Source organism: Mustela erminea, chromosome 11 (genome assembly GCF_009829155.1).
Source record: "Mustela erminea isolate mMusErm1 chromosome 11, mMusErm1.Pri, whole genome shotgun sequence".
In the NCBI taxonomy this organism is placed as follows: Eukaryota; Metazoa; Chordata; class Mammalia; order Carnivora; family Mustelidae; genus Mustela; species Mustela erminea.
Window position 1 is genome coordinate 92,265,596 of NC_045624.1, and position 288,358 is coordinate 92,553,953.

Below are 288,358 nucleotides of genomic sequence, written 5' to 3' on the forward strand. Positions count from 1 at the left end.
ATGTCTAGAGTGTAAGAGGAGGAAGGCTACTGTAAACTGAAGGTGGCTAGCACCCTGTTGAGGTCACCTAACTCCCTTGGTGACACCCTGTTTAGAGTCAAAGTCCCATGGCACTTTTTTCCTAACCTAGACTGCTTCTTATACCTTTATAAAATGTCTTGCAGGGAATATTCAGAAGTGTCCTGGCACTACCTCCAACAGCAGAATATTCACCTGTGGCCTAGGGAGGGATGCCAGGCAGTGGAAAATGACACTCAGCTCCTGTACATCCTAGTTCCTAACCTTGCAAATGTCATGGCTGCGTGTTCCTTGCTTCCTCGCTGTTGATGATAACGAGTCCAGAACTCAGCTGCAAGGACGTCGTTGCTCTGGGAGATGTTTGTTTTCCTTGGTGTCCACTGGGTTGTTTAATTACTTAGGCACCAAGTTCACAAAACACAATTCTTCAGTATAATAAGGAGATGCTCAGGAAGCAAGGGGACCCAAGAAGGAGATATTTTTTAAATTCCATTGTTTTTGCTGAAGGGTTTTATCTCTATTCTTAATTGCAAAGGAACAGATAGGACAACTAGGATCCAGGGGACTGGGAGGAGTTACTTAGAGCTGTTCCTGTGCCAGACCTTTTGGTTGCAAAGACTAAGGTAAGGTGTCCATCCTATCCTATGTTTGACATTAAGGCTGTTTACATCAAATCTTTTCAGAATGACACATATACCATAAAACAGAACTCATGTGCTTATAATCAAAAGCCAAGGCTCCAAGCTCCTAAGCTCCTGCTCTTAGCCTGTCCAGTCAGATGTACCCTTTGTTGAAATACATGTGCTTCTGTGGAAAATGGCACCGTGTTTGCGGGAAGCACACCCTTCAGGTCATCTGACGCAGACCCTGTGTTTGCGCTGAGCCTCTTACTGCCCCTGAGCTATTTAATAACTGAGAAAATCTCTGACAACTGAGGCTATGCTGAGGGATTCTAGTCCACAGACACTCAGACTCTTTCCGGTGGGAGTCCATGGACTCCCTCATTCTGGGGAGCAGAGCAAAATATACCATCCCCAAACACGCTTCTTTGACATAAATTTTATCTTGAACTGATTATTTTTAAGAAATGGCAGACACAGAAGAAGCTCCGAAAACTGAACACAAGGAGCCCGGGGACCCCTCGACTATAACTGGTATGTGGAGTGCAGGGCTTGGAAAAATTCAACATTGTCACCTGTTAACTCGATCTCCTATTTTCCGGGTTTGGCCTTTTATTGTTTTTGTTGACCATGAGAGAACCTGAACAAGTCATTCGACTCATCTTGAAGCTTAACTATTGAATTCATATTTAAAAATATTTCCAAGGGTAATTTCAATTTCCTAATTTTTTTTCATTTTCTTATTATTTTTTCTTGGAAAGGGATTTTACATCTGCATCATTTTCTTGAATCCCTTTGAGGATGCTAATTAGAATTTTTAATAAAACCATTACTTCTGTTGCCTGAATTATTGATCCTTCCCCAGGGTTCCAGTCTCCACTTTCCCTACCTTACAATTTCTCTTACATCTTTTCTGCTTAGATCTGGTGATCTCTGGCTGCACATTTATTTTTAAAAGTCAAGGATTAGTGATCAAAATGAAAGAGAGGGCTTGAGGTTACTTTGCCCGCATATTGTGAGATTGAAGTGGGATGGGGAAAAGAGCTGGCACAGGTCGGGGGGACACATGGCCCCTGAGATCCCCATCTCAGTGTTGCCTCTGAGTGATTTTAAGGGAGGCAGCTTGGGTGTCTGTGCTGAAGGAAGGTGTTTTCCCAAGAATTCCCTCCCCAGGTTAGAAGTCTGCCTGGAAACCCCATGGACGGGACCAGGCTTTGTTTTAAATTCTGTGGCTGAGCCACTGCTTCTTCAGAAACCCTGGCCCTGGAAGCCAAAGTCTGCCACCCAGCCCGGCGGATGGTTCACAACATGACTTTGCTCTTCCCATCTTCACCGACATTGTCCCAAGAAGCTCAACCATAGCGACTGCAAAGCTGCAGCGACCCCGAGGCTCATTCCAAGCTCCCTGAACAGCCTCTGACCTCTCAGGAGCAAGCATCCATGACTGCTTTGCCACCAGTTCTGGGGTGGCTGCCCCGCCAAGCCCCATCATTCCCACGATCCCAGGAACTCCAGTTCCTGGATCCAGTTCCAGTTCCTGCACAGTGGTCTCTGTGCAGAGTTACCCTCCTCTGGAACAGCTTGTCTGCCGTGGGACTCAGTGGGTGCTGAAGGGGAGGACCCATCCGTGTCTGCTACCATTTTCCACCAACTTAGTCCGTGATGGCCCCAGAGTTTGCAAACTTTCCACAAGTCAGATTGTACTTGGACTCTAAAGAGACAAACTTGTGTTCATGTTTGAAGATACCAGTTAGTGATTTTCTAACCCTGAATTCCCAAGCTCACACTTTCCAAAGCCTGTGTGTTGAAAAGCATCTGCAGCTCCACACAGGCCTGTCTCTGTGATTAATGCTGGAGGGCTGTAGCCTCTGTGCCACCTGCCTCATTTCTTGTGCCCCACTATCTGCCCGAGGCCACCCTCTGTGGATGCCAGCTGGGAGTCCCATGCCCTCTGGCCAGCAGGGACTCTGGCAGGAGAACAGAGAGAGGGAGAGAGTGGTTCAAGCTGTTTGTTTCCCTAATTCCCTCTCGGTATGGTCGTCCCCGGCTCTGTCCCCAACAAAGGTCACTGCTGCTGCCAAAGTGGCCTGTTCTACAGAATGAATCCTCCTCCTTCCAAACTCTAGTGATCTCTGCCTGTGTACCTTTGAACCTGGGGTGCTGCAGCCAGCCCTGGGACCCTGCACTGTCCTTCTCTGAGACCTGCCCCTACTTTATAATTAGGCTCTTTGGTAAATAAAAGCTTCTTAAGGAACCTCCCTGGTGTGTACCATCTGTTTCCTGTTGTGCATCTGACTGATACAGCAGACCAGTGAGAATTAAAAAATACCATTTTCTGCACAAGGAGAACACCACGCCTTTGGGACTGTCTGGGTGATAGGTGCACCCCATTCATTGAATAATGACAGGCCCTTCGCTCAGCAGAGCTGTGGACAGTATCCTGTGTGTCCTCAGCTTTGTTCAGCTTTGGTGTGCACGTCAGCACTGGTCTAACGCACTTACATTTCATGACAAAATGATGATTCCTCAAGTATCTTAGTATTTAAGCAAACGGCCACCATTTGCACTCATTAAAGCATGAGTTTTTGCCATTTTGTTCTTTTATTTACCCCATTGTCCATTTACCTCACTGCCATGCTCAAGATCCAAGATTCTGAACCGTCGAACAAAGGCAAGGACAGTCCTGATTCCTAAGGTCCTTCCTACCATTGTACAATGCTCTCCAGGGATTGGGTCTCGGCTGCCCCCAAGATGGGATAGCAAGCCTCATTTCCTCCTTCCTCTGGCCCCCACCTTAACCTGCTTAATTTTCCTCCCAAACATTTATAACCCCCTGGCATTTAACTTGTTTGTTTGTGTGTTTGAATTTCTGTGATTCCCCACAGTGGAATGTGAGCTCTGTGAGGAGGAGGTTTGGTCTGGATTCAGCTCTATCTTGGATGCTCAAGACAGTTTTCAGTGTAATCATTTCAAAATCCCCTATTGAATGAAAGAGTAGTGGATGTGTCTCTGGAGCTCTGAAAAGAGAAGTGAGTCTTTGGAGATAGAGAGAGAGAGAGAGAATTTCATTATCATTAATGAAGAAATGGTGGTTGACTATCACTGCATAACTGGCCACTCAGAATGCCTCTGAAGGCTGAAGACAGAGGAGAAAGAAGGCTGGAGGTGTCCTAAAATGGAGCGGCCGGAGGAGAAGAGGGAATCTGGGGGTGCTAAGTGCTGTCATGGAAAGCCATGTCATAAGGAAAAGGCGTGGAGAAAGGACGAGCCACCTAATGTTCAAATGCAGCAGAGAGCCCTGGTAAGGTCAAGGGACATGTCCACAGGCTGGGGGCTGCCTCACTGAGTGTCCACTGGGCACAGTGTGCATGATTCTTGCACACTGACCCAGGGCCCCTTCCTGGGAAACATGCATCAGCACCATCTTCCCTGTTGTCCTGGGAATGGAGAGGGGCTGGTCTAAATCTACCTCGTGTTCATGTGTGGCCAACACCGACTATCTTCCAGGTCTGTGCACAGCTATACAGAAGGGAGGCGGGGCCCTGGGAGTCTTCCTGTGCCATGGCTGGTGGATGTGAGCACCCCTGGGTCCTGACGTGGAAGTCAGAGGGAACACAAAGGAAGGAGAGCTGCCACTGCCAGGCAGCATGAGTGAGAAATAAAAATCAGACGCCTGATGCTTACGGCCAGCTCCTCACAGCAGCAAAGCTGGCTGGTACTCCTTAACATGCACAGACTCTTACTCTGGTACCCACTTGTAAGCAGAAGACCGTCACCAGGTCAAGAGCAAGCCAGGCTAATCGGGTTCAGACCTAAAGTCCTAGTGAACAGCATGAGCCTGATACGACCCCTAATCAGTGATTATCAAATATTCTGTGGCCATATATGATGGGCTGGTTACATCTCTCTATCATGGGCATTTCTGGAAGATGTCCCACTCTAGAAGGTGAAGTAAAGACGTGTGAGGCATGATCACAAATTAGTAAAAATATAGACTCAAAAACACAGTGACTGACTGGTCATATATTAATATAATTGATTCATATAATCAATTCATTTATTCCAAGACAACAATGGGCAAGTTTGCTCCTCATCCCTCATTCCTCCTTCAAATGTATTCTGCAAGTTTCTACCAAAAGGAGCTCTTCTTCCTATCTCATGCTGGCCCCAAGCAGCTGAATCTCACTGGGGGAGGTCACCAGGGCTAAGCGATGCTGCTGTAGTTAGTTCACAATGGTCCCAAATGGGCACTGAGGAGCTGCCGGCAGTCCTACTGTGCTTCTGCAGTTAACTCTGTCTCCTGTCTGTAAAGAAGACGCTGTGACATATTGTCAATTTTTTTTTCAATGATCTCAGCCCAGAGTCATGCTTCCCGTGGGAAAAAACACTCTCAGAAACATTGTCATCTTTCCAGTGGTACAATAATACCTCTCCATGTGTCCTTATCTTCCATCTTTTTCTGACTTTTATCATAAAAAGGAACAGATCAAAGAGGGAACAGGACTCTCAACTCTCCTTCCTTCTCTGGGGACTTGGTCCCACCCGCTGCTTTAGGAGCAGGAGAATCTCCCACAGACCATGTACCCTGTAGGACCTGAGGTCAGCAGCGAGCCAGATGCTGGGAGCAAGGGAAGGGTGATGGCAGCCTTGGACTGCGATAACTCTGCAGATGGCAGTGCTCTGGACCAACATAGAACTTACCAGAGGAAGAGGGAATTAAGAATTCCATTTTTGTACATCTAGGTTTCAAGTTGTCTCTGACCTAAAATGAACACGCTTGTCTGAGGAGATTCCAGTGGAATTTATTGAGAGGCAGAGCCCGAGATGAGTTACCCATGGACACAATGGAACTACAGGAGAAGACCCCGGAGTGCTGCTGAGAGCCTCTGACAACCTGCAGTCAGGTGACGGGGAGTCAGCAAAGTAGCCTTAGCAGGAGCTGGCAATCTAGAATAGAAACCAGAATCTGGTGGGCAAGTTCTTCTGGACATGCTGGGTTCAGATGACGTGAGTTATCATCACTAAGAATTGGCATCTCTGCTGCCCTAACCCAGATTTCAGAGGACCAACAAGAATACTATTCAAGAGCCTCAAGAGTGTCCCTAAAACCCCATTCATCCACATTGCGTCTAACAGGCACATTATAAATAATGTATTAGAGCAGTTAAGATGTGGGAGTTTAATTAGAAATTATAGGCCTTTACTACTCACACCCATAGAGAAAGCATCAGAGATGTTGGAATAGAAACCATCCATAAAAAAAGTCAAGTAGGCCCAGCTGCAGTCAGCATGGGCAGGGAATGCCGCCTGTACTGCGTGACCCAGTCCAGGAGCCAAGCAGGCTGGTCATGCTCTGTGGGGGGCTTACTGGACCTTGTTCAGACGCTGCTTCCTCTGACCCCAATAACGTGAATCTTACAGAGCCATGTGGGCAGGGAAGTAGCTCTGAATAGAAACTATAAATGATCTGCTTGTTAATTCACAAATTCCAAGATTTTTCGAAGCCTGACTAATATGGAAATATGTAAAGATTTGTTATATCTATACAAAGAGGGAGTATACAACAAAAAGTATATTTTATCTATTGCATCAGAAAAAAAAACATGGAGGGACACCTGGGGGGCTCAGTCTGTGAAGCATCTGCCTTTGGCTCAGGTCATGATCCTGGGTCCTAGGATTGAGCCCCACATTGGACTCCCTGCTCAGTGGGGAACCTGCTTCTCCCTCACCCTCTGCTGCTCCCCCTGCTTGGGCTCTTTTGCTTTCTCTAGAATAAATAAACAAAATATTGAAAAAAAAGACTGCCTCAAAAAAGATATAATTATAACTTTTGTGCTATATGAAAATGAATCTCTGATTCCAGGTTTGGGTCTAGAATGGAAATGATAAAACGACCCAGGAAATCATGATTCGTCTCCATGCATTTGGAGATCAGCTTCTCTATAGCACAAAGTGACTCAGAGGTTTGGTAGTTACCCACTGAATTTAGGTCATATAACCTATCAAAATAGATAATTTAAGATACATTTGTTGCAATAAATAAATTATATTTTATTATTACTACTTTAAGTAAGTAGGTAAATCTGTACATAGAGAAATATTCAGGGGAATAACCACATCTACATCAGATTTAACAGTATCTCCTGATGGTTATTTTTTTCCTGTTTTATCGACAATTGACATACATCACTATATCTGTTTAAGGTATACAGTGTGAGGGTTAGATTTACGTACATAATAAAGTGACCATCACAGTAGGTTTGGTTAACATCCATCATCTCATACGAATACAGTAAAAAGAAAAGACAAAAATTCTCTCTGTGATCAGTTTTTAGGATCTATTATATTGACTTTTGAATGTTATCACACAGCAGTGTGAGCCCTGGTCCTCACATTGTACACTGCATCCCTCGTACTGATGCATCTCGCTGCTTTTTGTTTGTACGTTTTAGCCACCTCCCCCCAGGTCCCTTCCCCAGCCCCTGTCCTCAGTAACCATGCATTTGACATTTTTCTGTATGTGTTTAGCAGGATTTTTCTGTTTTATTGTGTACTTTTTTTTTTTAGATTTCACACACAAGTAAGATCATGTGGTATTTGTCCGACTTATTTTCCTGACGCTTAGGCTGTTCTCGTGTCTTGGCTATTACAAATACTGTCACAGGGAACTTAAGTATGCAGATAACTTCTCAAACTAGTGTCCTCATTCTTTTGGCTATATTCCCAGAATGGAGTTGCTGGATCATAGGACAACCATTTTGCCGGACACTGTCACCGGCATGGGATAATATCCCATGTGGTTTAATTTGCATTTCCCTAGTGACTACTAGTGGTGGTGACCATCTTTCTATGTAACTTAGCCACCTGTATGTCTTCTTTGGAAAAATGTCTATTCTGGTCTTTTGCCCAGTTTTTAATTGGATTTTTTTTTTCTGTTGAGTTGTATGAGTTCTTGAAGTATTTTGTCAACACTGGGTACTCTATTCAGTAGTAAATGGGGGTATAAATAAGCTTCCTTCCTCATCACAGTCAGATTCTCAGTGGTTGAGCCCCACAGATTCTCCTGCAAACCCTGTGGTGGTGATGTCAGAGAAAGTGACCCACAAAGTGACGCACAATGCTGGGAAGGCATCTTCCTTCTCTTCCCCCCTCAGGGTGGTCCTTGCCAAGGGGTTCTGCAGTGACCTGGAGGAGGGGCAATGAGGTCAACGTGTAGCTGACCCTCTGCCATCTGCCTTTGTCTAATTCAATCTGCCTTTGTCTCTGTAGTACAGGGGAAGTTTCACCCTCACGCCTGGCTCTAGGATTTTCTCAGCAGTGTCTTGAACATAAAGAGTTGTTAGGTGTTCTTCTTGTGAGTGGGAGCAAAATCAGGCATAACATATGACCCTATCTTGGTGGCATTACTTTCCTGGCAGTTATTAGAAATAAATTCCCAAAAAGGAGAAAATCATGACTCTCATAAACAAATAAAATAAACCTGTGTTAAAGATTTTATTTAACTCATTGGTTAAATGGAATAACCAAGCATAATGTACACATGAAGGCAACACAGTTTTGTTTTGTTTGTTTCTGCATTGGAGGTGGGGGTTCTCCCTCAGGACCAAATTCACCTGCACGTCTCTAGACAAGAATTATTCTGTGCTACGGCTTATTAACTACAGCTTGCAGAACTCTAAAATAGCCCCTATGAAGTCAGCATCTGATTATCCAGAAAGCGCGCTCCACAGTGAACGCAGACTTTCTCATTGAGGCACAGGTCTTCTCTACACGGCCCGCATCGCAGGAATGCTCATGAGGAAACTAACCAGGAGGCCGTGTGGCATGTGCTCTGCTCTGTCTGCTTCATGCCCAGCCAGCCTTGGCTGAGGGATGAGAAGGTGGCCAATGCAGCAGTGAGCAGTGTAATTCTGAGAAGGTCTCATCTGCCTGCCCACCGTGCATTAACCATGACAGCCTGGTGCCTGCAGACTACGAAGATTTCCATGGAGACCCTCCAAAACCTGCCAGAAGCTCCTGGGATCCCTTAGATGGCAGATGTTTGAAGAGTTCCAGAAGGCACATCAGAAGAGGGTCTGCTTGTAGGACCAGTCACTGTTACAGAAGACAATTCTTTTTTTTTTTAATTTCTTTTCAGCATAACAGAATTTATTTTTTTTGCACCACACCCAGTGTTCCATGCAATCTGTGCCCTCCTTAATACCCACCACCTGGCTGCCCCAACCTCCCACCCCCCACCCCTGCAAAACCCTCAAATTGCTTTTCAGAGTCCATAGTCTCTCATGGTTCATCTCTCCCTCTGATTTTCCCCAACTCCCTTCTCCTTTCCATCTCCCCATGTCCTCCATATTATTCCTTATGTTCCACAAGTAAGTGAAACCATATGATAACTGACTCTCTCTGCTTGACTTATTTCACTCAGCATAATCTCTTCCAGTCCCATCCATGTTGCTACAAAAGTTGGGTATTCCTCCTTTCTGATGGAGGCATAATACTCCATTGTGTAGATGGACCACATCTTCCTTACCCATTCGTCCGTTGAAGGGCATCTTGGTTCTTTCCACAGTTTGACGACCGTGGCCATTGCTGCTATAAACATTGGGGTAGAGATGACCCTTCTTTTCACTACATCTGTATCTTTGGGGTAAATGCCCAGTAGTGCAATTGCAGGGTCATAGGGAAGCTCTATTTTTAATTTCTTAAGGAATCTCCACACTGTTTTCCAAAGTGGCTGCACCAACTTGCATTCCCACCAGCAGTGTAAGAGGGTTCCCCTTTCTCCACATCCTCTCCAACACACGGTGTTTACTGTCTTGTTAATTTTGGCCATTCTAACTGGTTTAAGGTGGTCTCTCAATGTAGTTTTGATTTGAATCTCCCTGATGGCTAGTGACGATGAACATTTTTTCATGTGTCTGATAACCATTTGTATGTCTTCATTGGAGAAGTGTCTGTTCATGTCTTCTGCCCATTTTTTGACATGATTATCTGTTCTGTGTGTGTTGAGTTTGAGAAGTTCTTTATAGATCCTGGATATCAACCTTTTGTTTGTACTGTCATTTGTAAATATCTTCTCCCATTCCATGGGTTGCCCCTTTATTTTGTTGACTGTTTCCCTTGCTGTGCAGAAGCTTTTGATTTTGATGAAGTCCCAAAAGTTCGTCTTTGCTTTTATTTCCTTTGCCTTTGGAGACATATCTTGAAAGAAGTTGCTGTGGCTGATGTCAAAGAGGTTACTGCCTATGCTCTCCTCTAGGATTCTGATGGATTCCTGTGTCACTGAAATCTTTTATCCATTTGGAGTTTATCTTTGTGTACGATGTAAGAGAATGGTCGAGTTTCATTCTTCTACATATACAGAAGACAATTCTAATTCCCTTAGATAGCAATGTCTTGAAGGAAAGCACCACACAGTTCCTTCCAGTATGACAGCCTCCTGCTGAACAAAAGATGAACTGGATTTGAGGGCACAGACAATGTTAGCAGCCACGTACCATCGGGCATGCATGGCACAGCTGTGGACTCTGCAGACGATGGAGTGGGAAGCAGTCACCGCAGACAGACTGCATGTTAGCCTCACAGTGAACCCCCTCAATCCCCAATGGATTATTGGTGACTCCTAAGTCACATATTCAGAAGGCAGATTGTAAGATTTCTTTTAAAAATGAGAATTATTAACACATAAGTTCCAGGAGTTGAGGGCTAGGGGTACTAGCATTAAAGTTACACTTGACTTTTTCTGGTTCTGAGGTTCTAATCATTCTGCACCTGTTAAAACCAAGAAATAGACGAGATGCATTAGAGCATGGCTTTTCCTGGACACCTACTGTGTTTTTAAAAGAAAACAAAATTATATATTCAACCAGCAACTGGAAAATTTTCAGAAACCCTTCCAACAGAAAAGCTTTGTTCTCAATAAACAGTGCATGTGACCAGGAAACTTATTACACAAGCCTATGTTTAAGTGCTGTGAAACCCATTATGTAAATAAGGCAAAGTCAGTAATAATAATATTGAGGTCTAGAACTATAGTGGCCATTCCTTTGATTGTGGCTGGGGTCACGGCCACATAGATATAATTTGATTTGTGAGAGAAAATGGCTATTATAAGACATATTTTACAGACAAATGTAAAATGCCAATTCCTTAACAATGTTTGGGAGACACGGGGTCAGAAAGAGGGGAAATATAGCAGGTTTCCCCTGAAAGCTCCATGAATTGATATACTTTGCAAAGCAAAGGGCAGGACACATTTTTGTACCATGGATGGACAGCATCTTAGTACCATGTTCCTGCCCCGCTTTGCCTGTTGCTAGGATCTAGTGGCTTCTTGGTCCTAGAAGGGGTCCCCTTCTCTCCTTCAGTAGGGTCTGGACTCTAAGAACCAGGTGCAGAGTAATGATTCTGGAGGCCAGTGCACAATGGCTTCTTGTAAAAGAAAGATGGCAGGTATTCGGAAATGAATGGATGAACAAAGATGGAAATGTTTGTTGGAAGTTCTCAGGCTTGTTCTTGCTCTCCTTTCTGGTTCCCATGTCTGTTCATCCTGCTGTACTATATTTGCCATGATGGGAGTGGGGGAGGTCCCAGGTCTCTTTAGTCAATTCTCAGTCACCTGGTGAGTCCAGATCATCCTCCACCACACCCACACCGCACATCTCAGGAATGTTTCTCCTGCTGGAAGTCTTCACAGTGGGGCTGTTAAACTCATCTGACCCCCAAACACACTGAGATGCACTGTTTCTTCATGGCAGAGTGAGGACCTCAGCAAATCGCTCTTCCGGGGGAGGGGGAGGGAAAGAAAAGAAAACCAACAAAACAACAAAATGCCAAGCAAACAATTCAAAGGCCAATATATTTATGGATGCACAGAATTGCTATTTTTTAAAGTTATGCCTGCCTTGATGCCTTTAATGCCAAGCATGGCCACTGTCTACACACTTGGCTTAGCCCCTGAGAATCTGCCTTGTCTGCCAATGACCATGAGTTATAATTTCTTATTTCTGTTTCTATGTATAGCTCCTCATGAATTCAACTTCCACTAAATACAAATTATTAAGATACATGCTTGAGGGTGTAAAATAATGAATGGTATTGCACAGGGTCAGCTCACCCACCTCCAGAGACCCATTGAAGAGCACCTGAATCGTCGACAGAGATGACCTCCAGCAGCTCTTTCCAGGTGAGTCATGCTGAATCGTCGACGGGGTCGACCTCCAGTAGCTCTTCCAGGTGAATCGTGCTGAATTGTCGATGGGGACGACCTCTTCCTGGGCAGTTTATGCTGAATCAGATGTCAGCTGATGTGAAACAGCAGAGGCAAAAGCGTGAAGAAATTTAACCTAAGAGAGGAAATATGGTTTTTTCCTATTAATTAGGAAAATGCCAGTCTCCTCAAAGTTAGTTAGCAGAGCACTTCTGTGGACATCACAAAAAGTTAGAAACTGAGAGAACCAGGGCAATTTCTGGAATATCCGAGGAGGGTTGTTAATCTTCTCTAACCCCAAAATACACTGAGGTACAATTTCTTCAATGGCAGAGTGAGGACCTCAGCACGCTGGTCTTCCAGGAAAACAAAACAAAACAATGCCAAGCAGACAATTCAAAGTAACTAGTTTTGAATTCTGGAAATGAACGCAGTCACAGAACAAGCCAACAGCCGTCTGTCCAACAGAAGCCACTGACCTTTGTGAGACAGCGGCATCTGGAATGTTCTAACCCCCACCTCCTCGCACACTCCCTCATCCCATGTTCTGCTCAGCGGAACAATGCAAAGTTGGCTGGACGTGTTAACATTTAATAAGACTGGCCTCGTACTGAACGTTGATTAATGTCATACACCAGACTGATAGAAGGAAAAACAAACAAAAAAACAGAAGAAGCATGATAATCTCAATAAATACATAAAAAGAATTTGACAAAATGCATTACCCACAAATGAACATGCAATTAAAGAAACAATTACATTTCAAAAAGCATAACTGGGAATAAAATACCTAGGAATAATTTTAGCAAAAGAGGTGCAATACTTGTACACCAGAAACTATGAAGCTGTGTTGGAAGAAGTTAAAGCAGGTGTCAGGAAACAGAAAGACATCCCCTCTCGTGGACTGGAAGGCAGCATCATCAAGGCGGCTGTCTCTCAGATGGGGATGCGGCTTCACTGCACACCCTACCAAAATCCCAGCTGTCTTTCATGCATAAATAGACAAGGATGATCCCAAAATTCACATGAAATGTAAAAGGCCCAGAAAGGAAGAATTAATCTTGAAAACAAAAACAAAAACAAAAAAAAGGAAAATTTAAGGTCTTGTATTTCCCAATCTCAAAACCAGCTACAAAAGTACAATGACCAAGAGAATGCAGAACATAGGTAGGGACAGACACAAAGACCAAGGGCACAGAACTGAGAATTCAGAATGAAACCCTCATTTTTATCAATCGATTTTTGACAAGAGTGCCAGGACCACTTGATAAGGAAAGAATAGTTTCCTTAACAAGTGGTGCGGGGAGAACTGAATATCCTCGTGCAGAAGAGTGCGCCCCATCCCCCCCTCACACCATGCACAGAGACCCATTGAGATTGGGCCACAGAGTGACACACAGGAACTGAGACTGTAGCTTTCCAGAAAAAACACAGGAGTAAATCTTTGTGGATGTGGCTTAGGCAATGATGGGCACTTTCTTAGAAAGTTGAGCGTAGACTTAGCATGGGACCCCGCAAATGCACTCCTAGATGTACACCCAAGCTTACTGAAAACCTACGTCCACACACTGTGGTGTGGGGTCTGTGCACCAGTGTTCCCAGCAGCTTTATTCCCAACACCCAAAGAGTGGAAACTCCTCAATGTTCATAGGCGGTCCATGGATACTCAAATCCTGCATCCATCCAATGGGCTCTCATTCAGCTTACCCAGGGGCCACAAAACTGGAGGCCACAGGCACAACCCTCTAGACTGCCCCGCCTGCCCAAAACAGCAGGCACCAGCCCGAGTCTGGAAATTCCTGAGGCCCTGTTCACTTCAGAGCGGCTACAAGCTTGCATGTCCCTACAGACGCATTCAGGTCTGGTCACTCTGCTGAAATGACCCACAGAACTCAGGAAAGTGCTCTACTTCCAGTTTTATTATAGCAAAAGGGTAAATCAGAACAAGCAAAGGAAGAAACATACACAGTGGGTCTGGGACAGGAAGGGTTCCAAGCATCAAGTCCTCCGAGAGGCGCTACCCTCCTGGCATCATGTGGGCAGAGCGCACTTGGAGGACCGTCTGCCAGGAGGCACTCAAGCGTTGCTGTTCCGAGGGCTTCCTGGGGCTTTATCACAGGGACATGATCGACTGAGCCACTGCCGATGTGACTGACCTCATTCTTCAGCCCCAGTTCGTTTCCAGAGGTCAGGCTGACATCATCTGGCGCATCCTGTGAGCCCGTCCTGAGACTGTCAGTGCAGCCAGCCCTACAACGAGCTGTCTGGGAGCAAACTCTAGCAGCTGTGGTGTGAGGGGACCCACAAGGACCTTCTAATGCTTGGGAAAGTCTAAAGATTGGGAGGTTGTCCCCCAGGAGCTGGGGACAAAAGGCAGTGAAATTCCTTATTACAGAAGCCGTAGGATGGAATGAACTACCAACTCATGCCACAACACAGATTCAGCCCAAAATGCATGATGGTAAGCGAACGAAGCCCGATGTCAGAAGCCACATGTTGTGAACCTCAGCTTCTATGAGATGTCCAGGAAAGGAAACCCATAGAGAAAGGCAGTAAATCATCATTGCCAGGGGCTGGGGGAAAGAGGCATATGGGGAGGGACTGCTAATGTGTCCATGGTTTCTTTGCTGGGGTGGGGGTGATGGAATGTTCCAGATTTAGAGAGTGGTGATGGGTGCACAACTCTGCGTGTACACTCAACACAGGTGATGTTCATGCACTTGAATTATCTCTATAGGAAAAAGCACATAATTCAACGATTCTGTATTTAAAATTTACCTATTCACTAAAACTTACTTGTCCCCCAAAGTCAATACTTATGCTGCTTTCAAGCCATTCATTCACAGACATGCGCAGGGCGTTGAAAAATTTGTCACCTAGCGCACGTGTTTCCAGCTGAGTGACAATGGGGCATGGACAGCTTTCTTGTCTTTGCTTTCAGACAGAGATGAACAGAAGACACAGACAGCAGGGAAAGCACAGTGTAAAGGAGGCACCATCCACTCTGACACCTGCTTGGGGGCGGGGGGTGGCCTCAGGCAACTCCTTAACACTTCTGAACCCCCCTTTCTCTTTCGTTAAATAAAGAAAATCAATGCATTGCTCTTAGGATCTAAGGTTTTAATCTATGGGAGGGGGGGTGTTTGTGTGCATGTGCACACATCCACAATTTTTCCTAGGGGAGATGTTTCAGTATTCACTAATGCAGTGTTCACTATGACTGTGTAGAACATGAGGGCTAGGAATAAACCAAATCTAATGTGCGTATTGGGTTCTCTCTATATATGTATATATATAAAACCACATGTGTATCTTTACGCACATGTGTCAGTCATGTGTCTGTGCCCGGAAGTCTATTTTAGCTGATAGTGGACTGCTTCCTGCTGACGAACATGTGTGCGATGCGACATTCTTCATCCTTTTCCTTCCAACCTGCCTCTATTATTATATTGAAGATGAATTTCTTATAGACAGCATGTTTCCAAGTCTAGATTTTCATTCCATTCTGCCCGTCTTTTTGGCATTTGGTATTTTCATTGGCTTATTGTGACCAGTTATATAAAAATAATTCCTTTTGTTAGGGCTTAAGTCCATCATTTAATTTTTGAGTCCTGTTTCTTCTCTTTAATTTTAGTTTAGTTTTTTTTTTAACCCTTGCTCCTGCCTTCCTATGGGTTTCTTGAGCATTCTTCTAGAATTCATGTTGATTCATGTTTTGGAGAGTGTCTCCTGGCCGCTCCAGGTGCTACATTTTTTTTTTTTTATGATAAAGAGAGAATTTTATTTTATTTTATTTTATTTATTTTTTAAAATTTTTTCAATTTATTTATTTTCAGAAAAACAGTATTCATTATTTTTTCACCACACCCAGTGCTCCATGCAATCTGTGCCCGGATGTGGAGAAAGGGGAACCCTCTTACACTGTTAAGGGTAAGAACCTCAACACCAACCACCTGTAAGAGGGTAACCCTCTTACACTTACCAACAGTAGGTGCTACATTTTACACACATCAATGACTGGGGTCTGCTGTTGAAATGAGGTCCCTTTACTCTTCCCTTTTATAATTATCTCAGACACTTCCTAGTCACTTTTTTGGAAATTCATCACACTGTGTTGCGATTTTTCCTTTCACCGTCCAATGTAATTTAAATAATTCAAAGGGAGAACAAAAATCCCTTGATCTGCCCGTATTTCTGTCTACTGTGTCCTTTTTTTTCCATCCTGGTGTTTCAAGGCTTCTTCTTTTGTCATCCACTGTGTAGAGCACTTTCTTCTGCCATCCCTTCTGCTGTCCCTAGTTCTGCTCTGACAGACAGTCCTGCTTTCTCTGTCTGAAAATGTCCTGATTTCCCCTTCACTCCTGAAGGACGTTTTGGGTGGACAGAGAATTCTGAGTGAACAAGTCTTTTCTTCCAGTACCCAGGCAATATTACACAACGTCCTTCTGGACCCCACGGTTGCTATAGGAAACCCCCCTGCGTTTGAAGTGGTGTTGCCCCGAGGGGAGGCGATGGTTCCCTCTTGAGGTTTTCTAGACATCGTGTCTTCTGTTTGGGGGAGATGGACGACATGTGGTGGGTTAGAATTCTTTGGGTTTCACTGGCAATCTTGTCTCTACAAGTTTATATCTTTTGCCAAATTTCAGAAGTTTTCTGCAAGCCACTGTTTCTTTTTCCATGCTGAAGTGCCGTTGGCACATAGAATTGTGTTGGTCTCGGGGGTACCACAGAGTGATCTGACAGTTGCGAGGATGCCCTCACCATCTGTCACCGTACAGTCATTACGAAATTACCGACTATACTCCCTGCACTGCACTTCCCACCCACAAATTCTTCCCTTTCTAACTGGAGGTTTGTACCTCTTGATCCCCTTTTTGCCCATCCCCCACCCCTCCACGCTGGCCACCGTGAGTTTGTTCTCTGTATTTATAGGACTGATTCTGCTTTTTATTTGTTGGTTCATTTGTTTTGTTTTCTAGATTTCGTGTATAAATAAAACTGCACGGCCTTTGTCTTTCTCTGTTACTTCGCATGATACTGTCCAGGTCCGTCTATGCTGCTGCGAGGCTGGTACTTCTTTGAATACTTTTTCAGCCCGACGTCCTTCTGTCATCCTGAGGCTCCGAGGACACATACACTGGAGTTTCTGTTACAGTCCTAAGGGGTCCTGAGTCTGCATGCATTTTTTCAGACTGCTCTCAGTCTCTTGTCCAAACTGGCTAATTTCTATTTTTCTATCTTCCTATTTGTTCATCCTCCCCTCTGTTATTATGCCCTGAGCTTTTTATTTTGATTGTTATATTCTGCACTTCCAAGTGTCTCATTCGGTTCCTCTATAAGTGGTCTGTTTCTCTTCCAAGACTGAACTACAAGGCCTAACTGTCTTCTATTTTGTTTCAAGGGGGCTCATAATTGCTTGTTGAATTTCTCGTATGCTAGCTTATTTAACATCTCTGTTGGATAATTCTAATGGCTCTGCCACCTCGGCCTTGACATTGATTGACTGCCTTTCCTCATTCAGAGATCTCTTCTGGTTCTCAGCATGACAAATGGTTTTCTTCTGAAGCCTGGACAGCTTGGGAATTACATTGTAAGACTCTGGATCTTATTTAAAGCTACTGTGTGAGCTGGCTTACTTTGACACTCATCAGTAGAGGAAGAGGGGAATACTAGCTTATGTCTGCCAGGTGGGGGCAGAAGGGCAGGTTCCCTATTTGTCTCCCTTTAGCCCCCCATCCCATGAGGGGGTCCTCATTACTTTTAGGCAGGGGTGGGAGATGTGGCCGCACACTGAGGCCTGTGTGATACTTCCCTGGCTGGGATAGGTGGTGGCGTCTTGTGACTGGTCCCCCATGGCCTCCAACAACATGCCTGGGAGGAGGTTTGGCCTTGTTGGATTTCCCTAGGCACCTAGGGGAAATTCCAGCCATCCACCAGGCCTCCTCCCCCAGCATCCCTGTGGGGGGAACCTTGCTGCTGCTGGGTGGAGGAGGGAATCCAGGCTCCCATGTGCTTTCTGCACTAGGATTTTGGGGGATGGAAGTCCTGACAGCTCAGCAGACCTTCGTCGACACTACCCTGGTCATGAGCGTGTGTTGGGACAGTGTGTGATAGCCTCACGAGGGAAGTCTATGATCCGCACCTGACCCTGCTGGCATGTTGAGAGTGGGACTATGGGTTTCCCTGTGCTGTGATTGACAGTGGAACGGTTACCCGAAAAGTTTTCTTCCCCAATGGGCTGCCCCTTCCCCGTTCCTTTGGTTTGAGAGAAAGCAGGATTTCATAAGGGCTATGTGTGTGTGTGTGTTAATTGTAATAAAAACAACACACCACATAAAATTTTCTACTGTAACCACTTTTAAGAGTCCTGTTCAGATCATTCGTGTTAAGTATATTCACCTTGTCATGAAACAGGTCTCCAGAACATTTCCGTGCTGCAAACTGAAACTCTATACTCACTAAACAATTCCCCTTCCCCCCCATCTCATGGTAACCATAATCCCTAGCATTTGTTTCTACAAATGTGGCTACTCTAGGCTCCTCATACAAATGGAATCACACAGTATTTTTATTTTTTTGTGACTGGCTTATCCCACTTAGTATCATGTCCTCAAGGCGCATCCATGCTGCACCCAATGACAGCATTCTTCAATAAAACTGAGGGTTGTTTTTGAAAAGATCGACAAATTTGACAAATCCTTAGCTAGGTTAAGTAAGAAAAAAAACCAGAACACTCAAATAAATAACATCGGAAAAGAAAAAGAAAGAGGGGACATTATAACCAGTGCCACAGAAGTAAAAATGGTTATAAGAGCATGATGTGAAAAATGGCTTGCGCAGTTTGCCATTTCAACTGGGTAATGAAAAGAAATGGAAAAATTCCTGCAAACTCATGACCTACCAGGGTTGAATCATGAACTGGAAGATCTGGACAGACCAATAAGTATTAAGGAGCTTGAATCTGTGATCAAAAACCTTCCCACAAGGAAAAGCCCAGGACCAGATGGCTTCACTGAAGAATTCTACCAAACAATTAAAGAAGAATTAACACCAATTCTCTTGAAAGCCTTCCAAAAAATTGAAAAGGCGGGACCACTTTGAAGCTCATCCTCGGAGGTCAGTATCACCTTTAGACCAAAGCAAGACAAAAAAACTGCAAGAAAAGAAAATTACAGCCCAGCTTCTCTGATCAATATTGGTACAAAATCCCCCAGCAAATACAAGTGAACTGAATCCAACAGCATATTAAAGGGATTATACACCACAACCAAGTGGGGTTTTTCCCGGAATAGAAGCATGAGCTGGCACATGAAAATCAATTGTGGTAACTCACCACACTCTCAGAGAGAAGGTCAAAACCACACAGCCACCCTGGCTGGTACAGAAAAGGCATTTGACAAGATTCCACAGCTGTTCTTGGTGTACAGTCTTGGACCAGCAACCTTCAAATCCCGCCTTTTTATTACCTTTGTCTGGCTTTATTATCAAGAATATGCCTTTTTTTTCCCTTAAATATGTGGCAGTACATTGGAAGTACTTACTCTTTGAGTAAGGGTAGAACTTGAGTCCACCAGGACTTGGACTTCGTGAGAGGAGTTTTGACTACTGATGTATGGGGTCCTGACTGGGATGCTTCCCCCAGAGAGGAAAGGGCCACCCAGTCCAATACACTCCACACCACCCACTGCTGAGGTTGTGAGGAAGAAACAGACACAGAGGATAGCCTTCCAATGCCTCTCTGTTCCCTGGGCCCTTGAACCTTGTAGAGGGAAGGATTGCTGGGTCATCGGAGGTGTCACTCGCTAGCTGTCCGAGCTCAGCCCAGAACACCCGAGATAATCTCCCCTGCCACGTGTGCTCTTTTGGTTCACTACTGGTCTTCTTAGAATGGAATCTCTCTTTTTCAGTTACACCCCTATCCGGACTCTTGCTGCCAGCGTGAGAACCTAGAACAAATGAAGTAGAGCCATATGCAGTTACCATGTCATTAATATCACAGTTTCTAGATTCACCAGCTTATCCACATGTTATTAATTCTTTTTCAAAATTCTACGAAGGGAGGGAGGAGTCAAGATGGCGGAGAAGTAGCAGGCTGAGACTGCTTCAGCTAGCCGGAGATCAGCTAGATAGCTTATCTAAAGATTGCAAACACCTGAAAATCCATCGGCAGATCGAAGAGAAGAAGAACAGCAATTCTGGAAACAGAAAAACAACCACTTTCTGAAAGGTAGGACCGGCGGAGAAGTGAATCCAAAGCCACGGGAAGATAGACCCCGGGGGGAGGGGCCGGCTCCCGGCAAGCGGCGGAGCAACGGTGCACAAATTCAGGACTTTTTAAAAGTCTGTTCCGCTGAGGGACATCGCTCCAGAGGCTAAACCGGGGTGAAGCCCACGCGGGTTCAGCGTGGCCTCAGGTCCCGCAGGGTCACAGAAGGAGCAGGGGTGTCTGAGTGTCGCAGACCTTGCGGGTATTGGAATGGGAAAGCTGGCTACAGAGACAGAGCCGACAGTAAGCTCACAGCTCGGTGTTACCTTGAACTGGTCGCAGGCTCGGAGAGCTCGGAGCGCGGCCGGAGGTCAGGCGGACGGGAGTAACTGGGCGCTGTTCTCTGAGGGCGCACTGAGGAGTGCGGCCCTGGGCTTTCGGCTCCTCCGGGCCGGAGACCAGGAGGCCGCCATTTGTATTCCCGTCCTCCGGAACTCTACGGAAAGCGCTCAGGGAACAAAAGCTCCTGAAAGCAAACCCGAGCGGATTACTCACCCCGGCCCCGGGTAAGGGCGGTGTAATTCCGCCTGGGGCAAAGACACTTGAGAATCACTACAACAGGCCCCTCCCTCAGAAGATCAACAAGAAATCCAGCCGAGACCAAGTTCACCTACCAAGGAGTGCGGTTTCAATACCAAGGAGAGCAGCAGAATTCCAGAGGAGGAGAAAGCCAAGCACGGAACTCATGGCTTTTTCCCTGTGATTTATTTTTAGTCTTGCAGTTAATTTAATTTTTTTCTTTTTCATTTTTTGTTTTTTTTTTTTTTTTCTCCCTTCGGGTAAAATATTTATTTTAACTGTTACCTTTTTTTTTTTAACGATTTTTTACTAGTTTATCTAATATATATATTTTTTCTTTTTTACATTTTTCTTAGGTGTTTTCCCTTTTTTTTTAATTCTTTTCTTTTTTTTTTTCTTTTTTTTTCTTTCTTCCTTTTTGAACCTCTTTTTATCCCCTTTCTCCCCCCTCACGATTTTGGATCTCTTCTAATTTGGTTAAAGCATTTTTTCCTGGGGTTGTTGCCACCCTTTTAGTATTTTACTTGCCCCTTCATATACTCTTATCTGGACAAAATGACAAGACGGAAAAATTCAACACAAAAAAAAGAACAAGAGGCAGTACCGAAGTCTAGGGACCTAATCAATACAGACATTGGTAATATGTCAGATCTAGAGTTCAGAATGACAATTCTCAAGGTTCTAGCCGGGCTCAAAAAAGGCATGGAAGATATTAGAGAAACCCTCTCGAGAGATATAAAAGCCCTTTCTGGAGAAATAAAAGAACTAAAATCTAACCAAGTTGAAATCAAAAAAGCTATTAATGAGGTGCAATCAAAAATGGAGGCTCTCACTGCTAGGATAAATGAGGCAGAAGAAAGAATTAGTGATATAGAAGACCAAATGACAGAGAATAAAGAAGCTGAGCAAAAGAGGGACAAACAGCTACTGGACCACGAGGGGAGAATTCGAGAGATAAGTGACACCATAAGACGAAACAACATTAGAATAATTGGGATTCCAGAAGAAGAAGAAAGAGAGAGGGGAGCAGAAGGTATACTGGAGAGAATTATTGGGGAGAATTTCCCCAATATGGCAAAGGGAACGAGCATCAAAATCCAGGAGGTTCAGAGAACGCCCCTCAAAATCAATAGGAATAGGCCCACACCCCGTCACCTAATAGTAAAATTTACAAGTCTCAGTGACAAAGAGAAAATCCTGAAAGCAGCCCGGGAAAAGAAGTCTGTAACATACAATGGTAAAAATATTAGATTGGCAGCTGACTTATCCACAGAGACCTGGCAGGCCAGAAAGAGCTGGCATGATATTTTCAGAGCACTAAACGAGAAAAACATGCAGCCAAGAATACTATATCCAGCTAGGCTATCATTGAAAATAGAAGGAGAGATTAAAAGCTTCCAGGACAAACAAAAACTGAAAGAATTTGCAAATACCAAACCAGCTCTACAGGAAATATTGAAAGGGGTCCTCTAAGCAAAGAGAGAGCCTACAAGTGGTAGATCAGAAAGGAACAGAGACCATATACAGTAACAGTCACGTTACAGGCAATACAATGGCACTAAATTCATATCTCTCAATAGTTACCCTGAATGTTAATGGGCTAAATGCCCCTGTCAAAAGACACAGGGTATCAGAATGGATAAAAAAACAAAACCCATCTATATGTTGCCTCCAAGAAACTCATTTTAAGCCCGAAGACACCTCCAGATTTAAAGTGAGGGGGTGGAAAAGAATTTACCATGCTAATGGACATCAGAAGAAAGCAGGAGTGGCAATCCTTCTATCAGATCAATTAGATTTTAAGCCAAAGACTATAATAAGAGATGAGGAAGGACACTATATCATACTCAAAGGGTCTGTCCAACAAGAAGATTTAACAATTTTAAATATCTATGCCCCCAACGTGGGAGCAGCCAAATATATAAACCAATTAATAACAAAATCAAAGAAACACATCAACAATAATACAATAATAGTAGGGGACTTTAACTCTCCCCTCACTGAAATGGATAGATCATCCAAGCAAAAGATCAGCAAGGAAATAAAGGCCTTAAACGACACACTGGACCAGATGGACATCACAGATATATTCAGAATATTTCATCCCAAAGCAACAGAATACACATTCTTCTCTAGTGCACATGGAACATTCTCCAGAATAGATCACATCCTCGGTCCTAAATCAGGACTCAACCGGTATCAAAAGATTGGGATCATTCCCTGCATATTTTCAGACCACAATGCTCTAAAGCTAGAACTCAACCACAAAAGGAAGTTTGGAAAGAACCCAAATACATGGAGACTAAACAGCATCCTTCTAAAGAATGAATGGGTCAACCGGGAAATTAAAGAAGAATTGAAAAAAATCATGGAAACAAATGATAATGAAAATACAACGGTTCAAAATCTGTGGGACACAACAAAGGCAGTCCTGAGAGGAAAATATACAGCGGTACAAGCCTTTCTCAAGAAACAAGAAAGGTCTCAGGTACACAACCTAACCCTACACCTAAAGGAGCTGGAGAAAGAACAAGAAAGAAACCCTAAGCCCAGCAGGAGAAGAGAAGTCATAAAGATCAGAGCAGAAATCAATGAAATAGAAACCAAAAAAACAATAGAACAAATCAACGAAACTAGGAGCTGGTTCTTTGAAAGAATTAATAAAATTGATAAACCCCTGGCCCGACTTATCAAAAAGAAAAGAGAAAGGACCCAAATAAATAAAATCATGAATGAAAGAGGAGAGATCACAACTAACACCAAAGAAATACAAACTATTATAAGAACATACTATGAGCAACTCTACGCCAATAAATTTGACAATCTGGAAGAAATGGATGCATTCCTAGAAACATATAAACTACCACAACTGAACCAGGAAGAAATAGAAAGCCTGAACAGACCCATAACCAGTAAGGAGATTGAAACAGTCATTAAAAATCTCCAAACAAACAAAAGCCCAGGGCCAGACGGCTTCCCGGGGGAATTCTACCAAACATTTAAAGAAGAACTAATTCCTATTCTCCTGAAACTGTTCCAAAAAATAGAAATGGAAGGAAAACTTCCAAACTCATTTTATGAGGCCAGCATCACCTTGATCCTAAAACCAGACAAGGATCCCACCAAAAAAGAGAGCTATAGACCGATATCCTTGATGAACACAGATGCGAAAATACTCAACAAAATACTAGCCAATAGGATTCAACAGTACATTAAAAAGATTATTCACCACGACCAAGTGGGATTTATTCCAGGGCTGCAAGGTTGGTTCAACATCCGCAAATCAGTCAATGTCATACAACACATCAATAAAAGAAAGAACAAGAACCATATGATACTCTCAATAGATGCTGAAAAAGCATTTGACAAAGTACAGCATCCCTTCCTGATCAAAACTCTTCAAAGTGTAGGGATAGAGGGCACATACCTCAATATCATCAAAGCCATCTATGAAAAACCCACCGCAAATATCATTCTCAATGGAGAAAAACTGAAAGCTTTTCCGCTAAGGTCAGGAACACGGCAGGGATGTCCATTATCACCACTGCTATTCAACATAGTACTAGAGGTCCTAGCCTCAGCAATCAGACAACAAAAGGAAATTAAAGGCATCCAAATCGGCAAAGAAGAAGTCAAATTATCACTCTTCGCAGATGATATGATACTATATGTGGAAAACCCAAAAGACTCCACTCCAAAACTGCTAGAACTTATACAGGAATTCAGTAAAGTGTCAGGATATAAAATCAATGCACAGAAATCAGTTGCATTTCTCTACACCAACAGCAAGACAGAAGAAAGAGAAATTAAGGAGTCAATCCCATTTACAATTGCACCCAAAACCATAAGATACCTAGGAATAAACCTAACCAAAGAGACACAGAATCTATACTCAGAAAACTATAAAGTACTCATGAAAGAAATTGAGGAAGACACAAAGAAATGGAAAAATGTTCCATGCTCCTGGATTGGAAGAATAAATATTGTGAAAATGTCTATGCTACCTAAAGCAATCTACACATTTAATGCAATTCCTATCAAAGTACCATCCATCTTTTTCAAAGAAATGGAACAAATAATGCTAAAATTTATATGGAACCAGAAAAGACCTCGAATAGCCAAAGGGATATTGAAAAAGAAAGCCAACGTTGGTGGCATCACAATTCCGGACTTCAAGCTCTATTACAAAGCTGTCGTCATCAAGACAGCATGGTACTGGCACAAAAACAGACACATAGATCAATGGAACAGAATAGAGAGCCCAGAAATAGACCCTCAACTCTATGGTTAACTAATCTTCGACAAAGCAGGAAAGAATGTCCAATGGAAAAAAGACAGCCTCTTCAATAAATGGTGCTGGGAAAATTGGACAGCCACATGCAGAAAAATGAAATTGGACCATTTCCTTACACCACACACAAAAATAGACTCAAAATGGATGAAGGACCTCAATGTGCGAAAGGAATCCATCAAAATCCTTGAGGAGAACACAGGCAGCAACCTCTTTGACCTCAACCGCAGCAACATCTTCCTAGGAACAACGCAAAAGGCAAGGGAAGCAAGGGCAAAAATGAACTATTGGGATTTCATCAAGATCAAAAGCTTTTGCACAGCAAAGGAAACAGTTAACAAAATCAAAAGACAACTGACAGAATGGGAGAAGATATTTGCAAATGACATATCAGATAAAGGACTAGTGTCCAGAATCTATAAAGAACTTAGCAAACTCAACACCCAAAGAACAAATAATCCAATCAAGAAATGGGCAGAGGACATGAACAGACATTTCTGCAAAGAAGACATCCAGATGGCCAACAGACACATGAAAAAGTGCTCCATATCACTCGGCATCAGGGAAATACAAATCAAAACCACAATGAGATATCACCTCACACCAGTCAGAATGGCTAAAATAAAAAAGTCAGGAAATGACAGATGCTGGCGAGGATGCGGAGAAAGGGGAACCCTCCTACACTGTTGGTGGGAATGCAAGCTGGTGCAGCCACTCTGGAAAACAGCATGGAGGTTCCTCAAAATGTTGAAAATAGAACTGCCCTATGACCCAGCAATTGCACTATTGTGTATTTACCCTAAGGATACAAATGTAGTGATCCAAAGGGGCACATGCACCCGAATGTTTATAGCAGCAATGTCCACAATAGCCATACTATGGAAAGAACCTAGATGTCCATCAACAGATGAATGGATCAAGAAGATGTGGTATATATACACAATGGAATACTATGCAGCCATCAAAAGAAATGAAATCTTGCCATTTGCGACAACATGGATGGAACTAGAGCGTATCATGCTTAGCGAAATAAGTCAAGCAGAGAAAGACAACTATCATATGATCTCCTTGATATGAGGAAGTGGTGATGCAACATGGGGGCTTAAGTGGGTAGGAGAAGAATCATTGAAACAAGATGGAATTGGGAGGGAGACAAACCATAAGTGACTTTTAATCTCACAAAACAAACTGAGGGTTGCTGGGGGGAGGGGGGTTGGGAGAAGGGGGTGGGATTATGGACATTGGGGAGGGTATGTGCTTTGGTGAGTGCTGTGAAGTGTGTAAACCTGGTGATTCACAGACCTGTACCCCTGGGGATAGAGTATTATGCCTCCATCAGAAAGGATGAATACCCAACTTTTGTAGCAACATGGACGGGACTGGAAGAGATTATGCTGAGTGAAATAAGTCAAGCAGAGAGAGTCAATTATCATATGGTTTCACTTATTTGTGGAGCATAACAAATAGCATGGAGGACATGGGGACTTAGAGTGGAGAAGGGAGTTGGGGGAAATTGGAAGGGGAGGTGAACCATGAGAGACTATGGACTCTGAAAAAACAATCTGAGGGTTTTGAAGGGACGGGGGGTGGGAGGTTGGGGTACCAGGTGGTGGGTATTATAGAGGGCACAGATTGCATGGAGCACGGGGTGTGGTGCAAAAATAATGAATACTGTTATGCTGGAAATAAATAAAAAAAAATTCTACGAAGGTATCAGTATTACTATTTTGAACAATTTTCTTGTGGTTTATCCACATATTTAACTCTGTGCCTTTCCTTCCATCCTGCATCTCAGACTCTGCAGTTCCAACAATTGCTGTTTTTGTGCTCAGGACACAAATTTTGACCCGTGTTGACCCACATAGTAGCCGTTAGTCACATGTGGTTATTTAAATTTAAGGTGATTTTTTAAAAAAAGATTTTATTTATTTATTTGACAGACAGAGATCACAAGTAGGCAGAGAGGCAGGCAGAGAGAGAGGAGGAAGCAGGCTCCCTGCTGAGCAGAGAGCCTGATGCGGGGCTCGATCCCAGGACCCTGAGATCATGACCTGAGCCAAAGGCAGAGGCTTTAACCCACTGAGCCACCCAGGCGCCCCAAATTTAAGGTGATTAACATTAACATTAACATTAACAAGGGGTTCCCCAGTCAGATTAGCCACATCTTACATGCTTATTGATAACCACATGTGGCAATCGTCATAGAAATTTCTACTGAGCCAGGTTGCTTTAAAATGTCATTAATGAGGAGCGCCAGGGTGGCGCCTGCGTGGCTCTGTTTATATTGAAAAAAATACCCAAATAATCACTTCCATTCCCATTTCAGTTTACTTTGTATGTATGAGATCTCCAAAGCCTCAGCTGACTCAACAGAAGCAGTAAACTAACAGACTCGCTGTAGGTTAGGGGCCACACTAAGCCCTCCCAAGGGTTAGGTCAGAGCTTATGACTATGTTCGTCCTCCCAAAACATTGTAATACCCGTATGTGGGTTTAAGTAGCCCAAAGATCTAGCACTAATAACATTTTTGTTCAGCTGTAGTATTTTCAACATGTACAGAATCTTCCAATGCCCTAGAGCTTGAAAACGAGCCCATGGTCTCCGGGGAACCGTGGACACACATACGCACCAAGTCCATTTCCTCATTTGGAACGCAGACCACTTCATGTTTGTCACTCTCTTCCTAATCCTTCCTTCCACGTTGCCATGCCTGACGAGCCAGCCTGGCGTAGAAGGAGACCGCCAGGACCATGGAGAGCACCGAGAGACTCCTTACCATGTTAGTTACATGCACGCGAACAACAGATTAAGCAACCCTATAAACGTGTTCATTCACTATGGGTCCACGGCCCCCCGCATGGGAAGATGGTTCATGCCTCCCCGCCATGTGGGAAGATGGTCAAGCCCCCCGCCCCCGCCCCCGTGTGGCAAGACTATTTCAACATCCCAGTCGCTTCGTCACCGTCAGTTTATACCCTATACAGGAAAGCACATTCATCGCCTTTGTCCTCCTTCAGGGCAAGAATCATGAACTTTATATTTTATCCTTAAAAAATCCATGGAAAACAATTATCCACCAGATGTTCTGTAAGGAAAGAAAACAAACAAACAAAAATTCCAGAAGTGCTGATTATTCTACACGCAGAGAATGGCCCAACATGTTTTTCTCTATGGCTACATAATGCTGGGTGGTAGTGAAGGGGGCTTTACTTCATCATGAAGTAAGCAGGGGTTCTGAAGTTCTAGTCCCAAAAGTAAGTGTTAATTATGTACTATTTTCCTTTACCATTTTGAAATAAATCTTGGGGAATTATTATCTTTGAACATTTATTTCATAGAAAGATGTTATTTGCAAACTGGGATTTGTACATTTATAGTGCTCTAGAAACCCAGCTCCAGGAGGAAATCTTGTGTAACCTGTTTTGAGTACATAGTAAACATTCAACAACTAACTTACTGGATGTTAAATTATTGTTCTCTGGCAAAGGTATAAATACCTACTTTCATAGGTACTTTAAGTTGTAGTAATCAGTAAATACTAGTCACTTTATGTTTTACTTTGTGTTTGACAATTTAAACACCTTCACAAATCATATTAACAGAGCACAGTACTCTCTATATAGAGCAGAGATAAAATAATACACACACCACAACAGAATATAAGCATTTGCACAATTTTTAATATTTTAGGAGAAAAACAATATAGTTTCATAGTTCAAATTGCATTTGATTTCTCTTAAAAATATTTTCCTAATTTAATTCAAAAAGGTTATTTCATTAACAAATAAGCAGGTAAAATTTACAAATCAGTAAAGTGGGTGATTTGTCACTGCAGTTTTGTACAAATATTTTGTTTTCTCTTTTAAAAAGAGAGCAGAATACAGTGAATTTCATGATCTATAAATCTGCAAAATGCCAGCTACCAAAGTGAGGAACATTTCCAGAACTTACCATGATCATTTGTTAAAGTCGTAGTGATTTCAGGGTGTTAACAGTCAGCTGTGCATTAACTAGAATCTATCATTTTTGTGCTGAATCCTTCACTCTGCATAAGACTTTTGGGGGGTGGGGTAAAGTATGTATCCTTCACCAAAGTAGGTTCTTCATATATTACCCTATTGAGACCCTGGAAATCCTTCATTCTTCACTTAAAGAAAGTTCAATATAGTACTATGGTAGATTAACCTTCACGTGACTCCCATGATCTCAGCCTGCTGGTTCGAGTCCTTCTGTGATCCCCTCCTCTTCAGTGTGGGCAGGACCTGGGACTTGCTTCTAACCAACTGAATTTGGCAGTGGGGATGGGCTGTCACTCCCATCATCACATTACAGTGTATAAAACTCCCTCTTGTTAGCAGACTTGCTCTAGAGTCTCTTTTTCTCTCTCTCTCTCTCTCTTGCTAGTCTCGAGCAGAAGCAGGCTTCCAGGAATCTCCCAGCAGTAAGGAATGAAATGCTGCCCATAACTGAAAGACCGAGGACTTCCCCAGCTGAGGACACAGTCCTGGGTGATGCCTCAAAGCAGCCTTGCAGAAAACACGGTAAACCTGTGCCCAGCTCCTGATCCACAGAAACTATGAGATAATATATTGTGGTGACTCGTTAAACCTCATAGAAAACTAATATGAAACCATAAGAAAAAAGGGTTGGTGTTTGGTTTTTTGTTTTGTTTTGTTTTGAGAAAACACTTAGTACAGAGAATATCTTTTTCTATTGTTTAAAAAAAATCAGAAAAATAGGCATACACTCAAAGGTCATAGCAAGGTTCAGTGTATGGAGTTCTGGGTGGTCCTGTTGTGGTCAAAGGAAGCAACGTGATTCCTGACAGGCACGTGGCAAGTGGCTTATCAAGACCGTAGCACATTTCACTTAGAAATGGCTAGTGAGTGCAAATGGTCGACTCTGTGCAATTATCCTCTGACCCCTACCACAAAAGTCGTTACTGGAACAATTCCTGTGGTTAATACAAATTCTTTGTGCCCCGAATATGAAATGAACTGGTGAATTCTGGGCGCTCTGGTGGAAGACTGTGACTCCCGAGATCCTGGATCCTGACCAGCGTGATAGATTGGGTCCAGATCCCACAACCTGCACTTCCCCTGGCATCAGCACCCTTCCCCCGACATTCCAAACAGTGACTAGACTGAGACAGTATTTCAGGGGATGGCTTGCCTAAATTGCTCGGAATTTAGATAAAAGAAATGGAGAGCAAATAGCATGGAGGACATGGGGAATTAGGAGGAAGGAGTTGGGGGAAATTGGAAGGGGAGGTGAACCATGAGAGCCTACGGACTCTGAAAAACAATCTGACGGGTTTCAAGTGGCAGGGGCAGGATGGGAGGTTGGGGTACCAGGTGGTGGGAATTATAGAGGGCACAGATTGCATGGAGCACTGGGTGTGGTGAAAAGATAATGAATACTGTTATGCCGAAAATAAATAAAAAATAAATTAAAGAAAAAAGAAATGGAGAGCTTTTGTTCAAAACGGGGCTTTCCCCAAGTAAATGAAAAGATAGTCACAAGACATCCAGTTGTTATGACAACCTTCAGAACAAGAGAACCACAAGGCTGCAAAGAATCCTGACCCTAGCACCTCACATTTAAAAAAACAAATTTAGGATTAAGTTCATTCTGATGAAAGGAAAGAAGGATACATATGCAGTGTTAAGGACAGAGTTTATACCTGGGCACTACTTCAGTTAGAAAATACACATGTTGGGGAGATCGTCAGCTGATCTTTATCATAATTTACAAAGATTAAAATGGTGAATTACAAAGAAAAAAAAGCAAAGTAGCACAAACTAGAATGCTTTACACGCTTTGCTACCTATGAATTTTTCTGTTCCTTAAATGAACTGAATACTACAATTTCATAGCTGACATTCATTATTCATTTCATCACTAAAAATGTATGCAAACTGACTAAAAAGAGACAGATAATAAAAACAATTGGTTGCTAGTGCACTTTTGGCCTGTGGGTTCTGGTTCACACAGAGATAGAAACACACTCCAAGACCATCAGAGAAGCACTTCCCGGCTTAGAAGCATCTGCAGGTGATCGATAAAGGAGGCAAAACACAGATTTCCACACATCACACAACACTAGAGTCCAACTTTGACTTTTATAAACTTCCAGGTCTCATTTTTAAGAGAGTAGGACCACAGCTCACATCCTTGTTCTCACTTCAAACCCAAAGTCATTATGCAAACCACGTGTGAATTTTCCGAAAATGTGGCCAGACCGTCAAACATCGCCGCACAGGGGTTAATGGGCACAGCCGAGTCCTTCTACACACACAGGTCATGAAGCAGCACAGAGCAGAGCCTCCCAGGACCGCAAGCTGATGGCACTGCAGGATGGCCACCTGTCTGGCGGGTGCGGGGGGGAGGGGGGCTTCATCCGCTGGGAGCCCCTTGCTTAGCGAGAAAGTCCCATCACCAGAGCCCGAAGTGAACCGCCGCTGCCCTTCAGAAGAAGTACTCTCTCTGGCTCTCACTGACTGAGCTTTGCACATTGAGCTCACTCTTCAGAGCCGTCTCAGCGCTGTCTCCAGCCGGGGGAACAGTTGACTCACTTTTTTGGTACAACCACCTCTGCTGATAAATGCGTGCAGCTATGGTGGTGAGACAGAGCAAGACAAATACCACCACCGCTATCACACCTGGTGAGAGAAGGAGGAGGCGCAGTCAGAACACAGACTTGTAACAAGCAGGACTCACGTAGCTGATAATAAGCTCAAATACATCACACGCGCATAGTCAGGAAAGTGGGCACTGGCCTACTGGAACACTGCGTTTACTTCTAAGTCCACACGCCCTTTGGATATAGCAGTTTTACATCTTTAGGTTAAAGATCTATTGGCCTGGCTTTCACTTGGTGCCTGCCTGTTAAAATTCAGAACCACAGCATGGCCTCTAGGTCATGGCCCCACTTCATGCTAACAAGTGAGCACGTTTTCATTATTTTAAAAGCGTATAGACTTGTCATGGAATAATTAAATGCTTATGTACAAGTACATTAAGAAGATTTGCTGCTGACGTTCTGCTGGTTTACAGTTCTGTGGTGAGTACACCAGTTCCTTCTATGAGGCTAGAAGAGTCTTACATGATCTCTGCTGCTGGGGGCCATGTCTTATGCGTGATCCCCTTCAAGTGCTTGTGTGTAGGGTCTGTGCTGTACCTTGGTTATGTGATTATGGTATGTGAGAAGGTAGCACTTGTCTTACAGGACCGTCCCTCTTCCTGCCGGCAGTAAGGGGGCAGACAGTCATGATGGGAGTCCTTATGGGAATCCCTACATGGCAACGAACTACAGGCAACCTCCAGGTGCTAAGGGCAGCCAGCAACAATCGAGACACTCTCAGTCCTACAGCTACAAGACTCTGGATGCTGTCAACGCCCATGCAGAGGAGGAAGTGGATACTTCCCCAGAGGAATCTCCAGATGAGACCTCAATGCTGGCTGACACCTTCATTGCAGGCTTCTGTGACACTGAGCAGAGGACCCAGCTAAGCTCTGCCCAGACTCCTGACCCATAGAAATCAGGAGTGTTAATCAATACTAACACAGGAAGGTACCAAAACAGTGTTCATCAGTCAAATACTTTTAAGATGACTGACACAGGCATTGATATTGCAATTAGCAAATGTTAGAAAATGTATTACTGTTTAGTTAACTGAATCCAAATTCGTGTTGTTAAATAAAGATTCTTCATTATGCTCTGGGACAGAGATAAAGAGCATAATGGAGCCCAACAGACTCGCAGCTCGGTGGGTTCCTCTGGTCACAGGGATCCCTGAGCAGATGCTCAGAACCTCTGGAAAGGTTCTTAAATGGTAACAAGTAGAACAGTCACCACGTTCACTACAACCTGCACCTCACCTGACAACAAACAGTTGCAGCTTTAATTACTCTTAAGTTTTGTTATAGGACTTTGCTTTGAAGAGCTACATTGTATCCAATTTTAGTGTCAGGGACAGGAACTCAGTAACAGTGATCAGGCCACTTGATTATCCAGTCACTATCACCGTTGCCCTCAAACACCCAGGATGTTATTGTGTATGTAACTGAGTACTAGCTTGTTTGTTCTGTGAGACTTGGTAGGGTCCTAGAGCAACCTCTGTCTTCATCCGCTCTCTGAAGAGACTGAGATGTTGTGACTAATGCATCCGATGCCTTCCATAACCTTCCTTTCAGCAATCCCAGTGTGAATGTGTTTGTGACAAGCACTTAGGTCTGTCTGCCTCTCCATCCATCTACACATCTGTGTCCTTCTGTGCCTGTCCATCAACACGATGGATCTCATGGCAAGAAACACTCCCTGATCTCTGGTGTATGAGGTTTGAGCATGATTTAGGTTAATTCCCCTTCCTGTATTGTTCCCGGTGTTTGCAAGAGGAGGGGTGATGGAGGGCAGCACGTGGAGAAATCCACCTGCTGGGGTGGTTCTTTAACCCGACTAAGTACTTTACATGTGGTGCGGTCTGTGGTCATTCAGACACAGGGCTGAGGATTCCACCCAGGATTCTACACTGCAGCTCAATACACTTGGCAGCGGACACACCGCTCAGCACACAGCCCCCGCACAGGTCGAAGGCAGAGCCACATGAGTTGCAGGGGCCGTAACCTGAGCTGTTACGTCCCTCACACCCATGTGCTCTGATTCTCCCTCAGTCTATCAGGAGCCAAGCAGGATTTCTCAGGGGAAAAATATAGGTGCAACTTACATACTTTGAACAGCTTGCCAGTGATATTTAACCAAAGGCGATAAAGCCCCAGAGACCACGCCTTCTGTTCTAGCACCAACCTGACTACCATCGTTGCTCTCGCTAATCATGGCACCAACTGTGACATTTTGCATTTTTGGACTTTGATTCCTATTTCAAAAATATGAATCACATTTAATTCCATTTATTTTAAATCAGCTTTTTGCTTTATACTGAAGTTTTCTCATTCAAAATAAATGAGAACAGTTCAGGATTAAGACTTGATTTGTATTTTAACACAAAAGTATTCCTTTTAGGTGTACATTATAAATAACACATATGTTTCTTTGTTCCTGGAGTTGTGAAATCAGAAGATCATGTGCCTCATTCATTAGAAAAACAGAAGTGGTTAAGATAGGAATGGGCAAGTTCACATACTTACACAGATTTGGTCAGCATGTGAAAATGTCTGAGTACCTTCCTAATAGTCTGGAGAAAACTGGCATCTTGATGAACAGAAACCCAATGGGCAGATGCAGTCTGGTCTGCTTGAGAAGCAGACACCCACTTGCATCCCACAGCTTGGGGACGACCTCCCTTATCTGGAATAGCCTTGGAATGGAGAGCAGCTCGCTCCCTCCTAGCCTGCAGAGTCTGCAACGGGCGCATTCCAGTCGTCTAAGTAAATAAATGTAAGAGTTCCCTGAATCATACGAAGGAGAATTGAATATTCATTTTTTAAAGCAGGCTTAAATAAATTCTGTTTCAGAGAATACAGTGGGAGATATTTAAGATGGAACTACCTGTACCTCTTCAAATATATGTAAGTACATAGAAAATATCGATATATGTGAATATTTACGTAAATACATGTATGGTTTATCTATAGGACTTTGCTTTAAAGAGCTGTGTTATATCCAATTTTATCATCACATGTATAGAACACATGTGACACTGAGCATGTATATCTAATACAAATATATGTGAATAGTTACATTTAGAAATACAAATAAATATATATAAATCTAAGATAAGACTGACACCAGGAAACAGTTCTGTATATTTATGTTTAGAAAACTCTTTAGGTTTTCTATCTTTATGTTTATGAAAATGACAATTTGCCTAGTTTAGGTCGTTCTAAACTCACTTAATGTTTTACTTTTAGTTTTGGGCGAATAGACTGAGAGGTTGTGGCTATTTTGGATCAAAGAAGTAAAGGTGAATATGTCATATACGTACATGTGTATATATGATCTCCTGAGATATATGAATGGGTATTTTCAAATGAGAAACCTTATTACTCTGTAGTTCAGCAACTATCCTTTAAAGAGTGTCTCGGTCCTACCATCGGTTCCCTCCACTCAGCCCCCCTGAGCCCCTGCAGAGGCCTACATGGGGTCAAGCCCGTGAAGAACGCCCGCAAAGGGGTGTCCTGCCATTGACCTCGCCCCTCAGCTCGGACTCCCGGACACGGGCTTATGCCCGCGGTGACAGCAGCGCAAGGACCAGGTTGTTCACAGCCCTGTTACCTCCGATGACAGCAGGGCCACTTCTGTCAGTGCTAACTAAGGGTTCTCCCCCGTCTGTCGGTCCAGAACCACCTACAGCAGAGAAAGGGAGAATGACAGAGGCAGAGCGAAGAGGACTTTGGTGACATTCGCAAACGCCCGACAGGAGAGCAGAGCCCTGCGCGGGCGGGAAGGAGCAGGAAATCCAGACCAGAGCTGGGCCAGGCGACCCCACCTAGGGCCTGGGAAGCCCTGGGGTGCAGACGGGATGGAGGACCGCGGGCGGCAAGCGCGACCGCGGTCGGAGGGGCACGCACCTGCGCCACCTGCGAGCGGGCGGGTGGCCTCCCGCGCCGGGGCTCCCGACCCCGCGGACTCCCCGCAGCTGGACGCGGCGGCCACGTGTCCGCGGACTGTGACCGCGACGGCGCCGCCGGGGCGCAGCGCAGCCTTGAGCGGAGCAGCGGGGCCGAAGCGCACAGCCGACAGGCAGCCGGTGAAGCCGCGCAAGCCGGCCCGCAGCGTGTCCGGGTCCGCGCCGGGGGGCTCTGCGGGCAGACAAGCGGGTCACGCGTTAGGGCGCGGAGGGCGCAGGCCTGGCCTGCGTCTGCAGGGCTGCCACCAACCGACCCTCCCTCCAAACCCTCGGCCCTTCCTTCCGTAGGGCAAGACAGGCAGGGCTGTCCCTGCGGCCCCCGCTAGTGACCCGCAGGCGCCAGCTCTGCCTGGGGGCAGGCCGAAGCGACCCAGGGTGCAGTCCCACCCAACAAAGGATTCCACTCTCTGCCGTTGCAGAGATCACGTTACAGAGATCACGGCAGTATTTTGTAACAGGGTCTGTGGCTGGTAATGGAGGTGGCACAGTGAAATGTCACCCACGCGGGGACAACGTGCTCTGGGGCGTTCTAACCTCCCCATTTACACTTGACTCTGGCCCCCTTCTCAGCCCCACAGAGGCCCCGCCCTAGCTGCAGCTGCCACTGGGGAACCCCACCTCCCGCGGCCTTTCCCCCCGTCACAGCGGTGGGCTCTGTCCCCTTCCCGTAAATCTGGGCTGGCTCCCCGTCCTAGCCCCCGACCTGGCTCGGATCTGACCAAGGGTGGTTAGCAGGAGAAGGGCCTCAACGAACCCACGAGAGCAGAGCACCAATTCCTTCACCTCGAGGACGATTAGCCCCTACAATGCACTTGCTCAGTGAGCCCCAAATCTGACCGGGCGCAGTTACGTGCAGGCTTCGGACGTTTCATGGATGCGAAGGGAAGCCGCCTCAGTGTGGAGACCTGCGGCATCTGCGTCTGACTCCCTCCCTGATTCAGTGTGTCCACTGGCCAGCTGACACCTTCTCTTACCAACCATACACAACAACCAAGAATTCACCCGGTGCTTTCCACAGGCCGGCCACCGTACGGGGTCATTTTATGCCCGCTGGAAGCCAGTTCACATTAGACTTCAGAAATGTCTGAACGTCTCTCACGTGCGGCGACCTGGATCCAGGCTGGTCACGGGAACCCCCTTTTCAACAGGATATTCTCTCTTTATCCTGCCAGTGGCTTTTGGACATATTGGTAATTGCTCACATTAAGGGAGGAGCAAATGCGGATCCTTACACTATTTTTAGAATGAATGCTATACCTTCCGCAGAAGAGATGCACGACTCTACAAGTCTTTTTGGTTAGCACGACAGCAGGTCTTAAAATTCACCCTGAGGATCTCAGCTGTGATCCGTCCCTCTTGATGTTGTGTATAAACTCTTAGGGGTAGTGTTTGCTTCCTTGGAGATTTGAGGGGCGCTCTAAATGCTATGTAAAAGACCTCTAAAAGCAACTAAAATGAGGGGCATGTTTACATTGCTACAGTCCTCATAAAGAACTCTCTGAAACACACAGCTCTTTTGGCTGGGCTGGTCATATGAGGCATCAAGGCGGCTTACGTATGATGAATTCCAGGTAGATTCTCACAGTGAAGTAAGCCAGCTAGAGACAACTCAGTTGAATGATCATTTTAGATTCAAGAGCTCGTCTGGGGAACCTGGGTGGCTCCGTTGGTTAAGGGTCAGCCTTTGACTCAGGTCATGACCTAGGGGTCCTGGGATTGAGCTCCTTCGTGCTCCCTGCTCTGCGGGGAGTCTGCTCTTCCCTCTCCAACTGACCTCCCCCCACCCACAACCCTTCTGCGCTCCTCTCTCCCTCAAATAAAAAAAAAAAAAATTAAAAAGGGAGTTCTTAAAAGATCACATTTTTTTTTTGCATTCAGACAATATATATTCCATAAAGAAAGGCATCCTTCCTTGAATATACTTAAGAGAATGTCAAGAAGAACTAAAACAGAAAATGCTGTGATAGTAACATAGGACTGCCACAACGCTAAAATACTAAAAACAAAAACAAAACACCACAGACCAATTGAAAGTCCCAGCCACTGATCAAAAAGAGGAACGGGACAACACTGGCTTTCCTGGTCAAAGTCTGACACAAGCGCTACCAGGCTAGGGTCACAGAATCAATCCTGGGCAGACATGTATCTTACTAATTAACTGGACTAACTTTGTGAAATTCATTTTAAAGATAAATTTAAAAATGTCTATAGGCAGTGCTATAATTCAAGAACGGAACGCTGGTAGAACACAGTATTTCAGTCAAGAACTTGTACTTGACATTTATACATACGGTGGATTGTGGGTATGGGCATGTGTGGGTGGGCTCATGTGCGCCCATACCCTGTTATTAACCCCACAGCTGTAGCCATGACTTTGTATGCGTACGGAGTACCAAGAGGCATGCAAGTTTACTGCTCACTGCTGCCTGCTGCCTTCATATTTTCCATCGTGAGGTCATGCTTGTGATTCGTTCTTTGACTGGAATAATTCTCTAGTATTTTCCTCAGATGGGAGGCACAGTCCATATTTAATCTCCATCCTTCCTTGTTACCCAAAATATCTTTTTTTTTAACCTTGTCAAATACATTATATATTAGATGCTTGCATTGTGGCTTATTTCTCAGCCATACTAACGATAATCCACATCTTCTTTTTATCCTGCTGTAACAAATGAGACATTAGATGCTGATGCCACAATCATTATTTTTTCATTGTAGTAACTTCTGTCTGGAAAGTCTGGAGGATTTTTCTCTGTGGGTTTTGCAATTCAGAAATGTTCCCAGTTGCATGTCTTTTCTTGTCAGAATTGATGCGTTCTTTCAATCTGCAACTCCAGTTTTCCTTTAGCTCAGAGAATTTTTTTTCATGCATAATTAATGTCTTTACTTCCAGTTCAGTTTCTGGACCTCTAATTATTCCCATTAGGTTTTTTCTTATTTTCCCTTCTAATTTCTCTCTTTTAATCTTTTTTTTCTCTGCGGTTTGAGATAGCCCATCTCTGTAATGTTCCAGATCACTGTCTAATGAGAACCAATGATGATTCTCTCCTTCAGATAACCCTGTGAAATCGTGAAAACCTGTATTTGCTTTAACCCCCAGAGTTGGTGTGTGACTTTTTCAAGTGTCTTTGAGTGCCAAGTCTCATTGCAGTTGTGTTCTGTCTTCTTTAATGGCTCCATTTTGATGTGGGAATTGTAGTTGTTGTCTTCAGTCCTCCTCCCCATCTTCTTAGGGGAGACATCATCTTTTTAGCCATTGATTTATGGGTCCGCTAGTGAGAAATCTGTGGCTGAGAATCTTAGACAGTATGGGGGTCCTGGCAAGCTAGAGGTTGCATTTTTTCTGCCCCATACCCGGCAGCAGAACTGCAGGCTCATGATCTGGTCCCAAACAGAATGTAGGAAGAAGTCTCTCTCCCTTACCACAGGAGAAGGAACGTGGCCCAACCATCCAGCCTACCCCCTGCTCCACAAGGGGCACTGAGGATAGGTATAACCATGCTTAGCAATGCTGACCTTCCCTCTGGAAGTCAAACCTTTTTTTTTTTTTAAATTCTAGATAAATGACATAATTAGAAAATGAGTAGAAGACAGACTTTTCCAGTCCATCTTTCCAACAATTCAGAGCCAAGGGGCCCTGATTTTCAGAGTGAGAAAGAAGTGATGAATTATTCCTTCCTCCCCAAAACACATGCCCACCAAGCACCAGGCTCTCCCAGCGCTTGCAGCTAACACCAGAGAAGAAATTAGGGGTAATCTGGTGCCTGATGTGCCCAGAGCAAGCAATGCCAGTAGGCACTTCCTGGAGCACTAGTCCTTAGTACATAATACAGACTCTTCGTGTAATGACATTTCATACAAAATAAGTCATACATAAGTCATAAATAAGTCAATATTTATCCTCATTTATCCTCATAAGTCATAAATAAGTCAGTATTTATCCTCATTTATTTAGTATCATGTTTTCACCCATTTGTAGCCTGTGTTGCTACTTCATTACATTTTATGGCCAATATTTCACTTTTGTTTGTGGCATACAGTGAAACACTGGCACAAAACGTAACACTGTATCACTTAGTTGATAGCCACTGGGGTTATTCCCATGCTGGGTTATTAGTGGAGAACACAGCTATGGGGATTTGCGCACACCTTTCATGTCTGGACATATGTTTTCAGTTGTCTTGGGTATATACCTAGGAGTGGTCATATGGTAACTCCGTGTTCAACTTCCAGATAAACTGCCAAATTGTTTTTTCCACAGTGGCCACACATTTTACATTTCTATCACCAATGCACAAGCACTCAAATTTCTCCACCGCCTCCACTTGCTACGGTTTTTTAGTAATATCTTGTGGTTTAGATTTGCATTCCCTTGCCGGCTAATGATCTTGAGTGTCTTTTCATATTGGTCTTTGGTAAATCTTCTTCATGTCTTTGATTTCGGCCTTTAACCAGATCTTTTGCCCATTTTTAAATTGGGTCATTTGTCTTTTTGTTTGGTTGTGAAAGCTTTGTATATACTCTGAACAAAATTTCTTGTGAAGGTGGAGCAAACAATCCTAAAATTTATATGGAATCAGAAGGGACTCTGAACTGTTAAGGAAATGTTGAAAAAGAAAAACAAAACTGGGGGCATAATGTTGCCTGATTTCAAGGTTTACTACAAAGCTGTGATCACCAAGACAGCATGGCACTGGCATAAAAACAGGCACAAAGATTAGTAGAGCAGAGTAGAGAGCCCAGAGATGGACTCTAACCTTTATGGTCAAAAAGTCTTCGACAAAGCAGGAAAAAAATATACAGTGGAAAAAAGACAGTCTCTTCAATAAATGGTGCTGGGACAACTGGACAGCTATATGTAGAAAAATGAAACTCGACTGTTCTCTTACACCATACACAAAGATAAACTTGAAATGGATAAAAGATCTGTGACACAGGAATCCATCAGAATCCTAGAGGAAGAACATAGGCAGTAACCTCTTCGATATCAGCCACAGCAACTTCTTTCAAAATATGTCTCCAAAGGCAAAGGAAACAAAACCGAAAATGAATTTATGGGACTTCATCAAGATCAAAAGCTTCTGCACAGCAAAGGAAATAGTCAACAAAACAAAGAGGCAACACATGGAATGGGAGAAGATATATGCAAATGACAGTACAGACAAAAGGTTGATATCCAAGATCTATGAAGAACTCCTCAAACTCAACACACACAGAACAGATAATCATGTCAAAAAATAGGCAGAAGATAAGAACAGACACTTCTCCAAAGAAAACATCCAAAAGGCTAACAGACATATGAAAAAATGTTCATCATCATTAGCTATCAGGGAGATTCAAATCAAAACCACATTGAGAGACCACCTTACACCAGTTAGAATGGCCAAAATTAACAAGACAGTAAACACCGTGTGTTGGAGAGGATGTGGAGAAAGGGGAACCCTCTTACACTGTTGGTGGGAATGCAAGTTGGTGCAGTCACTTTGGAAAACAGTGTGGAGATTCCTTAAGAAATTAAAAATAGAGCTTCCCTATGACCCTGCAATTGCACTACTGGGTATTTACCCCAAAGATATAGATGGAGTGAAAAGAAGGGCTATCTGTATCCCAATGTTTATAGCAGCAATGGCCACGGTCGCCAAACTGTGGAAAGAACCAAGATGCCCTTCAACGGACGAATGGGTAAGGAAGATGTGGTCCATCTACACAATGGAGTATTATGCCTCCATCAGAAAGGAGGAATACCCAACTTTTGTAGCAACATGGATGGGACTGGAAGAGATTATGCTGAGTGAAATAAGTCAAGCAGAGAGAGTCAATTATCATATGGTTTCACTTATTTGTGGAGCATAAGGAATAACACAGAGGACTTGGGGAGATGGAGAGAAGGGAGTTGGGTGAAATCAGAGGGGGAGATGAACCAGGAGAGACTGTGGACTCTGAAAAACAAACTGAGGGTTTTGGAGGGGTGGGGGTGGGAGGTTGTGTCAGCTGGTGGTGGGTATTAGGGAGGGCACATATTGCATGGAGCACTGGGTGTAGTGCATAAACAATGAATTCTGGTACACTGAAAAGAAATAAAAAATAAATAAATAAAATGTTATTTGTCAAAAAAAATTTCTTATGAGATGCCCGACTTGTGAATGTTTATCCTCATTTTGTGGATTGCCTTTTTACTTCTTTAGTAGTATCTTTTGAATTACTAAGGTTCTAATTTTGAGGAAGTCTGACTTATCTATTTTCTTCTTTCTGCTTGTGCTTTCAATAAACGATGATCTAACCCAAGGCTTTTGAGAAGCCTTCTCTAAGAAACCAGTGCCTAAGCCAAGGTCACAAAAATGCACAACCATAGTTTGGTCTAAGAGTGTTATAAATGCAGCTCCTACATGGAGGACTTTCATTCATTTCGAGTTAATTTTTCTAGATGGTGTGAGGTAGGGTCAATGTCACTTTTTTAACCTGTTGGTTCTGTCTCATCTGTTTAAGACACTAGTCTTCCTCCACTGGATGGACATGGCAACCATGTCTAATGTCAACTGACGATAAATAGTTTGACTTCTCAACTCTCAATCTACTCTCTTGGTCAATATGTTTGTCCTCATGCCAACAGCACACAGTTCTGACACCATGGCTTTGTACCAAGTCTTAAAATCTGGGCAAGAACTCTAGCTTCACTCTTCTTTTCAAGATCATTTCAGCTAATTGCAGTCCCTCGCATGTCCATATGCATTTGGGATCAACTTGCCACTTGCACTTGGATCAGAATCGGATTGAACCTGTAGATCAATTTGGGGAGCACCACCATCTTAGCAACGTTAACACTTCTGGTCCATGAACATGGATGTCTTTCCATTTGTGTGAATCTTCCAAATTCCTTCCAGCAGTTCTTCATAGTTTCCAGCGTATGTGTCTCACACCTCTTCTGTTCAAGTTATTCCAAGGTATTTTATTCTTTCTGATGCTACTTTAAGTGGGATTTACATTTTGGTCTTCATTTCATTTTTGTATTATTCATTGCTAATATAAAAATACAATAAATTTCTGTATGTTGATCTTATATCCTTGCTCCAACTGTGTACTATCTCCATTGGCTTTTTTTCATGGATTCCTTACAAGATCACATTCTCTACAAATAGAGATAGTTTTACTTCTTCCTTTTTATTCTGGATACTTTTTACTCTGTTTCTTACCTTGTAGCCCTCACTCAAACCTGTACTACAATCCTGAAGGAAGGTGGGGAGAGTAGACATCCTTATCTTATTCCTGATCTTAGGGAAAGATTTCCATTATTTTCCATTAAGTGTGATGTCAGGCATGGAATTTTTGTAGCTGTCTTTTTTCATGAGAGGAGGTTTCTTTCTATTCCTACTTTGTTTTTTGGTTTTATTTTTTTATGAAAGCACAGTGGATTCTTTTCAAATGCTTTTTCTGTGTCTACTGAGGCAACCATGTGGTTTTTGTCCTTTATTCTATTAATATGCTGTTTTACATTGATTGTTTTTATCTGCTGACCCAACCTTAAATTCCTAGGATAAATCTTATCTGGTAGTGTATAACAATTTGTTTATGTTACTGGATTAGATTTGGTAGTATTTTGTTTAGGATCTTTGCATTTGTATTCATATTGCTGAAATTATATAAACTTTTGGTGTCTTCCACCCTATGACTTTCCTCCCAAATGAGATAAATTCTTAGGCAGAGCACAGCAAAGACAAAACATACATCACAGAAGTCAATGGAGCTTTTAATATCTGAACTGTAGTCTGTCCATGAGGGCATCAGTAAGTGACTCCCACATTATTTATAACCCAATTCTCATATATGGAGTTCAATTTCAACACAAGATCCTTCAGTGGGTTTCTTTTCCCCACTAAGGTTTATCCACATGACAGTACTGACTTGAACTACCTTCAACATATTGTACTCTTTCCCAGGAGGAAAGAGAAAGGCACATCTTTACTCTGCACACTTCAAAACAGATTTTTGTTTTGGTATTTTGGGGATATTTGCTGTTGCTGCTTTTTAATGCACAAAAGACAAAATCCACAGAATACCATTTACACAAAAGTCTTAAGAGAGATAAAACCTAGTGAAAATGCCAGGACACCTTACTGGGTTGTTGTATTTTAAAGCTCTCATACTTCAGGGTTACAGGCCACATCCGAGTCAAGACTGGACAGAAAATTAGAAGCCTAACAATCTTCACTTAAACTAGGATTTTACTAAAATTATTTTATAGTAACCGGGAGCACTTGACCTGAGTAGTCGTCGTTAATAAGACTACTGAAGAGTGGGAAGAGCAAGAGCAGCCTGTTAATCTAGAAGATGACCCTGAACTGCTCCTCCCAGCGCGTATTAGGGTAAATAATAATGATGATAAAGGAAATCCGTCATGAACACTCCTTTATTCTTCATGTTCCCTATTGTCCTGACAGCGCTTTGAGGGCAGGTACAATATGTCTTGTTTCTAGGATTCAAAATGCCCAGGGAAGTACATCAGGAACCCTCAGAGCTTTTTTACTGAATGGACAGGTTGTTGAGTCGAGGGAGCTCACCAAAAATAAGTGGAGGACAGCCTGCCATAGCTCTGGACAACTGTCTTTGGAAAATGAACGGTCTTCACTAGCCAGTCTGTTGGTCTATTTTACTGCAAGTTTACAAAAGGAAGCTCAGCTTCTATTTCCCAAATCTGAACACAAACTAGTCATCTTCTCATAGTTACTAACTGCTAAGTAGAAGTTATCCTGAAATAAAGTTACGCAAAACAGGAAAAGTTTTATTAGCCTTTGATCAAGATGTGTACCTCTAGGTACAGATGAGATGAATATTTATAATTTTATTAGACTCAGTTGCTTCAGGCAATAAACTTCATTGCTGAATTTCAACTTTAATTTCTACAGCCTGAGAGAGATGCTTTTTGACTAGACCATTCTTGAATAGAAACATTAACATCTTTGATTCCGTGCTTCTGCTCTCTGCATATGAACTTGCAGGAATATAAAAATGTATATGATAAAATGTATTATTCTCCTTTTTATTAAAGTAATTCCCTTTAAATAAGGCAGTTTAGTTATTAAATCAGTTTCCATAATCCATGACCTATCATTTTACAGATAATACATCCAAAGCTAAATTGTCTTTAAAAATGTTTGTCAATTTCACACTTCCTGTTGGCAACTTCCTACCTGGTGCCACAGTCACCTCTGAACCTGCCTCATCTCTCCTGTCAGAGCCAGAGTCACTGAGGGCAGGCACTTGTGTGCGGTGTGTTCCTTTTGTTCCTTGATCCGATCTGTCCTCCTGGCTGGGAAGAGTGGCCACAGACACCTGCTCCAGCAACAAAAGAGGGATGATTCTGCTGGGGGCAGGCCGGGACATCCCTGCACTCACAGACCACACCTGCATGTAAGCAAGCTGAGCTCTGAGGCTTGCACACCCCTAAGATGATCTACTCCTCACTCTGTTCAAGCCATGAATGATAACTGTCAGGCCAGAGAGTGGAGCTCAACAGCACATAAAAAGGGAGTAAATTCTTTTCCACTTGGATATTAAAAATTCTTTTCCATTTGGATTGTATGAAAATTTACACTATTCAGCTGACAGCCAAGGATGGGGCTCCATCCCACTGTCCTGTGAAACTCAAAAAGGCTCTGACTTTTTAGGAACTTCAAAACCTCTTCCCGCTAATTGTATACTGTTATTTTCATGGGTCAAAGCCAGAGAAGAACCTTATCTCTTTCCATTGTTTTCCCAGTTCTTGTGGTTTTTCTATACTATGTCACTGTTTTTGTTTGATTTGGTTTGGTTTGGTTTTGGTTTTGGTTTTTAAATTTATTTGACAGAGAAACAGTGGGAGACAGAACACAAACAGGGGGAGTAGGAAAGGGAGAAACCAGCTTCCCACTGAGCCGAGAGTCCAATGCGGGGCTCGATCCCAGGACCTTGGGATCATGACCTGAGCCGAAGGCTGATGGTTAACGACTGAGCCACTCAGACAAACCTCCTCAACTTTTTTTTTTTTTTTTTGGCCACTGTTCTAAGTAGAATTAAAAAAAAAAAAAAAAACAAAAACTTACTGGGTGTTGTATCTAACTGATGAATCACTAAATTCTATACCTGAAATTAATATTACACTGTATGTCAGCCAACTAGAATTTAAATAAAAACTTTTTAAAAAAGAATTTTAAAAATCTACTCATATCACAAAAACATGGATGTCCAGAAATGCCTAGAAAACACACCTGAAGTCATACATTAGAGACTGAGCTGTTCCACTCCCTCTCCCATTGGCTGGATGAGCTACAGACTTCTCCCAGCGCTCTAGGGGAACAACTGTGCTCATCTGCATTTCTGCAGCAGCTGCTGGAGGCCCACTCTGCATGTGCGGAGGGGGCAGAAACAGCGAGCCACAGCAAAGCCTTTCTGCCAACACACCATGGGGCCCGACTCTTTATCCACCTAAAGCACAGTTAGAAAGCAGGACCACTTTGGCCCAAAGTTGGTGTCCATTACATGATGCCAAGACTATGTTTTCACAGCAAAGAGCCCCGAGACCCTGCTTCACTGGCTTAACCTGCACCTGTAACTCCCAGGACCAACACAAAGCTTCCCGTCCCCTCTACCATCTAAACGATATGCATCTGCATTTACCATTTACAAGGGCATGCTGCAATTTGCCCCATTTCCTCTGAAAAACAAGAACTCATAATTTTATTGCCCATCATCTTTTAGAAAAATGTCACTGTTTAAATAGTTACTGTGCTTCTCACCCTATTTTGAACATGTGCTTGTGGGCTGTCTCTAAATCTCCAGCATCTGTAGGATGTTTTCTGTGTCAGGGATGGAAGAAATGATCAAAGAATCAAGGTACAAATGGTTGAAAAGGTAGTAAAGAGTCCATGAATTATCTCGGACTAAACACAGCCAGAGGAGTATCACGTACCAGAGCAGGAATTCTACCCAAGACCACAAGAGGATTTCTCCCAAATAGCTTTAAATATCAAGAGCACATACAGTTTACAATATAAACAATCAAAAGAAAAAAATACCTTCCAAACTTTATTTTTATTTCAATTTCATTCTTGGTGACAAGAGGGAAAACAGAGGCATAAATAATTTGATGCTTAAGCAGTCTGGTATGCTTTTACTCTGCTACTTTTATGGAGAATAACTCACAGCCCTAAAAAGGGGGTCTTCAGAACCTGACCTTCCAAGGGTAGCTGGGAGCACTGAACACATTTCAGAGCAGGGCCCAGCCTACCACCCAACACGTACTCACTTGCTCAAAGAAAATGAAAGTCCCTTCTTCTCGTAAATATAAATCTCTATTTACTGTTGGGTGATTTCTGCATTTGACCGCCGATTAATATACAATTTGTGAACATGACACCTGCTTTGATTTTGCCTTTCCTCAATTGTTATAAAAATACCAAGTTTCATTCTGTTTGATTGCCAAGTGAGTAAGCACCTGTGGAGACACTTCTCAGGGGTCACTGTGGCTCACCTAGCAGACAGCCCTCACTGGTGATTACAGGCACACTCGGACAAAAGGGCGGCTTCTACCTTGATTGTTACTTGCTGGGAAACCATGAATACGACAAGGAGCTTCTTTCAGCCTCATGAACCGTTCCTGTGTTTGCAACCTGACACTTCTGATCCATGTCAGGGGTTGGGGGTGGGGGGACAATGCTCTTTCTGAGACTTACCTAAAATTGTCCCCAACATAAGGGATTTGACAGCATTGAATTCTGTCCCTGATGACAGGACGACTTGGCTCCTTGCACTCTGGTCAACCTATTAAATATTCCACAAGAAGCAAACATCAAAATGGCGAGTAATTTTGGTGATAAGAGAATGGGGGTCTGAGGGAGACCAAGGAAAACGGTAAAAACGAGCCATAGGTTTGGCTGTCACAAAGATGAAACGGTTTCATAGCAATTTTTTTAATACCTCGGATTTCACACCACCCCATTGCCTATTCTTTTCCCTTTATTTGTCTTCATGGTTTAGGGATCCGTAATTGGTATGATCCACAAAGAAATGCAATAAGCTATTTCAAACCTTAAAGCTTTTGCTTATTTCAAACAGAAATCAGTAACACAAGCCACAAAACGTATTACTGGCACAGAGTCATTATATAAAGGTTATTCTTCAAAACCCAGTGACAATGAATAATTGAAACATGGAGGCTTTTAAAAAATGTATTCCCACTTTCAGCAAAATCTTGCTTTTCCCCTTGTGTTTACATTTCTGCCACCTTTGCTCTTTTGTAGTCAGATGGAAGTAGGCTCTTATTCTCGTTAGAACGTCTCCAGTAATCGCTGGGAGAAACTGGGCAACATTCCCCTATGGAGGAGGACAGCTTGGCATTTTTGTGGTCAGATATTAACAGGAACCCTTTCAGCCTCTTGCTAAACAAACGACACTGCTAAAGAAAACACTTTGACTACGTTTTCTGTCCCCAGGACTTTCTGGGAAGACTGCTGAACGTGTATCTCTTTTACTAGGATTTATTCTCAAAGCCTTGCTGAAGGTCATACACTGAATGCCACAAGCTTGGTTACTCTTGCTGCTGTGAATCTACCCCTTACCTCCACAAAAACCACCGCCGCTTCTCTGTGAATCATCACCTGGTGAAGCTGCCCATCAGCGAAATTTTTAAAACCAAAGTTAAAAACATCAGGTTCTTGGTGCCTGTCCAGCTTATACCGGATCTGCAAACTTCCTAAACAAGATCAAATAAATGAAATTTTTAACTAAAATGGAATTTTATAAAAACCACCAATACAGGTTCTAAAGCACACTTTGTTTTTGTTTATTTCCTATAATTTGACTTTATTGAGCATTTGCTTAAGGACACTGAGTGTCTCTATTCCTGGAAGAGGGATCATTTATGTGCTATTCCAGGGCTGAATTCGGAATCTGATTACACTATTTTAAAAGTCAAGCCCAAATGGTCTTTTCCCAAGTTCTTCCATTTTCCTTAACAAAAGGAAAAAAATTCTAAGTTAAGCATATGGGAACTCGGAGCTAGGCTCAAAGTTAATTATTCATGTGGGATTCATAGCATTTAATGGTAAAACCTCAAGTAATATTGCATTAACATTCAGTTTCTATAAGCATCACTTCTTTTAATGTGACTTATTTTAATGCATTTTAATGTATTGCTGGCATTTGCATAATGAATTTTTTTTTTTTTTGCACAACTAGAATTTTTTTTCTAATGTTTTTGCCATAATCAAGAAACAGAAGAAAGACCAATGATTTGCTATGACATCTAAATCTCCTGATGTCCTTCACAGGGATGCCCACTGCCCCATAACCCCGTACTGCCTGGAGCAGATCTTCCAGAAAGTAGGTCTCTGTCCTTCCGCTCTGTGAAGCGAGGTTACAGCTTGGGCTAATGCTCCATTTGCAACAGTCTTAGAAAGACTTGGTGGCCATGAGTTGGGTACCTCTCATCCCACTTTTCTTCATATGTAGATATTGCCATGAATGGCTTCCCAGCCACCGATGAGTAAAGATCAATCCTGTTCATGTGATGTGTAGGAATAGTGGATTTTAGATAGTTTAATATACTTCTTTACTTTGCTAAGAAGGAGGAGGAAATATTTTCCATGTACAAAGTGAGCTATCTTGTTTCAAAGTGAATTGCAGAACTAATTTATTCACATACAGAAGGAAAGACTTCCCAGAATAGCAAGAAACCTAGTGGCACATCAAATACCTAAAATTATCAAATTTCCATGGGAGAAATGTATCTTAAATGTAATCATGGAAATGTGAACTTTAGTGATAAACTTGAGGGTTATCATGAACTAGTGTAACAAGCATGGCAAACCATGAAATTGTGTTTCCTTCTCGTAAATACCTAATGGGTCCCCCTCATTGTGGTCCTTATTTTCTAATTCAGCCTCCTTGTTCTTATAGTCTTGACACTCACCGTTGGGGGTGAGGATCACGGACAGGTACTCCTCGTAGAAGGAGCTCACATAGAGGAGTAAGCTGGGCATCCCTGTGGTCCGGAAGCTCAGCGTGGCCACTTCTCCAGCCAGCGTCAAACCCTCATGAAGTAAAGCTGCAAAGGAGCTTGAGTTCTTGCTGGCGGTGTAGTTAGAATGTTCCTGAAAGTTGTAGATAACCGACGAGCCAGTTCCAAAATACGCAGAAATCTCTGGAATGACACTCATTTTTGTTATGTTAGCACGAAGTCAAGGCAAGGCTCTTTTCTATGTGTATTTACACACCATCTCTAACCCTTAGTCTCTCAAGACAGAAAACAAAAATGTCACACTTTGCTGTTTTTTTTTTAATTTAGAAATATTTCAGATTAAAAAGATAATCAAGTATGGATAAAAAGATAACTTATCCCCGTGTATATTCGCATGATGTTGAACTTACTAACAATATTTTATTATGGCCCACAAAATGCTTCATCTCAGAGTTACACAGCATTAAATGCCAAGAGTGAACATATACTTAGAGTTATTGTCCATCTCATTGTCACATGAATGATGCTGAATCCAACAGAAGTCATCATGAGCTTCTCAAGAACAGAATCATAAATGGACAAATTTGGGAGAGAAACAACTCTCCTTTAGCTGATCAGAGAGAACTGCCTTATCCTTTCATAGAGAAAGGGTCAAATGCCAGAAACATGAGGCAAACAGCCAAATGAGGTGCCTCCTTCTCCCCGTCCTGCCCAGGGTACACTCACCACTCTTGCAGAATGGCCCGTCATACGCAGAGACGGCACAGTCGCAGGTGATGCCCCTGGGTCTCTCCCTACATCTCCCTCCGTTGTGACACAGGTGTCCGTAGCTGCTGCAGTGTCCCGGGCAGCCTGGGTCCACGCCTGGCGTCATCGTGGCCCTTTCTTCCAGGTCCAGGGCCAGGCCGTTCAACCGCAGTGACCGAATGCACCCCAGGAAGCCTCTCTGTCTGGTGGCCGTCCCACCTACAAGGGAAACAACTACAGCCGTGCCCTGGGGTTCTTGGTGGCATTTCCACCGCACGTCCAATCGTGCTGGCTGACCAATCACATCAGAAAAGGGACCCGCCGGAAGCTTTACAAACACATATGATTTTGAAAACCTAGGCTGTGACCACATACTAAGAATCATCAAACGATATCGAATAAACCATAGATGGAAATATTTTTGGAGTTGAGCTTGGTAAATATTTACTCTAAAAAGTACGTCTTCAAGTTCTATTTAGAAAGAGTTGTACATTTTTATGTTGATTTGTACATTTTTAATCCTTCATTAAAAAAATCTCTCTTTTTAAAATGTATAAAGTTTTTTTCTCCTTTTTAAGTGTATAAACTGTGCTGGGCACCATAAAGTTAGATACTTGAAAATCTTTGCAATACAATATATATTACAAATTTGTAACATGCAATGTATATACATTGTAGAGAGTTAATATGTAATATATATTATAATTTGTATATGCATTTGTCATACATATTTTGTTACATATTTGTTATATATAATATAATACATATATTACATATAATAACAAATTATATATGTAATACCATCCTTTCTTAGAAATGCTCCCATTAACAACGCCATGAAAAAGGAATTGAGGAGTGGGCAAAGAAACAAAGTAGTGTTGACATTAAAACCCAGGCTCGGGGCACCTGGGTGGCTCAGTGCGTTAAGCCTCTGCCTTCAGCTCAGGTCATGATCCCAGGGCCATGAGATCGACGCCCACGTCAAGCTCTCTGCTCACAGGGGGCCTGCTTCCCCCCACCCACCTGCCTCTCTGCCTACTTGTGATCTCTCTCTCTCTCTCTCTGTCAAATAAATAAATAAAATCTTTAAAAAAAATTTTTTTTTAAATAATGATACCCAGGCTCAGGCCTGCCTCGCTCCAGCCTGCCACCTCTGAGGTCAGGAGGGTAACAGTCACTAAACACTGAGTAGCTCTCTCTCTTTCTATCATGCCTCACACAAGCCTAATCTCAAATCTGGGGGCGCGGGGGTCACCTGGAGCACTTGCTAAAACAGAGTTCGGAATCATTCCCAGGGATTCTGACTCGGTGGGCCTGGGGCACATAGATCAGCATTTTCCACAAACTCCCCACACTCTGGAAACCTTGTTTCTGTGAGGATATCAATTCCGGGTAGGTGTTCATGCCAACTTTGTTCCTAGAAATTCCATTCCTTGATCCTCAGGATTACGAATCAGAAAACAGAATTGTTTAATTTGTGTCACAGTTTGATGACTTGACGTGAAGCCTTGGAGTTTTCTGCATCATGGGTTGTGTGTGTGTGTGCGCGTGCACACACACACACACACACACACACACACACCTCCCTGCACTGCACAGCCCCCAGAAGCTGTAAGTGTCCTCTGTAAAGCAGACTGCGGGCTAATCTGTGATTTAGATTAGTTCCTAATTGGACCAGCTCCTTATTTCCTTGAAAACACATAAGAAATGACCAAGGAAGAGCTACCTCATTGGTTTGCTTGCTTTCCAAATTAGAATAGAGTTGTCTGAAAAGTAATGTAGCAAAACTTATCTCTCCCTTTGAGAAAAAGAAAATAGTCTTAAAAAAAATATAAGTGAGTAAATGAAACAGAAGACTTCCACTACCCAGAGCTTTCATCCCTGAAGCACCGGCAGCGAGAATGGAGCCAGCCCAGTTCTGAACCCGGTGTCTGCAAGGACCGGACAGCAGAGGAGGGAGACACAGCCATGTGAGTCCTCCTTCGGTCTGTGTTAGAGGGGACACAGGAGAACTCAGGGACAGTCACACGACAGCTTCTCCGACTGCACTGGGAAGGGAAGCCGGGAGTTCTGGATGAAATTTGTTAACTGTTTTATAAATAGCATTGATAAGAAGTCACTAAAGCAAACAGAGGTCATCAATACTGTTGAGGTCCAGCCTGGGAATCCACCCACTGAGGACTGGGTTTCTCTTCTATTTCAGTTTCTAGATTACATCACTCGCTCTCTCTGGACCTCCATTATCTCATCTGTGACCTGGGAAATCTATAGAAACCATGATCCTGAACAACACACTACGGAAACTGTATTAACAAACATCTGTGGAAAGAGAGCCCGACTCTTGCTGGAGCTCTTGGTCCCCGGTACCGACAGGAGCCGCGTGCACCTGCTGCCATCATGGCTGGATGGCTCGTGACTTCTGTGTCCACCAGCATGGCCCAGCCAGAGGGCAGCCACACTCACCCACGAAGAGCTGGCTGTTGAGCTGCAGGCGGGCATGGCCGTCTGCGGGTGCGGCTTGCGTCTTGCTGGGGAGCTGGTCCACTTGAAGGGTCGCCTCCTTCACGTTCCTCTCGGCCCTCACGTGGTGCCACCGGTTGTCATTAAAGGGAGTAGGAGATCGCACTGTGACCTCACATCGCCCATTCCCCACATCGAAGGAAAAGGTCACTTCTGCAGGAGCTGCAAACACAGAAAGGAGAGTAGCTCAGCTCATTCTGCAGGGAGGAAATTTGGTCTCGAGAGACAGGAGGGCAGCACCACAACACGCTCCTTATGAAAGCGGACGGTGACACTGCTGCCGACCAATGTCATTCTGAGCTGGCTAGGAGGGCAACAGAAATGTGTGTCCTGAGGGAAGAAAAACAAAGCCATTTTACCCTATTCTTCCTCAGAGAATGCTCATCTTGCTAATCCTTAAGGAGTAGAGATCTTTCCCCACCAGAGGGAAACTGGCCTGTGACCTGCCTTCTTATATATCAGTGAGTTTATTTCAAAGTGGGTGGAATCCTCATGTGCTTTATTTAAAAAGTCCTCCATGAAATTTTGAAGTAAGGAACTGAGCCTTGCATACATGCGTGAACAATGTAGTGAGTCAATTACATGAAATGATTCTGCAATTTAGGGAGTAGTTATCGGACCAGTTTCGTTTAAAAGATCCTTATTGCACACACAGTTAGGGCAGCACAGAATTGGACAGACTGCTGTGTGTTTTGTGAATCACTGTTTTCCTCTCTATTAAAAATAAGGATTTAAAATAATGGAGCTTTAGGCGCTCCTGGGTGGTAAGGTTGGTTAAGCGTCCGACTCTTGGTGTGAGCTCAGGTTGTGATCTCAGGATCATGGGATCAAGCCCTGCACTGGGCTCCATGCTCGGTGTGGAGTCTGCTTAAGACTCTGTCTCCCTCTTCCCCCCTCCCAACCCTGCTCTCTCTCTCTCTCAAATAAATAAATCTTTTTTAAAAAAGGTATTAGAACTCTAGTATGTACTAAAGGAATACAAGTGATGAAGAAAGCATAGCAGTACTTTGAGAATTAGGTTCCCAAAAGGGTTATTGCTATATACTGAGGCCTGGTGGCTTTGCCCAGAGGGCTACTCACTGTGCAGCTCTAGCCTGATGAAGTCTGTGATCCCCAGGTTCTCTACAAACACCCCAGAAGGCGCTGTCGTCTTAAAAAAGAAAGACACGTCAGCACTGAGCTCTCCACGGAACGTAGGGAAGTGAAGGTATGAGGTCTCGGTGTTGAAGGAAGCGGAATTCCAAAATGAATCTGTTTCCAAAAAAAAAAAAAAAAAAAGACAGTGACGATAGCAAGGAAACAGAATAACAACCATATTTTGCATTTCTAGCAATTTTTTTTACCATTATTGCCATTTTTACCATTATTAAATGCATTCATTATCTATGTGAGCCTTCATCTGGGGGTTCTTCCAAACATACAGCCACGATGTGAATATCCAGATAGTGACTCTTTCAAGGATTAAGATGGACAAGACTGCAACTGAGTGGACAGATAATCACTGGAAATACCCTGCGTTTTTTAGAAGACGATATTATTTATAGATTACCAGTAAGTCAACTTGACTTTGGGGGGGACATACAGTTAGATGAACTTTAACACACGCATAGGGTTGTATAAACACCACCAAAATCAGGATAAAGGACAGCTCCATCTCCCCCCCACCCCCAGGCTGTTCTCTTACAGTCACATCCTCCTCCTGCCCCTAAGCCCTGTGATCTACAGTTGTGCCTTTTCCAAGTGTCATATAAACGGAATCACACTATAGGTAACCTTCTGAGGCTGGCTTCTCTCACTCAGTGGAATTCGAGGTTTATTCATTTTGCCATGACTTATTGTGGATCAGGCCACCATTTCTTTGTCACCGGAGAAAGTCAGTGTGGTTTCTAGCTTCGGTCGTTCACAAACAGAGCTGCTCTAAACATGTCTGCCGATCACACGTGTATCTGCTTTCCAACCTAGATGCCCTTCCTTCCTTCCTCGGTTACTGCACTAGCTAGGATGTCCAGTGCGACTGATGTCACAGAAAAGAAGCGGTGAGATAGAATATCCTTATCTTGTGCCCACTCCTGCAGGGAAAGGGTTCAGTTTTTCACAAGTAACCATGCTGCCAGCTGTCCGTATATAGATAATCTTTATTAGGATCAAGAAGTTCCCTGTTATTCATAGTTTGCTAAGAATTTTATTGTTAGTGGTATCTGATATGAATGTATCATGTTAGTTCATGATATAATCATAGTAATTCAAACAATCGTGTTCGTATCAATTGATGCAAAAAAAGCATCTGGTGTGATTTTTCTTCCTTAAACTGTTAATATGGAAGATGACATTGATTGATTTCCAAATATGGTCAACCCTTGAACAACAAGGGGCTTGGGGCACTGACCTTTGCACAGCTGGACATTCACATGTAACTCTGGACCCTCCAAAAACTTAACTACTAATAGCCTACTGGACAGGTTGACTGGACACCTTACCAAGAAGCATCAACATTTGATTAACACACACTTCACATGTTATAGTATTATATACTATATTCTTACAATACAGTGAGCTGGAGAAAACAAAATATTATTAAGAAAAATCACAAGGAAAACACATCTACAGCATGGTACTGTATCTATTGAAAAATATCTGCACATAAATGGACCTGCCCAGTTCAGACCCATGTTGTTCCAGGGTCAGCTGCACTGAGTCAGCCTTGTGTCCTGAGTAAACCAGTTGGCGATGGTGTATTATTCTTTAAATGTTCCTGGATTTTTTGCTAATGTAGTTGAGGATTTTTGCATATGTATCTGTGATGATGCATAGTTCTCTCTTAATTTTTTTTTTTTTTTTTGCATTTTCTTTGTCTAGTTTGGGTATCGGGGCAATGTTGGGCCCTCGTAAAATGTTGGAAAGAATTTCCTCTGCTATTTGCTGAAAAAGATTGTGTAAACATGGTGTTATTTCTTCTTTGGTGGAACTCACCAGTGAAGTCATCTCTGACTGAATTCAATTCCATCAATACTTCTAGGTCTCTACTAGTTGTTCAGTTTATCTTGAGTGAGTTTTAGTAGTTAGTGTTTCTCAAGGAATTAGTCTGTTTTAACTACGTTGGAGAACTGACATGTGCTGAGTTGTTTGTGGTATGCCATTATCCTTTTGATGTCTGTAGGGTCTGTAGTGATACTCCAACTTTTACTACTCATATTGGTAATATTTCTCAACAATTTTGCTAGAGATTTATCTATTTTATTGTTCTTTTATAAATATTTTGTTTTTATGGATCTCTGCTTTTAATTCATTTCTCTTATCTTTATTATTTCCTTCCTTCTGCTATTTTGAATTATTTTTTCTTCTTTTTCTAATTTCTTATGGTAAAGGCTTAAATCATTCAGTTGAGATCTTTTTCTTTCATAACGCAAGCATTTAATGCTATTACTATCTTTCCAAGCACTGACATAACTGCCTCCCACTATTTTTGATATGCTGTATTTTCCTTTTCATTCAGATCAATATATTTTATAATGTCTGTTGAGACCTCCTTGACTCATTTAATATTTAGCAGTTTGGTGGTTAATTTCTAAGTGTTTGGAGACTTTCTCACTCTCTTGTTCTTTGTTTCTAGTTTAATTCATTTATGTCAGGAATGTGTTTTTGTGTGATTTATTTGATATGAACTCATTTGTTTGTGACACAGAATATGGTATATCCATGTGCAATTTAAAAGAATGTGTATTTTACTATTGGTGGGGTGTTCCATAAATGTCAATTAAATTCGGTTGCTTTGTGTTGACATTAGATTTTACGTACACTTTGCTTGTTTCCCCCATTAGTTCCAAAGATTAATGAGAGAGGAGTACTGAATTCTCTAATTATAATTATGAACTTGTCTACTTCCCCTTTCCATCCTGTCAGTGTTGCTTAATGTACTTTGAAGCTCAGTTATCAGTGTACACATTTAAGATTCTCATGTCTTCTTAATCGCTTTTTGTATCTATTAATTTTCTATGCTTTCAAGCAAAAAGTTTAATACAGAAACTCCAGCTTTTTTCAATTAGTGTTTGTATAGTATATCTTTCCCTGTCTCTCTTTTTAAACTTGTGATATCATTATATTTAAAGTGAGTTTCTTGTACAAGGTACATAATTGAGTCATAACCATCTGTCCTTTGACTGGTTTGTTTAGACCATTCATATTAAATATAAATGTTGACAAGTTTAATTTAGTTTTATCATTTTATTATTTTTTCCTGTTTCTTAATCTTTTTTGTTCTTTTCTGTCTCCTTTGGGGTTAAATATTTTTTAGTATTCTATTTTTGTTTGTCTATAGCAGTTCCTCGGTTGGTTATTATAGGAGTGACAATATATACACTTACCTTTTCAGAGTCTGCTCAAAATCTACATTTTAACCACTTGGACTCATATGTCAAAACCTCGCCAACAATTCTTTCAGTTTACTGAGTGCCTTTTATTGATTCCTGCCAAATGTATGCCATCTGTAAAAATTAAGAGCTCTATAAAATAATGTATTTTTTTGCTTTCAACCACAAGTATATTTAAAATAACTCAACAGGAGAATAGTCTGTTATATGTACCCTGATATTTACCATTTCTCATGCTGATTTTATACCCCTGAGGTCCCAAATTTCCTTCTGATATCTTTTCCCTTCTGTCTGAATCTTCCTTTAGAAAGTCTTTTAAAGTATCTTCTGGTAAGGAATGCTTTTAGCTTTCCTTCATCTGAGAATTTCCTTATCTTCGTCCCTGAAGGAGGTTTTTGCTGAATATGGAATTCCAGATTGACAATTTTTTACTTTTAGCCCTTGAGAAATGTTTTGCCACTTCTTTCCTGGCTTCCATATTTCCCATGAGAAAGTCACGGCCATATGAGTAGGAGTTCACCTACAGATGATTCATCACTCTTCTTTCTGGTTGATTTCAAAACATTCTTCATTGCCTTTGTTTTCAGCAGTTTTGATAATGATGTGTCTGGAGGTGAATTTGAGTTTATCCTGTTTCAAGTTCATTCAACTTCTCAAGTCTGTTTTTTTCCAAACTTGGACAATTTTCAGCCTTTTTTTTTTTCCAATTTTTTTTTTCAGCACACTCTTCTGTCTGCTCAATTAATTACACGAATGTTAGATCTTTTGTTGTTGATTCAGAGTTCCCTGAGGCCCTGTTCATTTTTAGATTTTGTTCTTTCTTTTGATCAGATGAGTCATTCCCATCATTAAGGCCACCGACTGTCTCATCTCAGATCTACTATTTGGTCCACCCAGGACATCTTTTATTTCAGTTTTATATTTTTCAGTTCTAAAGTTTTCATTTAGCTCTTTGGATATCCTATTTCTTTGGTGAAATGTTCTTTTTCTATTTGCTACAAAAGAGTTTATGATCACTTGTTAGAGTTCTTATGTAATAGCTGTTTTAAACTCTTTATCAATTCATTCTAACCACTGTGTCACAATTGCATTAGTATCTGTTGACTATATTTTCCTAAGCCAGCTTAGACTTTTCTGGTTCTTTGTGCTAAGTAATTTTGGATGACTTCCTATAAATTTTAAATATTATATTAATAAATTCTGGGCTTTGTTTAAATGTTGTGAAGCATGTTGATTTCATACACACACACACACACACACACACATACACACACACATATACATATATACAAATTTTATTTTTTGTTTTTAATTTATTTAGGTTTTTTTGCAGGTTCTTGGCCTAGTTAGTATCTGGCCACACATTGCAACCTGCCTTCTGTGGGCTGTCTCTAATGCCAGTCCAGTTTCCAAAGCCTTTGCAGCACGACCCAACTCTGCCTCACTAGTGCACAACCCAGTGGCCAGCCTGGGTCTTGGGTTATTGACTCTCCGTTCAGTTCTCAACTTCTTTGGTCTACAATTAGGACTGGATCCATGCATGTGTTACTCTGGGATGATCCCAGGACTTCATAAACAACATATAGTATGCTTTCCTGAATGGCTGCCTCCCTCTGCTTTTCCAGTACTTTCTGGTTCCCTGGTCTCCCCTGTCAGTCACGGAACTGGAAAACAGGTTCTACTGAGACTGCTCTATAACGTTCTCCTATGCAACTGTACCTGGTCCATTGCCAAGCGATGCGTGAGTGGAGGAAGAAAACAAAAATAAGAGGAGTCTTCCCACCATCTCTGAACCACAGCCGCCCTATGCAGAGCAAAAGTCCCCTTCTAAAGTCCTGGCTCTTGTGCGTTCCCTGGGCAGCTTCTGCTGCTATAGTCATGGGTCTGCCTGGATAGAAAAAGAGGGAAATGGGATTCCTGCATTCCCTGAGAGTTAGGAACTTTCTGTTCTGGCCTCTAGCCAGGGCTCAAGGGCTTCTCCTGGAACCTTTCTGTCTGTGACCCAGTGCCCACATCTGGGTTGACTGACAGATGCTGGAGGGAAAAGTAAATGATGCCTTCTGGTTTCTCCTCCTTGCCTCTCCTGGCTTCCCAGAGCCCTGAGATAACTATTCCAGGCATTCTGCCCAGGTTTCATAAGGGCAATAATGTGAGAGATGAGGTGGGCGTGCTTAGTTTGTCCTATCTGGACACAGAGTGTGGTCTGCTGTCTAAGGTCATGAGTGGGAAGAACGATTCTTCGTCCTATCATCCGTCAAGGCATGTTCATATGTTCTTTACACTGTGACTATCCACCTCTCAATATTTTTGTCATCTGAAGTAGGAAACTTCCTTTTTCTGAATGGCAAGGCTCAGAAATGCCAGGATTTCTCCACATGGCAACATCTCCTATGCGATCTCAGGAAGGGTTGGCCACCGCAGCCTTGGTAGACGTTGTATTTTGGTCTCTGCTCTGATACTAGTGCCACTGGAGAGTCTGGGCCAGAGGACTGACGTGCCCTGAATTTTCCCTTTGGCCGTTCTGCGGCGTCTCCGCTAAGTGGGCAGAAGCAGCTGCAAGCAGGCCAGTCAAGCCACTGGGAGGGGGGCGCTGGATCTGGTTTTGAAATTCAAAGCAATACAGTTTGTATTTGTGGATGAGTCTGATATGTGTTAAGAGAGGAAAGAAGTTGTGAGTGGCTGTTACGTTTTCCATCTAAGCGAAAGGAAGCATGGAGTTGCCATGCCCTGAGTTGGGGAAGGTTGTCATGGAAACACTTTTTTTCCTTCTTTTGGACAAACTGTTCTGAAATGCCTTTTGAGGCAGAGAGGTACAGCCTAAGCAGCTGGGTGGCAGGGGTGGGAGTGCAGGGAGATGGCCTGGGGTATAGAGATGGCAGAATCATTGACCTCAATGTGGGATTTAAAGCCACAAGCCTGTTGGGAACAGCTCATCTCTGGAGAGCAGAGAGATGGAGGGCTGAGGACACAGGCTGGAGGCACCACAACAGGATAATGCCACTGACACAGGGAAGGAAGGAGGGAAAACCCAGACTTTTGTAGGTAAGCTGGCAGCTGAACAAAGACGTGAATCAGGGTGAATGAGGACAGGAGACCAAGGTCAGGTCTGATGCCACCTGAGAGCAGAGTGCAGGTTTAGCCGGGTCGGAGTTTTACTGACGCCTGGAAAAGGCAGTTTTTAGGGAGTGATGGAGAAGGCCTGAAGAGAATATATTCAAAAGGGATTAGAAAGAAGTAAGTTAAAGGTAGAGTGGATCCGCTCGATTTCAGTTAGTTTGGGAGCGGGAAGGCTTCGGAGAAATCCACATGCAGTGGGAGGGGTGAGGACAGTTAGGACCACTGAGGTTAGCCAACTGTCAGAGGGTGACAAGAAACAGGCACGTGATAGCTTCCGTCACCCCGTTTCTCAGTATCTTACCAGTTTTAGGCATCTCAGCACTCAGCCAATACTTACTCCAATTAATTTATTATCAAATCACTAGATTTTGCTGACTGGGTGATCAGTGTTTCAAATCACCCCACCAACATTCACAGCAATAGTCCAACTCAAACACTACACAGAGGACACACACTCCGAAGGTAATACAATATTCCTCATTTTTTTCTCAAGCAGAACGCCGATATACACTTCTTTTGTAAGTTAACACATTCCCAATGAGATGCAGAGTATTAGCATAGACAGTGTTTTTACAGACTCAGGCAGCTACATGTCTCCTAAAACACTGACATGCATTTCCAGGGGTCAAGACAGTTCCTCTTGCCACTACTTACTGTCCCCTGAGCAGAGCAGAGGCCCCAGTGCATAAGCCGCTTCTGAATGTGGTCGCCCTGTGTCTCTCATCACAACCTGAGTGACTGGCAGGTGCTCCTTATGGGAAAGGACTACTGTGTCGCTGGTCCTACAAAACAAATACGACCACCTTAGCGTTATTTTGAACGACATCCAAAGAAGGAGCAAATAGTCTCTTACTGCAGCGCAAGACATGATAAGCTAAATTTGCAAATACATAACAATAAGGAAATCAAAGGGTTCCTCTGAACTCTGACATAGTAACGTACTTAATAAAGTCTGAGGATTGGAGATCCTTGTCTGTCTGTGTGACCATAGAGATAACAGCGGGCAGGGCTGAAATCATCACCGTGGGTGCGAGCATGAGGTTATATTTCCCTGCAATGAAGCAGCTCGTGGCCCTTCCCCATCTGGCCACCTTGTGAGGTTAAATGCCAAACTTACACGCACAACATCTGCCTGACTTCATTAAAAAAACAAAACCAAACCACCCAACTGAAAAGATTTAGGTTTTCAGTTCCCAGATTTTTCTTTTTTAACTCAATTTTCTAAAATTCCTATCGTGGTTACTAAGCATTTCCTTACATATTGATGCCATCCATTAAAAAAGAAAGAAAGAAGAAGGAGGTTGATTAAACCAAACTGAAGGTATGATACAATGTGCTCTTAAAATTAATGCGTGGGGTAATGCAGAGGAAGAGCTCGTTGTGACTGTCACTATCCGTTCATTCAGCCAACATTTGGTGCACAGCGACTCCTTGCCAGGTCCTGCATGTTGGGGGCATGGGCATAAGACCCACCATCAGTGTCCCCAAGGAATCTAGTGGATATTTTAAACAATGACAAAAATATAATTGTAATATAATAAAATCACGTAAGTGAATATTTGGGACAGAATATCTATGGTTCCAATGTAACAAACACCAGACTAGAGCCAGAGGTCCTGGTAGGAAGCTAGCTGTGCCACCAACCACCGCTCTGGGCAAAGAAAGAAGATTCTTCTGCACCTTGTGAGCTGCTCACATTTTTACATCCTGCTTCAATTACATATGTGCTTTGGATTTAGAACAAATAGCAGTGTGTCTACTCTATCCTTCAGGTGCCCTGCATCTGTGTAGAACCTAGGAAGTTTTGGTTTCTAACAATTATAAAGCCCCTACTCGCTCTGATGTATACAAATGGAAGCATCTGAAACTGTTATTTTTGCAAGTCAAAACAACCAGCAATTTCAAATGGTTCAGTCTAATAGCTTTGCTCCAAAAAGACCCTGCATCACTTAATAGTTAATCATTCCAATTCTGTTGAGGTATCAAAAATATTCTTTAGAGGTGGGAAGTTTAAAATTATTAGCATTTTTATTTTGCTTTAATAATGTAACAAAGTGACTGCCAGTGCATATTAGCAAGATATCAAAACTTTGAATTAAATATCCTGAAGTTCAGAAACAATTTTTTTGGAATCAGATGGTTTCCAAAAATCAGACGGAACAAAATCCCAGAGCTTTATCAGGGTGAGGACCTGCGATTTCTGTGCTTGGAAGCACACAGTCAGGTCATCCCAAACATGGAACACCTGGTTTGTTGGGACCGGGACAGGTGGTCAGTCACAAGCCAGAAGGTGGCGTGGATCATGGGGGAAGTCAGTCTGAAAAAATGCTTGTTATAAATGTGGGGCTAACACATCAAAATTAATTCCTGGTGTTAAGTGTCAGGAAATGTTACAAATAAGCATTTTCATTCCTGTCATTGCTATTTTGGTAGAACATCTAGAGGGAAAATGTAAGTTCATTAGTTATTCATTGAGTAACCTTGAATTTTAAAGAACCATTTAAAAGCTACATTTATAATGTAGTGAAAAGCTACACTTTAATTGTTTTTAGCAGTGACAAAGCACAGAGAGCTCTGCAAAAAAAACCTAAAGAAAATCATAATGGGTAATTGTGTGTGTTAAGGCAAATATCATAATACGTTCTTTTTTCATTCTGTTGTTTGCAAAGTAACTTCCTGAGCCTGAGGAAATTTTAAACAGCTCAGAACTGAGAATTCTTTCTCAGCACAGGTCATTCCCAAATGCCCACACTTCATGAAGGACAAGATTCATTGCCAGGGTCACCAGACTCATTGGAAATCACCGAATTTAGTTACATCTCAGGTTTTTTCTTGCCTCTCCATCTTTCTCTCTTCTCCCCGAAGGCTGGGAGTGTTGCTCTCTCGGCGTGACGACTCTCACCGTAGGTTCCGAGCACTCAATGACGAGCACTCAATGACGGGACTTCCAAGGCCACTTCCTCTTGGTCTTCAGTTCCCAGCGCTCTAGAGACGCTTCTAGCGCTGGCTGTTTCGCAGAACACCTTTTCGCAGGTGCAACACAGCCCACCGCGACTCCTGAGTTCTGGGAAAGGCTGCAGGGAACAAACACTGGGTTGGCTATCACGTTTCCTAATTCTTCCAGAGAAAGGGAGCCTGGGGACCATGGAACCATTGCTGCCCAGAGTTCCCTGTTTTGAAAGCTCCTGGGCTCACTCTCGGGCTGTGCTGTTTCCTTCGCTGATCCTGTCAGCAAACGCCCTCCATTCAGAGCCTGTGGTCTCCTGATGCTCCAAGTCCTAGGGGACCAGTCTCCCATCCTTGCTTCCACCTTCAGGACCGCCATGGACCACTGCTTTCCCACGTGCATCTTCCCAGTGCGTCACCATCCCAAACACTCAGCAAATGACTGGCGCTGGAATGAAATGGAATCAAGAAAATACTGATCTTTTCCTACTCATGGCAGTCATGTGATATCTCCATTTCAATACATCTTCTTATCATCTCATAATAAAACATAAAAGTTCTGCATATTTTTATCTTTATTCCAGGATCTATCGTCTTCATGCTGATTTTTCAAGTGGTTTTCATGATATTTTCTAATGGAAATAAGCTCTTTGTAGGAATTCAGTTATTCTAAGATTCAGCAGATAGCCCTACTAAATTCTCATTAATGTCAATAATATTTCTGTCTATCCTTGGGATTTTCTGGTAGGCAACCATATTTTCTATGAATAATATCATCTTCATTTCCTTGTTTCTAATCATTTGTGGCTTTGAAATGCCTCCTATACTTTCGTCCCTCTGCTATTCATTTCTAACCTAAATGTCCTGTAATCAGAGAAACTGTCCATAGCAAAACAACTACTATAAACTTTTTGGGGTTTTGCTTTATGAAACATTAGGAAAATCAGTTTGTAAAAATGTGCCATGTGTTCTTGAGAAAATTATATATTCTGTAATTTTCAGGGCCTACCAAATCAAGCCGTTGATTTCATATAAAAATATTCTCTATCCTTAATAATTGCCATCCGCATGATTTACCAGTTGCTAACAGATGTATGTCTAAACCTCTCCTTACGATGGTTGCTTTTTATTTTCCTTCTTTCAATTCAGACAATTATTTTCTATTTACATTTTGAGTCATTTTTGTTAGAAACATACAAGTTTGGGATTATTAGGGGTTTTTTGGTAAAATTAAAAAGCATCATGATATGGTGATACTAATCGTTCTATATTAAGACTTCAAAATTTGGGGGTGCCTGGGTGGCTCAGATGGTTAAACATCTGACTTTGGCTCAGGTCATGAATGATCTCAGGGTCCTCTGATGAACCCCAAGTCGCTGGGCTCCCCACTCAGCAGGGAGTCTGCCTCTCCCTCTGCCCTTCCCCCCCACTTATGGGCATAGGCACCCTTTCCCCCTGTCAAATAAATAAAATCTTTAAAAAAAAAAAAAAAGACTTTTAAACTTTAATTACTTCTGTGCACATTTGCTTGCTAAGTTTTTTTAGGATTTTGCTTTTAACATTTCTAGGTGTACAAACAAGATATACTTATTTTTAATTCAAAATGACCTAGCTGCATTTAAATGGCTATTTTTGTCACATTTATTGTGCCTCATTACTCATAATATTCTTATGTTATTTTGTTGTTCGTTGTTTTCCTCTTCCTTTTTAACTTTTTTCCTACCTTCTTCTGAATTAACTTTTCTTAAAATCCCGTTTTTCCTTCCTTCCCTCTTTGGATCTGAATATTACACTGTTTCTAATCTTCAGTGCTTAAACTTGAAATCTTAATGCGTGCACTATGAGCTGTTTAATGCTGACAAACTTCTACAAAACAAGTTTCTAAGTTCAATCATATTCTTATTTCTAACCCTGGCTGTAGTCCTCTGTGATCACAATCATTTTGTTTCCTGGTCAGGATCGCTCCCTCCTGTTTCTGTATGGTACACGCCTGACACATGACTGGTGTCTCATATTTGCCTCTTGTGTTTCTGTTAACCTCTGAGTTTACACATCTCTTTCCTCGATGTTTCTTCTAGCGTCTGGGACTCTCCTTACCAGATCACCCACGTTCATTTTGAAAACATTCTTGAAACTTTGTCTTCTGGAGTCGGCTGGTGGTGTGTTTCTTCTGTGTCTGTCTGTCCATCTGGGTGTCCCTGTATCTTGGCTGGGGACACACTTGGAACCGTACAGTTATGGTACTTACTGCTACACAGTGAGGGGAGTGCTGGCACTTGCAAGCTTTGCTGGGTCCACAGAGGAGGGTCTTGCCTGGCTCCAACAGTCCTTGCTTTGACACCTTCTGGTCACCTCTGCTCCCTTTCACATTCTCTTTAATCTTCCTTGATTTCAGCATGTTGCTTCTACAGATGAATTTACTCTTATTTATCCTGCCTGGTATCCTAGTATTTTCTCAAGTCTGGCCACTTCTTAGCTATGTTGGCCCTTAATTATCGCCAGTCTCCTCTGTTGAAACTTGACTCCGACCCCAGTTCTCCCCTCCCTGTCCCCCCTTTTTTTCCTCCCATGCCCGTCTCCCTGGCCTAGAGTCCCTGCCACTTATCCATACTCATTTTCTGTTTCACCAGTGTTCTGATCCCATGTGTCTAGTATCTGACCTGACAAGTCTTAAATTTCAATGAGAATATTTTCATTTCTAAATGTTCACTCGGTTCTTTTGTAAGTCCCGATCACCTTTGCTGATAGTATCTGGTTGCTTTCTCAATCAATCCCAGGCCTTATTTTTCCAACAGCTCACACATTTATTTTATCTGATGTTCTTAAGGTATCCGTGATCTGGGATTTTTGGGCATCTGTTTACTCTGTGGTTTCTTCTGCCTCCCACTTCTGTCCCCTGGGGCTGTGTAGCCCTGATTGTGAGCTCCTGTTTGATGGGACTTTTATCTGTGGGAATTCTCGAGGAGGGCGGGCCTCTAGCAAGAATGTCACATACTTCCATGAAGAGCCATGGTACTGCTGACCTGTGGCCACACTAACTTAATCCAAGGACCATGTAAATTTGAACTCCGGATCTGTGTGAGGGCAGGTCTTTGGAAGTGTGTTTTCAGGGAGTTATTTCTTGCTACCTGGGGGGTTACCTGGAAGATCGGTCCCTTTCCACCTTCTCTCTGGGTTTGGAAGCCTTCTGAGACCTCCAGCAACAGGGAGAGGTTTGTGTCCCATAATCCCCTTTTATGCACCCTAGACCCTGTTTTATTTCCCCTATGAGGCCATTTAAAAATGCAGCTGGCAGCGAGGGAGGTGAGCAAGCATGCCGGAGCTGGCCACGGGGCCGTCGTCATATCTATCAGGTTAAACTTAACGGTGGGAACTCTGATAATGGTACTTTCAGTGAATGGGAAACATTAATCTGGTATTCCTATCTTGTCTTATTAGGAAAAAAATAAAATGGACATGATTAGTTACTCACAGGTAAGCAGAATTAGCTACCTTAACGCCTCAGTCCTCAGATTAATTACCCTGTACACATCAAAGCTTACACCTCGAACTGGCTGGGGAATACTTTAATCTATTCTCTTTATACAACTGTCTTGTCCAATGTCTGCCTAACTTACACAGTTTAAGCAACACAGAATTACAGTTTGCACACAGGGAAATCATATGGAAATCACCATTCATTCCGGGCGGCATCACAGTTGCAGTGATATTGAGAATCAAGGCAGTTCCCCTGTAATCCACAAGCACATTTTTGAGCACCAGGCAGAGAACCTCCCCAGTAAGTGTGTGTCTCATTGGTTCTTCCAACCCACCAGCTCACTGGGGTTCCATCTGAAAGACAAGTATGAGAAAGGTGACGCCTAATTTGCCCCCCACTGTCTGCCTCCCCAGCATAATCCTTTACTCCCCTCGGTCTAAAACACAGATGAGCAGAGGTTAACTCCACAACAGAGTCCTTTCTAAGAGGACTTCCAAAGGTTTAAGACATATTTCCACATCGAGACGTACATTCTCACCATATGTTTTACTTTTATTAGAAAACAAGCAAGATGTCCCTAACTCATTCAGGCATGATATCTACACATTTCTCTTGAGGACTCCAATGACATCATTTATTTGGACATAACACTGAAAGAACTGTCATTTAAAAAAAAAGGAACGAACGAAAACCAGAGTAATTTGTACACTGCATCCAAAAGCTGTTTGAGAGCCATTGGAAGATGTAGTATTATGAGACAAAATACGGATTTCTTATCTACTGGACGAAAACACTGGTACTCTCCTGTCATGTCTTCCAAGTCTGCTGGAGGAACGAGCTTTTTGTACTGACACGTTGGCTTTGTATCTGGAAACCACAGACATGGCCTGACAAGCCTCCCTCATGCCCGAGGTAGGTCCTGGGCTCTGGACAACTGAGACCAGTCTAGCTCAATGCTCAAATGCTCCAACAGGGCCAAAAGCCACCTCAGCTCTGCTGGACTGTGTCCTCTGCTGAGGCCCCAAGACAGATGTGCAGGGTCAGGGTGACAGGGAAGGAGGGTCCTCGGGAGGGTGGAGGGGAACAGTGCCTCATAAACAGAGAGAGACAGAGCAGGAGAAATGGAAGGGACCTCCATCAGCCGCCCGCGAAGATGCCTGTCCGTTTCAGCATGCTCCCTCCCTCAGACCCTCAGGTTGTCCCACCCGGCCCCCACCGGGAGTCTGGAACATGTCCCACCTTCTCCCTAACTTCTAGCCGCCACCACTCCTTACGGCTCCCTGTTCAATGAGCCTTCACCTGCTGCCTACAGCCTCCCACTGGGCGCACACGGGCCGCACTCATTACCGCCCACTGCAGGCCCGCTGGGTGAGATGTGCGCCAAGAAATCAATGTCAGCAATGTTTGTTTTTTCCCCTCAGTGTGTTGAAAACTTATCTGTAGGGGGTGGAAGATCTTTTCCACTCAACAGATATTTTTTGAAAACACCATTTTAAACACAGGATTATTCAACATTCTTTTCATAGATGGAGGAGCAAAGAAATCATTGCCCACAGATGCACAATTGTTTGTTTACATCTGAATCTCTCATTTCCTCTATCAAGTAAGAGCCAGCAAGTGTTGTACAAGGTACAGAATGCATTTGGCTCAAGGTTTCTTGGAGCAAACCAGAGAGTTTGCAGAAGGATCATTAAGAACAAGGTGAAGAGGAAGAAGAGGCTGAAGGGAAGGGAACAGGGCTCCCCACACCTCCGGCACCCGAGCCCCTGGCTGGCTATTCTCTGCTCCGGCCACAAGGGCAATCCTCAGGGACCTTAACGCTCAGGGCATGGAGACTGAACAGTGTCCTGGGATCAGCACTTGCCGACCTCAAGCTCCTCGTAGGCCCCCAGAACCACAGCCCCCGAAACCGTCTGCAGCACAGAGACCTGCCAACCACTGCAGGCAAAGGCCGCGGGACCCTCACACGAGCTGAGGCCCATGGCTCCCCAGCAACCACCCAGAACACCACAGGAGCCAGGGCTCTACCTTCTCCCCTCTCACAATAAACCCCGGGGACCTGTTAACAACCGAGGATTTGAACACGGGAATTCTTGGGGGAAAAACTCGATTCTGACACTCCCGTTCCCAGTCGGCTCCATGACACTCTTAAGCTCCCGGTCGCTACCTAGGGTGGTTTCCCACTACATAACCTTCCACTGAGGGCTCCTGGGGAAGGCTCCTTGTGTCCATTCGTGCCCATGGATGACACACCGTGAAGCAGTGCAGCCCTTTTAAGTGTCAGGTGGCAGTGTTTAGGCCTCGCCCGCACTGTAATAAAAGGCTGCTGGGATCACGGGCTGGACTGTGTCCATCTAAACGGGGTTTGTGCGAGTTCTGCAGCAACAGCCCACGCAAGTGCAGCCTCCAGCCTGTGTAGTTATGACGTCCCTCATTCCATCTCCACCCCAACCCCAGTTAAAGCCTTGGTTTGGTTGCGGCTGGAGCTGCATTATTTACTGCTGTGGGAGGGAGCACAGCCGAGCAATCCCTTGTGAATCAGACAGGGAGAGGCCTGCCCTCTGTGCGGGGATTCTCTAGTGACCCGGGCCGCGTGTCCAGGCTGTGGCACAGACCACATGCCAGCGTGCACGAGTTTGCTCCCAGATTCAAGGGGGTTTTGCTTTCCGACCCTGCTAGCGGCTGGCGTCTACACCGCTCTGCCTTCGCCTCTTTCCTGGTCCAGCAGCCCAAGCCGCCCTGAGTTCCTCCCCCAGAGGCTGCTTTCTCCATCCTGGGAGCAAGGCAGTTTAGCTCGCTCATCTATTTGGCAAGAACCCAGTCACGAGCACTGAGCCCCCAGCACGAACTACACAACGAGCACTAAGCCCCCAGCACAAACCACGCATCCACACGCTGCAGCGAGGCCAACGAACGGCATTTGCTTCACACATTTCATCGACATTGTGCAGTTCAGTCCCGGCAAGGTCAGTGTCTGAGCACAAAAGTCTTGGGGAGATGAACCCTGGGGCTGCTGAGCGGCAGGCTCAGACCCTGAGCTCAGAGGACCCTGACGACCGTTCTGACAAAATGAGGTATTTCAGAAGAAGAAAATACGAAACCAAAAATAGAATTTTCAAGAACAGAAGTGCTATGAAGAATGAGCCGCTAACCGGTGTGCCGTGTGAGAGGAGCTGCGTGACACCGACAAGGCTCCCTATTAATAATGACCGAGAGACTAATCCCACTCAGCCCTTGACGAAGAATCTCTGGATAACTGAGCCCACGTGCTGTCTCCCATCTATCTAAGACCGAACATTTCAGAGGTGTGGCCGCCCTTCGTGGTGGCTGAGCACCCGGCGTCCTGCGGCCTCGTGAGGGGCTTTCACTGATCCGTCACCCGCTTGAGTCGGGAAGAGACTTCCCACCTCGTTCTCCGCTTTGAGCTAGGAGCCACACATTCGGACCTTGCTCTTTGCTCCGAGGAAAAGCATCTCTGTAATGCCCCGATCGTGACATGGGCACCTGGGTCAGGCCCCTGCCACTGGTGAGCACGGCAGCCCACGATGGCGAGGGACTCCCACTACTCACCGCGGCCAGCTGAAAGCCTCGACTTCTTGCAGCGCAGGACCAGCTCCTGTCGGCAGTCGTCTGCACCGTTTATGATGGCTTGGAGCTGGTCCAGGCTGGCTGTGTACTTGAAAAACACGGGCTGGGGGCTTTCTCCATTTGAGGTTTTGACCTTGGCCAGCTGGGAGCCATTGTGCTGTACCGAGGTCCAGGTGGTGTCCTCTGGGCAGAAACAGGGTTGGGAGGGAGACAGGGACTGTGACTAGGTTGGAGCAGTTAAACATATATATAATGTGAAAGTCAGAAGTCTCCTTTATCTGAATTAGGGTAGTTTTTTTTTTTTTAATTTATTTTTTATTTATTTTCAGCCTAACAGTATTCATTATTTTTGCACCGCACCCAGTGCTCCATGCAATCCGTACCCTCTATAATACCCACCACCTGGTACACCAGCCTCCCACCCCCCGCCACTTCAATCCCCTCAGATTGTTTTTTAGAATCCATAGTCTCTCATGGTTCACCTCCCCTTCCAGTTTACCCCAACTCCCTTCTCCTCTCTAACTCCCCATGTCCTCCATGCTATTTGTTATGCTCCACAAATAAGTGAAACCATATGATAATTGACTCTCTCTGCTTGACTTATTTCACTCAGCATAATCTCTTCCAGTCCCATCCATGTTGCTACAAAAGTTGGGTATTCATCCTTTCTGATGGAGGCATAATACTCCATAGTGTATATGGACCACATCTTCCTTATCCATTCATCTGTTGAAGGGCATCTTGGTTCTTCCCACAGTTTGGCGACCATGGCCATTGCTGCTATAAACATTGGGGTACAGATGGCCCTTCTTTTCACTACATCTGTATCTTTGGGGTAAATACCCAGGAGTGCAATTGCAGGTTCATAGGGAAGCTCCATTTTTAATTTCTTGAGGAATCTCCACACTGTTCTCCAAAGCGGCTGCACCAACTTGCATTCCCACCAACAGTATAAGAGGGTTCCCCTTTCTCCACATCCCCTCCAACACATATTGTTTCCTGTCTTACTTATTTTGGCCATTCTAACTGGTGTTAGGTGATATCTCAATGTGGTTTTAATTTGAATCTCCCTGATGGCTAGTGATGATGAACATTTTTTCATGTGTCTTAGGGTTTTAATGTTTGTAGCTATCAGGTCTCTTTGGTGTTGGAGTCAGCATAGGAGACACTGTTAAACTATTAGGAATGGGGACTCTCTTTATTGGAATTTGTCTTACCCTGAATGCAGCCAACATTGTCAAGCGGCCAATTCTTAAAATTCTGTGTTATAATATTCAAAGTTATAAATAAAACATTTTGTCCCTTAATTTATATCTTTCCATTACTGTAAGAAGAAAGCTAAGTTGTTACTGTGTGTGTATATACCCTTATATTAATATACATATTACTCTTCACTGGACTGAGCATTTTTTCCTGTGGTAATCAAAGAAATGCATAAGAGACACATGAGGGGAATAAGCAGCTCACATGATCATGCAAAACGAGAGGAAGTCAGTATTTTTGACAAAAATTGATCGTGTGTCAGCATCTCGTTCAGTGCTCAGCCCTAAATGAGGCGCCCGTTGGAGTCGCTAACACAACCATTCCTGTCAGGAACATGACACACTAATGTCTGCTGGCAAATTCTGACCTGTTTCTGTTCCATTGACTACCAATATTTTTAAAAGAGATTTTAAAACAATGGATGAGCACTCCATGGTGTTTAAAACAGAAGAGAAAGAACCCCCTTTCTTCTACCTTCCCCCAAAACCTAGCTCCTCCCACAGTGTGAAAGGGCCATAGTTCAGGGGCCAAAAGGCTGGCTTCATGTGGTCCTAACCCAACTTCATTTATAACATCAAATCACATATAACTTCCTCTGGAACACGCATCTGGTACAGACACGATCGGTCGACATATTTCCAAATTATACTGGCTGGAAACAGTCACATGAGGTTTGTTCTTATTACTTTTAATGGCTAAGACCTAAAGAAGGTTAAAAAATCAAATCGATGTTACCAGGAACCCTCAGAGCCCTCCCCACCCAGCCCTCCCTGTCCCGCCCCAGGAAAAACCTAACAGCCCCACTGGAGCTCATGGACCCATTTAATACAGTCAGAGACCCAGAGCAGAGAACGCCCAGGGGTCATAGCTCGAAGCCTATGAAAAACACCATCAAATATGCAAAATCCAGCAGGGACAGGAGCAGACTGTGAGTCAGCATGACTAACACAGTCAGTCAGTCAGTCAGTCAGGGAGAAAAGGCTTCATAGATCATGTCCTCTCTCCACTCGTTTAAGGGGCTCTGAGTGTTCCCATAGCAACTTGAATCCCACAGGTTTTTCTCCCCCCTTTAATCATGTTTTCACCAGACATTTTACACTCCAACATTTTCCTGGAAAATTTCTTAAACGGACCTGGTGTTATTTTTTTCAGTCACCTACTCACATTCCCGGTCAGGGTTTCTTCCACCAGAAAAAAGGGGGTAAGAGCACCGATGGAGAAGCCAGGGGCTGGGCTCGGGGATTCATGGGTTCTAACGCTGGAGGGTCATTTATGTCCATGGTTTATGGCACAAAGAGAAACGCTGTGCCTGAGGGGCTCCCACAGGCCCGTGGCCCTGTGAGGGACTCACGGTCATGCATGTTACAGTGTAATCAGAGAACTCTTGCTTGAGTGGAGAGAAGGGAAATCTCAAAGAATCTCCAAGCTGCCTTTGAATAAAAGAGAAATTTCAATCCTGTCCTTTCTAGAAGTATCACTTGCAAGGCCCCAGCAAGGGCTTGTTATGTTTCCTCGATGTGGCACAATGTGGGATTTTCATAGGTTTCCGACTGTAGCTGGGAAGGCACCCTGGAGAGGCAACATAACGGAAGCTCTTGAGGATGAGGAGACAGACCAAGGAACTGAAGGGACCGGCATGATGGAAAGACACTTCACTGTGATGCACTATAGCACAGAGCACAAACGAGATAGGGGGAAATTAACTGTAATGGGGAAAACTTAAAACAGGACTTTTGAACTGTTAAATGAGGCCCCATCAGATCACGTTCTCCAGCTCAGCAGAGCCTCTTGTCTGCACACGAGCAGGGAGGCTAACCAGGGCTCCTGGCCCATTCGCTTGGGCAAACCAACCTACATTAATGTGACACTTTGGTGTGATACGCAGGATACAAAAAAATAACACTGACTCACCATATCATATGGCACCCCTAGTTTCTCTTTTTATTTTGCCAAATTATATCCACTTGGCAACCTGCAACACTTTGTACACTGTGGATTGTATCTCTGAACTATATAAGGCATCTTTTAAGGGAAAGCAGGTAGTCGAATGGGGAAAAGGAAATGAATGTGTATTTTCCACGGTCAGGGAAATGTGAACCCAAGGTGTGTCTGCTATGCTCATTTTCATCTCCCCAAGGGAAAAGAAGAAAAAAGGCTTGATTATAAAAACCCCGATGCCTGTGTAGGTGGTTGGTCTGTCTCTCATGAGATGGACATTGAACTCCAGGTAAGGGAAGTCAAGAATCCCCTTTCTGACAGATGCCTGAAATGAAGTCCAATCTGGGAACAACACCACCTCTTCGGAAACGAAGCCAGATGCCTGCATCTCTTCTGATGGGAAGTGGGTGCTCGAGTTCAAAGACGAGGAGGAAGGCAACATGTGAGGTGCTGGGACGTGCAGAAGAAGAATCAGTGGAGGACGGGCACTCACAGTGACACAGGATGGCAGAGGGATGGGAAGACTAGCAGGTGTCCCTGGAGTCACCAAGATGATGTGAACACTGTGTTCTGGGTGGGACAGCCCCAACCCTTCTCAGGACTCCGCAGCGTCACAATCCAGAGGGAAACACCACAGCAGGTGGCTCCCATCTGTCTCACAGCCCAATCCTCCTGCTGCACAGAAAATGGAAGGGAAGCCTGGGAACACCCACTCTCCCAACTTTAGGAAACTGTGCCACGTCACCAGGTAGTACGGCCACTAGGCTTTCTGAGGTGCTCAAGTTCTCAAAGAGTGCTGAGGCCCATGACCTTTCCAGAGTGCCTCATGCACCTGGGTCTTATCCTGGATTTCAAAGGAAAACACTCCCAGGAAAATAGAACAAGATCATGAGCTCTGATGGGCACCTATGTGCACACAGGGCTGGGAAGGCCAAGTAGCTGCTGTGAATGTCCAGTGGGGGCCAGAGGGAGACAATCAATGGCTCTGATCTGCCCCTGCCCTAGACCTAGGAGGCACCGGCCCTGCCATGTTTTTCATGTGCCAGAGCCCAGGAGGATTGGATGCTTGTGTTTCACCAAGGAGAGGGATGGCTCCTTGCAGCAGGCTGTCCCTGGGTCCTGGGAGAGGCCCAGACGCCGTGCTGTCTCAGCCCCACCCCTTTGGGTCCCTCCGGATCAATATTTGCATTAGGGCCCTTACAAGGGCTGCCGTTCTTGTCACAGTTCGGAGGCCTTGAGCTTTGCATGATTTACTTTAATATTTCTCCACATAAGACAATGCTCTGAGACACAACTAGACACCCCCAAGAAGTGTAGCTACTTCACGGCCTTCTTCTCCTGGGGCTTCAGAGGGTCATCCTGTCACTTAATAAGTCATACTAAGTGTAGCTTTATGTGTCCACTCAGTCATTAGTGTGGACACCTGCTGTTAAATGTGGATCAGGCTGTCCGTGGAAGCTGTGAAGGTAGCACTGACTCCTCCTGTCTAGCCTGGAAGTCCTCTATTGCACTTTCTTCCCGTGGGAGGCTCTTGCATCCACCCTGAAAATCTGCTGGTCAGTGCAGCTGCCTTTGGGAATGATCTCGATCTTCAGATCTTCTGGATCTCCTGGTCACTTGCTACAGCTCCCATGGCAGAGCGTGCTGCTTCGCCTTGCGCTTTCGTGCCATGGACGTGGCCTCCTTCCTTAAACCTCAAGCCCGGATCTCTCCTGGTGTCAGGCTTTGCCTGCAGCTTCCTCCCCTCTCTCTGCCTGCACAGAACCAGAGAGAGTGAGGGCCTTCCGCTTTGGAGAATGGCATGGCTGGATGGAACTCTTATCCACTAAATGTTCTCTGTATCAGCAATAAAGCTGTTTCACTTTCCTATCATTCATGTGTTTACTGAGGTAGCACTTTTAATTTCCTTCAGGAGCTTTTCCTTTGATTCATAAGTTGGCTAACTGGCATCAGAGGCCTCAGCTTTCAACATGCCTTCCTCACCAAGCTTTAGTCATGTCTAGCCTTTGGTTGACAGTGGGAGGCACGCAGCTTCTCCTTCCAGCTGAACACATAGAGACTGCTGTAGGGCTATTAATTGGCTAAAATTCAGTACTGCTGTGTCTTGGGAATAGGGATCCCAAGGACAGAGAGGGACCTACGTGAGGAAATGGCCAGTCGGTAGAGCCATTTACCAATGAAGTTCACAGTCTTGGACGCACATAGTTCACGGCGCCTGAAAACAACCCCAATAGTAAAGATCATTGATCACAGACCGTCATAACAAATATGATGGCAACAAAACAGTTAGAAATACTGTGATCATTACCAAAATGTGCCACAGAGACACGAGTGAGCAGGTGCTGTTGGAAATTGGGGCTGGTAGACTTGTTTCACCCAAGGCTGCCACAAACCTACAATTTGTTTAAAAAAAAAAAAAAAAAAGCAAATCCCTTTGATCTGAATCCAAGTTCAATAAAGCAAAATGCAATAAAATGAGGAAATGAGGTATGCCTATATTTAAAATAGCAAATGCAAACTTATAATAGTCATAATATATTCAGTGAGCTGAATTACATCTGTCCCCCTTTCTAGTCTGAAGGTCAACGGGAGATGTTTCTCCCTCTTCTTACTCAAATCCGGTGTGGCCCCTGGAAGCCCACAGCACAGCTTTCAGGGGTGAGCATGAGTGACCAAATGCCTCAGTTGAACATCTGACTGAAAAGGGAGGTGTTTGACTGGGCTGAGACAGAAGCTGTTACAGAAAGACAGAGGCAAAAGAAACAGAAATTCCAAACAAATCCACAAACATAAAAAGCACAGCAGGATACCTTGACAGGTGCCCATTACGTAGAGAATTTCCTTTTGAAATTAATGGGAGAGTATGCAAAGCAGTTGACTGGCTGTCCTCCATTCTACCACGACCCCGGCTAGAGGCCACTCGCAATTTGTCACAGAAAGAAGGAGGCTGTTTAAGAAACATGGTGGCTCGGTCAGCACAAGCGTGACAGAGTCCGTGGTAAGTGCTGGATCACTAACACGCTGAGTCGATGAATCAGGATCTGAGCGGGGCAGCGGGCAGGTGTGCAGCTGACCACGCCCTCGGCGTGTTCCTCGAGCCCCTGCCGACACTTATGAACCTGATGCAGAGTCATAGCTCTGCCTTCATGCCGTCTCCTCCCTGAGACAAGTTCTCCCACGGTGCCGGGTCTGGGGACCAGTGTTTGGAACACGACTATAGGAACACATCAGAGGACAACTGCGGGGGTGGGTTCCGGGGGCACAGATGACCCCACTGTCCCTGCGGGCAGAGCCATCGAGCTCACGTTTCTCATCCCGCCATCACTGAAGTTAGATTTTGTCTCTTCTGCATAGGAAGGGGATCGATCTGTTAACAAACTGCATAAACAGTCCCTTCAAAATAGTTTCTTTTTTTTGTTGTTTTGGTTGCTTTTATACTAAAGATACTAAAATTTATACAGAATATATTCAGAGTACATTCTGGCACCAGAGTTTGGAAGGCTTTTACCAAGTATAGACTTGCAGCCATTGCTTTAGAATTTTGTTTATTGCATGTTTCTCCAAGTGTGAGTATTTGTTTGTAATAATTAAAGAATACTTCATTGTCCATGGGCATGGTAGCTTCATGGAGAAGGTGACCTTGCAGCGGAAATACTTCCCTCCTGGTAGAAGAAGGCCACGATCTCAGTTCTTCCACTGTCACTAGGTCTGTTGGGGGACCTCATGGGACTGTAACTCTGGGTCCTTCCTGGATCACCTTGGATTGTTTTAAACTTTTGATTAAAAACTTCGCAGTGTAGCTTCTGGAAATATTTGTCATCTTTGAGTTGGCCTCTGCATTTCTCTGTCTTTAGCACTGCGCTTTCCTTATGGCTTTGAGTTTCATAAAAACCCTTGGCATTTAACATTATTTGGAAATCCTCTCCGCAGTATTTCTAACAAAGCAGGATGTGTGTGTGTGTGTGTGTGTGTGTGTGTGTGTACACATGCACGTGTGCGTGTGTGTGTGCATGCTTGCGTGTTCCATGCTCCAGCTCAACCCTAACTCATGGAACTTTATGACATTTATTCATCACATAGAATAAGAATATACTAACCTTAGGGGTTTTCTTTTATGAAAGGCAGCTAGAAACATTTCTAAAAACTTAATTACCCAAAAGGTCTTGTGATACAATGATCTGTACTTTGCTTGGTCATTTGCAAAGTAATATGAAGGCGTACATGGTTGTTAAGTGTTATCTGATAATAAAAACATATAGCAATATCAATCATTAAATCATTACCCTAATGTTCATGAATTCCTACACAGACACGCACATGAACGCTTTAAAGCTCTAAGACTTTCCAAGATTAAGTTAGAGAGTTTGGAAGATGTTTAATTTACAGAATTTATGCCTTCAATATTATCTTAATGCATGTGAGCGATTCTGCTGCCTTTGTGGATGCGGTGATCATTAAATTCCACCAATTTTACAAACGGAGCAACAGAACCATGGTCTGGACCAAGAAATGAACAGTGGCACCGAATTTTACAGCAGCATTGGCTCTATTTCTCCTTTCTGTGATGCCCTTTGCCCTCTTTCCATTTTAATTTTGGTGGACACACGGCAGGCTGTGCCAATAAAACCAAAGATCCAAGCCCCATGGCCATGGCTTCTGAATCTGTATGTACATCGGAAAATCTCAGGGAGCTTCATAAAAATACAGCTTTTCCTGGGATGCTGCCACAGAACCCGATTCTGCTGAGAGCAGAGCTGCCCTTCCGTGGACAGTAGACAAGGGTGTGGGGACCCAGAGACCTATGTTGCTGTGAGATGAGGGACAGCATCCACCAGCCACCCCAAAGCAAAGGGGATCCTGCTGGTCTGTTCAATTAATGTGTAAAGTCACTCTCCAAAATATGTTTTTAGAAGTTTGTATTGCCGAGGAGATTCTAACTACCCAGCGGGCTTTCAGATGACACACAGCACTTGTTTTTATGACCAACAGGTCCCCACTAACTATTCGCACAGCTGGCCACCCAAACCTCAGGTGTTCACTGTGGGGATCCTGCTCTCCTCTGCAGACCCACCTCTTCCCTCTGCTAATACCTGCACCCTCCTTCCAGGGCTCGGATGCAAACATGGAAGATGTTCCAGATGTCTGTCTTCCTCCAGCCACATTCGGTCCATGGCCCCCAACTCTCTCCCCTCCTCCATTCCCACCGGCTCCACCCCATCCCCACTAACAGTCTCCTTGCTCCTGCTGGGCACAGCCTGGTGGCCAAAAGCCCCAACTACTCTGCCAGTGGGAGTCCTGGACCTGTCACTTTTCCCCCTCAGGTCCCCCGCCCCGCGTCTGTCCAACAGATTAGGATCCCGGGAGCACTCCCTCTGCTTGAAGGCTTGCTCGGGTTTTCTGGAAGCAAACCTAACTTTCAAACTGAGTGCTTCCCTGGATGGCTCTATTTAAAATTGTGACCCCCTCCCCCCATCCATGGCCTGTGCGCCCCGCCCCCACAGTATTCAGCGTCACAGCACCGGCCTCCACGCACCAACCCCCTACTCCAGCAGCAGCTCTCAGGGCTCTGGCTCTGCGCACGGACCTGAGCACCGCACACCGGAGGTAGGGAGTGTTCTCCTCCGCTCCCTGCCGCGGTTACCGCCGTGCCCAGCGCACAGCGGGTACTGAGGACACAGGAGCTCCGTGTTGGGAGGCACTGTTTTTTCAACTCTTCAATGTGGGGCATTACTTGGACATTTCTGAGTCACACCTGGGAGGCAAGTGATTCGCATCTTCAGGAAATAGTCGGTAAGGCCTTCCTCTTATATAAATTGATCAAGAGATGTTTACCTTTTAGAGGCTCCTTTTTGCCTCCAGGATAAAAAAAAAAAAAAAAAAAAAAAATCCCTGGCTTATATGTCATCGGGTATTTTCTTGTGTTACCCAGAATCAAAACCTGAGATCTGTTCTTGTTTTCTCTTCGCACTTTGACCGTAACTACTCTTCCCTCTGCTAGTGAGCTCACTCTGAAAAGGCAGCAGCAATGACAGACCATCAAAACACATCAGCAATGTTATGAAATTTGTATTAAAACAAGTGTCTATGAGCCAGCGGTACATTCCAAAGACACTTTATAAATATGTACAACGAAAGCTTCCTGGTGAAGCCTGGACCATGTGTCCACTTGCATGATTAAACTATTTTTCTTTTATTATAACCATACACTGCAATCAGGCAATTAGCTGTCTGTTATGCCTTTTGGCAGCAAATGGCTTTTTTTTTAAATAGATATGACCTCAGCCTTACCAACCTTGCCAGCAGTTAATTATCAAGAAAACAGCTTCAGTCATTGAAAACTTACTCATCTTTGCAATGTGCCAGCTGGGATCATTTTCACTTTTTTCCAGATCTCGAAATTTTTCAGTGTATAAGGAACTTTGCTTATAGAACAAAATATATTAAAATCTTTAATAGGTCCTAGACTTCTGTGATAATTAGACATGTGATTGATAAAAGTAGAATGTATTACTGGAATGCCAGCATCTTTATTTAGTTTTCTCTGTTCTTGGCATTCACTCAAGCCATGAAAACCAAGCAGAAATTGAGTAAGTTGAAGGCCTGTTACAACCACTGGAGCCCAGGATATCTAGAAAGATCTTTACATACATAATACATTGCATACCTTTCAATAAAGTAAGTCAATATATTTACCGCCTATCCCGTTGCAATGTTTTGGTCAGTTTCTATGATAAGATGCTTGCCCCAAAGTCCCCAACAGTCATACATCCATCCAATGCAAAGTTGGGGGTAGTTTTGGGGCTGGAAGATATAATTGATCCAATTCAGATCAACACTAGATCCACCACCACCAAAATGCTCAGATTTTGTGTATGGAGTGAGAGTAGGTGTAGAAACCACAGCAGAACTTCCAGCTTATCACAAACCACCATTGTCAATTCCCCATAAATGACTCCTTCTATCCAGAAATTGCAACCCTATTGGGGTAACACGTAGCCAGAGCAGAGAAAGCAAATTATAACCAGGACAGGGTTACCTGAGAACCATTTTACAGCTGACTCTTTTCTGACCAGTGTCTCAGACTACGCAAGGTCAAACTCTAAGGTTGTCGAAGTCCCCGCCAGGTCCACACCACTAGAGTAGCACGGGAAGTTTGTAAAGGAGGGTTGTTTCTTCCAGCGAAATGTGACATGAGCACAGAAGAGAGGATGTGGCCACCAACACACACACACACACACACACACACACACACACACACGGAGGCGTTTGAATTTGCATCAGTTCACGGGCAGAAGTCATTCACCACGGTACATGCACTGATCCTTTGCAGAACTTGCCTACAACACACCTGTATCCATCCGCCATATATAAATGGGTTTCTAGGGAAAATGAAATATTGCTTATATATAGTTGCACAGGAACACACACATTACTCGACGGAGCTAAACCTCATGGTTTTGCACACAGCAACCAATCACATGAGCTTAACGGGCACAGTAAAGCATATCATTAGCGTACCTGTCATGTTGCAGAACACAAGAGCAGGTCCCAGCGGGCCACTTCCATCTGAATCAATATAGTAGAATCCTGAGGAGTCCCCTCTGTGCCTGTGGGCGTCACAGGACTGTGCAAACAGAGCTGCAAAGGACAAGGGTCTCAGAAGGGCTGCAGTGGGTTGGATCCCTCCCTGTCCTTAGTATGGGATGCTTTCCCCAGTGATACTCATTCTGCCTTGCTCTCCGGGATGATTTCTCCAGGGGAGTGTTCCCCTGTGTCAGGCAGCATGAAGACCCTGAAGCTTGGAGCAAAAGATTTTAAGAGGTTATCACCATGTGTATCTGAACCCTGCCTACTCTAGCAACAAGATTCATTCCAAAACCACGGTAACTGGCCTCACGCTATCTCCTTCTATTCTGCCGCATGACGTTTAAGTCTTGGAAGTGCACTGGCTTCGACTCCCTAAGTGATCTGTTATTATCTAATAACCACATTGATGTATTAAGTTACTCAGTAATTATATCCTGTGTTTACTTAAAATGATCTATTTGTGCAATGCATTACTTTCCAGAGGAGTTTTATAAATCAGCAACTCTCCTTCACTCCATTTATAATGTGTGTTTTCAAAGGAAATTTCCTGAAATGCTTCACAAATGATTATTCAAGCAAATTGAAAGTCAAAATTATATATATAATATATATATATACACACATGAAATATCTCTCAGTAATTTCAACATATCCCGATTCTTAGTTGAATTTTTTATACAGTAATAAATGTTTTGCTATCACAAGGCAAGTGACTAACATCGGTAGATGATGGACTTAATCAATGTTCGGAATAAGTTTAAATGACTAATCAACTGAGTAATAGCTCCCACGTTTCTCACTTATTTCCTTGACAGGAAAGATCCTTTGAAAACCTGAGAAGTGGCTAATGGCATCCAGTCAAGAAGGACAAGGACAATGTGGACTGGGTCCCTCAGTCCTCCTAAGGCTGAGACCTGGCATCCATGAACAGAGACCTGCAAGTACCAGGCCAGAGCCACAGAGCGGAGTGATCCTAGCAGGGACAGAGGGGGCTGAGCATGAGTGGAGAATAGACAACATTCTAAGCTCTCTGAATTATCTACCTTTTAAATCTCTGCCTCTTTTGAAGAGAAGAGAATCTGGGAGAAGCAGGGCAGCCAGGGCAGAGGGATTTTCTCCTTTCTCACAGAAGAAGATCAAAGTCATGTCTGCCTGCCCAAGGATTTTGCAAAATATGGCATTCTTTTATAAATTATGGCTCAGTATCAGTGTGTCAAATTAGATTGGCCCCCATCTGTCACACACCTAGCACCACCATCCTGGCCACCATGGCCACAGAGACAACACGGATTGCTTTCCCAGAAATGCTGGCAGTTTGCCCACTCAAGTTTGTGTTTCTGCAAATACATAAATATGCTCATAACTGCCTAGGAGGGTGTCCAGAGGGACAGACATAAAGTGGTAATGGTGGTTACGATTGGGTTTGGGCTGGGCCTGCCTAGGCACCAGAGGCAGAGAAGGAAACACTAGGAAGACACCTGCTATATGTGTGAATGCAGAAACATTCGCTGGACACTTACACCAAAATCTGATGGTCTCTGATCCCTTCCTTTGGCTTTGGAACTATCCAACCTTCACTTCCGTAGATAGAGAATCAGAGTAAAGTCAGTTCAGTCATCCGACCAAATCAAATTGTGAAGGCCACGAGTGAAAGACCCTTTTTTATAACACTTGGGACTTTTTCGATCTGAGTTGTTTGGAGCGATGTTTAAATCAGAGTTACTGATAACTCTTTAGCAACTCTGCCTTAGTCATTAAGTCTGTGTAGGACACCTTGCTCGATGTGATGGGGAGACACTGTAAGTAGGAGGCCACCCCATTCCTAGCTGCAACTCTAGACCAGTCACTAAGCCTCAGACTGCCCAGATGCCCAGCTCCTTCCAAATAGTTACCTCAGCAAGTTCTTACCTGGCACCATAATAGTAAATAGAGATGCAGGTAGAATTGCTCTGGTTGAACTTATGGGATGTTGGGTTGGGGGGTGACCTCCCAACCTCTGGCTCCTCTGCAGAACCCCCTGGGCTGGGGACCGGGCCTTCTCATCCCAACAATGATGCCTGCTTCCCTGGGGTTCCATTCACTTAAGGTTAGATACAGGATAATCCAAGTTTTGCTCGGGGAATTTTCATGTCATGCTGTCTCTCTAAAGGCCCAGAGAAGGGAGACATGCTACAAAAGAAGGGACTTAGAAATGGTGGCAGCCACTCTGGAAAACAGAGTTCTTCTGGTTCTTCAAAAAGTTGAAAATAGAGCTATCCTATGACCCAGCAATTCCACTACTAGGTGTTTGCCTGGAAGATACAAATGTCGTGATCCAAAGGGGCATGTGTGCCCCAATGTTTATAGCAGCAATGTCCACCATAGCCAAACCAGGGAAAGAGCCCAGACGTCCACTGACAGATCAATGAACAAAGAAGATGTGGTGTGAAAATACAATGGAATGTTACTCAGCCATCAGAACGGATGACATCTTGCCATGTGCAACAACATGGATGGAACTAGAGGGTATTATGCTCAGTGAAGTAAGTCAATCAGAGATAGACAACCATCATGTAATCTCACTCAAAATTGGAATTTAAGAAACAAAGCAAAGGAGCATAATGGAAGGGAGGGAAATATAAAATAAGATGGAATCAGAGAGGGAGACAAACCATAAGAGATGCTTATGAAAACAAACAAGGGTTGCTGGAGGGGAAGGGGTAGGGGGATGGGGCCACTGAGTGATGGGCTTTAAGGAGGGCATGGGATGGAATGGGCACTGGGTGTTACAGAAGACAGATGAATCACGGACCTCTCCCTCTGGAACTAATAATACACTATGTGTTAATGAATGGAATTGGAATAAAAATAAATTAATTTAAAAAAAAAGAAATGTCACTGATACACAAAAAAAGGAAAAAGTAGAATAAAAACATAGACAAAAAAAGCTAGTAATTAGAAAGCAGTGAGGATCTCGGGGCTCTGTCGTGAGCTTCTAGTAGTAATGAATTAGGGGTCCATAAAGTGTGCTTTGCTGTGAAATTGAGAAAATAATTCTCCAGGAAAGAGACTGGTATTCAAGGTGGAAGAAATGGGATGGAGAGGTGGTCGAGAGCCCTCGTTGGCAGTGGTGTCACCACGGTCAAAGGAGCTGACCTCTGTCTTTCCTCAAGCACACAGTGTGGAAAATAAAGCACTTACCTTCCAGGGCAACTCTAAAGGAGTTGAAACATGCAGAACTAGACAGAGTGAGGGTCACACAGGCACGCAGTAAGTCCCCAGTGTGTAAACCACCACCATCATCAAAGAGTATCAAGATTGCAAGGAACCTGAACGTTTACCTGGCTTCTGGCTGACATCTAGAAACCCCCTCCTCCCATGATATTTCCCATCCTGTGCTTGTCCAGAGACTATCTCCATGTGGTTTTATAAATATGGACCATCAGTACTTTGTCCTCTTCACTTTGGCAGACAGGACTTGAGAACCAAAGTTGGGTCCAACCCAAGGAACAGAACAAGTAACACCACCATGCCATCTAGATTGCCTTTCTATTGGGGGAGGGACTTGTTCTTTCACTTTTTGTTATATTTTATCTTCCTATACTTATCTTCCTTTGCCTCCTATTTTATTTATTTTTTTCTGTCCTATTTGATACTATGGATTTCTGTAAGCTGTCATAACATTACTAGGAAATAAAACTGATTAAAAATAAACCAGACAAGGGTACCTGGGTGGTTCAGTTAGTTAAGTATCCGACTCCTGATTTCAACTCAGGTCATGATCTCAGGGTCATGAGATCGAGTCTGATGTCAGGTTCCATACAGGGCTGGGATTCTCTCTCTCCCTCTCCCCCGGCCCCTCCTCACCTCTAAAATAAATAACCAAACCAGACACAAATTAGTCTCTAAAATACCTACTGGTTTTGTTGTTTTCCACCACACGGTTGCACAGATACAGACACATATACACCAAATCACAAAAAGGAAAAAGAACTGCACGGAAATTGGGACAACGAGGTGTGAGGCTTACAGGAATGGCAGGTCGCGCCTGTGTATCCAGTGTGCGTGCAGTCACAGCTGAAGGTGTCCCAGGACTGGAAGCATTCGCCCCCGTGTTCACAGTAGCTGGGCAAACACCTGCAAGAAAACAGATACACTGGCTTTCCCCCACGTTCTGTCAGGAGAAAATGTGTGTCTTAGCACTAACCTGCTACAGTGAAACATGGTACCAACAGGGCCTTCGGGAGAAAAATGAGACCATGGACAAAACCTGCTGAGTCTGTAAAGAAGGTTTCCTAATGCAGTACCCACCACAGACTAAGAAACCCACTAGATGCTACCAATTGTTCTGTATTGGCAGCAGATCAATTTTTTACACATTGCATTCTATCAAAAAAATGTGTTTGATTTTTCACAAATAAGGCAAGATTTGTTTCATCCATGACCTGAGAGACGAAGTGCTAGCAAAGGCCAAAGGCAGCCAGCTGCACCTGTTCCCCTCCCGGCCTCCCTGTCCTTGCAGTGGGACCTGCAGATCCTCCCACTGAGAGGCTTAGCTTTCTTCAACCTGGGTTGGGCTTGGGACCTGCTCTGACAAATGGGGCATTAGCAAACTGAGACATCAGGGCCTAGAAGAGTGTTTGGGGGTGAAAGACCTCTACCTGGAAAACTATAATATATTGATGAGAGAAACCAGAGATGACACAAACTGACAGAAAGACATGCTATGCTCACGGATTGGAAGAATTAGTATTGTTAAAATGTCCTGCTGCCCAAAGCAATCTACCTATTGAACACAGTCCCTATCAAAAGGCCAATAGTACTTTCCACAGAACTAGAACAAAAAAATCCTTAAATTTATATGGAACCACAAAAGACCATGAATAGTCAAAACAATCTTGAAAAAGAAGAACAAAACTAGAGGTATAATTCTAGATTTCAAACTATACCGCCAAGCTACAGTAACCAAAACAGTATGGTACTGGCACAGAAACAGACACAGAGATCCATGGCATAGAAGTGAGAGTGTAGAAATAGACCCACAATCGTATAGTTAATCTACGGCAAAGGAGGCAAGAATATACAACGGTGAAAAGACAGTCTCTTCAATGAATGTTGGGAAAACTGGACAGCCACATACAAAAGAACAGAACTGGACCACTTTGTTACATGACGCAAAAAAATAAACTCGAAATGTATTAAAGGCCTAAATGTGAGACCTGAAACCATAAAACTCCTAGAAGCAAACATAAGCAGTAAACCCTTGCCCATCAGCCTTACCAATATTTTTCTAGATATGCCTCCTCAGACAAGGGAAACAAATGCAAAAATAAACTACTGAGACTACATCAAACTCAGAAAGTTTTGCCCCGTCAACAAACAAAAGGGCAACCTTTCGAATGAGAGAGGATATTTGCAAATGATATATCTGATAAGAGCTTAATAACCAAAATATATAAAGAGTGGATATAACACAACATCAGAAAAACAAATAACAAATTAAAAAATGAGCACTGAATCTGGACAGTTGTTTCCCAAGAGGCCATCCAGATGGCCAACAGACACATGAAAAGATGCTCATGACTCATCATCAGGGAAAGGCAGATCAGAACCACGATGAGATCTCATCTCACTCTGCTCAGAATGGTTAGTATCAAAAAGACAGGAAATAGCAAGTGTTATGGAGAATGTGGTGAAAAGGGAAGCTTTGTGCACTGTTGGTGGGAATGTAAACTTGTGCATCAACTATGAAAACAGTATGGAAGTTCCCCAAAAAAGTAAGAATAGAAATGACATATGATCCAGTAATTCCACTTCATGGGGATACATGCACCCTATGTTTATTGCAAGCATTATTTACAACAGTCAAGACATGGAAGCAACCTGAATAGTCATAACAGATGGGTGGACAAGGAAGATGTGGTATATAAACACACAACGGTAGACTGCTCGGCCATAAAAGAGATGGAATCTTGCTATTTGGTAGAACATGGATGGACCTAGAAGGTATTATGCTCAGTGAAATAAGTCAGATGGAGAAAGACAAATACCGTATGACTTCATTTGAATGTTGAATCTGAAAAAAATAAACAAATGAGCAAATAAAAGACAATAAAAAAGAGAAACAGACTCATAAATATGAGAACAAACTAGTGGTTTCAAGGTGATAGGGGAGGGGAGAAGGGCAAAATATGTGAATGGGATTGAGAAGTACAGACTTCCGGTTATAAAATAAATGCCAGGAATGAAAAATACTGCATAGGAAATATAGTCAATAATATTGTAATAATAAGTTTGTGTGGTGACATGTGGCAATGACACCATTCAGGGTGAGTGTTTCATAATGTATGTAACAGCTGACTCACTCTATTGTCCACCTAAAACTAATACAATATGTCAACTACTTTTCAATTACAGATTAAAAGAACTTCAAGTTAACTCAACTTAGATCATAGAGCTAATTATGGAATACCAAACTGTTAAACTCCCAGAAGAGAACACAGGAGAAAAATCTAGCTGAACTTGGGCATGGCAATGACTTTTCAGTTACAGTCTATAAAAGAAAAAATTGATAATTCAGGCTTCATTAAAATTTAAAACTTAAGGGAATGAGAATAGAGACCACAGACTAGAAGACTGTTTTTGCAAAATCCATATTTGACACAGGATGGATATCTAAAATATAGATAAAACTTTTTAAAATTCAACAATAAGGGCAATGAACATCCAATTAAAAACGGGGTCCAAAGAGTCAAAAGATCTGAACAGATGCCTTACAAAAGATGACCAGACAGAAAATACATGTATGTAATCATGAACAGATGCCTTACAAAAGATGACCAGATGAAAAATACACGTATGTAATCATACTCGACATCATTAGTCATTAGGAAAGCTCAAATCAAAACCACAACGAGATGCCACTTCTCACCCACTGGAATGGTTCTCATCAAAAAGACATCATAACACGGATAGACAGGGATAAGGAGGATTTGGACCATTCTACGTCACTGCTGGGAATAGAAAATGGTACTTTGGAAAGCAATCTGGAAGTTCCTCAAGCAGTTAAACACAAACTCACCCTTGACCCAGCAATTCTGCTCCTAGGTATCTGCCCAAGAAAACCAAAAACACAGGTCTGCACAAAAACCTGTACATTCATGTTTATATCAACATTACTCATAAGAGTCAAAAAGTAGAAACAACCTACAAGTCCATCAAACAAGGAATGGGTAAAACAAATTTGTTAATGTCCTCACAAAGGAATGTTATGCATCACAACTTTGTCAATGATGTAGAACTGAAGACTAACATCAATTTAAAGGCAGATTACTTGGGTCCTGACAAGCCACATGGCCTTCTTGTTATACAGTTAGAGCTCTCAATATAGTCAAAAGTCTCATACATTTGCAGGAACTTACATTAAGTACTTGTTATCCTCTGGAGCTCAATGACTATTTCTCTCAAGGAGTCAAAGGAATGGATAACTCTGGGTTCCTTGTACTCCTATGCAGTTAGCACTCCTTTGCTATTTAGGAGGAAGGTGCTGGAAATGAGCCCAATGTCTTTCCAAGGACACACATAAACACTCTCCTGCCAGGTCTTCTGACATTTGAGTGGAAGACACCTGATTCCATGCCAAGAACTAGAAGTTGAGCTTCTTGGGGAAATGGAAGAATATCTCTTCACCTCCAATGATTATAGAGCAGGTCTGTTTGTATCCGGGCCCTTCCCTCAGTGACTGTTGTCCCATGTCCTTGGCCTATTTAGGACAGTTTCCTTGACGCTACACACCTGAGGTCAGCTTCCTTACCCCAAACCTCTAGCTTTCCTGGCAGGTCCCAGCATGCACAAGGAAGACCAGAGAGAGGAACCAGCTGTAGTAAGAAAATTAAAATGGCAGCATACTCTCACATTTGTGATTGGTGGAAATCACAAGTCCAGCATGCTGGTGATGCTTACACACAGATGAAGTGAGCTTAGCCTGCATCAGTTTCTTTGGGAAGGGAGGTTATGAATCCTACATATCATGCATGGACCAGGTCCCTTCCATATTTAGGGAAGATGTTGACCACAATTGGTGCAGAGGAGGGCAATCAGGATTGAGATAGTGCTTAATGCCTTGACCTCTAAACAATTGCTAAGAGAACACACGGTAGCCTAAAGGAGAGCCAGTGAAGGGAATTCACTGAGTATTTGTTGGACTACAGGGGTAAGCTGTGTCTAGACTTAGAGCAGGAAATATGAAGATTCGTGGTAGAAATCTGGGTGGAAAAGAGGACACTGATGAAGCATTTGGTGAATGGGCAAGGGTTTCATTCCCAAAAGATGGAACAGAAGCAGGATTCTCTTCTCTATGGTGAGAAAGAGATCCCCATATTGAGACAGAAACTTCAATAGATGTCATGCTTAAGATTCTTCTCAAAACTTTAGGATTTTGCACTTCTATGATTCCCAAAATATCTTCAGATTTAATAACTAAGCCTCTTGACTCTTTGCCTCCAAAAATCGTGCTTCTTCTTTGTGATACCACCTTTTATCCAGATGTCTGAGCCAGAACCCAAGGGTCATCCTGACCGGTCCCTCTCCATCCCCCCATAGCCATGCACTCATCAGCTTGCACTTCTGTTCACCAAACACCGTGTATGTCATCTACATTTTTCTCTTCCCTACCTCAGGCTATCATCCCTTCTCTCATGGGTATGCAGCCCCTTACCTGGCTTCCGGGCCACACACCCTCTCTCTGTGGCCCACACCCAAAGCATCTTCCCCCATCAGTAGTATTGCTTAGCTGTGCAAGTGGCTTCCTAGCAGAGCCCTCAGTGACTTCCTGGGGAACCTTAGATCAGTGTCTGGATTTTGAGCTGGCCACCAGGCCTCTGTGGTGTAGCCCCTTCCCAGCCAGGCAACCCCATCTCTTGCCATCCCTGCTGCTCGTCCTCAGACACCCAATTTCTACAGCAGCCATGTTCAAAAAGGCAGACTCATGGCAGAACTTTGGCTTGGGCTCATGGCTGAAACTTCACTAGATGTCCATCCTCTCTCACTCAACTGACATACTCACCTTCCACCCCAGGGTAGGTGTCTCTCCCTCCTCTCTGATAGCCCTGCCTTGTCCCAGCACAAATTAATCACCCATCCCACATGTCTCCACAACCCCCGCCCTCCCACAGTTCCACTTCAGTCTACTGATCTCTAAAAAACAACATGTAGAGCACGTGATGTTGCATTTAGCATCTAGAAGATGAATGCTGGCCAAAGTCCACAGAGATGGGCAAAGCGGCCCCATCAGTACAGTCCGTGCCTAGAGATATTCAAGGTGGCATTCCTGTGATCCTACAAGGAACCTGGAAAGGACTGTGTAACCTGAGTTATAGGACACGAAATTCTAATGTCCAAAACACGATTGCTGTAAGACATGATCCCTCACCACGATAACCCCATTCCCGAAGCCTTGTCCCCAAGAACCCACAACTTTCCCAGTGCCATGGGAGCCTGTGGTGCACAGAGCACCATATATATGAGTCCTTGTGCAGCTCAGGAAGGTCTCCTGTATCCCCAGCTGGTTTCAAACATCTTTTCATAAACTGCTGTGCTGTTGGGCCAGGAATGCTGTTATACATCATGAATTATTAACTCCTTTGCCCGACAGATAAGAGTTACAAAATCGCCTGCATTTCAATCATAAATCTCAGCTTCACCTGAGCACAAGCATGACTGGCTCTGGACAAGCAAGGTGCAGGCTGGCGGACAGCCGGGCTGAGCACAGAGCAAGTGCCTGGCAAGAGCCTGGCATGGATGGTTGCTCTGTCATATTTCCACATGAATCTACTTCATGGTGCATTGAACATGGAGGTGGAGGTATGGCCTGAAGCACCAAGGAAGAGTGAACATTTCTAACAGTGCAGAGTAAGGACATGTTTTCTGATGTTAAACCACGAAAACCATAAAAATTACAATTATTGGCTACATCAGCCAAAGTGCCAATGGCTCTTTCCAGGCCCACGTACAGGGTTGCCATGAACCTCAGTTTCTGCTTTGAGCGGAGAAGGTAACTTAGTATCCCATATCCCAGAGGTCCCTATCCATTGCTGGTACATACTTCTAACAACCATTTTTAGGTGTGATATGGAAAATCTTTCTATTTTGGTGATACACACACACACACACACACACAGAGGCATACCTCATGCATACTTTGTTGTTGGTTTTTTGTTTTGGGATTTTTTTGTGTGTGTTTTTGGCTAAAGACCTTTCTGCACAAAGGCTCAACATGCATTTCTTATGTAAGAGAAACACTATGATTGCATCATGCTTTTGTGCGGGAATTCCCAGGGCACTGAAGTAAGTTCCTGTGAGCTTCATGAGCTCCACAACTGAACAACAACCCGACCCCTACCCCTGACCCTGCTGAGCCACTGACAGCCATTCCCATCGGCGAGGGCTGTACCCTACCTCCAAGCAAGTGTTTCTGAACACCCTCCCAATACTAAGATTCAGGATTCCAGAGCTGGCGGAAGCTATAACTTACAGACAAAGCCAGTTCCTATGCCAGCATACATTTCACAATCTGAGAATTAGGATTCAGGGTTTTTGCCTAATTCTTTGACTCTCCTTTTGCCCCTACAAATGAACAGAATATAAACTATACCCATGAACATCCAAATTGCAACACAACTTGTACTTTATTGACACTACATGGGATTCCAACTAGTGCCGTTAAACTGGGAACAGATTTGCTGCACAAAGCACTTTGCACAGCGTGAACTTGGAAGAGGCTAGCCACACACAGATGTGGGAGGGTGTCTGGAGTGTGCTCGCTTATTCAACAGGAACGTAAGGCAGTCCCGCTTCAGGAAGGGCAGACATACGAGGCACAGAAAAAATTTAATGTCATCAAGCTAAGCCAACCCTTTAATCTAGAAAACCTGAAAGCCCAAGAGTGTGACAAACAAGACAGTTTGAATAAAGTTGCAAGAATTCGCGATTTTAACGTCCTACAGTTTCAGGGGTTTTCTTTCTTTCTTTCTTCCTTTCTTTATTTCTTTCTTTTTTTAAATTGAGGTATAATTGACTTATAACATATTAGTTTCAGGTGTGCAATAGAATGAGTCAATATTTGTGTATCTTGTGACGTGATCACCACGATAAGCCTCACTAACGTCCAGCACCACACACAGTCACAAAAAGTTCTTTCTTGCGATGAGGACTTTCAAGATCCTCAGTGACTTTCAAATATGCATGACAGTATTCATTACAGTCATCATGCTGCTTGCTACGTCTACACACTTGCTTATTTTAGAGCGGGAAGTTTGTGTCTTATCCCCTTGCACTCGCCCCCCACTATATCCTCACTGACCGGTACCGTGCTCAGTGTGTGGTAACTGGGTTCCCTCCATTCCTCCTTGTGTTTCTGTGACTAGGAATCCCCAAGGCTAAGACCCTTCTAGCGGAAGAGTTACTTTCCATTTTCCATATAGAGAAGGGAACGTGGGGTGAATCCCACTGACCACATGTGGCTTTCAACCTCCTGGTCCTCAATGATTCATCATCTTCCTAGAATATTCTAATCTGTTTTGTGCCATGGAAGAATTTTTAGAAGTATTTTTACTCATCAGTATTTACACTCATCAACAATTACCACACCATGAACAGGATTCTGTAAAAACTACTCATCAACAATTACCACACCATGAACAGGATTCTGTAAAAACTAAGTCACTTGGGGACACACGCAAGGAAAACTCACGACAGTGCATCTTCTAAGAAGACACCATCCGAAAGGAGCAACCGTTTGAAATTAAACAGGGTCATTTTCTAGTCTTCACTTAATTATAGTTTTCCATACGGGTTGGCTATCGGGAAGAGAGAAGGGGCTAGAAGGAGGTGCTCTCCCTTAGCGGCTCATTTGTTCTTAACCCCCTATCCAAAAATTTTGAAATCAGGAATGCCAAAATGACGTGGGATGGCTTTACCTGTCGGTGAGGCCACAGGTGTCTATCTGGAGGTCACGGAAAGTCCCCAGTGACCCCTGCTGTACCGTGATGGGGTCCACAGCCTGGTCACCAATGGAGATGAGCCTCAGGCAGCCCTGAAACCCGGCCAGGGGACCTCCGCATCCAGGGCCAGAGCTGTTGTCAGGACAGCCTGAATGAACATGGAGACACACAAAGGAGAAAGTCAACAGTCGTGACCAAAACAGCCGTCAGTATTCTGTACGTGCAAGTTTGCCGCCTCCTCACAGACGCCTGAAGATTATACTTCCTCGTGGATGGGGTGGTGCACGGGGCAGTGGACAGCTGAGAACAGACACTACTGGTTTTGGTAAAGCACAGAAATAACAACTCGAGCCAGGCTGGTGGCTGGCCAAAGGTAGCCGAAGATAGACCCTACCAGTAGAGTCAAGGCCCATTTCCTCTAAGCTGAGTTTGATTTCTTTTTCGAAACCGCCCGAAGAAATTGGCCCTTTCAGCATGATATTAAACTCTCTAACGTAAAGACCATGGGATAACAGAATCAGAAAGAAAAAAATCACAGGCCTACTAGGACCTATGAAATTTAAAATGCTTGAGCAATAATTATGTATGTGAGATTCCTACTCTGGGCGTGCATGTGTGTGTGTGCAATCACAACACAGTTAAAACAAGGTTTGACCGTAAACAGTCAGAGACATCTAAGGACAATGTAAATGACTTACATTTCCAACTGTTTCTGAATGAGGCATTTTAGTCAAATACCTTTTCACACACACACACACACACACACACACACAGAGAGAGAGAGAGAGAGAGCTAACAAGTATCTCAACAATACAGCCCTGAGAATAACGGAGTAAAGTTAGCATCCTGGAGCACCCCATGCAAGAAGAAATGGGCTTTGACAGTTTTCAATAATAGAAAATTTTTACAAGTTTGGCTGCGTTCACTAATTGGCTTGCTGTAAATTACTGTTAAATTAATGAAGGAAAGAGGCCATCAGACCACGGTGACTCACCAAAAACTTTAGTGGCCCAAGACAGCAAACCAGAGTCTGAGGCTATAAATGAGTTTGATTTCTGTGTGGCTTCATGTGGCTCGTCAAGGCTCTGAAACCGGAACCTATGGACAGCGGCCCCAGACAGCCACCCCCGATTTCAGCCGGAGCCAATCAGTAGTTCCTCTCCCTGCTGCCACCGTCCTTTCCGGGAGCCCTTCCCCCTCTCCTGCCCACGGAGCACTCCTGACCACTTCTACTTCGGTGTTGTGTGATTTGGATCAGTTTTTGCTCCAAAACACCCTTAAAAATTTGAATCAGGTTATCTTCTACCATTACAAACCACAATGCCTAGGCGGTGTTTTATTGTATCCCCCTGGTTTCCCACGAAGACAAGGCTCTTATACCCATGATGAGCAAGGACACATCTTTGAAATCAAAGTCAAAGCCGATTGGGGTTCAGAGCTGCCTCCTTCCCCTCGTGGTGTCAGCAGGCTGGCACGTGCTCTCCCACCCTCTGCGAGCTGACCACAAAGCAATCACAGGTCCTTTGATGTGAGCGCCACCAGATTCCCAGGGGACAGGAAAAGAGAAACATACTCACTGCAAATGCTCTGGTGAAAGGCCGTTATGTGGAGAAATCTAAAGACACAGCTTCATCTCCATTTCACACACACCCCTCATTTTGGGGAATGAGGCTGAGGTTCTCCCCAGGAACTGCCCTGGCTACAGGGAGCTGAGTCTCATGGGTGGTACCCTCCCCAGGGACGGCCAGTGCCCACGGATGCAATGGATGGGTCAGTGACCCACAGCCTCAACTGGGACGTCCCTGAGGGGCAATGCTTCTTCAGAGCTCTCTTGAGGTTTCTATGCAATGGCATCACGCCTCGCCTTGTCTCTGCTCATCCCAGCTGCTATCTCCCCCCCAGGCAGGGGTCATTCCTGAAAACTAACCTCAATAACCACCGTACACACAAGTCTCCCAAGAAGAGAGCCAGCTTCCTGGGGAACCTACCTGTAGCCACATGGGATTAAATCTAAAAGCATTCACTTGACTGAGTGTTTTACTTTCAGATGCAAACACAATAGAAGCACATTTTTTAATAATTTAATATTCTTTTAATTCCAAGAAATTGTGAAATAAATTTTACGCTTCCTGAGAAACTCACCTATTTAATTCATTCTGTGCCTTATACAATTATGTCTCATTGACATCATTTCCAGGAGAATGTTTTCTTTTAATTTGTTAAATACAGAGTCATAACTATTAATCTTTCTAAAAAAATCATTAAAAAATCATCTTCCAAGCATTTAAATATTAAGGAAGTTTTTGGTAATATTTACAGGTGGGATTTGAGGTTACTTTAGAAGTCTCTTACATTTTAAATGAAATGGAATCAGTAATTTATTTTTTTTAGAAAGATTCTTTTATGTGAGAAAAAGAGAGAGAGAGAGAGACAGTGACAGCATGAGGGGAGGAGGGACAGAGGGTGGGAGACTCAAGCCGGGAGCCCAATGTGGGGCCAGATCTCACAATCTTGAGATCATGCCCTGAGCTGACATCAGGCATCAGACCTTGAACTACGCTGCAGGTGCCCCTGGAATCAGTAATTTCATAAAGGTTTTACTCATTATACCTATATGTTTTTCATTCTCATCTCTCTGAACTTTTGTCATGAGGGTCACTGGTGCACCTTCAAAGGGCAGGGACTGAAGACAGAGCCTCCTCTCACTCCTGCCCAACGGCCATAAGCTTGCGCCTAAGAATTTCCACAAGATGCACATGGTCATCTTTCCTCTTCTTTCAGTGACTGAGGCTTTGCATTCCTGACAAATATACCCCAAAACCAGCCAAGGCCTTCGTCTGGTGAAACTCACTGTTGGGCACAATGAAGCCCCATAAATTAGCCTCATGGAGACACTGACACTTCGAATGTGGTGTTACCTCACAAAGAACGGATAAACTGTCCAGTTTCCCTTTCCTTTTTCCTTGTTTTATGTGAAAATATGCACATTTCTGTTTGTAAAAGAATTTCTGGAAGGTTGGATATATTTGGAAGACACCTGGTGTATCTTTGTGTCTTTATAGGCGACTTCTACTGACAGTGCTTAGGGACTGAGAACATTAGGATACAGGATCAGAAAAGTTCAGCCAATAAACTTTCTGGAAGGTTGGATATATTTGGAAGACACCTGGTGTATCTTTGTGTCTTTATAGGCGACTTCTACTGACAGTGCTTAGGGACTGAGAACATTAGGATACAGGATCAGAAAAGTTCAGCCAATTAACTTTCCCCCTTTCTCCAGATCACAAACTTCAGACGCATCTAAAATACAATGCAGTATCTGGGGTGCCTAGTTTCTCAGTCAGCTGGGTGTCCAACTCTTGATTTCCTCTCAGGTCATGATCTGAGTTGTGGGATTGAGCCACGTGTTGGGCTCTGCACTGGGCAAGATTCTCTCTCACCCCCTGTCCCTCCCCATCCATCCCCACTCACATACACACACACTCTCTCTCTCTCAAAAAAAAAGAAAAAGAAAAAATGAAAAAATAATACAGTGCAGTACCTAAGTGTTCCTATAAAGACTCAACTGAATCCAGCGGTCACAAAGAAAATTTTCTCAAAGTGGAATATTAAGAAGGAAAGGTCAAACCACAAAGTCCTTCCTTGCTCCAGTTATGAGAGAGAGGTCAAGAAGCAAGGGGTGCCATGGCCCAAGACAAGCCCAGACCACCAGCTGTCTGTTCACCCACACAGACTGCCTGAAGTCCCAATGGTAAGATGGCAGAGGGTCATTCCTCCATGACATGATTCAGGATGGACAGTGAAAGTGGACAGGGGATAGTTATTGCTAAGTCAATGGAACATATCCATCACCATGGAAGGAGTCAGAAATTTAAGTACCTCTGAGGATGACAGAGAAATTGTCACTGGATGTCAAGACCCATAAGAATAAGAATGGGTCATGAGGTGAGACCTCATTACAGCCGTCATTGTTCCCTGGTCTGCTAAGGCCTCACACACACAAGGACTCTCAAGAGATTCGGAGCATAATTTGATGTTTCCCAGCTCTGCAGGGCATGTGTGCTGGTGGACAGCACGACGATTCCACAAAAGTAATCCAGAGAGCAGCAGCTTCCCACTACCCTCCCCAGCAGGCACCGAACTCAGTGTACTGTACAGTAGAGCAAAACTGTTGTCAGAAGAATAATTTACAAACAAAGCTCACACTGAGGAGAAATAGAAAAGGAAAAGGGGGAACCTGCATTACATGTAAAAAGACTATGAATCTTTGAGAGGAACTTTGTCAGGAAAAGAAAGCCAAAGAGCCCTGCTTTACGCCTGCTGTCCTGCCATGCCATAATTATTGAGATCATCCCTGCCATTTACTAAAGCGTCCTGGTTTGGACAATAAATCATATGGCTACCCTAACTGTAATAGGAAGATGCCCTAATCTACCCAGCAAAAAAGCACAGCAAAAAAGATTTACTGACCACATGGTGAGCAGGGACTTGCCACTGAACCTCCATCAGGAGAGCGGGCTAAGGAGGGTCTCGGAACATGGGGCACTGGCTGCCATGAATACCGCATACTGCTACGGAGCATGGACTGGATAAAGTGGATTTCCCTGTTAACACAATGTATATTCTGGTCCCAATGGATGTCCATTAAGAAGAAAATTTGAATTTACACATTAGTTACAGATAATATGCTGTGATTACAAGATCTTACACTATTTTTGCCACTCAGTACCAAATTTTAATTACAACCAAAAAATAGCAAACTGGTAATGAAGAAAAGTCATTATACTCTCTCATGGGATGTTTAAACTTTGTAATTCTGCTCATCTTAGAGATACAATTTGTTATTGGAAACTATACTAATGAGACAGTTTTTCTGCACATCAACACAATTTTATGAAAACATGTTTAAAAAGCCTATTATGCTTTTTTTTCAACACATTGCCTCCAAATCTCTAGGGTCCTTTCATAGACCAAAGGCTGGAAACAACTAAAGGTTGTTTCATTGAATTGATTATGCATATTAGGAAAGCTTGATAGTTTGCACATAAGGAAAATTTAAAAATCACTGGCAAGATGATTCTTGGCAGCTGTAGGATATTTATCACATTTTTTATAATAGCAAAAAAATAGGCACCATCAAGTTGTTGCTCAACAGTAAAACAGGACGGCGGATTTAATAAGTGAAACATGATGTCGTACACATCAAAACCAAAGGGCAGTAAAAATTAATTAACTTTATCTATAAATACTTACAGGGCTGGATCTCCAAAACTAATCTAGAACAACAGTGACAGCAATAACAATAAAAAGAACCCAGAAGAAGGCACACAGTAGTGCCCTATGCATAAACTGAAAAGCAAGGGAACACAGAACACAAAACACTACTGTGTGAAGTCACCTACATGGATATAGCTTCTAAAGAAAAGCAATACATTAGAAATTACAAACTTTCATTTGTAAAATAAATAAGTCATAGCAATGCAATGTACAGCATGGTGATTACAGCTAATAATACCTTATTGTCTATTTAAAAGTTGCTAAGAACGTAGACCTTAAAATTTTCATAACAAGAAAAAATTATAACTATGTATGGTTGTGGATATTAACTAGTTATTGTGGGATTATTTTCTAATGTATACAAACACTGAGTCATATGCTCACATCTGAAACTGACATGGTGCTACACGTTGATTAAAACATAAAAAGGTGATACAAAGATTAGTAAAAAGGCGGGGCAGGGTAATATTTAACTGGGGGAGTGAGAATTTAGAGGAGAGAGGGAGACATTAAAAGCACTGTAGTGTTTAATTGTGTACATTAGGGGGTTAGCCCACAAATGCTCTTTCAAGAAACATGAGTAGTATTTTAAAATGCATACATGAATTACATAGTGACTTCATATCACATCATGTGTAAGTATTTATGGAAAGTACCTGTTCTTATGCAGCTGTGCGTTGCACATTTAGAACATGCCTGAAGCTCAAATATGAGAGAAAACTCGTTGTTTTTAGAAAGGTGTTTTTTTTTTTAATACAAAATAACAAGCATTCCATTTTGCATCATTAAACATTACAGCAAGGATTTTTCTTCCTGTCCCTTTTAGTGCTTCAAAATCTTTTATGTTTTAAGTTACAGCTCCTGGGTAAATTCTTAATTTAGTTCTGAAGGGATCAGCTCCTCTGCAGAGCTCTAAAATCCGTCACAAGCATAAAGGTTTAAGAAACTGTCTGGGTCAGAGGTGCACCGTATTTGGCAGGGGTAGAGCAAGCAATCCAATGTTCTAATGCTCCTGGCGCCACTCCACGCTCACAGTGATGCTTGCTTCAGGGGGCTTGGAAGATTAAACGCCCTGTGTGGGCTTACTGTCAACTCTTTGGGAGGATTTTATATTTTCTTGTTGGGCTATCAAGTTATCTCCACCATGACCTCAAACTTATTTTGGAAAGAAACAACCATAAAATGCGAAATGGGAGTAAGAGCAAGGACGGCTTCCAGCCACGATTAGAAGGACATCTCACAACTGACAGGCCTAAGCTTCTTGTGGCTAAGACTCTTCACACGGATGCCTCAGAACGGACATTTGTTACCTTCAGGAGCCCCCCTCCCTGGCTGCATGGATCCTGCACAGACTCAGTTGAAGTTCTACTGAACAGGCAAACCCACCGTCTCCCACAGTCGGGGTGATGGCCTGGTGTTGTCTTGGTAAAGTTCACCACGAGGTAGTGAGTGAGTGTCAGTAGCCATTAAGTTCCTCTCTTGCTCTGGTGTAGGTAACGGCGTCTTTGTGCGTACACAGTGGGCAACAAAACGCTTCCTGAACATTTAGGGCAACAGAGCAGCTTGGGATCTTGGGGAAATGCAGATTCTGGCTCAGGAAGTCAGGGGAGTTACGTCTACACCTGTGACAGGCTTGAAAGTGGTGCTGCCATGGGTGGCTCCCGGGCCACACCAGAGGACCTGGGCCACCCACGGAGGAGAGTGGCTGACAAAAAGAAGACCACCCACATGCAACAAGGAAACTGTTGCATAGGGACACCTGAAAGAAATGTTCTAAGGGTTATTTGGCCTCCCAAAAATACTCTACAGTGAAGCACAAAAGGTTAGAGACAGAGAGCAAGGACCCTCAGAGTGGCCTGCACAGAGTCACCTGGAGAACCCACTTCCCAGGCGTCAGAGCCAGAGAAAGCTGATCTCTAGGGACAGAGACAGGCCCTAGCATTCTGGAAGCTTTCCAGGTGACTGCAGTGAAAACAAGTGCTAAATTCAAAATCAATCTTAGCAAATGCACATCAAAACAAGGCCCCCCACAGACTTGCGTTTTAGGCCATAACTTACTACCTTTGTCAGGGGTGCCTGGGTGGCACAGTAGGATAAGCACCCTATTCTTGGTTTCGGCTCAGGTCATGATCTCAGGGTCATGAGATCGAGCCCATGTCTGGCTCTGCACTCAATGGGGAATATGCTTGGGATCCTCTCTCCCTCTCCTTCTGTCACTCCCACTCGTGCTCTCTCTTTCTCAAATAATTAAATAAGTCCTTAAGAAAAATTTACTGTCTTTGCTCAACATTCTCATTGACTAAACTGAAAGAGAAACCTCACTCTTTAGTATTAACCTTCATTTAAAATTACTGGTTGTCTCAGAAAGCAGGAGCTAGAAAGACAAGGATGGTTTGATTGCCAGCACCACCAGTTCCTTTAACTTACCACCCAAATAATAGGTCTCCCCTGAATCAATCTGCCCATGCAGGGAGTGAGCCACAGAGGCTGCCTCACCATCCACAATCACATTCAGGTGATTTCCTTTCAACGAGAGGGACACTGAATGCCACTGTCCATCACTTAATCCAGCACCTGGAAGTAAACAAAACTGGGTAAGAAATTCCTAAAAACCCTGTAGATGCAACTACATAGAGCCATGCTTGAAAATAATATAATCATGATCTTTAGACACCCTACCAAACTTCACCATGAACTCACCTGAAACCCCCCAGGTTATTTCGCTGGCTGGGCAATAGAGACCCACCACAGAGGACAGCTGGGCTTCTCAGAAAGGGAGAGGCTTGGGACAGATGTGAGCTTGGGGGTTTCTTAACAGGCAATGAGATCACGTGGTATCCTGGTCATGTTTATCTAGGAGGAAGGGGTTACCTGTGGAATGAGGCTCATTGAGTAAATGTGTGGTTCCAGAGGGTCCTTGCATCTGACCTCCCACAGTCATAGATTGACCAGTCATGTTCTAACACAAATTAGATTCTAGCAAAAACTACTGTGGTCAGTTAAGAGTATTAAGACATATGTGCACATGGCAATGACTGTGTTTCACTTTCTCATCACTCGGTTAAATCAGAAAAGTACACGGAGGAAAAAAAAAGAGAAAATAAAGAAAGCTGAATTGAAGGGGGAAGGAAAAATCAAGAGTGGACAGCCCAAACATTCTTCCTTGGACAGTACAATCCTAGTTTCTCCCAGTGCTAGGCCTTTAACGGACTAACATAAAAGGATCCTGAACAACCTTAACATGATCAAATATCCTAATCCCCTAGCACAGGGCGTATTTTCCCCCCTTCTAGTTTGTTAATATTTTAGGATGTTGAGAAGCATAAAATTTTCCAAAATTGTTGTTATAAATATAAAATCTTGTCCCTACTTTCATGTATTATTACTATATATAATCTTGGTAGACTATTTAGAAAAATATATCATATATACCAATATAACTCTTTAGAAAAAATGTATCAGCAACTTAAGTATTACTAATATATAAAAATTCATAGAACAAAATGTAAAGTTTAGAAAGCATCACATTAAAGTATGTGTGTCTGCATACTCAATCACTATCTAAAATTGGACAAAAACTGGTAGGAAATATTTTTAAATGTTAACATTAACTTTGGATGAGGGAATTGTGTTTGCCTTCATGCCCATATTCCATTGGCCAAAGCGAGTCATTCATTCAAAGGCAAGGGACTCCTCCCCTCCACGGGGAGGTCATGGCCACTGTCATGGCCCCAGAGACACCTGCTGCTCTAAAGGAGCACAGTGAATAATTGGAATCTTCAGAAATTGTCTTGCCCAATAGGCAAACAGGTCATAAACAAACACTTCAGCTCATTGAAAAACAACAAAGTGAGACTCTTTTGATTTCTTTGATGTCATGCCCAAGCTTGCGCATGACCCTGCCTGACTCTAATTTGATCATCTTGGGGAATCGTCCTGATAGATTAGCCTATACCTCTTGCAAATGAGAAAGGTGCCAACTGCTTAGAGCCCTCTAAGTTTGGAAGTCAACCTGCAAGGGTCAGAAGTTATTTTCTAGCTCATGGGGTATCAGCCCCAAAGAAAATATGGCCATGTTTCTGGTGGAAAGTTAACCAGGCATATTTAATTTAGTATCAGAGTTTGGCCCAAGGAACCCAATCAACCCCATAAATACATGTCCCTCCAATGCTCTTTAATATGTCAACGATACTGCAATTAAAAATGAAAATACAGCTTTTTTGGTCTTGGCTTCATTTCTCATCAGTGACATTGACATGGATTCAAGACCCATGTGCATGGGAAATATGTTTCTGGCCTTACCCAGAAGGTCATAGACCCTACTGTAAAAATCACAATGCCTCTGCTCCTCTCAGACTGTGAAATAGGAGCGATGGTACTTCCCAGCACTCCCTTTCAGAGACTTTAGCTCTTTGCCATGTACACCGATCTTTCACTTTCTGTGTCACATTTGTGAATCCAAAACTGTTGCAAAGACCCCACATAGGTTAGGTTCATGAGCAATGATGAGAAAACCGACAACAGAATCCAGAGGATTGCGGTTAGATACTCAAGACCTACATTATGACACTAGTCCTAAGGAAAATCCTCCAACCCTGGAGCTGAAGGATTCCACAGACAAGAACCTGGAAGTGTCTCTTCCACTCTTGTCATTCGGTATTTATTTTGAAGTTTATCTAACATTATCTGTCAGGACGGAACCACATCCACCTAAAATCTGATGTTAATGGGGCACCTGGGTGCCTCAGTGGGTTAAGCCTCTGCCTTCAGCTCAGGTCATGATCCTGGGGTCCTGGGATCGAGCCCCATGTCAGGCTCTCTGCTCAGCAGGAGCCTGCTTCCTCCTCTCTCTCTGCCTCCCTCTCTGCCTATTTGTGATCTCTGTCTGTCAAATAAATAAATTAAATCTTTAAAAAAATAAAATAAAATCTGATGTTAAAATTCACTCCTGTCCCCTCCCCCGCTCCACCCACTTGTCTAGGACTTAGAGTTATTTCCTGGGAGAACTTGTAGAAAACACTCCAGAATATCTCCTTGAATGGGTAATAGATGCCATTTACCTCTATAATAAAAGACTTTTTAATAAAATTCAACATTCTCATTTAAAAGTGAAATGCCTGCTCTTATGATCATTCTGTTTCTACCCATTATAATTCTCACCCTTTGTGTTTCTTTTGTGTGTCTTCTACCCTCCCCACTTCCGATGGAATGAACACCTGTCTCCCAGGCAGCACTTACAGTCAAAGGATGGATGGAGAAGGGAGGGGAGGGGGTGTTTTGATTTGTGCTACTGGGAACATGATGCTCATTCTCCCACCCACCCCCAGCTCCACAAAGGCTTCAGTCTTGGCAGGGAGTGGGGGGGTGATGGTCTTGGGACTAGTTTTGGAATAATGAGAACTAAAGGTTTTGGAGTGACTGCTGACTAGCAGGCACTGGGCTCGTGGTCTGTAGGCTCAACATCATTGCTTCTACCATCGGTCACAATAGTGTCACTCCAACGATGAGGACCCAAGGCTTGGGGAGAACACAGGTGGCACTTTTCGAGCCCATCAGCCCTAGCAGCAGAGAAGTGGTTCTGGTAATGGGCCTGGGAGGTGAGTCCTCTCAGGCAGCCCTCCCACCAGCTTGTCTCAAATCTGTCCTGATTGCAGAGAACACTGCCCTGAGCAGTTGAGTCCCTTCGGGAAAGGGTGGACTGTGTCTTTTCCTACAGAAAGGGACGGCACGCTGCCCCCCCACCACCACTGACCTTCTATTCCCAGCACGCTCTGCTGGCCCAGCTCCACAAGCACATGGACACTACATTGTACACTCTGGACCTTCCTAGATACCTTCACAAACACACTGAGGTAACTATTCAGAAATAGGACCCAAAAGCTGGAAGCAGGATGAACTGTGACCGGGTGTCCTTTCCTGGCATCCGGCATGATTACATCTCACTCAGCCTTTAAACTTTGGTTCTTGGTTTGGTAGGTGCTTTCACACTTCATCCAAGGTTTGGAGTGAAAACCAGTCGCCATCTGTCTCCTCTTCTTCACTTTCTGTGCCTCGCAGACACCGCGCCTTTCTCCAGCTGAAGGCTCATGGCCCCCTGCCCAAAGCGCGTCTCTCAGGGACATTTTTCCAACAGCATCTGCTCATTCTGTGCCTCTGTGTCACGATCCTTCAGACTTTTTCATCACTGTGACATTTGTGATGCTGATCTGTGATCCGTGATTACAACTCACTGAAGGCTCACATGACACCATTTCTTAGCAATAGAGTACTTTTTTAATTAAGGCGTGTATATTGTTTTTCCAGACATAAAGTTCCTGCATATTTAACAGACCATGGTATACTGCAGACATAACTTTTATATGCATGGGGAAGCCAAAAAAAAAAAAAATCAATTTTGTTCACTTCATTGCAATATTTGTTGTTTGGGGTGGTCTGGAACCAGACCTGAGTATCTCGGAGGCAGGCCTGTATTTCAAAGGTTTAAAAAAAAAAAAAATCACCCCTCAAATACTTCTAAAAAAAGCAGCAAGAAAAATGCACCTCCAGGGGCACCTGGTTGGCTCAGTGGGTTAAAGCCTCTGCCTTCAGCTTGGGTCATGGCCCCAGGGTCCTGGGATCAAGCCCCGAGTCGGGCTCTCTGCTTGGCGGGGAGCCTGCTTCCTCCCCCACTCTGTCTGCTTCTCTGCTTACTTGTGATCTCTGTCAAATAAATAAATAAAATCTTTAAAAAAAAAAAAAAAAGAAAGAAAGAAAGAAAAGAAAAAAGAAAAATGCACCTCTGGTTTGCTTCCAAAAGTTAATACGTTGTCCAGTGAAAGCTTAAAAAGTCATTAAAACGTTTCTATAATATTTCAGTGTCTGCCTTCAAAAAAAGTTAAATAATTAATCCCAGTGTGTTGGAAGGGAGAACGGTGTGTACTCATGTGAAGCAACAGCAAAACACCATCTCTTCATTAATAAGGCGTGCAGCTTGTAAATCTACACAAACCAAGATTGAAGCGATTTCCAAAATCTGACTTGACACTCCCGGTTGTGCTCATCTCAGGTCCACAAGGGAACTCCCTACACTGGTGGTCAGATTTTGTCTTTTATTTATAAAGAGAAACAAAGAGCTATGTTTCATTCCCGGCTTTCAATCCCAACCTGGTAACCTAGGTCAGGCAAGGCTCTTCTTCCGTAGTCAACACTCGTGGAATGACACCTACCTGGCTTTACATTTTCACCAGCACTCTAACGCAAAACAGCCCCCAGACTCCAAAGATAACATAACCCTGAAGTGGGTCCTTCTTGGAAGCCAAGCAGAACATTCACCCATAGTTATAAGAAGCCTTATCCAAAACAGGGATTCCCAAAGGAACAGAAAATCTGGGAAAAATCATAACTTCAAATATTATGATTGGTGTGCATATAGGCTCAAAAGACGGGATAAGGAACCTCTTTTGTCAGGACTCCGACTTAGGCTACTGTTCTCCAGTGTTTCAAGCGGACTGCCAACTCCCCACCATCAGCTGATAACTAGGTTATTTTTTAAAACTTTTTAAAAATATTTTATTTTTTTATTTGACAGAGAGACATCACAAGTAGGCAGAGAAGCAGGTAGAGAGAGAGGAAGGGAAGCAGGCTCCGAGCTGAGCAGAGATCCCGATGTGGGGCTCAATTCCAGGACCCTGAGATCATGACCTGAGCCGAAGGCAGAGGCTTTAACCCACTGAGCCACCCAGGCGCCCTATTTTTTAAACTTTTTGAGAGGTATGTGTGATCTGCAGCTAACTTCGGGTCAAACTGACTCACACACCAACAGCCTGGAGATACCTAGTTCAAAGGTAAAAGAACTCTAGTTCCCTCTAGAAGGATTATGAGTGTCTTACTGATTCAGTTGCTCGTTTAATACAGAGATGACAGGAGGACCGTATGGTCACAGCAAACATCTATTACCTGCTGTGACGTCCCTCGCCGGATGTCCGGGCTGGGAGAGGCTCAGTCTGAGTTTTCCATCATTAAGAACGAGGACTAGAGCCACAGGCCCATGTTGGAATTGAGTGGTCAGCAGCAGCCCTGCCCTGTTCCACGTTCGGAATTGGAAAGTGACCGACACCTTGTCCTCTCCGATGGTGCCTGGCAGAGCCAAGTAACTTCTGGAGCTCAGAAAAGTCACAGGCACAATTTGTGGGTGTGAGCACGAGAAGGACACATTTCCCTGTGAATACAGTGGAAAAGGATTTAGGAAGGGGCAGAAGGGGCAGATACTTTCATGAACAACAAGCTTTCCAAGAGGTGCAGTTAGTTTCCTATCAACCTTCCTGTAAGTGAGGACCTAAGAACTAGGCTTCCCCATCCAGCTGCAATCCAGATTTACCTGACAGGTCCTTCAAACCATGACACTGCCCTGGCTGGGAAAACCTCCTTCTGAGGCTTTTAGGGCAGTTCTGTCTCCTCCATTTCTGGGCATTGGCAAAGGAATCCCGAGGCATGTCTTTCCCAGGCCTTGTGCTGGGCGCAGGACACAACAGAGGTGACAGATTTCTTTTTTTGTTGTTGTTTTTTTGTTTTTGTTTTGTTTTGTTTTGTTGTTTGTTTTGTTTTTAATTATTAATTAAATTTATTTATTTTCAGCATAACAGTATTCATTATTTTTTCACCACACCCAGTGCTCCATGCAATCCGTGCCCTCTATAATACCCACCACCTGGTACCCCAACCTCTTATACCTTGAGGCACTGGCTGTTTACTTGCAGCATGAAGCCCAGCACCACGGACAGCGGCTCTGGGACCCTTCCTGCACTCCCCTTGGTTCTGTGAATGCTTACACACCTGTCACTCAGGGGACACAAACATCTGGCTCAGGCAGGCCCTGGGCTTCCGCTGTCTGAGGCAGGGGTGTGGCTGGCCTGAGCGGGCTGCCCACTTCTTAGAGGCTCCCATGGGCTGTGTCAACCAGCACGCTCTCCCCAGCCTGACCTCTGACCCGCCAGCTGCCTGTTGCCTTTACTTCATTCTATTTTACTAAAAAACACACCTTTGAGCTTTAGATTATCTCTGCTGTTCCAGGAGCAAACTTATCTTTAATCATAGTGTTTGGGAGGAAGGAACTTAAGTTCTTAAAAGAACTCCAATTAAGTGGGGCACCTGGGGGGCTTGGTTAAGCCTCTGCCTTCACCTCAAGTCATGATCTTGGGGTCCTGGAATCGAGGAATCAGCAGGGGGTCTGATTCTCCCTCTCCCTCTGTCTCTCACTGCATGTGCTCTCTCTCTCAAGTAAATAAATTCTTTTAAAAATTTTTAGATAAATTTTCACAAATTCCAGAGGAATATGTGCCCAAACATTGCCCTTCCTCTCCAAAATATATACCATAAAAGCACTGTAATCAAGTCAATACAGCATTGGTATGGAGTAAACACAGCAGCGGAGCCCAGTGACTGACCCACAGAAAGATCTGAGACCACAGGTACAGCCAGTACATGGTGAGAGGTAAGATTCAAGCCTGTGCGTGGAGGTTGGGTCTGGTCACTAAACAGCTCAGGCACAAATGGGTACCCTCGAGACCCAAGATAACTACGATCTGCACAGAGTAAAGACCATACAGTCGAAGACTTAATTTTTTTTTCAATTTTAAAGTAAATAAATAAATGAAACCACCTTAAAACTTTTTACAGGAAAATCCTTGAGACTGTACCTAGAGTCTAGGGTTTCAGAAGTATTTTAAAGCAAGACCAAATACTACGAAGTTATTTAAAAAATACATTGAGACATTGGCTATGTACCAATAAAGGCATTTATATCCTCAACATGGCCCATAACATGTAATATAAAAGATATGATATATGATATATAATTATATTATAACATGATCAGATTAACATGGTTAATCTGAGAAAACATTTGGATCATGAATGACATAGGGTGATCTATCAAACCTAAAACTTTCTTATAAATTGGGGCACCTGGGTGGCTCAGTTGGCTGAGTGACCGACTCTTGATTTCAGCTCAGGTCATGGACTCAGGGTCCCGGGATCGAGTCTCATGTGGGGCCCCGAGCCCAGTGGGGGGCCTGCTTGAGAGGTCCTCTCTCTTTCTCTCCCTCATGCTCTCTCTCTAAAATAAATAAACCGTTAAAAAAAAAAAAAGCATTCGCACAGGTTTCGCTGAGTTGGAAAATGAAGATGGAGAAAAGCTCACATAAAACAATCCCATTTCTGTAAATCATGCTCGATATGGAGGCGTCAGTGTTCACAAAGCTGGGTGCACTGATTGTAGAGGATTCGGGTCTAAGGAACCAAACGTGGAAGGACAGACGCTAGCTCAGTAACATGCCGGGGGGGGGGGGGGGGGGGGGGGGGGGGGGGGGGGATGGCCGGCAGCCACGTGGAGGGACGGAAGCCTGACAACAGTCCAACCCATCTGAGGGGTCTACCTGCCTCAAGATAACATGCTCCTTATTCGCTGACCTAAGTCCCCAGATCCACAGCAGACAGACCCCTGGCCTTGGGGCGAGAAGGTTCCAAACGTGCCCAGTCACCTGTTCAAAGCCACATCTACCTTCCAAAGAGTCAAGCAAGTTTTCTGGCAAATCTTTTTCTTTCTTAGGTCACAGGACTGATTTTACTAACCTCCCTTTGTGTGTCTGTGGGCTTTGGCCTCCCTTTGCAGAACAATAGGGCATTCCTGCATATCAGCAAACAGGCACCAGACCCCTGAGGCACAGCCCCTGAGCACAGAGATAGGGTTTGTGTCAGGCACCAAGGAGTCAGCCCGGGATGGAGCAGACCACCTCCTCCCTTTAGCGACCCACTCTTAACCTGGGCCAGGCAGAAACTCCGGCAGCTGGCTTTTGCACAAGAGTCCACCTTCTCCCCAAGTTCCTGGCCTCAAATTAAATTAAGCTCAAATTCCTTTCCAATCCAAATTCATCTCTCGAGTACTGGTCTTTCCAGCAAGCGACAGGCACTGAGCTAGGAGTTCAGTAACAGGAGAAAGGAGCAAGAGGAAACCAATCCCAACAGAGTCCCTGCCCCAAAAAGTCTTTATTCAGAGGCGCCATGACACATTTGCGAAAGCGTGCCTCTGTTTCCACACACCTGTAAAAATTAAGAAGCTGGTGATGGGGATGGAGGAGGGCACTTGTGAGGAGCCCAGGTGACACAGGGAAGTGCTGAATCCCTGAACTGCATACCTGAAGCTCATACTACACTGTGTGTAAGTGACTGGCACTAAAATTTTTAAAAGTTAAATTTAAAAATCAAGTTAATTATTTAGCGAATTAAGTCAAAAACGAACTAAAAGGCATACATGACTGGCACTTTCCCTGCCTTCAGGAGAGGCACATTCTAGACTGGGCCCATTGGACAAGCTGCAGTTCCCTGCTCCGTTGACCTTGCGTGTAGCACTCTTACCGTGACAAGGATCTGTGGTGTGTGTTTCTTGGACAAATCAATGATATCCACTCCATTATAGTAGAGATTTTCGAAGCAGCCGTGAAAGTCTTTTTGTGGGAATGCCACTGATTTTCCATGTCCAGGAATCCCCCCAAAGCTGATCTTAGAAAGAAAAAAATGACATAAATAATATTGTTTAATGATTTTCTGATTGTCTGCCTAAAACACAGATGCTCAGCGGGTATAGCATAATTGCCTTCAATCTATCTGGCATTATTTTAACATTATCATGTTAATTTCAGGTGAATTTTTAGATGTAGCTATACCGGTTCTTTCTTTATTACATTTATATAAGTAGGTTAAATACCCCTTCTCGCAATTTACTACTCAAAGGGCTATGTCACTTCAGCTGACGGGGAAAGTTGTACGTTCATTTCCATGGTCACTCTTGATCTGGGTGACAAGGCAGCTGACCGTGATGACATTCTACTTTACAAACCTTCCTAGAACCCAGCTTCAGGGTCCAAGTCTTTGTCAGGACACTGCTAATGGGTTAGAATGATGAAGGCATCGATAATCTCATTCAGGACCAGGCTCTGCAGCTGGCCTCCTCGGCTGAGGCCACTTAACACTAAATGAATGTTGAAATCATTCCCTTTGCTCTGATAGATGCGCTGAGCAGAACTGGCAGAACAAAAGGTATTCTCCAGTGCTGGTTACATACATGCGGGCTACACGCTGGGGATGCGTTAAGCCTTTAAATATCCCAAGAAATGGTATTTTGAATCGCCTGACTTTGGCTCTCTCATTCCTCAAAAAAGCAGGTTGGAATGTATGGTGATTTCTTCTCCAAGCACCCTAGACTGCTAATTCTGCTTACGATCGGTCTAAAACACAGACATCTCCAAGGGAACGGGTCACAGCCAATACCAGAGGTAACATGGAAAGCCGTCCAGAATTGTGTATTTTACTGTACCCCCTGTCATACTGATAGCTCTTCATCTACACACTTTCCGAATATAACGACTACTTCCTCCCAGGGGAGAACTCACACCTAAGAGTGACACAACATCTCAACAATGCACGTGGGTCTCCTGCTGGGCCGATGTCACCTGTAGGAAACGTTTCACCAGAATTCCAAATTACTAGCAAAGGGAATTTCTCTGCATAGCAGTATTTTCTTAAAAGGTTATGTTGCATTTAAATAACAAAATCTGTAATACTTGAAAAGAAATGTTCACACCTTATAATCAAGATCCAAGTAGTCGCACTCGCCCTCAGCCTGGAAATGCTGACTGTGCCTGTCCACAGTGAAGTGGACATGCGTGTTCCCGAGCTCGATGAGGACAGAATGCCAGTGCTCGTCGTCCAGCAGGCTGCCCAGGGTGAGGGTTGCATGGGCGTCAGGGGAGGGCAGGTTAGCACGGCCTACAAGGACAGGCGAAGCAAATGAACCACCCCATCCAACCCAGTACCATGGCTGCCATGTGGGAGGCCAACTCAGTACTGTGGCTACCTTGTGGGAGGTCAACATGTCCCCCAGTCACTTTCCTGGCACACTTCTATCTGGAGAGCTGGCCAACTGCCTTTACCTCAGCCTCATGTACAACCTTCTCTCACCTGGGAATGATTTCTTCTACCTTACTTGTGTTTATTATTATTATTGCACTTTCATTTTTCTTGGAAGTATCTTCTTCCAAGAACCTCACGAAGAGCACTGCCTCACAGGTTGGGGATCCACCCCTTGTCTTTACTATATTACAAGGTTGTTTACTGAACATGTGCAAATGGTCTTACACATTAATTGACCTATAAAACTTGTTACAGTAAAGTACATTCGGGATACATGCATGTTCTCTGTAGTACACCTCAACTGTGGAGCGACCACACTTCCATTTGCCTAGACCGTTCTGGGTCACACTTCTTGCTCCAGAGTAATTATTTCTAGGGTCTTCTTTCTTTCTCAAAAGTGTTCTGGTTTCAGGATAAATTAGCTACTTAACTGTGAAAAACTAAGCATAAAAAGATACATCCATCTAAAGAGGCATATTTTTGAAAATACCCACTGGGAAATTTTTACCTGAATTAAGCAATAAGATGAGCTTTCCTCTAACTAACTGCAGGGTGACGTGTTTGCTGTTTTGTCCTTCTCTGTGGAGTAGAATCCCGTCAGTCTGCCTGGTTTTAAATTTCAAAGAAATAACATCTTTTGCTGGACTCACAGATTTCTGATTAAACGTGTATAGCAAGGAGCTTTTCCCATCAAAGTTAACCATCTCGGATCCTACAGCAGGAGACATTAGAAAATAATCAAAGTACTCAAAAATAATCTTTATTCAGGCACTGAAATGAGCAAGTTGACACAAACACACGCACACATAATTATCTCTGGTCTGTTTAGTGCAGAGGGGATGGTGCTGCCCATCCTCCCTGATACCCATAGTTGAGATCCCTAACCTCTACTCTTTGCCTTTTCTGACATTTTCCCTAACATGTATCAGCTAGAAATACTTCTGTTGACTAAGCCCAATTGCTTCTGCCTTTGTACTGGCCACTTCTCATCCTGTAAACAACGAAGATCGGTAAAACAGTTGAAGTCACTCCCCACAGTGGCACATCATGGCTATGAAGCTGTCATTGTCCTCAACTCTCCAATAGTCTTATTTTTCTCACTATCAAGGTCACTTGCATTCTCTTTATTGAAAAAGTTATATTTTATCATTAATGTAAAAAGAACACTGGTCAAAGAAACCAAAGACAGAACAGGAGATACACAAAGGGATTCATACTAACTACCCAGAAGAATCTCTCGTATTTCTCATATTTCATAAGTAAAAAGACAAGATGTTACTGTCCTTAAAAAGTTAAAAACCATATGATTTTACTCACATGAGGAATCCAAAACCAAAACAAAAAAATGAATAACCAAACAGAAAGCAGAACCAGACCTATAAATGCAGAGAACAAACTGGTGGCTATTAAAGGGATGGTGTGGGAGATGGATAAAGTGAGTGATGCGGAATGGCAGGTTCTGGCATCCGGTCATGGAGTGAGTGAATAAGTCACGGTGTGAAAGGTACGGCCAGGAAAATAGTCAACGATATTCTAATCGAGTTGTATGGGGACATGTGACAGCTATGCTGGTGGTGAACATCGTACAACCCGTAAAATCATCAAATCACCATGTTGTACACCTGACGCTAATGTAGCATTGTGTGTACGTTGCACTCAAATTTTTGAAAAAGAGGTTTTTTCAAATGTGTGTGTGCAATAAATGAAGGTGCAAGAGGAAGCCAAAGAAACAGGAAGCTGATGTCTTCTGAGCCAGTGATACGACGTTGGGTTATTTAACCTCACAAAAGCGTGGGGCCAATGTACATAGGACCTGCATTTCATTCAGACGAACTAAAATATTTACAGCAAACCCTTTACATTCACTACTCTAAGGAATCCTTTATTTCATGCAGCCACCTTTTGAAAATTCAGGAGTTTGATTCCGGTTCCCATACATGGTGGAAAATATATAAACACAGCAGTGTGTCTAAAAATCATGGAAACAAGCAATTATTCCCCATTGCATAGTTAAATGAACATCTGATAAAAACATATCCCTTTGTCAAATTTAAATGATGTCCCTTCTGCAGTTAGTGAAGAAGAAACGTTTGTTCCACAAATGATTTTATCAGGCATCTTTTGACCAGATCAGGTTTGTCCACAGCTTCCCTGTTGCCACTATAGCTTTGTAAGAGTAACATTGGTCTTCTAAGGATGAGGACGTCCTTGTGTGTTGGGTGAGCACAGAATCCGACCCCATCCCAGAACTGCGACTCTGCTGGCCTGGGGTGAGACCTAAGAGTCTGTTTTTCTAACATGTCCCCTAGCGATGTTGACAATGTTGATGCCGCTGGTCTGGTGACTACATATGAGAACCACTGCTCTACAGAACCTAGATTATATTTCCTGGAACATTCCCCTGAGGCAAAATGGAGTAGTGAAAAATTTATTGGATTTATAGAAACACAAAAGAATGGACTGAAAATCCTTTTGTTGTAATGTTTTCGTTTCCTCTCCACTGAGATCCCTAACACTCATACCTAGAACAATCAACCACAAGCTAATCATCACATTCTATCTTACGAGGCATATTTAACGTGTTTTGACAGGTTCTCTAAGCCTAGAAGGAGACTGAGTTATAATCTAGAAAGGTCATCAATGGAGTAAAACAAAACTACTTCAAACAACATATGTTGTAGTAGTCCTGGTGATTTCACTAAAATCTTAAATGGTAACAAACGTAAGCTCGGTGGAGAGGAGTTAAAACAGCACAGATAAAAATGAGGAATTGCTTTCAGAAGTCTGGAATGTGAGGCTGCTTTCTCTTCATCTGAAATGACCCACATCACTCTGCAGCCTGTACAGCCCATGAGCTAATTTTTAAACATTTGTTAAAAAACAAAAAAAATGAAGAATTGTGACAGAGAGTACAAGTTCCCACAGACCTAAAATGTGTGCTGTCTGGCACTTTACAGACACCTGTCATCCCGCACTCAGCGCCATTAGCCAGTGATCCTTTCTGAGCCAAATTCCTGACTGCTTACAGGTGGCCGTGATAAGAACCAGCTCACCGCAAGACATGTGGCGATCCGTCTTTGATTTAAATATTAAAAACCCTATTTTAGATGGGAAATCAAAAATTTAATTATTTTTGTTGATCTACCTGTTGCATAATTCAATACACTTCGTTTGTGGCTTTTCGTGAATCTATATTTATGAGGTCAAAAAATAGGTAAATATTATGGCTCCTGTGGAATAATAATACAGACCATCTTCTGTAGCTTCAGACCCTGCCTTGGCAGGGATTTGGCTTTGGAAAATACAGCTTTGTTACTAAAAGACCATCTTCCCCATATTCCCTTCCTCCCCAACCCCCACACTGCCCTGACTTAATTTCCATTTGTTCCCTCAAGTACTCTATTTTCATTTAACATGGGTGTAGCACCCACTAGGTGCTGGGATAACACCCAAGAGGACAGACATGGCTTGGCCTTCCCAGAGCTGACAGTGCTCCCCTCACCTTCTCACTTCAGCTATCATGAAAAGAACACATTTCAGCAGGAGTAGCCCAGTCTTACTGCAGGCTGCTTAGGAAACTAGAGATAAGGAAGCTCACAGTCAGGAAGGAGGAAGTGGAGCACGGGGGAGGTCTTCTCTGGGGAAGTGTCTGGAAAGTAAGAGGGTAAGACCTTCCCAATCATATGGCATGTGTCACACGCAATTTACAGGTAGGCACCCAAAAGCAGCCAACACGGTTCAAACAATGGGCCATACTGTTGATCAAGAAGCCCCTCATGACAAACGTGAAGCCCACATGATAAGTAAGAGTGTACCCTGTCACAAGGACGACTTACAACGGGAATGTGTGCACTGGAAACTCAGTTTCAGGCCTCGTCAAAGAGAATCAATTCTACAGAACTTTTTTCACTTACAAACATTCATGAATCAGTCTGAATATCTGAAAACAAATGGACATGTCACTAAACATAAAATGACATTTTTAAACATGTGTCACTCATATACCATTTTTAAAGGCAATAGATTTTTTTCAAAGATTTTATTTATTTGACAGACAGAGATCACAAGCAGGCAGAGAGGCAGACAGAGAGAGAAGGGGAAGCAGGCTCCCCGCTGAGCAGGGAGCTCGATGCAGGGCTCGATCCTAGGACCCCGGGATCATAACCTGAGCCAAAAGCAGAGGTTTAACCCACTGAGTCACCCTGGTGCCCCAAGGCAATAGATTTTTTAAAAAAATTAAACCAAAACATCATATTGTGGGACAGAGAAGACTTAGCTCAGTGAGTTTGCAGCGGCTAACTCTCCAAGCATGGATGGGGGACAGCCCATCTGTAGAAGTAGAGGTTCCCTCACCTTCATACCCATGTTGGTGATAGCATCAAAATATAGCCCCAGTTAAGAAAACTAATAATTACAAATTGAAATCACATAAATTGTGATTTATTTTCAATATTCGTATTGAATACGTATTTTCAATGAAGTATCATATCACATTTTCCACTTTGGAATGTAGGTTCTGCACTCTTGCAATGGACAAAACTACTGGTTCTCATTCTGATTCATAATAAGTGATCTCCATCTCAAGTACCCCAATAATTTAATTAGTTGAATTACGTACGAACACACTTTTCAGGAGCCTTCTTGCTAAAGTTAAATGTGATGCTAAGGGGTAATTTAATGCATTATTTTGGAGTTTTTATTCAAATAAAAATATGTTAGAGTTGGCTATTTGTATTAATCATGGACATTTAGATTTTTATAATATTTATATTACATATATTTATATTTATAGAAATATATAAATATCAAGGATGTTTTGAGGTTGCTAAACAAAACCTATAAATTTCTGCTGTAACAGTCAGTACATTTTTAAAATAAACACAATATTTTAATTTTTTTTAACTAGGCTCCATGCCCAGCATGGAGCCCAAAGTGAAACTTGAACTCATGAACCTGAGAGAGCTGAGCTGAGATCAAGAGTCAGATGCTTAACTGACTAAGCCCCCCAGATGCCCCAGATAAATCCAATGTTTTTAAATGGCCAATTACATGTTTTACTCCCAGTTTTATTTTCATGCCTGACTTGACACAGGAGCTGCCTACTTGGTCCATATGCCCAAGGACTCATACACTCCTTTCCTCCCTCTTCTCTCCTTCTGTCCTCCCCTTATTCTCTCTCTCTTCCCTTATTCAGACAAACAACACACCAATGAACACAAGACGACACTACACCACCACAGGATGGGACTAGTACAAGCTCAAGGCAATGCTTGAGAGGACACAAACCACAAACACAGGAGTCAAAGCAGAAAAGAAGGAGCAGAAGTTGCCCCAGGGAAGAATAACAGTCGAGAAAGAAACGAAGGAGGATGTGGGGCCAGTGTCAGTGTCTGTGGCTTACAGAGACCTACGTCGAGGATGTCAACGTGAAACTGATCAGGGTGTGTAAATGTTACTGAAAATTTAAGCAAGCAGAGGACACCCGAACGGAAACCTTTTCAGAGTGGAATACAAAGCCTAGAACAAGTTCATGGGGAATATAGCCCTGGACATTCCCCTTCCTCGGAGCTGCTGGAGGGGGCATGGGACTCTAAGAAGACTTCACACACACACTCCATGTGCATTCTAGGAGCTGGGGGAAGGGGGGATTTCCAGGTAGAGAACGTGTGTGTGCCACCCCAGGAAGCCATGACGAATGCCTGGTGTTCGTAGGAACAGCAAATATCATTGTAATTGGAGCTTAAAGAAGTGAAACCAGAGAGAGAAGCTGCATCTAAGAGACATTATATGCCACGATAAGCAATCTGGACATGTTCGCAATTTCAACAGAGCAGTGAGACTAGAAATGGGGAGGGGGGCAATGATTAACACTTGGGGCTATAAATCATATCGTATACAATTACTGTCAAAAACAAAGGGCAAAGCTCTATGCTTGAACAATTGCTCTTATTAATAGTAAGAATGAAGACAAGACAGAAGCTCCACTAGTAAACCACGGATGCCGTGTAGTTTTGCGAGTCACTGTGACTGTTATTGGTCCATGGTTTTAGGCTAGGAGGCCCCCATGGCGCATAGCTCGTGTTTGCTGACTTTAGGGTGCACTCAGGTCCTTCCCGGGACTAGGCCCGCAGCTTTGACTTCCCTGGGACTGACCTCTCCCCCAAGGAGGTGGTACCACCTCATGAAGAACATCAGGCTAACGGCAAATCACCATCAAAGACCTTGTTCTGCTTTGAAGTCAGTAAACCTGAAGGAGTAATGGGAGGAAGGAGAAGCTGATTTTATGGGATCAAAGAGAAAACGGAGTATCGGGTGTCCCAGCTGTTTGCAGGAGTAAACACGTTCACGGATCTCAGACACAAAAGGAGGGAAGGTGATGGCCCGTGGAAAGAGGGGGGAAAGGGCAGACAGCATCACGAAACCATCTCCACTGAATGTTGCATGGAAGGGCCAACACAGAGGCAGGGTTTGGAAATGAAGTGAAAGCAGAGCCTGTCAGAGCTCAGGAAAATAGTGGAGCTGAGGCCAAAGGGGACGCTTGAATCTAGGACGGGGTCACTTCTGGGACAGTGATCCCCCATCCAGAAGGTCTCCCTGCCCGTGGGATCAGCAAAGGGGCGATGGTATCCTTGCTTTGCAGCAGCTCCCTCTGCCCAACAGTGCCCACACCCTCCCAGACCCCGAGACCACAGAAGCCCAGAGTCCCAGAGCCACGGGGTGCATGTTCCTGCCTTCCTCACTCCAGAAGCCCCTCCCTACCCCAGCTCACTCTGCAAGCCCTTCACTCAGAAAACTGACTGGCTGCCCTCCTCCCTAGGCCCCAGGATCGTGTTCTAATATTTCACATTTGTTTTATACAATTTTATGACAATCTCCTTACAAAGAAAACCAATCATTTTAGAAGGGCCCCCTACATCCAGTCCCTAACACAATTCTTTGCAAATAGCAAGTGTCCGATAAATTCTGACATGGCATGTGAGGGAACAAAGAAATGAAAGCCTGCATAATATAGTAGTTATGAGAACCAAATTTGGGGGGAAAGACAGTTTTTAAATCCTAGGTCCAGTATGGAATAGCTCTCGCAAACATCTCCATGTCTCCATGGTCAAGTTCTTCTCCCTCAAGGCCATACCAGATCCATCTGGCCGGTCTGGTTGTTGAATGAGAAAATGTCTGCTAGCAAGGATCTGACATATTAAACATTGTGCCTGTGACAGATCTGACACTTTTCGGCAAAGCTAATGCTCTGCTCAGGTATGAAATGAAGTGTGGCCAAAAACCCAGCCTCCCACGATGTTCCCAGCCAACATACTCTTTGGGCTATTCTTCAGTTTTCTAGAAATTTTTCATTAATATTTTTTTTCTTTTTGTGCTCATTTAAAAAATTCCAACATATTCCAAATCATCAAAATGGCAACGGTAGAGTCGATTTCCCCACAGACGTCACTGAATGTGTTTCTGCTTGTGTTGACGCTCACACTGGCTGTGACTTTTGTCCCTCTGCACATCAGTGGGGAAAAGAGGGAAGACACGACACCTAAGTGACGTTCAAGCAAAGATTCACGTCGAGAATGTGGGGATTTGAACAGCGAATATGGGAGAAGCCCAGAGTCATTTTGGGTTATGGGGAAAACAAGATCACCGGCTGTCCCCTTCATCCCCACACCAGGGTCACCTCAGTGCCCAAGAACGGCACCATCCATCACAGTGAATTGCTGTGGTTGACTTGGACCTCGTTGTTTGGATGACACACCCACTCTAAAACAGGTACCCCGCTCTCTCCTGGGACTCTCAGATTCCGAGGCTCAGTTCAGGTCCACCTCTATGTTCACCTAACGTAACTAAAGACAGCAGTATCCAGGCTTTCCACACAGACACACAGAGATACCTAAAAAGTTAGAAACAAGTCAAGCTCGGTTTTCAGCCTGGCCATGAGAGCATGTCCCCTCTGTCACTGATTTTGGGGCCGGGAGAGGGGTAAACAGCACTTACGGTACGTGCATCCGTACACTTCTATCCTCATCCCAATCCTGCCCTTGGGGCTCCAGGCTAAGGGGAGGAAGCGCAGGAACCTGGCTTCAAGGGGAGGCTGCAGTTGGTAATGCACCACGCTGTCGGCATTTGTGTTTCCTGGAAAACCCTGGGAGAGAATGGAGAAAGGATCAGTGTGTCTGCAGAACTTGGAGCCCCTAGCTCTTCTCCTGTGGGTTTGGGACAGAGGCTTCACTCTGTTTTTATGCAAAAGCCTGCTGAATGAAATAAGTCAAGCAGAGTCAATTATCATATGGTTTCACTTATTTGTGGAGCATAACAAATAACATGGAGGACATGGGGAGATGGAGAGGAGAAGGGAGTTGAGGGAAATTGGAAGGGGAGGTGAACCATGAGAGACTATGGACTCTGAAAAACAATCTGAGTGTTTTGAAGGGACCAGGGGTGGGAGGTCAGGGTACCAGGTGGTGGGTATTATAGAGGGCGAGGATTACATGGAGCGCTGGGTGTGGTGCAAAAATAATGAATACTGTTATGCTGAAAATAAATAAAAAATAAATAAAAAAAAAAAAAAAAGAAAAGCCTGCCTGCTTCATAGAAAGTCTGCTAATGTTTAACAGGGATGTGACCACATTTCCTCAGGGCCTGGATTAGTCACCATTGTTCTAAGCTTTCCTTATTTGCAGGGTGATTTACATTTCAGTGGCACCAATAAGCTGGCTGGAATCCTGCCACCCTTGAAGGCTTGCTCTTCCCCTAAAGCCTTTCCCTCATTCCTAAGCAGCAAAGACGTTTTCTTGCAGCCCACATCCAAGGCAATCAAGCACGATGTTAACTTGCCATCCATGCAGGAAGAACCCTCAACTCGGGTATGAGCACTGGGAGGGACCTACACAGGGTTCTAGTTCCAAACCCTTCATTTATAAAGGCAAAACCGAAGTCCAAGAAAGTAGAAAGAGTCTGCGGCGGTAGGACAACGGCTACCCGGCAGGGCCACGACTAGATTCTGGGTTTTGGATTTTAATTGCAGTGTTCTTAGTGTGCGGTCAGGTTGCCCCCAAGATAGCCGCACTTTGGTAGCACTGGGGAGACCCACAAGACAGAGGGGTGCCCTTGCCCGGACACAGGCACCTGGCCTCAGGCTTGAAAAGGCCAGTATGAGCACAATGGACATTGTTACAGGGGACATGTGACTCGTTTCTCACTGCATTGATTTCACGTGAAGATTAGCATATGGGGAAACCCAAAAAAGAGTGATGCTCGCATATACACATATCGATCATGTCACTGGTGGTTTAATCTATTTCAGACAGCTGTGTCACTAATGATTTGCTCGGTTTCTCAAAGGTAACATACATGCAAGAGGAATGGGAGAACCGAGCACAGACTCCAACACCAGGAAGTGCGTCCCCATGCAGCCTCTCCGCCCTGACCTGAAACCTCTCTTGAATGCTCCTGAAGTGCTCCCTACTTGCGTCTGGGAAGAAAAAGCTGGGTGCGCTTCTGATGACATGGACTTCGTTATTCCTGTGGCAAATCCACTCCCCTCACCCATATGGTCCTGCCTTCCTCAGTATTAACTCCTGCACAGCGATCTTCTGGAAGCTAGAGTGTGAGCCACAGGACCACGGTTCTTGTGTAGAGTGTGAGCCACAGGACTACGGTTCTTGTGTAGACAATTTGTGCCTGCGAAGTCCCCTGAGATGCTGGGCTCCTCTGTCCTGCCACCCGGGTCCCAGAACCTCCTATAGCCTCCTTCACACCAAGATTTCGACGGGATCTTCCTGCTCTTCAGTGTCAGTGTCGACCCCCGACACTGTATACCCCCTTTTAAAACTGATTCCATCGACTCTTCCTCAGATTGTCCATCAGTTTTCCCAGAGGACCTATGCAACAGCAAAGCCATAACAGCCTAAGGGTTTCCAATCGTAACAAAGCATCTTAGCAGAAAATGCTGCCCCATCCAAGGACCTTACCAGTCTACGCTCTGAAAACAGACAGCTATGGTGAGTCTCTTCTAAAAACCTGTGACAACTGGTAAATCTACCTCAATGCTATCAGTTCTTTGGAACTTCCCATCAAAAGCTCAAGTTCTGCATTCTTTGATCTCTCCAAGTTTTATCATCCAGACGGCCAAAGATGTTCTCGTAATACTCCTTCATATAATAGTAATAAAATGAGGGAACAGAAGACATGACCCTTTCTTATGCTCCCTTGCACCAGAAGGACACACTCTGCCTCCCACCACAGTTAAAAGGGTCAGACATACCAACGCCGCACGGGAGCAAATCTCGTAGTTGGACCAAAAAGAATGCCCATCTCGTTGTTTTGCTTTTTGAAACCCTAGACCTGGCTTAAGACCCAAACCCAACCAAACCAAGCCCGTTCACTGCTCGGGCTTGTAAGCCATGACAAGCAGGTAGGAACAGACAGAATCAAGAATACAGAAAACTCAAATGTGGTATCAGGGCCAGTCTCAGACCCTATAACACTTCCTCTTGGCTAGTGAATGAAACATCATCTGGGAAGCCCTCCGGCCTCTCTCTCTTGCTCAGTGGAAGCACCATTTTGTCCAACATCACCAGTTCTTCTAGGGTTGGCAACCGTTACACCAAGAGCAGGCAAACCCTCTCCATTGACTCCGTGCTCCAAATGGGAAGTCGGGAATGTGCCCTCCCTGCCCCTAGCTTCCTGCAGGAACTGCAGGCTGGCATGTGTAGGAGCTGCTTTGTACCAACACCACCACTGTCCAGCACACGCTCCTATTTTTACAGGCTCCCAGACCCACTGCCTTCATCCACAAAACCAGCTTGGTCCAGTGAACTCTGAAGGTTGAGGAGCTATTACGTGAGATAATACCTGACAATCATGTTCCCACACCTGCCTGGAGGTAGGCGGTCCACGAGCACCAGCCACAGTGGCCACAGCCCTGGCTGCCATTTTGGTTATGGTGGGCGCATCTGGCAGAGGCTCCTCATCTGTCCAACTCTACATCCCGTTCCTTACACTCTGTCTCAGGTTCAAGACCTGAGACATGCAGATCCCTGTCGGCTCCCGCATTCACTGTGATGCCAAGGTTACAATTCAACCTCAGAACTAAAGTCCATACTTATCTGAGGGTAACTGACAAAAACTAGGAAAGGTATTTGAACAAATTGTTTTATTTTCCTTGGATATCATTACTTCCTTCTGAAGCACTTTGTCCGTGGAAGATAAAATCTGGACACTGTCATTCAGACTGTGTGATGACAATGCCATATAGCAAAAGGAATTTCTAGTGCTGTTTTAATGGAATTTAGACAGAATACTATTTAAGGAATATTTCAAGTGTCAATAATGTCTTAATAGTCTATGAAAATAAGAGATTCAGAAGGCACTCTTTAAAACTTCTGAGAATCTGTATATGAAGCATTTGTCACACACGATTTTAATTACATTCAGATATTGGAACATATATATGTATGTGTGCACAGCTCTGTGACCATGTTAATTTGTTCTAATTTTTAGGAATCATGTTATTTTTGTCTTACATAGAACTATCACCAGTCTCTTTGTGTACAAATCAATCATGCGTTTCTTTTTTTTTTAAGGTTTTAAAAAATTTTTAATTAACATATAATGAATTATTAGCCCCAGGGGTACATGTCTGTGAATCGCCAGGTTTACACACTTCACCGCACTCAAATAACACATACACTCCCCAAAGTCCATAACATAATTAAGATTTTCAAAACAACCCTAGAGTTTTCTTTTTTAAATGTTTACCATATTCACATCAGCATCGTATTTCTTTGAGTTTTTATAGAATAACGAAATTCATCTAAATGCTACTGTATTTTTGAATTGTGATAAAATTATTTTGTCAAATCAATAATGGTATTTATTTACATTTCCATCCTAAAATTAACACATGCTCATTACTGAACATATTACAAATCAAAAAAGTAATTTCTGTTTGTGTATATGTGTACCACATAATTTCTAAGTAACATCCCAGGGAACTCATTTTTGTGACCTGATAGTGTGTTTTCAAAACTGTAGTATCTAGAATAAATGTATTCATCTATGAGTGTTAAATAATAAGAAAGTTGAGGAAAATTTATAAAGATTGTAACCTCTTTTATTGACCTCTTTATCTCTTTATCATTATGCAATGCCCTTCTTTTATTGCGGTCTTTGTTTTAAATTCTATTTTGTCTGATATAAGTATAGCTACACCAGCTTTGTTGTTGTTGTTGTTGTTGTTTGGCTTCTGTGTGCATGTCATGACTTTCTGTTTGCATTTCCTTGGATCTGAAATGAGCTTCTTATAAGCAACATATGGATGAGTTTTATTTATTTATGCTTTCTGTACCTCTGTCTTTTAATTAGAGATCTTAGTCCATATATATTTAAACTAATTATGGATAGGAATGCAATTACTATAATTTTGTTTACTTATTTTTTGGCTGTTTTTAAAATTTTTTTTATTTTTTATAAACATATAATGTATTTTTATCCCAGGGGTACAGGTCTGTGAATCACCAGGTTTACACACTTCACAGTACTCACCACAGCACACCCCTCCCCAATAGCCATAACCCAACCACCCTCTCCCAAACCCCCTCCCCCCAGCAACCCTCAGTTTGTTTTATGAGATTAAGAGTCACTTATGGTTTGTCTCCCTCCCAATCCCATCTTGTTTCATTCATTCTTCTCCTACCCCCTTAACCCCCCATGTTGCATCTCCACTTCCTCATATCAGGGAGATCATATGACAGTTGTCTTTCTCCAATTGACTTATTTCATTAAGCATGATACCCTCTAGTTCCATCCACATCGTCGCAAATGGCAAGATTTCATTTCTTTTGATGGCTGCATAGTATTCCATTGTGTATATATACCACATCTTGATCCATTCATCAGCTGATGGACATCTAGGTTCTTTCCATAGTTTGGCTATTGTAGATATTGCTGCTATAAACATTCAGGTGCACATGTCCCTTCGGATCACTACATTTGTATCTTTAGGGTAAATACCCAGTAGTACAATTGCTGGGTCATAGGGTAGAGAATTTCCAATCATGTGTTTCTTTAAAGACACAGAAGTTAAATGAAATGACTTTGGCACAAGATGGATCCCTACTAGCAGGTCACTCTCACTTTCGTGGCTCATTACTGAAATGATCTCATATATGTTGGTGAAGCTAGTGTTTATCTTTTAAGAGATGGTGTGATCTGTTCCTTGCCATATGTACTTTTGCTTTGGTTTTCCAGAACAGATCTGGGTGAACAGGCCACACAGCCTTGCAGACACAAAGGCCCACTCTGTGCTCTAGTAAGTGAGAAGATGAAAACCCCATCTTCCCTATCGCTCGTGACAGGAGTAACCTTGGGGAAGCCAGCATTTTCATGTGTAAAGTAAGAACAAGAAAACCTCTCTTAGAATTTTGATGAGTTATTGGGAGGAGTTCCATGGGCCTGTCTTTCTGGCATCCCTCTTGGCTCGCTGGCACTAAGAAACATACCAACGAGACTCTCCCCATGACTGATCACAGGGACACTTCATCTGGACACAGACTCAACATCCGGCATCATGTTGAATCCTTTGTCCACTATTAGGAGCAGATGATGTCTGATGAAATCCGTTTCCACGTTAGTTAGGTTGAAGGTAACCCGAGTCCACAGCTTAGGCTCCACTCACATGCTAGAAACATGTTTCCGAGATAATTTGTTTTAGGAGTCGGTGAATTTTCTAAAAAGCTGCCAACTCTGCGCTGATTTAGTTAGCAGTCACATTAGTAGACTCTAAATCCGGAGAAGGTATCATTGGGAGACTCCCTTGGAGCCATGGTCTCAGTTGTAAACTGAGTCATCACAATTCCACACTGGGGTCAACAAATGACCTTCAAGATGCCTATTATGTATTTGTCATTTCAGGTTTGAAATGTCTGTGTCATAAGTTTGGCTCTTATACCAATGCCTTCTTTCCAAACACAAGCGGTGTTGCCTATAGAAACAGGTCTTGGTGATTTTAAAAATAAATAAATATTAAGCCTCTACTGCGGGCCCCTAGGAAATCTGAACTTCATTATTCACTCACCACTATTCATTTAAGACCTCTGAAGTAGGAGGAAGGAAGTTGCTGGGATCAAGAGAGAGCACAAGAATCCCCAAGCTCTACTTCTGGCCATTTTAATTATGGGGCCATGATGGTCTTGGACAAGATGCTTAAATCTCCCCACATCTCAGCTTCTTCATGAGCAATGGGGGAATAATAATAATTACTGTTACTATTAAAAATAATATTTTGTCCCCATTATTTCCAGAGGTTCACAGACCATGAAAGGACATACTAAAATTATTTCCTATAGTTAGACCACATCAAAGTTGTAGTCAGGTGCTTTAAAGTAAGTGGTCTTGTTATGAATTATTTTTAATATTTGAGTGAATTAGAAAGTACCATAACATTTACACATAGATAAATCAAGGAAATCCTCCTCCTGTCATTTTTCTGAGCGAGTTGGACTGGGATGTCAGAAGTATGACCCGGAAGGAGGGCCTGACCCCTTAAATGTCAGTCAGCCAGGTGCCTCATGCGAGGTGAGCACTAGAGTTTAACTCGTGCGGATGAGTTGACTTCAACAGTGTCCTGGAAAGTGAACGAATAATCTCCGTTCTCACTTAAAACAACCAGACAGGCACCTGATGCGCATCTTCTGATGTGACAATCTCAGTGTGTCGCAAAAAAATGTGCACTTAGTTAAGCATTTCCTAGTTTCTTTCATGGATTCAGTGGAAGCAAGTCACACAGTCAAACCAGTGACCAAGCAAAAAGAGACGACCATGTCTCTGGGTCCCAGCACCTTCCCCTACCTGGAGAGGGAACCCACCCCATGACTGAGCACAGCTACACCTCCCAGAAACCCATAGCACCTGGCCCTGGACTCATCCACATCCTGGGGCCAAAGCAGGTGCAGAAAAGAGGGTCCCTAATGCTGCTTTTCATTAACGTGCTTCTGTAATCTCAGCTGTATAAAAGGATAATGTAAACATTACCAAAATATTATTAAAATGAAGTATTTTTAAAACACATTGAGAAGTTGTAGGCCTTTACTGCTTAGTTTTACCTTCTGCTTGAAATACGAACCCAGCAGACAAGACAAGACAGGTCTGACTCTGCAGAAAAACCAGTAGGGTTTCGCAACACTCCTCCCTTCCCTATCTTCTTACGTGATGAGGAGAAATACATTTTATAAGCTATCTGGAAGGCCCACTGGTGTTGGCAAAGAGGTTGAAAGTAGAGAAAAAGCCAGAAAAAATATTTCTAATAGCAAAAAGTTCATATTTTAAAAACAACATAATGTTACTGAAAACAATACCAGAACATCGCAAAAAAGGTGTGTGGTTTGATACGTGGCACAAGCTTATCTTCTGGAAACCGAATTAGCTTTCAGTATTTGAAGAGTGACACCAAAGAACAAAAGGAGGTCTTATTAGTGTTATAAGAAATGCCTCAAATGAGTGTTTAATAGTGTGCCTCTCCTATCAGCAACTTGAAGGAATTAAATAAGTTAACTGAATGAGAAGAATTAAATATATAACTTGACTTAAATATAAACTTGACTCCAGGCACAGTTTGGGGGCATTCTTTTTTTTTTTTTTTTAAGATTTTATTTATTTATTTGACAGAGAGAGATCACAAGTAGACAGAGAGGCAGGCAGAGAGAGAGAGGGAAGCAGGCTCCCCACTGAGCAGAGAGCCTGATGCGGGACTCGATCCCAGGACCCTGAGATCATGACCCGAGCTGAAGGCAGCGGCTTAACCCACTGAGCCACCCAGGCGCCCAATTTTGGGGCATTCTTTAACAACTCAGATTATTGGCAAAATAGCACGATCCTCTTAGCCTCCTGCATATGTTCAAAATAATGATATATCAAATGGGTTATTTGTACAAAATTTAGAAGATTTCTTATCGAAAAGTACCCGTGACTAGAAGAGATACCATATGTATTTAATTCAACATTAAAATACTTTATAAAGTAGGGAACCTAGGGTGCCTGGGTGGCTCAGTGGGTTAAAGCCTCTGCCTTTGGCTCAGGTCATGATCCCAGGGTCCTAGGATGGAGCCCCATATTGGGCTCCCTGCTCTGCAGGGAGCCTGCTTCCTCCTCTCTCTCTCTGCCTGCCTCTCTGCCTACTTGTGATCTCTGTCAAATAAATAAATCTTTAAAAAATCTTTAAAGTAGGGGACCCATATAACTTGCTGTGATGGGCTGAATTTTGTCCCCCACCCCTAATTCATATGTGGAAGCTTGAAATTCATAGTTCTGAATGTGACTGTTTGGAGACAGGGTCTATAAAGAGGTGATCAAGGTAAAATGAGGCCATTGGAATGAGTCCTGATCCGATGAGCCTGGGTAGTTACAAGAGGAAATCTGGACGCACAGAGACCCCAGGGAACGTGCGCATGGAGAGAAGACTCCGAGAGTACCAGGGAGATGTCACATGTAAACTGCAGCACAATAAATTGGGCGGGGCGGATTTCACACCAGCATTAGACATCTTGAACAAAACCCCCCATTTTTAAAAAACTTCTGAGGAAGACTGAATACCACTGAGAAACTAAAAAAATTACTTCTGAAACCTTCTCTGCGGCTTCCTATTTCTTTCAAGAGGTTAACTGCCAGGTGCCTGGCCAGCTCAGGCAGAGGAACATGCAACTCTTGATCTCAGGGTCTTGAGTTCAAGCCCCACTTGGGGTTTATTAAATAAGTTACTCAGTAAATAAACTTTAAATAAATATATATTTTTAAGAGGCAAATGGCCCGTTTTAAATATTTTGTTTATTTATTTGACAGACAGAGATCACAAGTAGGCAGAGAAGCAGGCAGAAAGAGAGGGAAGCAGGCTCCCCGCAGAGCAGAGAGCCCTATGTGGGCTCAATCCCAGGACCCTGAAACCATGACCTGAGCTGAAGGCAGAGGCTTTAACCCGCTGAGCCACCCAGGTGCCCCAAAATGGCCCATGTTAATACAGGGGAACAAGCAAACAATCCTGCAGTAGTAGAATGAAAATGTTTTCCAAAATGAAATTCTGAAATGAAAGTTCCGAATGAAATGTTTTTCAAAATTTTCTTCCCCAAGAGAGATTTGGATTTATCCTAGACTGTTTATAAGGGAAACACACTCACCCTCCCAAGATTCCGCAGTCATACATACAAAAAATCAGAGTCACTTCTGAGTGATAGGCACAACTTTACATTCAAAGGAAGTGTTAATTTATATAAGATTTAGCCAAATAAGTTAAAAATTGTATCAAGATTAAATAGCTGTTTTTCAACTAATCATCTATCTGAAGTTGTTTTGGTCATTTTAGAAACCCCTCACCCCCAAAAATGCTCTTTTCTTAGCATTTTAAATTTGAGTCACCAATACTGTTAAACCAAAATGATTAGGGTCTCTATGAGTTCAAAATTAACTCTGACACAAGAATTATGCTTAGAATAGGATAAAAGCAATACATATCTGAGAAGTAAGTCGAAATGAGTATGAAGTAAGTCCTTTGCCACATCGACTCACCATTTTCCAGGGATGATAAGAGGCTGTGGGGGCCAGAGCAGAGGGAAGACAATTCTCCATGGGTTTCTCCCATTTCTGCACATCTTATAGAGTGAAGCCCTGTCTTTTCTTCTGAACTGTCTTGCAAGGGCATTTATATAGAAAGCAGCCCTGTAAGATCATTTTTTTTCCTTCTGGCATGCTTCCTGCACAAAAGACTCAGATTCCGGGAGCTCTTGTAACGTAAGCCCCTGAGTGTGCAGTCATCCACCTGGGCATGACGCATACTCAGATGACGCAAGTGTGACGTAGGGTCAAGGGGAACCAAGACCAGGATGCGATGCTGCCTGCCAGTATCTAAGTCAGTCCCATGCTTCCCGACTCTGACCCAGGAGTCTCCCATCTCCTCCCACATCCAGGAAACAGGTAGGCAACCTTGTTGCAAATAGAGCAAAACCTCAAACACCTCACAGTTCTAGACAGAAAATTTGAAGTTCATCTCCCCGCAGACTTCTGAGAACTTACAGGAAATGGCGTAGGACTAAACACTACTTCATTCAAGCCACTATGCGAACATTTGTACATTTGACTATATTGGTCTATTATGTTGTTCTCTTTTGTTTGCTTTTATTAATATGAATCCAAATTATTTTTTAATTTATTTTCAAGTGCTACATGTTACGCTATTTCTTAATAAAAAAAAAAAATACCAAGGAAAACCAAAATGTGGTCTCTGTTCTCACTAGCAAGAAAACCCCTGTTGACAAGGAAAATAAATGAGAAACATAGATGGCTTTGGCTGGAAAAGTCAAATAGTGTGGAAAAGCTTAACATGCAGAAGCCACTCTTCCTGCCCCCTCCCTGTCCCCAGTTAGCCATTGTTTATGGTTTATTTTAATTGTCTTCTGCATTTACTACTTCCCACTTTTTTTTTTTCCAGATTTTCTAGTAGGGATCCCCGTGATTAGAGATGGGCAGACATGAGGTCCCCGGCTGAGGTACAACAAGGGCCATACTTCTGCCACAGAATCCTTCCCATCACTAACCATGTTCTAGAGAAGCTCCGGCTGACATCCCGGGCACTGGGGGAAATATTAGCAAATACTGCTCATGCCTCCCCCCAGCAGGGAAGCAAGCTGGGATCCACAAAACACCAGTCCCTGACACCTGGAGACACCCTCCTCCCTTCTCCTCCAAAAGGGAAGCAGGGAGGAGAGATCTGCCCAGGTCCCAATCTTCAGAAAGACCGATCAGGAGCTCATGTTTGGTTTAATCACTTAAGCCAGATCAAGTGAAGTCACATTAGTAAACTATTTACCCCTCATTTTAAATCAACACGTGGCATGATAAGAAAGCATGCCTCTCATTACCTACACATTGCATTTGCTCAATGATAAGTTTGTGACACTATATTTGACTCACATAATTGGTCTCCACAGTTTGTCTCCGCATAAAACCTCCACCTACATAAAATTTTCACAGAATTGGAAGAACTCTGCATTATGTTCTGTGTACAACCCAGATCTTTTCCATTTCAAAATGTTTACCTCTATATTTCAGTATGCTTGACGATCTCATTTATAATCTCAGGGTATGTTTTAGACTTTTAAATATGCAGACTAAACTAGAATCTGGGATTCCAGAGACATAGGGGGTGATGATATTATGGTCTGAGCTCCTGCTAGTGTCAGGGAGGAAAGACTTCCCATCTCTTGGAGAGGGCCCTAGACAAAACCGACGAGAAGCAGATGAAGAGGAGAAGTGTGTTCATACAGATAGGAGAGGAGAAGCTAGCTCTGGGCTGAAGCTGGAGGCTTATCAGACCTCATTTAGCAGGGAAAGAGGGAGGAGACAGGGCTCCTAAGTGAAGAACAAATAGTTGCTTTATTAAGAAAGACAAATGGGTTTTAGGGAGAATGAACCAGAGATGGGGAAAGTTTGTGGTAAGATTTGTTTATGCAGGTGAAAGAGGTTTTTCTTTTTCTGCACCATGAACAGAGGATGTGGCAAGGATTTAGGGTAGGTTTATCTCAGTGTCCCTCCTGGGAGTGGATCCGCCTCAAGGAGGGGACTCACAGCCGCCTCACCTCTTAGAAGTGGCTGCTTTGAGTCAGATTAGCACCTTGAAGGCTTCTTTCTGCAGCTGTTCCCCAATGCCTTTGGGTTAAAATCTTCTTCATGCCAGTTCAGGGTTCAGAGAGGGTCCACCTGCTATGAGCCCCTCCCACTGTGTCCTCACTATGGGCTCCCTCCCCTCACCCCATGTGGCCATGGTTGTTCTTTACTCTGCACAAAGGACAAAACTGGCTGCCCCGAGGTCTGCTGGCCAGAGGCAGAGTGAAGTTCCTCCCGCGGCTGTTGGACTCCAAAGCCCTTTGAGATCCGACCACTCGAGACATTTCAGAGCCACCTCGATCCAACCCTTCTTGCGATCTTCAACCAGTTTGCCTCACTGTCAGCCACTACCTGAGATTCTGGACCATCTTCTTAGCCACTCTGTGCCTGTAAGAGGACAGCAGCACTCACTGCTAATCATGTTACCTCTACTGACTATCATCCACATTGTAGACAGCAAGTCCTTCTCAGAAACGCCCGGAGACCAAGCCTGTCCTGAACCAAGAGACACCTGGCAGCTGTTGCTGTTGGGCTGTGACCAACACCATGGCAGGGGCCATGAACACCCCGGTGTGAACGGGGGAGTGGGGAGGGCACCCTGAGGGCAGGCATCCTGCACTGCTGACTCCTATGAGGAGGATCTCCTCCAGAAGCTTGTGCACACCCCACTACAGACCACGCTAACCCCCATAATGGAGGAGCTTTGCTATGCATCATTGCAACCCATTCCTGATGGTGTTTGGCCACTTACAGAACGGAAGACCATCAGTTTTCAAAATTTCGTGAAATTTACATGAAAATCTTGTTTTTTGGACTCTATTTTTTTGGGGGGGAAGGGCAGAGGGGGAGGAGCAAAGCAGGAAGGGAGAAGGACAAGCTGACTCCCCACTGAGCAGTGAGCCCGGGCTGCCGATTCTCAGGACCTGAGATCATGACCTGAGTTGAAACCGAGAGTTGGTGCCTTAATCGACTGAGCCAGCTGGGTGCCCCTGAGATTTTTGAACTAACTTTCGAAGTACGTGAGAGAGGAGAAAATACATTACCGAAGGATTCACAAAATGGTAATGATGGTGATGTCCTGTGCTTGTGGAGGGTTTCCTCCCCATGAAGCCCTGAGTCAGGACCCCGGCTTTAGAGCACCTCGCTCACAGCCCTAACACCTCCTCTAACCTCTCCCCTACCCCTCCTCTAACCACTCCCCTAACCAAGCCCAATAACCCCTCCTCTAACTACTTCCCTAACCACTCCTCTAACCACACCCTCACCCCTCCCACCTTTGCATGAATCAATCCATGTAACTGATGAAGAGCAGGAAAGTTTGTTGCTGTTGTCTGCTTTGTAAAGGAAGGTTGCTTGTTGCCACCTCTATTCTGGATTATTTCACAGACATTAAACAAAGCTTTAGAAGAAAGTTCTCCCTCATCTAGGAGAGTGGATCTTCCCATATTTTATCACAAATCTTCCCTACAAACATTTCAGAAATGCCAATATAATACATAGTATTTTCTACAAATGAATAAAAGCAAAGATGTATCTCATTCATGTAAATGCTAAGAAAGCAAGACAGCGAATTAATGACTGAAGCCTCACACCTGAGGCTTGCGCAGACGAGCAGAGACCTGCAGCCAATAAACTACAGAAAAGGACGTCGACTTTGCAATCATGGGGAAAACTATGATGTGGGATTTGAAAAGTCCTAGAAAAGGTCACTATCTTTTAAAACATCCCTCCTATTCTTTCCGACAGAGTCTGAGGGGCCGGCGAGGCCTCGAACTTTTGATTTACCTTGAGTCATAAAACTTTTCAATCTGGAGAAGTCCCTTTCTGAAATGGAACTACCCTTTTGTGGCAATCTTTTAAGTCAGGTTCTCTCCTTCATTTTTTCACCCAATCATATTTTTCACCCAATCATATTTGTCAAACAGCCAGGGTCGGCATGGAGCCTGGAAGAAAACCCCCATCAGCCTCTGCTGGCTTCAACCAGACAGATAGACAGACATCCGAAGAAAAGGGCTCACCTGTGCTGAGCTCTGACTGTTTCCAGGACACTAAATGTGATTTTTTTCATAAGCAGGATCTCAATAAATCCATGCCATCACCCTGTGTGTTAAGGTTAATCAGGCTGTTTTTTATAGAAATAAAGAAAAACAGAGGTTGAGGTCAGGAAAGTTTCTTGGCCAAGTGTCATCCCTGGAGAGGCCTGCACCTGAGACTGAGAGGGGGAGGTTTCTGGAATAACATCCCCCACCCTAGGGTGCGTGCTGGGAGGAATCCACTTACTGACGAGTGGTTTTATCTACACATACTCCTCAGTTTTCCTACCACATAGGACTGCTGAATCATGAAAACACTAAGTAGGAATTCTCAGGGGAAATGCCAAAAAAGAAACATTGAGACTAGGGTGCTGAGTGACTGTCTGTCTTAAGTCAATCTTTCATCTCTCTCATGCCTTCAAACTACCCTTTGTCTCATGCCACAACTACCCATGTCAGCATGTGGAGGGTTCGCACAGATGGGTTTAGAAGCCCTATAACCTCTGACTAAAATAAAGACCCCATGACAAGATTTCACCAATGCCCAGGAGTTTAAAGGACAGCAGAGAGAAACAAGATTCCACATCAGAAGAAGCCAAGGACATCTGGAGGAGAAAGGTACAGCTTAGTCCCTCACAGGCCTGCTTCGCATGGAAAGAAAGGCAGAAAATTCTGGCACTCCTTCCCGTGAGCATTGAAAGACCATCCTTCCTTCACTCAACACTTACCACCCCCCCAAAAAAAACAAACGAACAAACAAACATAACATGCAGAAAGGCTGAGCCAGGGACAGTGGTTTCTATCCCAACTATTCCTGAGTCAGTATTATGGTCTTGCAATACCTCACTTTTATTGTTTAACTGTCTCTGCTCTGAATACATTTCAGAGAAAATTCTTAAGTGAGCATTCAAGTGAAGCAATAAAAATGTTCTGTACTGTGATCAAGTGGGCATTTTAACGACTTAAAATTGCGCTTCTAATGTAGGAAATGCTCCATACCTCCCAAGCTAAGCTTGTTAGGGGTCAGACAGATTCATGAATGTGTGCAGTCTCTATTATATTTCTGTCCCTGGTTGTTTTACTTCTAAATGTTTATAGATGCTTAAACAGTGATTTAGAAAAAAATACTTTCACTATATTTTTTCACTCTACAAACCCACTTAAAATATTCTGGAAATATTAAAAGATATAATTCTCTCATTCCGTTCTCATGTTTCGAAGCCTTTTAGTTTGTGTTTTTGAGAACGCTGTGCACTGAAAGTGATGGAAGTGTGCTTGGGTGTCCTGATACAAGAGTGGTGTTTTCCATTCGATGCCTGTTTCTCGAAGGCTCACTTAAGCCCAGAGGAGCTGCGGACATCTGCGGCTCCTGTGCGGGCTCCTGTGCTCCTGTGTGGGCTTTACCTGTCCCATCACTGGGCTTACTTGCCCAGCTCTGTGCCACCAACAGTTTATGGGACCATTGGGGTCTGTGTTCTGGGATCCTGGCTTCTCAGGTGGACCCACTGGGAGAGCCCTGGAGACCATATGATCTGCCCATAGAGTCCTACCACCGCCCAGGGTAGTAACAGGGAAGATCAAGGGCAGTGAGAACGTTTAGCACTTCTTCCCCTGGGCATCCTGCGCCCCTCTCACCAAGGCAGGACCACACCTCAGCTCCCGGCCACCCACTCCCAGGACGCAGTGGTGACTGCTGCAAACTAGGGTTATAAGAGCCTTCTGCCCACATGTGACATACATGTAATCTTAGTGAGGCAGTGACAGACCCGGGAAGAAAACAGTATCTGCTGAGAAGCTCTAACGCAGAGTTCCCGCCTGTCCTGCAGCGTCCGTGCGTGAATCTGTGACTCTTCATGGACTTCCACTCTTTCCATGTGAAATCGAGGGGACACTGACGCCCTGGCTAGCCCCCACCATAGAGGAAGGAAGGAAAGGGTGCTTGCTTGTGACTTATAGACTGAGAGAAAGCACACGAATCCCACGGCCGATGATTTGTGGAATGAGGCCTGGTAGGAAGAAAGAAGTAAAAGAAGGAACAAAAACAGAAAGGCACAGTGTCCTTTTCTTTCAGACACTAAAAGATGCACCGAGGAGTCTGAAAGGTGGCCAGGAGCTGGGGTCCAGGGCCCGGCGGACACCACAGACCCCTGAGCCTCAGCAGAATGTACAAATCTCAGTTCCGCGTCACCATTAATGAACAGAAATGTTTCCTCTCTATCAGTTTCAGGTGATGAAAGATTGTTTATATATTTTGGAACTGTCCCAGGCAGTACTAGAGTCTTGGTTCTCTTACCTGAGAGCGAAAATAACGTTGAAAATGAGAATAAAGGCTGAAGACCGGATCGTAAATTGTTAGCATTTCCTCTCTCCCTGATGACTCAACATCACCACGCAGAGACAGTGAGTCCCCTCCCGGACCCATCAGGGCGGGCAGGCAGGCTCCTGTCACAAGGTCCCCATCTTGCCCTCCCCTGTCTGTGACCCAAGGGCTCCAAACATACCAGTGAAATCCCCTCAAGGCTTTGTGGCCATCCCAGCCCAGAGTACAGGGACCTGCCCAGGGGTTCTCAGTGGTTCAGGTCTGCACCTGCTGGATAGGGTTACCACCTGGGCCCGCCTGGTGTGCGGCCACCAGCAAGGAGTGCCAGTTTTGCCTCCCGCTCTAGCACCTGTGAGCATAACAAATCTGGTCATTTCTTAGCTTTCCTGCGCGTGACTTCCATAAAAACTCTGGAATGTTCCTTAAAGACCCCACAAGGGGGACTGACCTACCCCACTCACAACACAGTGATATTGGCCGAAAACAGAATCTTCATTACAAATACATGCCATCTGGGAAAGCTAACTGATTCACTAAGGCAGACTTCTAGAAAGTGTCCTGCATCCTAGATGCTGATGAACTCAGAGAGCCAGTTTCCTGCACAGTGGATCACAACAGCTCAGTTCCTCTGCGCCCCAAATCCTTGCTTCCCTGCTCATGACTGACCCTGTTCTCATGACTGTCAGCCAGGGCTTAGGACTAGTCAATTCCAATTGCGTAAAATACACTAGAAGGAGAACCTTGCATGACAAATGATGAGACAGAAGAAGTCAGACTTCTGTCACAGTCTCTTAAAACACTAAGAAACTTCTTAAACCATGAATCAGAAGATGTCAGGACATCTGGCACAGGAGGCTATGCAGCTCCATCTGAGTGGGCCAGTCCCTCAGATCACTCACCATCTGCGACTGATTTTCAAAAGACCGTGTGTGCTAAGTAAACGTAATCTAACTTATATAATTTTGGAATGCTTTACAAAAAGGAAAATCACAGTTCCCGATATTATCTTTTTATGATTATGAAAAGAGTTAGTTTGACCTTTGCTAGGGGTTTATTCAAGTATGATTTTTAAGCCTCATTTTACTAAATGAAATGAACCATAAAGCTATGCGATACTGTAGCATGAGCAGTTCAGAAGTCCTGAACGCAGCTGGAAGACGAACCTGTGCAGAGAGGATCTAAGGGCAGGGGACCGGAACAATGAGCTTGTGGATGTTGTCACCATAGGCTTATGTCATACACGACTTTTCAGTCTTACAATGAATAGGGTTTTGTGAATTCAAAATTATTCTGCAGAAGCTGTCAGAGCTGTCCTTGCCTTCTGTCATCACTCTGGTGACTGGACACTAGGAATCCTGTAAAATATTTTACATCAGCCCTGCCCACCCACCAGTGATAGAACTACGATATGCTCTATACACAGGGAATCATTTAAAAAGGTTATTTCTATGAGATGACAGATGCTTTCACCTGGAAATGCAGTAAATACTTCCTTACAAGATTCCAGTGACTGACGGGTGAGGAAACACACTGGGCACTGAGTGCAAGAGGCCGGAGCCAGGCTCTCAGGGCTGCGCACGTGGGGCTGTTGGCGGGAACCAGCACCACCAGATCGGGAGCCCCAGAGCCCAGTGTCCACAGGGAAATGAAGCAGGTGCGTTCCTCGAAGTCAGGGAGTGCTCCCTGGAGGAGGAGGTGGTAGATGCAGGGTTTTCATGGCACGGAGTTTAGATGGAGACCACCAGAGCTGGGACAACTGGGGCAGGGGACACCTGCAGGGAAGACACCGAGCTGGAAGGAGGCCGCGGGGAGCTGGCAGGCTGCCCCCAGGACATGGGAGGATGTTTAGGACACAGAATGGCCAGGGGACAAGACCACAAGCTGGGTCAGGTTGCCGCACTGTGAAGGACCCTGAGTGTCCAAGCCAGGAAGGGTGACGCGGTCCCCAGACAAGGGGCACCCAGAAAGGCGTCAGGGCGCAGACCCACACCTGCTCCCGTGGGACGACCCCACAGGGCCTGGAGTTGGGGAGGGGAGTGGGGCTGCTGCGAACCTGGGCCGGGAATCTGTCTCTACAGACTGTATCTGAAATGGAGCTAATTAGTGATCAGAACCGAGTCAAATGGAGGGACACCAGTTCTTGGAAGGTTGCAAGGTGGTTTGCCTCCTGGTGCCCAGCCTGGCTTTCGTTGTTGTCAGGTTTCCCTTCTCTTCCAACCACTAGCCATGAAGTCAGCATCTGGCAGAGTTCCTGTGACTAGTTGGACATGGGTGGGGGCCGTGGGAAGCAGGGTCCCCATCTCCACAAGTGGATGCGGCTCCCCCAGGGCTCCCCAGGGGGAGGGTCAGAGCCCTGAGAGTCTCACGTGGATCCCGGGTCCTTCACCCTCCCCAGCCTGAGGTCGGAGAGGGGGCTGTCCCTCCTTCCTCTGGAGGGGGCGCCTTGGAGCGGGCCCTCAGAGGGGGCCTGTGGACCTGACCCTTCTTTGCCAGTGGCCTCCCTGCTGCACTTGTTAGGGCCCCTGGGCTGTGAGGATGTGCCCCACAGAAGTGGTCAATGAGCCTCCAAGATGGAACTGCTCCCACCTCCCATCATGGTCACATCCATCTGGCCCTTAGGAAACATCTGACAGAAAATGGGAAGTGCTGGTGCCTAAAAATGGGCTAGATGAGGGAAGGGCGGAGGGGTTTTGCAGAGCCAGCAATGGAGGCACAACAGGACACGGCTAGAGGTCAGCAGGGACAGGTGAGGAGCCTGAGTGCTGGTCCCAGCTGGGGTTCCAGCTGTCCATCAGTGTCACATGCTGCCCACAAACCTCCCCTGAGGAGGAAAGTCTGCTTTGGTCGCTCCATGTTATTACAGTAACTGTAACTGCCTGAGCACCAGTGGAACAGTCCCTGGTACCCAGGAGCCTTGGCAGTGTCCTTTCATGCTGTGAGCATACAGACACATGGTGGTGTTTCCAGCAGCATCTGGAGAGACAGATACCAGCCCTCAGTGCAGGAAGCACATCTATGTGCAAGGAGGACCCTCTCCACTCACACACTGTCATTCGGTCTCTGTAAAAGTGACCGTTATCTCTGTGCAGTTTGAAGGTCCTCTTGGGCATCACACATATCAGGCTGGCTGGGTAAAGACCTCTTCTTCCACCAGTGACTGGAACCCACTCACACTGTGTTTTTATTTTAAAAATATGATAACTGGCAGATGAAAATAACAGAACATGAAGATGTATGTACCAGCACATTTTGAAATAGACTGGATATTTTAAAAACTTACTTTAAAATTAAGGAAAGTGATGTCAGCAAGATGACTCATGAGAAAACTCCAGACCTCCCTCCACAGAAACACTAAATACACAACTAGAGACTGACCAAAATAACATGGGAACTATGGGAATGGCCAAAGAGTCACAGCAACCAAGTGAGTGCCCGGTCAAGAATGAGGCACATGTGGCAGGGCAGGAAATTCCGTGACCTTGCTGGGCAGAAGAGCTTGAGCAGGGTGGTCACCACAAGCTAGTCTCCTCTGCAAACCAGAGCGAGCAAAGTGGACTCATCTGCAGCCCTTTGATTTCTAACCTGTCTAGGGCATACCTGTGGGACTGGTCTTGGGACACCCAACACAGTTCAGACAACCAAAAGTGGCTCACACCACACAAGGGGGGAAATCACTGGAAGCAGCAGGTATGACTTGTGAAAACTGTCCTAAAGTTAATTACAGACACAGACATCTGGGGCAAGTGATTACTGACTGAGGAATACAATAGAACAGCTCCCGTCCCTAAAATGAGCAAGGGTGTGGGCCTAAGAGAGGAAGACATTAAAAGCAGCCATACCAATGAGAGACCTGGGAAGAGAGCATGTGCACAGATCGAGGGACAACACAGGCATGAGAAAAATGCATGCCAGGCTGATTAGTAAGGGTTTCCTCTGTAAAACTATCAGTGGGTTCCTCAGGCATAAAGGCAGGTCAGGGAGAATTCAACATTAGGCAAATATCCTACAAAAATTAGGTAGAAAGAAAGACATTCCCAAATCAACAACAAAAACTGAGAATGGCCACATTACCACTAGATCTGCCATTTAAGAAATGCTAAAGAGAGTCTATCAAGTTGGAATTAAGGATGCTAGATGGCAATTCAAAGTCATATGAAAATATCAGATTCTCAGGAGATACAAATACATAGGCAAATATAAAAACTAGCAAAGTATTATTCTAATTTTTAATTGTTACTCCTTTCCACTTTTATTGAGAATACTGACATACATAACTCCAATTTTTATTCTTCTACAAGATTTTCTTCTACAACAAAAGCCATTAATGTATACTTAAGTATATATAATAATTATAAATCTACGCTACTAAGTACAAAATATATAAAGATGTGATTTGTGACATCAATAAGGTAAAGTGTGGGTGAATAAATAAATAAATTAATAAATAATAAGGTGTGGGTAGAAGAGCTAAAAGAAGGGGTTTTGTATGTAATAAAGTTAAATATCAGGTAAAAACAGGTTATTATAACTTTAAGATATTATATGCAATCCCCATAGAAATCACAAAGAAAATATTTCTAAAATTTACAGAAAATGAAATGAAATTTAAATCAAAATGCATAAAGCAAAACGAGTAAAAAAAATTAAATACAAAAGAAGACAATAAAGGAGAAACAAAACATTTAAGACATAAAGACAACAAATAACAAAATGCCAATAGTAGATCACCCTACCAGTAACCACTTTAAATGTAAGTGAACTAAGTTCCCCAATCAAAAGGCCTGTATTGGTGGAATGATACCAAAACAAAACAAAACAACACAGGATCCAACTTTATTCTATCTATAACATACTCATTTTAGATGGAAGGACACAAACATAGATTTGGAAGTAAAAAGGATAGAACAAGATATTCATGCAACTAGTAACCAAAAGACCAGGGTTGGGTATACTAATATCAGATAAAACAGACTAAGGCAAGAAGTGTTACAAGCAATGAAGAAGAATATTATATAACGATAAGAGATCAATTCACCAAGAGGATATAAGAATTATAAAAAAAATGTGCAACCAACATCAGTTCACCTACATATAAAACTGACAGAGCTGAAGGGAGAAATAGATTGACCTAGAATAAAAGAAGGAGACTTCAATACCACATTTTCAATAACAAACAGAACAATCAGACAGATGATCAGTAAAAATTAGGGGACCTGAACAGGACTACAAGCCAATTGGTCACAACAGAGATTTACAAAATACTCCATCCAACCACAGTAGAATACACATCTTTCTCAAAAAGACATGGAACATTCTCCAGTATAGATGAGATATTAGCCCATAAAACAAGTCTTAAAATTTTTAGAAAGATGGGGATCAGGCAAAATATCTTTTCTGATCAAAATGAAATGAAACTGGAAAGATTTCAGAAGGAAAACTGGAAAATCTACAAATATGTGGAAATTGAACATTACCTTAAACAACAAATGAATCGAGGAATAAATCACAAAGGAAATCAGAATATTTATTAAGACAAATGGGAATGAAACTAGAACCTAGCAAAACTTATGGGATGTAGCAAAAGAAGTGCTAATAGGGAAATTTGTAACTATCAATGCTTACATTGAAAAAGAAGAAATATCTCAAAGTCAACAACCTAACTTTACACCACAAGGAACTAGAAAAAAAAAAGAACAAATTAAATCAAAAGCTAGCAGAAGGAAGAGAATAATAAAGATTAACAAAATAGAGATAGCAAAATAGAGAACAAAAATAAGATAAACAAAACAAGATAAGCAAAATAGAGAATAGAAACAGAGAAAATCCAAAAAATCAAGAGTTGAGTCTTCAAAAATCAAAAATTGACAAGCTGTTAGCAACACTGACTAATTAAAAAAAGAGAATACTCAAACAACTAAAGGCAACAATGAAAGTTGGTCATTACGACAGATTTTATAGATAGAGAAGGATTATAAGAGAATATTGTGAACACTGTATATTAACAAATTGAATAACTGAGATGAAATGGATTAATTCCTAGAAATATGAAATTTCACCAAGACTAACCCAAAAAGAAATAGAAAATATGAACAGATCCATAACAAGTAAGGCTGCTGAATCAGTCATCAGGTCTCCTTACAAAGAAAAACATCGGACTTGATGGCCTCACTGGTGATTTCTACCAAATATTTAAAGAAGAACCAACACCAATCCTATTAAACATCTCCAGAAATATGAAGAGGAGAGAGAACTCCCTGACTCATTCAGTGAGGCCAGCATTACTCCATAATCCAAAGATACTACAAGAAAAGACAACTACCGACCAACATCCCTGATTAAGACTGGTGCAAGAATCGTCAACAAAATACTAGCAAACTGAATTCAGTAGCATATGAAAAGGATTATGCACCGTTACCAAGTGGGACTAATTCCTGGAATGCAATAATGAGTCAATATACAAGAAATAATCAGCGCCATAGGTCACCTTTCAAAAGGAAGGGTAAGTCACATGACCATCTCAACTGATGCAGAAAAAACACTTGACAACATTCAGCACGTTTTCAGGATAAAACATTCAACAGACTAGGAATAAAAGAAACTATGTCAACATAATAAGAGCCATATATGAGAAACCCACAGGGTTTCTCATCATTCCCACATCACACCCACATCATACCCACACATCATACACATGGAAAGGTTACAAGCTTTTCCTCTAAGATCAGGAACAATTCAGGGATGCCAGATTTTGTCACTTCTACAAAACATAATACTGGAAGTACAAGCCAGAACCATTAGGCATGAAAGGGATCCAAATTGGAAAGAAATACATAAAATTATCTCTGTTTACAGATGGCATGTTCGTATACGTAGAAAACCCGAAAGATTCCAGGAAAACAGCAACACTTTTAGAACTAATCAATGATAGTTGACCAAAATCAACATAAAAAATCTGCTGCAATTCAATAGCCTAGCAATGAAGGAAACTAAGGAGACAATTTCATTTATAACAGCATCAAAAAGAATAAAATACATTGGGATAATCTTAGCCAAGGGGTAGTAGAGTTGTACACTGGAAACTATGAAATGCTGCCAAAAGAAATGAAAAAATACAATTATAATTGGAAGGCTACACCATGTCCATGTTTTGGAAAACTTGATATTTTTAAGATGTTAATGCTTTGCAAAGGGATCTACAAATAATTTTCAACATGTGTGCCAGGATTATTCAAGAGGGAAAGGACAGTTTTCCAACAACGGAGGCTAGGAAAATTGGATAATAGTATGCAAAGGAATAATAATGGACCTTCACCTTATACCGTATACAAAAATTAACTCAAAATGAATCAAAGTCCTCAGCATAAGACCTAGGACTATAAAAAGTCTTATAGAAGAAAAACAGGACAAAAGCTTTATCACGTTAAATTTGGTGATAATTTTAGGATAGGACACTAAAAGCACAGACAACAACAGGTAAAATAGATAAATTCGAATACATCAAAATTTAAAACTTTTGTGCATCAAATAATGCCATCAGCAGAGTGAAATGGCAACCCACGAATGACAGAAAATATCTGCAAATCGTCTATCTGATTTGGGGTTCATATCCGGAATACATAAAGAACTTTGTACATCCCAACAAACAAAAAAGTCAAACACCTTGATTTTAAAATGCACAAAGTACTTCAATAGACATTTATCCAAAGAAAACATACAAATGCCCAGTGAGCACATGAAAAGATGCTCAACACCGGAATTCATCAGGGACATGCAAATCAAAACTACACTCACACCTTTTGGCTGTGTTTTCAATGGGAAGTAAGATGTGTTGATGAAGGTGAGTTGGAGACATTGTGCGCTGGTGGGAATGCAACACAGCAAAGCAGACAGCTCTTCAAAAACTCAAAAACAGAATTACACAAAATCCAGGAATTGCACTTGTTGGTACACACCCAGAAGAACTGAAAGCAAGGTCTCAAAGAGATATTTGTTCACCCAAATTCACAGCAACTTTATCCCCTACAGCCTAAAGGTGGGAAAGTCCACGGATCCCTCAAGGGAAGAGCAGAGCTGGCATATACATGCCATAGAACATTCCTTAGAATTTGACACACACCCCAGAACGGATGGACCTGGAGGACATTACGCTGCATGAGATCTGCCCGTCAGGGAAGGACAAAAATGGTACGATGCCACCTAGATGAGGTGCCCGGATGAGTCAAATTTATGGAGACAGAAAGTGGAACAGTGGTTGCCGGGGTCTGGAGAAAGGCAGGGATGGGGAATTAGTATCTAGAGGGCAGTGAGTTTCCGTTCGGGAAGACAGCAAGGATTCTGGGGAGACTACAGTATGAAAATCCTAATGCCATTGACCCGTCTACTTGAAAATTGTTACAAAGTTAACTTCTATGTTGTGTCTGCTTTACCACAATAAGAAATATTTAAACAAAAAGTGCGCTTTCATTAATGTGAATGAGACCCAACCTGATTTGCAATCCAGTGAGAAACCCAATTCCTGCACATATACTCCCTGAGGTGATGGGGAGCCCCACCCACCCCCACCCCCCAGTGCCGATCTCCTGCTCACCCTGTGCATCATCCACTGTGCCCACCTCCAACATGACAGCAGTGACATGGGACCCATCTGCCATCGTGCCTCGTTTGGAGTCACAGAGTGGCAGGACACTTGGCACAATTTCTCACCTGTCCTCACACAGTGGGAATATACCCACCACCCGCTTCACACAGTGAGGGCCCCAAAATGTCCATTCTGGTGTTTCTTTCTTTTTTTAATATTTTATTTATTTATTTGAGAGAGAGAGAATGCATGTGCACACACAAAGAGAGCACACAAGCAGGGACAGGAGAGAGTGAGAAGCAGCCTCCCCACTGAGCAGGGAGCTGGAGACTGGGATTGATCCCAGGACCCCAGGATCAGGATCATGAACTGAGCTGAAGGCAGACACCTGACTGCCTGAGCCCCCCAGATGCTGAGAATGCCCACTCTCTTAACCTAAATGTAGCTGGCACCACCACATTTCTTCAGGGTAATGAACTCTGTCTGACTCATTAATCCACATAGAGCAGTGAGACACAGGTAGTTACAATCCATGACTCCACTGGGATAAAAGCAGAGGCTCACCCTCCCACCCCCTTATGATTTGCATGGGAGCAGGTCATACAGCTGAGAAGTCACATCTCACTGAAACTGCCCCCCACCCTGAGAATGGGGAGCAGCCTCTCCCAGAAGGTTGTCTATGAGCCTGTCCCCACTGGGCTTCTTGGGGACCGCAAAGCAGGAGCATGACCATCTCCAGAGGCTGCCCAATAGGCTAAGCAGGACTGAGGTAACAAAATCCACCTTCAGCAAACAACATAAATGTCTAATTTAAAAAAAAAAAAAAAAAAACTTATAACTTGGAAGTCACAATGCTAACATCAGGAGTAAAAAGCAGAAAGCAAAACTGAAGCACATTCAGCCACGAAGTGTGAAGGAGAAACTTAAAATGAGAGTTGAAAATGAAATGGAATTGCTGAATGGAGAGCCTTGGGGTGCTGTCCCTGTCCAGGGAGTTGGGGGGAGGCTGGCAGTCAAGTGGCAGGCATCTGAGGCTCTGCACATGGAGATGGAGCTGGGAACTTCCAGCTGCCTCTCCCCTGTGTCCCATATCCTAATCTCTCAATTCTTCTGATTCATGCTTGGCCCATGGTGGTTCCTCAGGACCAGGCTCCAGGATTGGAGTGATCCAGAGAACAAGAGGTATAAGGGCTGGAGAGGAGGATCTCCTATGGCAATGGCTTCAGAGAGAAAGGATATGAAAGCCAGAAAGGCAGAGAGAGAATTGAGCTCAGAGACACTGTGTCCAGACAAGGGCCAGAGAAAACCAGAGACTTCTAGGATGGCCATCTTCACTGCCTTGCATTTCCCTGAACCAAGATGCCCCGAGATGCTGAGCAAGTCCCCAGCCCAGGATGAAGCAGGCAATGGGTTTTCCCAACGCTGAGAAGCTCTCTTTGCTGGTGCCCAAACCTGGAGGGAACTGCCATGCCTACTCTGCATCTCACTCCCACCAGAGAGAAACCATAAGTAGAGGCACTGTGGGGGAACTCTGAACAAGATGGCAGAGCTCTCGGAACTGAGGCCCAGGCGGAGCTGGGACGGCAGCCAAACCACATCATTCTGGAATGCCACAGAGGATCCCGAGGGCAGCAAGTCCCCAGACATCTCCTGACCACTGTCCTTGGGTGCACATTCACCTGCAAAACCCAAGCCCTGGGGGACCCAGATCTGCCTCCGGCCACCGTCTCGTGTTTCCTCCCCAACTGTTCAGTAAGGCTTTCTTCTGCATGTGCCAGGAAGCGATCTCAAAGCAGGTAACAAGAACAAAAAGGAAAATAAAGGACTATGTTGACCATATCTAACACTACTCCAGGGTAGCCCTGAAACTGACCATTGTGTAACTTGGAGCTTCAGTTTCTCGTTCTGCAACATGAAGACACCTGCTGAACAAGATGAAATGACATAAAGCACCTAGAATCCTTAAAACCACGCCTGGCTCATAGTAAATGCTCACTAGATGTCGGACGCCAGCCCCCGGGCATCAGCTGGCTCACACACCTGCTTCCCTCTCTGGGTCCCACTGCACGTTGCAATTGGGGTGCTGTTTGCTCATCTTCCCTCTTCTTCAAAAGCATTTTTCTTCAATTCCCTATCAATTCCAGATTATGTTCTTCCTCCCTTATAAAAAATGGTCACAACAGACAAAATGAGAAAGTCTCTCTCCTCTTGTCTAATAACTATCACTTGACTACAGCCGCCTTTGACCTCCCAAGCCATTGTGATGTTGGGATGTGTTGGAATTCCAGCTCTGGGACCTGTGAATGTGACCTTGTTTATTATCTGGTCTTTGCAACAGTCAAGTTAAGATGAGGTCACTGGGATGGGCCCTAAATCAGTATAACTGGGTAGTTTATAAGGAGAGAGACGAGAGCAGAGGGCAGACAACAAGAAGACACAGGGAAGATGCCACGTGATGACCGAAGCAGACATCGCACTGATCCATCTACACGTCAGTGGCCCCAAGAATCACCAACAACATCAAACCATTAGAAGGACATGGAAGGTTCTCCCCTAGACCCTTGGGGGTAGCATGGCCCTGACAACAGACTGAGTTTGTACTCTAGCTCCAGAGTCATGCAAGAATAGATTTCTGTTGTGTTGAGCCCGAGGCACTTAGTAACCGTACCTAGGAAAATCTTACAGGGATAGACTTAATTCCTTCCCACCTCAAGGTGCCCAGGAGTGTCTGAGAGGCAGGTTTTTCAAGAGAGCCAGGAGATCACTGTGTGCCTCCTTAATAATCGATAAGCAGATTTATTTAATTTAAGGGTAGGAAATCTTTGACAAGGTGATGAATGCATTGAGCATTTCACTTGTTATTATTTGGGGGCATACAGAAAAAAGCACTACCACAATAACTTCGCCTTCCATTTCAAGACACTTTTCTGCTAACCCTTAAGTTTCCTCCCAGAAAATAGGAGCTTGTGTTGGGTCTGAATCTTCCCTCAGTGGGAACTTCCCATAATAAAGCTCTTTTCTGCAGAAGGCGCCCAGCTCCCCAGGGGGTCTCTTTCCATGGTCCTGAAAATTTTCTCTTCTTCTTTTAAAAAAGAAGGCTATTGAATCCTTACAGTGATCAAAGCTCTGAAAGGAAAACAAGCCACTCTGGTTTGAATGATTAAGACCATTAAAAAACAATCTGAGGGTTTTGAAGGGGCGGGGTGGGGGGGGGTGGGAGGTCGGTGTACCAGGTGGTGGGTATTATAGAGGGCACGGATTACATGGAGCACTGGGTGTGGTGCAAAAATAATGAATACTGTTATGCTGAAAATAAAAAATAAAGAAAAATACACAATAGAAGACGGGATCAAATCCAAATAAAGTGCCTTTGTCTTATTCACATCAAATGGGGAGGATTTTAAACTTCTCTCTCTTGGTCACAGACGTGACGTGAGGCAAAGTTCTGGGACATCCGCTACCTGCCCTCTTTTCTTGCTCACCGCTCCTTGAACTCTTTTTCAAAACTGGGCTCTTTTAATAGTTTTAACTGATTTCTCCTCAAGGGCATGAGGAAAAAGATTATGCCAATAAGAAAGTAAAAAAAGTTTTGAGCACAGCACAGCGTCACAGGGACTATGACTGGCAGGAGGTCTGGTATCTCAGGCATGGAGCTCAGCTGGTGGACAGGAATAGGACAGACAGACATGCTCATCTCCATACACACCTACCTCTGTACCATAATTCTAGAGGCAGCTTGCCCTTTTATATGTAAGATGAAAGTCACCTAAAGAAGTTTTCCTTAAATTGGAATAGTATCTATTCTTATCTGTATCATCAAAAAGCCTATATTAGGAATATAGTCACAGTGGAGATGACTTAAGATTCTATTTACATGAAGGACACTCAAGCCTAAATCCTCATTTCAGCTGACAATCTCAAATAAATAGCGAGCATATTTTTATTTTTTTATGTATAATAAGAACAGCATGAATGAATATGCCTTGTAGCCATTAGCCTGTAGATCTTAGAATCGACACAATTTATGTCAAGGTTGGGGAGAAAGGCCAACATAGAAGCACCATGAAAGAGAGAAGTCAGTAACTAGAAGTTTCCAAATGCCATCAGGGAGAAACTGGGCATCATGGAAGTCATGGTCATCCAGGAATATACCCAGGAATGACACCATTTTGGAAGTCATTCACCCAACAGAGAAGTTGTGGCTTCATGAATATGGGGTCGGCTCATCACGCCTTCTTGAGAACCACAGAGATGCAAAGGGTCCTACTGCTTTAGAGGAAAAGAGCACAGAGCTTGGGGGGATCCACACAGAGTGAGAAGAAGCAAACCTGGACTGGGTCTGGGGAGGCAGCCCCTCAGCTCTCAGGGTCTCTATTCTGACACACCCTGAGAATGGCCTCCATTAACCACAGCCAGGGTCCTGCGCTCCTGGCACACCCAGCAAGGACGTGTGGGGCCACTCAGACATGCTCAAAGCTCAAGGATTACCTGTCCTTACAAAGCTCAAGGGTAAGAGAACCACAGAAACACACTGTGTAGACAAGAAATTAGAACCCTTGTGCACTGTTGGTGGGAATGCAAAATCGTGCAGCCCCTGAGGAAAAGAGTTTGGAGTTTCCTTAAAAACTTAAAATAGAATCACCATATCCAGCAATTACACTTCTGGGGATATGTCCAAAACCTTCAAACCAGGATCCCCAAGAGATAGGTGCACACCCATGGTCAATGCAGTAGTATTCACATTAGCCAAGAGGTAGAAGCTCCTCAAGGGGCCATTGATGGATGAAGGGAAATCTCGGTCCGTTCAGGCTGGTAGAACAAATCACTGTAGACTGGGTGCTTTCTAAATGACAGAAAATTACCGCTCACAGTTCTGAAGGCCAGAAGTCTGGGGCTGGTGTACCAACGTGACCAGTGAGGACCCTCTTCTGGGCCACACACGTTCACTGTGTCCTCACAGGGCAGAAGGGGGTAGGCGTGTGTCTGAGCCTCTTTGATAAGGTGCTGTCCATTTCTAGAGGATTCTGCTCCCATGACCTAAGCACCACCCAAAGGCCCCACCTGCTAATATCGTCATCACCGTTGGGAGTTTGGGTTAAAGCAGTGACTTCAGGTGGGACACAAACATTCAGATCATCGCAATAGATAAAAAGAAAAGATGGTGTACCAAGACAATGGGATATTACGCAGCCATTACAAGGAAAGAGGTCCTGTCCCGTGTTACAATGTGGATGAACCCCAAAGACCTTATGCTGAGTGAAGTAAGGCAGCCACAGCTAGACTCATGCTATAGGATTCCACTTACACGAAGCACCTGAAGCAGTCTAAGTCCTAGACACAGTTAATAAAATGTGGTTTCCGAGGGCTGGGGAGAGGAGGAAGGGGAAATTCGTGTTCAGTGTGTTCAGACCTCCTTCCGTTTTCTAAGATGAGAAACTTCTGGAAATGTATAACTCGACGGCATGAATATACCTAATATATTACTTAATATAATTAACTTCAGTAGTTACACTTAACACCTAAAACCCGTTAAGATAGTAAATTTAATGTTATGTGCTTTTTACCACAATAAAAGTTAACTGTTTTGTATTTTGTTTTTTTAAACCCTTTCAGCACCTAGTATTTAATCGAATAGCAATATATACATGTAGTTTAAAAATAACAATTATTGTGTATTTTTAGCCCCCAGCCCCTTCCGCAGAGTGAGAAGTGCTATTACTAATTTGCTGTGTGTCTTTCCAGAGTTACCGCATATGTGCACGGTCATCTCAGGGACCTTGGATGGGGGCACAGTGTGTGCATCGCTTTTCCTCACTTTAAAATAGCGTTTCCTGAAGCTCGTTATCAACAGATTCACCTCCCCCTTTTCAAAGGAAGGCACCTGATGCAATACTGCTCCATAGCATGCTTTATCTCTGCGCTCACCAGCGGCAGAGAACCAGACCGTGACTGTGAGGACATGACACTGTCCTCACAGGCATATTCTGTGTCGCTCACGTGTCCCTGTGGGATTCGTTCCCAGGAGTGGAGTTTCTGCTCAGTGTAGACGGAGCACTGAGGAGACTTAAGGTGCTGCTCCTTCTGGACTGTCATCTTCAGAGCTACACAGCAGGCGTTTCGGACTCCCTTTACTTAATTTTTATGGAAATTGCCCTCCAAGGGTTTGTGAGAGGGAACAACTTTTCATGCAATTATAAAACTCTCTTTCATTTTGTTTATAGCCTATTTCTATCTTTACCCAATTTTTTTTTCAAGATTATTTATTTATTTATTTGCCAGAGAGAGAGAGCTGAAGCATGGAGAGCAACAGGCAGAGCAGGCAGAGCAGGCAAAGGGAAAAGCAGGCCCCCCACGAAGCAAGGAGCCCGGTGTAGGACTCAATCCCAGGACCCTGGGGTCATGATCTGAGTAGAAGGAAGATGCCTAATCCACTGAGCCACCCAGGCGTCCCTATCTTTACCCATTTTAAAATGATTTTTTTAAATCATACCCATTTATTTACAAGAATGCTTTATAAATGAAGAAAACTCATTCTTTGTCATATATATTTAAATTTTCCCCAATTTATGTTTGGTGTCTTCTCACAGTAATTTTTTCCACACATCATTTTAAAATTAATCTGGTTTATCAATCTTTTTTTTTTTTTTTTTTGCAGCATCTGGGTTTCCCATTTTCCTTAGCATGCTCTTTCCAATAATCCATACAAAACGTTTTCTAATTGCATCTAGCCCTTTCTCTGTGGCTGATTTATTTTAAATTGTATCTATTTAAGGTATAAAATAGGGTTCCAACTTTATTTATTTTTTTTCCAGGTTGTCCCAGTATCATTTAGTGAATAATCTATTTTTTGTCACTAATTTGAAATGCCACATTTATTTTTTGCTAATTCTGTAAATACATTTATTAGTGAATCCTATTATGTTTCTTCACTAATCTTTGCATTAATATGCTTATATAAACAATGGTAATATTAAGTAGTTTCAAACAGCTACATTTAAGCTTTGTAAGGCATTTTAGTAACTTAATAGGAATAATTTCCTTTAATACTATTCTTTTAATAAATAGCTGTGGCTACTTCAGCATAAAAAACATTTTAAAGATTTTATTTATTTATTTATTTGACAGATCACAAGTAGAAAGAGAGGTAGGCAGAGAGAGACAGAGAGGGAGAGGAGGAAACAGGCTCCCCACTGAGCAGAGAGCCCAATGCAGGGCTTGATCCCAGGACCTTGAGATCTTGACCTGAGCCGAAGGCAGAGGCTTTAACCCACTGAGCCACCCAGATGCCCCATAAAAAACATTTTGAAATGAAAGTAAGAAGACCTCATTTCAGGGGTGCCTGGGTGGCTCAGTGGTTAAGCGTCTGCCTTCAGCTCAGGTCATGATCCCAGGGTCCTGGGATCGAGGCCCGCATCAGACTCCCTGCTCAGTGGGAAGCCTGCGCTCACTCTCCCAATCCCCCTACTTGTGTTCCCTCTATCACTGTCTCTCTCTCTCTCTCTGTCAAATAAATAAAATAGAAATAAAGAGAGAAAGGAAGGAAGGAAGAGAAAGAAAGACTTCATTTTATTTTATTTCAGGGTTAGTTAAGGATGAGCATATATCACACATCATTACACTACCAAGTCTTAATACCCAAGGACAAGGATTAATCTCACTTTTCTTTGATGCCCCTCAATGGTGTTTTAAGTATTTTTTTGGAACATTTCTTGTCAATTTTATTGTTTGTGATTCTATTATAAATGAAGTCCATGGTTCCTTTATCATTTAACTAATTACTTATAGGTACAAAGAGAAATTAATTAATTTTGGAAATTACTTTCATGAGGAGAAACATTGCTGAGTTATTTTTTTTTTAATTCTTTCCAGGGGATTTTCTACGGTTCTCCAAGAACATATAATGATAATTTATTTTAATTTCTAATTTTTATGCCTCTCGTATTATTTCCCTCTCTATGTGAATGCACTTCATAACTTGAGAATGCAAGTTTAGAGGCTTAGAAAGGAGAGCTTAACATGTTCATCTTTTAAGGTCACGTGGGATAAGTGCTTTTAAGAAGTCCTCCAAATTCTCAAAAGTAAAGGAAATCCCAGATTGACTATCTCTGAGAGAAGTTCTGAAATAAGGCAGAAGTAGAAGCTTAAAACTGAATCCAGAGATGAACAAACAATAAGGGGAAAGACTACTTTTAACCTAAGTAAGACAACCCATTATGAAGACAAGTCAACCATAAGACCTCATGACAAAAATGTGAAAAACACTGGTCTCCTTCAGATTGCCGAGCAGGTGTCTGTTTTACATCCATGCTAATCCTGTTTCCTGCCTAACACTGCTCAGTAAATGATACTGTAGCAACTAGGCAGCCATCTGGAAAAATCCATGAGCACGGATCCCTACCTCATGCCTTAAACAGATACAAAATGGACTAAACCAGGGATCAAGCAACATGTAGACCAGAGCCAAATACAGCCGGTGCAAGTTTTTGTTTTATTAATATATTTATATTAATATATTAATATAATTAATATATAATTATATAATTATGGTATAATTAATAATATAACAATAATTAATATATTAATATATTTATTAATATAACAATAAAGTTTTATTAGAACACAGCCACACTCGTTCACTTACACAATGCCTCTGGCTGCTTTCACACAAGGGAGGAGCTACAACAGAGACTGTATGGGCTACAACACTGAAAACATTTGTCATCTGCCCCTTTACAGAACAAGCTAGCAGACCCCTGGAACACACCAGCAGTCCCCTCAGCATGAGAAATCTGAACGTATTTAGAGGACCTCCAGCTTCTCAACTAATGCCCCAACAGTACTGGCTGGAAATTTGAGGATTGATAATCAGAAATCCTCACCATTTTGGAGTTTTAAGACCAGCTACATTAACATTTTTTTAAATACTGAAAACCTGTCATCCTCTTTTGCAAAATAATATAATTCATTTCATTGCTGCCTTTGTCTACACAAATTTACAAAATGTGCTCTGCATCAAAGGCAGAAAACTTTCTAACTGCAGGAGAGCACAATTTCTCCAACTTGCAGAGATACTGTATGTATACAGAATGCATAAGTACACACCACACTTGCGCATTCTGTATATTTACGGTATCTGCAAGTTGTAGAAAGTGTAGAGTTAATGGTCACTCCACCTGAGTCCAACTGTTGGTACCATATCCTCTGAAGCTCTGCTGCCTGAGTTGCAAGGGACTGGGAAGACTCTCCAGGAGACTCTTCTGGAGATTCCCTGAGCTTCCCTGCATTCTGCCTCCCCAAGACTCAGCTCAATGACGGTTCCTTTCCATGACTGTGCTACTGCAGAAACTTTTCTGTAAGAACTTAATTTTTCCATTGTTCACTTTTCCTGCTTAACACAAAAAGGATTTTTTTAATTTTTTATTTTTGTGTTCTTCCAAGAAATTTTTTAAAAATCCTACTTTTAATGAAGTAGGTACAAACGATAGACAGAGAAACAAGCCAGAGACCCTGACGCCAGAGCTGATGTGAAACAGTCACGAGATGAATGACTGGAGTGAGAGTAGTGTGCGGGACATGAGAGACTAGTCTGCAAGACATGAGAGAGTGGTGTGCAAGACAAGAGAGTAGAATGTGGGACACGAGAGAGTAGTGAGTGGAACATGAGAGAGCAGGGAGTGTCCTAGCAATTTCAGCACAGAGTGAAGGCTTTCGGGTTGGGGGGGATTGTCACTGACAGAGAAGGAAGGAAGGAGGAAAGGGAGGGAGGGAGGGAGGGAGAAGGACAGTTTTCCAGGATGGAATCCCGCATTTACCTGCTGTCACTGAGACCCGCAGTTAAGGGCACACCGGAGACCACCTTAGGCTCAATAGGGATCATCCATGTACAGCTTTGTGGGAACAAAGTGTTAAACTACTCACTCTCATATTTGGCACCAAAAGCCTCCCATCACACAAGCCACATCCCATGGGTGGCTAAGGTTTCCACATCGTTAACTACCCATCTGGCTGAGGCCTATTGGAGAACAGCAACTTTCCCTTAATTCAACCCAACAGCCCTTTATCGAGAAACCATAATAGGCCTGGGCTTCCCCGGAGATCAGTCCCTGACCTAATGGCCCTCAGAGCCCAGGAAGGGAAGACACGCATAGAAAATCCAATCGCCGTCCACAACAGTTAAGTGCCATCCACACAGAAGGGTCGAGAGGGGCTGCTGTGGTGATCAATACGCTGTAGGTGAGCAGCAGGATGGTTAAGCGGGAGAAACCCATGTCCCCGCAAGGCTGAGTACACGGAAGTGACCCATAATGGAATCGTCAAGTGCTGCTCCCATTCTGTTATAAACCGACTGGTCTCAGAACCTCACTTGGACCTGGTGAGCCTGGCATTGGCCCAGACCCCAGTCTGACCTTGCAGGCCCTGCACACCCTTTCTGCAACTGCCTACGTGAGGTGGAGCTTGGTTCTGTCGGGTCGTCAGCTCAATAGTGAACGTGCACACCCAGACCTGAAATAAACCGGCACAGACTTAGCGACTGACCTCACAGGGGCTGCGTCCAACGAGTTTCCACTTCAGCTCCCAGCCAAGCTGCATACTCAGCAGAGTGCCTACTATCTTGCTCACATGCTTCCTTATTTCTGATTCAAGTTGATCTTATTATGATTGGACATGGTTCTTATCTCTTTTTATTCTGAAATCAGGTACGGGTCTCATGATTTTTCTACTTACACCAAGTAGCCATGGTTCATTTAAATCTGAATTCAATAGTTTGGGATGTTTTTCTGGTTAATCCATGTTTCAAACATATCCTGAACTACAAACACATGTGCCTGTGACCTGGATTTCACAAGCAATTATTTTCCTGTAGGCGCACCAGCCCCTTCCCTCAAACACACGAACCATTGCAGAAGTAACTGGCGGCCCCATCCCATCTGCTTTGCTCCCAGCATTTTCCTGTCATTTCTTCTACCCTAAACCTTTGGAGTCACCTCTGTCACTCTTGTAGAGCACTACAAGATTGTCCTGTCTTTCCATGTAATGTTACTTAGCCTCACTAATCAGTCAACACTTTCTGCTTGGTTCAGGTTGTAAATTATCCAAAGTAGAACAAAGTTTCAAATTCTTTGCTACTTCGCGTTGGTGGTATAGTGGTGAGCACAGCTGCCTTCCAAATTCCTTGTGATTTCTCTTTTATTTTCACCCAAGGACCTACTGATACACATTTTCTCAAGGCGAAAGAAATCTATTAAATAGAATTATTATACTAGATCCTATGTTCATTTCAAATAATTTCTGTTGTTGTTTTTCTTTCTCCAAATCCATTTACCAGTCTATCCTTAGACTATGCCTTTCTCGTGCAAACAACCTGCAGAGGAAGAAAACACCACTTAAATTCTAAGTTGTCAGTATGTTCCGGGTAACAACCCAGTCTTGAAATCCTAGGAGATACATAATCTTTGAACTTGAGTTCTCAGGAGTTAAGAATAGAGCCCTAATTAATGCAAAATGTACAGGTTTAGGAAATAATCTATTTCTCAAAGATGGTACTAACTTTAAGCACTTGGTCATTGTTGATAGAAGCAACGAGAAGACACTCCGGGGTTTGTTCTAGTAGGTTGGTGACTATTGGGGAGAAAGCAAGTGTCCTGCAGCCAAAAGACAATGGAGTGAGAGTCCTAAGGACTCATTAAAGGGAAGAACATGGCTCAGGGTAACAGGTGCCCGGGACAAGCTGCATCCTCCAGCAGGCTGTAATCTCCTGCAATCCAGGCAGGTAAGGTCACTAAAGGAGCAGAATGACTTCTCCCACAGATTGGACATGGGTCTTTTCAGTCAGCACTTCTGGGATCCTCTGGGAATCTTGTTAAAATGCAGATTTTCGGGGCACCTGGGTGGCTCAGTGGATTAAGCCTTTGCCTTCAGCTCAGATCATGATCTCAGGGTCCTGGATCACATTGGGGGTCTCAGCTCAGTGGGGAGCCTGCTTCCCCCCTCTCTTTCTGCCTGCCTCTCTGCCTACTTGTGATCTCTGTCTGACAGATAAATAAATAAAATCTTTTTTAAAAAATGCAGATATGGGATCCAGGAAGCCAGGATGGGGGTTGAAACCCCATTATCTCTGTCAGGATATCAGGTGATGCTGATGGACTGTAGGCCTCCTGTTGAGTTGTAAGGCCCGTTGTCATCCAGGTCCTCTCTCTTGCAGAGAAGGGGAGGACAGGAGTAGAAAGACGCAATGTATAGGCAGAGGAAAGCAGATAAATATAAAAGAAAACAGAGGATCATAAAGAGAGATGAAGACTAGGAGATTTGAAAATATGGCCCTCCCAGCATCCCTCCCTTCTTAGTCCATGGCAGCCCATTAGGGTGGCTGCAAGGCCTTTACATGGCTTTACCCACAGCCCAGGCTGCAGGACCCTCAGTGCCTAGTGTGGGGCAGGTGGGACCACCCGGTAGCAAGGACTCTTCCAATGACCACAGATGGGAGTTTTCAGATGGCCCCTCCGCCAGAGCCAGACAAGTGTGAGCGCTTCCCCAGGCTTCCGAAGCCATCCATCTGCACCGGGGAAAACATGCCAGTAGCTGACCCAGGGAAGACGGGGGGCAGGCCTCCCTCTTGGGTACAGCTGAGCCTGAGACCACTTGAATCTTCCTCTTCACAGCGGTCAGACTCCTAAATCACCTAGACCGATTCAAATCTCAAGGCTGGTGCAGTCCCAAGACCCTAATAATGCGAGCGGCTCGCTGTGCCTAATGTTTGTGCAAACAACTCATTTACACTCAGTAACCATCGTCCTGGTCGGGGTCTTGCAAGGAGGGAGCCTGTGTGACCGGCCTCCGATAAATGCCCAGGCTGTTGAGTCTCTAATGAGTTTCCGTGGTGGACCACACTTGGCGAGGACAGTTCTCACTTGTTCTGGAGGGAACTTAGCACGTTCCGTATGTCTCCGCTTGGAGAGGACCCCTGGAGGCTCATGCCTGGTTTCCTGCGGACTTCATCCCATCGACCTTTTTCCTTTACTCTTTCTGCTTTGTACCCTGGACACATCATAGTTTTATGACTATGCATTGGTACCGCAAGTCCCCCCAGTGAATCACAGGACCTGAGGAGGATCCCGGGGATCTCCAGACATCCAGAAGGGGAAAAAATGCAGCTCAGCCAACAGCTTACCCAGAAGACCCAGCCAGGTGCACCAGACTTCAGACCTACAGAAACCGTGACCTAACAGCTCTGTCTCATAAAGCGCCTGATCGTTTTTTACAGGAGTAGCACAAAACCAGGAAAATGACGGTATCTCTTCTGCTGATAAAGAGGGTAAATATCTCAAGGAAAGTTTTTAGAATCATAATTCACTCTCAAATGTCAGGGAAGCACAGATTAAAAACCAGCACCTGAAGAGTGGGAAGGGCCTCCGGGAAGGTACGTGCTTTAGGGTTAAGAGCAGGTCCTCTGTGTGAAAGGGGCAAGAGAGCAGCAAAATCTGCACAATCATCTTCAAGAGACTGTGGGTAGAATCTCCTAATTATCAGCTCGTGGGACTTACTGTGGCCAGAGCCAGCCGTGTATGCAGCCTGGGGCGGAGACAGCACCATGTGTGCTGTGGGGATGGCTGAAGGACTGCCTGGAGGAGCGCCTTTCCTAGAGGAGACCAAAATGCAGAAGAAATTCCTGCCCCGGAGGAGCTTCAGGAAGCCCTGAGCTGAGACGAGGGCCTCAAAGGGGGCAGAGCAGGGAGCTCAGGAGAAGCATCCTACCTCAAGGGAAGGTAGATTCCACCCCTGCACTCATCCAGCAAACATTTACCAAGGCAGGTCTCTGTGAGTGAGCTCCACGGGTATGGGAGGGAGGCCACCAGACGTGACCATGCACGGCCAGTGGGACCGAAGAGTCCAAGCATCCGTCCTCAACTGCGTGGTCTAGGGTCAGTAACACCACTATCCTTGGCCCTTACTCCCCTGGGCTCCTTGAAACAAGATGCCATATGGTGATGCTTGGGTTTGAATCCCCCAAAAACCTCTTAGCTAAAATACAGGAATGGTCACAATGTCTCATCCGTGTATTGGGGTGGGATGGGGGTAAAAATATGAACCTTGGTTAATACAACTAAGAATAAGCACGCATTAGTGATCCATTACCTGATTTCGAAAAGCAAGATTTAATTTGGAACAAAAGCTCTCTATATAGGTAAATGCTTCCTTAACTTTTAACTGTTGTTCATTCTTAATTAATGTTGGTCTTAACCCTGATTTGGACCTGGCATTAGCCTAGAATTAGCTCAATGTCGAGATGTACTTCCAAACACACACTTGGCAACTGCCTGTTTGGGGTATTAAAGTCAGCTGGTCCCCTAAACACAAATTCTCGCCAATTTTGTTCTTTTACCCAGTGTTAGACAACTGACTAGTTCTTCCTAATTCAATTTAAATCAACATCTATTGATGAACTAAAAGAGGTCCAGAGATAAAAAATTAAATAGGCCATAAGCTATGAAGTTATACTAAGTTACAGAGTTCTAAGGGAGTTCAAATGAGGCCAATTTGTTACCCAATAGTATTATCATTTTGTCCCTTGTTAGTGTTACAGATAAGCTAACGAGCTACCAGCTAACAAGTAATGGATTTTTCACTGATACCTCCCCTCTTACCATGACAAGACAATTTTTTAAGACTTACCTAAATATCCTTACCTAAATTAAATGGAACCTAAAATGTATTTATTTTTTTATTGTGGGTAAATTGTCCTAATATAAAATTCACCACTTTGGCCACTTCTAAGCATGTCATTGTGTACCACTAACAATCACACGGCTGGGCAACTGTCACCGTCATGCACCCCCAGAACTTTCTCATCTTCTAAACTGAAGCTGTCCCCATTAAACAGTAATTCTCCATTCTTCCCTTCCCCTAGCCTCTGGCAACCATGTAAAGTGTATTTTTTTAAAGATTTATTTATTCATGAGACAGAGTGTGTGGGAACAAGGAAGAGGGGAGAGCAGAAGGAGAGGGAGAGAGAGAATCTCAAGCAGACACCCCACTGAGCATGGAGCCAACAGAGAGCTTGATCCCAGGACCCTGAGATCACGACGTGAACCAACAGTTGGAAGCTCAACCAACTGAGCCACCCAGGCACCCCTAGTGTGTTTTTAATTATAAGAAAGTAATTCCTTCTCCACCTGAGAAATCTTGAGGCCACAGCCCTGCCCCGTTGCCCCAACAGCCAACAGCAACACAGCAGACGCTTACCCCACTCTATCTTCAGAGCTCCTCCCTCAGGGAACACTATGATCTAAAGTCTCAAAACTCTGAATATCTGATAAAGTCCATATATTTTAATATTCAGAAAGTCAGGAGAGCGAAATTTAATTCTTCTCAAAGAAGAGCGGGTATGGAATCAGAAGCAGAAAGCACATCCCTGGTGTAAGAGAGTTTAAGTCATTGTGACTCCAAAGAATCCCTGATATCTACCCCCATGAAGGACAAGGGACCACACAAGTGCCCAGGTTCCTGCTAGAGCCAGACATATGTCCCTCAACATGCCATCGTCCAAACGGAGACTGCCCATGATGTGTGTGTGTCAGTGTCTGGAGACTTTCAGAAATCTCACTTAACTGGAGGACTTGGAGGAACGTATTTACTCAGCTGAACAACTGACACCATCTTCTGGGCTGCACGTGACCTCACCCCTTCGATCGCACACTATGTCCAGGAACAGCGGGGAGACATTTTCAGTATTTCACTGCAGCACAGGGCTATTTGACTTAGCGCATAGATCATACAGGGCCACACGCATCTTATTTTCACTTGAAAACACACTCAGGTACTTTTGGGGGCTCCGTCTCTGTGCTCAGTCTGACAGATCCACAGCAACAGGGAGTGACTGGCACAATTCATACCGAGAGACAGCTCTCAGGAAGGAACATACCGAGACGCTTTCTTCTTGCCGGTACTGCTTCCAGTTCCTCCCGCCGTCACTGAACATGAGGACGTAGCTGGTCACCCAGTCGGAGCTGCCATACCCTCCCTGCGTGGCCACAGCTGTGACCTCCATTCTCTCTCCAAGGTCGACCTGCAGCCACTGGTATTTATCTGACACAAGTGGAGACCAGCCACCGGCCCCTTGAGGGGAAACAGAAGTGGGAGAAAATAGTAAAGGGAGAGAAATCATTAAGATCTGCGTTATCCTGTAAAGAAAGAGATCATAAATAAAACTTACAAAAATCAGAGTTCCAAATTCTGTAATGTATAACCCCCCATGATCACACAGACAGATACACACAGACACGCATTCAGAACCACGGGTTAAGTAAACAGATGAATCCTACATTCCTCATGAATTACTCTGGTTTCTCAGTCATAACCCTGACTCTTGGGTGTCCAACGGTCCCAGGCGACATGTGGCCGACCAAACACCAGGTCACCGCATCCATGTTTGAGACTAGTGTCTCTGCCCGTCTGTATGTATGACATACCTTTGGCTGGATCTGAAGGAATACATGCAGACCATGGTAGAAATAGAAAAGCTTAATTCTGGAATCCCAGCATGAGAAAGTGCCGTACCGAATGACAGGATAGGAAGGGTGGTGATGGCAAACCCTACACTTGGTACGCTTACTGGTTTATGCGAGAAACAGGCATTTCGAAGAACCATCTGAAACACAGAGCAGCAGTGGTGGACGTGAAGGTTTTCCTGCGCAGGGAGGGAGAGCCTGAGGGGCAGCGGGGAGCTAGAGGGAGAACACAGAGCGAGGGAATAACAAGGATGTTCCAGGTTTTCAAGACAACAGGTGCAGAGCAGAAATCACGAGGCTTTGTCTTGTCCAGTGAGAAACAGACAAAACACCGCCCCAGAGGAGGCTCCCGGAGGCTGTGCTGGGACATATTTTGTTCTTCCAGGTCCCAGAAATGTGGGTTTTGAATGTGGAGTTAGACATCACATTGAAGTTTCTGGTTTTAAAATAATAAGCAATTAAAAAACTGGAAAATAAGCTTGAAGCACATTCTGGAACCGATATTTTGCCAATTATCCATGTCCAGAAAACATGAGGCATGGAAGTCGTCTGTAATATGATAAGAGGGGTTTTGGAAAACAATTTTCCCCACCGTCTGACACCTCACTTGAGGTTCTCATAATGAGGCCTAATGCGTTAGACCGCATTGACCGTCTTCCTGTGAGGGGCTCTTACTGACCCCTGCACTGGGTTTGCTAAAGCCTGTAGGGCTGGGGTATGTCAGGAAGTGTGTGACATGGTCCCAGTACAGCTGAGAGGGAAACAGAAGTGGAGCGCTTGCATCAGGATTGGGGGCGTTCCTAGGGGGTGGGCACAGACGTCTCTTCACCACGTCCTCCCTTCGCCCCTTCACCGCACATGTTCAAGCACGGCCTTCCGGAGAACCCAGGTTCTTTCTCATTTCTTTCCACCCAGATTTCCCAGACTGAATCTTTGTTCAAGTATTCCAAATTTTCCTCTCAATGTACCACAAGCGCAATGCCTTTTTCTTTGACTCAGAATCCAAAATGTGCTGCATTTTGGGTTGTTCTGTAATGCATCTTTAACTTTTTATTCTGAAATAACTTCCAGTTGCCCAAAGAGCTACAAACGTGGTAGAGGGGATTCTTGTCTCCTTTGTACCAGTTTCCCCCAAAGTTACCATCTTATATCGTCATGGGGCTTTTATCAGGATGAAGGTATTTACACGGTACAGTATTAATGCAATGGCAAACGTTATTTCAATTCCCCAGTGTCCCCACTAACCCCATTCCTCTGCACCAGGAGGCTGTTTGCACACCGAGTCTCCTCTGCGTCCTCAGCCCATGCCAGTTCGGCTGCCTATCCTTGCCTCTCATGACAAGATTGGTTCTGCTGCTTTGTCCGAGGGCCCCGCTCGCGGCTGATGACTGGAAGTCCTTCTGTATTCTAGCTGAGAGCCACTCACAGTTGGAGGGACATTCCTTGGCAGCTGGGCATGATTTTTATAATTGTCGCAAAAATAACCTTAAAAATTAGGTGTTGGCATTCAACAGATCATTTTAACGTGTTGATTCCACATTTGAAATTTCCTACGGATCAGCTTAGATCTCTGAGGGACTACTGACGTCCTGTATCCAGGCTCATCCTAGTTCGCAGCAGAGTCCTGTAGAAGGTACTGATGATACTCTTGCTGGCATCTTGCCATGTTTCCCTGTGAATTTTTTTAACCTCTCTCGAGGCCAGGAAGAATCACCAGCAGGGCGTCACCCATGCGGGGAGGCAAATTCAGTAAACAGATCACGATGCTGCTGGCATGTTGCCCCAGGACCAGCCTCTCCCACAGGTGCCACTGCCTACCTGCCAACCAGCCTCCCCCACCTGCAGGTAATAGACCCCAAACATCTCCTCCTGACCTGCGGTGAGGACGTGCTTCTGGCATGCATGCCAAGCCACCTGATGAACTTGGGGCAGCGACAGGCACGGAACGGCAGAATCCCCTATGCCGGGGGTGGTTCGCTCCAGCAGGCTAATGAGGTCCCGTGCCCCCAGATCGCTGCTAGGGGGTGATGCACAGGGGGAGTGTGTATTCCCCCACCCCCACCACCTGCCTCTCTCCCACCTCCACCCCTTCCTGAATACAGTGTCACAACCTGTACCAAGGAAAACCTATCTGGGCCCCCCACTTGTGCAGAGAAAACTGCAGGGCCTGGAAGGTCACCCCACGCAGAACATCCTTCTCCCTCCTGGGGACAGTGTGCTAGCTGTGTGTTGCAGCACTGAGGGGGACGTGACAGGAGGATGTGTGCAGCACCCAGTGTCATCCCTCCCACAGGCTGCTGGGTGCTGGATGACAGTCACCATTACAACAGGCCATCCCTGCCATGGCTTCCAGGTGCATGAGGGGCCATAGTCCCAGCGCTGAGCTTTCCAGTGACCTTATCACTGAAGGTCTGTTGCCTGTGCTTCTTCCCAAAGGTAAGACGGCGAAGAAAGACAAACTTGTCACGCACGTGTGATGGGCCGAGGATCTCACCTGGGGCCCCACGTGGGACCCCACAAGCCCCACACCTAGCAAGCGGGACCAGCGTGACAGTCCCTGCTCCACTGATGAGGAAGACGCAGCATTTGAGGTTCCTGTGAGGGTTTGAATGAGAGCTCGGCCCCTTCCACTCTGGACCCCTTGTATGGACATCTCCCCCCAGTTCCTGGGTTATTCCAGATTGTCTGCTGACCACCAGCCAGACTGTATTTAAATCGATCTGTTGGAAGGTTTCTGTCTCTAGTTAATCCTGTGTGACTGCCCCCCCACGCCCCTCCCCCATTTTGGTGGCTCCAACAGCAGCAGGGACACTTCCTCAGGGAGAGGAAATGTTGGCTAGGAAACTCTCAGCGGGGCCTGAATTACTCTGTCCACTGATGGTGATGACCATGACTACTGACCCTGGTGCAGGTTATATTTTTGAGTTGGGATTTTATCTTGCACACCCTTAGACTTGATATCTGGTTGAGGAAGGGCCGCTGGTCTGCAGTTGTCTTTGTCTTGTCTTTTTGTTGCCTGTTGTATTGTTTGTTGTGTTTAAAAAAATGGATCAAGTGGGGAGTAAGGGACCTGTGACACCCCTAAGTCTTGTTCTCCAGTATTTCAAGGATTTTCAGGGTAAAGCCACCCAGTCGGGTGACAAGGTTTACCCGGGAAAACTAAAAACACTCTGCCAGTTAGAGTGGCCCACTTTCTCCACAGGGTGGCCACCGGAAGAAACATTTGCCTTGGCTCGAATCTACTCTACCCAGAGTAAGGTCTTCGATCTCCATTGAGACCAAATACCGTACATCGTGGCCCTCCTTAAGGTGCGGTGTACACCCTACTTAAACAAGATGACCCCATTTGAAATAATGTTCGGAAGACCCCCCGCCACCACTCTAACCTCAGCCACAAAAGGTTGCCCTAGTGGAAATATCTGATCAGTCTGTACTCTAGTCACTGCAGGCACTACAGTCTGTCTTAAAAAGAGCCCACGCAGGGATCCGGACTGCCCATAGTGAGACGGAGACAGAGATGGATCCATATCCTTACCAACCTGGGGACTTGGTTTAAATATGCCGCCACCAAGTGGGAAACTTGAAACCTTGCTAAAAGGGACAATTTACTGTCATCCTGACCACCCCCACAGCAGTAAAAGTAGAGGGCATCAGGGCCTGGATTCACGCAGATCACGTCAAATGAGCCGAGAACGAGGACGCCCCCAGAGATGGATGCCACTGCCGATGGATCCCACCAATCATGGACTAAAGTTAAGACTCAAAGAACAATGAATTCATTGAGTTCACTGTTGCTCCTATTGTTACCTGTTTATGTAAAAACTTCTGAGTCACCTCATCAGACAGAAAAGTATAGATAGAAAATTAAACAAATGAAATTACTAAAAGTGAAAAAAGTTATACAAAACAGTGAATAGCTAACTTATCAGCTGACTGTGCAATTTAATGTAACCATATGTCAACTGGCACCTGTAACCCCCTGCATCGCGTACGTCCCTTATTACATATGTCCTAGTACAGGGGTCTATGCAGAATATGGGGGGAATTCAGACTATTACTGTACACGATGGGGGTGTGAGACAATAGCCTCTGACTGGGAAACAAACCATAATCCCTACATAACTGTAGTACCCACCAGAACAAACAACTATGTAACACACAAAAAAAAATTTGTTGGAAATTTGGCTGCGGGGATCTTCCCTTCAATCGCATCCCACCAATATGGGAGATTTTGTATAAATATATCTATCACAATCATCAACCCCAAAGACTGTCTTTGGCAGTATGGCCGATCTTGGGGCCTCAGATATTATAAAACTGGCACAGACAGAGGTGGGCAATTCACCATCCAAAAAATAAAAATTAGAGAACTACCCCGGTCTATAGGGCCAAACCCAGTTTTAAATCCTCCCAAGCCACCAAATCCAACAGACCACCAGCCACCCCAACCCCAAAAGAGGCTGTCATAGAGGATAAAAAAAAAAAAATGTTGACAGTGACAACAGTGCCGCCAAAGTTTTACTCCCATTGGTAGATTCAATGTTTAGCTTTTTAAATACTTCAGACCCTAATATTACTTGAGACTGTTGGCTATGCTTAAACCCTCAACCCCCATATTATATTAAAATGGGGGCTAACATTATCATAGGGACTTGGAAGGGACAGATTAGAAATAAAAGTTCTTATAACTCTTGTGAGAGGAAAAAGGTGCCTAGACTAACCCTAGGAGATATAAAAGAAAAGGGACTTTGCCTTGTGACACACACACACACACACACACACACACAAAAGCAAGGTTCCCAATATAAAGACCTATATGAGACTATAATAGTCCCTACTGTCTTCACTAACTTCCTTAAGGCCCCTGCTGGGGCCTGGTTTGCTTGCAGTTCAGGGCTCACACCATGCCTTAATCTTGCTTTGTTCCAAAACTCTTCCTGGAACAAACTCTATATAACTGCCCACATCCTTCCCCAAGTAGATTATTATGAGAAACCAAGGGGTTCCAACATCTTATTGCAGGGATAGAACGAACAAAGTGTGTGGTTCCCATCCTAATTCCAGCACCCCCTGGTGGCAGGGATAGCAGAGTCCACAGCAGTAGGAACCACAGACTTAATAAAGGAGAAAGTAGATTTTGAGGCTCTTGGGTCCCAAGTAGATGCTGAGCTACACTATATACATAAAAATATAGACAAGCTAACTGATTCCTTAAGCTCTTTAGCTGAAGTAGTACTGCAAAATAAAAGAGGGCTTGACATACTATTCCTTAAAAAAGGAGGTCTCTGCGTAGCCCTAAGAAAGAAATGCTGCTTCTGGGTAAATCACACTGGAGTCATTAAAAACAGTCTGGCAGCCATTAAAAAGAGACTAGATGAGTGCAAACAACAATTCAGGAACTCCCAGGGATGATGTAAAAGTTTATTCAACTGGTCTCCATGAATAACTTCCCTAATATCAGCAATTACAGGCCCCCTGGTTTTACTATTACTGATGTCACTTTTTGGCCCCTGCATTATAAATGCCCTAATGTCATTTGACAAAACAGAATTGGGGCAGTAAAAATGTTAATCTTATAAGCTCAATATAACCCCTTACAACAGGAGGACATAAAACTGGCTAAAAAGTCAAGGATTTGACTAATCTCCAAAAAAGGGGGGGGGGATATAAAGGCCTACTTAGCCAGAGCGGCCCCATCTCAGTAGAACAGCCATTTTGTTGTTTATGAAGTGACCTTAAATTGACCCTGCCCTCCCAGAGGAACTTACTTAGAAACAAGTCTGAGAAACCAGTAAAACATGGCAGACCAGTCCCTGATAACGGAGCCCAGATCCATGGACGGGTCAGGTCAGGCAGAGATAACAAAGAGCCCAGATGCAAGGACAAGTCAGGCCAGATGGAGGTGTCCAATTAGTAAAGCGGACGCACTATCTCCCTAACCACCAAAAAATGTAAACCCCGCCTTGTGGGTGACAAACTGGGGCGCCATTTCTGATCAAAGGGATAGGCTAGTTCAAACAGCTACTATAGGGTAAATTGTAATTCAATTGGCCACCCATGTGTGACCTAGCATGACTATGCAACTTTCTCTGTGTGTTACAATCTCATTGGCCAGGCTCAACCACATGGCCTTTGCTCTATAAAAGCTGGTCTGTGAGGCTGGGCAGGGTTGCATAAGAGATGGTCCCAGCTGGTCAGTTTGATTCTCGGTGCTGGCATGAAATAAAGCTTTGCTTAACCTTCACTTTGTTTCAGTCTTGCTCCTTTGATCTCGGACCCCATCAGAGCCCATTGCTGCCTGTCCCAGGAAGACGATGGGCATCCCCAGGAAGTTGACGGGTGTCCTCAGGAAAGAGGGGCCAGCGGGAAGACAGGGTCTGGTGACGGTGTTGAGGTTCCCCTGACCTCCCCACTCAGGGGTCCTAGGGCTGGATGTGCTGAAGCCCGGGTCAGATGCTGCTGTTACTGGGGGATTAAGGCGTTTGCTGAAATTTTGATTCCTCAAGAGGCAGCACCAGCTGTGTCCAGGTGGCATTCCGGCGACCAGGACGGAGTAGGCCCAGAAACCCTGCCTTGGGGCCCCCAGCTCCCCTGCCTGTGTGCTTCCTGTACTGCGCTAAGAGCCTCAGCCAGGAGAACGGGACATTTCCCACAAAGGGCACCCGGAGGGGAACAGTCACCATAGCTGCCTCAGTGTGAGCCGGGTTCCTACATGCAAAGACGCTCGAAATGGCTTGGTAAACAGACCATTTGACAGTCAAATGAAAATACATGCTCAGTGCACACCCATCACCCTGAGTTTGCTTTAAGTGCCAGAGATATTGAGAAAGAGAAAGCACCCCACAGGGATTCACATGTGACCTCCCCAGGGACTGATTTCCATGCCCTATGCACCAAGCATTCTGACTACAGCTCTGTCTGCATAAAACAGACAAAAATGGGTCGATCCCTTGTGTTTTGTTTTGCTGTCCTCACACAGACTCCTGAACGGGTCATGGAGACCCACTGAAATCTGACTAGAGGCTCTCAGCTCTGACTCGTTGGAAGTTCTGCCCTGGCAAAACATGAGACGGTTCTGATGATTTCCCACCATGGAAACAGAGCAAGAATTGCCCAGCAAGCCTGTCATGACCCGAACAGGTCATAAATCCTTCATTTATGACCGAATAAAACGTGTGACTGAGCTCATTCATGTCCCGTGAAATCTCTGTTTACAAGGAATGCGGCTGTGGGACGTGTCCTAATTCTAGGAGGGCATCCTCTCAGCAGCCCCCTGACTCATGCAGAACAGACGGGATATCAGATCACTCCCGAGGCCATCGGAACAGGGGAACCTCCCTCTGCTGTGGGCAGACCCCTGGGGAGTCCAGGGCCCAGAAGGGCAGGAGGCCAGGCCAGCCCACTGCTCCCGACAGGAGCTCAGCTGCATGCTTTCAAGGCAATGTCTCCTTTTTAAAAAATCTAGTATGGTGGAGGATCATGTCAAGAAATGCGGGGGTGGGGGGGTGCTTGGAAAACAAAAGCATGACAACTAAATTAGCCACCCATTTGTGACTGCTCAGTCAGCCAAATGCCTCTGGGGAAAAAGAAAGAAAATTCCGTTGATGCTAAAACTCGAGTTCTCTTGAAGGACGCTGCATGGCTTAATTCCTAACTGTTCATAAGCATGCCATTAGAGCCTCTGATGAAAAGAGTCGAGGACCAATTGCCTGCTGTAGGAAGCAGAGTATCCTAATGAATGCAAAAATGGGGAGGCCTGAGCATCACGTGATGTGAGGAGCAGCAAGGGGGGGGCATTCAAAAGATGGCATGTGAATGTGTCAGAGCAAAGCCCACTCCCCCGATTTCCTCAGAGGGAACACAGCAACGGGACAACAGTCAGGCTGAAAGGATGGCAGGAAAGAGAACAGGGGGCCCTGGGATCACCATCCCCCCATCAGCCCCTAGTCCAGGCAGGTCTCCCTTCACGTTCACGGCAGCAGAGCAGCTGACCATGGGGGGCCCAGAGAGACCCCAGTAGCCCTTGTCCCGGACTATGGTCTTCCTGAGTCACAGGTTAAAGGAGCAGTTCAGGACTCCCGTGTCAATTTCAATATGGCGCCTGTGACCCATCAGGGATCCTGGTGCCTCGGGAAGGATTGCTAACTGGACCCCACTACTTTGGCAGACAGGAAGGCCACCTTAGCTGGCGAATCCTGAGCCAGGGGACCTGGGCAGAAATAAAAAAGGAAATTCCTAGAAGGGGCAATTCAGATAAACATGGCTGGATGGAAAATCAATGTAGAGATTAAGTGTTTATATTTTTCTTAGGGAAGTGATCTGAATCACAGCCTTTCTTCTTAAGTAAATTCTCAGGTGTTGATCTGCGCTCAAGTCATGATCTGGAGGGCGTGAGATCGAGCCCCGTGTTGGACTTCATGCTCAGTGCAGAGTCTCCTAGTCCCTCTCCCTCTGCTCACCTCACTCATGTTCTCTGTCTCTCTAAAATAAGTAAATAAAATCTTTAAAAATAATAAAAATAAAGAAACTGTATGTACTGACTGCTGTCTTACTACCTTCTACATAAGGTAGATGCAGCGATAAGCTACATACAAAATCCCTGGCAGGAGCCATGAGGGTTCAGATAGTTCTATTTTTCCATAAAAATATTGAAAGCTCAGAGACTGCTGGGCAAAATAGGGAGGGAGGTAAGACAGACACCTTCTTTACAACCTCCAGGTACCATAATATAGACCAAGGACATTTTAACCACATAATCAAGTTGTCTAACATGGCTTCCATCACCAGATCTTGTGCCAAATTTTCAGAAAAGCTACAACTACTATATAGAAGAATCATCGTCATTATTATTATAATCTTCCAGATTTTATACAATCCAAATTTTACATTGTAATATCCTAAACTGAACTAATCTGTTCTCTAGCATTTACAAAGTCAAAAGAAATTCCAGGAAAGATTCTGAGATGTTGGCTTTAATTTTTTTTAGATTTTATTTATTTATTTATTCAAGAGAGGAGAGGGAGAAGCAGGCTCTCCTCTGAGCAGGGAACCTGGTGCAGGGCTCAGTCCAGGGACCCTGGGATCAGGAGCCCAGCTGAAGGCAGACGCCCAACCGACTGAGCCACCAGATGCCCCTGGGATGCCGGCTTTCAACGGAAAATATGCACAGATAATCCTTCAGAAGGATATTGAGAAACCGTGCTGTCTGAATCCTGCCTTAGGAATGGGTATAAAATCAGATGGCAAAATAAAGGAGTATTTAATGAAATATGTATTTTATACAGTCAGAGTAGCAACAACCACAAGAAAAACCTCATCAATTGATTGCCATGCTCTTAAAAAATTAATTTAAATCTGCAAAGAGTGATCTGACTATAGTAAATGCATTTTATACTGACCATTTTACAATGGCTGCTTACGATAGTCTAAGTTATTGATTTTTTAATTAAATATAATGGAAATAAATTTATCTTAAACACTGGGATTTTCCTTCTGATGCTTATAAACTTCCCAGTGCCACCACACACTGACAGGACCAGAGGCCTGAATCATAAAGATATCCTGTATATGCACATCAGAAACACAATACACAGGCCTCTTGGGATCCTTTAAACTAATTAAGGATGATGCTTATTTGGTTTTTACAGTCTTTGGGCAACCATTGGAAAGTTTAGATGTTAAGCTGGTATTAGAGGAAACAACAGACCAAAAATAGTAAATTTGATCATTTAATTATTAATTGAAAACCGGCTTCAGTGAGAGGCTATTTTCACCAGAGGACTGAAAGTCATCATGACTGATGCTTCCTAACTACCTGGAGGAGAAAATATTTGGCCAGAAATGGTTCTTCATAGTAAAAGGTCATGAAGGTGGTCCTCAGCAGCGTGATCTCTCCACCCCTCCAAACTCACCAAAATCCTTCCCTGTGTCTTTATGGGGCCCTATCAATCTATCTGATCACTTGTTCCTGCACTTGACTTTTGAGGACACAATAAAATTCAAGCTATACTTAAACTGTGATCTTAGAAATACCGAATAAAGGGAGGCAAATGCTCTGTTCCATTGTAATAATCTTCAGAATTTACATTTACCTGGGACACAGTCAATTTAAAATTTTACTTTCTGAATGGATCATTCACCAAAAAAGTTAATCTATCCCTTTCCAAGGTAGTGAAACATCTGTGTTTTCAGTGCATGTATTACTCAGTCTGCTGAATGACTGTTTGTGCAAAAGTGAAAGCAACTTCATCCATAAGTCATGGAGCAAGAATGAATGAACGAACACCTCCCCACCCCGAGAAAGGAGCCCTTTAGCTCCCTTCCCATGGTACAAACACAATCTATTTTCAACAGGAGGCTTTGCCCCGGCTCCTTGCAGGCCAGGTCCTGGGATGGGGCTGTTTCCCCATCACTACCCCGTGGCAGCTTCCCATCTCACTGGGGCCAGCTCGTGGCTTGCTGGATGTTGCCAGTGCCCATGACATTGGCTCATTCATTTGTTGTTGGGTTTTTTTAAGACTTTGATTATTTATTTGAAAGAGAGAGAGATAGAAGAAAGAGCAGGAGCTGGAAGGAGAGGGAAAGCAGGCTCCCCACCAAGCAGGGAGCCAGATATGGGGCTCCATCCCAGGGCCCCGAGATCACTGAGCCACCCAGGAGCCCACAATAAGCACACTTGCTAGTGTTTTAGTTACCCACAATAAGCACACTTGCTAGTCACCCGTCCATGGAGTGCTCTGAAACTAAAAAGGGATGACAAAATAGGAAATAATCTGGAGCCTCCAGTAATTCCCTTCTGATTCACGTCTCATTTATGACCACTTGCTGACCATCAGCAGGGATGGGAAACGTCAGAACCAACAGAAAAGAAGAACGCTACAGACGCAGGAAGCTGGAAATGACACATCACTGAACCTGCTTCTTCACTTCCACCCAACTGCGATATAATTACTCTTCGAGCCAGAAGAATGAATATGAAGTAAGAATGGTCGTTATTCTCTCTGAGAAATACTCGTGATGGGCTAACAGCAAGACAGCATCAGACTCACCATCTCTGCGATTAAGACTTGCGAACCCCGGGCCGTGGCTCCTGGACAGCTGCGACGAGCAGCTGAAGGACTCTCGTGGCAACGTGGACGCCAGCGGGACATCACAGTGATCTGTGCGGAAAACCCCAGATTCAGATTAACCCCCTGCTGCAGGCATTCCCCACTTCTGCCCTCCCTGCCTTCCTGCTTCCTTCTTCCTCTCCCTCCTCTCCTCCCTCCTGTCCTTGCTTTCAGTTAAGAGGCCAAGAAAATGCTAGAATCTATGGCAAACGTCGGTCTTGATCAGAGGTGTGTTAGTCGGTGGCAAAGAAAATAAAACCCCTGATTGGCAGCATTTGCCATCTTCCGTGGTGTACATACTCCCATCGTGGGCAATTCCCAGCTGTCAGCATGATGTCACCAACCATCACAAGGGTAAGAGGGTCACACATGTCACTTCATTATACAGTGTTTCCACCATGCAGATTAAGAGATTAAAATAACCTCAAGAGCATAGACAAGAGTGAGATGCCATGAAAGAGAGTAGTACGCAGTAAGTTTGGAGAGCTTACCTTGGTTTTTAACATGATTAACTTAACTATAACTTTATACAACTTAATCTTTAATAATGACTGTGTTTTAACAACCGGCTTACAAAATTCTTGAAAAGTGAATGAATGGCTCTTGCTGACTGCTAGAAGTTGGTTCCAGCCTGCTGCCCCTCAGTGGAGAACTATTAGAAGAATTTCCTTTAAAATCAGGAAGAAGACTTTAACAAGCATCATGGCTTCTGCTGAAAGCCACTCTCAAAGTCCTTTCAGTACCTAAGAGAACATTTCAGAATTAAAAGCACAGAATTGGGAAAGAAAAAAAAAAAAAAAAGCAACCACCATCCCTTCCAGGTGATACAACGGCAAAGACAGAAAGTCCAAAAATCAGTAAGTGACTGGTTTAGTAGCTCAATATCCCAAAACTGATTTCGTCTTAAACTCTAGGTGGGGGCCAACGATAACTAGAATAACAAATAACAACAAAACACACAAAGTATCTAAGAATGAATCTTACAAAACTGTGCAAAACATTTATGGGGATTATTATAAAAACTATACTGAATGACCTTAAAGAAAAGCAGTAAAATACAGACTCTCGCAATCACAGACAGGAAGACAGTATTTTTAAACTCTCCGTTGTCCCCAGTTTGAGGTAAAGAGTCATTAGAAGTCCAATCAAAAGCCCAAGAGGGTTTTTCATAGAAACTGAATCGGGGAACCATGACTCAGCAGTTCATAACATGGGGTACAGATATGATTTAAAGGGCCTGCGAAGATAGGGAAAAGCTACATCTTTATTTTCATTAAACCTCCAGCTAAAATTCAGCATTTTCTTTAATCATGAGCATAGACAAACCACATCATCTTCAGTAGTGCCCATGCTTTTTTGTTTGTTACCATCATAAGTTACAGACAGTCTTATAGCAATCTTCACGGATATCTGGAAGTATCATTTATGTTCCTCCTTACTTCCAAATAATTGTATTCGACTCAGCACTAGATTTTGTTATTTAATGAGCTAATAACAAAGGAGACATTATATTACAATTTCTGATTGATGGATATCAGCCCTTCACTGTAACTGGCATATATATATAAATATAATGCATTTATAACCATTGCTATGAGAAGGGGACACAGACTTCAGTGAAGTTCCAAAGGGGTCTGTGGCACAGGAAGGCCCAGGAAGCCCCTGTGATGGGTGTGTGCACAGGCACCACAAAGAGTTGGCCTATTACTGGGGTATGATTAGTACTTCAGAAAATTCCAGAAGAGGGGTGTTATCTACATGTCATGGTCAACAGAGCTAACTCGAGTGTTAGCCTAGAAGTTTCTCAGGGTCTAGAACGTTGAGCAGAACAGGACTGTATTAGTCTCCCTATACACAGGGGGTCCTGGGGACCTCACCACCACCTTGAAATCACACAGCAGATTGACAGCAAGAGAGGGCTATTCCCATTAATTGTGTGTCTAGTGAAGCCTGCTCTCTTCCCAGCCCTGGCCCCACACATTCTCCTTTAGAGGTCTGTCCTGGTGCTAGTCCCCTCTGCTCACACTGTTGTCATCTCAACACTGAAGCTAGCATAGATTTTGCAACTGGGCTTGGGTGGGACTGGCATTCACCAGCCTTGCCGACTCTTGGGTATCACTCACCCTTCACTAAGCCTCAGTTCTCTCCTCAGTTCAATGGGGAATCACATGACTAGCCAGTGATGATATCACATGATTATGCAGTACAGTGAGCCGTTACACAACAATACAAGGGAACGCACACAGCAACATGGCAGGGAGTACAACAGGGACTCACTCACTGAGAGGACTACTGAGGGTTGAAAGTATTTGCTTTTATTCTTCTCACTCTGCTAAGACAAGTCAACACTTATTAAGTTCCTTCAAAAGATGCTATAAACACATGTTCCCCATATAGAGATGTGAAAGGCAGTGTTCAACGTTCCAAACCATATTGTCATTTTTTATTCTTACTTCAGAGAAGGCATATGAAGCTTAGTCTTTAAAAAGAAAAAAAAAAAAAGAATAGCCTTTGTGCTGTAATCTTTTTTTGGAAGAACAATTTATAAAATTTATTTTTAAATGACAATGTTTTTTATAACCCTAACTTAAAGGCTTCAAAACCAGTGTTTCATTTTACGCCAAGGTAGTAGAAGTCGAGGACTTGTGTGCTCAAAAACAAGGCGGTCACATCCTTATAAGGTACCTGGAGAAGAGAGGTTCAGAATTTGGACAGAGTTTTCCAGGCATTCAGTGTGTTTCTAACTGAATTTAATCCATGTAAGGTGAAGCCTCCAGAACCATCCCAAACCTCCATTAACTACTGTTTTCAACCTGAAATATTTGTGTTTTCTACTATGATTCCTGAAGCAAAAGTTGTCAAGACCCAATTTAATTTTCTTTTTTCTTTGCATCATTATGAAATATGTGAATCCTACTAAATGACTATCATTCTCATGAATAATCTGATAAACATTATTTCTACCCCAAAATAAAAATGATGACTCCTGAAATGTTTCAAAGGTACAAGAATTATTCACAAAGTATGGATTTTGACAAGTGAAATGGAAAAACAATTTTAAACAACTACTATTTATCACTTAGAGGGAAAAGCAAGTTGAGTACAAGTAATAAGCTTATGAGAATTAACATATGAAAATAGAGAATATTACAGTTAAGTAAGCTAATGCAATTTTATTTCCCTTCATAATAACCACCTGTATTAATGAGAGTGAGTCCATGGAATAATCTTAATTTTGAGATGCACTCATCCTTCAGTGGTTCAAATGTACTCCAAGTGAGGTTCTCAGAGGGGCTTAAGAATGCTAAAGGAAAAGTAATGGTCCATTGTCACGGGTTTTAGAGAAAAAACAAAGACACCACAATTGTTCATGATTTTTGTATGACTCAGATCAGAGTGCTAGAGACATCCTTATGTGCATTCTGATATAATAAATCCATATTTATGAAATACTCAAAGCTTGTCTCACTAGGTGCACTTACTACAATACCATTTTAATCAAAAGCCTATTGTACGTCTTACCAGCAGAACAGCCTTAGACTGAGATTATAAAACAATATTCCAGCTTCTAATTTTTAAAATTATATATATTTTTTCCAGGTGAAATCTTAGAAATTTGGAACTTCTCACAACTGGAGAAAATAGAGCTGGCTTAGCCTTCCCACTCTAAGTGAGCTGATCTGGGGGTTTTCTAGGCTCTTGATCTCCTTCTAAAATGACTTAAATCTATCCTTCCCCACAGACAGAAAACAAGCCCAGACAGACTCCGTCAGTTAGCCACAGCCTGTCCTTAATACATTTGCTCTGATTTCTTCGACACTTCAAATTCAGTTTGTACTCAAGTATGTGTAAGTGGTATCTTTTCAGGATGCCTTATCTTCTGGATAAGATTAAAAATTCCTCAGCACAGAAAATTCATATTTGTTTGTTGCTTGTTTTTGTTTTTTTGTTTGTTTGCTGCTTGTTTTTCATCCTTCAGCATATCACAATGGACTCCAGTCCCTGGAATGGAACAGAGAGCATGATCTAAACTCCCCTCGACTTCTGGCCCTACTTGCTCCTCCCACTTGGGCAGCGGGAATCAAGGCCCAGAGGCACACAGGGGTGCCCAGTTGCCACTGGACTGGCAAGAACATCTGAACTCAGAAGAGCCTGAAGATACCTGGGAATCTCTCTCCATCAGGAGGAATGAGGCCTGGAGCTAGGCTGCTGCTCTAATATTCCCCGATCGCTGGTGGCCCATCAAGGCCACTGAGAACTTTGTGAATATCTGGGGCCCCCACACCTCCCTTCCCGAGGTGGGGGCTTAAAGAGTCCCAATCCGTACAGGTTCCAAACCATGCTGTCAACACTTTGGACAGTGGTACTGACCTTGGCCAGAGTTCAGGGGCACTGGCCAGTCTCCAACCCTCAGGTGTACACACCTGTGCACGTGTGTGTGATGGTAATGCCCCCCTAGAAGTGACGGGACATTCTGTAAGCATGGCATACAGGGTGCTCTAGGGACCCGTGCCTAATTCTCCAAGCCCATCTCTCTGCCTGCTTCCTCAGAGGAACCGCAGCCCTGGGGGAGAACTGTCCCAGGTTTCCCACGAGTTGTCCTCCTTCTGAACACTAAAGAGCCAAGAATTTGCACCTGTTTGAAAGGCAGAATTTTAATGATCCCAATTATTATCCACTAAGTTCCCCCAAAAAACTTATATTCAGCAAAAGGCATGGACAATCAATGGTGACTGTGGCTTCCGCATTACAATGATACCGCTTTTAATGATTCATCCTCCTTCTCATGGAGGATCTGCAAGTTTTGTAAAGAACCAATATTTATCTTTATTTCCTCAGCTTCTAGCCCACTGTCTGGCAAGGGGCAGGCATCTGATAAACGTGCTGAATTCAACTGAGCCACGAGGTTGAGAGCAACTTTCTGAAATCTCCATATCTAAGTTATATTTCATCTCAATACGTGTTGAGCTCACGCTGCCCAAACAGCCAAGTTCGTCCTGATAGGAAAAGCCTGCAGGCTTCATTTCTAGGCACAGCAGCTCCACGGGCCACCTGCTATCACGGGAGCAGCCAAGCACCCATGCTGTGCTCTGTGGGTGGCATTTAAACCAGGCCTGGGGAGTCAGCAAGTAAGAAACACGACTGCAAGAATCCGGAACCCTTTCCTGCTCCTACTCAGAGGGCCGCACTTGAGAAAGTCAGCTGTCGACTCACGTGGGCATTGATGTGGCCCTAAACCTTGAGTTTAAAAAGAATTTAACTAGTCGTAGCTCACTAACTGGAGACCTGCCTTGCTGACCCGTAAATCTGAACTATCCATTTCGAGGAGCAGAGTCTAATATCCCACAGACTCTACTCACGTTGTTAAAATGGCCACAAAACAATGGAGTGCGCCTGTTTTTAATTTTTGTTCAGACATTTTTCCCACGTCTTACCAAAATACTGTGATTCTCATAAAATCACGTAGCTCCATTCCATAGATGGTGCTCCTCCATAAGCTGATTCAAAGAGCAACAGCTAATAAATATTTCTTGGGGGAATACATAGTTTATTTTGAAACTTTTAGGCAAATTTTTTAAGTTTCTCAATTTGTGCCACCAGAAATTTGGAAACAACATTATTTCATTCCCTCTCTACTTTCTGACAGTAAAACAATCAAAAACGACAGGACAGGGCACCTCGGTAGCTCAGTGGATTAAGCCTCTGCCTTCGGCTCAGGTCATGATCTCAGGATCCTGGGATCGAGTCCCGCATCGGGCTCTCTGCTCAGCAGGGAGCCTGCTTCCCTCTCTCTCTCTCTCTATGCCTGCTTCTCTACCTACTTGTGATCTCTCTTTCTCTCTGTCAAATAAATAAGTAAATCTTTAAAAAAAAAGAAGGGGGGAGGCCTGGGTGGCTCAGTGGGTTAAAGACTCTGCCTTCGGCTCAGGTCATGATCCCAGGGTCCTGGGATCGAGCCCCACGTCGGGCTCTCTGCTCCAAAGGGAGACTGCTTCATCCCCTCTCTGTCTCTCTGCCTGCCTCTCTGCCTACTTGTGATCTCTCTCTCTCTGTGTCAAATAAATAAAATCTTAAAAAAAAAAAAAAAAAAACGACAGGACAAAGTTTTTAAAAATTTAGGAGGACACACGAAAGGATTTAGATGTTCATTTATATTTTAAGGAATGTTTCTCCTGCAAGTCCACGTGACAAATCTTAACCAGAAAAAACCAACAACACTCTATCTTATTTGACTCATAAATATTATCACCAATAGGTGAATTTTTAGGACAAGGCTTAGGTGACTCGAGAACTTACTATCTTGGAAAGAGTATTTAGTATTCAGGCATTTTCACTGGAAAGAATTTAAAACAACAAATACAAAATAACTTAACATATTCCCAAGCTAAAAACTCACTGCTTCATGAGAATGAGAAACAGAATACACGCCATTGCAGAGAAATATGTATTTTGTGCTTTAAATAATCAACTGGGAGGCTCAAAATCTGGTGTGACCACCGATGAAAGTCTGGTCACAAGCTCTGCTTTGTAATTCGGATCCACCTGCATTTTGCTCTCTCTCCTGCTTCCTTCCATCCTCCCCTTCTTCCTTGTCTCCCTCCCTCCCTCCTTCATTCCTCTGACAATCAACAAGGACAGTTGTTCAAAAGAGTCTGCAGTTGGTGGCAGCAGGTACAATCAATGCAGCCCAAGCACGAATATTTGTACATGACCCTTCCACAAAATACCATTTTTCCCCATTTTGTGGAGGGAGGAAAACACAAGGCAGTAATTTCTTTGTAGAGCTCCAAGAACGTATACAAGACACATGGTGGGGAGGAAAGTTTTTATATTATGGGATTTGATTTATTATGGAATTTAGATGATTCTGAAAGTTTCAGTACAATCCCCTCAGAGTTAAGTATTTTCTGGAACAGCCCACTGAGGTCCTGGTACACAACAGCGTTACTGTCTAATGGAACGTTTACCTAAAAATTATTTGAATTTAAATAGTAACAGTTCACTGAAAACTTGGGTCTCTGTCCAAAAAATTTCCATAAAACAATCATTTTGTTTAATGGTTCATGTTTATTCAAAACTAGAGGCCACTGCTGTTACACAAGTGGAAAATCCAATCATTTTTAGGAAGCGTGTGTGTGTGTGTGTGTGTGTGTGCGCGCGCGCGCGTGCATCAAGCAAATACAAACTTAGATCACCATTGAATAAAACAATACATTTTCCAGTATCTCATTAGACACACTTACAAAGGTAATGTATCTATTTGGTGTTATTTCCAAGGGTGCAACTAAACACTTCTTTTCAAAATTCACCCAAAGAGCGTGGGGTTTTTTCACTCTTCTACTAACCTTTGGAGCCATGCTGAGATACAGCGCTCATTTCAAAGACATGGGAAAATGCTGAAATGTTCAGCAACCAGTAGAGATTTAAAATTCACAGCATGTGTCGAAACACACCGTGTATATATACTGCCTTTTCTTTTATAAATCTCTCGATCTTCATCATCTAGGCATTATATAAGACCACAGAACTTAAAATTAGTTTATAAAAGATACAAATCTGCTAACCTCGGGAACCTCCAGATTCTAACAGAAAAATACATGATAAAATCCAGTGTTTTGTTCTGTTTTAAAATATGAGAAATAGCTCGAGATTTCGGACACCCGTAGAAAATGCCTCCGTAATTTATCAGCAGTAACTGTTGAAACTTAATAACGTCGCAAGTACACGAGTAAAGTGCTACGAGCATGAATTAAATTGTGCCACCCGCATCCACCCACGGTGCCAACAGCCACACTTAGGATTATCGCTGTAACCCTAACAGCAGTCCGTAAGCAAAGGAGATCAGATGAAAACCCACACATTTAAATGATCCCATTCACCTGCTTTCGAGCATAAACACATTTTCTTTCTTTAATCAAGAATATTCTCGGGGTCCCTGGATGGCTCAGTGAGTTAAGACTCTGCCTACGGCTCAGGTCATGATCTCAGGGTCCTGGATCAAGCCCCACATCGAGCTCTCTGCTCGGCAGGGAGCCTGCTTCCTTCCCCTCTCTCTGTCTGCCTCTCGGCCTACTTGTGATCTCTGTCTGTCAAATAAATAAATAAAATTAAAAAAAAATATTCTCAATATCAGATAAGAGACAAATGAATGAATAAACATACAATCATATTAAAATTTGAAACAGGCAACATTTTTTCCTAAAGAGGAAAAATTTCACAATGTTGCACAGCATGCAAAATATCCCATTTAATTCATTTTTTGCTGATTATCCTCCTATTTTTAACACAATGCTTACTCTCAATTTTTGAACAATGCCTTGAGTGAAACTTTACTTATTTCCCAAAGATCACTAGCAAAAGTTTACTCTCCCTTGTCATTCTCCCCACTCATGACTGTAAATTTCCAATGAAAAAGTTATTTTCTCTCATAACTTGTATCTATTTCCGCTTTTCCTTTTGCTTCTGATCTTACTATTCCAATGAAGTCAACCAGCTCTCATTTCATTATAGCAAATCAGCTTACGCTATTATCTTGGGTGACCAAAACTGGGACCATGTTTCCCTGTTTTTTCCACTTCCACAATCTTCAGTCAACAATTCCCATTATTGTGTTCCATTTATTTAACTCGGCACAAGAGCTTCTGTAATGGGAACATATTATTCCTCTTCAGTTTTGGAAATTTTCTTCTACTTTTAAGTTGCTAATTCTTTCAAATTTATTGAAACTAGGTTTGATTTTTGGTTTGGTTTTTTTTTTTTTTTTTTTGGTCAAGTAAAAATGTAAAATTATTTACTTTTTAAAGATTTTATTTATTTATTTGACAGAAAGAGAGATCACAAGTAGGCAGAGAGGCAGGCACAGAGAGGAGGAAGCAGGCTTCCCGCTGAGCAAAGAGCCCGATGTGGGGCTAGATCCCAGGACCCTGGGATCATGACCTGAGCCGAAAGCAGAGGCTTTAATTCACTGAGCCACCCAGGGGTCCCAAAATGTAACTATTCTATATATAGTTGAAAGCCTGAATAATATTATCCAATATATTCTGTACTCAAAATATAAAAGCTGGAAATAATTTCTTCAAATCTCTATATCGCTATCACTTCATTACCATTTATTTTATGTACTTGTTTGCCTATTTTATCCAAAACTTTCTTTTCTTTCTTTCCCTCTCTTCTTGCTTTCTTTTGAATAGTCTGAAATCTGTCCCCCACCTAGTCCATTTTTTTTTTTTTTATTCTATTGGTTTGGAAGGTATACTTCCTTTTACAATTCTTCTTGTGGGCCTCCTTAAAATCTTATACTACACTCTGGTTTACAATTTAACAAAGCCTACAATCAAACAGATTTTAATTCCCTCCACAAAATAATGCAAGGTTCATAAAAACACCTTATTCTGATCACTCCTTTCCATGTTGACCTTCCACTGCTCATGTAGACTTGTCTTCTTTCTTTTCATCGCACCAACTGTACCCTGACGTTGTACATTCAGCTTTATTGTTGCTCAAATGTGTGATCGGATTTGCACACTAGCTACTAGATTTTTACATCTCATACTGCCCTCTGTAATCATTTCCTTTCTTGCTAAACTTACCCACCAACATTTCTTTAGTGAAGCTTTGTTGGTCTTTCATACTTTTTTGGATTTTATTTTTTCTATGCATGACTTTATCTCACCTTCATTCTTGAACCATAAAACAACAAGTCTACACTTCCTGGTTGGCAATTATTCCCTCTCACAAACTTAAGAGTTCACGTCCCTGCTTTTATTGTTTGTCATTTGTCTCTCAGACCACTCTTACCAGCTTCTCTCTATTCTGGTGGTCAACAGTTTCAACATAAAGTGTTGCTATGCATGGTAATTTGTTTATTCTTGTAATACTAGGGATTTGAAGGTCTTCCTGAATCTAAAGATTGGTGACTTTTCAATTCTGGGCAATTTCTATAGATGGTCTCTATGGATTGCCTTTCTATAGAAACACTTCTTAAGTGTTTCTTCTTTCCACATCTCCTCCCAGAACTCCTATCTGACACAGAGATCTTGTTGTGTTCTTCTCCATGCTCCCTGGTCTGGTTTTCATATTTCCTGCCTCTCTGTTTCCCTATGGAACATGCTGGTTTTTTATTCCACAACTGTCTTCTAATTTGCTAAGTCTCTCTCCACCTGTGTCTAATCTGCCATGTCAGCAGCCACTGAAATTTTTATGCCAATAATAAAGAATTTCATTTCAACACTGTTCTTTCTCAATTCTGCTCAATCATTTTGATCATCCTTATTCTCTCCATTCTCCCCATCTTTTATTTCCTTACACCTATACAACAAATTGTGCATTATAAATTGATCTCAATGTCTACATTTATTTTTATCTGCACAATTTCTCATTTCTTCTGATTCTCCCTTGTGGTGCTTTGTTTCTTCTATGTGTTTTGTTCTTATTTTTATTGTAGGTATGTGTTTCCTTGACATGGATCCATGAGCCTAGATGATCGCAGAAGCAAAACACATTCAACAGGAAGACAAGACATGAGGAGGCAGAAATGGAAACAGGTGTGTGTGTGTGTGTGTGTGTGTGTGTGTGTGTGTGTGTGTGTGAGAAAACCCTGGTGAGAATGCCAGTGTGGTGAGGTGTCTATAGTTCAGGGTCAGTTAAAGGAGGAGATGAAAGCAGTGAGTGAAGAGAAGAGACCTTTCAAGGAGTGTGTGTGTGATACGAGAAAATACATGAAAGTTTTACCAGGGAAAGTAAGATCGTCTTTAGAAAGATTACTCTGGCAGTAGAATAAACTGAATTAGGAGGAGGTAAGCTGGCGACAGGGAAACCATGGAGACAACTATTGCACACCAGTTCCAGAGACATGGAGGGCTTGAACAAGTGGTGGAATAATTAATGTGGTGGAACAAATTGAAGAGAGAGCATTAACCCTAATCTTTCAGAAACAAGCCAGAATGCTCCCTCTCTAGAGGTCCACACCAGTGTCTTCATACCCACTTTAACTGAGACTGCATCCCAAAGTGCATACAGATACGTCTGGCTTGGAGACTAACACTCATTTAACAATCACAAAGGTCGAACCCTCTGTATTGATGGCCAGATATATGTATCCTAGAAGACTTGTGAAAAAAATAGCCAGATAAAAAGTAAGGTCAGTTGGATTATACAATCCAATATCAAATAAATAGATAAATAATGTGATTAAAAATAGGCAGAAGACTTGAATAGACATTTTTCCAAAGAAGACATCCAGATGGCCAACAGACACATGAAGAGATGCTCAAGATCACTTGGCATCAGGGAAACACAAATCAAAACCACAGTGAAATCACCTCACACCTGTCAGAATGGTTAAACTCAAAAAGACAAGAAACAGCAAGTGTTCATGAGGATGTAGAGAAAAAGGAACCTTCATGCATTAATGGTGGGAATATAAATTGATGCATCCACTATGCAAACAGTACAAAGTTCCTCCATAAAAATAACAAAAATAGAGGTGTCCGGGTGGCTCAGTTGGTTAAACATCTGACTTGTGGTTTCAGCTCAGCTTTTGATCTCCTGGGTTCTGAGATGGAGCCCCACATCAGGCTCCATGCTCACCAGGGAATCTGCTTGCAGATCCTCTCCCTCTGACTTTCCCCCTATTTGGGTTCTCTTTCTTTCTTTCTCTAAAATAAATAAATAAATCTTTTTTAAAAATTAAAAATAGAAATACCATATGATCCAGTAATCCTATTACTAAATATTTAGTTAAAGAAAATCAAAACATTAAAAAGATCTATGTACCCCCCAAGTTTATTCCAGCATTATTTACAAAAGCCAAAATATGGAAGCAACCTTCCTGTCCATCAATAGATGAATGGATAAAGAAGAGGTGATACACTGGGGTGCCTGGGTGACTCTGTGGGTTAAGCCTCTGCCTTCAGCTCAGGTCATGATCCCAGGATCCTGGGATCGAGCCCCACATCAGGCTCTCTGCTCAGCAGGGAGCCTACTTCCTCCTCTATCTCTCTCTCTCTGCTGCCTCTCTGCCTACTTGTGATCTCTCTCTGTCAAATAAATAAACTCTTTAAAAAAAAAAGAGGTGATACGCATGTTTAATGTATATATATATATATAATGGAATATCACTTAACCATAAAAAAGAATGAGATCGTGCCATTTGCAACAGCACAGATGAACCTAGAAGATATCATGCTAAATGAAATAAGCCAGACAGAAAAGACAAATGCCATATTATTTCATTTTCTAGGTGGACTCTAAAAAACAAAATGAACAAAGGCAGAAAGAGACCCATGAACACAAAGAACAAAGGTGGTGGCCAGAGGGGATGGGCAAAAACAGGAGCAGGGCAGGGCGGGTAAAGGCTTCCCGTTCCAGAATGAGTAAGTCATGGGATGAAGGGTACAGCCTGGGAGTAGTCAGTGACATTGAAGTTGGATTGTCTGGTGACAGATGGCCACCCCCCTCCCTATAAGCACAGCATGAAGGAGAGAGCTAGCCAGTCACTATCTAGTCACTGTGGTGTACATGGATACTGACCACACTTCAATTAACCTCCCGCACCTCTCTGAAAGTATGGTCAGTGTCTTGAGGACCCTTGTTGAGTTTTAGTTCTATGCTTCTTAAAAGGACGCTGCCGGAGTCAGCACCGTGGAAATGGTGCCCCCACTACGTCATTCTGAAAACAGGGTCAGAAGCAATCTTCATTTGAAAGTAGAGATATTCTCTAGGCACCATCAAGCCCTCAAGTCCATGAGTCATAAACATTTTCAATAATAGTAACAGGTTTTGTTGACTGGGAAGATCCCCCAGGCCAGACCAGGGGAGTCAAGCCTGAGACCCCACAGGAGCTTGCTCTGGGTGTGCTGGGTTCCTAGCCACAAGTCCACGGCTGCCATGCCAGAGACAGCTGTGGCTCAAATGAACACAGCCTCCTGGCTGCCCAGATGGCAATAGACAGCCACACTGAGGTGAATGGGTCATCTATTGGTCTCCCTGTCCTCTTCCGTGTTGTACAGTCAGCCTTTCCCACTGGTCTGACATACAGCTTCAAGCATCTAGTGGGTGGACCAGGCTTCTGGGGACCTCCAGTGACACACTGCTCCCAAGCATCTCTATTTCACACCCCAAATATGGAGCCCAGCTCAGGCTTCATGTAGGATCTCCCTAGAAAAAGACATCTCGTCCAAAGGCCCCTGCCCAGAGGCCTCCTTGTTCCCACACATTGGTCTTGGGTAGTGTCCCTGACACCTGGCCTTTTCAGTGCCCACTTAGGGTCCCAGCAGCTTTTAGAACATGCACCATGCACCTGGCCTCAGGCCAGAAATTTTGTCACGCATTTTTTAACTGAAAGAAAAGGAAACATTCGAAATCAGCTAGTGGGGTCTTTCCATGGGCAAATGATGAGCTCAGGGATGTTCGTGTAAAAATTAACTTTTTACTGGGCTACCTGCAGAATGATTATAGAACACTCATGAGGATGTTCCATATGGCTTCTGTATACTTTCAAAATAGCGTATTTTCAATATATTAATTTCTTCTTTTCTTGGTAAATACTTAGTGAGCACCATCAGCCAGGCTGCAGGGACAAATAAATGTGATTCTGTTTTCAGGAACTTTAAAATCTAATGAAGGAGGCATACATGTAATCGACCATCTGCTATATGAAGCAGATAAGAGCCTGAAAGCCAATGCTTTCATAATAGATGTTAAGCTAATTACCTAAATGGATGGTGCATTTCGCTTCCTTGTCAGGATGATGCAGGCAAAGCACCTGGTCAGGGACCCAATCCCAATCCCTCGCTGGCTCCACCCTAGGTGGGTCAGAAGGCCACCCCTTCCCTGTCACAGTCCCCTGGTAAGATCGGCCACACAGCCCAGCAGAGACAACATAGACAGCACAGATCTGGGGATTTGGCTGGAAGTTTTGGGAAAGTGAAACATTGGCCTGTTTATATGCTCAACAGCCCACTGTCTCTCAGAACTACCCTATCCCCTCAAGAGGTCCCTGCTTTCCCGGAGCTTGGAACAAGGGACAAATAAGTAAGCACGCCCTGCTCTGAAGTGATGAGGGCTGGAGTCCAGCCAGGGGGGAGCGTTATCCCCAGCGGTGTGGCTGGGCAGCCCAACCTTGGCCATGGTTCTGCCCGAGCACCAGGCTGGCGTGGGACGAGGAGGAAAGACCAAGCCTCCGGGCATGGCCTCACCTGCTGGCCCTAGCCCTGCACAAAATGAAGCGATGGGAGCCCACAGTTCCCCTCCTGGCGTAAGTCCATGTGATGGGGTTTTCTGCCACTTCCAAGTGATGAAAGATGCTTGCCAGGGCCCTGGTCCGGACAGCTGCGTTTATCACCGGACTACACATAAAGTCCAGCAAACACCAAGTCCCAACAAGTGTCCCAGGTACTGCCCCCTCGCACTCAGTCCTGACCCCAGCAGCAGGAAGGAGGGACACCTCTGGGCCAGCCCAAGCCCGCGTGTCAACCCAGGCGGTCACTCGGCCTCACTGTCGGCACAGACAAGGGGAGAGGAGGAGACTTGCGGAGGCTCTGCGGATGACAGCCGCGAAGCGCTCCTTGCCCACCCATACACATTCATGCGCAGACAAGGACAGGCACAGACACGCACACATGCAAACGCGCACACCTGAGGACACACACACCCGTGGACAGGCACACACGCCGACACGCAAACGCCAGACACGCTGCTCCCCCACCACCCTGGCCAGGCAGGACTCCCATGCTGAGCGCTTAGCTTGAGCTCTGCCGGTTGCCCGGGATTCACAGACGTTAAAATAAGAAATAACTGGAGCCATGAGTCCTGCAGGCAGGGTCTGATTTAATGTCCCCAGGGAGCAGGTCACGCCCACGGTCTTCTGAGCTGGCGACTTCCCTGCAGGCTCACAAGCCCCAGAGAAAGTGCCCGCACGTCTGAGCAGCCCAAGCCAGGGGACAAGGGGACGGCAGTGACCGAGCATGGGGGGCACTGGGTCTCAGGCTCTTGGGAGGTCACCGAGCCCCCAGCCCCCACACGAGGGTCGCCAGCCCTGGCCCCCAATGGCCCAGTGAATGCATGGCCTGGAACTTCCTTCTCCCTGGCAACAACCACTAAATCGGGGATGGAACCCCAAACCATAGATTTTGCGAAAGCCACATCTCAACCGTACTCGGGAAGCCAAAAACTTACAGCTTGTCGTAGTCCCTGAAAATAACACGTGCCAAAGTAATTTATTCTCCAGTTCAGGAAGCAGGCTTCTCCACATTTCTCTGCAGGAGTAACCCAACACCTATACCTGACACCCCCCACGACTGTGTAACCCACAGTACTCAACAGTAGTAAAATACTTCACCCAGATGAGATACATGACACCATTTCTTGTCCTACAGCAGTGCGACAGTGCAATAAACCTTCATAGTTACCACTTGTACCTGAAAATAAATCAGTGTAACATGTACCATCTTAGTGTCTAAGCTCTGATCAAATGGGAAATGACCAAGTCAGCCATGCTGCCTTATTTGGAAGAATTAGACAATCGTGTGGGCCTATTGAGCAATGCTCCAAGGGATGGTACGAAGGTCATGCTGTCTTGCTCTCTTTCCACAGTATTTACAGGTTGTATATAATTCTTCTCAACACATGATAAAAAACATCTTTAAAGCATGTCATCCTACACCAAAGAATTCAAACGAGGAATAACAAGTATGTCTGTTTGGATGGTCTAATGCATCTCAGAAATAGGCTGACATAAATAATTCAGTCTTTAAAAGTTACTCAACACAAACCAGCCGTGCCGAAAGCAGCAGCATGGCAGTGACCACGGGTGGCCGGGGGAGTGGGATCCTGCAGAAGTCACTCTGAAGCATTTTGTATGTTGAAGCCAAGACTTTCAAGGCTCTGAAAAGTTAGTGGGGAGAGGCCTTTGGCTCTGCTACTTCCAAATTGTTGGAACTATTTTATACTTTTATAGTCAAAGACTAATTTTGATTTAAGGGGGAAAATTCAACTTGAAATTGCTCAGTTCATTGAGAGGTTTCTGTTAGTGAATAGGTCCTTTATGAAGTACTTTTGAATGATTTGGGGGTTTTTTTCCCCCAAAATCAACTCAAAAAAGCAGATTTTCATGACCGCCAGTCCTCTCCCCAAAACCTCCTTCCAGGCGTGGGAGGGTGCCTGATGACGAATCTTCAGGTCATTCTTTCTATTCTGCATAGGGGGTCTCCCAGGATTGGAAGAGCTGGCTCTGCTCTTGCCCACCACTCTGTGTTGATGATTGCCACAGACTGTGTGAGTTTTCAGTTTGTTTTCTCCGTGTTCCCAAAAGCATCCTCACCACCTTGGTATTTCTGGGAAGTGCATTCAAATGCTATAAATATGGGTCTGTTTACTGGTTTGTCATAGGCTCTTTCCAGACTGTCTGAACTCCGCTGCGCTACAGCACGCACCCATCTATTCCCTGCTCATTTTGCCCAACACAATTCACTGCTGCAGGAGCGGACCCCCCTTTCCCTGCGCCAGGGGCACCCCCTCTGACAGGCTCCCTTCCTGCCCCAGCTGATGAACATGGAAGACTGGGCTCCCTCCAGACAAACACGGAGCAGGCTACTGAGGCAGAGAGAGGCCAGAACCAGTGAAAACCCTGGAAGGAGTTTAGCCCACAGGTCAAGACAAAATGCCTTGACAGACCATATGGAGCCTCTTACCCTCACGGCCTGCCAGAGATCGCGTACACTCAGACAGTAACAAAGAATGTTGACGACACTTAGCAAATAATTACAAGAATCCATGTCGGCTCAAAGAACAAGCCTCCTGAAAAACAAAACCCTTGAGAAGAGACACATGACAAATATGTTTACTTAAATGAACGCTCATGGGGCACCCAGGTGGCACAGCCAGTCCAGCGACCAACTCTTGATTTTGGCTCAGGTCGTGATCTCTGGGCCGTGGGATCAAGCCCCACGTGGGGCTCTGTGTTGAGTGAGGGGTCTGCGTGGGATTCTTTGCTTCTCTCTCTGCCCCTCCTACATGTGTACCTGCTCACTCTCTCTAAAATATAAATACATACTTGTCATTTTATGCCTCTTAGTAATTACAGAATTATGTCCAGTTACCAGGTTCCGCAGGCATATTTTTTATTCCAGATTACTAAGGCTCATCGTGTCACCAGGTTAGGGTGATTCAAAGACTACAAGGGCCTCGCTATTATACCAAACTGGGCATGTTATTTATATTTGAAAGGGATAATGCTGTGTGATCATTTCTGTTACAGGATTATATTCCTGCACCTGTGTCAGAGAAGACACAGTATGGCTTTCGCACATAAAGAAGCTGAGGCTCGAGGAAGGAAGGGTTTGACTCTGGTACAAATCTTCCAGCTGAGATGGCAACACTACGAGGCCCATGGAGACTATGATTTGGTTTCCCGTGGCTGCCGTTAAAATGGGCTTGGTCCACACTCCCAGACATGGTCAGACATCTCTCCTGTGTATGTAGGGATTTACTGTGGAAGAGGACAGGTGTCAGTATATGAAAACAAATTTAGATGATCACTCCTAGAACGGAAGTGTGGACCCCACCTGTAGTGGACCAGAAATAGATCTTTCTTTCTTGCAATAAGAAGGGCACTTTGGAAAGGAAGGATTCAGAGGAAGCTTCTAGAGAAAATTACAAGCACTGAGCTTTAACAAAGTGAAAACAAGTCAGTCATACTCACTAAACGGAATCTTGGATCTGTAAAAATGTCATCACTTGTGTCAAATCATCACCATCAATGACTGAAATTTCTCACATACGCTTGGGTCCTTTTCTGGTGGAGATGGAAAGGGGGCAGCAGCTGTCAGCTCTAGCTTATACTTATATATATGGGGAAAATAATTCAGCTGTGAATTGCCTTCTAATTGTGTTGTTCCCAGGTGGGGAGGGGGTACACACGACCCTTCAGAGCAATACACAATCTTGGAAAATGGTTAACAACAACCAAAATGTTGACCGTCTTCATACTCAGATTATATCTCTTCTCCCTCCCAAAGAGTCTTGGAATTCATAAAGGAATTGTGGGCTCACCAGCATAGTTCTAAAGCAAAGAGCTATCACCTTCTTCCATTTGTAGCTCTTGGTAGGAAGTAAAGGAGCCAACAACAGCCTACATAGCAACTTTGAGAAAGCAGGGCTCTAACTTGGAATCTATATCCTAACTTCCCTCTTGGGTTATTTAAGAGGACAGATCTGCCTTAGAACACTCTCATCTTGACTTAGGACAGAGAGTTCTAGAAGGGAGGCAAGGGACAGGTTCACATTTTTAAAAAACCAGGTCTTAAACCCTGTTTTGAGGAATGCAGCTTGTTTTATCTTCAAAAAGACAGAGAATACAGAGCAACAAAACAAGCCAATGGTCATGGCTATTTAGAAATATTTTTTCTCCCGTGTATCATCTTCCTGATATAAAATTTGTGCACATGTGTAATCTCTGAGATGTCAATTCTTTCAAACAAGTCCTGTTCATTGAAAGGATCTGTTGGGCTGACCCCTGGCTGGGCTGCTTTACTACTGACAACTTGCTCCAAAGAGAGTAACTCTGTCTTTGGTCCATGTGGGCGAATACCTTTGTCTTTTTTTACTCATATACAACTCTCATTAATTTCTAGTTAGTGCTCAAGAATATTTAATATTTGTTCATTATAAAGTTCTATCTGAAAGGATTATTTGAGTTTTGAAAACACTAAAACGGGGCAGGGGGGCAAGGATTATAGCCAACAAAAGACTTCAGCAATATTCATGTTCATGATTTCTTGTTTGTGCCTTAAATCTCACGCTGCCAGCAAACTCCTCGAGAATTTCTCAAACGTTGGGGCAGAACAAAAAAGACTACCTTGACTTAGTAATAATGGATTGCAAATACGTGCTGACATATTTTGCTTGTACACACATTACAACACACACGCCCCAAATAGCAGGAGTTAAAGAAACACCGATTTGGTCAAACTAGCAAATCTAGACATGAGATTGATTGACCATTTATTTCTACTGCTACAGATTTTGTGGCCAGAGGAGATTACTGAGAAATTATTAAAGGCCATCTGTGTGGTCTCTATGAATCTTTAAATCTGCAAAGTCATTTAGACATATATTCGATGCTTGAAGGGGTCATCTCTGTGGTGATCTGATCATGGACTTTAGTGTCTAAGACATCCTTCCATTGCAAATGTACATGCACTCTTGAGTTTACTGAACTCTTCTTAATAGTACTAAACATACCTAAACATGCAGGCTGAAAAGCACAGACTAGTATCAGGACATGGAGAGTCAGCCTGAGACCCAGAGGGGCTGAGCCGGGTCACCCAGCCTGTCTCTGACCCGAGTGTCTGCACGGATATTCAGACATAGAACATCCCAAAGCACAGGAATCCGAAGAAGGATGTTCAGTGTGAAAGAGCCTGATAACCTCCCGTGGGTTTCAGGGAGTAAAACACTAAGTGAAAGTAAATACCACAACAACCGATCTTGTCAATAACGCTATAATCAGCAGGACAGAGACGAAAATGACAACTGGGCACTCTGCTCTCCCTCAGGAAGGATATTTGAAACCCCTTTTCCTTTAAGTAGGAGTGACCTCCAGTGACTTTTTAATGGGACCTCAGAGTAGGATGTGAAGCATCCTACAATTTACTAATATCAACGGATTGTTAGCAGTGGTCGTTTTTAATTTCTTAGCAAAATGACAAGAGCTCTATTGCAGGATGAGGATCTGATTTTACCTAAATGCCCCCATCTTAATTAAATCAGAGCAGTTGTCCTACCAAGCTAAATTAAAATTGTGTCTGAAACACGGGGCAGTATTTGCTGAAAGGAGATTAAGGCTCATTTTGAGGAGTGACTCATACCCGATATGGCATTAAATGAGCCAATACTAGATGATGATACCAGAAAATCATCACGCCCTCTGGCATCCACGGGTGAAGGAGTGGGACAGTGACTTCAGGTGGAAAGCTTTTTCACTTTAGCCAACTTCCCGGTGAGGGCAGAGTCGGGCCGCTCTGCAAGGGCTGAATCCGGACACCCCCAGCAAGGTCAGTTTCTGAAGGAGCCTGCTAGCCCTTTCTGGAAACGCACCCCAGCCTGACCTGAGCACTACACCTGATTTATTTTATTTTATTTTATTATTTTATTTTATTTTATTTTATTTTATTTTATTATTTTATTTTATTTATTTTATTTTATTTTATTTTATTTTATTTTATTTTATTTTATTTTATTTTATTTTTTCTTGAAGGGAATAGGGGCCAGGAGAGAAGACAAGAAGGGCTTTCTTAAAACCCCTTAAGGGAAGAAAAGCCTCGGATGGCGATTTCAGTCTGAGCAACAGTCTTCCAACTTTTTCTGATGTTCAGAGTGAAATCCCCGGAGGGCCGAGCCTCTGGATGTGCAGCGGCGTCTTTGGACGGGGTCGGCCCGAGCTCGCCCGGCGCCCGCAGGCTCTGGCCTCGATGAGCCCTGCACCCACCGCAGCGCGGAGCCGGACCTGACGAGAGTGCGGAGGGCAGGCTGCTCTCCCGGGGGCACGAGGGGTCCGGCCTCCCCGAGCTGCGGGGCTGGTCCCGGGCGGGCTGCGGGCTCCCGGGCGCGGACTCCGCAGGGCGCGCCCTGCAGACGCGCTAATGCAGGACCCGCCGCGGGTACCCGGCTCCCGCAGCCCGCACCTCCGGCGCGCAAGGGAAACAGCCCCGCCGGCCTGGCCCCCCTTGGGCGCCAGCCCCCGCCTGTTCTCGAACGGACCCTGGGCTCCACCAGAACTTGGGCTGTCCCCGAAAGACTCCGCTCCCGGCAGGGACACCGCAAACACCCGGTTAGCTGCGCTTGCGACTTGGGGGACGCGGCGCGCTGCCTCGGGACGCCCCTTCCCCGCACCCCGCAGCGGCGCCTCTGCAAACCCGCGCGCGCAGAAGAGCACGAACCCCAAGCCGGGCAAGTTCCCGGAGGACGGGCGTACTCACGAGCTTCCCCCGCCGCCGCCTGGCTCCCGGGCTGCACCGCCCAGACCACTAGCATCCCGAGGAAGGCCGCCGCGCCCGGCTCCATGGCCCCGCGCCCCTGTGCCCGCGGCGTCCGGCGGCTCCGGTGGGCCAGCCCGCAAGCTCCCGGCCGGGGTGGCGCAGTCCGCTCAGCGCTCTGCCGGCCCGCGCGCCCGGCGCCCCGCAGCCCCACCTGCGGCCACACCCACCGCCGCCCGCCCCGCGCCCGCGCTGCGGCCCGCACGGCTCCGGGCGCCCCTGGCGGCGGCGGGCGGAAGTGAGCGCGGACCCCGGCCCGCCAGCCGCCGGCGCTGCGCTGCGGACCCCCGGGCCGCCGTTGCCGGCCCGGCTCGCTTGTGCGCGGTGCTCCCCCCGACCACTTGGCCCGGCCCGCCGCAGTCCGAGAAGCGTCCGCCCCGGCGCCAGGGAAGGGTTCCTTGCAGCTTGGGGGTGGGTGCGCGGGTATGCGTGTGCCGCGTGCGGGTGTCCGGGGTGGGAAAGACGAGGCGGGGAGAGAAACAGCTAATCAGCTACTGGGGTCGAAAGACTACGTTTACGTGAATGGAAACTGTTGTAAAGAGGACGTCTTGTCTTCTGAACTCATGTAATGAGAAACACCTCGTGATCCCCGTAGGCAGGCCAGACTGAGATGGACATTGTGAACTTTGGCGGGGATCTGTGTCCACTTGTAGCTCAATAAGGCTGGGGTGGGGGGGATACACTCACACATTTTTTTATTATTATTATTATTTTTTATTTCAAACGCTCCCCCACTTGAGCTACGGGTCAGCATTTTACTATGGACAGCCCTGTTTGGAGATTTGAGGGCTAAGACCGACCGACAGATAAAACCACAAACTGCTCCTTGGCAGGAGGAATGTTGTTCCAAATGCCATGCCAAGCTGACCTTATACCGAGTAGGTGCACTGAATAGATTTAACTGAAGAGTGAAAGCTTTTGAAACAACTCATGTCTACTGTATGTACGTTGCTTTCCACTCAGATTCTCTCATAACAGTTCCCCAAAGAACATATTTTTTTAAAATGATGGCGTATTAAAGGAAAAGCTTTTCAAAGGGGGCGGGGGCTTCACGGCATAAAGATAAAAACCATTAGCCCACGGAGGGAGAAGCGTTTCAAGACCTGTGACCTAGAACTCAGTTGGCAGCTTAGTGGCCTGTCTCTTCCCTGAAAGGACCCCCTAGCAGGTGTAAATCCCGGAGTTAGGAGGTCGACATCACAGATCAATACGGTCCTAACACTGATCAGACTCGTGACTAATGTGCTGAGATGGGGAAACAGGCTCGAGGCATCCTTGTGCTGCCCAAAGTGACTGGAATACGAAAGGAACTTTAACCTTTAGCAAACCTCCACTTGCCTGAGAGCACAGCAAGCAGAAAAGGTATTTTATTGGTTATTTTGCCTGGGAGGTGGGGGGGACAAAACCAGAAATGGAAAATTTAAATAGCCTTGCCAAAGTCATAGTATTAACAGCTGGAAGGACTGAGAATTAGACCAAATACAGAGATTCTGATCTCAACTTTATGGCTCCCTTCACCCTCACTTGGGCCCCTGGGAATCAGGAACCCTCTCCCCTCCCCCGACCCCAGCAAAAGGGGGTGACAACAAAACCTGTTCAGAAGGTGTGTTTGGAAACTTGCAAAAAAGCCACAGGAATTGCAATGACCTTCCTTCGTTCATCAGACACTTCTCCCGGGCTTTCCCGGAGTTCCAGGACTGGGACATTTTATTTCTAATTTTGTAAAGCAAATATAAATTAACGATTTACATCATGGGTCTAATACATTTCTTAAAAGACCTATAACCCAAACATGGTAAGTGTGTATTCTTACCCTAAATAAATGGTCACAACATTCCTCTGAAGTAAATACTAAGCCCTGTTGACAGATAGGCTGGACCTCCGAGAGGGTTAGGAGTGTGCCCAGAGTCACACAGCAAGCCAGGATAGGGTTCACTGAACTCTGAGAACACCTTCTCACAGAGACAGTGTCTCCATAATGGAGAAGTTGTCTCCCTGTGAAAACTATACTCATTTGGAACACTGAAAAAATTAAATTAAATTAAAAAAAAAAAAACTGTACTCAGTGGTTCACAGGAAACCCATTTAGAATGCCTTGGTCAGCACCTCAGTAATTGATACCAATAAAGCCAGAAAGGACAGTGATGCTAAATCACTTGAGCGGGGATTAGGATAGGTTTTTACAAGTCAGATAAGACCCAGCAACAGGAGGGAGTGAGACCATTGGGTGGCCTTCCCCCTTCAGAGCACAGCATTGAGCTGTTAACAAAAATTCATCTGAGTAAATTTTAAAGTCTATTTGACTTTATTAATTGATTCAGGAATCCAGCAACATCCCATCTAGCAAACAGAGGGGAATTCCAAAGGGCTCTAGAACAGGAAAGGTTTTTTTAAGGACGAGGGAGTCATAAACAGAAAAAGGAAAAAAAAAAAGGATTATTTGGGGTAGGATCATCTTCCTTTAGGGAAAGGGGGTGTTATTAGGTGGATTACTTCATCTTGCTTTGGGGGTTGGAGAGGACCCATGTGACAGATTACCTTTATACGTTGTTGATGCTGACCAGAGAAGCCCAGATTGATCAGATAAAACTATATTTTGATTAGGTTAGGTATTAAGCCCTGGTTTGGTGGCTTGCTCTAGCATAAATGACTCAATTTGGGGCTTGTGGTTTTCTTTTTAAAAAGATGCTGGACCAGGGCACCTGGGTAGCTCAGTTAGTTAAGTGTCTGCGTTGGTCTCAGGTCATGTTCAGGTCCCAGGTGGGGGTCCCTGCACAACAGAGAGCCTGCTTCTCCCTCTCCCTCTGCCACCCCCTCTGCTTGTGCTCTCTCTCTCTCTGTCAAATAAATAAATAAAATCTTTAAAAAAAAAACAATAAAAGAATGCCAGACTGGACATCAACACTGGGATCACGGCATGACCTCCCAGGACAAGGGCAGCCAGGGTGAGCAGTGCCCAGAGCAGAGCCCTGTGAGCAGGTGACCAGTGCAGTGCGTCCATTCATCCCTCTCTGGCTGTGTCCTCCAGGAAGAGACTGAGTGGCTTGCTTTTTGGTTGTTTGGTTTGTGTCATGGGAACCACAGGCTGACCTAGAGCCATTAGGGAATCACGGGTTTGAAGCCCCCACAGAAGTCTGGAGCCTGCAGTGCGGACCAGCTGCAGAGACCAGCCTTGGCAGCCGGCAACAGCCTTGGGCCCCTGCCAGCTGCTCAACACCTGGGAGCCTCAGCCTCCCTGTCTGTTCCATAAGGTCCTCTCCATGGAGGACGGCTCCAAGCACTAAAGGAGAAAATGTGTATTGAAGCTTAATGTCCTGTGCCTGTCCAGAGGGCACTGGGTTGGATAGCCATGTCACTGGGAGCTCTGGGCTGGGAAGAGAAGGTACGCCAGCCCTGAGACCGCCAACAACGGGAGCTAATGCACTCCATTCCCTGACCCTTCTCCATAGCTCTTTGCTATTTTAAGTAGGAAAGATGAAAAAAAAAAATGTGGAGATGGAATCTGGCACGTTGCTAGAGCTGATGATTCAGACCCCCAGACTGTGAGCACACACGGTCGTCAGAGTTTGTACCAAACACAAAAGAGAACTTAATCTCAGCATGAGTCACAACAGAAGACAAGAAATGACTGCTCACGTTCGGAGGGGTGTAGACGCTTGTGTATGTCACTGCACACAGGCTGCCTAAGGAAATACTCCAAGGGAAACCGAGCCCCTAGCATTTCCTGGCCAGTGTCCTCTGTCCTCCCTGCACACCTGGGTCACCTCCATCCCTCAGCAGAGAAACAACCAACTTGCCTACCACAGTGAACATTCTTCTGAAGGCTGTCCACAGACTGAAACATGATGCCATTAATTCCCCTCTTCATTCAGCAATTTCTTCCCTATAAATTCTTATTTCTGCATGTTTTATTTAAGTCTAGAAATACAGTTAACTTTACCCTCATAGTGGGAACAGATTTGTCATTAAATCCTCTGAAAGTTATAATACTGTGAATAAAATGTAATAGTATTTCTATTAGGAGTAATTTTTCCCATAAGCCCCTGAGCAACAAATCCTGAAGAACAATTATCAAGAGACAGACTCCAGGGAGAATAAATGTCCCACATGTGATACAGGGCACACTGCACAGCATCTTTCCAGGTTCTCTCTGATGAGCTGTGTTCCCTGTAATTAATCCTTGGAAAGCTGGGGTTTTAACAGCCAAAGGGTTGTGCATCTGATTACATAAATCTCAGCTACAAGAATAGTCAACCTCATACTTCTTACAAATTCTGCTTCAACCCAGTAGGACCTTTTGTAATGACCACTGGTGTCTAAGACAACCTACAATAAGCCCCCACCAAGAACTTGGAGTATAAAAACAATGCTGTGTGGTATTCCTCAAAGTGTGTGAGGAAACATTCCACATGATTATTCCCAGATCATCACACACAGTTTCCCTGATGTTCTGGCTTGGATGGAATCAGAGAAGCTTAAAATTAAGATGGTGCCCAGAGTCAGGTGGCTAGCACTCCCCCCAGTTCAAGCACTACCTTCCCCAACACCATTCCTTCACATACTGACCAATGGGTGCCAAAGGCCAAGGCACACCCTTTGGGAAAGAAGGCAGATGCTAGAATTTCCTCCAATCACAACCCACCGGCAGATACATTCACGGAATCAATGACATGAGTTTCCACAAACAGTTCTTTTCTTCTTTAAAAAAAAAATTACAGAGATCTATTTGTACCTTTGCAACAAAATTTCTAATTTTATGGAAGACATGAAAGGTACCTCTGATTTTTTCCCTCACTTCTTTGGGGCCAGGAGGAAGGAGACAGCATGGAATGTATCTAAAAAGTGGGGTTTTTTTTCCTCTTGAGATTAAAATCAACATCTGAGCTTGACATAAGAATTTTTAGAGTCCTTCTATGGGAAAGGGCACGATTTTGAAATACAATTTTATACATTCAAACTAAATTGTACCTCTTTCAATATGGAAAGTGAAAATAAATAAATAAATAAATAAATAAATAAATCCATTTGGGTTGAGAGATTCATTTGTTGAATGAGCTTTTAGGGCAAAAACAAATGTCAGTTAATATATTGCAGTTTGAGGAGAGTTTGAGTAGAACCCAAAAGGGAGTTAAACATTTTTATGAGTTTAGCTGCTGAAATTTTTAGGCTTAATGGTGAAAAGCTAAGAAACTCTTTTTCAGGAGCACATACTTAACCTCTAACTCGTGGTCATCACAAACAAGTTAAGAAAATTTAAAAAATAAAAAACAATAAAAAGGTGCCTGGGTGGCTCAGTCCACTGAGCGACTGCCTTCAGCTAAGGTCAGGATCGAGCCCCAGGATCAAGTCCCACACGGGGCTTCCTGCTCAGTAGGATGTCTGCTTCTCCGTCTGACCTTCCCCCTCTCATGGTCCCTCAGTGTCTCTCTCTCCCTCCCAAATAAATAAATAAAATATTTTTTAATGTAAAAAAACTGAAGAAAGAAGAGAAAAGAAAATGTGGGCAGTATGAAGTCTTGGTTTTATTACAGGGTAAGACGAGTAATAATGACGTCTTAAGCATCCAATTCCAGGTATAAAACACACTTTCTAAATTTGGTTGAGAATGAAATTGGCTCTGGTCTCAGTAGGACGTCTACCAGAGGGCCCTGATAGCGCCTCTATACCATGTTTTCTATACCATTAAGAATCATGAAGTTTGTTCTTCAGAAAGTCAGGAAGCATGAACATTGTTGCATTTTTTTCCTCTTTTAGGTTAATACTTGAATAAGAAATTGTATTGATTCCATCATCCTTTTTTTTTAAAGATTTTATTTATTTGTTTGACAGACAGAGATCACAAGCAGGCAGAGGCAGAGGCAGACAGAGAGAGAGGAAGGGAAGCAGGCTCCCCGCTGAGCAGAAAGCCCAATGTGGGGCTCTATCCCAGGATCCTGGGATCATGATCTGAGCTGAAGGCAGAGACTTTAACCCATTGAGCCACCCAGGTCCCCCCCCCCTTTTTTTTGGTTAAAAGGTTTAATGTGCTTTAAGGAAATGATGCTCATAAATGCAATTTGTATTGTTGTAATCACTGGTGATGAAATGTTACCATTTTTGATAAATTTGTATTTGAAACTTATTTTGACAATAAAGCATTCTCCAAACTGTGTCAAATTTAAGAATACTGAGACTCATAATAATAATAATAATAATGGTAGTAGTAGTAGTAGAAGACAGGGAATAATAAATATTGGTAAAGAAGTAAACTAGGAGTCCTTGCCCACCCCTGCAGGAAGGTAACCTGGCAGAGCTGCTTTGGGACAAAGTCTGGGGGGTCTTCCAGTGGTTAAATGTGGAGTGACTATAACAGTGCGACTACCAACTACACACTCGAGAGACATGAAAACGTGCCCCCACACGAACTTGAGCACAAATGTTTGTAGCAGCATTACTTACAAGAGCCAAAAGGCGAAGACAACCCAGAAGCCAGTCAACACATGAGTGGATAAACAAAATGTGGTCTATGCAGACAATTAAATACTATCTCACCTTTAATGGGAAGGAACTTCTGATGTATGCTCCAACATGCAAGAAAGCTGAAAGCATCATGCTGAGTGAAATAAGCTGGTCCCAAAAGACCAAACAGGATATGACCCCACTCCTCTAAGGGCACTCTCTGAGACAAGTGAAAAGACAGAAAGTAGATTAGTGATCACCAGAGGCTGTGGGGAGGGAGCACGGGGAGACAGTGTTTCATGCACACAGAGCTTCAGCTGGGGAAGATGAGAAAGTTCTGGAAGGTATGGTGGTGAGGGTTGCACAACATTGTGAATGAAATGCCCCCATATTGCATGCCTAAAAATGATTACAATGGTGAACTTTATGTTATGTATATTGTATCTTGGAAAAAAAAATAAAAAAATATAGCTTTGTCGATACAAAAGTTTAACTTTAGTAGACTTACAGATCTTGATTTGGATGAATTCAGTCATTAAAATGTTGAGTGGGGAAGAAATATACTGAAGTATTTGGAGGAACCTTGAAAGCATGCTAAGTGAAGGTCGGCCCCAAGGACCAAGGATTATATAAGCCCATTGATAAGAATTTCTCAGAAAAGACAAATCTATAGAGACAGAAACTAGACTAGCTCTTGCTTAGGGCTGGGTGGGGGGAGAGGGAGTAGGAAAACAAGAGGATAACAGTTAAGGGGAAAAAGGTTTCTTTGGGGAGTAATAAAAATACTCTAAAACGGCGCTGAATGTGGCGCTGAATGTACAACCCATTGAGTATATTAAAAACCACTGGACACTTTAAAGAGGTGAACTGGATGGTAGGTATCTCAAAGCCATTTTTAAGGAAGAACACAATGAACTCATTAACATCTACTCGACCACAGCTATTGCAGACAGAAATGTGACTGACAAATGAGAGGTCACATCCATAACCCGCTCATCAGCTTGTTACTGTCCTAGTAATGCTGTCAAACAGCCTCAGACCTGAGCAGGAGACACAGCCAGACTGAGCGCTCCCAGGCTCAAGGCCACACCAGCTCAAGCAGGTGCTCTGGTCTCACCTCGCCGGTGTTGGGGACGCCGGCCGTTGGCCGATCTAGAATGGCCTCAACTGGGATGCCTCAACAAGGCCAGCCTACAAGCCCAGCACCTCTTACAATGGGGTGTGGAAGCAAGAGGAGAGATGCAGGAGAAGATGCAAGTCTGCTCCAAGCCCTTCCTCCAGCACCTTGGCGAGCACTCCACTGACCAAAGCAAATCTCATGGCCAAAGGCAGAATCAAGGGCCAGGATGGCAGATCTGGCTTCACCTTCATGTTCTCCCCATTTCTACGTACAATGGTATCCAGAACTTTGAGACGTCTTGCTTTATTTCCATCTCATTTGATTTAAATATTAGCCGCATTTAACATTTTTATAATTCAGCTTGAACAAGGGCCACATAATTCAGGTAGATGGAAAAGTGAATCGAATCTATTTGCAACAGCAAGCTCTGAAATGCCCCTGGACAATGCTGTACATGACGTGAGCCTCGACTGTGTCTGGAACCTTCTCCTTAAAGCATCTTTGTAGCAGACATCTTTGCTGCAAGTGTATTCACAGCAGGCGTTTTTGCTGCACAACCAGCAGAAGCAATTTTGCCATAAAAAATTTAAAGGACTCAAAAAATGGTCGGATGGCAGTTTGGTTTGACAGTTTGGTTTTGTTTCTCCATTGACATGCTGCTCTCATCGGCACAGCATGTAAATCGTAACCCCCACAGTGGCCCACAGAGTGGCGCGATTCCGAACCGACATTGCCCATAGAGCTTTGGAACGTCTATCAATGGGCACGTTGGCAATATGCCAAGAGCAAACAACAGTATGGAAGGCTTTCACACATGCCATGGAACTCAGTTACAAATATGTGTCCTTGTCTTTGAAAACTGATATTCCTCTTAATGAAGTATGGAATTTTAGTGGGAAAAAACATGTGATGCCCAATCAGGAGACAACTCAACAGCCAAAAAAATAATAATAATAATAATATGATCAAAGAGGTTAGAGACAAGTGTTTAGGTACAATCCAGAAGATCAAATCAGTTATATGCAGTGTTGCCATGAATCTACACACATTTTAAGTGTATTCAAATAATTTGCACTTCACAGCAAAGTGTTTTGAATTTTGCTATTGATTTTTCATGTTTGCTGGTGTCCTTTTCAATGAATGTGTCTCTTTCATTTTTTGTGATTTTTATCTTTTATGGCAAAATAGCCCTATGGCCAATTAGGAACGTGGAGGAAGTGTTCGCTGCGAAAATGCTCACGGCCAAGATGTTTCCGGCGAAACTACAGAGAGCCCAGCTTGATGACTTGCCTTTTAATTATTGGAAATTTTAGCTTTTGCAAAGATAACTACTTTTTAAAGTGCTTTTCAAAATATTCTTCTCTTATCGCTGACATGCATGCCTGTATGCACAAAGAATAATTGGAACAGGAAAATGTTAATAACGACCCACAGCACGCGCCCGCATGCACACACACACGCACACACAGGCACACTCCCACTGCTCTTGCCTGTGGGTGAAAAGTACCAGGTCACTGATGAAACAGACGATAACTCTTTCTTTATGCGCATTTATAAGACTGGGTTCATTTTATTTGTGTTGTAATTATGCTGTGACCCATCTTGTCTGGGTTTGCACATTTTACTTCCAGAGAGAGGCTTCATATGTGGAGAATGAAATCCTTCTCTGGCCTGTCAGTCTAAAATGACTTTGAATCGTAAATGGATCTCACATGGTCTGCCTTTAACACACTCTTTTTCGTTGTTACAGTTTCTGCATGACGGACTGTATTGGTCACATGAATTATGTGACAAATGCCCACCTATATAGCATTGGGCACACTTTGTATCCACAGGCAAGATAAGAAAAAAGAAATGATTATATCATTAGAGTCTTTTTTTTTTTTCTTTAAAGTGGTGGCTGTGGCTGATTTAGAAAGATGTGATTTAAAAGTGGTGACTCGAAGTAGGGCTTAAGAAATTGTTCCTGCCAGGAAAGAGACCAGGCTCTGCTTCTCACTCCCTCCCCCTTCCATGTGTTTCAATTACCGGGAAGGTTAATGGTACGGAACCGCAGAGGTATGAAGGCGCCTTTCATTACCTTCAGCAAGAGAAGCCCCCCAAGCCTCTCTGCCTTCCCTCAATGTTTATGGGGAAAGACAGAGTGTTCTCTCACATGTCAGAGAACATGAGAACTGACTTCTTACAGCTGAGCAGAACTTTGCCAACACTTTCCAGAAAACAATTCTGTCCCTTTCAGAGCCAGCCTGGAATGTAATTTGAACTTGAGTACAAAGCAGAAAGTCCTTTAAGATGAGCTATGAAATCCCTTAATCTTGTGAAATCAGCAAACTGCCTTCTATGTTCCCCCACACGTGATCTCCAACAACACCTTAGTTACTAATCAACCAGAGTAGACAAGTAGGGTGTCTCTTTGAATTTTTTATACTGAATTAAAAAAATAATTGGGATGTTAAAGACAAGAGGACCGTGATGGGCAGAAGGCACCAGGGCATCTGCAGCGTACCGTGATGCTGTCACTGTTGATGTGTAAAGCATCTTACGAATGTCCTTTGTGAACTCTCCTCTTGAAATACCACCCTCCTCCATTGGGATTAACCTTACGTAAAAATAATCGATACCTTTGAGCAGGGCAGGTTTTCAGGGAATGGAAATGAACTTCTGAACCCCGGAATCTCTCTTGTTTCAGCACAGACTTGCTAATACTTAGCATAAGACAAAAATCTGGTTTCCTTTTCCTCGTTATCGTTTTGAACACATAACAAAGTCAATTCACTGAAAGGCAGGCAGTGTTGCCTTAAAATCTCCCTCCTCGGATCCTCAGCTTTAATCTGGGGAAGGACATCAAGCCCCAAGGAAGGGTGACAAAGAAAAGAAAAGATCACTGGAGTAGGGTTGCCAGGGAAAATGCAGCACACCTATGCAAATTTGAATTGCAGAGAATCACATAGTTTGGGGGACATACGTGTGCTAGACAGAAATCTGGCAACTCTACGTCAGGTGTACTGAGGAGATGATTTTTAAAAAAGAGGTCATGGAGAGGATCAGAGACTAACATGATACTTCACAGTTCTGTCTAGGGCCAACGTCAGTGAACTCTGGCCTGAGGGTCAAATCTGGTTTGCCCCTGTTTTAATAATGTTTTCCCAAGGGGCACCTGGGTGGCTCAGATGGTTGAGCGTCTGACTTCAACTCAGGTCATGATCCCAGGGCCCTGGGATCAAGTCCCACATTGGGCTCCCTGCTCAGTGGGGGGCCTGGTTGAGATTCTCTCCCTCTCCTTCTTCTGCTCCTCCCCCTGCTTGCATGCACACTCTCTCTCTCTCTAAATAAATAAGTAAATAAAATCTTTTAAAAAAGGATGCTTTGAGGCACCTGGGTGGCTCCAAAGTCATGATCCTGAGGTCCTGGGATCCAGCCCTACACTGGGCTCCCTGCTCAGTGGGAAGCCTGCTTCTCCCTCTCCTGCTTCCCCTGTTTGTATTCCCTCTCTCAATGTCTCTCTCTCTCTCTCTCTCTGTCAAATAAATAAATAAAATATTTTTTAAAATAAAAAACAAAAATAAATTAAAATTAAAATTAAAATTAAAAAATGGTACTTTACTGGAAACTCAGTCACACGTAGTCATTGGGTATAGTCTAGGGATGCTCTCATCCCACAATGCCAGAGTTCAGTAGTTACAACAGATACAATATGTCCTCCAGAGCCTGAAATACTTACCATCTGACCCTTTACAGAAAAGGTTAACCAAACTTTCTTCCCAGAAAAAATTCCCTAAATGACAACTGCCATCCTAAATACTTACCATTCTCATCTCTGATGAAACGTTCCTTTCCATAGGCATGCCCTTGATGTTGAAGCTGAAAATCTGTTAGGTTATTAAATACATGATACTGTTTTACTCAATGGAATTAAACATAAGAAAATCAGGTTGTTTCAAGAAAGACAACTTAGAGAAATTTTTATACATGTCGACAATTGTGTTTCAGAACTCCAGACGGCCTCATCGCAAACTTATTTCTCAGCACAATGAAGCAAAGAATATCATGGAAGATTCAGGGAAATCCAATCCACCCACCAACTAGACCTTCCAATCTTCAGGAGAACATTTCCTACCCAATGTGGTTCAAAGTGGCTTAAAGAAGCAATTGTTGAATTCCCATGTGGATAACTATGGCTCTGAAGAACAAAGGAATTGCAGAATTAATCTCCAAACAGTGAGAAGAAAAGCTGGGCTCACAGAGTCTATAGTGTGCCAGTGAGTAGCTGAAAGGAAGCTACTCCTTCCTTGGGATTTTTGGAAAGTTGGATTTTTTTTTATTTAATTTTTTTTCAGCATTCCAGAATTCACTGTTTATGTACCACACCCAGTGCTGCATGCAGTATGTGTCGTCTTTAGTACCCACCACCAGGAAAGTCAGATTTTATTCCTCAGAACGAACACACGGTTGAAGACACTTGGTGGGTGGATAATGTGAGAGGGGTCTGCGGACCAAAGTCACAACCTAGCCCGGGTATATATGGCAGACAGAAACAAGACAAAGGGCACACAGCAGCCCAGGTTTGAGAACCTAGCTTGCAGATAAAGAGTGCAGAGAAGAAAATTCCATTTCTAATTGACCTGTAAGCAATGTGCATTTAATTTTCAGATTGTGATGTGTCCAGAGCAGGACCAAGTCTAGACTGTCATACCTGACTATGCAGCAGCTGCCAGGGTTCCCCGATGCAGCAGCTATGCAGTGACAGTGAAGGAGAGAGATCAGACCATGGCCAGTGCCATGGCCGCAGACTGAAGAACACAAATGAGGGGTTTCCTGACGTGTATGGTCAATAACCCCGCAGGCAACTCCTCCAGGCCATGACCTAGATTGTATATGAGAAGCAAGAAGAAATAAAGAAAGCTGCCGGTCGGCACTGGGCAGAGAGGGCCAGATCGGTTCCAGCGGATGTGAGGTTCCCAAGGGGGGGCTCTGTGGACAGAGATGGTATAGAGTCCAACAAGCCTTGACATGGTGCCTTGGTGCTCTGGGCCTCACCAGAGCACTGCAAACCTCAGTCTGCACACATCCAACACGAAAATAAAATCACCTGTCTTTTATAAAAATTCTTCATGGAAAATGGCCGGGGCCAGTAACATAATGATAATTCCATAAATGCATGTTATTAGTAATAGAAATAACCATAAAAGTCTCCTAAGAACATATTTAATAACCTAATACAATTTGGTTCACCTACTTCTACCCCAAGGATTTAATCTATCCTAATTTAATCTATCTATTAGATAGATTTAATCTATCTAATCTGTAATGTCCCTTGCGTTTGCCTGGGGGCGGCAGGATGAAATTGTTAGGGGTTTGGGTCCTACAGTCCTATGGTTTCTAGTTGTTACAGATGGATGTTCCTCGAGAGTACTTTTTTTATGAATAAGCAATTAAAAGTGAGAAACATTCCTATGAAATGCAAATTAACTACTAAAGTGTGAGGAATTCTAATTTAAAAATGAAAGAGTTAGAAATGAGACTTTGACCAATGTGCTTTTCAGAAGCCACTATCAGACCTTTTCACAATGGGAAATTGTAAATTGTGATACAAACATTCCCTATGGAAATCACACCTGACAAAAGAACCCCAACTAAACATAACATCTCCCATCCAAACACATTTCTTAATAACTACGTCAGCATGGAGTAGGGAAATTATCAGATGGGACTGGAATTTGTTGGTTGGTAATTTCTCAGTGAAGCACACCTGAGTTACTCAAATGGCCAGCATCAAGCAAGAAGACCATCTTGACAGACTCTTAGCTGTAGTCAGATGCAGGGATTGTGGGAGCATGTTTGTAGGGTTGGAATGTGAACTCAAATGGTTTAAGGTGGACTTTTCAAGATGGGAATCTGTCTGGGTTTGGGAAAATCTTATGATGTAAGAGTAATGGTTTGGAGGCTCATTATGAGGCATAAAGGCAATTCAGTAGAGAAAGGATAGAACTTTCAAGAACTAATGCTGGAGCAATTTGATACTTATGTCAACTGTTAAAAATAAACTTTCATTTATATTTCATACTTTATACAAAAACTAGCTCAAAATGGATCATAGACCTAAATTTTAAAGTTAAACAATACAACTCCTGGAAGAAAATATAGGAGAAAATTTTTATGACCTTGGATTAAGAAAATATATTTTTTAATATTGTTTTATGTTGGTCTCTGTACAGTGCATCATTAGTTTCTGATGTCATGTTCTGTGATTCTTTGTTTGTGTAGAACACCCAGTGCTCCATGAATACATGCCCTCCTTAATACCCATCACTAGACTCACCCATCCCCCCAAACCCCCTTCTAAAACCCTCAGTTTATTTCCCAGAGGCCATAGTCTGTCATGGTTCGTCTCCCCCTCAACTTCTCCCCCTTCATTTTCCCCTTCCTCCTTCCAATGTCCTTCATGCTATTTCTTATGCTCCACAAATAAGTGAAACCATATGATAACTGACTCTCTCTGCTTGACTTATTTCACTCAGCATAATCTCCTCCAGTCCTGTCCATGTTGATGATTAATTTGGTTTTTCATCCCTTCTGATGGTTGAGTAATATTCTGTTGTGTATATGGACCACATCTTTTTTTTTAATTTTTTATTTTTTATAAACATATATTTTTATCCCCAGGGGTACAGGTCTGTGAATCACCAGGTTTACACACTTCACAGCACTCACCAAAGCACATACCCTCCCCAATGTCCATAATCCCACCCCCTTCTCCCAACCTCCCTCCCCCCAGCAACCCTCAGTTTGTGGACCACATCTTTATCCATTCATCTGCCAAAGGTCGTCTTGGCTCTTTCCACATTTTAGCTATTGTAGACATTGCTGCTATGAACATTGGGATGCATATGGCTCTTCCTTTCACTACATTTGTATCTTTAGGGTAAATATTCAGTAGTGCAATTGCTGGGTCATAGGGAAGCTCTATTTTTAATTTTTTAAGGAATCTCCACACTGATTTCCAAAGTGACTGCACTAACTTGCATTTCCACCAACAGTATAAGAGGGTTTCCCTTTCTCCACAACTTCTCCAACATTTGTTGTTTCTTGGGATTAGGGAAATATTTCCTAGATATGACACCAAAATCACAATATATAAGAAAACTCAATAAATTAGATTTTACCAAGATGAAAAATGTCTGCTCTTTGAAAAAAAGCATTCAGTTAAGAAAATAGGAACAGAAATATTGAACCAATCAGAGATACTTGTAAGTAACATATTTGATTTTTTAAAAACTTGTATATATAGATAACTGTTGAAACTCAATAATAAAATCTGAACAGACCAATTTCTGGTAAGGAGACTATATTAGTATACAAAAACCTCCCAAGAACAACAGCAAAAATGTCCAGGACCAGACAGTTTCATGGTGAATTATACTGAACATCCAAAGAAAAATAATACCAATCCTCAATCTGTTCAAAAAACAGAAATGAAGGGAACACTTCTCAATTCATTTTACAAAAAATAAAGTCCCCTGATACCAAAACCAGACAAGGATGTCAAAAAACAAAATTAGAACTCAATATCCCTGATGAATATGGACACAAAAATTCTCAAAAAAAAATTAACAAAGCAAATGGAACAACACATGAAAGGGATCATACGTCATGATGAGCGGATCTTATTCCAGGTGCAAGACAGCTCAGTACCTGCAAACCAATCCATGCACTTCACCACATTATCAAAGAGATGTGCAGACCATCACACGGCCTCCCAGTGGATGGAGCAGAAACATCTGATAGTGCAACATTCATTTGTGATCAGCATCTCAGGAAAACGGGCCTGGAAGGAGCGTAGCTCAAAAAAGACAGGGATGAACCTTGAGGACACCATGCCATCACACAGTAAATGCAACAGAGAGACACAAATTATGAATTACCTCATTTACATGGAGTCTAAATGCAACAGACACCGAAACAGGAGCTTGTGCATGCAGAGAACAGATTGGGGCTTCCAGGGCGAGGGACTGTGGGGGAGAAGCAGGCAAAGAAGGGTCAAGACCCACCAACTTCCAGGTGTAAAATAACTACGTCCCAGGCGTGTGATGTACAGCACGTAGATTATGCTCGATAATGCTGTGTCATAGATTTGGAAGTTGCTGAAAAAGCAGCTCGTGAGGGGTGCCTGGGTGGCTCAGTCAGCCAGGCTCCTGACTTGGGACCATGGCTCAGGCCCTGATCTCACAAGCTGTGGGATCCAGCCCCGGTGGAGCGCTGTGTTGGCTCCTCACTTAGCAGGGAGTCTGCTTGAGATTCTCTCTCCCTTCCCCTCTGCCCTTCCGCCCGCTGGAAAGGAAAAAAATAACTCTTAAAAAAAAAAAAAAAGTAAGTCCATTTTTAAAGTTCTCATCCCAGTTTTTTTGAAAAAAAAAAAAAAACTGTGTGCATTCTGCATGGTGTGCGTTTAAACTAGACTTACTGCGATGACCACTCTACAATATGTACAAATATTGAATCATTCTTGTATACATCTGAAGCTAATATAAGGTCAAAGTGTATCAAATATGCCTCAATAAAAAATAATAATTGAACAAATGAACTTTTTAAAAAGGGGACAACTTTGAAGAGAAGCTTCCCCCAAGATGGATGGAATGCTGACTAGCGCAGGAAAAGATGCTTGGAGTCACAGATGTTAGGGAGATGTAAAGAACATTCACAGTGGAATTACTTTAAAGACACGCGTACCAGCTACAAATAAACAGGCAGATGACAGGGGCACCTAGGGACTGGGTCGCTGAAGGGTCTGCCTTCCGCTCAGGTCATGATGGGATCAACCGATCCTGGGCTCCTGTTCCTTGGGGACCCTGCTCCTCCCTCCATCCCTCCCCCTGGTCATGCTCTCTCTCACTCTCTGTCTCATACTATAGAAAATGTTTGTGGTTTTTTTATAATTATCCCAACCTAGGAACAACACAAACATCTATCAGTAGGCGAAGTATCCCTCAGTACACAAATTGGGGTGTATCTATACAGTGGAACACACAACAGCAAAAATACACATGTTGTAGACAAGTGCAAGGAGGGAAGGACTCACAGCATCCTCACCCACGGTAGAAGAAACCAGGTGAAACATAACAAGTACTTTGTGACTTTGTGTCAAATTCTCCATGCAACACAAACCAAACTACAGTGGCAGAAAGTAGATCAGTGCTGGTCCTCTGATGAGCATGGCAAGGACAGGGATCAGAAATGTTTATAAAGGAGCAAGAAATATCTTTGGGGAGATAGTTATGTTTATTTTCTAGATTGAGAAAATGATGTTATATACATATATATGTATACTTATATGTATATCAAAACTTGTCAAATCACACACATGCAGCTTAGTTCATTTCGATTATACCTTTCTGAAGTTGTTTAGAAAGAAATACATTCTTACCAAAAAAAAAAAAGAGAATGTAAAATATTAGCCAATGAGCATTATGATTTTTACTGTTGGAATTCCCAAAGGCACATGGTCAGATGGTACTTCTTCTGTGAGATGTTCCCAGGTGTCCTCTGTGCTGTGGGAAAAACAAAACAAAACAACCTCCTAAGAAACATTTCAAGATACCAGGTCACACACTCCACTTATTCTTTGTGGGCTATGCTGCTCCATCACCACACACACTGTAACCGATCGCATAAAAGGAGAGAGAAGACCTGGAGTTCAACAGTGGTGTAGAGAACGCACAGCCTGTCCCGCAGCTCCTGAACAATGCAGCCTGGGGCGCTGATGGAAAAGCAGCTGTGGAGTGTGTCTTACACTTAGAAAAACAAACCACCACACTAAGCACAAAGTTTGTAGAATTCTAACACTAAAATGAAAACAAGAAGCTCATTGGAATTCAATCTTGAGAACGACAGCATCCAGGAACCTGTCCTCTTTGCAGACATGTGGTGGAAATAAAGAACATAATGTAGCTTCACTAATAAACACTCAAAAAGGATTCCTGACAATGGGAACGAAACTGATACTTCCTGTCATAGGGCAGAAAACAGATCATTCCTTCCCCATGTATTGGAAGGAGCTGAAATATTAGGGAAGGGGATCAGGCTATGCCACCCCCCAAATATGCCACATTAACATCAAGACTGTTCTGAGCTAAAGGCAGTTGAAAATCAACAGAGACAGCAAGAACCTTCTCTCCCCTTTTCTGTCTAAAATCAGAGCTTTACCTTCCCTTGAGAGAGTGTATCTGCTTCTGTACCAGGCAGAAGAGAGGGTCTGCGCTGAGACAGGTCCATAAACAAACCTTACCAACATAACTCTTACCTGCCATATATTTCTCTCATCCATTTCCTAGGCACTTTCCTACCATGTGTCATCCCTCAAAGCCCAAATCCCCTTTCCTTTGTTAAAAATGGATATAAGCCCCCATGTCTAACTGGTCTTTGAGTTTCACTCCCTCTTTGTGGAATCCCATACATAATAAAAGATTAATAAAAATTGTATGTCTTATCTCCCATTAATCTGTATCTTATTGGTTTAATTTACACACACACCCCCCATAATAGAGCCTACGAGGGTGGAGGAAAAGGTTTTCTTCTGTAACACTGGCGATAAAAGAGAAAACGTGTTTTAGTGGTGAGATCAGAATAACTCTGGAGTTGATCAAATCATCACATTGGTCACAGGGGTCTTCTCTCCTGAGCACCGTCCCTTGGTATCTTTTTCTTGCCTCTGCCTTTTATGGTACCTGGGAGAGCTGCAGTGTCCAGAAACGCATCTGCTTTTTGCAACCTGGATCCTATATACAGGTATTATTTAAGAAACTATTTCCATACTTCCCTTTAAACAAGTTCAAAGTAAAGCCATTAAAATCATGTTTTAAGCATGATGGTAGCTCAGCACAGATGGCAGACCCTTGAGAAAGCACAACATGCCTATGGATTTGGGGTATAGTGTTAATATGGGCCTCAGGATTATCAGAAGACAGAAAGCACTGCACTGCCTCATATTGGCCAATGTTTCACTCTCTTCAAATGATGCAGCTCCCTGGAGCCTGTGACATTTTACCAATACCATGCTTTCTGAGAGCAGTTTCTGCCCTCACTCAAAGTCACACCCTACTTAGTCTGGCTTTTTTTTTTTTTTAAATCATGTGAACAGTTTTAAGATTCACTGTTACAGTGGGGCAGCTGGAGAATACATCTGGGAGTCCCTTCCCCAGGAACACGTAGTCTCCAGACACTTGTGGGTCAGATGAGCAAGACAAAACTCTTTGTAAATAGGCATTAAGGAAAACTAGCCAAGCACCTGGGGAGAAGCTAAAAGATTTCAGCTTGCTCTTTGTCGGGGTCAAGCTAAAACTTGATGACCAGGTCTGTCTGAGGGTTATCTGACTCTCAAGGCATGCACTTTTTCTGCTTTGTTTGTCTTGCTGTTTAATATTGCTAGTGCTTTGTTAGAACTCTGGAAGCCTCGGTCCTCAATTGTAGAGAAATGATTCTTGTCCAGCAGCAATCCAAAGGAACTTTGTCCAGTGGGTAAAAATGATTCCTGTCTGAGAGAAAAAAAAATAACTTCCAAAGTTTAGGATTTTGACTGGTTTTCACTACAGAAGCTTAGGTGGTTTTTTACCTAAAATTAATGATCTTATGGAAGAATTCTCTCTTCCAGCTCCTGTAAAGGCTTCCACTCCATCCGACTTTCTCCAACCAGCATTACCATCATGCCGGTTCTCTTATTAATGAGCTAATTAAATCTCTGATATATACTCATTTTATATTTGCATAAGAGTCATGGGTTTAATTTTTGAAAATTGTACTTTAACAAAGAGCCCATGTGAATCATACTGCATGAGCCAGTCAATAAACAGTGGCGCGTGAAGGGAGGGTCACCTGCACGGATGCACAAACGGGAACACTGGTCACTTTCAAGCAGCAGCTCTGCAACCACTTTCCTGCTTTGATCTGGGTTCCTAAGAGCCAGGATTTTACAACACCTAGCATATTTGTTAGGCTCCTCTGTTAAAAACTCTTAGATCCATATTTGTTGTATGCCATTGAAATTTCAGACTCCTGTTTCTCCTAAGGTAGTTAAGGTCCAGCACTTTGTGTGCAGGTCTGATATTGGGCTCTCTATGAAGCTGAGATGTGAGTTAGAAAGTTAGAGCCTAAATCTCCATCTTTCTTGAATGCTGGGATACCATCCCTCAGCACCACCTCCTCGCCCTGGCTCTTCCCACTGTTTTCCCAGAAAAGAACAATTCTTCCTTCCCTCTGGTCCCAGGGAGGCTGCGTGGACACCTCTGCATCTTCTCCTCTTTCCCCATAGCTGTCCTCCTCCAAGTCCCAGCGTCTTCTTTAAAGGGGCTCTTCCCCTTGCAAGCAAGTTCAGTGCAACTGTGCTGACTGGTGGATACCATCAAAAAGAATGAATCAAATACCTGAAACAGGAAGAAATGGATGCATTTCTAGAGACATATAAACTACCACAACTGAACCAGAAAGAAATAGAAAACCTAAACAGACCCATAACCAGTAAGGAGATTGAAACAGTCATCAAAAATCTCCAAATAAGTCAAGCAGAGAGAGTTAATTATCATATGGTTTCACTTATTTGTGGAGCATAACAAATAGCATGGAGGACATGGGGAGTTACAGAGGAGAAGGGAGTTGGGGGAAATTGGAAGGGGAGGTGAATCATGAGAGACTATGGACTTTGAAAAACAATCTGAGGGGCTTGAAGTGGCGGGGGGGTGGGAAGTTGGGGTACCAGGTAGTGGGTATTATAGAGGGCACGGATTGCATGGAGCACTGGGTGTGGTGAAAAAATAATGAATACTGTTATGCTGAAAAGAAATAAATTTAATTTTTAAAAAATCTCCAAACAAACAAAAGCCCAGGGTCAGAGAGCTTCCCAGGGGAATTCTACAAACATTTAAAGAAGAATTAATTCCTATTCTCCTGAAACTGTTCCAAAAAAAAAAAACAGAAATGGAAGGGAAACTTCCAATCTCATTTTATGATGCCAGCATCACCTTGATCCCAAAACCAGACAAGGATCCCATTGAAAAAGAGAATTACAGACCAATAGCCTTGATAAACACAGATGCGAAAATTCTCACCAAAATACTAGCCAATAGGATCCAAAAGTACATGTAAATGATTATTCATCATGACCAAGTGGGATTTATTCCAGGACTGCAAGGTTGGTTCAACATCTGCAAATCAATCAATGTGATACAATACATTAATAAAAGAAAGAACAAGAACAATATGATACTCTCAGTAGATGCTGAAAAAGCATTTGACAAAGTACAGCATCCCTTCCTGATCAAAACTCTTCAAAGTGTAGGGATAGAGGGCACATACCTCAATATCATCAAAGCCATCTATGAAAAACCCACCGCAAATATCATTCTGAATGGAGAAAAACTGAAAGCTTTTCTGCTAAGGTCAGGAACACGGCATAGATGTCCATTATCACCACTGCTATTCAACATAGTACTTGAAGTCCTAGCCTCAGCAATCAGACAACAAAAGGAAATTAAAGGCATCCAAACTGGTAAAGAAAAAGTCAAACTATCACTCCTTGCAGATGGTATGATACTATACATGGAAAACCCAAAAGACTCCACTCCAAAACTGCTAGAACTTATATAGGAATTCAGTAAAGTGTCAGGATATAAAATCAATGCACAGAAATCAGTTTCATTTCTCTACAACAACAACAAGACAGAAGAAAGAGAAATTAGGTAGTCAATCCCATTTACAATTTCACCCAAAACTATAAGATACCTAGGAATAAACCTAACCAAAGAGGCTAAGAATCTATACTCAGAAAACTATAAAGTACTCATGAAAGAAATTGAGCAAGACAAAGAAATGGAAAAAAGTTCCATACTCCTGGATTGGAAGAACAAATATTGTGAAAATGTCTATGCTACCTAAAGCAATCTACACATTTAATGCAATCCCTATCAAAATCCCATCCATTTACCTCAAAGAAATGGAACAAATAATCCTAAAATTTATATGGAACCAGAAAAGACCTTGAATAGCCAAATGAATACTGAAAAAGAAAGCCAAAGTTGGTGGCATCACAATTCCAGACTTCAAGCTCTATTACAAAGCTGTCATCATCAAGACCATATGGTTCTGGTACAAAAACAGACACATATCAATGGAACAGAATAGAAAGCCCAGAAATAGCGCCTCAACTCTATGGTCAACTAATCTTCAACAAAGCAGGAAAGAATGTCCAATGGGAAAAAGACATCCTCTTTAACAAATGATGTTGGGAAAATTGGACAGCCACATGCAGAAAAATGAAATTGGACCATTTCCTTACACCACACACAAAAATAGACTCAAAAATGGATAAAGGACCTCAATGTGAGAAAGGAATCCATCAAAATCCTTGAGAAGAACACAGGCAGCAACCTCTTTGACCTCAGCCACAGCAACTTCTTCCTAGGAACATCGCCAAAGGCAAGGGAAACAAGGGAAAAAATGAACTATTGGGATTTCATCAAGATCAAAAGATTTGCACAGCAAAGGAAACAGTTAACAAAATGAAAATACAACTGACAGAATGAGAGAAGATATTTGCAAATGACATATCAGATAAAGGGCTATTGTCCAAAATCAATAAAGAGCGTAGCAAGCTCAACACTCAAAGAACAAACGATCCAATCAAGAAATGGGCAGAGGGGATCTGGGAGTCAAGATGGCGGAGAAGTAGCAGGCTGAGACTACTTCAGCTAGCCGGAGATCAGCTAGATAGCTTATCTAAAGATTCCAAACACCTGAAAATCCATCGGCAGATCGAAGAGAAGAAGAACAGCAATTCTGGAAACAGAAAAACAACCACTTTCTGAAAGGTAGGACCAGCAAAGAAGTGAATCCAAAGCGACAGGAAGATAGACCCCAGGGGGAGGGGCCGGCTCCCGGCAAGCGGCGGAGCAACAGAGCACAAAATCAGGACTTTTAAAAGTCTGTTCCGCTGAGGGACATCGCTCCAGAGGCTAAACCGGGGCGAAGCCCACGCAGGGTCAGCGTGGCCTCAGGTCCCTCAGGGTCACAGAAGGATCGGGGGTGTCTGAGTGTCACAGAGCTTGCGGGTATTGGAACGGGAAAGCCGGCTACAGAGACAGAGCCGACAGTAAGCTCACAGCTCGGGGTTACCTTGAACCGGTCGCAGGCTCGGTGAGCTCAGAGCGCGGCCGGAGGTCAGGCAGATGGGAGTAACCGGGCGCTGTTCTCTGAGGGCGCACTGAGGAGTGGGGCCCTGGGCTCTCGGCTCCTCCCGGCTGGAGACCAGAAGGCCGCCATTTGTATTCCCATCCTCCGGAACTCTACGGAAAGCGCTCAGGGAACAAAAGCTCCTGAAAGCAAACCCGAGCAGATTACTCACCCCGGCCTCTGTTAAGGGCAGTGTAATTCTGCCTGGGGCAAAGACACTTGAGAATCACTACAACAGGCCCCGCCCCCAGAAGATCAACAAGAAATCTAGCCGAGACCAAGTTCACCTACCAAGGAGTGCGGCTTCAATACCAAGGAGAGCAGCAGAATTCCAGAGGAGGAGAAAGCAAAGCACAGAACTCATGGCTTTTTCCCTGTGATTTTTTTTAGTCTTGCAGTTAATTTGATTTTTTTCTTTTTCATTTTTTGTGTTTTTTTTTCTCGCCTTCTGTTAATTTTTTTTAACTTTTACCTTTTTCTTTTTTAACATTTTTTAACTCGTTTATCCAATATATATATTTTTTTCTTTTTTATATTTTTATTATTTGTTTTCGTTTTTTTTTAATTCTTTTCTTTTCTTTTTTTTTCTTTTTTCTTTTTTTTTCTTTCTTCTTTTTTGAACCTTTTTTTATCCCCTTTCTACCCCCTCACAATTTGGGATCTCTTCTAATTTGGTTAAAGCATATATTCCTGGGGTTGTTGCCAACCTTTTAGTATTTTATTGCTCCTTCATATACTCTTATCTGGACAAAATGACAAGACGGAAAAATTCAACACAAAAAAAAGAACAAGAGGCAGTACCGAAGGCTAGGGAACTAATCAGTACAGACATTGGTAATATGTCAGATCTAGAGTTCAGAATGACAATTCTCAAGGTTCTAGCCGGGCTCGAAAAAAGCATGGAAGATATTAGAGAAACCCTCTTGAGAGATATAAAAGCCCTTTCTGGAGAAATAAAAGAACTAAAATCTAACAAAGTTGAAATCAAAAAAGCTATTAATGAGGTACAATCAAAAATGGAGGCTCTCACTGCTAGGATAAATGAGGCAGAAGAAAGAATTAGTGATATAGAAGACCAAATGACAAAGAATAAAGAAGCTGAGCAAAAGAGGGACAAACAGCTACTGGACCACGAGGGGAGAATTCGAGAGATAAGTGACACCATAAGACGAAACAACATTAGAATAATTGGGATTCCAGAAGAAGAAGAAAGAGAGAGGGGAGCAGAAGGTAAACTGGAGAGAATTATTGGGGAGAATTTCCCCAATATGGCAAAGGGAATGAGCATCAAAATTCAGGAGGTTCAGAGAACGCCCCTCAAAATCAATAAGAATAGGCCCACACCACGTCACCTAATAGTAAAATTTACAAGTCTCAGTGACAAAGAGAAAATCCTGAAAGCAGCCCGGGAAAAGAAGTCTGTAACATACAATGGTAAAAATATTAGATTGGCAGCTGACTTATCCACAGATACCTGGCAGGCCAGAAAGAGCTGGCATGATATTTTCAGAGCACTAAATGAGAAAAACATGCAGCCAAGAATACTATATCCAGCTAGGCTATCATTGAAAATAGAAGGAGAGATTAAAAGCTTCCAGGACAAACAAAAACTGAAAGAATTTGCAAACACCAAACCAGCTCTACAGGAAATATTGAAAGGGGTCCTCTAAGCAAAGAGAGCCTACAAGTGGAGGATCAGAAAGGAACAGAGACCATATACAGTAACAGTCACCTTACAGACAATACAATGGCACTAAATTCATATCTCTCAATAGTTACTCTAAATGTGAATGGGCTAAATGCCCCTGTCAAAAGACACAGGGTATCAGAATGGATAAAAAAACAATACCCATCTATATGTTGCCTCCAAGAAACTCATTTTAAGCCCGAAGAAACCTCCAGATTTAAAGTGAGGGGGTGGAAAAGAATTTACCATGATAATGGGCATCAGAAGAAAGCAGGAGTGGCAATCCTTATATCAGATCAATTAGATTTTAAGCCAAAGATTATAATAAGAGATGCGGAAGGACACTATATCATACTCAAAGGGTCTGTCCAACAAGAAGATTTAACAATTTTAAATATCTATGCCCCCAACGTGGGAGCAGCCAACTATATAAACCAATTAATAACAAAATCAAAGAAACACATCAACAATAATACAATAATAGTAGGGGACTTTAACACTCCCCTCACTGAAATGGACAGATCATCCAAGCAAAAGATCAGCAAGGAAATAAAGGACGTAAACGACACACTGGACCAGATGGACATCACAGATATATTCAGAACATTTCATCCCAAAGCAACAGAATACATATTCTTCTCTAGTGCACATGGAACATTCTCCAGAATAGATCACATCCTCGGTCCTAAATCAGGACTCAACCGGTATCAAAAGATTGGGATCATTCCCTGCATATTTTCAGACCACAGTGCTCTAAAGCTAGAACTCAACCACAAAAGGAAGTTTGGAAAGAACCCAAATACATGGAGACTAAACAGCATCCTTCTAAAGAATGAATGGGTCAACCGGGAAATTAAAGAAGAATTGAAAAAAATCATAGAAACAAATGATAATGAAAGCACAATGGTTCAAAATCTGTGGGACACAACAAAGGCAGTCCTGAGAGGAAAATATATAGCGGTACAAGCCTTTCTCAAGAAACAAGAAAGGTCTCAGGTACACAACCTAACCCTACACCTAAAGGAGCTGGAGAAAGAGCAAGAAAGAAACCCTAAGCCAAGCAGGAGAAGAGAACTCATAAAGATCAGAGCAGAAATCAATGAAATAGAAACCAAAAAGACAATAGAGCAAATCAATGAAACTAGGAGCTGGTTCTTTGAAAGAATTAATAAAATTGATAAACCCCTGGCCAGACTTATCAAAAAGAAAAGAGAAAGGACCCAAATAAATAAAATCATGAATGAAAGAGGAGAGATCACAACTAACACCAAAGAAATACAAACTATTATAAGAACATACTATGAGCAACTCTACGCCAACAAATTTGACAATCTGGAAGAAATGGATGCATTCCTAGAAACATAAAAACTACCACAACTGAACCAGGAAGAAGTAGAAAGCCTGAACAGACCCATAACCAGTAAGGAGATTGAAACAGTCATTAAAAATCTCCAAACAAACAAAAGCCCAGGGCCAGACGGCTTCCCGGGGGTATTCTACCAAACATTTAAAGAAGAACTAATTCCTATTCTCCTGAAACTGTTCCAAAAAATAGAAATGGAAGGAAAACTTCCAAACTCATTTTATGAGGCCAGCATCACCTTGATCCCAAAACCAGACAAGGATCAAATCAAAAAAGAGAGCTATAGACCAATATTCTTGATGAACACAGATGCGAAAATACTCAACAAAATACTAGCCAATAGGATTCAACAGTACATTAAAAGGATTATTCACCACGACCAAGTGGGATTTATTCCAGGGCTGCAAGGTTGGTTCAACATCCGCAAATCAGTCAATGTGATACAACACATCAATAAAGGAAAGAACAAGAACCATATGATACTCTCAATAGATGCTGAAAAAGCATTTGACAAAGTACAGCATCCCTTCCTGATCAAAACTCTTCAAAGTGTAGGGATAGAGGACACATACCTCAATATCATCAAAGCCATCTATGAAAAACCCACCGCAAATATCATTCTCAATGGAGAAAAACTGAAAGCTTTTCCGCTAAGGTCAGGAACACGGCAGGGATGTCCATTATCACCACTGCTATTCAACATAGTACTAGAGGTCCTAGCCTCAGCAATCAGACAACAAAAGGAAATTAAAGGCATCCAGATCGGCAAAGAAGAAGTCAAATTATCACTCTTCGCAGATGATATGATACTATATGTGGAAAACCCAAAAGACTCCACTCCAAAACTGCTAGAACTTATACAGGAATTCAGTAAAGTGTCAGGATATAAAATCAATGCACAGAAATCAGTTGCATTTCTCTACACCAACAGCAAGATAGAAGAAAGAGAAATTAAGGAGTCGGGGCACCTGGGTGGCTCAGTGGGTTAAAGCCTCTGCTTTCGGCTCAGGTCATGATCCCAGGGTCCCGGGATCGAGCCCCACATCTGGCTCTCTGCTCAGCAGGGAGCCTGCTTCCTCCTCTCTCTCTGCCTGCCTCTCTGCCTACTTGTGATCTCTGTCTGTCAAGTAAATAAATAAAATCTTTAAAAAAAAAAAAAAAGAAATTAAGGAGTCAATCCCATTTACAATTGCACCCAAGACCATAAGATACCTAGGAATAAACCTAACCAAAGAGGCACAGAATCTATACTCAGAAAACTATAAAGTACTCATGAAAGAAATTGAGGAAGACACAAAGAAATGGAAAAATGTTCCATGCTCCTGGATTGGAAGAATAAATATTGTGAAAATGTCTATGCTACCTAAAGCAATCTACACATTTAATGCAATTCCTATCAAAGTACCATCCATCTTTTTCAAAGAAATAGAACAAATAATTCTAAAATTTATATGGAACCATAAAAGACCTCGAATAGCCAAAGGGATATTGAAAAAGAAAGCCAACGTTGGTGGCATCACAATTCCGGACTTCAAGCTCTATTACAAAGCTGTCATCATCAAGACAGCATGGTACTGGCACAAAAACAGACATATAGATCAATGGAACAGAATAGAGAGCCCAGAAATAGACCCTCAACTCTACAGTCAACTAATCTTCGACAAAGCAGGAATGAATGTCCAATGGAAAAAAGACAGCCTCTTCAATAAATGGTGCTGGGAAAATTGGACAGCCACATGCAGAAAAATGAAATTGGACCATTTCCTTACACCACACACACAAATAGACTCAAAATGGATGAAGGACCTCAATGTGAGAAAGGAATCCATCAAAATCCTTGAGGAGAACACAGGCAGCAACCTCTTCGACCTCAGCCACAGCGACATCTTCCTAGGAACATCACCAAAGGCAAGGGAAGCAAGGGCAAAAATGAACTACTGGGATTTCATCAAGATCAAAAGCTTTTGCACAGCAAAGGAAACAGTTAACAAAACCAAAAGACAACTGACAGAATGGGAGAAGATATTTGCAAACGACATATCAGATAAAGGACTAGTGTCCAGAATCTATAAAGAACTTAGCAAACTCAACACCCAAAGAACAAATAATCCAATCAAGAAATGGGCAGAGGACATGAACAGACATTTCTGCAAAGAAGACATCCAGATGGCCAACAGACACATGAAAAAGTGCTCCACATCACTCGGCATCAGGGAAATACAAATCAAAACCACAATGAGATATCACCTCACACAAGTTAGAATGGCTAAAATCAACAAGTCAGGAAATGACAGATGCTGGCGAGGATGTGGAGAAAGGGGAACCCTCCTACACTGTTGGTAGGAATGCAAGCTGGTGCAGCCAGTCTGGAAAACAGCATGGAGGTTCCTCAAAATGTTGAAAATAGAACTGCCCTATGACCCAGCAATTGCACTATTGGGTATTTACCCTAAAGATACAAACGTAGTGATCCAAAGGGGCACATGCACCCGAATGTTTATAGCAGCAATGTCCACAATAGCCAAACTATGGAAAAAACCTAGATGTCCATCAACAGATGAATGGATAAAGAAGATGTGGTATATATACACAATGGAATACTATGCAGCCATCAAAAGAAATGAAATCTTGCCATTTGCGACAACATGGATGGAACTAGAGCATATCATGCTTAGTGAAATAAGTCAAGCAGAGAAAGACAACTATCATATGATCTCCCTGATATGAGGAAGTGGTGATGCAACATGGGGGCTTAAGTGGGTAGGAGAAGAATCAATGAAACAAGATGGGATTGGGAGGGAGACAAACCATAAGTGACTCTTAATCTCACAAAACAAACTGAGGGTTGCTGGGGGGAGGGGGTTTGAGAGAAGGGGGTGGGATTATGGACATTGGGGAGGGGATGTGCTTTGGTGAGTGCTGTGAAGTGTGTAAACCTGGTGATTCACAGACCTGTACCCCTGGGGATAAAAATATATATTTATAAAAAATTAAAAATTAAAAAAAAAAAGAAAAGAAATGCGCAGAGGACATGAACAGACATTTCTGCAAAGAAGACATCCAGATGGCCAACAGACACATGAAAAAATGCTCCACATCACTCGGCATCAGGGAAATACAAATCAAAACCACAATGAGATATCACCTCACACCAGTCAGAATGGCTAAAATCAACAAGTCAGGAAATGACAGATGCTGGCAAGGATGTGGAGAAAGGGGAACCCTCCTACACTGTTGGTGGGAATGCAAGCTGGTGCAACCACTCTGGAAAATAGCACAGAGGTTCCTCAAAATGTTGAAAATAGAGCTACCCTATGACCCAGTAATTGCACTACTGGGTATTCACCCTAAGGATACAAACGTAGTGATCCAAAGAGGCACGTGCACCCGAATGTTTACAGCAGCAATGTCCACAATAGCCAAACTATGGAAAGAACCTAGATGTCCATCAACAGATGAATGGATAAAGAAGATGTGGTATATATACACAAGGGAATACTATGTAGCCATTAAAAGAAATGAAATCCTGCCATTTGCAAGGATATGGATGGAACTACAGGGTATTATGTCTAGTGAAATAAATCAATCGGAGAAAGATAACTATCATATGATCTCCCTGATATGAGGAAGTGTAGATGCAGTGTGGGGGACATGGGGGTAGGAAAGGAATAAATGAAACTAGATGGGATCAGGAAGGAGACAAAGCACAAGAGACTCTTAATCTCACAAAACAAACTGAAGGTTGCTGGGGGGAGGGGCGGAGGGGGAGGGTTGTGGGGTTATGGACATTGGGGAGGGTGTGCTGTGGTGAGTGCTGTGAAGTGTGTAAACCTGGTGATTCACAGACCTGTACCCTGGGACTAATAATACATTATATGTTTATTAAAAAATTAAAAATTAAAAAAAATACCTGAAATGGAGATATTTGCAACTCTGAGTGAGGGAAAGCTGGGAGGAGACTGATTTCATAAGTGTATTCACTAATTTTTTACTTCTAAATATATTGTGTCCCTCCAGCACCTAGCACCCACAGACCTGGGAAAACAAATTTTAAACAAACAAAGATTCAGTGTTATTCAAGTCAAAAGATGTATTCTACTTAGTATTTTGAACCAGAACAAGGGTTGAACTTGGTCCAAAGATGACTAAGGCATCCCACCAGTCCTCGAGAAGGCCACAGTGCAGCAGAGTTGACAGACATCTACCCAGAACATAGAAGATAGTGTTCATAAACATTGTAGAGGTACAAACCAGCTGAAATTAGGGTATAACTAGGGAGAAACACGTGACTTAAGGGATCTAGAAAGGCTTTCAAGGACTGTGAAATTTTAACTGGGCTTTCAGCATTCTATTAACACTAGGGAAGTCAAAATCGATGTGGGGAAAAGGGGTAGCTGGCTGGGGAAGCAGTGTGTCAAAGAACAAAGAGCCTGGTTCTTTTCCATGCACCTAAAAGCATAAGCTTCAGTGACAGTCATTACTTAGGTATGATGACTCAAAAGACTTATTTTTACTAAAAAAAAAAAAGTCTAGGAGAGATTCCCTCAAAAATGGTATTACTTTGTGATTTTAATTCAAAGGAGCATTTCCAAATGTGCACCTGTTTAAAGATACACAGTAAAAAAAAAAAAAACAGTGATTTCCCTGATTTCAAGGCAACCTTGGCTCCTCCTCCCAGGCCACACCTGCTGCCATCTGGGCAAGCGTCACCCTGGAACACCCAGGTGCCAGCAGGACCCGAGGCAGGAGTTGCAGCTGTGTGTCCCCAAGGAGGCACCGAGGGAAGCGGGCAAGAGCGTCTCCCACTTCTCAGACACACCAGGATGATTTGGCATTGTCTTTCATCTGCTTGAATCGTTTCCAAAATCACTCATCATTCATAAATAATGAAAATCCCAAAGGTCACAGAGAACCTGGAGGACTGAGAACCAAAAGAAGCAGCTCGCGGTCGGAGTTTGACGAGTGTCTCCGTAACCTGGGGTGTTTCCCATTCAGGCAGGTGACGCAGGCAGGAGCACATCTGGGTCTGGAGCCCCAAGGAGAGGCTGCAGGAATAAATCCTGGCACCTCAGAGAACACAGACTTACAAGAGGCCAACCTCTCAAACTCAGGTGAAAGGTTACGGGATTGTAGAGGGCCCCAAGAAAGGGGTGTGGACAGAGGACAAAGGCCTCCTCCACATGAGATCTTGCTATTTACAGGAGGGCAGGAGAGGCCACAAAGAAGGGCAGCTGGGGAAGGCAGTCGGGAGCACAAAGGACTCTTGAAGACACTGAGACCAAATATCCAAATGGCCCATGGCCAGACCATAGACAAAAAGCACCGACTCCAAACCTCCGTGACCTGCCAGGAAGCCAGTCCCTTCTCTCTACCTGGCCCAGTAAGGCTGCCCACTGTAAGGCAGACTCATAACTCTGTGAATAATGCAGGAAGCCCAACAATAACTTCCGTAATGGTGAAGCCAAAACAGCCAAGAGCTGACTGGTAACTGGCAGCTTTCCTGACTTTTGGTCCCACATCCACCTTAGGATCATCCAGAGAAAGCCAGCAATGCTCCCCAACCCCCACCCCTTGGGATGTGCACCTGCTAGTTAGCCGCCCCCAGAGGCTTCTGCTTGGGGCTCCCCTGAACCTTCCTTTTGCTTCACCAGAAAGTTCTCCCACATGCCTGTCTGTCTTTGTGTCTCTGCCAGACCCAAGAATTAGAGGCTGACTCCCTTGCTAGTGTGAGTTCTGGATAAAGAGCTTATCCTCATTTGGCTGGTTCTCATTTGCTTCCCCGCATGATAGGCGAGCATTTTCAGAAGGCTGGAGTGTTTAGCTGGGTGCGTCCCTGTGCACGGGCTGAGTGAGACAAGACGGGAATGTGTCCCCTGTGCTTGGCAACACGGAGGCCATGGGCACCATGACTTAGCAGGAGCATGGGGACACCAGCCAGATCTGAGTAAGGTGAAGAACTAAGAAGGGCTGGAGAGAGTGGATGCAGCAAACATGGGTGATGATTTTGTAAACACTCTCCCAAGGAAAAGAAAGGGAATTCAGAAAGTAGGGGTGTGGAAATGGGTGGTTTTACAAAGGACCTTTTAGAAGATTCTGGAACATGACTTTCATTGTGTTGGAAATAAGATGGTTTAGAGAGGACTTCCGGTGATGCCAGACACAGAACAAGTGACTGAAGACAGGAGGTCGCGACGCGGTGAGGGGGCAAGGGACCCGGAGCAGGAGTGGGAAGGCGGAGGGGAACTTTCTCCTTCAAAGTGTTGGCAGACGATGTGGGCAGTTGCCAGCAAGAGGAAGACCTGTGGAGAGAGAATCTGCCAAGTGCTTCTATTTTCTTAATGAAGTAGGAGGTAAAGCCACCAGTGGAGGGGGAGCAGGAGGCTCATTGGCAGGAAGCTGTCACAGACAAGGATCAAGGAGCCTGCTGGAAAGTGTGCTGGGATCCCAGCACGGTGGAATGTGGCTGGTGAGGGACCAAACACTTTGGGAGAGTCTGGTGAGCTCAGTTGTTAGATTCCCTCCTTCTGTTTTGTTCACAGGAAGGTCTGCATTGGTGCTAAGTGGGGCTCGGTCCAGCCAGGAGGCAAATATGGGGAAGCAGAAAGGATCTAAACTGCCGGGGGTGGGGGAGGCACATGCCAGGAAGGGAGCCTATTGTCCATCGATGGCAGAGACTCCTCCAAACAAGGAGGAAAGAACTATTGGAAACCAGTCCCAAAATGTGGGGTCTGGCTTCCCAGTGACACAGATGACATTGAGGCGGGGACACCGAAGCAGTTGAGCTGGAAGGGTATAAAATGTAGCTGACATTTGAAATACTGAATGAGGGGATGCTGGAAATGGTGCTCCATGCGTTGAGGATCCCAGCTCCAAGGGGGCGACACGCAGGAAGCTGACGGAGGTGAGCAAAGCCAAGGACAGGGAAGCGGGACGGCTGTGCATGGGAGTAGTCAGAGTATCACAGGCTGGGGCACAGGTGTTGGCTTAGACTTCCAAAGCTCAGGGTGCAGGAAATGTTATAGCATTTTATGGCATTTTTCCCCCTATAAACACACTTGGGTGAGATTCCAGGCTCCAGCGCAGAAGAGGATGAAACTCCCCATCCTTCTTGTCCCATCTGTCCCTTCCAGCTCCAGAGCCACATCAGGACTCCTGCTGCCCCCACCCCTGTGCTGAGTTCCCAGGAGCCCCATCCCTGTGCCTCTCTGCAGGTGCACACACCACATTCCTTCTGAGATCTCATCACATCCTGGCTGCTGCCATCCCCTGCCCCGACAGCTCCCCTCTCCCCTCGCCCTCAGACACACCAGAGTTGCTCCTAAAGACAGTGGGGCTGGAGCTTCTCCTGTGTGGAGGCCAGTGGGGGGCCCCAGGCGACGACTGACAGAGTCGGGTTTCCAGAATAAAACAAGGGAGGAGGGGAAATGTGGGCAGCAGAAGCACGACTTAATGTTTCCATAAATTTTTCTGGGAAAATTCCAAAATTATTCTTGGTGTTTGTGATTATATCTGCCGTATTCTGAGTATAGTAAGTGTATTCCAAAATGTAAATTGACATCTGTTGAAATAAGCGAATAAGGGCATTTTAGGTCTCATTATGACTTTTCGGATGCCTTTACAAAAAGTCTGAGCACACAATGGTTCCATAATCAAATATTATTATTTATTTTAGTTATTCATTACTTTTAGTTCAAGTCATTAAAGAGTAATTTTCTTTCCCACTGACATATTAACAGAAGCAAACAAAAAGGAAATGTGATTTACTTGAAGCTTGTGTTCACTTTAGGATGCGGAGGTAATTACAACGCATGCATTTAATCACTGACGTCCCCCACCAAGGGGGGCCAGGCAGCAGCGGTGTAATTACAAGAACAAAAGCTATTCTCATGGTGTTGTTTATATTGGACCAAATAACAATCCACCAAATCTAGAAACTAAAAGGCAATTTACTTCTCAGGAGGCGTCTGCCTCCCCCATCCCCATCTTTGTGGATTCCTGGGGTTAGTTCATTCTTCTCTGTCCTTTAGAAGGAATTGGACGAGAGTTGTAAATAAAAAGCATGCCCTCAGTACTCCGCCATGGCTTGGTCCTCGGTAAGGCTGTCCCATTGCTGTTCAATCTGCACGGTGCCCCCGTCCTCTGGGGGAGGGTTTGGGGGATCCTGACAGCCTCCAGGGGCTCCCAGAGAACCTTCCAGGTGTCACAGTACCAGGATCATGACGGGTAAAAGGATTGTAACCAGGAGGTGTTAAGCTGTGCCCAATATTCTCTAAAATAAAAGTAATCATCGGAAAATGAATACATACGGTGCAACACTGGGAAGGGCTTTGCAGGGGAGAGGACCAGCACCTATGAGGCCTCTGGGACAGGGAAGAGTCCTGCAGAGCCTGCCTGAGCCCTCTGGACTCCGGTCCAGCTCTGGGTGCTGCTCACAACCACGGAGGGCCCCTCAGACACTGAGCTTCCTTTTAATTAAAAGAATCTTAAGTACTGAATTCTGGAACACTGAAAAGAAATTTCAAAAAATAATAAAATTTTTTAAAAAAGAACCTTAAGCATCAAGAACAATTTAGATTTTCTCTGGTTTAAATGGATACTTGGTGTCCTCCTCGAATCCCAGGGATCATTGGTTCATGCATTGGCCTGACTTTAATTTAGCTCTATTTATGCAGATGGATTTGTTAACAAAGGGTATTTAGTGAGTACTAAAATAGTCTTGCAAAAATAATATAAATAACACACTTCTGAAGTTAACCAGAACCCAAAAAGTAAAATTGTTGCCAATGTACTTTTCTCTCATAATGTCCCCCTTTTACGGACAGGAGCACCAGCTTGGGAAGTCTTCCTTACTTTCCCTGGAAAGTCTCGTATGTGAGTATGAACCTTTTCTTACCCTCTGGGGTGTGTGTCTCTGTGTGTCTGTGTGGTGCCATCATTTCTGACAACCAAACCAAACTGCAGGTAGAAATCCATCCCGTCTCTGCAGAATGTTGGAAACAGCTAGCTCTGGGAGTCGTGCTGGGCGGCTCCGTCAGTGAAACATCCGAGTCTTGATTCGGGCTCAGGTCATGACCTCAGGGTCCTGAGATCGAGCCCTGTGACAGGCTCCACGCTCAATGGAGAGTCCACTTGAGATGCCCTCTCCCTCTCCTTCCCCCTCCTCCCCTCCCCGCATTCATGCAAACGCACCCCCACTCGCTCTCTCCAATAAAGAAGTAAAGGAAACTTATTTAAAAACATGCCTATTTTACATGGCTCTTATGAAGTTAAAGTCAAGAAAGCCAATGTAAATTCTCCATCTTTGTAGGTGTCCTGTGTTAAACCTTAGTTTGCATGGCCTCTCCTTTGCTCAGAGACACACCCCTCGGTTGAGGCTGAGTGGGTTTAGGAATCCAGAACTCTGGAAGAATTCTCCATTAAGTATGTTTTCTTACAAGACAAGGAAAGGATAGCAGCAAGTGTGTGCCCTTGTACTGGGGGCCTCGTAGCCTGTAAAGTTAGGTGAACTGCAAAAGTCTTTGTCTTTGATTGATGTGCTTTGGATGGTCCCAGATTAGCTAAGCCCAGACAACAGCCACCGCCAACCCCATGGCAGCGTCCCAGGACACCTTCCTCCCTCCCGATGCCCCCAGAAGCACTGCTTCCTGCTTCCTCCCACCCACACTTGCGGGTGATGAAGGTGACATCTACCATTTCCGAAGTTTGCAGCCTGTCCCTGTTCCATTATTTCACATTAACACACACAAAGCAACACAAAACCCAAGAGCGTACATGAATGAAAAAGCTGTTCCTGTGTCAAAACAGACTTTTCAAAACCAAAGAAGGATAACGGTAAAAAGAACTGTTTTAATTCAGGTTCCTCATGAGGAAATCCTGCATTCTTGAACGTGAGGCTGAGCACCACCAGACGGAGCTGTCTGTCAGCATGAGCTGGAGATGTTAGAGGAGACGCCCTCAAGCATGTCTAATGCACCATGTGAGTATCGACGACCAGAATATGGATTTTTTCATTATTTTCAAACTATTCTTCCTTCTGAAGAATTATACTTTCAATATCTATGGTATTAGAGTCAGTTAATTAAAGATTATTAATACACGTAAGTTACTTTGTTGGTTAAGACCCAGGGATGAGTCTGTGGTCACCAGAGATTTGTTCCAAGGGAAGTTCTTGCTCATATTGAAAATATAAATGGGCCGGGCCCCAGGGCTCAGTCAGTTCAACATCGGACTCTTGGTTTCAGCTGTGGTCATGATCTCAGGGTCGTGGGATGGAGCCTGATGCCCAGCTCCCCGCTCAGTGTGAGTCTGCTTCTCCCTCTGCCTCTGCCTCTCCCCCAGCCCCTCTGTCAAATGAATAAAATCTTTTTGAAAAATGTGAATGGGGCATGCCTCTGTAAGTGCTACATTGGGAATCATTATTATTGAAATTAATAAAAGTTAACATGGAATTCATAGACCACCAATGAGACTAAAAAATATTTTCAAACTACCTAGTTTTAATGAAACAAACAAAACACTGCATCTGCCTTTTGTGAAAACATATCAAAGAATAGCTTTTTATATCACATTCAAAAATTAATTCTAAATACCAGTTTCTTATGTATTTCTATAATTATTATATATTTGTAAATTTTTTTGATACTTATAAGATTTTTTAATTTGTTTTTTATTTCCAGCATAAACAGTATTCATTATTTTTGCACCACACCCAGTGCTCCATGCAATCTGTGCCCTCTATAATACCCACCACCTGGTACCCCGACCTCCCACCCCCTGCCCCTTCAAAACCCTCAGATTGTTTTTCAGAGTCCATAGTCTCTCATGGTTCACCTCCCCTTCCACTTTCCCCCAACTCCCTTCTCTTCTCTATCTCCCCATGTCCTCGATGCTATTTATTATGCTCCACAAATAAGTTAAACCATATGATAATGTAATTTTTTTATTTTTCAAAAATATGGCAGTGCTCCAGAATTCCAAGAATCAAATGATATTTGTATATTTTGTTACTAGCCCTTTATCAGAAACATGTCTTTGCAAATATTTTTTCCCAGACCATGGTTTGACTTGTCATTCTGTCAAGTGTCTTTCTGTTAGAGAAGAAGTATTTCATTTTAATAAAGTTCCACTGATTTTATATTTATTTCCATGATGTATTTTAAGTTAATATACGTGAAAGGTATGAAGTCTTTCTATAGATTTTTTTTTTTTTTGCATACACATGCATTTGTTCTGGCACCAAAACCCACAGGAAGAGAAAGAGACAATCTGAAAAGGCCTAGGTCTACTGAAGAATTTGAATCAGTCATTAATAATCTACCAAACAGAAAGCATTAAGGCCAGATGGATTCATTGGTGAATTCTACCAAACATTTTAGGGGATAAAATTATGCTTATTCAGTAAAATATCTTCCAAAAAAATAAAACCAAAATGAATACTTGTAAATGTATTCTATGAGGTTATTTTCCTAAAATCAAAAACTTATAAAATATTATTTAAAAAGGAAACATTCAGACAAATATCTTTCATGGGTATAGAAACCAAAGTGTTCAATAAAATATTAGCAAATAAAATCCAATAACATATGAAAAGAACTATATTGCAGGACCAAGAGGGATTTATTTCAGGTATGCAAGACTGGTTTGATGTTAGCAAATTGATGAGTGAAATTCGCCATTTCAACAGGCTAAAGAAGAAAAACTGAATGATCATATCAGTAGATGTGGAAAGAGCATTTGGCAAAGGCATAAAAAATATACAGATTGGAAAAGAAAAAATAAACTCTCTTTTCTCCCAGATGACATGATCATCTATGCAGAGCATCTGAGACAATCAACCAAAAATTCTGGTAAGGAAAAACAATTATGGCAAGATTGCAGGGTATATTTTCATATATAAAAGTTGATTGCTTTCTAATATACCAATAATGTACACTTGGGTTTTAAATTAAAAACACGTCATTTACATTAACACCAAAAGAATGAAATACTTAGGTATAAACCTAACAAAATAGATATAAGATTGACACGATCAAAAGGACATTTACACTACCTGATTTCAAGCTTTACTACAAAGCTGTGATCACCAAAACAGCATGGTACTGGCATCAAAACAGACACATAGACCAATGGAACAGAGTAGAGAGCCCAGATATGGACCCTCAACTCTATGGGCCAATAATCTTCGACAAAGCAGGAAAAAATATACAGTGGAAAAAAGACAGTCTCTTCAATAAATGGTGCTGGGACAATTGGACAGCTATATGTAAAAGAATGAAACTCGACCATTCTCTTACACCGTACATAAAGATAACCTCAAAATGGATAAAAGACCTCAATGTGAGACAGGAATCCATCAGAATCCTAGAGGAGAACATAGGCAGTAATCTCTTCAATATCAGCCACAGCAACTTCTTTCAAGATATGTCTCCAAAGGCAAAGGAAACAAAAGCGAAAACAAACTTTTGTGACTTCATCAAAATCAAAAGCTTCTGCACAGCAAAGGAAACAGTCAAGAAAACAAAGAGGCAACCCACGGAATGGGAGAAGATATTTGCAAATGACAGTACAAAGAAAAGGTTGATATCCAGGATCTATAAAGAACTCCTCAAACTCAACACACACAAAACAGACAATCATATCAAAAAATGGGCAGAAGATATGAACAGACACTTCTCCAGTCAAGACATACAAATGGCTATCAGACACATGAAAAAATATTCATCATCACTAGCCATCAGGAAGATTCAAATTAAAACCACATTGAGATATCACCTTACACCAGTTAGAATGGCCAAAATTAACAAGACAGGAAACAACATGTGTTGGAGGGGATGTGGATAAAGGGGAACCCTCTTCCACTGTTGGTGGGAATACAAGTTGGTGCAGCCACTTTGGAAAACAGTGTGGAGATTCCTCAAGAAATTAAAAATAGAGCTTCCCTCTGACCCTGCCATTGCACTACTGGGTATTTACCCCAAAGATACAGATGTAGTGAAAAGAAGGGCCATCTGTACCCCAATGTTTATAGCAGCAATGGCCACAGTCACCAAACTGTGGAAAGAACCAAGATGCCCTTCAACGGACAAATGGATAAGGAAGATATGGTCCATATACACTATGGAGTATTATGCCTCCATCAGAAAGGATGAATACCCAACTTTTGCAGCAACATGGACGGGATGGAAGAGATTATGCTGAGTTAAATAAGTCAAGCAGAGAGAGTCAATTATCATATGATTTCACTTATTTGTTTGTGGAGCATAACAAATAGCATGGAGGACATGGGGAGTTAGAGAGGAGAAGGGAGTTGAGGGAAATTGGAAGGGGAGGTGAACCATGAGAGACTATGGACTTTGAAAAACAATCTGAGGGTTTTGAAGTGATGGGGGGTGGGAGGTTGGGGTACCAGGTGGTGGGTACTATAGAGGGCACAGATTGCATGGAGCACTGGGTGGTACAAAAATAATGAATACTGTTATGCTGAAAATAAATAAAAAATATTTTTTTAAAAAAGGACATTTAAATAAATGGAGAGATATTTCATCTCCCTTTTACAGGAAGATCAAAAACTGTCAAGATGTCACTTCTCCTTAACTTGGTCTATTGATCCAATGAATCCAGATCAAAACCCCAACAAGTTATTTTCTGGATATTGACAAACGTATTCCAAAGTTCATAAAAAACTGGGAAAGCCAGCACAATATTGAAGGAGAAGAGCAAAGTTGGAGGACTGCCACCACCCAACATCAACACACACTCTAAAATTACAGTAATTAAGATCATGTGGTATTGGCAAAAGAATGGAGGACGAGATCAATGGAGCTAAACAGAGAGCCCAGGAACAGACCCACACAAATACCGTCAACTGATCTTTGACAGAGGAGCAGAGACAAGGCTGCCTCTAACAAATATTAACTTGAAAAGGGTCACAGACCTAAATGTAAAACACACATCTACTTAACAGAGGAGAATAATCCAGGTCATCCAGGGCTGGGCAATGATTTTTAGACACAACACAAAAAGCACACTTCTTGAAGGGAAAAATTGATAATTTGGATTTCACTAAATTAAACACTGCTAGAAAACCACAGACAGTGGGCCTGCAAAATGGTATGGCTGCTTTAGAAGACAGGATGGCAAACTCTTCCAAGATTAAACTTACTCCAGTCATATGATCAGCAATCACACTCTTCACATCTACCCTCAGTAGATGAATGGATAAGCCAAGGCAATATTCAGACAACAGAATAGTATTCCTCAATTAAAAAAAAAATGCTATCAAGCAAAACAAAACAAAAATAAAAACAAAACATAGAGGAACCCTAGAAGTATATTGGTAAGTGTAAGAAGACTGTCTGAAAAGGCTATATTTTACCAACCATATGGCATTGTGGAAAAAGCAAAACTATGAAAATAGTAAAAAGATCAGTAGCTGCCAGGAGCTAAGGACAAGGGAAGGAATGATGAATAGGGAGGTTGCAGGAATTTTTAGGGCAGCCACACTCTGTAGGAGAATATGATGGCGGATACATGACATCATGAATTTGTCAAGGCCTCTAGAATGTACAACACAAAAAGTAAGCCCTAATGTAAATTTAATTAACAACAATGTTTCAATATTGGCCCATCAACTGTAACAAATGTACCACTCATACAACATGTTAAAAATAGGAAAAAGGAGATGGAGGTGTTGTAAGGGTGAGGGGAGTGTATGGGAACTCTGTACATTCTGCTCAGTGTTTCTAGAAACCCCAAAATGCTCAAAAATAAAGTTCTTAAGTTGAAATAATACTGGCAGAGAGAGTTGGAGATTTATATGAAAGTGTTGACTCATGAACATTTACAAGATTTGAACAAAGTGAATTAGTAGTGACTTAGTCTCAGGGGCTTGAGGAGATGTGGGGTCATCTCCCAAGGCTATGGGATTCCTTTTTGAGGTGATGAAAAAGTCCTGAAATTAACTGTGGGAATGATTGCCTTCTCTGTGAATATATTAGAAACTACTGAATTGTGCACTTCGAGCAGGTGCACTGTGCAATATGTGAATCGTATCTCATTGAAGCTGGTGAAATGAAGATTTGTATCATAAAGTTAAACAAGTCACATTTAATAGTTTGTCTCTTGATCTTGATGAAATCCCAATAGTTCATTTTTGCCCTTGCTTCCCTTGCCTTTGGCGTTGTTCCTAGGAAGATGTTGCTGCGGCTGAGGTCGAAGAGGTTGCTGCCTGTGTTCTCCTCAAGGATTTTGATGGATTCCTTTCTCACATTGAGGTCCTTCATCCATTTTGAGTCTATTTTTGTGTGTGGTGTAAGGAAATGGTCCAATTTCATTTTTCTGCATGTGGCTGTCCAATTTTCCCAGCACCATTTATTGAAGAGGCTGTCTTTTTTCCATTGGACATTCTTTCCTGGGAGACAAGCCATAAGTGACTCTTAATCTCACAGAACAAACTGAGGGTTGCTGGGGGGAGGGGGTTTGGGAGAAGGGGGTGGGATTATGGACATTGGGGAGGGTATGTGCTTTGGTGAGTGCTGTGAAGTGTGTAAACCTGGTGATTCACAGACCTGTACCCCTGGGGATAAAAATATATGTTTATAAAAAATAAAAAATTAAAAAAAAATAGTTTGTCTCTTGTCAGAGTGCATGCTCCAAGGTCTTAACATCTGACTTCTTACCAGAAAGTCAATACTGTTTAAAAGTATAAAACTCCAGAGTGAATGTCCATGTTTTACTGATTTCAGTGAAGGTTAGGAGAATCAGAGGGGCAGAGACCCTTAAACATTTTCCTTCCAGACCATGAATGGTTTCAATACAATTTTTAAGTGTCATTGTTAATGCCAAGGAAACTGTATGAAATGTTAATTTGGGCTGAAGTTTTGAGCATTTATCTTAGAATAAAAACAATTACAGTAATCCCCCACCCCACCCCCAAGTACACACAGGCAGAAGAACAAATCCTCCTTTTGGAGCTACCAGCTCAGCTGAACACCACTCCAAAGAAGGGAATACAAAAGATAAGAGCACCGTACAAACAGCCAGCACTGCCATCAGCCAGTCACAGTGGTGGCTCTGTCCTCAGAAGTACTGGGAAGAATGAAAGAAGAGATGGATGTCCAGATTACCGGGATTCACAAAATAAGCTTTGTGTTATGTGGAGGGCTTGCCCAGAAAAGAAATGAGACATCAGAAAGAAGAAACGTGAGAGCCATAGAGAGAGGAAGAATGTTTGGAAAATTATTTCTCCCAATTATTGTATCTGGCTGTTTAATTCTATGGCATGATTCTGGCAGTTTGCACTGTATTGGGGACAACGCACTCTGACATAAGCAAAATTGAATTAGCATGATTCTTTTATATGAAAGTTGTCTTATAAAAGAGTTTAAGATCTAAAACTGATAATATGATTACTTGCTGATGATTTTTAAATATCACATGGGAACCTAAATTCTAATAAGGATGTTTAGACAGCAGGTGTTTTGAGGTGATCTGTACCCTTTTATAGTCTCCTGTTCATCTCCATATCAAGTGAAAACCACATTTCCGTGTACTCTTCAGCTGTATAGGACACACACACGCACCCGAGCATGCACACGCGCACACACACACATACACACACATGTTGGGATTAAACCTTAGGTCCTGGGGGACTTGGTGTAAACTTGAAGACCCACACATAGATGGTTTGGGGGCATGAATCAATTACCTGTTTGAATTTAAGAGACTAAGATAACCACTGGCAATGATGTCACTGAGAGGATGTCCATGCTGGACATGTCTCCCATGTAAGTTCCACAGGTGTAACTTCACCCAAACGTTATGAGGAAGACATTCAACCACCTGACCACAAAGCTCTGGTACCATAAACTTTAGCTGCATTCGTCAAATGTATTACCCTACAAACATTTGTACAGACCACTGCATTTCAAAAGCACATTTTAAAAAGCTTTCTTATTACATGTGCATATTGATCAATTATTTATTTTCTGAAAGGGATGGAAGAATTTCTGCATGGAAGTGCAGGCCTTATTTTTTTCTTGGACATGTTGGAACAGGCACTGTAGACTAAAATTGGTACTGCTCGTGCATGGACAGTCCACACCAGGCAAAATGCAGAGTTTCATACGTTTTTATGTCTCATAATCCATAAAAATTGACATGAGGTAACTGGAAGGTAAACAAAAAATATTAACTAAATTAGGTTTGTAACACACTGAACATTATCTATTAGCATATATGTGAAGAAGACTGACTCGCATAGGTAGTATTTCCAGGGAAAAGACTCATACATAATGTTTTACAGAATAGAATAAAATTATTTTGATAACACATGTGTGTATTAGCCAAAATCCATTTCTAAATCTTTATTCTATTCACCAGACTCACTACTCTTCTTCCAAAAAGATATTTCCGTGTAGAGTCAATAAGGCTCAGTTCTTGAAATGTGTACATTACCTGTGTAGAAGAAATGAAGGTGCATTATATGCCATAGTCACCAATTTAAATTCATGTTTCATCCCATAAAGCGGACTGCATCGCATTACATAATATTCCATAAGTATGAAATATGAAAAATTAGAAATTTGTTTATCTAGATGATACAACTGACCATGAGGAATGACCTGAATTATTACGAATATTTCAAAAAGACAAATGGCGGCCTCCTGGTCTCCGGCCCGGAGGAGCCGAGAGCCCAGGGCCGCACTCCTCAGTGCGCCCTCAGAGAACAGCGCCCAGTTACTCCCGTCTGCCTGACCTCCGGCCGCGCTCCGAGCTCTCCGAGCCTGCGACCAGTTCAAGGTAACACCGAGCTGTGAGCTTACTGCCGGCTCTGTCTCTGTAGCCGGCTTTCCCGTTCCAATACCCGCAAGCTCTGCGACACTCAGACACCCCCGATCCTTCTGTGACCCTGCGGGACCTGAGGCCACGCTGAACCCGCGTGGGCTTCGCCCCGGTTTAGCCTCTGGAGCGATGTCCCTCAGCGGAACAGACTTTTAAAAGTCCTGATTTTGTGCACCGTTGCTCCGCCGCTTGCCGGGAGCCGGCCCCTCCCCCCGGGGTCTATCTTCCCGTCGCTTTGGATTCACTTCTCCGCCGGTCCTACCTTTCAGAAAGTGGTTGTTTTTCTGTTTCCAGAATTGCTGTTCTTCTTCTCTTCGATCTGCCGATGGATTTTCAGGTGTTGGCAATCTTTAGATAAGCTATCTAGCTGATCTCTGGCTAGCTGAAGCAGTCTCAGCCTGTTACTTCTCCGCCATCTCAAAAAGAAAGATCATTTATAAAGCCTTTTTCTTTTTTTTTTTGCTGCTAAACATTTTATTTATTTATTTATTTATTAAATTAAATTTATTTATTTTCAGCATAACAGTATTCATTATTTTTTTTATCACACACAGTGCTCCATGCAATCCGTGCCCTCTATAATACCCACCCTTTTTCATCCAAAGTCCAGATCTTACAATATGGATAATCTTCATTTAACATGTTTTTAGTTTCCTGCTTTCCTTTGAGAAAAAATAGATAAGAAATTCCTCAAAGGAAAAACAAGGAAATGAAACAAAACCAAAACAACACACAAGTTAATCCAGTGTATGTTAGGCCTTGTTTTACTAGATCTTACTTAATTTAAAATCAACTTGAAATCTGCTGTAATATGTACTGCTTAATTAAGTAAAAGCAATTAGAGAAGTCATGTTTCAAGTAGAGGTGTGCCCAGCCATTCTGGTAATTCTATTTAAAGATGCATTGAGACAATACCTGAGATTCCTGAATAGAATTAAATTCAAGGAGTTCTGGCTAACAAGAAGGTCACTTCTAATAGCTTGTGTCCAGTCCTATAAACACCAATTCAAAATACTGCATGCTAGAGATCTTTGGATTGAATTTTGCATCAACTTTTGCAAGCATAATACTGCAACTTTTAGGCCCAGCAAAATATAAAGGAAGCAAATAAACCTCTATTCAACAGGGATTTTTTATAAAAATTTTTAGTCACAACACTGAAAAGAAATTTTAAAAATAAATAAAAATTTTTTTAAATGTCAAAATCTTGAATTTTAGGAAGATTTTGAAATCACTTGATGTTTTGATAAATAAATACACTGATACAAAATCTGACAAAAAATTTTAGTCACAAAAATAATACAGGTACATAGTTTAAAAAGTCAACTAGCACCAAAATGGCTACTCTGACCATCAGCTTTTCACAGCAAGTGTGCCACCTTGGACAAGTCATTTAACCTCTCCGTCGGCTCCACATCTGTAAAGTGGGGTAATAATGCATCAAACGCAAAGGGAGGCTGAGAGGATTCAAGCAGTGAAGGACTCAGGACATCCAGCCACAGCAAGTGGCTCCTGCGACCCGCCATTGTTGTCAATGTTCCCGCTGTCAGCAGTGACCCTGTCGACTCCCTCTAAGTAGCCCCCATCTCGCTTGGAATGGGCCTTGAGTTTCTTCTCTCACTGTGGGAAGCGTGTAAAGAATCATCTCCGCCCCAAATCCTCACCTGACTCAAGTCATGGGTGTTGCAGTGTCATACTTAACAGCGAAGTTTTGTGCCAGAGCCTCCTCCGGTGAAGAAGGACAGATGGCAAAAATCAGACACCACAGAGGCAGCTGTGAGAGCAGGATCCCAGGACCCCACCCACACAGCCTTTAATGAGAAGGATTTTTGTTCCAGGGAGAGGCTGGTGTTCCCTGGAGATAGAGTTTCAGGCTCAGTTCCTGAAAATAGATAATTCAATGGCATTACAGACTTCCCAACTGAGGATAGGGAAGGTGTATATGAAAATGCCCTTGGGACATGACTGAAATTCTCTGCAGCCCTTTGATGTCCTTCAGGTTCCTGAGGTGTTCATCAAAACCCCAGAGCCACAGAACTCCTTTTTGTTCCCATCATTGTCCCACTCAACTTCTGTTTTAACTTACAGATATTGAGGACATACGCCGTGATTTTCTCAATCGTGAAACTGCGAGGCCGGCCCCAAATCGCAACCCTGGTAAACCCCGGACTATAGATGCTGCACTTCCTTGTGGCAGGAAGGGTTCTTAGCTACAAACAACATAATGTGACAATTTTTCTTCATAAAAGGAGGGTTTAGTAAAGGATACAGTGAGCTCACAGAACCAGCGGGGAGCTGAAGGGCTTTGCTTGGGAGATGAGTAGAGACCAAACACCCTGAGTCAGAGTTGGTGGGGTACAGGGGCAGAAGGGCCATGGTAGTATCTTGGGGAGAGCCTGCCACCCCCCCTTATCTTTGCCCAGTTAGCGCCAACCCGGAGCTATTTTTAACTTTTTGAGGAGTGTCCCCCACTGCGGAGTACACAGCCAAAGAACTGACCTCAAGGTCTCATAAAGATGTCTGCACTCCTGCACTATTCACCACTGGGAAGACACAGAAACAGCATAAAGGACACCCAACAGAAGGATGGATGGAGATTCAGGGTGTGTCTATCACCGGATGCCAATCTGCCTTCACAAGAAGGAAGTTCTGCCATTTGTGACAACCTGGGAGAGTGTGAGGGACAGCCTGCTAAGTGAACTAAGCCACACCCAGGGGGACGAAAAACAGCACAATCTCATGTGCTTGAGGAATCTCGAATAGTCAGACTGAGAGAAGCAGAGGGTGGGATGGTGGAGGCTGGAGGCTGGGAATAGGTGGAGAGACGAAGAGGATTTAGTCAAGGGCACAATGTTCAGGGCCGCCTGTTGACTTAGGCCTAGAGATTGCTATACCGTGTTGTGCCTACGATTAAATACGGTGCATTCAAAAATTTGCTAAGGGCTCGATCTTAGGTCAAGTGTTCTTTTTTTCCTAATTCTACTTTTTATTTTTCAATTATGCTTGGTTAGCCAACATAGAGTACATCATTACTTTTTGATGTAGTGTTCAATGATTCATTAGTTGTGTATAACACCCAGGGCTCTTATCACAAAATAAGAATAAAAAGCAAAGACGGTGAGAGGGGAAAAAAAAACAAAAACAAAAAAAGTCACCCCAGGACAGAACGTGAGCTACCCCCCCCCCACACACACACACACATACACCTGGAGGGGGACTGAAGTGACGTTCATAGTGGCAGGCAGCATGTTGATTCTCAATAGGAGATCACATCTGGGGAATTTCCTCCAAGCCAGGAGGCGGGTGGGGGCTGGACAGTCAAAAAAAAACAAGCATGGCTTCCTCACATTCATACACATTCTTATACACTCTTAGAAATTATAATTGTTCTTGGTTAACATGGTATAGTTATCTTTCAAACAGTAAAGACTGCAACACCTCTGTGTCCTGCCCCAGTCCAAGCATCACTGGGAACCACCCAATTCTTTCCTCCAAGATGGCTGCAGGCACATCTCCATCCTCTGAAACCCACGGAGTAATGGTGGGTTTAACCGTCCCCCGAGGAAGTGCTTACATAAGTGGTTTAACAAAGCAAGAGGAGGCCAAGGGTAGTTACTTCTGGAGCAAGGAAGGAAATGTGAGTCAGCATGTGCTTCTGCAACAGTCCTGGCATTATGACATGATGCCCTTCAGTTGTTCCCTGCCCCATGCTCACTTCGCTCCCAGGTAGCACTTTGCTCATCGCCTTCTTTACCCAGTGACCTAAACCAGACCTCCATTTCTGGGGTCGCTGAGACCTTCATAGTCCAGCCAGTGTGGTATTGCTGCTACCTCATTGATTTTGATAAGATATAGAATGTAAGGAGGCTAAGACCCAGGACCCCCTGATAACTGGAATGGGTGCCTTCTGCCCCATCCCATGACCCTTTTCCCCCCAACTTGCCCAGGGATTTGCAGAGACCGGGATACCAGAAAGCAGTCTCAGCCTCCATGCAGTGGGGCCACTGTTGTGCCTGCTGATGGAAGCAGACCTCCCACAAGTCTGACAATGTCCAAATCCAGGGTCCTCAACTCAGTGGCAAGAAGAAAAGTACTCGTGAGCATGTGATCACACGGTTCATAAGTGAAAGCAACAGCGGTTGCTAGTTCAAGTCGTAACCAGGTCCTATAAAATAGTATGCCAAAGGATCAGCCAGGACGCAGCCCGGGGCACTGACAGTCCAGCTTAGCGGCCCTGGACATGACCCCATCCCCCATCCAGCCAGCAGGGCCACTGTCCCCACATGCTCCAGTAGCCACCAGAGAAGTCTACTGTCACCATGACAAAATGCCGCTGATCCTTTATTTGCCTCGCATATTCCCAATCACGTCTTGGGTTGGGGCATCACGTTTGCTGAGCGTAAGACTTGTGCCTCCTAGCTGGCCATCAGAAGTGCCAACAAGGTAGGATCTGTCCCCTCATCCATTACCAGCATGAAGTCCTGTCTCCAGAATATAACAGTCGGTCGTGCAGTTAGCAAGTTCATTCCTGATTCCCAAACAGTCCACAGAAGCAAGCAGGGAAGCACTTCCGGCCATGTGCTCTCAATTTTCTTCTTAGTACCGATGAGACAGACTCCAAGGGGCTCACGTGGTTCATTCCCTGTAGAACTGGAATTAAGATCACACCCTGAGAACATGTGAACACCACACAAGCTGGTTATTCAGGTCATGTTGCAAAAACGGAATCCTTATAGGGTTTTCTTCTGTGACAGTTGGCAGAGAAAAAGCACATGGAAATAGCTCCCTGCATCTCCACCTGAGCTCATGAAAAGCACTTGGACAGCCAGACAACTGCAGGTAGGTATTTTAGGGAAGGTACTCAAAATAGGAAAGAGTAATCCTCCCCCATATTAGGTCAAGCAGAGTTTCCTTTCTAAGCTACTTTTTAAGTAATTTTGATCCCCCTAAGAAGTAGTGGGACAGAATCATAGCGTATGTGAGCCAAATGGGCTCTGGGCCCAGCCGGTCATGACACAGATGGAGGGCACAGCCTCGGAGGCCAGCTGCCCAGTGGGCTCGTCCCAGACCTGGTTTCCAGACACTGTCTCAGGCCCACACTGATCCAATGCTCACTGCTTGCCCAGCATCACATTAGAGGTTACAGAGACATAACAGTCCCCTATCCTGCCCTGTTACGGAAGGTATTATCGTGACTTTATTAGTGGGAATGCATTAAAACAGCATTTTTTTAAAAAAAAGATTTTATTTTTTTATTTGAGAGAGAAAGAGAGCATGAGTGGGGAGAGGGATAATTAGGCTTCCCATCGAGCAGGGAGCCCGATGTGGGACTTGATCCCAGGACCCCAAAATCATGACCTGAGTCAAAGGCAGGTGTTTTAACTGACTGAGCCCCCCAAGTGTCCCCAAAAGGGCACTTTTAAAGTAAATCTTCCCAAATGTAAATATGAACATGTGAATGTTTTCGGTTTTGAGCACTCAGTAACTCTGAGTTACTGAAGGGGTACACTTAAAGTGGGGGGGGGGGAATGATGCTCTCCTTTCTCCATAAAAATGTGTCTCAGAATAACTGGGCTTACAAAATCTTGGAATACAAAGGCTAGTGATGAAAAATATGTGATTGAGATCGCTCCAATTAGAGACTTCTAAAATATTTTTCTTTCTTCTGACTAAAGTATTTTAAGCTGCAGAGAAGCTTGTTAGCTGTAATGGGACTCATTGAGGGCTGATTCTTGGGAGAGAGACAGACCCAACCTGCTGTCAAGCACGTGTGTGGGGGACGCTGTCCGCAGCCCCAAATCTGGCAGAGCGCACACAGCGGTGAAGCCGGTGTGTGAGGACACAGGGGGACGTAGGGGGAGGAATAGAGGGTGGCTCTCAGGGAAGATCACAGGTCAGGGACTGAGTAGTCGTGGACTTGACGTAGTCCCCAGTCCTGGGCAAACTTGGAAATGTCACAGAATCTCTTCAGAATCTCTCAGAAAATGTCTCACCATGCAGGCTCAATTCTCCACCAGGTCTGCAGCTCTGTTTCCAGGACTGAATCCATTAACCTCAATTTACTCTGTAAACTTTTTATATTATTCATTAAATCTCAGAAGCATTGCACTTGTCAGTTAACTTGACATCAGAGCTCTGCAAAATTGCCTAAATTAATAAAAAATTTCATATGGCATGATATCGTGTATCTTAAGAGAGTGCTTTTCTGTCTGAACATTACTCATTGATTACTAGATTTATGTGCACATGGTTAACCTGTCTCAAAAGTGAACTAATATTATTCAGCATAGTAATATTTCTAATGCAGTGGGTCAAATGTTACAATAAATTCTCCCTGAAATATAGTCTCCTTATAAAAATCGTGCTTCTCTTATTATGTTACCAATGATAAAATGACTGCCTCAAAGTTGAAATGTCTTGAACAAGTGAGCATTCTCAAAAAAAAAAAAGAAAGAAAGAAAAAGACTTCTATATAGACTTATTCTTATTTCAGCACATTACTTTTTACAATGTTTTGTTTTGAAATAATTAGAGATCACCAGAAAGCTGCAAAAGTAGAACAAAGAGGCTCGATGTAATCTTCATTCAGTTTTCCCAACTGGTTACATCTTACTAACAATAGAACACTGTCAGAACCAGGAGACTGACATTTTTACAACACACAGATGACGCGTGTTGCCTTCACTGAAATCTGGATACACACTTGATCCATCACCACAAAGAGCTTCCCCTGCCTCCCTTTCCCAGTCGCACACCTCCTCCTCAGCCCACCCCATCCACCAGCCCTACAAACTGGCACTCACTCATCTCCTTTTTTTTTTTTTGCCATTTCTTCATTTCAAGAATGCTATATAAATGTACTCATTCACTATGTGCCCTTCAAAAGCCAACTCTAAGATGAGCTTTTTTCATTCAGCATCGTGTCTTTGAGATCCGTCAGAGTACATGCACGCAGCAACTGTCCATGCATTTGACTGTGGAATAGAGGTCCACACAGTATCGATACACTATGCTTTGCTTAACCATTCACTTATTCTGAAAAGTTTCTTAAAAATTTAGTTGATTCCAGTTTACAGCTATTAAAAATGAAGCTGCCATAAACAATGACATGCCAGTGGATGCAGGGATTTAAGCTGTAATTTCACTTGGACGGATGCCTAGGTGTGAAATCACCAACACAAACCTCACTTGGACGTGGTGTATAATTTTTTTGCTATATTGTCAATTTTACTTGCTAAGGTTTTATTAAGGATTTGTACATCTATGTTTATGAGCACTATGGATCTACAGTTTTCCTGTACAGTCTGGGTTTTTTAAAAATCATATTTAAATTTCATTTAGTTAACATGTAGTGTTATGTTAGTTTCAGGTGTGCAGTGCAGTGATTCAACATTCCCATACAACACCTGGTGCTCATCACAAGTGCACGCCTTCATCCCCACCCCTGCTTCCCCCATGCACACCAACCTCTCCCTTCCGGTGACCATCCCTATGCTCCCCAGATCATATCCCTGCTTCCCCCACGTACCCCAAACTCTCCCCTCTGGTGACCATCCATGTGTTCTCCAGAGTGAAGAGTCTGGTTCTCAAATCAAGGTAATACGAGCTGTATAAGATGAATTGGGAACTATTCCCTCTTCAACTTTCTGGAAGGGGTTTTGTAGATTGGTGCTACTTCTTCTATAAATATTGGTAGAATTCTCCAGTGAAAACATCTGGGCCAGGAGGTTTTGGTTTTGGAAGTTTCTTCAGTTATGGATTAAATGTCTTTAATATTTCAGGCTTTTCAAATGATATGTCCTATATTGGATGAGTTGTGCAAACTTCTCGTTTATGTTCAGATTTTATTAAGAATTGGTCTATTTTCTCTAAATTATCAAATGTATGTGGGTGGAGTCATTCACAGAATTTTCTTACTACCATTGTCATGTCTTCAGGGTCTGTAGTGATGTCCCAAATTCCAGATATGGTTAAATTGAGAGCGCTCTCTCTTTCTTTCTTTCTCTGTCTTTTCACCAGTTACTAGAAGTTTGTCAATTTTACTGATCCTTTCAAAGAATCAGCTAATTTTCTTTGCTTTTCTCTATTTTTCTTTTTTCTATCTTATTCATTTCTGCTTGTATTATTCCCTTCCTTCTGCTTGCTTTGGTTTTATTTCGCAACTATTCCTGTGGTTATTCCCCCACTTCTAGAAGGTATATTTGGAATCAACATAACTTAGCAGCTAGCAGAATCCTTACCTTTGTCCCCTGACCTGGGGAGTGACTCTACAGCTGCAGGAGAGACCAAGTGGGAACCATTAGAACCATTGCATCTATCTAGGAAAGTAGAAAAGCAAGAGAACCACTACATTCCTGGAGGGACTGGGGGGTCTGCACACCCATCAAGGACATTCTATGTGCCTTGGAGAATGGCAGTGGATTATTGTATCCTTAACGAGGCAATGATTCTCTAAGGCAGCTGCTGTGGCAGATGTGGCTTCATCGCATGAGTGATTTCCCACATGCTCTGGTACCCAGTAGGCAGCCATTCATCCAGCCAATGTCTCTATCTCCATACCTGTCCATCAGACCCACACCAGGGGCAGATTTCTCAGCTGGCAAGGCCAATGATGCATCTTCACTGTCCTACCTCAGGGCATATCAACTATCCAACCTCATTTAGTTCTCAGGAGTCTCGATGGCCTCTACCTTCCACAAGACATCTCACTAGCCCATTATGCTAATGACATTATGTTTACTGAACCTCATGAGAAACAAGTAGTAACTTTACTACTCTAGATTCACATGAGACCTTTGTGTGTCAGAAGTGGGAAATAAATGGGACAAAATGCAGAGGCCTTCTACCTCGGTGAGATTTCTAGAGGTCCAGTGGTGTGGGGTGTGATGAGAGATCCCGTCTCAGATGAAGGCAAGTTGTTATTATATCTGACTCCTCCCACAACCCTGAAAGAGGTGTGATACCTGGTGGCCTTCTTTGGATTATGGAGGCTACATGTTCCTCGTTTGAGTTTGTGACTCATACTTTGTTGCTGAGCCACACAAAAAGCTGCTATTTTGGAGTGAGACCCAGAACAAGAGAAGGGTCTGCGGGAGGTCCAAGCTGCTGTCTGAGCCGGTTGGCTGCTTGGGCCTGTGATGCTCCATTTGGGCCATATGGTGTTTGAAGAGCCAGGGTCAGATAGGGTTGCTGTTCAGAGCCTTTTGAAGGCCCTTCTAGGTGCATCAAAGAACAGGCCTTGAGGATTTTGGAGCAAGGCCCTTCTATCATCCACTAGATAACTTCTCTCCTTCTGAGAAACAGCTCTTTGCCAGCTTCTGGGCCAAGAGACTAAACACTGGACTATGACCACTAAGTTACCAGGTGACCTCAGCTGCCCACCATGAACTGAGCACTACCTTACTTATGAAGCCACAAAGTGGGGCTTGCACAACAGCACCCCATCATCCAAAGGGAGTAGCATATATATATAATCAGTACAGAGCAGGTCCTGGAAGCACACATAAGTGACATGGAGATGTGACCCAAATACCAGTGGTCCCCACTCCTGCTACGCTGCTTTCTCTCTCCATGTGCACATAGGGCCTCCTGAGGAGTTCCCTATGATTCATTGTCAAAGAAAGGGAAGACACAGTCCTGGTTTACAGATGGTTCTGCTTACTCTACAGACCCAACAGTAGGCTGCCACAGCACAACAAACCCTCTCTGGGACATCCTTTGGGACTGTGGTGAAGAGAATCCTCCCCATGGACAGAATTTCAGGCAGTTCACCTGGTTGAAAGATAAATTCCTAGAAGGAGAAATAGCCAGACATGTGGTTTTATACTGGATCGTGCGCTGTGGCCAGTGGTTTGGCTGGATGGTCAGGGATCTGAAAGGCACAGGATTGGAAAATCGGTTTTAAGGAAATATGGGGAAAAGGAATACAGACAGGCTTCTCTGAATGGGTCAGAAATGTGAAGGTACTTGTGTTCATGTGAATTCTCAGCAAAGGGTAACCTCTGCAAACGAGGATTTTGATACTCAAGTACATGAGATGATCGGTTCTGTGGATACAAGTCAGCCTGTCTCCCCAGCCGCCCTTGACATTGCCCAAGGAGCTTATTGACTGAGTGCCCACAGTGGCACGATGGAGGTTATGCTTGCACTCAGCAATGTGAACTTCCATGCACCAAGGCCAACCTGGCCATGCTCACCACGGAGTGCTTAATCTTCCAGCAGCGGAGTCCAGCACATCTCCAATAAGGCCCACTGCCCCTGGCGATAAGCCTGCTTGTCGGTAGCATTGATAACACTGGATAGCTTCCATAGGGAGGGGCAGCATTGTGTGCTTACTGAAATAGACACTTGCTCAGGATACAGATTTGTCTTCCCCACATGAATATTTCTGCCAAAACTGTTATCTCTGGACTTACAGAATGCCTTATCCATTGGCATGGTATTCCACACAGCACTGCTCCTGATGAAGAAACCCATATCACAGCACACCAAGTGTGGCAATGGGCCCACACTGGTGGAAGCCATAACCTTCCCATGTTCCCCACCATCCTGAAGCAGTTGGCTTAGTAGAACAATGAAATTTGAAAACTCAGTTACAGTGCTGCCAGGGCGGCTATAACTTGCAGGCAAAGCTCATCCTGGGCCAGGGTTCTTCAGGGCGCCATATGTGACCTGAGACAGTATCTGATACATGGTGCTGCTTCCTCCACAGCCAAGGCTCATAGGTGTAGGAATCAAGGGGTCGAAATGGAAGTAGGACCAGTGTACCCCTGTGAGCCTTTAGTGTTCCCATAACCTTTTGCCCTGCTGATCTTAGCTCCAAAGAGATGAATGCTTCCAACAGGAAACACAACAATTCCATTTAAATGTGAGTTAACACCGCCATTCAGCCACTGTGGGCTCCTCATGTCTCTGAATCAACAGTCAGGGAGATCAGTTTTATTGGCCCTGACCACCAAGGGGACTATTTGCAGACCACAAGTTCCATGTTAAAGGTGAGGGGGTGTGTGTATCTGGAATACAGGGGGTCTCTTAGGGAAGTGCTGGCAAAGCCTAATGCTCTGGGATTGGGATCAATAGAAAATTTACAACAGCCCAATCCAGGCGGGACTGTCAGTGACCCAGACCATTCAGGAATGAAGCTGTGGGTCACCCCACCAGATGAAGAACCACAACTAGCTGAGGTGCCTGCTCAAGGCGAAGGGAATACAGAACAGATAGGGGAAGAAGGATCAATACCAGCTACAATCATGTGACCAGGTACAGAAATGAGGACTACAAGTGTCTAGGGGTATTTACTCTTTTTTTGTTATGAATGTGGGGGGGGGTTACGCTCTTATTATCACATAACATTAAGATGTATTGATTTTATGTCCTAGTACATAAGCATTATTGATTTTTACATTAAGTTAAATTACTCAATGACCTTACCTCTTCTTCTGAGGATGGGGTTGGTGCATTTTCTGTTGAGTGTCAGATTGTTATATCATGTTAGAGTCAGGTAGAAATATGACCTTCTTATTGTCCTTATTGGAGGTTAAGTATGGTTTAAGGAGACTCATGTGTCATGGTGACCCGGGGTTTATTATTTGTGATGGCTAATTTTATGTGCCCATCTGATTGGCCACACAGTGCCCAGATTAAACATTATTTCTGGGTGTATCTGTGAGTTTGTTCTAGATGAAATTAGTGTTAAAATTGATGGACTCAGGAAAATTGATTTCTCTCCCCAATGTGGGTGGGCCTCACCTAATCTGTTGAGGTCATGAATAGAATAAGAGGCAGAGGAAGGAAGAATTTGCCCTTGCTTTTCACCGTTGATCTGGGACACCTCATCTCATCTCCTGATCCTTGGACTAGAGTCTACATGACTGGTTTTCCTGGTCCCCAATCCTGGGTATGGGACTGAGTCACCCCAGCTTTCTTGGGTCTTTACCTTGCAGGCAGCAGATTGTGGGACTCCTCAGCCTCCACTGTGGTGTGAGTCAATTCCCCGTTACACACATGCACATGCACACACACACACACACCATGAAAGTTCTTCTTCTTTGGAGAACCCTGACTAATACGACATGTAATCACCATCATAATCATACAGAATATTTTCTGCTCCAAAATCCCCTGTGTTCTACCTGATCATCCCCCTCTCCTCCCAAACCTCAGACAGCCACTGATCTTTTTACTGTATCTCTGGTGTTGTCTTCCAATGTGTCACAGAGTTGGAATCACACAGTATGTAGCCCCTTTAGATTGTCTTCTTTCACTTGGTAATATGCATTTAAGGTTCTTGTATGTCTTTTCATGACTGGACAGGTCATTGTTTTTTATCACTAAATAATATTCCATTATAGGAGTATTAGCATTATAGGAGTATTTTGCCCACCCACTTAGGAAGGACATGTTGGTTGCTTCCGATTTGGGAAAATTATGAATAAAAGTTCTACATGCATTCATGTGTAGGCATTTATGTGTGTATAGGTTTTCAACTCATTGGAGTATATACCACAAAGTTTGACTGACAGATTCCACAAAGTTTGATTGACAGATTGCATGTTAAGTCTCTATTTAGTTTTTTTGAGAAACTGCCGAACTGTCTTCTGAAGTGGCTATACCCTTTTGTGTTCCCTCCAGTAGTAACTAGAGTACCTGGATTTCCCTATCCTCACCAACATTTGATGTCATCACCATTCTGGATTTGGGGCATTTTAACAGATGCATTGTGATATTTTATTGTTGTTTGAAGTTATAATTTCCTAACCATATATGACATTGAGCATCTTTGCATATGCTTACCTGACATACTTGTATCTTCATTGTTGGTGTGTCTACTAAGCTTTTTTGCCCATTTTTAAATCAGGTTGTTCAATTTTTTTTTTTTTTTAGTGTTTACCCTTAAGAGTTCCTTGTGTATTTTTATATGAGTCTTTTTATAAGATGGTACAAATATTTTTTCCCTCTCTTGCATCTGTCTTCTCATTCTCTTGGTGTTCATTTCTTTTCTAAGTCTCTAAAATTTTTATTTGTGAGTTTCTTTGGGATAATATCTCTTGATTTTTGTTCAAGTTCACTGATTTTTTTCTGCAATATCTAGTCTGCAGTTCATCTCAACCTGTTTACTTTTTATCTGAGCTTTTTTCATTTTAATCTCTAGAAAATTGATTTGCAACTTTTATATACCTCCCTTGCCTCTACTTCACAGATTCAATCCTTCCTGTAGCTTCTTGAAAATATGGACTATAGTTATAATATATGTTTTAATTTCCTTGTTTAAAAATGCTTTAATCTCTCCATTTCTGGATCAGTGTTAATGGATTGTTATTTTTCCCTCTAACTGCGGTTCAATTGTCCTGCTTCTTGGCATGCCCAATAATGTCTAATGGATGCCAGTCATTGTAATTTTTACTTTTTTGGAGCTGAATATTTTAGTATTTCTATAAATGTTCTTTAATTTGGTTCTGGGATGTAGTTAAATTACTTGAAAATAATTTTATCCTTTTCGATCTTGATTTCAAGGTTTTTTAGGTGGAGGTCCAACAATGTGTAGTTTATGTTGCTGTGTTCCCCACTTTTCAGGACTGAGAACTATTCTGAGTACTCATGTATTGAAGTTTTCCAATGCTGGCTGGAGAGACTGGGCATTTTTCTCTGCCCTGTGTGAGTCCCAGGGATTTTTTTTTTTTTAATTTGAGAGAGAGAGTGTATGAACAGGGAGAGGGGCAGTGGGAGAGGGAGAGAGAATTCCAAGCAGACTCTGCACTGAGCTTGGAGCCCTAGCAGGACTCCATCTCAGGACCCCGAGATCATGACCCAGGTCGAAACCAAGAGTGCTCAATGGATTGGGCCACCCAGGTGCCCCACTTCTGATGCTCAAAGGTGGTTCTTTCCCCTACCTTGGTAACTGTTCTTAGAGGAGTATGCTGATCTGTGCTCGTAAACTTCCAGACCTAGTTTCCACTTACCTCTGCCACTTCCCATCCCCGTCCTTACTCTGCCACATTCATGCTGGGGTTTGTCCAGTTTCTAGAACAAGCCTGGCTCTTTGCACCATTTTTTAATTCTTCTACCTAAAATGTGCTTCCTCTGCCAGACTCGACTGCCTCCAACTGGCATCCGGCACTGAGCTCCAATATTGCCTTTTCTTATGCAAATGTGATTCTCTAATTTTCTCTCAAATGCTGTTTCTTACCTTCAAATCATTTTGTGGTTTAAAATAACCAGTTTGTGTATTTTGTGTGTGTGTTTTTTTTAATGTGCTTTCCTAAGCTGTCCTATCCAGCAGTTGATAATCACATGGGGAAAGGAACTCTAAGCTCTTGTATGGCACTGGACTCCTTGTGTCCTGGTGGACAGACACTTGGTTAATATCTGTCTGATGTGGCTCTTCACCTTGATCACTGATTAGAAGTCTGCATCTCTCAACTTTTGAAATGGTGTAAGCCTTCTACTATATCCTTTGTGATATCAGCATATTTGCAATCCACAGGAATGCTTGTTATACATTTATTATTCATTTTCTGAAAACTGGCGCCCTAGGTCTACATTCAGTAGTGATATTGAAGTGACAGTCCAGCTTCATATGTCAGAGTCTTTGGGTTTTCCACTCATTGGTTACGGAATTTTAAATGTCATGGAAATAAATTTGCTAGGGGCAGAACTATATGTTTCCCGAAGATATTTTGATATTAAGCACTAATAATACATTTTTCCATTTTTTCTGATTCCCAAAAAAAGTCACCATTCTGAAAGCCTCCATTAAAAAAACCTCCAGATCTTGAATTGCTAGATTGTACACCTGAAACTAATAAAATGTCATATGTTAACTACCAGGATTTAAAATAAAAACTTTAAAATCTTCCAAATCAATGGAAAACAAACTTGACATTGAAAGTTTAAAATTTAAGAAGATATTTTCTGCGTTAATTATGTTATTGCTCTGAACAAATTATCTTCTTATCATTGTATTTAATTTTGGCTGGGAATGTATACTAGTAATTGGCTTTTTGTAGGCATCTGAGAAATCACATTGGTTTAAAATATCTGTTATTCCTATTACTAAAATTTAACTGCAAATAGGTTATGAAACTATGGATGTAACTTTAGATATAACACAATTTAATTAGTGGGAAAATACTTTGCAAATACCGAGTAAGCCAGTTGGACCAGCTCTTCTAGCTCTGGACTCCACTTATTTCTTTTCCTAAAGAAAGAGGGAAAATCCTTAAAGCAAAAATTTATTAATATTTTTCCACAATGCTGAAGAACACAGTTTCAGAATTATTTTGACTTTAGGGATTATTCATTTTATAGGCAACAATGATGCCTTTTACTGGTTTTACTGGTATCAAAGAGATGTTGGAATTCCTCATTAGACCGTCCTCCCTCAGATGGGAAATGCAGCAGTGATGTCTGTCTGCAGTGTCCACCACTCATCTAGCAGGAGGCACACAGCTTGCTGTACCTGGTGGAGTTATATCAGTCCTATCCAGATAGAAAAACTTGGATGCAATATTGATTCCAGGAAAGAAGGGAGATTATAGAGGAAATTCGGCTAAGTGAATCCTTTTTCCTCCCTCAAGGGGGATCAATGTGTTGATTCCAAACATGTGTAAAAACAAGTAAGCAAATACTTACTATTTATGTACTCAAACTAGATGGGCTTCGCATGCTGGTGGGAAAGGTAAGATTTGGGGATAATTCAGGACCTTTGGTCTAAAGATGTGCTTCTCTTTTCAAAGCACACTATTCAGGAACCCATGTTTTATGCCAGATACTCTGCCAGGTGTCAGAACCCATTTTCTACATGTAGATAACAGTGAGCACGTAAAATCTTCTTTTTAAAAAGATTTTATTTATTTATTTTAGAGAGAGGCAGATAATGACAGAAAGAGCACAGGCAGGGAGGAGAGGGAGAAACAGGGCCCCCCTGAGCAGGGAGCCAGATATGGGTTTCGATCCCAGGACCCAAAATCATAACCTGAGCAGAAGGCAGACGTTTAACCAAATGAGCCACCTAGGTGCACCGAACCTATAAAATCTTGACTGGTATATGTTACTAGTTAATATAATGTGACATTTTTCCAAGTTTATTTACAGTTTCAAGAGTTTAACCTGTCTCTTGTAGAGGCAGGGACACCTCCCTCTTCCTTTGCCTGCCCCTCCCCCTGTTTCTGTGCTGCACATGGGCTTTCTCTCTCTCTGTCACATAAATAAATAAAATCTTTAGAAGACAAAAATTCTATAAGGACTTTAAGAGGGACTTCATACAACTCCTTCCCACCCATGTCTCTGAGTGTATTTTGTTTGGCTAGGCCAGCACCAGTATACCACAGGCCGCCTTCCTGCTCCTAACCAGGGTCTAGAGTCACCTGTCTGGCCTTGAAATCATCTGAGTGTGAAAATGAGACTTGCTTCAATCTCCTTCTGTGACAGAGGAAAAACTTAAAGCCCAACTATGTCAGAGACTTGCCAAAGGTGAAGGGACCGCTTTGCGACTTTCATGGGTGTCGTAGTTTCTTATGGAAGCTGTTGGCAAGTCCATAAACTCAACACCTTCAAGCAGCCAAAACTGGTGGTCCTATGGTTTTGGAGGTCAGATCTCTGACATGAAACCAGGCATCAGCAGGGCCACGTCCCTTCAAAAGACTCCAGGGGAGAAGTGACAGTCTTCCTTTTCCAGCTTCTGGAGGGTGCCCACCTGACTTGGCTTGTGGCCACATTCTCCACGTTGAAAGCGGGCCACTCTAACCCCTGCTTCTCTAGTAACATCTCCTCCTCCTCTCTCTCAAGCCTGCTCCATCAGAGGACCCTGGAGATCACACTGGGTACTCCAGGATCACCCGAAAATCCTTAATGTGCAAAGTCCTTTTTGTCCACATGGAGTCCCATGGACACAGGGTCTGGGGAGGAGGGAGGAGCAATGCTGGAGCCGTTATTCTCACCAGCTGAGTGAGCATATTTGCACCATGGACTATTTCCTCCATTAGAAAGTATTAAAAGTTCCATCATATGACTGTACTAGTATAAAAATTTAGTTGTTTAATATATTCATTATTATTTATATTCACTTTCTTCCTCATAATTTTAGAAGAAATTCAAGTCCAGCCTTTTTGTCAGCTGTACCTCATGGATAAGGAGGTCCCTGATGAAAAGGCTGAAAATGCGACTTGAGCATCGAACTTCTATTTCCTTCCTCTTCACACTTGATTTCCTAGGTCTGGCTTGGAATTTCGGATGAAACTGTGGTTCTTTCTGAGCTGCTTTGGAATGCGCTACCACCAATACCTTTCTTCGACTCAATGAAGAGTTTAGTTGGTAATGCGGCATTTTGGCTGATGCCTGCTGTCATTGGGGCTGTCCCTAGACAAGATCCAGCATCCTCCCACCTAGGGAAAATAGTCATCACACCCACACGGGTCTTTCCTCACCAGAAAACACTCTTCCGGAGAGGTGTGCTAATCCATTTCCTGCCTCCCACGCTCTTCTACACATTCTGGCTTATGCCAAGACCAAAGAGGAAATTAAATTTTCCTCCAACATGAAACTTTACCTTCTCCAAACTGCTGACTCCCTTGCTGGCCCACAGTGTGAGCCAGGAGTCAGCCAGTTTATTATATGACATTGTGGCTGTCTACGGGGGTGTGCTCCCCAAGCTAAGGAACCATGATGAGATGGCCCCAGGCCTCCAGCTACATTGGGTTTCCTGAGTTCCATGATTTAATAACCAGCCTCCAAGGGCATGAGCTGCACTCCCCACAGCAGGAGAGTCCATACTTCCTCACCCTCATGCCAGGTACAGCTTTCTTTAGCTTGTCTTGACCCAGTTTTGAGGCTCCAACTAGAGGTCCATCAGTGACTCTTCTTGAGCAGCTGGTTAGTTTCACACCCAGCCATTCCCCCTGGGTGCTGGGCTCTCATGTTCTAGCCCCAGGCCATGGGCCAGGCAGCTTGGGACAGCCCCTCTGCCCTACAGCCTACTGACATGGTTCAAACTAGCCAATCCCAAGACTGCCCACCCTGCCTTGCCTGTTCTGTCCCATGGAAACCCCAAGATAGTTCCTTGTCCACATTTTCCTTTCATGCCCTCTGCCTTTCCACCTTAGTCTCCTGACTCCCACGTGGCCCTCGGTGGTGCAGACCCCCTCCTGTGGGGACCTCGGAGTATAATAAACTCTCTTCACAATGGAAGTCATCTTCTGATCTGTTGGCTCACTGTGAAGACACATACATGTCTCCACCCCAAGCACCCATTGAAATAATGAGAGTTTTCACAATCCCAGGAGTTAAGTACATACACAATTCTGTAAATCTGACAATGGGATGCGTGAGTTGAAAGAGAGACACCTGAATGTGTAGAGTAAACCCCTTCGAGTGCAGAGATGATGAAGGTGTGTTTGAAGAAAGAATTGATAAACAAGATCTGATTCACAGTCCGCCTGCTGGGAAGGCAGACAAATGCTCCCTTTATGGAATATAAGTCACAGAAAGCCCTTTGTAAGGCCAGTCTTATTAACCCTCACTGTGAACACACAAATTGAGGGCTGTTATCTCCTTACTAGAGATTTAGAAATGGAGGTTTGAAAAATGTAAGTAGTTTCTTAAAGTCACATAGTAAGTAAGTCCTGTAACCAGATACTCAGCCAAGTCTGACTCAGCAATGCCATTAAAAAATGCAACATTTTTCAGAGTCCATAGTCTCTCGTGATTCACAATCTGAGGGGTTTGAAGTGTAGGGGGGGTGGGAGGTCGGGGTACCAGGTGGTGGATATTATAGAGGGCACGGATTGCATGGAGCACTGGGTGTGGTGAAAAAATAATGATACTGTTATGCTGAAAATAAATGAATGAAAAAATTAAAAAAATGCAACATTACACATCTAGGTTTCTGCAAATATTTTTGCAAAATAGGGGTTGGGAATGGAAGCCAGAATTCGCAGTTGCAAGTTGAACATGGAGAAAAAAATAAAAAGTACTTAAGAAGATGCCAGAATTGGGAACTCATCTAAAGAGAGAAGAAATTGTAAAGTGTGCTGGGTTTGGTAGGAAAAAAGGTGATCTCCACATCCTCACAGAAAAGTCAAGGGCTCTGGTCCCTTTGAAGCATGTTTACTTTATCTGTGAACAATGAAAGCCTCTAAAATTGTAAGGCCAAGGGTAGGAAACCTGCTGTTAAGAAATGTCTAGTTTTCTGTCTTGTTCTGCCAGTTTCAAGTAACTCAGGCTTTGACATTCTCATTTCCACCCTGAGGACACTATACATAAAACGTGCAACTGTCATGATCTCAATCAATTCTTTTCCATTAAAACTCCCGTCTACAGCCACTAATTCTTTGATCAAAGGCTTTGCAGTGCAGGGAAAATACTTTGAAATTTTCACGTCACTATTTGTAGCCCACTAATTTCAGTTCTTTTCTGTCTTAATTTTGTAGAAATTACAGATTTATCATTCCTGCCCTGTGCGATATCATATATTATGTTCCTGAGTCCAGTTTTTGTCACGGTGCCTTGTTTGACATGAGGTCATTCCTCTCCTCAATTGGTTAACAATTATCTGAAGTCCTGGAGGTTTAGATTTGTCCATTTTTGCCCAGTAACATCTTCCACTACATGTAGTTTAATCTCTTGTCAGTATTATTTCAGGTCAATTATTTCTACCAATTATAAAAATTTCCATATTTATTATTACCATTTAAAATATTATCAAAAAAAAATTATCATCAAACTGGGTAGCTCAGATGGTTTAATGTCTGCCTCAACCCAGGTCATGATCTCAGGGTCCTGGGATCCAGCCCTGCCTCGGGCTCCCTGCTCAGTATTTTTATTTAAAAAAATAAATGAATAAAATATTATCAAACTACGTAACCTGACAGTATTTTTATTACAACCAAATAACAGAATCAATTCCAGTTTCTCTTGAATTCTTCTACTGGCCCAAATTACCATGGATAGGTTAGTTTTAGGTGTGACCAGCATCATGTTTTTATGACAAATATCCCAGACTGTTCATAAATGATTTGCCTTGATAAAAGTTCCCATATATATTTTCTTCAGATGAGAAAAAAAAACAAGCTTTACAGACCTAATAACAGAAAAATAGAATTCTAATTTCATGACATAGTAATTGTTGGAAACAACGGTCATGCCATCTGCCAACTCTTGATCAAGAGAGTAGCCTCAGACGTGAACCATCTCCTTGCAGGAAACAGGAGCCCTCCTAGCCTGTGCCGCCTTTCATCTTGTTTGGGACTATCTTTTGTTCCCGGCTTGACATGCAATTCTTTGTTCTGCTTCAGTGTGTGTAGGTATCAGGTGGCGCCTGGCCAAGCCCCCTGCTCTACATTCTTCCCACCGGGTAGGAAATGGGGTGCTCCCCCTGCAGCTGAAAAGGGTGCATGAAGACCATGGCCGTGCATGGGCTAAGGGGTGAGACATGTTCCCTACTAAAGCCGTTCTTGCCCCTTCCCTTCTTAGAGGAGGAAAGCATTGCTCCATGCAGTGTCTGTGTGGGTCATGTCTTCTTGGGCAGCCCCCATTCATGCAAACCGAGCAGGGACTGACATATCTTGAAAGAAGTTGCTGTGGCTGATAATCAAAGAGATTACTGCCTATGTTCTCCTCTAGGATTCTGATGGATTCCTGTCTCATGTTGAGGTCTTTTATCCATTTTGAGTTTATCTTTGTGTACGGTGTAAGAGAATGGTCGAGTTTCAGTCTTCTAAATATAGCTGTCCAGTTTTCCCAGCACCATTTATTGAAGAGTCTGTCTTTTTTCCACTGTATATTTTTTCCTGTTTTGTCGAAGATTATTTGACCATAGAGTTGAGGGTCCATATCTGGGCTCTCTACTCTGTTCCACTGGTCTATGTGTCTGTTTTGATGCCAATACCATGCTGTCTTGGTGATCACAGCTTTGTAGTAAAGCTTGAAATCAGGTAACATGATGCTGCCAGTTTTATTTTTGTTTTTCAACATTTCCTTAGCGATTCGGGGTCTCTTCTAATTCCATACAAATTTTAGGATTATTTGCTCCAGCTCTTTGAAGAATACCGGCGGAATTTTGATCGGAATGGCATTAAAAGTATAGATTGCTCTAGGCAGTATAGACATTTTAACAATGTTTATTCTTCCGATCCAAGAGCATGGAATGGTCTTCCATCTTTTTGTGTCTTCTTCAATTTCTTTCATGAGTGTTCTGTAGTTCCTCAAGTACAGATCCTTTACCTCTTTGGTTAGGTTTATTCCCAGGTATCTTGTGGTTCTTGGTGCTATAGTAAATGGAATCAATTCTCTAATTTCCCTTTCTGTGTTTTCATTGTTAGTGTATAAGAAAGCCGCTGATTTCTGTACATTGACTTTGTATCCTGCCACATTACTGAATTGCTGTATGAGTTCTAGTAGTTTGGGGGTGGAGTCTTTTGGGTTTTCCATATAAAGAATCATGTCATCTGCAAAGAGAGAGAGCTTGACTTCTTCATTGTCAATTTGGATACCTTTTATTTTTCTTTGTTGTCTGATTGTTGTTGCTAGAACTTCTAATACTATGTTGAACAAGAGTGGTAAGAGCGGGCATCCTTGTCGTGTTCCTGATCTCAATGGGAAGGCTGCAGGCTTTTTCCCATTGAGGATGATATTTGCTGTGGGTCTTTCATAGATAGATTTTATGAAGTTCAGCAGTGTTCCCTCTATCCCTATACTTTGAAGTGTTTTAATCAGGAATGGATGCTGGATTTTGTCAAATGCTTTTTCTGCATCAATTGAGAGGACCATGTGGTTCTTCTCTCTTCTCATATTAATTTGTTCTATCACACTGATTGATTTGCAAATGTTGAACCATCCTTGTAGCCCAGAGATGAATCCCCCCTGGTCATGGTGGATAATCTTTTTAATGTGCTGTTGGATCCTGTTTGCTAGGATCTTTTTGAGAATCTTAGCATCCATATTCAGCAGTGAATATGGTCTGAAATTCTCCTTTTGGGTAGGGGCTTTGCCTGGTTTGGGGATCAGGGTAATGCTAGCTTCATAGAAAGAGTCTGGAAGTTTTCCTTCTGCTTCAATTTTTTGAAACAGCTTCAGGAGAAAAGGTGTTATTTCTTCTTTGAAAATTTGGTAGAATTCCGCAGGGAATCCGTCAGGTCCTGAGATCTTGCTTTTTGGGAGGTTTTTGATCACTGCTTCAATCCCGTTACTAGATATCGGTCTATTCAGGTTGTCAATTTTTTCCTGGTTCAATTTGGGGAGTTTATAGTTTTCCAGGAATGCATCCATTTCATCTAGGTTGCTTTGCTTATTGGCATATAACTGTTGATAATAACTTCTGATGATTGTTTCTACTTCCTTGGTGTTAGTTGTGAGCTCTCCCTTTTCATCCTCAAGAAATTAAAAATAGAGCTTCCCTATGACCCTGCCATTGCACTACCGGGTATTTACCCCAAAGATACAGATGTAGTGAAAAGAAGGGCCATCTGTACCCCAGTGTTTACAGCAGCAATGGCCACGGTCGCCAAACTGTGGAAAGAACCAAGATGCCCTTCAACGGACAAATGGATAAGGAAGATGTGGTCCATATACACTATGGAGTATTATGCCTCCATCAGAAAGGATGAATACCCAACTTTTGTAGTAACGTGGATGGGACTGGAAGAGATTATGCTGAGTGAAATAAGTCAAGCAGAGAGAGTCAATTATCATATGGTTTCACTTATTTGTGGAGCATAACAAATAGCATGGAGGACATGGGGAGTTAGAGAGGAGAAGGGAGTTGGGGGAAATAGGAAGGGGAGGTGAACCGTGAGACACTATGGACTCTGAAAAACAATCTAAGGGGTTTGAAGTGGTGGGGGGTAGGAGGTTGGTGGGTATTAGAGAGGGCATGGATTGCATGGAGCACTGGGTATGGTGCAAAAATAATGAATACTGCTATGCTGAAAATAAATAAAAGAAAAAAAGATTTTATTTGTTTATTTTGAGAGAGAGAGTGTGCACCTACAAGTGCATGAGAGTGGGAGGATGGGCAGAGGCAGAGGGAGAGGGAGCATCTCAGCTGGGTTCCCTGATGAGCACAGACCCCAATGTGCTCTATCCCATGACCCTGAGATAATGACCTGAGCACAAACCAAGGGCCAGACACTTAACCAACCAAACCGAAGTGCCACCTGGGTACCTGACTTTGACACACTTATCTAATTGCACACAGCTTCAGTTTCTTCACTTGTAAAGTAAAGTGAGCAAAACCCCTTTCTCAGAATTGCATGGAGACTGATAGGCTGATGAGTACACAGTTAAACTCACAGTTACTGGGACATACTTAATAGTCAGTACATGATAGCCATTCATGACTTGGCTTTCTTTTTTCTTTTTTTTTTTTTTTTGAATGAGAAAAGCCTAAATCTGAATGTGAGAGCCCAACCCTGCATTTGATCTTTTCTAGTTATTTTTCTTTTTTCTTGTGCCCTAAATCCAAGTAGGTCTTCTGACAAGATGACAAGATTTAGGACTAAAACTCATGCTGAGGGGGAGTTTTAGCTCCACACTGCTCAGATCCCTTAATCAATTAGCAGCATAAATATGGCCATTTACTTAATGTTCCCTTTCTCCAGTGGGTGACTTAGTACCCTTTCTATGTGTGTCTATCTGTATGATTGAGGCGGGATGGGGGAACCAGGGACTGACATTTGTGTCAGGTGTTGTACTCAATGCTTTCTTGTTTTTTCTCTCTCAGTACTCAGAGCATCTGTCTGATGGAAATATTACTCATTTAACTTTACTTACCAAGAAATGAATGACTTGAACATCTTCCCAAGGACAAAATATCCAGGACGAAGTGGACTGGATTTCAAATCCCCATTTGACTCTATGTTCTTCCCACCATACCAGGTTACCATGGACATAACAATAACATCTTCATGGTCAAATGAAATGATTATTACGATTACTGTTCAAAGATCACCTTTAATAAGGTATACTATTTGCATCTGTTAGAGATTTTTTTGATTCTATGTGTTGCTTTTAAAATCAGTGTTTCTCTTTCACAATCTACAAACTGCAGGCTCACTGGGCAGAATCCAAATCTTTCACTCAGTTTGCATGCCGTGTTATTCTCGCTGATTCCCACATAGCCAGCTCTTCCATTGGCCAGCATCAGAGAAAAAAATGAGCTTTCCCCCCATCATGATAAGTGTACCAAAAGTGAGCTTCTTACAGAAAGAAATTACAAAGTTTTCAGGAAAAGTAAGCAAGACTCGGGAAAGTTAAAAGGTTCCCCATCTCCTGTGATAGAAGAGAAATAGCTTGGGATATTCATTCCTTTTGGTCAGTGTTTATCAGGAAGGTCAGAAGTTAACCACAAAGACTGGAATTCTCACATTGTTTTAGCTAAATCGGTAAACTATTAATTTTTAAAAATGTATAAGAGACTGACTTGGCAAGGATAAATATGACCCAAAAAGTGATTTTAGTTGATTCATAGCAAATGCCTTTTTTTTCTTAAACAATTTTAAGGCAGTGGAGCTTATTTTTTTTCTTTTTTTTTAAATATTGATGCCGAATTACAAAAGGACTAAAAAGGTGGTGAAATGTTGTGGTATTATTTAATCTGGGTAACATAGGAGAGAGACTAGTCAATGAACTCCAGGATACTTGTACGTGCATAAATCCAGATGACAGGCCAACACGCCGTACCCTTCTTGCTGTACACGTTTCCTTGTCGATGTGTTTATAAATGTAACCGTTCTTAGTTCCAGCGCTCTCTTGCATCTGGAGTACCAGCTTCTTCTCCCATGTCTCCTCTGCACCAGACTTATTTCTCTTCTGGGCTTTTCTCCTTGGAGGTTGATGTCTATGACTTTCCAGCTGACAGCCTCTTTGCTTTATGATTTTTGCCTTCTCATCCAAAGGTCCTGCTTTCAGAACCATGTTCATAGGAGTAAAATACACTCACAAATTTAATAACAAACCTCACTCATCAGGAACAAATTTTCTACAAGCGTGTATTTATAACCAATAATACAGTAGTAAGAATTCTTCAGTGTGGTGGTTCCATTTGTATTTATATTTCGAATGGTTTGATGAAGTAGTTAGGAAGGAAAGGAATATTTCAGTGTTCTGGCTCTTCTTTAGCTGCCTTAAAGATTTCTCTTTTTTTCACTTTTTTTTTTTTAAGTTTATTTGTTGAGTAAACTCTATATCCAGCATAGGGCTTGAACTCACAACCGTGAAATCAAGAGCTGCATGGTTTTCCGACTGAGCCAGCCGGGTGCCTCACTTTGTCATTGATTTTTAACAGTTTTAATAAAAAAAGACCAATGTCTGGTGTTTTGTCTTGTTTTGTTGTTTTGGTTTTGGCTTTGGGTTAATAATATTTTTTCATCAGTTCTATAAAGTCCTTGGCCAGTATTTCTTTAAATGTTGTGAGTTTTGCTTCTGCTTTATTCTGTTTCTTCTCTCCTGTTGAGATTCTAATTACATATCCCGTAGAAACTTTGAGCATGTTCTAGCTGTCTCTTATGATTTTATTTTCCCCCATGCTTATTTTCTTTCCTACTTATTTTGGATATTTTCTATTGATTTGTCTTCAGGTGCAACAATCCAATCTGCTCTTACATTCACCCACTGATATCATAATTTAAGATACTGTGTTGTTTCAGTTCTAGAATGCTTATTTGATTTTCATACATTCCAAACCCCTGATAAAACCCTCCATTTTCCATCTTCTCCATCTGTCTCTTGAATACATCGATCAGTTATTTAAAAGCTCTTGTCTGCCACTGCTAATAGCTAGCTCATCTGTGATTCTGTTTCTATCACCCCCCATCTCACTTGGTTACTGGCTCTGTCATCTTGCCTCTTTGCATGGCTGCACTATGAGAGTGTGCCAGGTATGTCCTTAGAGGACCCAGGGATGTTCCCCACTATTGGAGGGGTTCTTCTATGTCAGAGGATGTGTGGGGGCTGATTCCTCACATCTAGTTTTAGGAAAATACAAAAATAAAGCCTGCTGCCAACCAAGAAAACATTTCCATGAATTTTTTTTTAAAAAAGCAAGAGAACAGTTTTGGTATCGAATAAGTGTTAAATTAACTTTGTACAACCATTAGACAACCTGCTAAAGATGCTGCAAAGGCAGAGTAAATCCCACCCTTTCCCACAGCCAGGGACACTCAGTCCATTGCATCCTTGTACATTGCCCTAACTATCAAAAAGAAAATTAGAACTTGCAGTGTCTTTTTCACAAACAGGAAGTTACCACTTGGAGCTAAGTGTCAAAACTTGAACCCCCTAAAGCAGAAAGATGGGGTGTCATACTCCTTGGTGTTTGTATTTTGAAGAGATAACTCCAAGATCTTCAAGAAGGACATTCTCGGGATGCCAGGAGTCTGGTTTAGCTTCTGAACATCTCATAGAAGCAGGCAGAGCACTTTTATAACTTCAGATTTCCTAAACAAAATGATACAGAGACATTAGGAGGATAGAGTTCTCCTTCCCTTATGCACCAGGGAACATCTTACATTTCCTTTTTTTTTTTTTTTTTAATTCAGATGAGTATTTAGCCTTATACCAGTCAGAGTTACACTCAATCAGAACTGGGTGGCAGTTTGGGTAAATTTTAGTGAGATTCAGTGTACCTTCAGTTCCCCTCTAGTCCTTTCAGTTGAGAATCCATGGTGGATCTGGTTGGGTTGAGAAGATCCACTTCCTTTTTTCAGCTTCCTTTGAGCCAAACAGACAACAGCTTCAAAATCTCCCCAACGTCTTCAGTGAAGAAACCATTTTGTGCTTCAGGCACCTCCTCCCCATGTCTCTAACCTTGTTACTCTAATCTCATGCAAACACCCCTAGCAGAGGTCTCATCTCAGGCATTTCTTTCCTGAAGACCCTGAGGCTACAGGAGGTCTTACTCTGCTTTTCAGAAGCTTTGGCATTGCCAGCTCCTTCCACACAACATTCAGCAGTTGTCTTCTGAGGAAAACCACCCTGTGTCTCACATACTGGAAAGCTCCCGTTGTCTGACTCTGGAGGAATGTGAGAGCTCCACTGGTTTCTCTTGTCTCCAGAGGCAGTTGTTGGCCTTGGCCAACCCCTGTTCCTCAGCCAGTGCCCATAGCTGGCAGACATGACTGGGAGGGGGAAGACAGCCGGCTCTTGGGGTTCCTGGAATGGCCATCCACTGTTAGGAATGGCATTTCATCCAGTCCTTGTGGCTCCCACTACTCTCCAGTGTCATTCCCAATACAATCTCTGTGGTGCATGCCTTTGTTGTAAGGAGGATGATTCTGTGCCTACAGGGATGGGGGCAGCAGAAGTTTCCCTCCAGACCACTCTCTGAGGCTTTGCTTCTGGGACAAAACCCTGAACCTGTACTCTTATTAAAATAAATAGATAAGGAGAGGAGTCAAGATGGCAGAGAAGTAGCAGGCTGAGACTACTTCAGCTAACAGGAGATCAGCTAGATAGCTTATCTAAAGATTGCAAACACCTACAAATCCATCAGCAGATCGAAGAGAAGAAGAACAGCAATTCTAGAAACAGAAAAACAACCACTTTATGAAAGGTAGGACTGGCGGAGAAGTGAATCCAAAGCAACGGGAAGATAGACCCCAGGGGGAGGGGCCAGGTCCCGGCAAGCGGCGGAGCAACGGTGCACAAAATCAGGACTTTTAAAAGTCTGTTCCACTGAGGAACATCGCTCCAGAGGCTAAACTGGGGTGAAGCCCATGCGGGGTTAGCGTGGCCTCAGGTCCCGCAGGGTCACAGAAGGATCAGGGGTGTCTGAGTGTCGCAGAGCTTATGGGTATTAGAACAGGGAAGCCGGCCACAGAGACAGAGCCGACAGTAAGCTCACAGCTCGGTATTACCTTGAACCGGTCGCAGGCTCGGTGAGCTCGGGGCGCGGCCAGAGGTCAGGCAGACGGGAGTTACTGGGCGCTGTTCTCTGAGGGCGCACTGAGGAGTGGGGCCCCGGGCTCTCGGCTCCTCCGGGCCGGAGACCAGGAGGCCGCCATTTGTATCCCCATCCTCCAGAACTCTACGGAAAGTGCTCAGGGAACAAAAGCTCCTGAAAGCAAACCCAAGCAGATTACTCAGCCCTGCCCCGGTAAGGGCGGTGCAGTTCCGCCTAGGGCAAAGACACTTGAGAATCACTACACCAGGCCCCTCTCCCATAAGATCAACAAGAAATCCAGCCAAGACCAAGTTCCCCTACAAGGAGTGCAGTTTCAATACCAAGGAGAGCAGCTGAATTCCAGAGAAGGCGAAAACAAAGCACGGAACTCATGGCTTTCTCCCTATGATTCTTTAGTCTTGCAGTTAATTTAATTTTTTTCTTTTTCATTTTTTTTCTCTTCTTCTGCTAAATTTTTTTTTAACTTTTACCCTTTTCTTTTTTAACCTTTTTTAACTAGTTTATCTAATATATATTTTTTCTTTCTTATACTTTTCTTTATTTGTTTTCTTTTTTAATTCTTTTCTTTCTTTCCTTTTTTTTTTCTTTCTTTCTTTCTGAACCTTTTTTTATCCCCTTTCTCCCCACTCATGATTTGGGATCTCTTCTGATTTGGTTAAAGCATATTTTCCTGGGGTTGTTGCCACCCTTTTAGTGTTTTACTTGTTCCTTCATATACTCTTATCTGGACAAAATGACAAGGCGGAAAAATTCACCACAAAAAAAAGAACAAGAAGCAGTACCGAAGGCTAGGGACCTAATCAATACAGACATCGGTAATATGTCAGATCTAGAGTTCAGAATGACAATTCTCAAGGTTCTAGCTGGACTCGAAAAAGGCATGGAAGATATTAGAGAAACCCTCTCGGGAGATATAAAAGCCCTTTCTGGAGAAATAAAAGAACTAAAATCTAACAAAGTTGAAATCAAAAAAGCTATTAATGAGGTACAATCAAAAATGGAGGCTCTTACTGCTAGGATAAATGAGGCAGGAGAAAGAATTAGCAATATAGAAGACCAAATGACAGAGAATAAAGAAGCTGAGCAAAAGAGGGACAAAAAGCTACTGGATCACAAGGGGAGAATTCGAGAGATAAGTGACACCATAAGACGAAACAACATTAGAATAATTGGGATTCCAGAAGAAGAAGAAAGAGAGAGGGGAGCAGAAGGTAAACTGGAGAGAATTATTGGGGAGAATTTCCCCAATATGGCTAAGGGAATGAGCATCAAAATTCAGGAGGTTCAGAGAATGCCCCTCAAAATCAATAAGAATAGGCCCACAGCCCGTCACCTAACAGTAAAATTTACAAGCCTTAGTGACAAAGAGAAAATCCTGAAAGCAGCCCGGGAAAAGAAGTCTGTAACATACAATGGTAAAAATATTAGATTGGCAGCTGATTTATCCACAGAGACCTGGCAGGCCAGAAACAGCTGGCATGATATATTCAGAGCACTAAATGAGAAAAACATGCAGCCAAGAATACTATATCCAGCTAGGCTATCATTGAAAATAGAAGGAGAGATTAAAAGCTTCCAGGACAAACAAAAACTGAAAGAATTTGCAAACACCAAACCAGCTCTACAGGAAATATTGAAAGGGGTCCTCTAAGCAAAGAGAGAGCCTACAAGTGGTAGATCAGAAAGGAACAGAGACAATATACAGTAACAGTCACCTTACAGGCAAAACAATGGCACTAAATTCATATCTCTCAATACTTACCCTGAATGTTAATGGGCTAAATGCCCCAATCAAAAGACACAGAATGGATAAAAAAAACAAAACCTATCTATATGTTGCCTGCAAGAAACACATTTTAAGCCCGAAGACACCTCCAGATTTAAAGTGAGGGGGTGGAAAAGAATTTACCATGCTAATGGACATCAGAAAAAGCAGGAGTGGCAATCCTTATATCAGATCAATTAGATTTTAAGCCAAAGACTATAATAAGAGATGAGGAAGGACACTATATCATACTCAAAGGGTCTGTCCAACAAGAAGATCTAACAATTTTAAATATCTATGCCCCCAACGTGGGAGCAGCCAACTACATAAACCAATTAATAACAAAATCAAAGAAACACATCAACAATAATACAATAATAGTAGGGGACTTTAACACTCCCCTCACTGAAATGGACAGATCATCCAAGCAAAAGATCAGCAAGGAAATAAAGGCCTTAAACGACACACTGGACCAGATGGACATCACAGATATATTCAGAACATTTCATCCCAAAGCAACAAACTACACATTCTTCTCTAGTGCTCATGGAACATTCTCCAAAATAGACCACATCCTCGGTCCTAAATCAGGACTCAACCGGTATCAAAAGATTGGGATCATTCCCTGCATATTTTCAGACCACAGTGCTCTGAAGCTAGAACTCAACCACAAGAGGAAGTTTGGAAAGAACCCAAATACATGGAGACTAAACAGCATTCTTCTAAAAATTGAATGGGTCAATGAGGAAATTAAAGATGAATTGATAAAAATCATGGAAACAAATGATAATGAAAGCACAATGGTTCAAAATCTGTGGGACACAACAAAGGCAGTCCTGAGAGGAAAATATATAGTGGTAGAAGCCTTTCTCAAGAAACAAGAAAGGTCTCAGGTACACAGCCTAACCTTACACCTAAAGGAGCTGGAGAAAGAACAAGAAAGAAACCCTAAGCCCAGCAGGAGAAGAGAAATCATAAAGATCAGAGCAGAAATCAATGAAATAGAAACCAAAAAAACAATAGAACAAATCAACAAAACTAGGAGCTGGTTCTTTGAAAGAATTAATAAAATTGATAAACCCCTGGCCAGACTTATCAAGAAGAGAAAGGACCCAAATAAATAAAATCATGAATGAAAGAGGAGAGATCACAACTAACACCAAAGAAATACAAAAAATTATAAGAACATACTATGAGCAACTCTACACCAGCAAATTTCACAATCTGGAAAAAATGGATGCATTCCTAGAAACATATAAACTACCACAACTGAGCCAGGAAGAAATAGAAAGCCTGAACAGACCCATAACCAGTAAGGGGATTGAAACAGTCATTAAAAATCTCCAAACAAACAAAGCCCAGGGCCAGATGGCTTCCCGGGGGAATTCTACCAAACATTTAAAGAACTAATTCCTATTCTCCTGAAACTGTTCCAAAAAATAGAAATGGAAGGAAAACTTCCAAACTCATTTTATGAGGCCAGCATCACCTGGATCCCAAAACCAGACAAGGGTCAAATCAAAAAAGAGAGCTATAGACCAATATCCTTGATGAACACAGATGTGAAAATTCTCACCAAAATACTAGCCAATAGGATTCAACAGTACATTAAAAGGATTATTCACCACGACCAAGTGGGATTTATTCCAGGGCTGCAAGGTTGGTTCAACATCCGCAAATCAGTCAATGTGATACAACACATCAATAAAAGAAAGAACAAGAACCATATGATACTCTCAATAGATGCTGAAAAAGCATTTGACAAAGTATAGCATCCCTTCCTGATCAAAACTCTTCAACGTGTAGGGATAGAGGGCACATACCTCAATATCATCAAAGCCATTTATGAAAAACCCACCGCAAATATCATTCTCAATGGAGAAAAACTGAAAGCTTTTCCGCTAAGGTCAGGAACATGGCAGGGATGTCCATTATCACCACTGCTATTCAACATAGTACTTGAAGTCCTAGCCTCAGCAATCAGACAACAAAAGGAAATGAAAGGCATCCAAATCGGCAAAGAAGAAGTCAAACTATCACTCTTCACAGATGATATGATACTATATGTGGAAAACCCAAAAGACTCCACTCCAAAACTGCTAGAACTTGTACAGGAATTCAGTAAAGTGTCAGGAGATAAAATCAATGCACAGAAATCAGTTGCATTTCTCTACACCAACAACAAGACAGAAGAAAGAGAAATTAGGTAGTCAATCCCATTTACAATTGCACCCAAAACCCTAAGATACCTAGGAATAAACCTAACCAAAGAGGCACAGAATCTATACTCAGAAAACTATAAAGTACTCATGAAAGAAATTGAGGAAAACACAAAGAAATGGAAAAATGCTCCATGCTCCTGGATTGGAAGAATAAATATTGTGAAAATGTCTATGCCACCTAAAGGAATCTACACATTTAATGCAATTCCTATCAAAGTACCATCCATCTTTTTCAAAGAAATGGAACAAATAATCCTAAAATTTATATGGAACCAGAAAAGGAATATTGAAAAAGAAAGCCAAAGTTGGTGGCATCACAATTCTGGACTTCAAGCTCTATTACAAAGCTGTCATCATCAAGACAGCATGGTACTGGCACAAAAACAGACACATAGATCAATGGAACAGTATCAAAAAGCCCAGAAATAGACCCTCAACTCTATGGTCAACTAATCTTCAACAAAGCAGTAAAGAATGTCCAATGGAAAAAAGACAGTCTCTTCAATAAATGGTGTTGGGAAAATTGGACAGCCACATGCAGAAAAATGAAATTGGACCATTTCCTTACACCACACACGAAAATAGACTCAAAATGGATGAAGGACCTCAATGTGAGAAAGGCCTCCATCAAAATCCTTGAGGAGAACACAGGAAGCAACCTCTTCAACCTCAACCGCAGCAACATCTTCCAAGGAACATCGCCAAAGGCAAGGGAAGCAAGGGCAAAAATGAACTATTGGGATTTTATCAAGATCAAAAGCTTTTGCACAGCAAAGGAAACAGTTAACAAAACCAAAAGACAACTGACAGAATGGGAGAAGATATTTGCAAATGACATATCAGATAAAGGGCTAGTGTCCAAAATCTATAAAGAACTTAGCAAACTCAACACCCAAAGAACAAATAATCCAATCATGAAATGGGCAGGGGACATGAACAGACATTTTTGCAAAGAAGACATCCAGATGGCCAACAGACACATGAAAAAGTGTTCCATATCACTCGACATCAGGGAAATACAAATCAAAACCACAATGAGATATCACCTCACACCAGTGAGAATGGCTAAAATTAACAAGTCAGGAAATGACAGATGCTGGCGAGGATGCGGAAAAAGGGGAACCCTCCTACACTGTTGGTGGGAATGCAAGCTGGTGCAACCTCTCTGACAAACAACATGGATGTTCCTCAAAATGTTGAAAATAGAACTGCCCTATGACCCAACAATAGCTCTACTGGGTATTTACCCTAAAGATGCAAAGGTAGTGATCCGAAGGTGCATGTGCACCTGAATGTTTATAGCAGCAATGTCCACAATAGCCAAACTATGGAAAGAACCTAGATGTCCATCAACAGATGATTGGATCAAGAAGATGTGGTATATATACACAATGGAATACTATGCAGCCATCAAAAGAAATGAAATCTTGCCATTTGTGACAACATGGATGGAACTAGAGCATATCATGCTTAGCGAAATAAGTCAAACAGAGAAAGACAACTATCATATGATCTCCCTGATATGAGGAAGTGGTGATGCAACATGGGGGCTTAAGGGGGTAGGAGAAGAATAAATGAAACAAGATGGGATTGGGAGGGAGACAAACCATAAGTGACTCTTAATCTCACAAAACAAACTGAGGGTTGCTGGGGGAGGGGGGTTGGGAGAAGGGGGGTGGAATTATGGACATTGGGGAGGGTATGTGCTTTGGTGAGTGCTGTGAAGTGTGTAAACCGGGCGATTCACAGACCTGTACCCCTGGGGATAAAAATATATTATATGTTTATTAAAAAAAAGAGAGAGAGTTCATTGACACGGCAAATAAATAGATAAATAGATAAATATGGGATCTACATTTCTCCACAGTTTGTAGCAACCAATTCTTCAAAAGCACAAATTACCCCTAAATCCTCCCTTTTTTTTTTTTAAATGCCCATGTGCCTTTCTGTTTTGTTTCACTTTCTTGACCTCTGATATTTTTTCTCAAACGACAGAACCTCCATCCCAGGCACAGAGACATCATTTCACCAGTCTGCCCATGTTGGCTTCCTCTCAGCTTTTTGGTCTAAGATGTTACTGGTTACAAGTTATTAAGTTATTAGTATCTTCCAATGAGGTGTGAAGAAAGCAAAATTGCTTTTTTAAAAAATCTTATTTATTTATTTGCGATAGAGGGAGGGAGAGCAAGTCAGGGTGGGACTGAGGGAGAGGGAGAGGGAGAATGTCAAGCAGACACCACACTGAGCACAGAGCCCAACTCGGGGCTCGATCTCACCACCCTGAGATCATGATCCCAAAGCAGGAATGGTTTCTTTTGTAGCAAAAGAGACAAGTGATTTTATGTGAGTTATAACTCCTTAATTTATCTGGCTTGTTATGTTTTCATTCTTAATTTACAGGGAATGCATATTCAGTGCATGGCATATAATGGCTTAGAAAGTTTAATATTTGATTAATGAGTTAGAATTGTACAGGCAGATTAAATGAAGAACAGATTGCAAGTCACACACACACACACACACACACACACACACACACTGAAGTAAAAAGAAAATAATACATGATGCATAAGTCAGAAGTCAATTTGGGGTGAACCCATCCCCTTTTGAATTCATTTATTGATTGATTTGTCCACCGATATGTCAATATTGATCACTCTTAGAGTAAGAGCTCCAAGGACCACTGACCAGGGGCTGCTCAGAATCCTATTTGGTGGAGAAAGTGGTTAGTAGCCACTTGTAGATGGATTTGTAAGATGACAGACATTCTCTTTATAAAGTGCTGGACAATTAAAAATCAGATTATTTGAGGGGGAGACAGCAGGATGTTAAGAGCAAAATAGGAGGTGCTCACTACTCTGACCATCTCTATTAACGTGAGAGCAGCCAAAAACAGTTCACGTGCTTCATGTATCATAGACATCGGTATGTCTATGATATACCACTGCTCCATTGAACAGCAAGCATCATACATAACAGAAATTGGGATCAGTAATACCAATATCTTGCCGTCTATTCCATAATGGCATATTCTTATGCTTCGAGGTATTAAAAAATTAGGAGTCTTTGTATTTACTGCAAGAAAGACTGAAAACCTTGAGCAAAGGGGCTCACGAAGTCTCTCGTGTGCTCCTCACTTGAACCTGCAGCAGTGCGAGGCCACCTGCACACTGGGGAATGGTCCCAGCTGGAATGAGCACACCAGCTGCAGGGCACAAGGGAGCCGAGTGGAGTCTCCACTGCAGCAAGTGCGCAGGAGGCGGGCTGTGTCCCCACGGATACTTCCCTTACCATCTGTGCTCTCCGTGTGACACCAGCACCCCCGCCTGTCCGCTGTTCCAGGACCAGAACCACCTGTGGGCCTGGCCCCTGCGTGGGACAGGTGATGGGGTGGTCCCATCCCCAGCAGTTTCTCCTACCGACAAGTAAGATGTACTCAGGTCAGGACACAAATGATGACTCGGGAAAACCTACCAAGTGGGATCTGGAATCCAAAGAGGGGGTCCAAGTTTCAGTCCTGCAGGTGCCCAATGCTGGTACCTTGGCCACAGTGTTCCTCTCTCAGGCCCACCCACCTCTCTGGGTATCCACCGACTTACACTTGGTCATGGTGGGCTGAGCCCAGGCAGCCTCGCTCCTTCTCTCTCTGCTTTCTCTGCAGCACAGACGCTCACAGACACCCACCCAGCCAACATGGTGGGAGGGGGTGCCCTCTCTGGCTAACAGAAGGGGAAAGAATCACTACATGCAAGAGCATGGGAGACCCAGAGACCTGCAGAGGGGGCTTCTCTGGATTTTCAGTGCTGGGAGCAGAGGCGAGACAGGCAATGGATAGCAAGGGGACTCAGTGTCAGAAATGGTGAGCAGCGGAGAGAAAAATAGAGGAGAGGGGAGAGAGTACCCAGGAGAAGGCTGCTGTCTCCTTCCAAGGAAGCCCCCTTGACAAGGGGATGCTTGAGCTGAGGTCCTGGGTGGTGAGAGAGGCAGCCGCACACGCATCTGGGAAGCCTGCTCCAGGCAAAGGGGAGAGCAGGTGCAAAGGCCCAAAAGCAGGGCATGTCAGCTGTGTGTGAGGAGCAGCAGCTGGCAGTGGCTGAAGAGTGAGACTGGGAAAGATGGCGGGAGATGAGCAAGGCTGGGTCATGCTGGACCTGGGAGGCCACTGGGCAGCTCGCCTTTACTCTGAGTGGATGGGCCACCATAGGAGGGTTTGAACCAAGGAACCATGAGAACAGGGAGAACATGTATTAGGCCTTTGTCCCTGTATCCTGGCACAGAGTTCCAAAGACCCTTGGAATCATCAGAGTAATAAGAGTAGCTTCTGCTTTCCAGTGACATGGCTGGTGGCTCCAGGATGGGAGCTGATGGCCAGGAGACCACCCATGTGTTTAGAGGGCTGGAATTTTCTGCCCCCCTCCCTGACTTCCAGGGAGAGGAGAGGGGCTAGAGGTTGAGTCAATCACCCACGACCAACGAATTAATCAACCATGCCTATGTAATGAAACCTCCCTGAAAATTTCAAAAAGATCTTCCGGGTTGGTGAAGGCATGGAGGTGCTGGAGGTTGGTGCCCCCAAGAAAGTGTGGCAGTGCCCTGTCCCTCTCCACATGGTTTGCCCCATGCCTCTCATCCACCTGGCTGTCCTGGAGTTGGAGCCTTTATAATAAACTGACAGTAGTGAGCAGAGCCCTTTCCTGAGTTCTGCGAGCCGTTCTAGCAAATCTCAAACCAGAGGAGCAGGTCGTGGAATGCCCAGGCTAGGGCTGGTCCAGCAGAAGTGCGAGTGGTCCAGGACTTGCGACTGGTTTCTGAAGTGGGGGATGGTCTTGTGGGACTGGGTGGTCTGACCCAGCTCAGGGTTAGTTCCACACCCAGCTGGTGTCAGAGCCTGGGCCCATGGTGTACAAAACACCCATGACCTTTGGTGTCCAAGGCGTTGTTAGTGAAAGCAGCTTGGGGAAGATGCTCTGACAGCTGGGAAGGGGTCGCCTGGGGTAGTTGCATTCCAGATGGAGTGTGGCAGCCAGGCAGCCTGTCCGCAGTGGCCTAGTCATCTGATTGGGATGGGGCAGGGGAGGATGGCAGCCTGCCAGCTACTAGGACACCCAGTCTCTGAACACCATTCAATCCGTGCTTTATTTCAGACACGCTGATCATCTTGTGCTCCTCCATGTCTTATGAGCCCTCCCGTTCAGGCGGCAATGAGGCATGTGTCCCAAGAGTGCTAAGGGGTCCTTGTGGAGAATGAGGACAGGCAGGGAGAGGAGATCCAGCCACCGGGGGATGGGCAAAGACAAGACAGCCAAGCCTGGAATGCAGAATGTGCTCTTGCTTGAGATCACCAGGAAGCAATCGGTATTACAGAACAATTTCAGTGAGCCCATCACTGTGTTGACTGTATGGCCAAGGGCCAAGAGACACTCAGCTTCACTGTCTAGGTAATAGGGAGCCAGGGGAGGCTTTCAGACTGAAAGGAGACATGACAGAATGGTGGCTCACACATCTCCTGGCATAGTGTGGTAAGGACCGAGGTGCGGTGGGATGTGCATAAGAGACAAAAGACAGGACCACCAGAGGAGAGAGGACAAAGGTGGCCTGGGGATCAAATGCCGGGAACCAGGAGGCCCGGCCAGCAGCCTCAGCCAGGAGGGCTGGAGGAGGAAGAGATGTCATTTGGGTCACAGATTCCAGAGAGTGGATGCCAGACCCAGGACATGGAACCAGACCAAGTGTCTAGTTTAGGCAGGAAACAGTTTAATTTTCAAAATCAAATATCCAGCCTTAGGATTTATTCATTTAATGTAGAGTATCCTGTGGAGAAATGTGCTAGCATTTCCACTTTGTATTTAATTTGCAGTATCTCGGCTCATTAGAACTTTCTGAAGACTTCTCATGCCTTCATTAAATTACACCAGAATAAATGAGTTGAGAACTTAGATCATTTTCCCAGTTCAAGGTACTATATGCAATCATCCTCTGTTGACTTACATTACTACTTTTTTACCTATGTCACTTCTTCAACATTGCATATCTCATTACCCTGTATCTACGCTTGACTCAAGAAAATCTAACCAGCACTAACTTGTGGGACAGCTTGTGACAACCTGAGGAGTCGAGGAACATTTTTTTTTTTTTAGGCAGGTGTTCCAGAAGGGAGAAGCATGGCAGAGTCCAACTGATTCAATGACGTCAGAGTCTGAATTTTCTGTGTCTACGCTCTGAGCACTTTTCTTCCCTTCATGAGGAGAATTCAACCTTCACATTTTGCTATGGCTCCCACTGCATGAGCAGAGAGTAGTTTTGCCACCTCTTCTCCCTCCCTCTCTCTCTCTCTCCCCCCGCCCCCTTTCTCTCTTTCTCTCTTTCTTTCAGGCTTTCCAGGACTATTTGGTCTTTCCCTCAGGGGTCAGAAAGCAAGAAGGGTCAAGTCACAATTCCCTGTATCTTCCTTCCTTCAAAGATCACTGGTGACCAGGAAGGCCTCTTGGGAGAGTGGGGTACATGGGGATACATAAACTCCTTTACTGGTCTCATTTTGTGAGTTAATAAAGGTTACCAGCATCCAGGGTTATAAATCCAGCTTCTGTCCTAGTCCTTAAACAGTGAACGCCATCCAGAAGTCCTTCAGCAGGGGGTTGAGTTCACAAACTATGCTACAGCCATACAACGGAACATGTCCCATTAACAGAAGGAACACCTGACCCAGGCAAACATGTGGACAACTTGGCAATGCATTTCATTGTGAAGAAGACCGGCCCAAAACACTCTCCAGTCTCTGAGTTCATCTGTAACATCCTGGAAAGGGGAAGCAGAAGGAATGGAGCACAGATCCATCACCATCAGGGCTTGCCGGCGCCCAGAAGGTTCCGTGATGGAAGCAAAGCACAATGGGAGTTTTGTGGCAAAGGAATTGGCTTTGCTGGTGGGTATGTGACTGTGCACCTTGGTCAAAACCCACGGAGTGCACACCATAACAGGTGTCTTTAACTAAAGCTCACTCTTCACAGATACCTGTTAGCGGGGGAAATCAGCCAGGAGGTATGTTAAACCACCAGCTTTAGCCAAGGACCTTAGCTCTGCCATAAATGAATAACATAACCTCTCTGGCTCCTTGGGAGAATGAGGTCCTTACCTTCCATTCTGGAGAATTCCATCTCTCCACAAATTCCACTTGTACAGAAAGGAAAGCACCTTAGCATCAAGCCCGCACTAAGCTGCCTGCCCATAAATTTGGGGAAGACCCCCTGGAATCATTCCATTCACCTCCTGCTTCTGGGTTTGCACCTTTGTCTCGTCCCTAAATGAAGTCCATTCCAGAGAAGAATTGGGAAGCTTTCTCTACCTCGGGATATGTAGTTTTCACCCTCGGGTTCAGCACTTATCTGTGTAACAAGAGAATGGAAATGGGGCCAGCCTGGGCAGGAGATTCCGTCTCTGCTTTTGGGAAGCAGCCCTTCACAGAGCTCAAGACAGAAAGAGATGAGAAGGGCATTTTTCTGGATGGAATCACTCGTGAAATGTCAGGGTTCTGCTCGAGCCTTCATCTATCACCTCCATGCCAGCCCACTCCCGAGGAAAACCACAGGGACCCCCAGTGTCTGTGGGAGTCAATCTGAAAATCACTGACTGAGGGGAAATGTGGAGAAGCAAGAGGCATGGAGGAAGGAAGAGGGAGAACCCATTCTGTGTGTGGTTAGGGTGGTGGCCATTGATACGCATAAGCAGTTGTGTCACTTCTTACGTAAATGGGGTCACATGATTCCCTGCATTTCACTGCACTTTTTGCCCTGCCCCTATTTTGGTGACTCTCCTTGTCTAACACTCCCAGTGCACTGGGAAGGTCTACAATATTGGGCATCATGTAGAACGACTTCCATGTTCCAGGTCTTTGCTAGCTGTTCTGTCTTCATGCATCTGCTGACACCAGGTTCCTAGAATGCCCTCCTGTGCTCATCTGTTCCTCAAGCTCACGTTCATGCCGCAGCTCAAGGGCTTCTGCTGGGGCCCTTGCTTGCCCTCAGGCACCCACACTTGTAACTGTCTGAAGTCCTACTTAACAGACCAGTTTTAATGGGAGTAATGAGTGGACTCAGTCAGGGGAGTCAAATTCCTTTGGACCTGGCCTCCTTAGAAAATCCTTTTGAAAATTTTTTTAAGAATTAAAAAGCAGAGAGCGAGAGTATTTAACAATTGCATACAAGTCTGAGATGAGTGGGTCCCTTTCCTCCCTACTGTGGGTCCCTTAGGTGACCTTGCAAACCAGGCTGGACCCCAGAGGCCAGCATTAAAGTGGCCTTGTTTGCAGAAGGGAGCACTCCAAGGCTTGGACCAGGGCAGGAAGTTGATCAAGCCCTGTTGTAGGGCAAAAGGTTGTTTGTTTACTTGTTGAGCCATGCTTTGGATGAACTGAAGAGACTCACAATAAGGACATGAGTGAATAAGTTCCCGCAGGAGGCGTTGAATCGGAGACTGTGGGCAGAGGCTGCTGAGTGCTGAAAGTGCTGCTGAGTGCCTGGATTTCACTCAGATTTTTAAGGAATGGATTAGTGAGGAAACAGCACACAGATATTGCGACAGGATGTCACCCAAAGAACGTCCTCACACATCGGAGATCTGCACCCTGTGCAGCGCCCAAGGACAGCGTAAAGCAGAGATACACTTACAGCGACTTTGAAGTGAAATTGTTTCAAGGTCATCGGAAGTACCTCTTTACCTGTGGGTTTGCCTCCTGTCCAGGCTGCTCTGCATCCAAGATCCCTTTCTACGTGTGGTCTTATAGGAACCCACTTTTTCCTTTAACTGTTAGTTTTAATTAGAGTATGTTTTTTTGCCCTGCTGTTTTTATTGAAAGATTATTATGTAGTCAAATTTGTCAGTCATAAAAATACATTCCACACCACATTGCTATGAAAAATTATTTCCTCTGGTTTATTATATCATCTGTAAAGTGTTTGTGGGGTATTTTTTTTTTATTTTGAAATGAATTTTACCTTTTATTTACTTTGGAAGAAAAGTTGCAAAGAGCACGGAGCCTTCACTCGGTTTCCCTGTAACATTACCTAATATAATCATTGTACATTTACCAATTCTAAGAAATTAACATTGACACATTATCATCCAAGCTGAAGACTTGACTGGAATTTAACTGTTTTTTTCCCTGGTGTCCCACGATTCCTCATGGTATGTAGTCACTGTGTTTCCTCAGGTTTTCTCCAAAGAGATGGCAGCTCAATCTGTCCTTGGTGGTCCCAATGTTTTGAAGAGCCCAGGTCAAGTTTTCCCTCAAGTGCCCTGGGGTTTCAGTGTGTCTAGGGTCCTCCCATGACCATATGGGGCTTCTGGGAAGATCTGGGAAGGCATAGATTTTCAGAAGGTTGTCACAGGGTGATGAGCCTGAGTCCTTCCATTAGCTTGGTCACATGACTTATTACTGGTGACATGAACCTTCAACACTTTGGCACCCACCTGTTTCTCCACTAGAGTTACTATTTTTCCCTTTCTGTTCACTATTTATTAGAAATGAGTCATTAATTCTAGCCCACACTCAGCAGAAAGGAAATCAATCTTCACCTCCTGGAAAGAGGAATATCAAATAATTTGTGGACATATATTAAAACCAATATAGTAATTAATCAATATTTGGCATTTGTCCATGGATATTGCCAGCAGCAATATTGCTGTGATGTGCTAACAGTGATTTTCTATTCCCCTCATTTTTTCTGCACTCATTAATTAGAATTTTTCTGTAAGTGTGATTTTCTCCTTCTTCCATGTTTATTTATTAATTCAGCTGTTGGATAGAGAGTTGGACTGCAAATAGATTAAAGATCAAAAGAATAAAGAAGAGAATATAAAACTAACCCAGGGAAAGGGAAAACATCAGAAACACAGCAAAAACATTCAAGATAACTAAGCATTTCTAATCAACAATAAACACCTACAGAGTGTTAAGAGAGACTTCAACACACAGGGTACCACATAAAACAGACTTAAAACAGACATAAAACATACATAAAACAGACTCTATATTTTTGAGACATATCTTAAATACAAAAAAAAATACAATAAATCAAAGTCTACTATATCCCCAAATTCTTTTTTTTAAGATTTTATTTACTTACCTGACAGAGAGAAAGAGAGAGCTTGAGCACAAGCAGGGGAAAGTTCAGAAGAAGAAGGAGAAGCAGGCTTCCTGCTGACCAGGGATCCCCCCAATGTGGGGCTTGAACCAAGAACTCTGGGATCATGACCTGAGCCAAAGGCAGGCACTTCACTGACTGAGCCCCACAGGCATCCTATATCCAAAAATTCTTACAAATTAGCTATGAGGACAACAACAACAACACAGTTAAGGGGTCCCCATTTTTAAAAATCTACAAAAGACATGGATGGGCAATTTCCAGAAAAGAACACTAAAAATCCACTTGGTGAAAAGATGCTCCATCCATGAGTAAGCCAGGAAACATAGGTTGAAATAATGAGATACACTTCACATCCATCAAATTGACTAATAAGGGGGTCATAATAACATGTGTCAGCCAAGGTGGGAGGAAAGAGCCTTTTGAGCCCTTCTGTGGGAGTGTAAATCACAGAACGTTCTGGAAAGGAGTCCAGGGAGCATTCAGTGACACAAAGTGTGTGTTCTGTGACCAGTTTTCTCATTCCTGGGCCTCTATCTGAGAGATACTCTTAAATTCGTCCATAGGGAGACACAGACACAGGCTTGATGTGTTGCAGCAGGGAATGAGAAACAACATACTTTCTATTGTTGGTGAACTGATGCGACAAATGCAGTCGGTGCTTGCTATGGAACCTGTGGCAGGGGAAAAGCCCCAAGTGGGAAGAAGGACTGGCGGCAACATAAGTAGCCCCAGAGCCCACAGGAAAAGAAGACAGAGAACAAGATTTCTGGCACAGAACTGTTCACATGGAGGAAAAGCACACGCTCAGAGCCCCCACATTGTACCCAGCCAAAGCATCTTTGGGGACACACACAAACATATCAAGAGGAGTGTTTTGTAGAAAAGAGAACAGAAACATGAGGATAATGGTGGGGAACACTGTGAGGACAGTGTTTGTGGACCCCTGGTTTTATTAACCTCTGTATAGAGGAAGGTGACTAACTTACTCTAAGTAACAGAATTTTTTTTTTAATTAGGAAGCAATAATTTGGACATGCCCTATGGCCCAGGAGATACTGGTGTGTAAGCAGAATGAGGTAAAAATAAGAACTTCCACAGTTATTGTGTTCAGGATAGGGATAAACAAAAATGTGGTCTGTGCATACAACAGACTACTATTTGGCTGTAAAAAAAAAAAAATAGTAAAATATGTGCTCCAGTGTGGATGGCTGTCAAACATGCCATGATCAGCACAAGAAGGCGGACACAAAGGGTCACACATTATGTGTTTCTATTTATAGGAAGCAGTTAAAATTGGTAAATCCACAGAGACAGGAAGCAGGTCCGTGCTTGCCAGGGCTAGATGGGGTCAAGGGAAAAGGGAGAAACTGTCTAATGGTTTGGGATCTCCTTTGGGGGCAGCAAAATTATTTTGGTTCCACACAAAGGTAACTGTTGCACAAGATTGTGACTGAACTAAAGCCCAGTAAATTGTAGACTTTAAAATAGTAAATTATATGTTATCTAAACTCTACTTCAATGAAAGTGTGATCTTCACAGTTACCACAGAGGAGAGCAGATGACTTCTTTCTGAAGGGACACAGCCTTGTCATAAACCCCAGTTTGCTAAGTAATTAGTCTCAGTCCCAACAACTGAGGGAAGCACACCTCTCAGACCAATCGTTTGGAGCAGAAGAACCAGAGTATATCTCAAGTCTTTATAATCCGTAGTTTGGTCAGGATGCAAATAATGGATTTTAATAACACCTTAGACATGCATTACTACCTTAATAATTAACAATGTTTAATATTTCTTTGTGGTATAGGTATATGTGGTCATTACAATGATATATTAAATATATTTCTGCATTAAATGTATATTATACACATAATCATAAATTATAATAATATTGTATATTTATGTAATCATATATTACCCATGTGAGTGCATGAAAGCTTACATGATGCAGATAAATATATGCATTATACATCCTGTATCATGTGTATGCTAGTTCTGTGTTTGTGGGGTGTGTGTGTGTAGAGAGAGATGTGCACACACTTGTACCTGTTAGGGAATGTTGCCAGAAGTGGAGTTCGGTATCTTACCCTGAAGACTTACTGAGGTTTCATTAAGGGTCTTTCTCCTTAGCCCAGGAACAGCTTAATGGATAGCCATTAAAATGTATTAAGAAGGGTGCTGGGAAGGCTCATTGGTTAAGCATCTGCCTTCTGCTCAGGTCATGATCCTGGAGTCCTGGGATCAAGCCCTGAGTCAGGCTCCCTGCTCAGCTGGGGGTCTGCTTCTCCCCCTGACCTCCCCCTTTTCATGCCGTCTCTCTCTCACACACACAAATAAATAAATAAAATATTTTAAAAATGTATTAAGACAAGAATAGACAAATTTGATAAATGTTTTGCAAAGACTATTCTTGTTCCATGTGGAGAATAGATAGCATCAGTCTAACGTGGGGGCAGGTGGGTCAGGGAGGGGTCTCCTGCGGGGCTCAAGGAGAATAGGCAACTTGGATTTGGCTGATGTCTGGGGAGAAAGACTTCCGTGGCTTGATTTGAACCACCCTTATGAGAAGACCAGAATGACTGGATCTCAGGAAATGAAGACATCAGGGATTCTGCTGGGCTTCCAGCTGGCTTCGTGATCAGACAGGAACACCAGGAGTGAGAACCTGACTGCATTTCAAACCAGGTGGAATTGAGGTGTGTCTGATGGTTCCTGGCAGGGCTGACAAGTAATCCATGCTCCCAAGCAGAGGCTGCATCTGGGAGAGGTGTTCCACTCCTAGGGGATAAACGAAGACAGAGGCGTGGAGCAGATGGTTTATTGGGTTTAAAGTGAAACCAGCATCCATTTCTGGTTACTGATTTAGGGGAAGATCTTTGAGCTTAGGAGAATTTAAAGCCTGACACCAATATTTGAGTTAAAGGGCAATTAGTATTAACATTTCATCCAAATGCAAAGCTATATTTGAACATCACCCAACCTACTCAAGGCATTTGGCATAACTAATTAGTGATGTACTAATCTCATTGAGTACTGATCTCACTAGCAAACAGCCAGACTCCTCTGAACCCAGCTGAATCCATAGATTGCCTCCTACGTTAAGTCCCATTAAAAAGTAACATGACAGAAAGCCAACTTTCCTCCAAAAGTTTGAGCCCGAAGGAGGCAATCCCACATGCCTTGGGACTGGAGGTTGAGGATAGAAGGAATAGGAAGGCAGATCAAGACACATTTGCTGAGATGGACCCACTAAGCAGAGAGTCTGCATCTAATGTGGCAGCTTTGAGTTGGTTTGTCCAATCGGATTGTTGGTGGAAACATAACCCAAAAGGTGGCTTCTGCTCAGTAAAGCTAAAGCACCAGGCCAGCCTTGGTGTCCTGCAAAGGCGGGGATTCAAAGCTCAGGGGTGTTTCGTAGGCAGTTTGGGCTGGTGGGTAAAGCAGTATTGTTGGGGGGCTGTAATCACAACAGTTTTATTTATTTCTCACAGTCACGGGGTCTGGAGGTCTGAGGTCAGGACGCCAGTGTGGTCAGCTTCTGGCAAGGGCCCAGGTGGCAGACTGCCAGTTTTCTCCCACAGTTTCTGGAGTGTTTTTCCAAAGGACCCTAATCCCATTCATGACGGTTGTCCCCTCCTGATTTAATCATCTCCCCAAGGACCTCCTACCAAAACCATCACATGAGGGACTAGAATTCTGGCATAGAGATTTCAGCGGACAGAAAGATTTCATCTGTTGCAGCAGGCTGGGGAAGTGAGAGTGTAGTTGTCACAAAGACATTCTGACCCACCCTGGGAAGGACCGGACCCCAGACCTTCCACCAGGACTGTGAGAAATCACTAGTGAGTGGAGGCCACACCCTTGAAGGGTTCTGTGATTGCTCTGCACCATGAGCCAGACCCTCCAGTGGTAACTGTGGTTATAACAGGTAAACTGACACGCAATGGAATTGGTTGGATCAGGGGTGGCATGGGCCAGGAGTAGCACCCCACAACCAAAGCCATGTGGACCTGAGGCCATCATGGACAACAGAGCCAACACAGTAATCAGCACTTGATCCCTGTGTTCTAGAAAGGAAAGAAACGGGACATCCAATTCTTGACCTGTGTGAGCAATGCTAGTTGAGTGAACAGACCTTAAATTGAGTCCTGGAAACAGAGAGTGATGGCTTCTCAGTCTTGAGCCAGTTTGCAGACCCAAAACACCTTGAGTGGATGGAAGGCCAAGAGGGGTGACTCTGCTACAATGCCAAAGGTTTTTACTGTTAATCCTTCACCCAGACTTCCCCAAAGGAACCTCTGGCCTTCTTTAGGGTTACTGTGCATTGCAAAAAAGAAACTAATCAGACTTTTCAGAGACTATGAACATGGGCTCTGAGTTGACAGGAATTTCAGGAGACCCAAAACATCCCTGTTGTCCAGCACTCAGAGTAGATGCTCATGGAAATCAGACAGTCGAAGGCAGATCTCAGAGTCAGCCCAGTGGATCCCTAAGTTTAGCCTGTGGTTATTTCTCAGGTCTGGACTGCATAGTTGGAAAGACATTCCCAGCAGCCAGCAGCATCCCTGTGTTGATTCCATGGCCTATTAGTAAGTACTATTATGGTGAGAAAGCTGCTCAGCCACTCAGTCCACATGACCCTGCAGCTCCAAGGGCAGATACAATTGCTATTTGGAGCTTTGGCTGATTCTCATAGGTGATCTGCAGTGCAGGACCTTAGGGGTTGGGGACCAAGCCCCACCATTGCCTTTGGATAATTGTTCCTTTTGAGAAACAGCTCAAGACCTATTAGAGGGCCTTAACTTAACCTTGGGCTGCCCACTTAAAAGGTGACCTGAACATGACGCACAGTGACACTCAGCCATTAGGCAGCTATCACCTGACCCACCATGCCACAAAGTAGAACATTTCAAGCAGTGTTCCATCGTGCAGTGGAACTGCTATACATATGGCTGGGCCCAGGCAGTCCTGAGCATGCAAGTTACACAAAGAATCTGTCCAAGGGCACATGGTTCCCCACTCCCGACCCACTGTCTTCCTTCCCTTTATGTGCCTATGGCCTCCTCAGCGAGAGTTACCTGCGGTCAGGTGACAGAAGAAGAGAAAAATCATACCCAGGTCAGAGATGCTCCTGGCATGTACTCAGGCACAACCTGGAAGTGATGGTCGCCTCCCTGCAGCCCCTGTCTGGGACTTCCACGAAGGAAAATACTCCCAGGGTACAGAACTTCAAGCAGTGTGCCTAGGAATTCCCTTTCCTGAAAGGGAAAGTGGCAATTCTATACCAGTTCAGGGGCTGCTGTCCACACTTTGGCTGGATGGTCAAGGGCTTGAGCACAATTGGAAAATATAGCAAGGGAAACTGGGGAAATGTCTATGGATGGAATTCTCTGGATGGCTAAAAATTGTGGAGAAATTTGTCTCATGAGAATGCTCAGCACAGGACGCATTTAATCAGCAAGTACATAGGATGACTTGTCTGCCATTGCTCAAAGGGATCATGAAGAAAGGGCTGTGGTGGGAGAGAGTATTATGGACTCAGCAACACATCTTTCCACTTAGCAAACCCAACCAAGCTATGAAGCACCGCTGAGCACCTGATCTGCCAGCAGCAGAGTCCAACATGGCACCATTCCCCAGGGTGACATGCCAGCTGGCCAGTAGCAGTTTGATTGCACTGGGCTACATTTGTCACGGAAGAGGAGGTGTTTATTTTGTTCTTGCTGTAATAGACACCTGCTCTGGATATGTAGTCTCCTTCCCTGCAAACATAGCCTCTGCTAAATCTACTATCCTTGGACTTATGGAATGCTTTACCCATTGGCATAGTGCCCCACACTGTGTTGCCCCTGTTCAAGGAATGTGTTTCATAGCAGATGAAGGGAAGCAGTGAGCCCATGATGATAGAATTCATGGTCGTACCATGCTTTCCACCATCCGAAGCAACTGGCTTGCTAGAACAACGAAATGGCCTTTTGAAGACTCAGTTACAGAGCTGGCTGGGTGGCAATCACTTGCCAGCAAAATTTGTCCTGGCGCAACGTTCTTCAGGAGACTGGGTATGCTCTGAATCAATGCATCCGTATGTGAATCTCTTTCTCCCATAGTCAGGATTCACGGGTCCATGAAGCTAGCACTAGACATGGAGGGACACCTGTATTACCCTAGTGACATCACTAGAAAATATTTGATCCTTCTGTTTCTGTGACCTCATGCCCTGCAGATCTAGAGACCCTCATTCAAAGGGAAGAATGCTACCACCAAGAGACATACTGTGATTCCATTAAAGTGGAACTGAAGATGGCTGCTCGGCCACCTTGGGCTCTTCATGCCTTTGAATACACATAAAATGAGAGTTAAGGTGTTTAACAATCCTGACTATGCAGAAAAATGAGACTGTTAACCCACCGTGGAGGAAATGGAGGGCACCATGGAGAAAATGGAGGGCACCATGGAGAAAATGGAGGGCACCATGGAGGAAATGGAGGGCATGTCTGCAGTATGAGAGATTCCACCAAGCTCTGGGGTGAATGTCAGTGAAAAATGACAACCACTCATTCCAGGAAGGACTACTGGTAGTCCAGAAAACCCAGGAATGAAGGGTTGGGTCACTCCACCAGATAAAGAATCATGACCAGGTGAGGTGCTTGTTCACAGCAAATGTAATGTAGAACAAGCAGCTGGAGTAGCAGGTACAATACCAGCTATGACCATATGACCAGTTACAGAAATAAGGACTCTAATTCTTTTTTTCATAAGATTTTTTTCATTTGTTTCTTTGTTCAGAGTGCAATTCGGGGGTGGGACAGAGGCAGAGGGAAAGAGAGAATCTCCAGCGGATTCCATGCTGAGCTTGGAGTCCAATGTGCAACTCAATCCCATGACCCTGACATCATGACCTGGGCCAAAACCAAGAGTCGGATGCTTAACCAACTCAGCCACCCAGGCATTCCAGGACTCTAATTCTTATGAGCATTTATTCGTTATTTTGTTATGAGTATTTTTGTGTTGGTCCATCTCTTTTCTTTCTTCTCTTAGTCCCTTATCAGAGAACATATGACGTATGGAGTTTGCACCCTAGTATTGAAGTTACAGGTTATCAGGCAGAAGAAAGAACATCTCCAAGGACTTTGTATCCTCTGCTAGGAGATGTATTAGTGCATTCTAAGTTGTTTGTAAGCTAGTTGCATCATGATAGACAAAAGTATAACCTTGTTACTGTCTTTATTTGAAAATTAAGCATGACTTGAAGAGATGCGTATGGGTCCTAAGTTGACAAGGGTTAATTGTGATGGTTAATTATACGTGACAACTTGTGTAGGCCAGAGGACCCAGATAGTTGATCAAATACATGTCTGGATGTAACTGCAAAGGTATTATTTTATATGTAATTTTCACTTAAACATTGAAAAAAACAGATTATGCTCCATAATGTGGGTGGGCCTCATCTAATCATTGAAGGCCTTAAAAGAAAAGATTGAGGGCCCCCAAGTGTGAAGGAGTTCTGCCTCCAGGCAGGGTTCAGACTCAAACTGGCATATCAGCTTGGTCTGCCACCATTCTGCAGAATTCAAACATGCCAGCTTTCACAGTCAGCAAATTCTTTAAAATAAAGTTCTCTCTTTCTGTGTCCATCTCTGTCTCTATCTCTCTTTTTCGCTCTCAGTAAACACAAACACACACACATTCTAGAACCCTACTACAGAAAGTGCTTCACATTTGTAATTAAGGAAATAAATAAAGAATGGAAGATGGGCATCATATTTACTCAGAAATTATTGGGATGTGCCTTGGTTATTAATTATAAAGATTCTAACAGAAGTCTCTAGTAAACTCTCAACAAGCAACTTCAAAGAAAGTATAGAAAAGGACTAGGCTATATACCAAAACCCAGGGGAAAAAAAGAAACAAAATGAAAATCCAGTAACTGCATGAAGTAGTAGGCAAAGTGATCGTAAGAATAAAATTAATCAAATAAGAAACATACACAACTGCAACTAAGAAGGGACATATAACCAGACATCAACAAAACATGAGCATGGGATTTGCTTCTCCTGGAGGCAATGGAGCCAGGATGCTGGGTTTCCCCAAACTCTGAGCAAGCCAGTCTGGGTTTGATCCTCTGGCAGAGAGCTACCCGCTGAAGAGCTCAGCCGTGTTTTTTTTTTCCTTTGTGGAATTGCTGGTAGACCATCTGTCACACACTCAGCATAAACCTGAGCATAAAGAATAGCAGTGTAAGCTACAATTGTGATTATTAAGAATGACTCTCACCCCCAGCTAACACACTATCCTCTCATGGAGAAGAGCCTGGTTAGGAAGCTCAGAAGCCAGGCGACTCACATTGGAATTCACGCCGGGTCCAGGGCACATGGCTCTGGGATCAGCTGTTGCCAGGACATATTGGGAGCTCTGACTAGCTCCCTGATCAGCATAAGAAGTGGGTCAAATTGAGCAAGCTGGAGATGCGTAACAAAGAAATAAACATGGACACCCATGGCTGGCTGATTCTCAACCTGGATGGATCAGTGGGTTAAGGGTCTGACTCCTGATTTCAGCTCAGGTCAGGATCTCAGGGTTAGCTTGGCTAACCAGCACTTAGCAGGGAGTCAGCTGGAGATTCTCTCTCTCTCTCTCTGCTCCTCCCCCCTGTTGTGCTGTCTATCACTCTCTCCCAAATAAATATATAAATATTTTTTTAAAAAAGAATAAGAAAGGCTGCAGAGTTAAACAAAGTGAAAGGCCAATGAGTCATCATGGCATCTCAGATTTTGAAATGATAATGAAGAAAGTGGAGAACCAACCATCCTTCAAAACATGCCAAACTCTGGGATAGGGGGGGAATCTGTCACCTTTAAAAATGTTCCCTTGGAAACTATTTCCCAGGACATCTTCTCATAAATACTCATTGGCTTTCTTCTGAATATTTATGGCATAGGTATGGAATGAATGCCATTACATAGAGCATGAACATGAAAACAGGCAGGAGCAATAAACCTGGCATCAGAGAATGCATTGGTAAGGCAATATCTCGTGCTTCAGGATTTCTGAGCAACAGGGCTGCACGTCAATTTGGCTGTGACCATGATGGTGTCTGAGGGGTGCTGTCTACTTATGAATATGGCTCAGGGGCCAAGCCATGGGACTACAGCTTACCTTCCCGGGTCTGTTTAGGGAGAGGGCCAGAGCTCAGAATTGTTAAGTAAATTGTATATTTTTATTAAAGCAATAATCTTTGAAGAGTTTAAATACTATTTTCCATTTCTGATATTATGTACTACCTGAAGGGACAGTCAGCACTTAGCATCGTGGGAAAGCTGGGGTGACCCATGGTAGACATCCCAACCTTTCTAAGAAATGCAGTATCATCCACATCTTTAGAGTTGTCTGTACATCCCTCCCCCATCCATCAGTCCTGTTCGCTATTCTCTATGTTTTCTTTATATTTTTACCAAAGTAAATGCATCACTAAATCATATTTGATTTTGTATAGTTTTGAAACTAGAACAAATGCAAGCATCCTGCACAATTTTTCTGCAAGTCACTTTTATCTCTTCCTCAGTAGCTTGTCTACATAATTTACACTTTCAATGTTTTGCTGTAGTTCATTGTAACTTGAGCATGATACTGCAGAGCACATACCTTCCACTCGATGAGACTGGGTTGGTTCCCGTTTTTTATTACTACAAAATGGTGGGTTTTCTCTAGCTCTAGCAGGAGAATCCCTCTTTCAAAAGGTCTGCTCTCTTCAGCCTGGACCAGATCATGATAAAGCATTCTCCAAAGCGATGGCTCTAACTCACAATCCCACCACAGTCAGAGCCCATGGGCACAGGCATAACATCATCACACAGGCAGCTTCCCATGATGTCAGCAAAACACCCCATACCCAAGACATTCTCAGAACTGAAGCTACTTTCTAGAGACTGACACGAATGTTGAGAAACTTGGGCTCTTGAATAATAGTTTGCTGCAAGCCTGGGAGTCCACATTTGTGGACTCATTTGGAAGTTCTTATCTACTTAAAGGAGTGTTCTCAGAAAGAAAGGAAAAATGGGGAGGAAGACAGAATATTTGTAGAAATATGGCTGAAATCTAATCAAATTTGATGGAAACCCTTAATTATAGAGTCAATATTTACCTGCAGTAAAATAAAAACAAGCAGATCTGCTCTTAGAAACATCACAGTCACACCATAGAA

At 43.5% G+C, this 288,358-nt stretch overlaps 1 protein-coding gene across 8 annotated transcripts; it reads right to left on the bottom strand.

Annotated features, from left to right (window-relative positions):
- Positions 1-27,037: 27,037 nt before the first annotated feature.
- On the bottom strand, positions 27,038-192,645 carry LOC116568731 (contactin-associated protein-like 3). 8 transcript variants are annotated; one of them, XM_032304397.1, is made up of 24 exons: positions 192,420-192,645; positions 171,382-171,492; positions 159,748-159,941; positions 119,243-119,390; positions 111,759-111,962; positions 110,922-111,106; positions 109,697-109,840; positions 106,241-106,502; positions 100,733-100,879; positions 93,005-93,176; positions 85,060-85,166; positions 80,982-81,101; positions 70,245-70,445; positions 66,871-67,027; positions 60,905-61,032; positions 53,847-54,017; positions 52,710-52,928; positions 50,226-50,465; positions 49,452-49,682; positions 48,100-48,233; positions 47,215-47,302; positions 35,451-35,681; positions 35,155-35,226; positions 30,870-31,582 (listed from the first exon to the last, which is right to left on the bottom strand). In XM_032304397.1, the coding sequence occupies exons 1-24, from the start codon at positions 192,502-192,504 to the stop codon at positions 31,389-31,391; spliced, it is 3,945 nt and encodes a 1,314-aa protein (XP_032160288.1). In that variant the 5' UTR covers positions 192,505-192,645; the 3' UTR covers positions 30,870-31,388. The 8 variants fall into 8 exon arrangements, with proteins under 8 accessions (XP_032160291.1, XP_032160288.1, XP_032160289.1 ...); XM_032304398.1 differs by lacking the exon at positions 35,155-35,226; XM_032304400.1 differs by lacking the exons at positions 30,870-31,582; positions 35,155-35,226; positions 35,451-35,681 and adding an exon at positions 27,038-28,005.
- Positions 192,646-288,358: the final 95,713 nt, after the last annotated feature.

Excerpts from the sequence above, each read along its gene's own strand:
- LOC116568731 (XM_032304397.1), bottom strand. The coding sequence starts at position 192,504 with ATGGAGCCGGGCGCGGCGGCCTTCCTCGGGATGCTAGTGGTCTGGGCG. Across the intron at positions 119,391-159,747 it reads GGCAAGAAGAAAGCGTCTCG|GGTTTTCCAGGAAACACAAA; the intron begins GTATGTTCCTTC and ends ATTCTCTCCCAG. Across the intron at positions 31,583-35,154 it reads TGGCCCTGCTGTCATCGGAG|GTGTGATAGCGGTGGTGGTA; the intron begins GTAACAGGGCTG and ends TTCTCTCACCAG.